General features: G+C 46.0%; 5 protein-coding genes across 13 annotated transcripts; 3 read left to right on the top strand and 2 right to left on the bottom strand.

Annotated features, from left to right (window-relative positions):
- The first annotated feature begins 44,050 nt into the window (after positions 1-44,050).
- LOC144932352 (R-spondin-2-like) lies at positions 44,051-66,552 on the top strand. Of its 3 annotated transcripts, none has more exons than XM_078856296.1 (7): positions 44,051-44,213; positions 44,401-44,459; positions 45,365-45,915; positions 53,494-53,673; positions 55,013-55,162; positions 60,060-60,311; positions 64,341-66,552. In XM_078856296.1, the coding sequence occupies exons 3-7, from the start codon at positions 45,816-45,818 to the stop codon at positions 64,463-64,465; spliced, it is 807 nt and encodes a 268-aa protein (XP_078712422.1). In that variant the 5' UTR covers positions 44,051-44,213; positions 44,401-44,459; positions 45,365-45,815; the 3' UTR covers positions 64,466-66,552. The 3 variants fall into 3 exon arrangements, with proteins under 3 accessions (XP_078712422.1, XP_078712424.1, XP_078712421.1); XM_078856298.1 differs by having other exon boundaries at positions 44,404-44,459; XM_078856295.1 differs by having other exon boundaries at positions 44,051-44,459.
- Positions 66,553-67,901: 1,349 nt separating this feature from the next.
- Positions 67,902-81,843, bottom strand: AGPAT5 (1-acylglycerol-3-phosphate O-acyltransferase 5). The gene is made up of 8 exons (XM_078856299.1): positions 81,099-81,843; positions 80,125-80,194; positions 79,533-79,648; positions 77,566-77,655; positions 76,799-76,889; positions 75,793-75,954; positions 75,123-75,246; positions 67,902-74,354 (listed from the first exon to the last, which is right to left on the bottom strand). The coding sequence occupies exons 1-8, from the start codon at positions 81,315-81,317 to the stop codon at positions 74,126-74,128; spliced, it is 1,101 nt and encodes a 366-aa protein (XP_078712425.1). The 5' UTR covers positions 81,318-81,843; the 3' UTR covers positions 67,902-74,125.
- Positions 81,844-90,120: 8,277 nt separating this feature from the next.
- Positions 90,121-204,102, bottom strand: MCPH1 (microcephalin 1). 4 transcript variants are annotated; one of them, XM_078856302.1, is made up of 18 exons: positions 203,987-204,102; positions 202,821-202,911; positions 202,614-202,719; positions 201,418-201,509; positions 199,526-199,644; positions 198,545-198,632; positions 197,882-198,005; positions 196,181-196,330; positions 195,698-195,799; positions 192,910-194,346; positions 191,652-191,764; positions 185,801-185,896; positions 185,422-185,459; positions 184,849-185,011; positions 183,887-183,964; positions 100,348-100,579; positions 93,963-94,125; positions 90,121-92,243 (listed from the first exon to the last, which is right to left on the bottom strand). In XM_078856302.1, exons 2-18 carry the CDS (start codon positions 202,839-202,841, stop codon positions 92,036-92,038), a joined length of 3,330 nt encoding a protein of 1,109 aa, XP_078712428.1. In that variant the 5' UTR covers positions 202,842-202,911; positions 203,987-204,102; the 3' UTR covers positions 90,121-92,035. The 4 variants fall into 4 exon arrangements, with proteins under 4 accessions (XP_078712428.1, XP_078712429.1, XP_078712431.1 ...); XM_078856303.1 differs by having other exon boundaries at positions 203,969-204,102; XM_078856305.1 differs by lacking the exon at positions 93,963-94,125 and having other exon boundaries at positions 92,043-92,243.
- On the top strand, positions 126,357-182,848 carry LOC144932354 (angiopoietin-2-like). 2 transcript variants are annotated; one of them, XM_078856301.1, is made up of 10 exons: positions 126,357-126,836; positions 127,092-127,555; positions 149,453-149,611; positions 150,942-151,063; positions 155,234-155,460; positions 161,411-161,538; positions 166,965-167,066; positions 175,156-175,322; positions 179,728-179,858; positions 181,648-182,848. In XM_078856301.1, exons 2-10 carry the CDS (start codon positions 127,124-127,126, stop codon positions 181,812-181,814), a joined length of 1,635 nt encoding a protein of 544 aa, XP_078712427.1. In that variant the 5' UTR covers positions 126,357-126,836; positions 127,092-127,123; the 3' UTR covers positions 181,815-182,848. The 2 variants fall into 2 exon arrangements, with proteins under 2 accessions (XP_078712427.1, XP_078712426.1); XM_078856300.1 differs by having other exon boundaries at positions 126,358-126,769.
- A 3,487-nt stretch (positions 204,103-207,589) lies between the features above and the next one.
- HBS1L (HBS1 like translational GTPase) lies at positions 207,590-227,229 on the top strand. 3 transcript variants are annotated; one of them, XM_078856309.1, is made up of 18 exons: positions 207,590-207,788; positions 208,859-208,924; positions 209,331-209,468; positions 209,908-210,093; positions 216,554-216,671; positions 216,797-217,095; positions 217,601-217,766; positions 218,829-218,946; positions 219,352-219,498; positions 220,291-220,365; positions 220,913-221,030; positions 222,067-222,135; positions 222,578-222,682; positions 223,334-223,424; positions 223,950-224,058; positions 225,012-225,112; positions 225,756-225,900; positions 226,760-227,229. In XM_078856309.1, exons 1-18 carry the CDS (start codon positions 207,746-207,748, stop codon positions 226,769-226,771), a joined length of 2,106 nt encoding a protein of 701 aa, XP_078712435.1. In that variant the 5' UTR covers positions 207,590-207,745; the 3' UTR covers positions 226,772-227,229. The 3 variants fall into 3 exon arrangements, with proteins under 3 accessions (XP_078712435.1, XP_078712433.1, XP_078712434.1); XM_078856307.1 differs by having other exon boundaries at positions 207,613-207,788; positions 216,557-216,671; XM_078856308.1 differs by lacking the exons at positions 216,554-216,671; positions 216,797-217,095; positions 217,601-217,766; ... (9 more) ...; positions 225,756-225,900; positions 226,760-227,229 and adding an exon at positions 210,911-215,097 and having other exon boundaries at positions 207,613-207,788.
- The last annotated feature ends 46,381 nt before the right edge of the window (positions 227,230-273,610 follow it).

The raw sequence follows: 273,610 nt of genomic DNA on the forward strand, positions 1-273,610 counted from the left end.
TTGTGGTGACGAGTCTGTAACGTGCTTTTTCATAAGGTGGTACAATTTTTAAATCCTTTATATTAAGTTCGCATGCTTGCTTGCTTGCGTGCTTGCTTGCGTGCTTGCGTGCTTGCTTGCTTGCTTACGACCGTGCAAATATTTCGGTCGTTTTTTAACCCACTTCCCGTGATCCAATCGAGCTGACATTTTCCACACACACTCGTTGTGCCAGACAATTAATGTTCGTGAAAAAAAAATCCCAAAATTTTACACGTTTTAGGCATTTTTTTTTTTATTTTACATTCAACTCATTCATCGCTTTGGCTGAACGTCACAGTATAAGAGCCCAGAGCGTAACCCCTCCACAGGCCGTGGCGGAGTAGCGCAGTTGGTAGCGCCCTCGCTTCCCATGCCAAAGGTCGCAGGATCGATCCCCGCGTCCTCCACAGGCGAATATATTTTTAAATCCTTTATGTTAAGTTCGCTGCCACGCATATAAAGGATTTATAGTGAAAAACTTTGTTTTTACGGGTTATACTTATTTATTGACTTCAGAGGGCTGATTAGCTGAGTCAACCTGCAACCAAAATTTGAACTCAAAACCATCCAATTGCGAACCGCTCACTGTACTACTGAAATGTGCAAAACCTCGATTGGAAAATGAGAAGCACTTTGAGTAATAACGTTCTGAGCCCTGATTACAGGTGTGCTGGTTAGTAAGCACCAGTGCTGAACATTTACAGTACACTTTGTACGTCAGTATTTGGCAAGAGGTGCCATTTATAGATTAGGAGCAGAACAGCTCGGATTCTCGGTTAATGTTGTGATGCTGTCACATGCAACTGCAATGAGAGAAATGCTTCGGAGTTTGTAATGAATGGCAAGACACAGAGCATATTGTGTGGTTCTCTTTTGTTTGCACATGTAAACGTTATGAGTAGGCAAGACCTCACTGAGATTAACAATACAGTATTGTAACTGAGATATGGGGGGAACCGTAATATATATATGCAGTACAAAATATCTCAGAATGGAAAAAACACAATCATAAAAAATTGATACAACTTTTCCAGCAAAATAATGTGCAAAAATAATTATATTAAACTCTTATTTGTTCTAAATTCTACACAAATAAGTTGCAAAAATGTAGTCATCAGATACAACATCAGCCGTACCAGCTATCCTTACCTCTACACTAGAAATTAACAATGATCACGTTGGGATATATCTACGAATGCAGAACTTTTATTCTGCATTCGTGATTTATGATTGAGTGAAAAAAGACACGGTAAAAAACCATATAGAAAACCCCTTCTGCAAGCCATTCATTTAAATGGAGTGCTGTAAATTCCATATATGCCCTAAAGTAACCTGCATAAACAAGCCTACGCACACGTGCGCACACACACACAGACACACGAGCATGAAACCAAGTTTTAAACATGAGCACTCGTATGCCTGTCTGATCTTGTGAGGGAGAACAGCAGCGAAAAAAAGGAGCTATTTAGTTCATTTAGTTAAATACGTTTGCATGTATGTTGCATTTGAACAGACACAGCACTTTGGCCCTGATAGTTATTTAAAGGTGGTCCTTGCTATATATTTCAACTGACAGCATCCTGACTTCCACAATGTTAATACGATTTGCGTTTCACACTCAACTTATGGCTTTGATCATTATCGTCTCATACTCTGAGGTATGCAGCATATAACACGTACAAATGATGGCGCTATTTATTTACATGAACGATAACAGCAAGGAGTAAGAAATTGTTACACTTTATAAAACACTTATTTAAATGTATATACAATCAGACAAAACATACAGGATCACTCACACAGTTACTATGCAAGCAGGACTTGAATCAAACAAAGTATGTAAATTGCCCTGCAGGGTTGTTGTGTAAAAATACGTGATTAAATGAAAGGTCATATTTACGCTGCAGGGCTTTTCATTTTTTTGTTTGTTCATCCCCACCAGATGTGATGGCTGGAAAACAGTAAGAGTTTGCTTACACGCAATGTCAGGGTGTGTGAGCAGGCAGGGACGGAGCACGAGAAATCCATGCCATTTGCTGTCAGACACGACATTTTTACTAATCAAAGAATGCCAAAAAACACCTACTAAGTACTAGCCACACACGGAGGGTCGTTTGGGCAAGCGTCCATGTTGCTACCTATGCGCCAGTCACGCAAAAGCATGCTTTCAATTTGCGAAGCATGCACGTACTTTTTTTTAGAGTTTGTGAAAATGGTGACGATATATTCTTAGCTACGTTAATGTACAACAAATAAATCAAAATATATATTAATTAACGGTTAACGTCAGGAGTCTTTCTGAATATAGCATATGTCAAGCTGCAAGTAATTCATTCAGTTAAACATATGTAGTGAAATGGAATGGGTCACTAGTGGCGCGTAGCGCTGGTTGCTGGCAGATGTAGGGGTGTTAGAGAGAGAGCCGTTATGCATGGCAGCTTATGGGAAACAAACACAGTGGGCGGGGCTACGTGAGTGCACGGGGGGGGATGCTCTAAACGACGTCCGCACCAGGCAGCCCGGGGCCCCACCCCTCAGCGGGGGTGGAGTATAAAGGGGGATGTGTCAGAGGGCTCGGGGCAGAATGTTAAAGCTAAACCAGTGAAGACCGAAGATCGTCTAGCTAGAGCCCTGGACTCCCCTGGGACGCCGCCCTTGTCAGGGCCGCGCAGGACTGAGCCAGCGGCGTGGTCCCGAGAACCAGAGCTAGTGCTCTGGGACTCCGGGTACCGTAGCCCGACTTACCAGTGTCGGGCCAGACAGCCTCCCCTAGCCCGTTAGTGGAGGACTAGGAGTTAGGTCAGAGATAGCTAGCAGTGTATTCCCAGCTAGCCGGGTGAGGGGGCCGATACCCCCTCTAGTATTGTATGTCCACAGTTGTGACTACTTGTACGGAATAAATACGTGTGCCTCACCAACGGTGTCCAAGAGTCATCAACGGTACTTCATCTGGTGTCAGAACAACTACGAACATGGACACGCGCCGGACAGCTCGAGCCGGAGTACCGCAGGTGGAGGACACCGCTGAAATTGTCGAGCCCGAGACGGCTCAACAAGACATCGTGCAGCCGGGGCCGGACGCATTCTTACCGGGGCATCAGGATGAAGAGGAGCCGCCATCAGAAGGGCTGAGGCTGGCTCACGCGAGGCTGGCGGAGCTGCTTTACGCCGCTGCCGCCACACTCGAACACATCACGCGGCTGGGGGCTGGTGGACCACCACGGGGCGAGGAGAACCGACGTCCGATGCGCCTTCCCGCCATCTCAACGGATTCAAACTTTGAATCTCCCGCCATCGCCGCAGCAGCTGCTGAGGGCGTGGCCGGCCTGAACCTCGGGTCCAACATCGCTCTCGCTGGGGCTGCCGCGTCACCGCCAGCGGAGGGAGCGTCATCACGGCTGCGACAGGCGATACCATCTGCCGTTCGCGCCGAAGCGCAGCCGAGTTACGGGGACAGCAGCCTGCGAGCTTCCATAGCGACCGCTGCGCTGCACCAACGGCTGCCTCCGCTCAAAGAGTTTGTTGGCGCGGAGGGCGACTGGGGCGGCTTCCAGCGACGCTTCCTCGCCCACCAAGAAATGGCACGGTGGTCGGATGCTGAGGCTCTCTGCGCGCTGCCGGCGCTCCTCGACAGCGACGCACTCGCCGCCCTTACATCGGCACCGAGGGAGAAGCGCTCCACGCTACAGATGGCGCTGCAGTTGCTGGCCGGGGTCTACGGACCTTCAGCGGAATGCAGGCAGCAGTTTTACGATCGCCAGCGGGGTGCAAAGGAGTCGCCCCTGGCGTACAGGACGAGTCTCCTGGCACTGGCGAAGACGGCCTTCCCTCGAATGGACGACGACGGCGTGGACGCCATGGTCACAGAAAAAATCCTCCTGCTGGCAGACAACCTGGACATCGCCGTCGTTGCACAGGAGGACACGGAGATGAGTTCCCTCCAGGCTGCGCGGCTCCTCCACGCCAACCTGCTGTCACAGCGTCGGAAAGCCAGCAGGGCAGCAGCCGGGCGTGCGGTGGCTGCAGCCACCCTCCCGGCGGAGGAGGTTTACGCCGTCGACCGTTGACGGCAGCAGGGGACGGGAGCACGGTCGGGCCGGGATGGGTCGAGCCGCTTCGACCGTCCGTCATCGCCGCCGGCGCTCCCGCGTTGCTTCAACTGCGGCGTCCGGGGCCATGTCGCCTCGGGGTGCCGCTCTCCTCGGCAGCGCGGGACGACGCCTCGACAGGACGCCGGCCCTCCTCCTCCCAAGCTCCATCAACATAATCCGGCGAGTCGCGGCACCCCTCATGTTTGGCCCAAGCACACACTCGTCACACACTCGCACACCGCAACGAACGGGGGGCCGACATTGCGCTGCGACGGGCCAACACGCACCACTATGGGGACTCAAATCGAACCCAGGCAGTGGTCCATGTTGGCCCATCGCGTTGTGGCCGCGTCGTCGGGGTCGTCGGCCGTGGTGGGACACATTGACGGGGTGGAGGTACGCATCCTGGTCGATGCGGGGGCATCGGCGACCATCATTTCCGAACTCATTTACAATATTCTACTTGTCCAGAGCCGTCCTTTACTGCCGGTTAACGTCCCATTCTATGCTGCTAACGGGGGCTCTCTTGGCATCATTGGACAGATTCGAGCGCAAATTTGTATTGGGGATATCAAATTGTCGGGCCCGATTTTTGTTTCCTCCTCGCTGGCGGTTCCGTGCCTGCTGGGGACGGACTTCTTGGGCAAAATGCCGATTCGTATTTTAATAGACCAGGGATGCATTGAGCTCCCGTCGGGACGACGCATGGCGTTCCTGCCTTCCCCTACTGCGGCTCGGACTGCGTTCATAACAGTACCAGCGTTCGTCGTTAAAACAGTTCGTGTGCCGCCGGGAGCTCAAATGTTGGTGCCTCTAAAACTTCGTCGGCCCTTCGCTGAGGGCATTGGGGACCAGGGAATTCTGCTGGGACCATCTAGGGCCGGGGTTAGTGGACCTCATTTGATTCCGGCCCAGACCGTCGTAAGAGGGGACGGGGACCCTTTCATCGCGGTCCTCAATGTGGGGTCGCAGACAGTGGTAGTTCCTCAAGGGACGGTGCTTGCTCACGCGACGCCGGTGCCCTGCGAGGAACCTGTTGCGAATCACGTCGGCACTGCTCCCCGGCCGCACCCACATTCGGACAGCGATGGAGGGTGGCTCGATGCGCTTTGTGCGGGATCGACGGACCTGTCAAATTCAGAGCGCCAACAGCTTAGAATGCTACTGCGGGAATTTTCCGACGTTTTCAGTCGGGACAAATACGATTTGGGTTGCACTCATCTGCTGCGTCACCATATTGACATGGGTGACAGCGCGCCAATACGCCAGAATCCGTTTCGGTTAAGTCCCGCCGAAAAGGACCATGTCAAATCGGCTATTGATGACATGTTAGCCGCCGACATCATTTCTCCTTCCACCAGCCCTTGGGGAGCGCCGATCGTCCTGGTTAAAAAGCAGGACGGCTCGTTGCGGTTTTGCGTTGATTTTCGGCGCCTTAACTAAATTTCGGTTGCCGACGCATACCCGCTCCCACGAATGGACGAATCGCTGGACGCCTTGGCGGGAGCGCGATTCTTCTCCACACTGGATTTACTTTCGGGATTCTGGCAGCTTCCTCTGGACGATGATTCAAAGCCTAAAACTGCTTTTCGTACACCGCACGGCCTGTTCCAATTCAACCGGTTGCCGATGGGCTTACACTCAGCGCCGGCAACTTTCCAGCGTTTGATGGAATTGGTTTTGGCTGGATTGCAATGGGAGTTGTGCCTGATTTATTTTGATGACGTTATCGTCTTTAGTAAAACTTTTGACGAACATCTCCAGAGGTTGCGGGCGGTTTTCCTAAAGATGCGGGCTGCTAATTTGAAATTCAAACCCCAAAAATGTCATTTGTTACGCGATTCGGTGCGTTATTTGGGGCACATCGTGGGGCACTCAGGTATTGCTACCGATCCCGCCAAAACGAAGTGTGTCAGCTCCTGGCCGACTCCCACCTCGGTGGGAGAGGTCAGGAGTTTCATTGGCTTCGCGTCGTATTACCGACGGTTCGTCGCTGATTTTGCGACGATTGCCAAACCCCTACACGCTTTAACATCAAAAGGGGTTCGGTTCCACTGGGGTCAGGAGGAGGAGGCTGCTTTCTGCTCCCTTCGGGACGCCCTGGTAAAAGCTCCTCCCTTGATTTACCCCGATTTTTTTGAACCATTTTTGCTCGACACCGATGCGAGCAACACGGGTATTGGGGGCGTGCTTTCCCAGGTAGTTGACGGCGTGGAACGGGTGGTTGCGTACGGCAGTCGGGTGTTGTCTCCAGCGGAGCAAAGATATTGTGTCACCCGTAGGGAACTGTTGGCAATTGTCTATTTCATCCAACAGTATCGCCCATATCTGTACGGTCGGCATTTCACCGTCCGCACAGATCATGCGGCACTGCAGTATGCCCTGCGAGTTCAACAGCCATCGGGACAATTGTCCCGATGGTTGGAGATCCTCCAGGATTTTTATTTCGAAACCACCTACCGTAAGGGCGTTCGCCACACCAACGCGGACGCTCTGTCGCGCATGCCAACCACCTCCGAATGTGCATGCCTCCTGGGGTCGGGACGTTGCAAGCCAGCAGGGGACATGCCGGTTCCGGTCCTGGCGGCCGCCGCCGACGACAAAACATTGCTTCCAAATTCTATCGCACAACAGGGAAAAGATTCCCTGCTGGGTTTGCCTGTTAATGAATGGGGGCGCCTCCAGATGGAGGATACCTCCCTCCTCGCGTCGCGTCGTCGCACGGGGGAGGCGGGGCGGGGGACGGGTGATGCCGACGCATGGGAAATGCACGCGGGGTTGCTGATGCATTGGGACGGGAAATCCCATCGACACCGGCTGGTGGTCCCTTCTGAGTTACGGGGTAGGGTGGTGTGGGCTGCTCATGAGCGCCTCCTCCACCTGGGTACCCAAAAGACCCTCGCCTTGCTCCAGCTTGATTTTTTTTGGCCAGGCATGACGAGGGATGTCGCAGATCTGTTGGCATCATGCCCTCGGTGTGCGCAGCGAAAACCACCAGCACGGGAGTCAAACCCGCCTTTGCAGTCTATCAGAGTCTCCAGAGTGAACGAACTTGTCGCGCTGGATATTCTGGGGCCATTTCCCGCCACCCCTAGGGGCAATAGATATTTGTTGACCGGGGTGGAATACTTTACGCGCTGGCCTATGGCCTGGCCCCTGGCCAACCAGTCGGCAGCAGCCATCGTGGAGGCCTTTGTCCAAGGTTACGTCATGGACAAAGGTGCTCCGGAGCGGCTGCTGACCGACCAGGGAAAACATTTTTCCGGCAAACTCCTCCAACAGGTCTGTGAGCTCCTGGGAACGAAAAAAATTTGTACCTCTCCCTATCACCCGCAAACTGACGGGATGGTCGAGCGTCTGCATCGAACCATCACGTCTATGTTGTCGCAGCAGGTTTCGGACTCACAGACCGATTGGGACTTGCAAATTCAAGGGGTCCTGGCAGCATACAGATTGGCCCCCCATGCTGCGACGGGATTTTCACCCTTCTTCCTCATGTATGGCCGCGAACCTGACCCACCTGTTCGGGCACAGCTGCAGATCCCCGCGCCGCTGGGAAAAACTAAATTGGCCGACCATGTTAAATTTAACCTTGCGAAATTGACTGAGGCACGGGATGCTGCCATGCTAAATTCCGACAGGCGTCAGAAAGCGAATGAGCGCCTCAGACTGGGTCGCGCGCACGTGCTACAGTGGAAGCCGGGGGACAGGGCATGGCTGCACTGTCCCCAGGTACCACTCGCGACCTCCTCAAAACTGGTGCGGCCGTGGCGGGGCTCCGTCGAGGTGGTCGAGGTTTTGCGGCCTCAGTGCGTTCGCATCAAATGGGGGAAGCGCCGGTCGTTTGTGCACCCCTCTAGGCTGAAACCCTTCGTTGCGGTGCGAGGCCCCACTCCACACACGCATGGCCAAACATGTGGGGGGTCGGCCGACTCAAAGGGTCCGTCTCTGCTGCTCTCGCCTGATGTGTTGCCGGCTGTCCCGCCCCCAGGTGCACCAGGAATGACGGGCTCCCGCCCAACAACCCCTACGGGGGATGCCGAGGGTCTCGCGACATCAAGCGCAGACTCACTTCGAAATGGACAGCTGCCACCGGATGGTCCGCCATCCGGGGTTGCCCCGTGTGACGGGCCTGCGGCAAGGACGCGCGCAAGAATGCGCAGACTCTTGTGATGCACAAAAAAAAGATTTTTTTTTATATTTTTTATTTTCACGTGTATGGTTACTGTGCGCTGCGTCGGTGGTGTGCTCCTGGCACATTGTGTTGTGTTGTGTGTGTGTTGGGGGTTCCTTGCGATTTGTATATACGTTGCTTTTACGGAATTCGTATTTATTTGGGGGGGGTGCGTCGGGTTGTTTTCCCTTCGGGGTTTTCTGGTTCTTGTTGTTGTTCTCTTCGCGTTATGTTGAAAAATAGTGAGGCACACGCGTGGTCAGGGGGTAAATCCGCTTTTATTGTCGTTTTTTTTGTATGTTGGCAGCCGGGACGGCTGCAAGCTATGCGGGGGGGGGGGGGGGGGGGGGTGATGTAGGGGTGTTAGAGAGAGAGCCGTTATGCATGGCAGCTTATGGGAAACAAACACAGTGGGCAGGGCTACGTGAGTGCACGGGGGGGGTGCTCTCAACGACGTCCGCACCAGGCAGCCCGGGGCCCCACCCCTCAGCGGGGGTGGAGTATAAAGGGGGATGTGTCAGAGGGCTCGGGGCAGAATGTTAAAGCTAAACCAGTGAAGACCGAAGATCGTCTAGCTAGAGCCCTGGACTCCCCTGGGACGCCGCCCTTGTCAGGGCCGCGCAGGACCGAGCCAGCGGCGTGGTCCCGAGAACCAGAGCTAGTGCTCTGGGACTCCGGGTACCGTAGCCCGACTTACCAGTGTCGGGCCAGACAGCCTCCCCTAGCCCGTTAGTGGAGGACTAGGAGGTAGGTCAGAGATAGCTAGCAGTGTATTCCCAGCTAGCCGGGTGAGGGGGCCGATACCCCCTCTAGTATTGTATGTCCACAGTTGTGACTACTTGTACGGAATAAATACGTGTGCCTCACCAACGGTGTCCAAGAGTCATCAACGGTACTTCACAGAGAAGGGGATCTGCTGTTGTAGCAGCCCCGTCGGCCAGCAGGTCACGTGATAGGCCGGAGAAAGGGATGTGGGGCAAAGGTGACAGAGGGAGCACATGAGAAAAATCCTGGGAACCTTCTAGTATGCCCTAGAAGGGAGGCGTGGCCGAGGGCGGAGCGAGGCCACGCTGGGGGGATAGAAGGGAGACCCCGTGCAAGACTCGCGGCTGTTGGTTGGAGTGGAACCCGTCGTGCTCCAGGAGTCTTCGTCACCGTCTTCACCTCCCCGTCGTTGTTGGTCAGGCAGCCTGTTACTTGTCCTGACCACAGTGTCGTTACTCCCTGTACCTGTGAAGACTATAATAAATAGAGTGCCTCCCACTATTAGTGTATCTGAGTGACTCACTACACATGTGCTGTTCTTATTTATATTCCTTTTTTTCTTTTGAACCTTTTCATCGTAATAGTCCCCGGATTTGCTTCAACATCAACCGAAAATAAAGGTCCATGGTAAACAAAGTGTCGATCATTGTGATGAGAATCCTGATGATGTTTGATTTACAAATAAATGTCATGGTGAGACAATTAACCAATGATCACAGTGAAGCTGGTTGTTTTTCTTATAAAAGTGTGGTAACTTTTAACCTTTGTTCAAAAGTCATGAGCCATGGTTATGCAGAAATTTCCAGTCAGGAAACACTTGAAATGAATAAATATACAATGAATATGAATATAAATATACATTGATATGGCATCTTGCAAAGCGACCGGCTTTGACTGGAAGATATGAAAAAAACCTGTCATCATTTTCAAATGACCAGTGAACATAAGCCTACATCCAGGTGTATGAATACGGTAAATTCGTTACATTTTTGGTAAGAGTAAAAGGTTTAATGTCACTTGGCATTTAATGTTTCGATATGGACAAACTTGTCCCCATCATGGGAATGTGCGGTTTCACCACTGGCAGGAGATGAGCACCGTCTCAAGGCTCATTTGAGCAGCAAATCAATTTTACTGATTTATATTTGATATATCTGCTTATGGAGTGAACAAACTGAGTAATGCATTCAACATTTAACTCCTGCTAACTGGACATTAACTGAAACCTTAATTAGATGTGTTAGATGGTGTGGATTCGTGGGCGGAGCTAATGGCTATGCTAAAGAGAGCATACACCATTACCTTAGCGGCCCATAGAGCGCATGCAGTGAGTGGTTGGTGGTTGGTTCTTCCCTACGTCGGAGGGAGCTGGATTAGCCTTGAGAGGCGCTCACTCTTCCCTATGGTGTGTGCAGGATCGTGATGAACGAGGCGGGTGCGTCACTGACAGTTCCCTTAAGCAGACTTCGCTGAATGGAAGGCGCAGAGCTCACAGTGGATGTCCTGCGCTACTCCGGGCTGTTTGTACGTACGTATGTTGTGTATGTATATGTAACTTATTTCGCATCGTACCTAGCCAACCGTGTTAATTGGAGGTGTTGCACTCATGCTAGGATTGCTTGCATTTACTGACTTGGCTATTCTTTGGACACAGTGTTGACCATGCCAGTTTTAATATGGTCAGACGACAGTCTATATAATGAGACATTTGTGAGTACACATCTCAGCCCATCACCCTTCCAGGATTAATAAAACTTTCGATATTTAATGTATGTATTCAACAGCAGTTGAACTATGAAGAGACTCGTTCCTGCAATAGGAATGCCATTATTATAGCATGTTTAATGGACACTAGAAAAGTTTAAGATTGTCAAATACTTACGTGAGCAGGGAGGTATTTTTTTTATTTCAATTATAGATGAATGCTTCCAAGTTTATAAAATTGTGCACTTAGAAAAAACGATACACTCGAGTTTACTCAAATAGTTTCTTTACATTCTCCTATGAGTAAAAGTCAAATCGCCTCAACCACAAGAACAATAATGATGTGTAAGTGTCCAGGTGGCTCAAAGCGCTGACCGATGAGATACTGGGTTTGATTCCAGATAGTGATTAAACCTGGTCCTCTAATGCTGACTTAATTGTTGCAGTCCAGTCACCAGTGACTGCACACAAAAGCACATATACAATTTAGTTATTGACTCGCAGTTGGCTAAATTCCACCCTTGAGAATGTAACGTTATGGTTTGACTCCAAACCGACAAAACATTACTCTCTGGCAGAGGAGGTGACAAAGTGATGACTTTTACTGTGCAGACCAGGGGTTACTTGTAGGGATCTCATATGTAGTTCAGTGATATCCACTTCTGTCGTTTATTTTCTAACACGAAGAGTTACACTGCACTGGGAAAGACCCGGATCGCTCGTCGAATGACAATGCCCTCTAGCGCAACTGGCATACAATTGGGGACAAATGTCAAAGAACCAAACCTCTTAATGGGTGTGGGATAACATCCTCTCATCCTTGTTGACAGGGTGAGCAAAGGGCAAGCTGTCATAAAATTGCCTCCGTGAATCTGGCTGAAATTTGTCTTGTCCAGAGGGCTTACGAAGTTGGCATATTGTGGGGAACATTCTGCGGTTTCATGAAGCGCTTCTAATTTTTTAACGTTTTTTTCAATCTACATTCACTTTTCCACTCGCCCTTTATTACATAATCACATGTAAAATACGTTTTCAGGAATTTGTGTTCACTTCCTTGGGAGGCAATTGGTCTCGTCACATTTATAACATCGTGTGTGCATCATAGGCCTATTATCGACCCTTTTAACGGAGTATTGTTAATTACATTTTTAAACTGCTACAATATCTCTTTAAAAAGTTGAGAACAATTAAACCCATGCCGTCATCTTCTTCAGAGGCACGTTGTTGGCATGTGCAGCCCTTTTAAAGTCTACAATGCGCATGTGAAAGCAATCAGACACCACAACAAATACTTAATTTCCTTTTACACAGGAAGATCAGAGACGCTACAGAACGGCGTGAACGACTTATAACGGATGCTCTTCACAAGGCTCTTTCAGCCGAGTTTCCCCCCACAGGAACAACACAATCTGTGGGACAGCAGAAGCACAAATCTGCAAGATCGTTGATGAGTTCTGTCCCTTTGACCTTTTGTGGGTAGCAGCATGTCTTCAAAGGGCAGCTACGATTCAATTTACGTTTTCGACATCATTTCTTTATTTACGAGGTTTTTTTTTCCAACAATGAGCCATGTGTTGCTTGCCAGATGATGTTCAACGAACTTCATCAAGAAGAAACGTTTTAGAATCAGTGCTTTTTGAACTGCGTGAGGATGCATATGAGAGCAATACTCCCCATAAACATTTATATTTATATGTCAAAGAATAGCAACTACTCTGAACATAATCTGTTATAATGCTAATTTAAACCACATGATTTATTAAATGTAATGTTACAGTCGTGTTATGTTTGTTTGGCCCATTTTCTACTTATAATGCCAACATTTCCAGAAGAAAAAAACATGTTTTAATCAAGATGTTGATTATTTACAAATGTTTTAAATAATTGTCATCAATGAATATTACCAAGGATTCAAGCCATATATTTAAATTGTGTTAAATGCTATACTATGGAAATGTATGTAGACATAAGCTTTTTAAAACACAATGTGTTTTGGAAGATATATCTTGCAAGAAACACTTTGTCACAACAGGATTTCACCTAAGTATAAAATAATGTATTTATCGTACTTGTGTAATGTAGCTCTCTGAGACACCGTCTTGTCTTTCTGTATATTTATTTGGAATAAAGTCCACTGACAACTCAACGAGTAACCACGAGTGACTATATACACTTGTGGATTAGACGACTCTATTCTGAGACAACATAGTTTTTAGTCTCAAGACATCTCGAAGACGATGGAGACAACCCGTTCGAAGGCGACGACGACGATTCCCCACACCAACAGCTCCTCAGGTCCGGTTCGAGCCGGCTCTTATGCCTCGCCAGATCCGGCCACGCCCCTATTCTCGAATTTTCCTCACCGCAGCTGGCTCTGTCAATCTCCATTGGATCCCGTGCTCCCCCTCACGTGACCCTGTCAATGCTTGTCCCATCAATCATTATTAGCACGGTGCCGGGGAACCCTACTGTCCCACTATTGCTCCATACTGTCTTTACATCACCCCACCCCCCTCTTAAAAAAATAGACGTCCTCGGTTAACACAATTTTAACACATCCTTTTTGGTCGAATCAACCCTTTAACACAATGCAACGCATACCAGATGTTCTCGGATTGAAGGGGAACAACTAACTTCTGAGAAGAACAATGTGGACAACCACACTCAACCCAACAACAACAACAATGCCAAAATCTGAACATCACACGCAACGCAAACCACAATTTCGCGAACAATACTAAAAGCCCCGTAAATGTTTAACATACGGACGCCCAACAATACACAACACAAAACACAATTTCACGGCGATCCATCAACGAAATGTCCAGTTCTTGACGTCAGTCCATCTCCCTGGGCAGATTTGTGGCCGTCAATGGCCAAGAGGGCTTGCACTCAAGCCCGGAGGGGGGGGGGGTTTGAGGTCTTCGGGCACTTCTGACGCCAGGGATTCACAACTGGGGGTGGAACGACACACATCCCTCGGCGTCCGATTACTCCAGCCCACCGGCCCGGCCCGTCTGACACCCCAGACCCCGACCGCACAACACTGGAGATGAATGATTTAAATCTAAGATGAACATACGGCTCCAAGCATAACTTATGGGCAACTCAGCGGCAATATCTCACTCGCCCTTGCCCACACTGCGGCCGTCAATTTCAACAACCTCCACCGGCCATTTCCCTGGCCAGTGCAATTTCGGGGACGAAAGCAGTGGCACTTCACAACCAACTCAGCCATGCTCTATCCTGTACTCACCTCCGATTCACATACTTTCGACATATCCTCCAGCCTGACCCACAGGTTTTACTGGTAAGGAAGGTTTGTCCCTTCTTGAGGCCGGACCCCATCAAACATCCATAGGGGTGAACTTCCATGGCTAACATCCACTCAATAGGAATCACATTCAACAGGAGTCGCACTCAACCTCCTGAACCCTTAACAACTTAAGTTTAACTGTAACAACTCACCCTTCCATGCTTCACAGCATGTGTCCTAATACACTTCTGTTTCAGCGGTTGGCCCAAACCCATCGCTCCTTGCTAAGCATGCTTAAGCAATACCTTCTTCACCTGAACCCCTGCAATTACCATATCCCCAATAGGACATGCAGGAACGGTTCCCAAATTCTACTTAACATCTTTAGAAACCAAGGCAGTGTGAGTTTGCGGCCCTTCAGCTCTAGACGGGCCAAGGAGGACCTCCGTCTCCTTCCTGCCAGGTCAAACTGTTCGCAATAACGCAACGAGACCACTATTACCGAATAAAGTGAGCCCCCAGCCCACCGTTACGGACGTGCCATGGAGGGTCTCGACCTCCAGGCCGTCAGGTCAAACCGCGTGCCAGAACACGACGGGACCACTACTCCCGAGCAATGTGAGCCCACAGGCCAGTGCTCTAGACGTGCCACAGAGGGTCTCGACTTCTGGGCTGTCAGATCAAGCCGTCTGCCGCAACACGACGGGACCAATACTCTCATGTAAGGCGGATCTCTAAAGATTCCTTGAATATTACCCACTATCGCTCCATACTGTCTTTGCATCTGCATGAAAAAAAACGGAGCATGTTGAATTTTCTGACCTCTGAGGTTCTGGCCTGGCACACGACTGCACTCTCAGAATTAAATGTGAAAAGCAAGATGACTTTGTGTGGGGTGACCCTCTATTTGCGATGACAGCACCGACAGTCACCTCATCTTGCAAAGAGCAATTGGAGTAATTTTATTTCCAAAGGAGAAAAAAATGCCAGACAATATCTTTTATTGTTAAGTTGTAATGCGTGATTACCCTGGCCCTGGCTCAGTTGTGCATTCCCACCAATTTCAGCTGCTTGGCTGGTATGAAATAAATATACATACAGCATGCCAGTTCATAGATTTTTTTACAATTAAAAATATGGAATAAATATCAATCTGAAATTGTTGTACTTCTCTGCTTAAAAATTGTATTATGATCCCATATAATAGTCACTCATAATAATCACATATAGACAATGAATGGAACATTTGATTTACCTTTAAATGTCTCTCGTTACAGATGGCCGCTTGGTCAGATGGCTCAATGCTAAAGCGTGTGGCTTGCAATTGGAAGGCTGTCACAGTTTAAATCCGAGGTAGGAATTCACCCCACCTGCCTTGTTGATTACGACATCCAGGCTTGCATCATCCTTGCCTCAATATACTTTGGTAGACTGCACTCTCGAGTCTACGAGAAACAACAATCTAAGAATACCAACGAAAGTGGCAATCTAGCTGACAGTCTGTGTGTCAAGGTTATTATATGGCTCTGAAGCATGGACAACCTATCGCTCTCACATCAGACGCCTTGAGGCTTTCAACATCAGGTGCCTCCAATAGATTATCAGCATCACCTGGGAGTATTGTGTCCCTCACGTTGATATCCTCCAGTGTACTGAGACCATCAGCATGGAAGCAACCCTAGCAAAGATGCAATTCCGCTGGGTGGGTCACGTCATTCAGATGCTTGGCAGTCGTCTACCTTGTCAGGTGTTCTGTGGACAACTCCCGGCAGCCAGCAGAAGACCGGGCGGTCAAAAACTGAGGTATAAGATCAGCTGAAGGGGGCACTAAAGAGGTGCAACATCAAACCCAGCGACCTTGTGGCAGCTGCAGCCGATCGCCCACTATGGCGCTCCTTATGCGACACAGGGGTCAAACACCTTTCAGAACAATGCACCCAGCAGCAGATAGTGGTTCAACAGCGCAGACACCAACACGCTGCACCAGAATCATCCCAGCCACCAGTCCCAATAATTATTTGTCCCAGCTGCGGCAGCATATGTAGCTCCAGGATCGGGCTTCATAGCCATCTGCAGTGGCATCATAGCCAGCAGCGATAGCCACTAGCAAATGTATTTACCAACAAACAATGGAAGCAACGTTATCTTCGTATCAATGGACTGCCATAAGCAAGCAAATTAAGCAGCAAGCCGCAGAAGGTGGAATTTCCACAAATGGATCAGGGCTGCAAAGAGGCGATGAGCACCAACTCTTTGGTCAATCGAGCAGGAGGACATCTCTCTATCCTGGGCAGGGGTCTCACCCACAACTGGAAAATCCCAGTCAGAGATCAGCTCTACCCATTGTCTCATGTGGTTGTGAAAACTAATGGTCAACAGCAGTTGTCCTATGAATAGACTGGCTCCTACCATAATGTGAAACTGACACCACTCGCTCAGAGCTAATAATGGGCAATCGTATCCTTGTATCAACATACCCCAGGATGCACTTGTCTTGGTAGGGACTTGTTTTGATGGTTGCTGTCTAGCAATGGGACAGACATGAGAATTCCTGCCATCGTTGGTAATAACCGTCAAATATTGGAGGCGTTTGACGTTCACATCCACAATAGTCTGTTGTGTCCAGTATTAATCTATTGGCCCTGCCACCCAGATCGCTGTGATGTGCGTCCGACCCCTGGAGATGACAACTCGTCATCGCACGTGCATCACAGCCAGCAGCAACTGCATGCCATCACCATTGGCCTTTGTACAAAATTCCACAGACAAAACCAGGCGATCATTCATTAGAATATGAGCTATCCTGCAATATATGAGCCTGACAGTGTGGATGAACTTGGCTTGTCCCAGTAGTCTGGGCGGCGTGTCTATGATAACGGAAATACAACTTTTATGAAAAATGAAAACTTCGCTTTTTACACTTTTTCCAAGTGTGATAAAAATGGAGTGTAGAGAACCATAAGAATAGGGTTTCCCCTTTTTCTGGCAACAAAACAGGTGTTAAGATGTTAAAACACCAAACTGAAACCTTTTTCAAGGAATCATGTCTGCATTAACCACAGATACTTGTGGTGAAAATACAAACAAAAAACATGCTCTGACAAAAAATGCATTGTCTTTGAAACTGATTGGTACACACCAGAGACAGCTGTCTCTTGCAGATATGATTCCTTGCAAAACGTTTCAGTTTGGTGTTTTAACATCTTAACACCTGTTTTGTTGCCAGAAAAAAAGGAGAAAACCTATTCTTATATTTTGACACTGGCAAAGGAGGTCCCATGATGTAGAGAGCCATTTATGTTTTTGATGAATGAACGTTTTTGTTTTCTCTGTTTCCCAGAGGGTTGCATTGCAATAGGAAACAGGCAATTGGTTGGACTAATTTATGAGAAATCAAATATGTTTTACACTGTAAAAAACCCACTAGGGATTACATCTTGAGGTAATTTTAGCAGAACATTTAATTTACCTCGTGACATTTTGAAAAGCAGAAGAAAATTTTCATGCAATTATAATAACATTTATGCTGGAAAAATAATTGAAACAATCCCATATCATTTCAGCACTTGTACATTTCTACTTGGGGTAAAATTGATTGCCATTATATGGTTTAATCTATATTGTGGATGGTGTTAAAATACAATAGCACAGAAAACAATGTTTAAAAATATTGATAAATCTAGAGATTCAATGTGGTCCGTTGGTGAGCAACCGCGCTAGTTTCTGCAGAGGTACATATGAGGCCACGCACAAGAACCAACTTGGACATCGCATTACGTTTGAAAGAAAGCAAAAACGGCGGGCAGCAGTGCGTCAATTAAACACAACGCAGGGCAAACGTTAAGGCCACGATCCTTGAATGTTTATAGGATTAGGAAATGAACTGGATTTTAACTTTTTTCTTGAAAAAAAATCAACTGAGATCAGGGGGGTAACTCCATTGTTTCTGACAAAAAATGCTGATCTACAGGGTGTTTAAAAAATATAGGCCAGATTTGAAATCGCTATATCTCTGCAACCACGAACCGCCCATGAATGAAACTCTTACCACTTGAAAGGGCGGGGCATAGAGAGGGCGGGGCATAGAGAGGGCGGGGCATAGAGTATCCAATGATTACCGCTCGACATCTCTTCCAGCGCACAAACAGCCCCTAGTCTCAGTCATTTGTAAGACAACACTGCCTCAACGTTGGATAGGTCGCACGGGACCCCAAGACTTGGCGCTACACTCTTGGCCCCCAAGATCATGAGACATCACACCCTGCGACTTTTTTTTGTGGGGATACGTCAAAGACCGTGTTTTTGTGCCACCATTAGCAACTAATCTGGATGACCTCAAAACCAGAATCAGTGGAAGAAAACACATTTGGGACCAATTCAACTATCGTCTCGATGTTGTCCGTACAGCAGGTGGAGGGCGCATAGAGCATTTATAAAATGGTTAGTAAAATTTGAAAACTCATTAAACCGTTTGATCTTTTTATGTAATTGTAACATCTTGCCATCGTGAAATATACTGCTTTGAAATTAGGTCCATCTTTTTCAAACACCATGTATTTTGTTCACATCTTTGCCAAATCTGCTCACCACACAGCAGTCCTCTGTGATTCCTTCTCGGTGTGAATCACAGTATATTTGAGCTCTTACTCAAACATACTTCCTCACTACTCTTCGGTTCTTTCGGTAAATTCACGTAGGTATAAAATAAAATAAACATTTCTTGCTGTCGTTTTCCCATCTGATGCTGATTGCTTGTGTTGCAATCGAAACGTCGTGATTTAATTTATTTTATACCTACGTGACTTTACCGAAAGAACCAAAGAGTATGGATCCCTGCAGTCACGAAAACTTCCAATCTAGATTGATACTTCACCACTTCCTGCGTATACTGCACACACAGCAGCCCAGCTGTGATGCCGTATATTCAAGGATTATTAAACTATTGTTACTCATTTATGTCGATGTGAATGTTTTAAATAAAACTAATACTAATAATTATTAGCAGTACTGTGGTAGTATCAGTGGTATCAATACGTTTATTGCTATTAATAAATAATGTGAGCATTTCCCAGCTTGTAACATAATTGGGTCATTTGTAATAAAGGACTCTCTCTCAGATGTCGATCTCCGTTGTCCTTTATTGGGTTCGTAGAATCTCGTTACCACGGCGTCCTCGCTCAGGCCCGCGTCCCTCCCGACGATCTTTCCACAGCCACTCGGCTGCTCCGATATGCAGTCTCCCTGCTGCTCCGTTAGGCAGTCTCCCTGCTGCTCCACCTTGCAGCCACACCGCTGCTCCGCTCTCTAGCTTCACTGCTGCCCCTTATACAGCTAGCCTCCCACAACCGCCAGCTCTCTGAGTCTGACACCGATGGCTGACGGTGTCGACGTCTCCCACTGCGTGGCGACCGCGCCACTCTCTCCGTCCTGCCCAGCGTGGCCTCCTCCTGTTTCACTCCCTCTCAACTCCCCTTTCCCCTTCCGGTTCTCCCCCTAAATCCTCTCTCCCACGTGACCCTAACTCCACCCACTCCCCACGTGACCCAGACTCCGCCCCCCCTCAATTCTTGCTCGCATTACACATTTACTATATTTCTAAATACTTAACATAGCAAATTATATAATAATGTACTGCATTTATAATGTATAATAATATAAATGTAAACTTCAAATGTGCTGTGAATAATGTAAAACTAGATATGAAATTGGAAAAGGCCACCCAATAGCTCGTTGGGAGGTTTTACAGAAAAAATGGTCACACAATCACCATCAAAGTAGTTTTTTGAGATATAAACTTGACAGCCAGTCATTACATTTTTTAACATTAGTCAAATAAATACAGGAAGCTTCTTTTGATGACGAATCTCAATTTTACTTTGGAAATCATTACCTCATTATAACAAAAGCCTTTGCCTAATACATTCTCCATTACCGAGTGTATGCTGAAGGCAAAAACCAAACCTCAATGACAAGTTTACATCAGGTTATTATATGATGCACGTTTCCTCATAATAACGCCAATTAAATTGTAGGGGTGGTTTTTGAAGATGACTGTATTGGGAGATCTGTCACCAGTGTAGTCCCTGGAGACGCAAGGTTTAAGTAACATCAGTTATTTTCCAGAGCCATTTTACTACCCAATGGCAAACCACTGTGGGCCATTGCTTCTGAAGATCAAGCTATTAGCTTCATTGACCACGATTTTCATATTTTGTGGCATAATCTGAGAGTGAAATTGCACTAAACCAGCTTTGAAGTTCTTCTGGGGAAAACTTAAAAGGAGACCCACTGCTTTTATAATGAAGCAGCCCAATAGGGACATTGCGATGGTGTGTGGTAATGCTGAGAGGATTAATCACACAATCTTCACAATCGATGTCATAGCACATGTTGACCATCCAGATTAAGATATTTTTTTAATGTACTACCATTGTTTCCAGAGCAAATATTTATAGAGATATACATTTCTCTGAAGCCTACGTTGTGTGGATATATTCATATAGCAACACACTAGATAATTATGTTTGTAGCTTGGCCAAGATAAAGATCTCGAAAAATAATCCCAGCCAAGAGTAAAATCCCCATATGAGGTTTGTTAAGGGGCCCATTGGAGAGAGAAGTACGATGCCATACAGAAGCATTCCTAATCTCACATCTTCAGTCTGGTATTTTGCTGATACAGCCGGTACTGGGAGTTTAATTTCTGCTATGAAACAGCTGTTATGGGAATGGTAATTAGGAACACGATTATTTACAAATGGGTTGGCAACTGGTTGTGAAAATGTTTATAAATCTGGACTTCATTGCAAACTATGGAGAATTGGTGGCAGTGATGACCAAAACATTCTGAGGTGAATATAATGGATTTTCTGGCACATATATCGTAGTGAAGTTGATCACTATGTTTAAGGGCGTATTTGGTAAATTGGATATATGCAAACGTCAAACTTTACCTTCCCTCATATTTACTTTTCAAAGGGGTTTATACTGGTGCTTAAATCGAAAAACTATTTAGAGGGAAAATCTCGGTTATATTTAGCATACACATTGGGAAAATGAAATGGCTCAGGGGAATACATTTTGGCTAATTGAACGATCTGTGACTGATTTGGCTGATCGGAAAATATGCTTGCAAATGTGTGCACGTTTTCTTACAGCATTTATTGCCAATTGCTTTGCCAGCTTTTTAAACCCTACAACAACTTTAATACTTCGAAGTGTCATTTTTGTTTACAAGAAATGGTACTAAAGCATCCAGGCATTTCCATAACATGACTATATCGACTAAAACATTGAGGAAAAATTCTGGCAGTGTGCATATGTAAATTGCTGTTGAAATCTCAATCTAAAACAAAACTATAACCAATGTTAGAATGGCAGTTGCAACACATTAAAAATAACTTTGATACGTATTTATGAGGTCGAAGACATAGTTTACATAGTTTTCTCTGATATGATTAAGGTTTAGATGTTTTTTGATCGCTAATCCTCACCTTTCATACGTACGCTGTCATGCACAAGTGAGTTGGGAAAGCAATATGAAGCAGAGCTGGAATTCAGATTTGCGAGACAGCAATCACTAGACGTGCATGCAGACAACATCTTCGCCATGCCCTTGAAAAGCCACTTATTGGAAAGGCTCAACGATTGCACAAAAATAGTCTCAGTATGCAGCCTTCGTAATGTGATGCCGTCTTTAAAGGCATCTAGCTACACATCCAGTCACAAAAACATACGTGTACATGGAAGGAATGGTCTTGGGTCTTGTGCTTTGTTTTCCAAAGGAAGCATGGGAATAGGGAAATGAATGAAGCGGTCACGGCTATATAAGCTATGGCTTGTGCTTGGTACTGTTTACTCTGTGTTGTCATTGGGCTGACACGCCGGTGGCTGGGGTAATGACCACCTACAAAAGCCATAACACAGCCCTGCCACGTGATGCCATCGGATAATTATTGGCAATGTCAAGCATGTGGTCACCTCCGTGGGCTCACTCGCTAGAAACCTCGTTCCGCATTGCACTGTGCCTCACAACAATAGGTCTCAATGCCTGACTTCAATTTTAAGGAGTTGATGATTTATTCGGGATCTGGGATGATCACACTTATGATTTCTTTCCATTGTCTTTAATAACAGAAAATGCAGACTGTATTTACAAAGCCTCGTGGAAGCACCAAGTGTCAGAAGATCCTAAACATGTTTTTCTAATTGTCTGTACTACCGATAGTAGTAATACGAGTACCGTATGCATGCGTAGTATTAATCCACGGAAAGGGTGCAGCCCTCCAACTGTTTGCTCACACCACTGCTGGTGGAAGGGGCTCCACTACATTGGACTCTAGACCATGTTTGGTCTACTCTTCTCCATTGACGAGATGTGTTGAAGATGTGGGCATGGCCACACTCTACCCCACCACGCGACTCGCTGATCGACTGTGGTGTAACCAATCATACTGCTGGGTAGACAGAGGCGGTGGGTGATTTGAGAAACTTGCACCAAGGTTTCAACTGCTGCACAGGGAGATGGAGTCCCGTGTGCTAACCATTACACCATGGCAGCTCCCACACAGCATTTATTAATACAGTATATGTGAATTTATTGCACTTGAATCGGCCATAAGGTTGCGAGTTTATGTCCAAGTCAGTGGTTGACTCAACTATTATCTCTCTGGCATTCATAAAAAAAAATTGTCCAACTTTGTGGGATGTCAACATTTGTCATCTTATGGAGATACTGACTGCTACCGTGGGAATGTGGAACTCCAAGCACTGACTCAGGGCCACCAGGGGAGGTGAGCAGCACCTAACGCTCGCTTGGGCAGAGCGATGCTCTGCGACTCGGACAAGGGTGTAGCTCACAGACACAGGCGGGCTCTGGGAATGTGCTCCACAGAGCGAGGCACACACCTGGATTTGGTGGTAAGTGGCAGTGGGAGGATCAATGCACGCGAATGCAGCAGTGGCTGTAAAACAAAAGACTGGTGTCACAGCATGTGGTTTACATTTACTCTTTTTTTAAGCAGAGGAATAACATTTAGTCTGACATTGCACTGGAAAGCCATGGTTGTTAAAAAGGGAAGCAGTAAAATGCTTTAAGAGGCTGCCTGCATCCTGGTGGCTGGAGGGTAATCACCACTGGATTCCCTGGGACAAAAAGCCGAAGCATTGCCACCAACTCATGGAATTCCCTACAATCACTACCAAGCACAAATGTAATTAACGCACTCGGACAATGTGTTTATACAATGATCCAATGAAGATTTTTTTTATGAAACCCATTTATACTTTCTCAAATATTTAAATGACGTTGCTATGAAATTATTTTTACTTTAAAATGTTGACGTAACAAACGTATGGATTTTATCTAAAACTAACATTGACATTGTTTCAGGATTTTAAGAGCAACCCCTTTTCGCCCCAAGTTTGCAAATTAGTTTAACAGCCCAGTGCTTAACAGTTTTAAATTTATATTTATATTATTTATATTATATATATTATATATTTATTTTCAGTCCTGCGTACCTGCCACCACCCACCCAGCGGGTTAGGGTTAGATTGAATGTAAAGGTTAGGGTTTTGGTTAGATTGAATGTAAGGGTTAGGGTTTTGGTTAGTTTGAATTTAAGGGTTAGGGTTTTGGTTAGATTGAATGTAAGGGTTAGATTGATGGAAGGGTTAGGGTGTTGGTTAGTTTGAATGTAAGGGTTAGGGTTTTGGTTAGACTGAATGTAAGGGTTAGATTGATGTAAGGGTTAGGGTTTTGGTTAGATTGAATGTAAGGGTTAGATTAATCGAAGGGTTAGGGTTTTGGTTAGACTGAATGTAAGGGTTAGATTGAATGTAAGGGTTAGTGTTTTGGTTAGTTTGAATGTAAGGGTTAGATTGAATGTAAGGGTTAGGGTTTTGGTTAGACTGAATGTAAGGGTTAGGGTTTTGGTTAGATTGAATGTAAGGGTTAGGGTTTTGGTTAGATTGAATGTAAGGGTTAGGGTTTTGTTTAGATTGAATGTAAGGGTTAAATTGATGTAAGGGTTAGGGTTTTATATTCTTAGGTTTTTTCGGTAAAGTCACGTAGGTAAAAACATTAAAAAGTAAAATTAAAGTTTGAATGTAAGGGTTAGGGTTTTGGTTAGTTTGAATGTAAGGGTTAGATTGAATGTAAGGGTTAGAGTTTTGCTTAGATTGAATGTAAGGGTTAGGGTTTTGGTTAGACTGAATGTAAGGGTTAGGGTTTTGGTTAGATTGAATGTAAGGGTTAGGGTTTTGGTTAGATTGAATGTAAGGGTTAGGGTTTTGGTTAGACTGAATGTAAGGGTTAGGGTTTTGGTTAGATTGAATGTAAGGGTTAGATTGATGTCAGGGTTAGGGTTTTGCTTAGATTGAATTTAAGGGTTAGGGTTTTGGTTAGACTGAATGTAAGGGTTAGGGTTTTGGTTAGATTGAATGTAAGGGTTAGGGTTTTGGTTAGATTGAATGTAAGGGTTAGATGATTGATGTCAGGGTTGACCTATACACTTGGTGGCTAATGTTCATCGTTCTGATGCAGGATATACGACTGTGTTAACAAGTGAATTACCTAAAGTGGAACTCCATATGTTCTAAATATTACACTTAGCATGGCAGTATTTTAGTTGGTGATAATAAAGTAACATTTTTGTTTCTGCTAGTATTGTTATTTTTATACAATGCCAAAACGCAATTTGAGTTTTAGTAACTCAATAAAATATATTTATAACGCAATAGACTAAAAAATAAAACACTTGACTGACTTCATAGTCAGGCCAAGTTCTTTTTTAAAAAGCGCGCAAAGCCAGAGAACAAGAGCTCAAAATAAACAACTAAAATGTACGGAGTGCACACAAAGGACACACACACACGCGTTATCCACGCCACATTTGCACATGTGTGTACACGTACATTCCAGCACGCACTTGCCAGCAATTGAACCCGTTCTGGCATATTGAAGTAAAATCCCTTCTTATAAAAGCCATCGTTTACTGTACAAGGTCAGCGCGAGGCTTTTGTCTCTAATCCAGGGGCTTGAGCTGCCTAAGTAAACACGAACCTGCTGTCGGGAAGGTGTAAAATTAAAGAAAATATCATTCTTTCCTGAACGGCACTGCTGTGACATGCGGGTGCCCGCACACGGCACGCGAGGTGTCACGGGCCCCGCGCTCTCTCATCGACATCGCCGGCCGTGTTTTCCAAAAGCTTTCCTGCACATTACGACCTGGAAATGTTTGCATAGCCATGACCTCTGCGTGAAGCGACATCGGTATTTTATGCTTTTTTGAAAACATGTTTTTTTTACTGTCCCTATGTATGTGAATGTAATTGTTTGGCCAGAAACTCTGACAAAAAACATAACACTTCAGAACACTTAAATGTGATAACAGTAGCTTTTCCACAATACGCTCGTCAGCCGTTATTTTGTAAATGTAACATTCATAAATTAAAAGATGCAAACTTGTAAAAAAAAACCCGGCCACGTGACTCAGTATGCAGTTTACAAAAGGAAGATGATAAGTTCAAATCCTGGTTGGGGGTTGACTCCGCGAGCCATCCCTTGCGGTTACTAAAATGAGTACCACTTTGCAGGAATGTCAAAAGTGGTTGCCCTATAGATAAACTCACCTCCGCCATAGGAATGTGGACTTTCCACCAATGGCTCAGGACTGTAAACAGGAGATGAGCACCGCTTCAATGGTCGCTTAAGTAGAAAATAACTTTGACTGGACTTGTACATTTTAAACTTAAAGCTTTCATGACTGCAGGAATTCATATTCTTTGGGTCTTTCGGTAAAGTCACATAGATAGGTTCAAAGAAAATAACAAAAAACTACGACGTTTCGATCGCAACACAAGCGGTCGTCATCAGGAAAACAGCTACCTCGCGCGCCATCCTCGAGGTTGCTGATCGGCGATCTTACATGAACATGCTAATCTCTCACATGAACATGCTAATCTCTCACATGAACATGCTAATCTCTCACATTAACATGCAAATCTCTCACATTAACATGCTAATCTCTCACATGAACATGCTAATCTCTCACATGAACATGCTAATCTCTCACATGAACATAGCCACCTTGGCACACTTGCCGTGGAGGATCCTCGGCGATCTTACATTAACATGCAATGTTTTACCTGCAGCCCTCTGATTGGTGGAAACCCCACCACCGCCGCAGTCGCTGCCCACCACTTACATTGCCATTGGCTGCTGATATTTCGGCCACGCCCATTTCAAACCTTTATATGCAGTTATCTTTAGAAGCTAAACTCCCTTTTTCCTGATGACGACTGCTTGTGTTGCGATCGAAACGTCGTAGTTTTTTGTTATTTTCTTTGAACCCATCTACTTGACTTTACCGAAAGACCCAAATAATTTGTAAATTATAATTATTTTTTCACAATTGATTAAATTACACTATCGGGTGTGTACAGTGAATCTTGTAGAATGTTATATAAACACTCACTGCAATACTTATACTCTTTGGTTCTTTCGGTAAAGTCACGTTTCGATTGCAACACAAGCAATCCTCATCAGGTGGAACAACCACAGCAAGAACAAATGCTGAAGTAGGCGAGAGAGCTGCCGTGGCAAGAGGTCAGTGTGATGGTACAACGCGCGTCAGTGCACAGGTCCGTGTTCACATCGCTGGGAATGGAGACGCACAAAATGATGGCCAGACAGAACCCAGCCTCAAAAGTTCGAGACGGGAAGAATAGACGTCCTATGAGGGATGTTCACACACCTTCAATGTTCACCATTTAAAACTTCCGTTATTTCGACGGTGGAATATGTTTTGTCCAGTTGTTGTGCCCTCTTTAGTTTCACGTGGCTGCTTTCTGCCATGTATACCTATCGAAGCACCCACTCGGGCTCCATGTTAAACGATGCAAGATGCTCTCCAACAACAGCAGTGTTTCAAGGAAACGTCCTCGGGTGATGCTAACTGATGGAACTTGAGAGGCATCTCACCTGTCCAAGAAGGTGCTTTAAACGTCTTTGTATCATCTGCCTGCAGAGAACGGCCTTTTCATATGTTGTGTCACAGTGCTGTCAATTTGTCTCATTACGATGACTTAATAATTTTCGTGCGAATTCAATAAATGTAATAATTTTTTGTCACGCCTGGAAGGGAAAACAAGCCCGACAAACTGAAACTGAGCTTTGTGAAGGAGCATCCGTCAACACCTGCCTTTGCACAAAAGTGGTGAGGAGCCGCCAGACAAACAATCCCTGCAATCAGAGCTACGCGCAAAATTAGATCATTCTTTTCCACGCAAGTGGCACTGTTTTGGAGACCATCTTTTGTTATAATTTGTTCGCTTAAATTCCGTCCAGCCCAGTCTCCACTTGACATTATGTCACTGCCAAGCACAACGCTGCCATGGGCAAGAGACTCCAGCGGGCATCAAGATGGCACATGGTCAGAGTGTCTCCTAGCACTCTCAGTGTGGAGGGCGCTGATTCACCGCACTCCACAGCACGTGTGCCCTGCTGTCAACTTCCCTCCCAATGATATTATTAAAAACAACTCTTCAATACACATTTAAATTTTTATCATTTATGTTGGTGATTAAAATTTACAAAGGTGAACGTGATATCTTGCGGGTGGTGGAAATGCCACATTCTTATGTCGGAGCCCCTGGCTCTACTGCTCAGTTAACCTGGGTAGACATTCTAACTTGCAGCCCTTTCTTAATTCACTCCTCTATGAAGACATCTCAAGACCGTGCTGATGATGAGGATCACTTGGCCATAACTCACCAAGCTGGTGAGGTTGGTGAATTAGGAGCCTGAGTACATAAAATTTGCATATATGTAACCAAAAAGCGATTTTCGTACACTTAGAAAATGCGTAGTGCGAAAAGCAGAGTTCCAGACCCATTGCTATGGATTTTTCATCACTGCTGCTCCACTAGACAATTGACAGACTCACTGCTGCTCGCTGTCGCTCATACATTCTCACGGAAATGTACGCCTTCCCGTGCGTAAATCCCGTGGGGAATCGGAAATGCGAAGCATCGTGGCCTATACAATTTATGAAATTGCACAATCTGTTTGGTATTCGGGTCCCAGTTTTGTGACGTTGAGGGATCAGGATTAATTAAGATATCACTCTTTATTGATGTTACCCATGACTGGCAATCAAACTCATTTGGTCAGATTCGTAATGTGCATCCTTATCAGCTCTAGTTTAACTCTTCCTTGACCAATATCATATACATGGAAATTATCATGTGCACAAGTTATCAAGGTCAAGAGGTCATCAGTTGACAATGGCATTGATCACCCAGTCACCACTTTCCTTCCTTCATCTAGGCCCTTAGGCTGTTGCACGGTTGACGCCCAACCTTCACAGTCTATTCCTACAGGCTCATCGCCATTGCTTGGCTTAGGTCTTTCCCTTGGTCACCGGTCTATGGATGTCACTTCAACGCCCGTCTCAGTAAGCTGCCCTCCTCCACCCTGCACGTGTGTCCCACACATCACAACCTTCTCTCGAGTTCGCCACTAAGGATGTTTTAGCGCGTTATACAATTAGAGGGGAAAATAGACACCAGAGAGAGACCCAAACCATGATGCAGTGGTATTTTCTCCTAAAGTCGGATCACTACTCCCTTGAAAGGCCTCTTATGACCTGAAGCTTATATTTAAACAGCACTGCTCAACAACATCTCTAGAATCTTTAGTACCTAGAGATAATTAGAGAAGAAATACACAACTCTTTTTGAAGTTTATTTTGGAAGCAGTAAAGCAATGTCACTGACATTTTAAAACGCAATGATAAATCCAAATTAATTATTGAAAAAACGTTGTCATACTTTAAATTGCATTGTGAATCAGAGATGGTATGAGCTTGTGTTATGAGAGCATACACCAGCCATGAGAAAGTAATTATACTGGTAATTACGGTGCATATTAATATGCATGTCTATTATCCATGTACCAATCTTCATGTGCAAAACAGGAAATGTCATGTGCACAGAGCATGGCTCCATTCCAAACAAAAAACCCCAAAACCTTTCAGGCAGTGGATGTGTGCCGATGTGCGCGGATGTGAGTACATGCAGATGTAAAGAGCAAAGTACCTAGCGGTGCTCAATACATCATTCATTCCAAACAATTCACTCAATATTAGTTACTCAATTGATGTAGTAATACATGTAAATAGTAGCTCATAATACTCAGAAAGTCAAACATTTACAGCCACATTAATACCTAAATATTTTGGGTTTAACATGTAGGCTTTCGCGACCAGTATCATCCAGAATACAGGTTTTTGGTTTAGATCGCGTAAACATAGAAATGTAATTACTGGCGAAACGTCTTAATCAGATTGTAAATGTTGTGGCTTTGCTCTCCAACACACCGGTGTGCTGTAATAGTAACGAATTGGCATGTTCTGTTTACGTGACAACCCTTACTAATTGTCTGTGTCGGGTGGTGGCGGGTTTAACGACACATTTATATATTTACGTGATGTAACCCAAGAAAAGTCAGTAGTATACATACATATTTTATCTGTGCGTCTAAGAGAGAAATACAAAATGTATACCATGCTGGAAATGTTGGGAAGTCAACAGTGGTTGTCCCTACGAATAGACTCGCCCCCGCCAAAGACAAGTGGAAGTTACACCACCTGATCAAGACTGAAGCAGAAGCTGAGCACTGCTTCTCCAATGCGCAGTTGAACAGCTAAATGTCTCCGTGTCCATGAACGCCGACCTGAACAGCACCTTCATCCGATTTGAAAGAAACGTTGCCTACAGGCTTTAATTATTTATACCTCAATCAACGACGACTTTTGTTTGGTTTCTCTCGCCAATGACTAAACTGAACAACCAGTAAAATGTCATACTACACTTCTTGAATGCATCACTGATTTATTTTTGCAACAATAAACTTCATGTGGGCCACGTGGAAATGCGTTTTGGTGCAACTCCAGGCGGAGCCTCTCCACTTCACTCACCATGGACAGCAAGCATTGGTACTGTACTTTTTATATTTTAATTATCTATTTTGCTGCATGGTGCTGCAGAAATGTGTCTCACCCACAACTGGGCAGCCACGAGTTATCTCCCTCGTCCTTAAAATGTGTCCCACTTTGTGAGACATCAAAAGTTTCCTGGAAAAGGAATGTAGAATTTCAAACACCACTCGAGACTCACAATTGTTTGAGCAGGCAACCACTGACTTTTGTTTTAAAAATGTGGAAAATCATACTTTTTATAAAGTTGTACATCTGGTAGTCCATCGTAAATGACGATGACAAAGTATATCGTGTTACTGTAAGTCAGAGGTGGTGTCTGGAGAGGCTGACTCTGGACAGGCAGTCCTGGCAGGTGTACACGGCATTGCCCTTGCCTCTGGTGCGCCAGTCTCTTGAGTAAAAGAAAGATATGATAAACGTATAGGTATAAATATGCTTATGAAGTATGTATGTTGAATTTATTTCGCACCGTACGTAGCCAAACATGCTAATCGGAGGTGCGGGAAGTAATTGGATCATTTGTAAAGGATTTATATCCGACGGGACCTCTGTCGACAAAACGTCCACAACGAGCCGATGAAAATCATTATTTGAGTTTCGCGCCGCACGTCACAGAGAAAACATTCCCAGTGCTGTTAAACCAAATAAATGTTCTTTCTTAACTCTTGTGAGAAAGGGGATGAGGAAGCGGGGATGTGTAGGCGGGTGGCAAAGAGGCTGAGGAGAATAGGGTGAGGCTACAGGAAAAGGCATGGGTTGGTACGGGATGGGAGTGTGCCGCGTGCGATACGAGGCATGAACTGAGGACCTGTGATGGGAGGAAGCCCTGGCAGGAAGTTGCATTGGTACTTTCTGTTGTGATTTCTGTGATACTTACCAGTGACATGATGCCACTTACACCAGTCCAGTGGTGGTCCATCTGCTGCCAGGTGGCTTCCTGTGTGAGCGTGTCACTACCTGGTGTTACAGCAGCAGCAGACACATCTTCACAAAATGTACCTCCTTCCAGACAACACAATACATCCCCGTTCACACATTTCTAATGCCTCTTTATGGCACCAAAACGCACGTCTCAGCATCTGCGCACTCTTGTCATGGAAAATTAACGACTGGGTATAATTGGAGCCCTTCCTAAGTAACAGACTCTAAAATAATACTTTTGCATACGAGTGTTTCTGCCTTAAATAAATAATAGATACATTTTCTTGGTTCTTTCGGTAAAGTCACGTAGAAGGGAGATAATAAAATAAAAAAACATAATAAAATAATACAATTTTCACGACGTTTCGGCCACAACGCAAGCAGCCGTCCTCAGGTGAAGAACAGGTATGTCGGAAAGACAGCGTCTGAATGAACACCACCAAGCTTGGCAGCGTATATTTAAGCTGAGGACGGCTGCTTGCGTTGTGGCCGAAACGTCGTGAGAATTGTATTATTTTCTTATGTTTTATTTTTATTATTTTATTATCTCTCTTCTACGTGACTTTATCGAAAGAACCAAGAAGATGAATCCCTGCAGTCACGAAAGCTTTAAATCGAAATTTATAGATACATTATTAAGTCGGCGCATGATACAAGTGATAAATTACAGGCTTGGGTATTACTGCAGTGGCATGAAGATGCTGCATGTGATAAACGAACAGGCAACTGAAGGCAAGATGAACAGGTAGACAGGATGACAGACAAGCAATCGAAAATAGAGTATGAAAAATACATAAAGGAAAAAAGTGCAAATGAGGGAGTGCATATCTCCTGTTCATAGCCCTGAGCCAGTGGAGGAAATTCCACATTCCTCCAGTAAAGGCAAGTCCTACACACAGGACAACAACCACTGTTGACTTCCTGGCACGATGGTACTCACATTACGATGGTACTCACATTATCGACCGCTAAGGGACGATGGGCTGAGTCAACCTCCATACCAGATGTGAACTCACAACCTTCCGGTTGCGAGCCGTTCACCCTCCCGCTGAGCCACCTGGCAGGAAGTACTTGTCACCAAAACTAAATTGCCTGTTGTATTTTGTGATTTAATAAAAGTACTATTTAAGCACAATCCTAATTCTTACATAAGACTGTCATATAAACATGTGTAAATCATTTGATATTTTCCTAACCCTTTAAGCATTCTTAGAGGGAATATTTTGTGTTCACTTTTTCCCCTCACGCCCTGACTTGTACCATAAAGCTGTGGTTCAGGAAATTGCGCTTCAAAAGCATCTCGAGGCTTTTGAAGGTGACGTGTCAGTGCCGTGCTGCGTTGTGGTCACAGAAGGCGTGCGTGGACTGGCAGAAGCCACCATGCCACATCACAGCCCACCGTCTCACTCCCCAGTATGCCACAGGAGGACAGCATCAATTAAACTACATGCAAAATTAATCTGTGATTTTCTTTTACAAGATGCCATTTCCTCTCAGCCACCTCATGAAAGACACGTGGTCAGCTGTGTAGCACAATTTTAGGTGTCATGTATTTTCCACTTTGTAATAAAAGGAGCCTCTGACCACTGAGAGCGAATGTTTTTGAATCTACTGCCACAAGAAGTGAATGAGAAAGTACATAAAATAATCACTGCTGTATCACGGGACCTCCTTTGCCAGTACCAAAATATGATCATAGGTTTTCCCCTTTTTTCTGGCAACAAACAGGTGTTAAGAGGTTAAAACACCAAACTGCAACCTTTTACAAGGAATCATGTCTGCATTAACCACAATACTTGTGGTCAGAATGCAATCAATCAGTTTCAAAGACAATGCATATATTATCAGAGTATGTTTTTTGTTTGCATTCTGACCACAAGTATTGTGGTTAATGCAGACATGATTCCTTGTAAAAAAGGTTTCAGTTTTGTTGCCAGAAAAAAGGGGAAACCCCCTATTATTATCTTAACACCTGTTTGTTGCCAGACGAAAAGGGGAACACCTATTCTCAATCACTGCTGTGTTGTCTCGATAACGTTGTGTTACTTATTGAGTGATGCATATACATTTCTAATACGCCTCCACTTATAATGACAATTTTAATTCAGCAAATGTTCCCAGACAACAGTTGGCAGATGCCCTCCTACAACGCGACAATGTCAGTCTACACAAGAGTATGAGAATATCATTGCGCAGTTCAGGTGTACTGGGCTGCCCCATCCACGATACCGCAGCCCGGACCTGATGAATTTGTATCTGCCTCACCCGTTGAAGAATGTTCTGCGTGTGTAGGATATAGAACATTAAAATAGTACAAGATGATTCTGGGTTTTGATGGATTTATGTAGTTGTGCAATTTGACCTAATACATACAAGTGTTGTTTTGTGCCTTGCTTACCTTTTCTTTATCTTGCACTCCTATTATCTTTTTATTCATCGTTGTTGTAATCTGCTGACTCACCCCTACTGGACATCTGTGAAAAAGAACTCCATAGCTCATCAGATTCCTCCTCCAATCTAAATACAGATTCAGATGCTGGCCTACACATCACATCACGAGCACATGCTGGAAATGTATTGAGTGACTTTAAGAAATAAGCCATTTAATTTGTTCCATCTGGCTTTGCGGTGAGCATAGTAACTCCCAGGTTACCCAACCACCTTTATTATAACGTACAACTTCAAAATGGTATGCAATCTCTATTGCGTGTATTCTTGTGAAATATCAAAGTGTCTCCCTTCTCCAGTGAGAATTGGGTGGTGCTAATTTCTGTTGGTGGCCTTAAGTTCATGACAAATCAATTTTCTGTGGCAGGGGTCAGTCTTGACTTAAAACTTTCGTGACGGCAGGAATTCATATTCTGTGGTTCTTTCGGTAAAGTCACGTAGATAGAAAAAATAACGATAAAATTATTAAAATAAAGTGAATACAAATATCACGACGTTTCGATCAAAACACAAGTGTAGTGGGTAATCAGGAAGAGCGAGACTTACTGGAGGCAACACGTTTATATATAAACTTAACAGACCATAACACAAAAGGGTAACGGCCCCTTCCACCCAATACACTATGGAGGTATCTCCTCTGGACTATTGTGCCCTCACACTGGTAAGCTTCAGCCCGACCGTAGCCAGGGGTTCGGGTTCTGTCCTGCGGGCTCTTCTCAGGGCGAGTCTTCGGGTCTTCAGTGGGCAGCTCCAGGTCTTCTAATGTTCAACAGCCTCCGGACCCGTTCAGGGGTCCGGTTTTTATATCCAGTCCCAGCTTTCCCCGTGCCTGTCCATGCCCACCTTCTAGATCCTTCAAGAAGGTCTTGGGCTGGACATACGACATCCCCCAGCCCCCCTCTTGGGGGCCTGGGGTCCGCATCTCCGGCCACGAGCCCCCTTGGGTTCAGCCAGAGTACCATGGCCCGGCTTGCTCCGGGCACTCTTCCTCACCCTGTTAACTGGGGTCTGGCATTGCACTCATGGAGCAATGGCATCGCCCCGTAATGCCACTACACAAGTGGTCATCATCATCAACAGGGAGGTTAGCCTCTGAGGGCAAGCTGTTTATGAAGGCTTAAAGATGGGCAGAGCAGCTAATGTTAATGTAGGATAAAGCTCTGACGCCGGCAGTAGGTCTGCACCAATAATAGAGCTGTTTATAAAGGTTTAGAGATGGTCGGGGCAGCTAATATTAATGTCGGAGAAGGCTCCGACACCGGCAGCAGGTCTACACCAATAAAAGCATTGCCTCTCGTTCCACACTTCCACACTGCTAACGGTGGAGGTTGACAAGGAAACACAAATCAAGTCATGACCCAAAGTGGTTGATGGCATCTTTCCAATGATTGCTGAGTCTATAACCTTCCGCTCGGTGGAAATTGTCTCTGTGTCTGTATGTGTGGATGGCTTCATGAACGAATCTTTGTTGATAGCCAGTAGGCTAGCAAAGTACCATCGTCTTAGAGAAATCAATTTCGTCTGAGCCAGCCGCATTAACATAATGACCAGCCATGGCAGAAGTATTGGTCCTACCGTGTTTCAAATCTGCCTTATGACATGTCTCGGACATGGTCCGAGACATGTCGCTTAGTTTCCCCAATGTAACTGCTGCCGCAGATAAAGCATCGTTTGTAGACGCCAGGATATTGCATGTCAGGAATCTTGTCTTTCACAGATGGGATCAGATGACGAATTTTACGTAGTGTTAAATCCGACCTGGATCTTGTGTTTGTTCATGATTTTGGAAATCTTTTTGGTTAACCCTGCTATGTATGGTAGGGTGATGATTTTGATTGGATCCTCAGATGGCTCCTTCTTCATGGTTGGGGTGATGGCTTTGCGGATTGTGTAGTCAGAATATCCATTCGCCTTAAGAGCTTGGTGTACGTGTTTGAGTTCACCGGTTAGGTGTTCATGGTCGGAGATACATTGAGCTCTATGGTGTAGCGTTTTGATGAGGGAATTCTTCTGGGATGGATAGTGGTGGTAATCAGGTTTTAGGTAGGCATCAATATGGGTTAATTTCCTGTAAACAGAATGCTCATTGAGCCATCTAGTCTCTTCCAAGGAAGGTAGCATGCCATCCTTTTCTACCTCCATGGTGAATTTTATGGCTGGGTGTATGGAATTGATGTGGTTGAAGAATTGGTTTAGAGCTGGTCGGCCATGTGGCCAGATGACGAACGTGTCATCTACGTACCTCTTCCACAGGGACGGGCGTAGAGTGGATGCCTGGATGGCGTCCATCTCAAATTTTTCCATGAAAATATTGGTTACAACCAGAGATAATGGAGAACCCATTGGGGTGCCTTCAGTTTGTTTGTAGAATGTTCCATTCCAAGTGAAGTATGTGTTGGTGAGGCAGTGTCTCACCAGAGCCGGTACATCAGCATTCAATCCTTGTTGGACCAGGTATTCAATGATTGCAATGGTATCGGGCACAGGTACTTTGGTGAACAAAAAAACTACCTCGAAACTGACAAGTAAATCATCTGGGGACAGTGATGTCTTTAATTGACGATACCAAGTGAGCTGAGTTAAGTACAGAAGAGGTGGTCTTACAAGTGAATGGCTGTAAGGTCTCAGACAGATATCGGGCCAGTTTTTAGGTGGGTGAGCCAATGGTGGAGACAATGGGACGAAGGGGTGTACCTTCTTCAGGGATTTTTGGTGAGCCATATAATCCACTGAATAAAGGAATTTGACCACCCATCCGTACTCTGATCCCATTGTTCGAGCACCCCAATTGGGTGAAGGGGAGGCGAGATTTACTGAAGAAATACATGGCAATCTGGATGTGTGAGGTGGTGGGGGTATGGGCCAAGTGTCCGGTGTGCCGCGACTTGCATGTTGGGGCTGGGAAGGGGTCGTTAGCGAGCCAGTGGATGTCGAGAAGGACGTCGAGGGCTAAACGTCGCTCCTGCATCCCCGCGCAATATGTCCGCGCAATATGTCTTCCACACCAAAAGCAGGAGATAGAGCGTCTGTGAGGCAGAGAGGTCGTCCTTCTCCTGGGGACCCAACCTTGCGGTGCAGGGGTCACCTCTCCCCTAGGAACCCCACCCCAAGGTCGTTGCGGGCTTTTCCCTTTGCCGCCGAAGCCATCCCTTCGTCGCCGCTGCCATCTACCTCTGCAGCTCCGGTTCCTCCTCCAACAGCCTTGGATTACTCCCATCTGCCCGGCAGGTCAGTGTGTCCTCTGACCCAGGCTCCCCCGACCATGCCGCCACCGGGGTCCATCGGGTGACATTTTCATGGGCCTGTAGGCATCTGGCCACGCACAGGGACGTCTGTGTTTCCTCTTTGACAATGGGCAGCACAATCCCCTTTTCTTGGGCCAGCCCTAACAACTTCTCCATCGTCAAATAATCAATCGCCGCCGGATCCATACGCGGGTATGCTGCCTGCCCCAGCACCGTCAGCATCAGTGCAATGCGGTAAGCGAGGGGCGTCTCGGCCTCCCCTCACCTCCGTTGCAAAAATTTCCTCCGCGCATTGAAAGGAGGGTCAAAAAAAGCTGCCATCTTCTTGTATGCCTGACGAAGAGTTGCCCACTTCTCGAGAGGGATGGCTTGAAACGCTGCAAGAGAGTCATCATCGAGGGCCGTGGGTAAGGCCCACAAGGCCTCATCTTCTGTCCACTCGACCGAGGAGAATGACGCTTCAAACCGCTGGGTGAAGGCAGCCCAGTCACCTCCCGCTGCCACAAACTCCCTGACAGGGGGCAGCTTCCTTAATCGGCCCATTGCTCCTCCCTGCCCCATCGGGGATAGAGCCGGAGCCGTGGTTGGCGGCAAAATGGCGCCAGCTAATCACGCCCCCTCCCCCGCCGGGAAGATGGTGGCCTTTGACCATGCGGTCTCTGTGGCGTGGGCGATGGCCACCCCCGCTAACGCGGACTCCACTGCGTGGAAGATGGTGGCCGGCAACTGCACGGCCTCCGTTGCATGGAGAGTAGTGGTTGGTGACCCCGTGGGCTCCGCCACGTGGGAGTAGCGGTCAGTGCTGGTCTGGCCTCGGCCATGTGGCCGATGGCAGCCACACCCTGCGCGGGCCCCGCCACTTGTGCAATGGCGGCCGACCACCACGCAGGCTCCGCCGCGGCAGCACCGGCGGCCGTCATCCGCCCTGTCACTTCGACGGGTCCCCATCGCGTGGTCTGTGGCTTCCGCTGGCGGCGCCGTCGTCATGCCCAGCAGCAGGGAAAGTTGCGTGACGGCCACGAGGAGCAGATCCAGTCTCCCCGCCACCTCTCGCCATCCCTGCACGGCCCGAGGCTGCTGGCCCCACCATCGCTCCCGCCGCGCCCAGGGGCTCGTACACCGGGGCCCCTGAGTATCTCGACATCTCCTGACACCAGTTGTAATGACTCTCGGACAACCTCTTTTCTTCGTTTTTTATTTATTTGGGCATGTCGCGCAGATAACGTACTCTCATATCCTACAGTGCTTAGCTATGACTAGCATACAGTACTTGAGCTAGAATAACAACAGATACTTGGGCTAAGATAACGACAGATATTTGGGCTAGGACAGCACCCAAGCAACGACCGCATGGAGACTGCGATGACACGGAAACAGCGACGGCCCGAAGACGACGGCGGCGTGGAGACAGTCCATCCCGATCTCAGGGCAGCCCCGAGCTCTCTCAGCCTCCGACTTTTATTTCCGCCCCCCCCCCGGCGTGGCCTCGCCCCGCCCCAGTCACACCCTCTTTCCTGAACTGTTTCGACCAATCCCGAACATCCCCCCGTGGTTCCCTCCTGTAATTATCGCTTGTGACCACTTCGCCACGCACTGTCCCTGTCCCCTCATTATCTCCACCCACGCACTGTCTCTCTCTTTCCGCACTGTCCCGATACATATTTAATAAAGATTGTATGATGATAATGACTAAGAGAATGAATCACACGATGATGTTAATGAAATTATATGCCACAGCCTTTGCAAAAGTGTACAATATTTAATGAATAAACTACTAACTCACGTGTTAATTTATTTATTTAGTCATCATCTGTACGTCTAGTTTTCCCTTGAGGTAGTTTAGTCTAGACTCTCTCTAGGCATTCCTCAGCACCACAATGGCTTTTCAAGCTCTATGCATGTGATACACATGGCGGTTGGTAAACAGAGCGGCTGGTCAGCGGGGTTGGAGGATAGGGCATTGAGTGTAATACTCAACTGAAGGCTTGCGTACACTTTTCAATCCAAGTTTCTCCTTCCCCAAACTAGCTTTGAGTGGTGAAGGTTCTGAACTGGTTGCGGCAATTCCACATTCCTGCGGCGAGGGTAAATCTACATAGCGCAACCAACATTGACTTCAGTTTCAATACTTTCATCTCTAAAGTGAAATAGTGAAATGTTATATCGAGTGAATAAACACGAGCTTCCAAAAAAGTACGTTTAGTCAGCATACCCTTTTACGTCTCTTATAAATTTTGTTATATAAATGCACTTTTTCATTTGTTTACTGTTCGTTATTTAACCACGATAAAACCCTTGAGATTTACCTCTCATTTCTGAGGAAGTCTTGGCAAGTTGGTAGCTATACATCAGTTACATAGCAAACGTCTTCAATGAATAATATACAACAATTCACAAGTTAAAATAAAGTACAATTAATTAATATAGTTAAATAACTTTTATACATCAAGTGCACAATGGATGTCATGTATGCGCACGAACTGATCTGATCGCTCCATCTCCATTGACTACTATTTATGTAATTACTGCAAAAAATAAAATACCGTGAAGTGAAAAAAGTCCTCCCTCAAACGTCTAATTGCTTTGCCCTCAAGACATTGGTTTAGAAATTGTGGTCCCTTACAGGTGGAAGCTTTCATTCTTTTTTTTTATAAATCTTTACCAATGAGCTGCAGTCGTTTGCAGGAGAATCCTGGAGCTTCAGTGAGAGCTTCAGGTAATCCGTCTCAACTAGCAGCTGCGGTGCAACTTGGCAGGGAGAGAGCCAACCAGAGAGGCTTTGAGCGAAACGAGCGGAAAAAAATGTTGATGCTACTTCCTTAATGTTATTTCATAGAGTCTGCAACGTCAGCTGCTTTCTGCACCGCTGTGGCCTCACGTGCAAATGTTATGTTCGACTTTGGGTGTGCATGCCATTTCAATTTGATGTCTTTTTCATAAATATGACCATGATATTTAATATATCTTCCATAACGGGAACCTGGTTGACCATAGATATGGAGAGTAAATGTTTTTGTCTATGACACTGATGTGCAATGCGCAGCTTCTCAAAACACAAAAACACACATGTTCTGCGTGATTTATATTTATAACCCAGATGAGAAAACTCATTGAGACAAACGTCTACTTTATAAGTGAGACCTGTGATTCAAAGAACATAGTGTGGAAATATATCATTGCAGTAAATTAACAACACATTGAGAGAAAAATAAAATTTCAACAAAATAAATAAATAAAATGCTCAATGTACAATCGTTTAACAAAACTGCATTGTAATTTTGTAGATTGCCATTTAACAATTAAAAATGCTGATAACGCAATACAACCCAGTGAGTCCATCATGTGACATCACCTGCCACAAAACTACGCCTCGAAAGGCTCTTGAACACTCTCCCTCTAAACACTTCTTGAACAAGGGCAGTTGTCCGTCACATCGAGATCATCATTGCCTCTCTGTACTGTGCGAGTGTGTTGTGGTGTGTCCCACTCACCAAACACTCACCAGACGGATGTTAACCAGGCTTTCAGCCCAGCTTGCTGGCTAAAAAGGTCACCAATTACCGTGGCACTCTCTTTCACCGCACTGTGTTCACATGATTTCATTCAAAAGGTTACATTCCACAAAGTAACGTGACAGGGTATACCCACACAGACACTCTATTGGCGTATACAGGATCTACCATGTAACAAATCACAAACATAACTTTCACGAGTACTAATCAAAATATTTCAGATTTGTGAATAGTCAAGTTATTTCCCACTCAAATGAGCATTGAGGCAGTGACAATCTTCAGTCCTGAGCCAATAGTGGGAATCCTCATCCCAATGGTGCGGACAATTTGTGAATGATGCGGAATATTTTTAAAAAAAGTTTATATGAAGTCTGATACTCTAGAAGGCACACAATCATAAAGATTTGGAGCATATAATGTTACATATAAGTCAAATGAGAGAACATTGTGCAAGAATTGTGCTGGGCTTATCAGCTTTGTGATTAAGCAATTTTATCAGGACACACCATGACAGCTCTCACCAACATGTAAGATGTTACACGGGAGGCATTTATCTGTGAATATTGATCCCTGTGTGACAAAGAGGGCACGCGATAATGGGCACGTTGGCATACAGAGCGGCCGGCAGCACACAGGGCCTTTGTGGTGACACTGAAAACGGGAGTTCCCTGTGTTTTGACGAGCAAGGGATTAAGAAAGCACTTTCTACCCTTTAACTCGTTACAGACTTCACAACCAGAAACCCACCCACCCGCTCGATTCCCAGCTGCCTTTTCAAAACCCACGGCGGCTTTGAAAGAGGCCTCCGCTCTTGCACGCTCCTTTGCTCGCAGCCACGGCTCAGGCTGAGTGGTGCGGCCCTGCTATACGCGGACCCCTTGTGTTCATAAGCCTCGTCGTGTTCACACGCATAATCTCTTAATGCCTTTTGAACCGACAGAGGGCTCATAACGTGGCGGGAGTGTACGAGCTCTCGGGAAAGCGCACAGTGGAGGCACTTTTAATTAAAAAAACGAAACAGAGGAGGAGGCCACTTGCTGAGATGGGGCTGGGAACTCTGTCAGCGATCATGACCTTAACTTCCCTCGCCACACAAAGACATCCCAGGCTCTGGTCTCTTTTTCATTTCCAAAAATTTATGTAAAAGTAAAAAAACAAACACTAAATGTATTCATTTACTCGGATGACATTCAATACACTCACGCTGCATTTTAGGTCTTATTTTACTCTGCAAATTATCAATATGCTAGAAACGTTTAAGGGAACTGGGAATAAATGAAAGAAAGAAAAAACACTTCACAGTTCCATAATGTAATGCCGGAGATGAAATATGACATCCATGTGATATTTTTCAAACTCTATTGTTCCTTAAAATAGATTCAAATTATTTCCACACGATGTTAGCCACACCAACCAACTTGCAGGGTGCAGAATAGTTTTATTTCCATATATGAATAAAGCCCATTTTAACCTTCTCCAACATTCTCAAATCACGTTATAAGTGCGCTTTCCTCCTTTGCGTGCCCTACCCTCCACCAACATTGTTCAGTGTTCCCTGTGTATCAGTTACAGTTGGCTGCCTCCACAACCCGGCCTCCTGTCCTCACCTCAGAACAACCTTCCAGAGCTAAGGACAGCACCCACCGTTGGCCCACACATCACGGGCAAAAGGGCGGCAACTGCAACAACGGCTTCCTCACGCCACTGCTGGCGGAAGGGCCTCCACCAGAGCAAAGTCAATGCAGTATTTGGTCTACTCTTCCACGTTGAGCAAAAGTGGTGGAAGAGGTGGACGAACCCACACTTTACCTCACCAAATGGAATCTGATGAAGGCCAGTGCGCTAACCATGACACCACCGCAGCTCCTATATGACAGCACTTGGCTCTAGATCTTGGGCTTATCTTCTGATGAACCCTTCTTGGGATGGGCTCTCTCTAGCTGCAAAAATGCCTGTTTCGTACCACGTTAGGCCCTGCTTCCTCATGACTTCCCAACAGTTGAGTATGATGCGCCCATGAAAAAATACACGTGGGACAGTTTTTTGTAGCTAGTCACGTACGAATGTGCTTAGACTCTTTTCAACCTGTGAACGAGGACCCTTCCAGACCAATGAGGCAGTGTTGTTGATGTTGCGTAGAGCCCTTGATGTCAGAGACAGACCCTCACGAGGTCGACAGGAGAATTTGGGCCTCAGCCCAGCCACCTGTGCCGTCTCAGAAATTTTCCATTTTGACTCTGTGAACTTATTTCAAAAACTGTTTGTACATGAATAGCCAAAGCTAAGCATGTTCCTCATCCGTAACACATTTTCTCTATACAATTTACCATACAAGCAAATATATACAATATAGAACGTGTTACATAGGAGCCATTGATAGCTATATGACCTTGATTGCGGGATGACCACGGACTCACGTTTGTTGCTGCTGAAAATCCTTTCCAACATACTTTGTTACTTTTTTTCTATAGTATTTCAAATTTGAACTAAGTGCTTTAACAATCTTGAATGTGTGTTTTGATGGAAATAATGCACACTGATAATACGCTTAAGAGCCAGAGTAAAGATTTCGTCAAGGTTATTTATGCGAAAAATCGATATAAATTTAATATAAGTGTGTATTGTTTTGCCCATGAAAACAGAATGAATTGACATTACTGCCAGAGCCAAGTGGCCGAGAACGAGACGGGGCCAGTTTCCATTGCGAAAGTCCCACATTGTTTCCACTTCGTGCTGCCGATCTGTCTATTCCTGAAGCCTGACCCATGCTTATGTGGGGCTCAGGGCTCTGAGTGGCGAGAAGTGTTCGCCCACTCAATGCATCAAAATTGAACATGCAATTTTCACTACAGTATCGACATCGATCAGATTTTATCGTGTTAAAGTAAACACAATGCATTCCATAGAAAAAATATCTACACGACCCAATACAATGACACACATCAACAGAACATCGACAGAAAAATTATGCGGACGAGTATGCGACTCCGAAACCCTCACAGTAAGTGGACGACACTAACGACGACGTTGAAGTAGCTAGAACGAGACAAACGGTGTCACCAATGTATCCATTGTACACACACAAAGACCCAGACACTCACGTTGCCACACACACCGCAGCCCTGTGTCGAACTTATTCTCTCGGGGTGGACAGGCGGCCGTGTGGTCTCTGTTCAGACGAGGCATGCGGAAAACCATGCTGCTCGCTGAGCGCAATGGAGACCACGCGCATCCCTTCTCAATGCAGGTTTCGCTCGAGCAAAATCATCACACGCTGCACTCGGCTTCAACCCCAGAGGCACGATCTGTAGGAGAGCACCTATTAAGATCGGCACACGACGGGGTCGTGGTTTTAAGCCTCCTTCTCTCTGTCACTCACCCCCACCCAGCCTCCCACTCTCTGTCACTCACCCCCACCCAGCCTCCCACTCTCTGTCACTCACCCCCACCCAGCCTCCCTCTCTCTGTCACTCACCCCCACCCAGCCTCCCTCTCTCTGTCACTCACCCCCACCCAGCCTCCCTCTCTCTGTTACTCACCCTCACCCAGCCTCCCACTCTCTGTCACTCACCCCCACCCAGCCTCCCTCTCTCTGTCACTCACCCCCACCCAGCCTCCCTCTCTCTGTTACTCACCCTCACCCAGCCTCCCACTCTCTGTTACTCACCCCCACCCAGCCTCCCTCTCTCTGTTACTCACCCTCACCCAGACTCCCACTCTCTGTCACTCACCTCCACCCAGCCTCTCTGTTACTCACCCTCACCCAGCCTCTGTTACTCACCCTCACCCAGCCTCCCTCTCTCTGTCACTCACCCCCACCCAGCCACCCGCGCGCGCCGTGTCCCCCGCGCGTGACGTCACGCGGAGGAGCGCTTTTCTGCGCGGAGCTGAGCGCCGCGCACTCAGTCTGCGGCGCCGCGCTCCCCGATCCGCGCTCTCTCCTCTGCGCTCTCTCGCTCTCTCACCTGTCGCATCAGCTTTGCAACATACGACTCTCGACTCCTTCGTCTCTTCTCGCCACTCGCTGCTCTGTTGCATCGTGCGCGGCGGACCGAGTCGCTCAAATTTATTGGTGGATTAAATTTCCCTCTGAATGTGAATTGCGTAGAAATGCACAGGCGCACTCCGGGAGCATCGCGACTTAATTCCTTTAGAGTTTGATTTTGGTCGTTCGTTGGTGTTACTTTGGGGAGGGTTTTTTTCGGTTCACTGCATCTCAACTCCGGTGTAATGAAAATCGTATTCATTGTGCACATCAGCAGCATCATCAGCAGCAGCATCAACTGCGCCTCGGTGTTGGAGTCTTCGAATAAGACAGGTAACGCGCGTGATTTGCCCCGGCTGTTATCCACTCAACGTCACTCACCCTGGGCTTTCTCACCCATGACTCACTCACTTAGGGCTCGCTCACGAACCCAGGGCTCACTCACTCATCCAAGGCTCACTCACCACGGGAACACTCACTCACCATGGACTTACCCAGAGGTCATTCACCCAGGACTCACCACGGAGATCACTCACTCATCCAGGGCTTACTCACCACGGGCTCATTCACACACGCAGAGCTCAATTACCCAGAACTTCACCGAGGGCTCACTCACCCACCCACTCACTCACCCACTCACCCACCCACTCACCACTCACCCACCGACCCACCCACTCACCCACTCACCCACCCACTCACCCACTCACCCACCCACTCACCCACCCACCCACCCACTCACCCACCCACCCATTCACTCACCCACTCACCCACTCACCCACCCACCCACTCACCCACCCACTCACCCACCCACCCACCCACTCACCCACCCACCCACTCACCCACTCACCCAACCACCAAGGGTTCACAAAGGACTTGCATGAGGCTCGCTCTCCCAAGCCGGGCTCACTCACCACTGCCCACTCATCACACGCGCAGGGCTAACTCGCTTATAACGGGCTTAGAGCTCATTCATCCAAACAGGACCCTGTCACCACGGCTCACTCAGGGGTCACACTCCCAGGATTCACTCACTCAAGACTGCAGGCAGAACACACAGAGACACACAGAGACACCTCGAGGCATGCAGGTACACGACGAAAACGTCCCCGCATCGACCTTTGCGCGGCGCGCGGTGCGTTGACGACGCTCGTCGACCCGAGGCCCTGCGAGTCGCCGTCCGGGTGGGTTGGGAGTCCGCGGGCACTCGGTGATGATGCCGCACGTTGCGCTTATCTCAGGGCCCCGGTGAAGAATCCGATCGGCGGGACGCGTCCACCGCTAACGAACCACAACTTAGCGGAGCCGGGAGAAATGCGCAGCTCCCAAACCGCACCACGCTCCGCGCGCCCGCTCTGAGCGCCGTCACCGAGGCAGCTGCGTCCCGCCGCTCGACGCCTGCGGACCGTGGCCGCACGCGCCACGGCCCCAGAAGATGTGACGCGCCGACGGGCTCCATCCGAAGCTGGAACCCCATGCCAGCCTTGGGATGCGTCTGAGTCCCGTGCGGTCATCTTCAGCCCGTGACTCCGGCGAACCGATCACAACCACCGGCGGCACAGGCGGCGGCAACAGCATCAGCATCGTCAGCAGCAGCCGCCGCCGGGGTTCGCCCGCGGCTCAAGGCTCCGCACGGCTCCAGCCAGAGTTGTCTCTTTCGCTCCGCCCGCGTGACCCGACGAGCGCTTGACTATGCGTGTGCGGCTGCTTCCCTTGGCGTTTATCCTTCTCAACGTCGGCGACTACATGCAGGGCCAGCGGTTGCCGGTCAGGGCGCGGAGACAGACGCGCAGTGAGTACCCAAGCCTGGGCGCCGTGTGTGCTGCGCACGCGTGCGGCACGTTGTGGTGGTTGCTGTGGTGGTTGTTGTGGTTGTGTTGTGGTGCGTGTGTGTGTGTGGTGTGGAGCATCTGGATGTGGTGAGCATGAGTGTGTGTGGCATGCTGTGCATGTAACGTGTTTGTCTCCATGTGTATGGGGTATGTGTGTAGTTGTGTTGTGGATGTGCGCGTGTGTAATATGTTTGGAGTGTCTGTGTGGTGCACTCATGGTGGGAGGGTGTAGAAAGTGAGTATTATGTGTGCGGGGTATGTTGTTGTGTCGGGGATTAGGGAGCAGGAGTGTAGCGGTTGTCGCGCTGCGCTCAAAATCCGCGTTCGATTCCCGCTCACGGTCAACACCAGTGACAATTATCTGAACCGGTCCTGGGCCTCCACTAAGTCGACTCAGCCTCAAATGAGTACCTGGTGCGGTGTGTAAACGTCGCCACTAGGGAGACAAAGGCGGCCGGGCGTGGTTCTGGCTGCTGTTCCGATCTTCATCGGTGCTCTCTCCAGCACTTGCTCCAAACGTATGTTAAGGCAATAAGGGGGGGAGGGGGGGGGGTCTGTCTTTATCTTGTTGTGGATGTGTGTGGTGTGTGTGGTGTGTGTGCTGGGGTAGAACCACAGACATGGACAGGCACACACATCCCACGGCACCGAATAGGAAACTCCAATTACAGCAAGACCCATCGGTTCGAATATACACGGAACAGGGCAACTCCAATTACAGCAAGACCCATCGGTTCGAATATACACGGAACAGGGCACTCTCGCTCCCATCAGCAGCAGCAGCACAGGGTACAGAGATACATGGGCGATAGGTAAGCGATGGCAGACGGCGGAGTCTTGAACTGAAGCCGCCCTGTAACTGAAGGCAGATGCATAGCAAAGCTGGTGCGGTCTGCAGTGCGGTCAAGTGCTGAGTCGGGGTTCATCGAGGCAGGCGGTGAGTGCGCAGTGAGCCCACAGCGGCGCAGCAGCAGCGGCGACTCTGGCCCCAAGTGCGACTCTGGCATTGCGAATGCTCGTGAAGGGGGATGCTGAGCTTGGACGCGGGTTTGCTGCATCGCACACAGATCGCCATTCGCGAGACACCTGGGGTGGAAGGGCTACGAGGTGCCCTTTAGAAGGCAGTGCACCAAGTGGGCTCCTGACTGTTTCTTGCAAATAGTTGTTGCTGTCCCCGAGTGCACGTGGTTGTTCTCTTGAGACTATATTTGAAAAAAAAACTCATTTGCAATTGTGCCTCGGTTCTGCAACAGGACCCTGTTGAAAACGGGTCTTGAGGCCTCAATCGAGGCTTTCGTGTGCAAGGATGCATTTTCTTTTCGACGTGAAAAGATTTCGCGCGGAAAAAAAACCCCGTCAAGATGGAGCACCCAGTTCGCAACGGTCCCGGGTGCCAATTGCCCCAGAGCAGTGGCAGCCCGCTCCGATGACGGTGACGTCGAGCCGCTGGCATCGGAGCTCACCCTCTTCACTTCCCAGTGTGTCCGAGCGCACATCGCGTCCTTTTCTGGCACCCAGATGCGTCTCTCTCTCTCGCACCTGCTTCGCGTGATGCTTAACAGAACACCGATGCGTGCACCCAGGACTGGAATGCGCTGCGCTCACACGAGACCCTCTCAAAGCAACCTGCGAGTCAGCTAGTAGCTGTGCTCCACGCAGCATTGGATTCGAGGGTAATCGTAGGGTGAATGTGACGTGACCAGAGGTGAGGTGATCCGGCTCGGGGCCTCAGTAGTCGGCCTCGTGGCTCGCAAGCAGCAGGATGCGAGCCCAAAGTCTGGATGGGGATTGACTCCTCCTCTGTCGATACAGTGAGCATCGCTTTGTAAGGAAGTCAACAGTGGTTATCCAGAGGAATGTGGAATTTCCATCTCAGGTTGAGGGCTGTACACAGGAGATTAACACCGCTTCAGTCCCAACATGAGCACGAAATACCTCTGACTGTTGACTAGAGGTGCGGGAGGTTAACAAACTTCGTGCTGTGTATCGAATTGATTATTTGTTACCACTGTTTAAAACTTCATTCTAAAGTATACTTACATGCTATTTTTCACTGATGCATTGTTAATAGTCAAAAGCTGTGGCTAGTAAGCTCTTACAAAGTTCCACAGAATTACCCAGCGGATTGTCGGAAGCGGCATTCACAATGCGCATCTGGCAGTCAGGAAGGTAACGGCGCTTCCCTGCAATTTCCTGCCCACCCCACTGCTAGCGAACTCTAGAGCGTATTTGGTCTACTCTTCCACCTTGACTAGACGTGCTGGAAGAGGTGGGCACACCCCGACTTAACCTCATCACACGCGTCCTGCCGATCGATTCTGGTGTACAGTAATCATCACACTGCTGGGTTGACAAGAGGCAGGGGGGGATTTAATACACCTTCTCCATTGTTTAAACTGCCCCACCGGGAGACGCAATCGAACTGGTGATCGCTGGGCTCTAAGTGCAGTGTGCCAACCCTCGCACGACGACGGCTGCGTGCGGTGACACGGCAGTACCGTAACTCGCCAAGCGCGTTGCCTTAGCGGCACGGCTGTGCTCCCTCTGGCCGATCAGCGGTGCCGGCATTCCGTGAGCGTAGCTCCGCTCACCCACGAGCACCAGAGGCTCACCATGGCACACGTGGCCCCATGTGCGAAGGAGGCACTCCGAGCAACTCGCCAATGTGTTTCTTTTGTTTAAACTCCTAGAGCCATAAAAGAAGACGTTACGTGGCCCAGAGCTCTTTTCGCAATATATTACAGTAGGTCCATACCAACTCACCAATTAAACATTGAACTAATTGATTTCCTAGCAGCGGATGCTCACTGCTAACAACCACAGCATTGTCAGATGTTATGACAACACATTTGTGTTCATGTTCCCCACCTACAACGGCTGAATCAGATATGATGTAGCTAAGCAAATGTGAGACATTAACGACGGAATGCGCCCCACTTCCAGTACCAGCGACGAGACAGGTGTGGGGGACGATTTGATGATGGCATGGAGTCATTACTGGGGTGACTGTGCAGGCAAATTTCCACAGAATACCTTTTCCACTGAAATATCATCACTGAATCTTATGAAAAATCTAAATTCTGTAGATTTCCTTTAAACCTGCAATGTTTTAGCCACTTTGAATATAAGCTCAACTTTGAGAAAATATGTTAATATGTCTGCAGATAACAATTCAACCTGTCTAAGGCTGTTGGCAGTCTGAAGACATTAATGGAGCCAGACACATTGGACCTGTACTGAATTCGCAAATGCCTTCCAGGGACAACTATGGGGAGCATTGAGAAATCCTTTGCAGACCATTGTGTCACTTGATAGCATTTTCTACTAAAAAAAATACAGTTTGTAGTGAAATATTATTTCTATGTTTATTTCTACATGCTATAACAGTTGTGAAATATATGTGGAAAACAGGAAATTAATGTTGCAACACATCGTGTACAATTTAACATGTGCTACAAACGTATTGGATTTAAATTGTTAATGTTTTAAATTCACTGAGGAATTTTCACCTTGGAAAATCGATGTTTACACACCATTTTTATTGTATTTAACACGAATAAAGGTACAGAAACAAATTCGGGACCCAGTTTTTCGATGTTACAGCCAACTTTAGCAATGCCAATTTAACCGAATCACAATAGAAGAGATTATTTATTAAAATATTTGCATAAAATATTCCTGATATAAGCTCTTCCGAAACCCTTGATGCCAGAACAATTTTATACTAATTCTTCGGCACATTTACAAAAAGTAAACACGTCTAAGTTAATCTTAGCAGCAGACAGGGACTCGAGATATTTTAGTGTTTTTTTTTTTCAAAAGCCAAAGTGTCCAAGCTGAACATAACATGGGGCTGACCTGAATGTTACCTCCGCCCGTCCAACCGTCCATTCCATGACTTGCACATCTCCGACACCACGCGTGCTCAACCGCATTCGTGTGAGTTGCGTGCAAAACTATTCGGCGTTCCATGAAATCTATTGGCCATGCTCGACATAGGCCCTCTGACAAACTCTATTTTGCTCGTTGGACACGTGGAGTGGAGCTAATTCGACCCCCTCTACGGCTGGTCCCGAGAGTGGTGATATGCGTGAACTTTGCCATGTGGTTTCTAAACGTCTCCGAATTGACAGGCTGTTTAAATAGTGACAAGTCCAATGGCCTATGCCTGCAGAGATAATGCTGTAAACGCAAGCAGATAAGCATTTTTAGTGAATCGCAAACAAATACACAGCCATAATAACAATATTCAGTTCAAGTCAAACACCCCCGAATGATTAATAAACCGAGCTATCGTTTATATCATTTTCATCACAAGTGTTGTCTACAAGCACAGCAGAGACTCCGCGCCCTAATTATATTGTGAGTTCATGACAGCCAGAAACTTGAGTTATGTTTAAAAGCTATTCATGCTGAGACCGGATAAACAGAAAAAGGAAAACTTGGCTCCCTGCCTGAGCCAGAACCAGAGGGCCTCTCGGGGCTTGTTGGTGAAGGAACAGGGTTCCTCCCCCAAGCCTGCACGCAAACATCAAGACCCCGTCCACACGCGGAGACCGGCAAGCAGCCTACGGACGGAACCCGGCCTTCCATTTAAGTGCCTCTGCACATGGGCTTTCATGCCTGGCTGGGTCAGCCTTGCGGTGGAGGTCTTGACCCACCTCTGGGAGGAGAGGAGGAGCCCATGGTAGTCAGAGTCTTGCATCGTAGCGCATTGCGCTGCGGCAGTTATCCATTCTCCTGTTTACTGCCAGTGAACTCTTAATCATGTAGTCATCCATTGCCAGAAGGCACACATGCCACACCCTTACACATTTACTGTAAGTAGTAGTGTAATCTGTGGGTCTTGGTGGTTATGTCTTTGTGTTAAGTGATATGCCCATGTGTTGTAACGTTCTTGTTAAGTCGTTGAGACACTTTGGCACATGAGAAATATATGTTACATATATATCCAGCGCTACCGAATACCAAGGATTTAGTTTTACAAAAATCAGTTAAAGATTTAGTTTGTTTTACGGATTATGATAATACAAATATGTTGCTGAATTGTTGGTGTATCTTTACAGTTGTGTATTTGCACATTGGTACTCTTCTCACAGCGTTAAGCGACAATGACTTTGTAAGACAGTTATCGAATGAGCGCGTGTCAAAAGCAATGACTGAGTTCAATTCTTGGTCATGGATAATATCAGTGGCGAACAGTATCTGAAACTTGTCCTGGCCCTCCGTCAGGTCAATTCAGACTTAAATAAGTAGCTTGTGCAATGTACTGTATAAACACCATCACTTGGAAGACTTAGGCAGTCAGGGGTGGTCTGGCAACACCACTCCCTCATGTACCATGTCAGCCTCAATACGAGCTTGCTACCAATACTTGTGCCTTACGTTTCGCACTTGCACGTGCAACATCAGTCTTCGTATATGTGTGTGTGTATATACACGTGTATGTGTGCTTACATATATGTGTTAATGTGTGTGTGAATTGGATGGGGAGCGGTAGTGCAGCGGTTAATGCGCTATGCTATGAACCCGGTAACCCGAGTTTGATTCCCGCTCACAGTTAACATCTGTGACGAATATCTCAACTTATCCTGGGCCTCTCCGAGGTTAACTAAGCTTCAAATACCTTGTGCAGAGTGTAAAACATCAGCACTAGGGAGACAAAGGCTGACGGGCAAGATGTTGGCCGCACCACCACTGCCCTCTTCGTGTGCCGTGCTGCCTTCATAGCCACTCGCGAACAGCACTTGCCCCAACAGTCTGCTAAGGATATACGATCTATGCGAATTGGACATGCTAGATTTGTGTGCAGCTTGTAATCACCAACACCTCAGAGGAATTCACACAACAGACAATATGCGTTCCCCTCAATGTGTGTTTCCCAGGAAGGAAAATTTGCGTCTCCCAGGGAGTAATATTTGAGAATATTGGTTCCCCTTTTGAACATTTCTACCCCATCACTTAGTACAGTAACATTTATGGTAAAGAGTAACATTTATTTAACCCATACCCCTAATTCAGGGGTGCAAATACGCATGGGCGAGCAAATGTTCGCTGGAGGGAAGTAACATTTGTTCCCTTGAAGGAAAAAACATTCTCCCAGGGGAACAAATGTTCACCAAATATTTATTTAAAAGTTTCAAATCAAGATCAAATATTTATTAATATATTCACCAAATGTCTGTTTAAATAGTCACTGAATATGTCTTGGAAGCACATGTATATATATATTTGGGGGGGAGCAAATACTAGGATAAATATTTGTTTACATTGGGTTCAAGCAGCAACATATGCTGGACGACGCGGTGTCTTTGACAAAAGGACTGCCTGCAGAAGGCGATCTGTCCGCTGATTATGCGGGCTGCACTGCTTTTAAAAAAGTACTGGGGTATCTCTCTTTCCTCCGTATTCTGGGAAACGTCCTGGTAAGGATTATTCAACATCGCCTTGCCAGGCACGCTGAGGAGAGGCTTGCGGGACCCCCATGCGGTTTCAAGCCGGTGCAGTGCTGCACGGATGCCGTATTCTCCATCTGTCTGCTACGACAGACGCGAAGGGAATATCCACGAGACCTACATCACTGCTTTTTTGACATACATTCGACCTATTATAGCGTCATTGGGTTGTTCATTGTCCTGTGATAATGAAGGTCCTTTATGATGGGGAGCAGTCCCCGGTAAAACTCCGTAGCCAGAAGTTCGAGCCGTTCCCTTGTTCATGTTGAGGTACGACAGGGATGCCCTCTTGCCCCGACACTACTTTTTGACCATGTAGTCGAGAAACCTCCCCTGGCTGTAATTATCTCCATCTGTTTCATATACGATGGAAGGCTGATCGATGCTCAGGTGTTGTCAATGGCTTCCTACTGGTCATCCATGGCATTTATACTGATGATCTAGTACTGTAATTGCTGCTTATTCTGAGTTGGAAACTCTCCTGCTGAACCTGAAGCTTACCTTACCATCAACTACACCAAAATAAATCAGCACCCTGGGTACTTTATGTCATCGAACAGTTCACTCGCCCAACTCTCTATGAGTAATGGAGTGGTTATGGAGAGGATGAAGGAGTTTATGTGCTTGGGCCACGTGCTCATGGCCATCTCTGGTTTGGCAGCAGACATCTCACTCCAAGGTGGTGCATCTGCTAATCAACTTAATCTGTTAACCCATAACACCTAGGCCTGTCCAATGACCTGCCATGCAGGTTTAGACGTGTCCTCAAAATAAACATAATCAGAAACAGATATCACTGAGTGATGAATGCGGTTTGTTGCTGTGTGCATGCATGAGTGGATATGTATATGTGTATACGTACGAGTGTGTATGTGTGTCTACTTGAATGTGGATATGAACACGCATGTATTTGTGTGAACTTATTCGACACCGTACGTAGCTAACCGTGCTAATCGGATGTGTGGGGTATATATGAGTGTACGTGCCCATATGTGCATACATGCATTTCTGTGTCCGCATGTGTATGTGTGGTCGGTTGTGTGCGTATGTCTGTGTCTGTGCGTGTCCCTGCCGCGTGTGCAGTGGCGTGTCCCAAAGGCTGCCTCACATGCTCCGAGCCCAACGGCTGCATCAACTGCCTCCCGCGCTACTTCTTCTTCCTGGAGCGGCAGGGCATGCACGAGATGGGCAGCTGCCTGCCGTCCTGCCCCGCCGGCTACTTTGGGGTGCGGCGCCCCGACGGGAACGTCAGCGTGTGCCAGAGTGAGTAACAGCCGTGCCGGCACGCGACGTGACCACACGGAGCTCCCTATGACCGCTCACGTCGGCTATTGCTGTCGGGACCATTGCACGAAAGGCACCACGAGCCGGTAAATTTGCAGAGAATGTCTCCACTTTGTACGAAGTGTGTTTTCCATTTTGCGGTCGCTTGTTTTACTGTAATGTTTAATCAAAGCAACCGTACCCTTTACCGCCCCTGAACGTGGTTGTAGGCATATGGCTATAATTAGGGCACTCCAATTGGGGAATAGCAGAACAGGCGATTTGATTGTGGTAATTAACGCTGGTGGGAACTTGGGCTCTCAGGAAGAGTTTGGCTGATCACAGAAATCACAGCCGGGGTCGGCGCAATCGACAAAACTTCACGGATTAGCCACGGCACAGCCGAGGCTCCACCCTCACTCCGTCACGCCTCATCTCGATAATTGTGATCTCCGTGCACGTGGTTGTCAGGCAGCTGAACGCAACGGAGCCTGCTGCAATGAGTGCCCTTGGAATAACCAACACATTGATAAACGGAGCAAGTGTATAGCCAATGCTAAAGGCAAATGTAGAATGGCCCTGCCTGCGCTTGCAATGGATGCTAGAAAGGTCAATGGTCTGTGCACAAAAGAGGTCACAGAGAGGGGGTTTTGAGCTCTGTTCTTCAATGTAACCTCCACTCAACTCTGCATGCTCACTCGACTCTGATTGCAGGTGTTTACCTTGCTTTATCCCCATATATTCCTCCGATGCAGCATCGCTGTCTTTAATGACATGCATATTTGTGTAAGCATATAAATTATGAATATATTCCAAGTTTTAGCATATAATTGTGGTCATGTAATGTGGTAGTGTGAATAAATACTTTGGAAAAAATGTAAATAAATTAAGTAAATATAGAAATAAATAAAATGTGCTAAGTGCAAGGCCAACTTCCTCACCCAATATTCCCTCGTAATATTAAGACAACCTTGGTGTAGTATATTCGACGTGTCAAAATACAGCAGTGATTTCCTGCTCACATAAGCATTGAGTTGGTGCTCATCCAATAGTTACACTCCTCTCAGTGGTGGAGATCTATGACGAGGACAAGTCTCACCAAAGGACAGCCCCCGTTGACCTCCCCACGAAGTGGTAATAATTGTATTGACCCTGGAGGGACAATGGGCTGAGTCATCACCTAAGCAGGATGGAAACTTTCCGCTTGCAAGCCGCAAGCGGAAAGCAGGATGGAAACCTTCCGCTTGCAAGCCGCTAGCTCTACCGCTGGGCCTGGCTCCATTACACCTCGCACGCCAGAACTCCAAGAACACCCTTAACGAGGCTTTCGCCCGGACAGGGTGCCGCCTCGAAAACTGCGACACCTGTTTTGCAAAGAACTTCTGCACCAAGTGCCGCGCGGGCTTCTACCTGCACAAGGGCAAGTGCCACAACGCCTGCCCGCATGGCTTCAGCGCCGTCAACCAGAGCATGGAGTGCACCAGCACCGGTGAGCCTGCCCCACCACGAGCCGCGCCGATTTGGCGGATTTACCCCACGATCAGCCAAACCCAAGGAAAACCAAACACACACACAGGGGCTCGAATGCAGCACAGATACAACTCCACCAGCACCACCGCCACCAAAAACGCACATTTGTAACTCGGCCACAACGCAACGTCTCGGAGCCCAGGAATACAGAGGAGCGAATGGAATGGAGAGGATGAGGGCAGAACAGAGGCGAGCAGGGGGGTGGTCGGCATGAGGTTGAAGAGGAAGGTTTGAGGAGAGACTTGAAAGCAGAGAGAGGGGACCAAGTGGAATTGCCTGGGGAGGGAATTCCAGAGGGTGGGGGTTTAATGGCTAAAGGAACGACCACCAATGGTGGAGCAGTAAATCCTGGGGACAAGGAGGAGGCCAGAGTGTTGAGCAGAAGGAGCAGAGGGAGTGGTGGGAGCAGAGAGAGCTGCTGGGACATGTGGCTGGAGGAGGGGCAAGGCCGTGGTTGTATCTGAACGTGAGGACATGGATCACCACCATCGATAACACGACCTCACAGCTGACGAACATACCTCGACTCACGTGCTTGCACAAAGGCCCCTCTTTGCTGTGCATTACAATGATACAAGTTCACGTGCACAAAATGTTTTGTTGATTTTGCCATCACTTATTTGCTGAAGGATCATGCCCATAAGGCATTAATTCTAGATTTGAAGCTTTCGTGACTGCAAGGAATCATCTTCTTAGGTTTTTTCGGTAAAGTCACGTAGAAAGTAAAATAAAATAAAAACAAAAATCACGACGTTTCGGAGGCAACACAAGTCTCCGTCATCAGGTGGGACCGTCACAGCCAGATTAGCTGTATCAAGTGAGGCAATGATTCAAGATGTAATCTGTGAGTGGCGAGAAGTTACTGTTCGATGTTTGTTTGAGCGCTTGCAAATGCTTTATGTTTGATTTCACTTTGGATGACAGATTCGTATCGCTTATTGCCAAAATGTCCGACAGAGCAATGGTTGTCCCAATTAAATTATCGGCAGCTTTTATATTTTTATCTGCATGGCTTTTTTTCTCACATTTATTCCGACCGGCTGCTGATTCATAGCAGAGATCTCCGATATATGATCAGTCGACCTTGTGATGAAGGATACCCCAGTCAGCGACAAATCACAGCATGTGGCCACGTGTGTTTAGCTCTACAAGCGATGTGTGGCGCGTTGCAACCCCTTTAGCTGTGTAACTGTGCCACTGTGACTACGTACTAAAACAGCAATCGCAGCACAGCGGGAGGTCATTGATTCCAAGCCTAAGAACAGTTCGCAAATGTGCAATGAATTACAGAGCAGTGTCATCACTGAAATACAACATCTGCAGTTCCTGGTTTAACCATATCAAAGGGAAAGTGGATAAAAGTGGATGACTAATATTTGCAATAATAATAGCAGGGCACGCATACCGTTCTACAACTTTGGAATGTATCCCTTCTGAAAGCATCGTTTGGCTGTGCTTTTGGAAAAAGCAGTCACGTTTTAAGGGACAACATGCTTTTTCCTTGTAAGTCCAAACGGTACGAACAAAGAGCAAATCCACTAAAGTAAACTGTAAGAATTCGTGCATTTGATAATAATCCGTTGTACTCTGCAGCATCTCTAATTGGCTCATCAGAATACAAAACAAGAATTTTCATGTTTTGACATTCACAACTGCCAATTTGTCTATATGTCCAAGACTCAAAATAACAGTGCGACAGATATGTATATGCCAATACAGCGAGTTTTGCTAAACTAAAATCCTCCTTTCCAAAGAGCAAACAAACCACAGAATCAATATTACACAGTAATTGAGTTTCTTAGAAGCATGCGACTTTTTAAACGTTTTCTTGCTCGTTGGAAGTTTATACTGATGTACATTTGTAAGCCATGCTCTTCAAATCTGTCCAATTTTTTTTAAGTTGCAAAAACATCTTTTACTTCTTTCCCGTGAATCATGCGGTGCATTCCTGCGGCATATGGTGGTGCTTGTGTTTTTTTATTTTATTTGTGAATGGCTACATACACAACCAGTCTGAGCTTGTAAACAGACACACACACAGGAGACTACCAATAACAAAGGGCCATGTAATAATGGGCAAAGCGAAACAACTTTGGCTTCAGCTGCAGTTACCACCCATGTCAGGCTTCTGGGCTCAGCAGAATGTGATTTGTCACCACAATGAACATCAGGAATATATCTCTTGGCGCAGAATGGCCGAATGCAGAAATGTGCAGTGAGAGTATCATTCCTCTCTCCTTAATCCAAGTCACTTTTGACACACAGGGATTGACACTGGTCTGCAGAAGCATCCAGTGGTCAGATTGTTTCATGTGGAGAGGATGAGAGTGCACTTCGCTACTTTACACCATGGGAACTCTATTTGCTATGAAGAAGGGTCATTGCCCAAAACGTTGCCTATGATATGTAGTATTTTCCTTATAGGGCCGCATCATTGACGAAGGTGTTGGAATTTCGATTTGTGTAAATGCACCACTGCCAACGCAGTATCACCAATACTTTAACAATAGTTCCTTGTTGAATAGCATCAAATGAAGTAGTTATCCATGTTGAATGCTGCATGGTGTTAATAACAAAATAAGTCCGATTTATAGGGCACACATTTAGTGCGAGTGACTCACCTGGTCTGTTACTGCCCTCTGCAGTCTCTTTTGTGTCACTGCGGAGCTAAAACAGGATTTTACAAAAAAAAATCGAAAGCATAATACAATTTTTCAGTATCATTTGACACTTTTTACGTAAAAAGTGTTGGCTTTCATCAGTGGCTCGACACATACTATATTGTTATGGGGTTTAAAATAGATGTCATCCATCTTTTGAAGGCATTGGTAGAAAAAATATAATTTATTGCACTGCGTGTGTAAGAAAATGAATACGGTTTAGGCTTTCGCGACCAATATCATCCATAAGAGGTGTTTGGGTTAGATCGCGTAAATATATAAATGTGTCGTTAAAACCCGCCAACACCCGACGCAGCCAACTAGTAAGGGTTGTCACGTAAACAGAACGTGCCAATTCGTCACTAGTACAGCACTAACCGGTGTGTTGGAGAGCCAAGCCACAACATTTACAAACTGAGTACGACGTTTCGCCAGTAATTACAACTAGCTTCATCAGGTGACAACTAGATTTGTGGAGAAGTCCATCTGTTTCGTTCCTTATATAGAGGCGTAGATGTGGTGACCACGCTTCTGCGCTCTTGCACAATGTGGGGGGGTGGGGGGGGGTTACTGAGGCAACGTACATTATGTGCATTATGCATGTGCATTATGCGAGCCCTTTGAACTTGTCCTTCCTGTCTATTGTGTTTATTAAAATAGCCCGACCAACAGTAATCCCTATTGAAGTACGCTGCTCTGTGTAGGCATGTATTTAAATAATGTATTATTTGATTATTCGCTTCCACGCAGCACTAAAACGGTAGCTATCCAAAAGGTTAAAGTTTTTTAGATTTCTTTAAATTTCGATAGATTCTCTAATTAGTCTTGGCCATTAGTAGCTAGTTTTGCACAGAACTTCAACATTATACAAATCAATTGAGTGTCCTTGTTGGCACGCGTGTTCTGCTACTGCTGACAGTAGCATTTGGGAGAATTTAATATTTCTCTGATGTTCTTTTAGTCTCGTGCTGATCATTCGTCCCGTTTGCCCAACATAATAACATTTACCACACGTGCAGTTAATCCTCCGGTAATACATCTTTTGTACCAGATATTAAATTCTGTATTTTATGTACCGTGCCAAATCTGACTCGGATGTTTTGTTTTCCAAACATCTGGCTAATTTATCAGTTACTCCCGCAATATACGGTATTTTGATCGTTTTAATTACTCGGGCAGTGTCAAAGCTCTTGTTATTTGATTTGGAATAACAAAACCAAATCAAATAACAAAACCCAATCAAATAACAAGAGCATTGAAACTTGGCTGTGTCGGATGGTGGCGGGTTTTAACGACACATTTATTTCTTTACGCGATCTAACCCAAAAACCTATATTATGGAAAATGAATGCGTTATTAATAATAGGATAGAATAACTCAAATACAGTTTGGCCACCACCATGGGAATGTGGAATTCCGAGACTCAGGGCCACCAGAGAGGAGATGAGCAGCACCCGACGCCCGCTTGGGCAGAGAGATGCTCTGTGACTCGGCCAAGGGTGGAGCCCACAGACACAGGCGGGCTCTGGGAATGTGCTCCACAGAGCGAGTGACACACCTGGGTTCGGTGGTAAGTGGCAGTGGGAAGATCAATGCTCCCGAATGCATCAGTGGCTGGACCACGAGGGTCTCGTGTCACAGCCGGCATGGTGGTTTTGCAGCCGAGCAAGCGGCTCGCAATCGAAAGGTTGCGAGTTCACTTCCCAGAAGGGGGCTGATAAAAAGACAAACCCTTTGCGAGGGGAATCTAACAGTACTCTTTGGTTCTTTCGATAAAGTCACGTCGGTAGAAAATATTAAATAAATTAAATCACGACGTTTCGATTGCAACACAAGCAATCATCATCATGTGTTGCAATCGAAACGCCGTGATTTAACTTATTTCATATTTTATACCTACGTGACTTTACCAAAAGAACCAAAGAGTATGGATTCCTGCAGTCACGAAAACTTCAAATCTAGAATGAATCTAACAGTTGTTGTCTTGTGAGTAGACTCACCCCCGCCATAAGAATGTTGAATTGCCACCATTGGCTAAGGGCTGCGAAGAGAAGATGAGCAGCACCTGAACGCTCACATGAGCTCAAAATCACCTTGACTCCGAGTGTCACAGCATCCGCACGCACATCAGCGCTGTGTAATTAGCTCCGCACGTCAACACAGGGAACTAAACGAGCGTGCCCTGTCGCCCGGCAGAGGAGTCCCATCAGCGGCACCCCACCCCGGCGCTGGCGGCGTGCGAGCTGGGGCCGTGGGGCGACTGGGGCCCGTGCCTGAAGAACGGCCGTCCGTGCGGCGCCAAGTGGGGCCAGGAGGCGCGCACTCGCTCCGGGTCCGACCCCGCGCAGCGTGCCGCCGCCGCCGCCGCTGCGCCTGGCGGGGGGGACGCCTGCCAGGACAGCCGAGAGACGCGGCGCTGCCGGCTGAAGAAGCGGCACTGTCCCGACGGTACGATCACACGTTGCCTCCTCCACCTCCACGGGGTGGACGTGGGGGAGGGGGGCCTCCTCCACCTCCGCAACTCGTCGCTCGCGGGCACGGACCAAACGCTTCACTTGTTGGTTGCCACCCGAGAAAACAATACTTGAGCGGTGCCAAGGTTGTTAAGTTTAAATGCCAATGAAAGTGAATTGTGTCATAGCCGCATGTAATAGGCATGCCATCAAATAGTCCACCGTTATTCACCATGAATGGAAACCGGTGTTACGCAAATTGTTCTACCACCCGTGGTACCGAATTCTCCGCTCTGGCCCTTGGAATGCCGTCAACCGATTCTCTCTCCCTCCTCACTGCTGCCCCTGCCGTCTGGAACTCCCTCCGACTGGTAGTCCATGCTTGTCTCTCTGGTCAGGATCAAGATTAAGATCCCCATTCTTCTGCCAGTGCCTGGCTTTTCCCTCCATCCGTTCTCTTCACCGTCACCGAATCTTCATATATCTATCCTGCTCCTGCCACTCTCTCCGTACCGCGCCTCGGACTACGATCGCATTTCGTCTTCATGGGACCAATTTGTAAGCGGTAAACGGAGCTGCATGCGGTGAGGACCGGTGGGGGCGTGGAGGAGGCTTATTGAGGAACCGAAACACAGACGCGGAGCGTGTGGCACGCAGCACTCGCGTGTGTGACATTCACACAACGCAGCCTTGCGTGCGACCAATATTCACCAGCGTCGCTGGGTTGTACGAGTGTGGCAGGGTGAATGCGTGTGAATGAAAGCAGTGACCCGAACATGTGAACATTTGACAAGAGTATACAAACACAAGAGAAGCATGCAGACAGAAATTGAGAAAATGTAGATTTTTGGTTTATATTTAAATACAGTACAGTATACAGAAAACTGTATTCACACAGAAATAGAATGACTTTTAGACCGTAAGTGCAGCGAAAGAGAAAATAAACCATCTTTCACACAGAGATTCATGGGAGGTGGAGAACGCAATGGGAGAGATTATGGGGCTACAGTGAACGGGAGGCCAGTGAAGGGCTTGGGGAGGGGTTGATTCATCGCAATGATGCAATGTGGTCCCCTTTTACGAGTTTGGGTGGGGAGCTCTGCATTAACCATCCCTATCATGCGACATTAATTGCACTGAAGACAGTCTTTCGTCAATGAAACTGAACGGAATGTGGAATTTCAATCAAAGGCTTGTCGCCTCCAACAGAGACGAGTGACTCACTCGTTTGAGAAGGGAAGCCATGTCACGTTATGCATGTTACAAATGAAGCTTAACACCTGACCGGGAGCAACTGTGGTACAGAGAAGACTCGACGCCCGCTCGCACTTGCGCAAATTGGTCTCAACGAGGGCGCTCCGGCGAGCCGATGGCCGACCGCCGTCAGCAGCAGCAGACGGCGGTCGTGGGAAGCGCACCAGCGACGGGCCCCGCAGTCCCAGCGACGGCTGGAATGCTGCTGCGGCTGCTGCGCACGTCCGCCCCGATCCATCAGGCGGCCGCGCGGGGATTAGCGCCGCCGCCGCCGCCATTGTCGTGCCGGATCCGCCGCTGTAATTCCACACGGATGCAGCGAAGCCCCCCCCCCCCCCAGTTCAAACAGCGACTGGGACGTCGCCGCCGCCGCTCTAAAACAACCCGTGCCGCAACGAGTCGCCGGATTGTAACGAGCCTGGGCGAAGACGTGAATCGACACCATTCTGCCCGCGCTGGCAAGGAATACCAGTTGGCATTTAAAGGGACGTGTCGTGTGCCAACGCCACCCCCAGCATGCGAATTGCTGCCAAGTTGGGGCTTGGATGGCTATACGCGATGTAAATTATAAAATGAGTGTGATATCAATCAGCTGTTTTGGAAATTAATAAATTTCAAGCCATATTTAAACATGGATTTTTCAAACAAATGAGTAATGCGTGACTATCTACGATTGTCGTCCTCAGCTAGAAATGGAAATTCCAAATATTTCTGGCAGAGACCAGTCTTCATACAACAACCAGTATTGACTTCCCAGAAAGTGGTACTAATTTTATACACCCCGAATGGATGACATAATAAGTTTCCTCTCGCTGCGATTTGATTTTGTTGCCTTTCTATTCAGTGTCACATTCTCTAAAGCACTGTGCCACCCGGCACGCACTCCAGCTTTAGCGGTGATTCCAGGAGCCACTGAATGTAATGCAAATTGAATCCATGAAAGTGTAAAAAATACGTATCGGTGATAGGTGAAGAGATGTTCTATTTAAGTTCGATACGATGCCAACGTGTTGCAGAGTGGATGTTGTAGTAATTCGCCTGGATGTCTTGCTGAACTTTGCATATGCTTGGCAATGCATGGGAACGTGGAACAGTCCGTACTGGAAAATTCTGCTAAGCATATTTTTACGTGTCCACTCCATTCTCCAACAGCCTGAATGCACAAACTAAACAACACATATCCAAAGCCATCGATTTCCGCATCTGGAAACTTTCCATGCTGATTACTCAGAAGCTGCCCCTATGACAATCAAGCACTGTGCCACGGCCTGCAGATATTAGACTTCAAAAAGCAACCAATTCCAGAGCAATCATAACACGACAGGATCTGACATTAAAATGTTGTATTGTTAAATAATGCCACGTTGCGTTACCCGTATAACGCATACAGTTAATGGATTGGCCAAGTCAGCTCAGTGAGCTTGTAATTGCAAGGTCGTGAGCTAAAACCCAAGTGTGGATTTTATGTCAATAAAATAAACAATTCCTGCGAGCGTCGCTTGATGGGTCGTCAACAATTCCACATGGCGCTTGTCAAGCGGTACTCTCTTTTATCAACCTTGGAGAAATGAGAGAGGAGTCAGCCTCCAACGAGGATTTTAACTCGCAACATTCCAATCGCGAGCCGCCCGCTCGACCGCCGAGTCATCTGGCCCAATACACAGCACGTGTACACACTCTGTCAACCTACACAGCACGTGTACACACTCTGTCAACCTACACAGCACGTGTACACACTCTGTCAACCTACACAGCACGTGTACATACACTGTCAACCAACACACCACGTGTACACACACTCAGTCAACCTACACAGCACGTGTACACACACTCAGTCAACCTACACACCACGTGTACACACACTCAGTCAACCTACACAGCACGTGTACACACACTCAGTCAACCTACACAGCACGTGTACACACTCTGTCAACCTACACAGCACGTGTACACACTCTGTCAACCTATACATCACGTGTACACACACTCAGTCAACCTAGACAGCACGTGTACACACACTCAGTCAACCTACACACCACGTGTACACACACTCAGTCAACCTACACAGCACGTGTACACACACTCAGTCAACCTACACAGCACGTGTACACACTCTGTCAACCTACACAGCACGTGTACACACTCTGTCAACCTACACACCACGTGTACATACACTCAGTCAACCTACACACCACGTGTACACACACTCAGTCAACCTACACAGCACGTGTACACACACTCAGTCAACCTACACAGCACGTGTACACACTCTGTCAACCTACACAGCACGTGTACACACTCTGTCAACCTACACACCACGTGTACATACACTGTCAACCTACACATCACGTGTACACACACTCAGTCAACCTAGACAGCACGTGTACACACTCTTGTCAACCTACACAGCACGTGTACACACTCTGTCAACCTACACACCACGTGTACATACACTCAGTCAACCTACACACCTTATTCTAGAGCAGGCTGCACGTGTAAACGCGTTGCTCGCTCGTTCGGGTTCGTGCCTGGTCGAGCAAGAATGCCATCTGCTCCCAGGCTGCTTCCATCTCCCTTACTTAGCAGCACCTGTCAACAACTTAATACCATGCATGACACTGAGGGGTAAAGCCCTTTTTGCACGCAAACAAAAACAATGTTTCATTCTTTTTTAATACTTGTACAAAATAGTTTTGTTAACTTTTGATATGGCTTATGAATGTATTTTGTTGAATAATCGGATTGACGTTTTTAACTTCCTTTATTGCAGAAAAAAGAAAAAAAGAACCGGGACATCGGGATGCCAAAAATAAACCAATTAAAAAAAATCGCAAGAAGGACCGAGCAAAGCAACCACAGCGAGAAGTGCAGCCCACGGGCGCGAGCGGGCAGTGAGGGGGGCGCGTGGGGCCGCAGGGACAGGCACGGACTCACGGTGAATGCGTCACTGCTGCTGCTGCTGGAATTGTTATTTAAGGCACTGTACAATTTGCATTGGGAATGCCACTGGGATGGAGAGTGAGAGCACAAAGGGAGCTTTTATTAAACCCGTTTATTTTATTACAATAACATCGCTTCTGATTGCACAGACTCGAGACTAAATGCAGTGGAATGAGCACGAAGAAAAAGCCGAGAAGACACAGTAGGGCAGTGTGCCATGAGTAAATGGCAGACAGAGGTCACGCACCTGATCTGTCGGCACCTCGCAATAACCGTGAGCAGCTTCTGCGATGACTGAACACGACCGTCTTAGCAGATCCATGCACTCTGCAAATGTGAAATGGAACAAGTGAGGTCTACTGCTGTGGGACGCTGCCCATTTCATGAATCGCTTGCGTGCCCGGTGTCTGTTTGATGCCGCACGCTTGGCTGTGCGTTGTTTTTGTCCGGGACAGCACTTTGACTTCACTGTTATTTGTCCAAGCGCAGCAGTCGATGGAGAGAGCGAACAAGGGCACGAGCTGGCGCAGAAGTTCACTTCCGTGACGCCGTGTGGGACAATGACTACCATTGCCAAATTGCTCGCAAATAAGGATTGTCATAATTCCCTTCCGGAATGCCAGTGTGTTTCTTAATTAAATATTGTGAACTCAATAACCCGAGCAACACATTTCGATGACAGACGTCCGACAGGAATCTGGATCCGCTTGATGGACCACAGAGAATGCATTCCTTGGGAAACGTTATCAAGAGATCACAGGCGGAGCGCACGTTCCCGGATCAGACGTGCAGACAGACACACGCCCCCTGCTGCACCTGCTGCTGCTCCCAGACTCGCAGCGCAGCGAGGGGAGCGCGTGCGGAGGAGGGCTGAGCGAGAGCCAGCCAGCAGAGTTCAAATAAACCCTGCGGTCGCGTTGATTTTTGCAAGAGAATAAACAATGTTATTATGTAAAGTATAAAAAAAATGTACACTGCTAATTACTATTATCACAATGCAGATTTATTTTGAAGAGCAGTTTGTTTTTAGACGAGTTGTATATACATACAGTACACCGCGCAGGTACGTACAGCTGCAGAGACCACGTAACTAATGACGTTAACGTTTGGTCCCACGGATTTAAACAAATGTATTTTACAGGAAAAACCAAATGTGCAGGTTTTGGCTGAACCACCAATTTAAGCTGCAACTCGTGGATTGGAACTCCAATTAACGTATCTACCCTTGACACCTTAGCAAACAGGATGTTCCGTCTCACGGGATTTGTCAGTTTAATAAGTAAAATGTTTTATTGTTCCATTACCTGCCACATTTCTAGACGTCTCACACCTTGACCCCAGTAATTGATCATGAATTGGCCCAACATGTTTTGGCAAAGGAAGTGTTCACCAATATTCATGGGAAAACATTCATATTATTGTAAATTTCCATAGTTTTGGTTGTTTTTCTGCCAACATTGGTAAAAATCGGCTTCTTCCAAGAAGTGAACATGACTCAACGTTTTTTTCAAACTTCAGTCTTTGTACCTTCCCCAAATTGCAAATTCTTGCTGACAATTTTACCCAATCCAAAAGTAAAATTAGGAAGTAATTGCAAAGAACCCCTAGATTGCTCAACGTGGAAAGATTATGGAGACACAAAATTAAGCCCTAATAAATAGTAACGTCCCATTTTAGTTACAAATAGCATTGCAACTGATATATAAACTGTTGAGGATGACAGATGTAATTTATATAATACATTTATTATTTGCCTATCCGTATTACCAACTTCAAATCTGCTTTTTAATAGTTTAAAATAATTGCCAATGTGCCTTACTTTTACACCTGGCGCACATTATAACATTGCAAATATTATATGCACCATGTAAACACAATACTGAGCAAACCTTTGCCTGAGCTCGCAGAAGGTATACACTGGGCTACTTTTTAAACAATTCTAGTTAAATATACGAGGGGAATTTACAGGCAAGTATTACCTGACCCAAGGAGGTTCATCATCACATTTTTGTAAACAGCTCTTGTAAAACAAAAGTGCAATAAAGTAACCAAAGTACAGTTTGAACCAAAATGAATGTGTGATTTTTACATCGGCAAGTTCAGTGTTACATGTTTGTGTGGTTTCGTTTTAAACACCCATTGCACAGGGGTGAATGCCAATAAAAAAAAACAGATGTTATGCATAATGTCAATAAGTGTGCGCAAAGCCAATAACCAAACAGGGCATTGCCACTTGGCCATCCTTCAAAAAGGAGACGAATATCGGCTGCGGCCAGACCCACCTCACCGCACACCAAGGTCGTGACCTCTGCCCACTACCGTCACGTGAACGCGTGATGCTGGATTCTTCCCGAGGCAGACGGGGCACAGAGGGGAGTGAGTGCGAGCAGCTCCTCTTTCTCTTTCCCAGCTAAAAGATGCAGCCAACAAAACTAAATGTTGCTTTGTAATTACCAGGGATTTTTTCTTATCACAGACTTACTACATTGAGCTATTTTTTACGATAAAGAATTAAGTCGCAACTACTTGACTTTCAGGTGCGCTGCCCGGAGGACCCTCTAGTGCCGTCACTGACGTCCTTCATTTCGCGCCTATGATTAGCACGGTTGGATACGTATGGTGCCAAATATGTTCAACATACATAAATACTTCACGAAGTGGCAGGTCTGCAATCATCCTGGTTCGGCTGCTTTCGAAAAAATATTCGGTAATGATTTATTAATGCAGTATGGATTGATAGAGCATCTCAATGTGACCACACCTTACGAACAACCATCATAATCTCTAGCATGTGTTCAACAGGTACTTTGAGATCATGCAAATGCATGTGCATATCTTATGTCCGTGGCTAATGAATGCTTTGTTGGAAATGCAGTTTAAACGAGCAACCGCCAAGCCAGACTGCCGTCGCGGAGAGGGCAACCCGCTGCAAGCCCTCTTCGACATTGCCACAGCCAATTACAGGGTCGATGTAAATCCAGACAACACACACTAAGCTGCCTTTTGTGAAAGTGGAATTTGAACAAAGAGCTGCCCCCTTCACCAGGACAAAAGCTCCCAAAACACTGGTACCTCTTAAGCTGTCTGATGTCAAAGGAAATCAATCTTGGGAAAAGCAAGATTAAGTGCAGCATAGATTATAGACTTAATCCACAGCCTGCGGATTATGAATACGGATCTGCATATCAATAACTCTTCACTGGCACAACTAGGCTTGCAACTTTACCACTGCCTCCACCTAAGTGTGCACTACATTTTGTGGTTCTTTCAAAGACGTAAAAAAATGTTTGCGATGACTAAAGCCAGTAATCCTGCTTATTGGCAGGTAATGTATGGTAAAAAAGACATGTTCACACTTGCTGCTTCAGTGCAGTTTACAAGCAAAGTAGATTGATTAAATGTACAATTTACATACAGAACAAGCACTGCTGAATCTGAGAAAATGGGCCTTCAAGAGAGTGATCCCATGTTCACTTTGATATTTCTGGATAATATTGAATCGTAAATTACAACGCGAAATTACCTAACGTGTGTACGCAGGAATACTGCCATTATTGTTGATTTGCCACCCGACAGAACCATACAGCATTCACACAGAGCACTTTAAAGATGCATAGACAGAACAGGATTTTAATCAAATTCACCAACAAAGTCAAATGCAAGAGTTATAACAGACAAAAAGTCAGGTTTGCCAGCTTTCATTAAATGTTTATTATATCATTTTGACAAAATGTAAAACAAAACTATGACTTTTTTTTTTACATTATAAAGCTTTGTTCCTAAACCACAGTCCTCAGCCTCCCGCTAGTTTAGCTTTGCCATGTTTAGTAATATACAGATGCACCATGCACCTTTATCCTTCACGTAGCCATGAAGAGGACACTGATAAGAACGTGTCGGGGAGGCTCGAGGTCTGGAATTTAAGAAGCTCCATCAACCTTCGTTATGTTACGGCATTGCTATGCGAGTGCTAATTTAGCCAGGTTAATCTAAATCTAACCTCCTTGAAGGCCACTCATTACATGAAGCATGCAACCTTAATCTGTATAACATGGTTTGTTGAAACTCACCTTCAACTTTGAACTCACATTTTTTTTTAATATACACATTTACAATTGTATTTAAATGACAGCCAAATTCCAGTTTTTCTTTTATAAAGGCAAGTTGTATACAAAAGCTGGACCAATAGTTATCAGCTCACCCAATACCCACACACCATGGCCCTGCTCCTTACATCACATATTATGCATGTCACAAGTACCCTCTCTCATCTGCATGTGAATGAAGAGAACATGAGTATTGGACAACAGGTGGTAGACAAGGATGAGAGCAGAACCGGAGAACTATAAGTGCAGACCACTGGGGTTTGTTTGCAAAATACAAAGTGACTCTTTATAATTGCCTTTGTTTATGATGTTACGTTGCATAGGATCATGAAAGCGGTACCGGTGTTGTGAACGTCAGTACGTCCTAGGTCAATCCAAGGTTTTACATCGCAAGATTCTCAAATACCACCCTGAAGAGCCTTGTTGTTAAATGCAATAATCTGACAGATAAAGACAAATCTCCCCAGACAGTGTACAGCATAAACTACTCTATGCAGATGTTTAAATATTATGCGTTACGTTAGGCACTTGCACTGTATCTGAGGACTCATATGCAAAAATAATAAACAAAATTAGTATTCAGTGCATTGGTGGATTACTGACACATTTGCATCTGATTGAGCAAAATAATTACAAACGATATCATAATGCTGTTAATAAGTTAGAATGTAAAATTTCCACTTTTTAAACATGATCCAGTGGGAAAATAAACGTATTATGAAGCAATGCTATGTTTAAACTTGTAATCGTTTCACATTTCCTCTGTGGGACTTTCCACAATGAAGCATGATCCTTCTCCACTTCCTCTGCTCTTTTAGCATTCTTCCTACGGACACACTCCCTCCCATCTTTTTGATGGGCTTTCCCTACGACGCCTCTTCCATCACACATCCCTTGGGTGATTATCTTTAAGCCACTGTTGCCTCTTCTTCAGGGATCCCTTGGCTGTTTGTCATTCTTCGAGTGCGGCCTCATTTGTCCTCTTTGCCACCCAGTGAATGGGCAGCATGCCCCGGTATCGTTTGAATTTATACTTGATACAATAACATTCGGAAGAGTAGGCTAGTTTAGTAAAATAAATGAGAAAATAATCCTAAAATACACTTACTAGGAAGTTAAGTCATACCACATCTATCCACTGCTTTATGAAGGCCTCTGCCAACACCATCCTTCATGGCCTTGTGAACCACCAATCTATGTTCACTCCTACATGTGAACTAATCTCATCGCTCCATCTCCATCATGGTCACCCTGTCGGGTATCTTGTCATCTTTGGCTGCCATTCCCTTCCAGCACATTTGGCTGCCAATCTAGCGATGTGCCCAAGCCCATTTACTTTCCTTGACAGTCAATTTGACTCTCATTTGCTTGTGGTCTCTGAACCACGTCTTCCTGTCTCTCCATGCAATTCCCAGCAAACATCTCTACATGCCGATGCACTTTTCATTTTTTTTATAAAATTTTCTTTGTCAGTGTACACATCTACGATTCATGTCACAGTGGGTAATGTGCACTGATTTAAACTATTTAGCCACAGGAAAGGCCATTTGAGAACTGTGTTTATTAAAACTGTAAAAGTGGCTACCCTAGCCACTGTATTATAATTAAAAAAACAATGCCGTGAAATTATTTTTTAAATTTTGCGTCGATTTTTTCCATCACACATTGAATTGTTTGGATTTGCGTGTCAACTAATTAAATGTGTAAAAGGCAGATTGTATGGATGACTTATGGATTTAAATACATCTGCAGATGTATTTCTGCTTGTTCGTATTTTCTGAGCAACACGCTCGGTCAGCAGCGTTGCAGTTAAACAGAGGCTCTCTGCCACGAGGCATCTCCAGGCTCCACCAGGGGGCCCCACAGCACCCTCCACGACTCCACAACACGGATATTAGCATTGTAGCAAAGGCATTAACATTCACATAGTGCAATTCAAGGGTTGTTTGAATTCCAAAAATGAGTAGCGTATCGAGGAGTGTGTTGTATCTCAGGAGGTATACGTACAATCGCGGCACGTTATATCCAAGTCATGCCAATGGCACATTTCATCGAGACAATACATAGAAAAAAGTTAACCCATTCCATCATTTGAAAGTGTGTTTTTATGTGATTTGTGATTTTTTGTTAACGTAAGGCATGCCTATAAAAGCAAGCATATATACTGTATTGGTATTTTGAACTCGATCGGCCTTGTAATGGCTTGCCATGTTACGGCACTCTAGAGGTTGTCATTTATTATTGTCATTATCATTTGGTGAAATCATTAATCATTCATCACCCAGAATGACCATGGAAGTTAAAATGGAGTCATGGCCTGGGAAATGTAGTAACAGCATTTTTTAAACGTTAACAGTTGCATTGTTTAGTACTATTTGTATGGTGAGCGCAACATGTTGTAGTACAGTACAAAATGTACCCCTTTAAACTCATTATGAACTTCTAATGATGAGTACATACTAAAATACAACACTAAGTGTAACTCGCTATCACTGCATGAGTCATTAAACCCCTCTCATGCATTATTAAGCACAGATTGTAAACTGTAGTCACTCTGTAATGCTAGTATGTAGCTCAAGTGACGTTAACGTTTTAATGACGAACTCCAACCCTCCCGTCCATTCTCAAGGGTAATCCTGATGGTGATGAGCGGGACATGGGCCTTCAGTCACACACCACACAGGGGCAAGTCTTTGCCAATACTGCCATCGCAGCCCTAGTTTAGAGAGCAGTGTGCTGTAGACAGTAGACATTTTCACTTGAACATTTTATACGAGATGTATTAAAAAATAAGGTGTGAAAAACACATGTTTTACTTGCCAATTTGGTGACAATGACTTGCTGTGGGTTTTGTTAAATAATAACTAAGACACTTTATCTAAAATGTATATTTTGAATACTATGGTAATTTAATTTCACAGTATGAATAAAAAAAATGCTGCAACATACAATTGTGTGTACGACACCAAATACATACATGCTATTAATTGCACACACGCATTGTATGCAATTATCTGCCTCATGGCCTAAATCAGACTCCAGACCATGAGGAGTTGAGATATAAAATCCAACTGCAATGTACTGCAAACACATGCACACCAATACCTTCACTCACACTGCTAACCACACCCTCATGACATCTGAAAGTGCCACAAAGCGCCATAACGTACTGCTTTCATGTAAACTTCCACTGCTAAAAAAACATGTCAAAAGGACAAGGAGTTTGGCCAGATGACACTACAACAAAATCCTCAAAGACGTAGCAATATGCGATGGTGCAGTGTTCAGTGGCAAATAGTGCTGTGATTTTTATGCAAGGGAAAATGAAACAAGCCGTTCATAAATGCTCATGAGCTTATGACATAGACTTGTTTTGTATACGATAAATACTTGGTGTGGTTTCTATGGCAAAATTAAAGTAAATAGAAGAATACAATGACAACAACAATGGAGATCCCAAATGAGATTATTAAAGCTGAGGCTGATTGTACATTCTGATCAAAGTCATGGCTATTAACCATCAAGTACAGTGGGAATGCAGTGAAATTGTGTTTCTTAAAGACCTTTCATTTCTTTCCTGTCAAGTAATATCTTGATTGGTATGCTCTCAATACTCGTGCCAAAATTGATATCAAATGTCCTTGTTTCAGAGGACAAAGGAATGATTAAATTGCGTTCTGGAAATGCATTAAAAAAACTGAACCAACTTGAATACTTCATGATGGGGGTAATTTAAACTTTTATCTCATGAGAACAATTTGTAAGAGTACAATAACTGAACCACAACTTTTAGATAAACGATTATGCATCGCACATTTAAATGGAGACATATCTAGCAACACGTTTACATTATACACTGTAAACTGTAACAACACAAACCTGGCGCTTTTTACTCAGTGAAGACTGTGTTCAAAGTACATTGTGGTGGTGTGTTGTCCTGCCTTGCACGCGCTCAAAGGTTGCTGGGATAGCACATTTTTCAGATGTGCTTCCAATTTCATAAAAATGCAACAAATCCAACATAAATTGTTATTCACTCAATTGCAAAATATTTACAAGGTGAGTACATACATACATAGAACGGCACATTAATCTGAATGTGGAAGTGGTGACATTACGACTCGCATCCACCTGCAACCCCTACATACACACACCGGATGTTGCGCACCATTACCCTCTAGCGGACAGCGTCAGTACTGCAGCACTTCTACTGACGACTTGGCACACTTCAATCATTACTTAAGGTCTGGACAGGAGGGTGGCACAGTGCCAGAGTACTTCGCCCCCAACAGGAAGGTTGCGGGATCATATTCCAGTTGGGAGTCTTCTTAGCCAATTATCCCTCCACGTTTGATAAAATATGTACTCTGTAAGAAGTCAACAGGAATGTGGAACACTGGCTCAAGACCACCAGTGTGAAGGGCATGCCTCAGTGTTAACTTCAGTGTTTCAATGCAGTAATATTTATAAAGATGAGCAATGAATGTTTACAACTTGCAATAAATAAAAATAGCACGTTACATAACGTTAATTTCTGCAATTGAAACACCAGAATATATACGTTACAATTGCAGCAATTAACTTCTACTCGGTTAAGTGTAATAGTTCAAATGTACATCAATATTGTGTGAGGCCAATATTAACAAAGGTCGAATTTCTCAAAGATCTCAAACAAACTGAGTGTTTACAGGTCCAAGGACCAGACAACAGATGTGGCACATACTCTGAAGAGCGAACATTTCCATGCGTTTGACATTAACAAGAAAAAAGCATAAAATGCAAGAGAAATAAAAATGTAAACTGTACGCAACAGCGTTTGTACCAATTTCATGAGCGATTTAAGAGATGACATTTGTTTTCATAAGGAAAGGGCTGCCAAATGTTTCTCATACAGAAGTCTGCTTCGGATGGATCATAATTTACATTTTTATTTCACAAGGGCCAAATCAATAAGCCGCGAGGCTACTGGTACAGCATTTTTCAATTCCATTACTCGTAAATTATTTAAATATAATGTAGCCACCGCAATATGGGTTGGTAACATGGAGTGTAATGTGATTAAACACTGGCTTTCAGATTAATTAAACTACTGCATTCATTGTGGAGATAAGCTCATTTGAGTAAAATAAAATGTGCCAAAAAATCAGGAAAAGCATAACAAAGCATTCACAATAATGCACAGCCAAGAACTAAAACTATAATTTTTACATTATATGCTATATTTTTTTCTTCAGCCTAAAATAAGCTTCGCAATTTATCAAGAGGCTTGCAATATTGTTTTCATTGTAGTTTTAGAACCAGTATCAAGCATACTTTACTTGATGCATTCATTACAACACATCCACACATCAACAAATCACATTCCAAATGTCACCTTTAAAATGTGAATAAGAGAGCTCCATTCCAATGACTGTTTCACCTGAAAGCATTACATCAATCATTGAGCAGCATCACTCAATGCCCTGGACTCAAACCTGCAGCATGAGGAGAGGGGCCAGCGGATTCTGCCTCAAGGCAATGCTGCCACCCACGCCCAGCCCAGCAGCGTCCCATACAGCCAGGTCCTCCAGTAGATGGAGCGCCCCGTCTCCGTGAGCAGCATGGGCAGAGTGAGCGTGGCCAGGAACACGGCCGATGGCAGCGTACGGCGAAGGCGCAGGCGGGAGGCCTTGGGGCTGCCGGGGAAGCCCCACTCGCCTCCCTTCATGGCCGCTCGCTCGTAAAAGTCAGCCATCAGCCTGCGGGGAGGGGGGGGGATGGCGAGGCAGTTGACGGCATGCCCATGCCCGTAAGGATTCCGGCTCGTAGCAGTTGAGGCATCGGGTTTTATGTGACCCGATTGGCCAGGGTGGTCAGGGCCCTCGCCACCGAGTACGAATTGAGGCAATCAAATTGTTTACAAGCAGGGGAGAACATAAATGATTCACACGTGATGCCACGCATTAAAAAGGAGACGATCCTAAATCCCACAGCTCCCTCGTAAGTTCACTGGGGAATTGCCATGTCATGTCATGTTTTGTAAAAGATCATTAGAAAATTCCCAGTAGCAATCATCAATCAGACGGGGAGGACATTGTGTACAGTACTAATGCTCGTCCACCACCTACGTTTTTAAAAAAAACAGACATTTGTCAACATACATTGAAAACAATCCATCCCAATTAATTAGGAAAAGAGTAAATGGTTCTATAATTTATCAGGCTTCCCTATAAATGGAACAATTACTCTGAATGGGTTAAGATCATCTTAAACATTGGATATCGATTTAATTGAAGGTTAATCAAGTCCATAACAATGCATATCATCTTATTATGATGTCTAAACAGCAGAGAATTAACACATATTATGCACACAGGCTACTGTATATGGCTGCATCCGTTATACAAGCAGCATGGTGGTTACGTGACATGCAAGGCATGATGGGAAGACTGATCATATGGCCTTTTGCTGATAAGAAATTACTCGTGGCTCTGTTGAGTGCAGCCGTGTCCTCTGAGCCCGCATACTTATCCTTCTTCTCAAAGCGCTCGTGCAGCCAGAGCTTGAAGAAATGAGGCTCGTGTGGCACTTCCTGGATGTCGATGCGCTCAAAGTGGATGTGGACACGTGGAGACTCGCAGCACAGGAACTCTGAATGCAAACGCATCGCGCAAACCACGCGCTGGCAGTCAAATCATCAACTTTTAATGATTAAAGAAAAGATCATTTTCCCAATTGTCCTATAAAGTCCTGTATCTGTGCAAGAAAATTGCTAAATTATATAACATCCATTCTTAATAAGATGAAAAATGTGAGTGACAAAACCTCAGAGCATCAAAACTTAAATTCGTCATGCAGTGGCATGTTCATAACATTATTTAAGGGAGTAATTTCACTCTGTACAGATAATTAAATTGACATTGTAAAGACCTGACAAAGTAATAAAGACCAACATTACAATGTTATTACATGACTGCAACTACACAACTAATCAATAAGTAAAATGTGAGCTCACAAGTAGCAAGTTACAAAAGCTACCTCTGATCTGCATTCATGTTTCGTGAGGCGGCCACCGTTACCCGATTAAAAACCGTGAGTATTAAGGGTCCTTGTTTTCCTGAGCACAATGGCGGCTTCACAAGCGCACATCTACAACTGCAGTGAACTTCCTGTGTGCCGGCGGTTGTGTGTGCTAACCGGGCATGCTGGGGGCTGTCTTGCGTCGCCCGGCGGCATCAAGCGTGCCCTCGTACGCCACGGTGATGTCGTATATAGCGTGCAAGTGGTCGCTCATGGCATTGAGGGCAGCGTGCGTGGCCCTGATACGCGGAGTCAGCACGTGGCTCAGCTCGGGCAAGCCTGCAAACATGGGTTGCTGCCTCATCACTGTCTCACGGCACCACCTGCAATCACAATCTCTTCAGGTACTAGAGAAATTCAAGGGCGATTGTGATGAACAAGGGCAAATTGGTACGCAATGACATTGAGTGACAAGAGTTCTGTATAGCCAATTAAAACAATGTTTGGTGTAAAGTGTTTGATTTACAATGATTGGTTTATATAACACACAGCCATGAAAGTCTTGCGACCTCTGTCTGCGATCTGTTTGAAAAATGCCAAACCAATTTACCACAAGGGAGAACAGCAATCAGCAATCAGATGTGTTCAAATTCTGGCAGAAAAAGGTGTACAATAGAAAGTGGTGCAGTGACTCCTGCTGGTGATGACTTCCAGTGTATCAAGGACTTCATGGCAATAACCACCAAAGCAGTGTCTCCCTGCTCAAAGAAAAATAAGGTAACACTCATAGCCGTAGACTGTCCGGAGCCAGCAGTGGAATTTCCGCATTCCAGTAGAGGGAAATACTCTCTCCTTAAGACTACTAATATTCACTTTAAACACAGTTATATTAATTTTATAAACTCAGGAAGGAACGTAATGATGATGTGTGAAGTAAAACATTGAATGGGATTTGAACTCTCAACCTTCCAAATTAGTCAGGTCCCCGACCCTCAACTCTACCAAGCTGAATTTAAATGTAGGCACATAAATGAGAAAGCCGAAATATAAGCATTACAGTCATTGTACTGTCAGGTCATTAAAACTGAAAAAAAATAATGAACAATTGGAGGATATTTAGAGAACACTGATATCGCAGAGACATTTTGAATTACGTCTCTTTAAGTTATGCAGAATGACTCACCTTCCTTGTTTGCAAATGCTTTGCTGGCTTCAATAACATTTGCTGCCTCTGGGTTGTACCTAGTTCCTTCTGGGAAAATCACCAAGTACATCTGTGGAATCATAGTTGATGAACATCACAACAGCCTTTTTCTGCTGAACTGTACCATTCAATTAAGCACAGTCGTGCACTGACATGCAGTTAAAAAAAGAAGAAAACTGGCAGTATGCATGAATTTTTTATGGTCGAAATGAAGGAAGTCCCAACATACGGAGCACTCAATATGTTTCCAATGAGAGAAACTTGAGAGGAAATTTAAGTGGCTCATAATCATGCAGGACAGTTATTGATTACATGTAGTCTCTGCATATATCAACATAGCTGAAGCATGAGGCTACTTATTAATCTATTTCAGCGCATATATTAAGGATCTTACTTCATGAAAATTGCTCTCAGGGCAATTGCTACCAACCTTCCCCACGAACATTATTCATTGTATTCACTTCATATAAACATTGTCACCGGTCATCCTTATTCATATTTCACAATAGCCGAACATGCTGTTCCTAAACGCAATGTAGCCATAAACCTTAATGAGGTGCAAAATGATGCAAGCCACCCATAAGAAAATAACATTTGCTAGACGATACGCGATTGCCAGACTTGATACTCCATAAGCTTAGATAGGCTGTATTAAAGCTAAACCGTAGAGTATGTGTTTTATATCCACTACCTCTTTAGCATGCTGCATACAACATTTCAACGATGTACAGCAGCACAAGGCTCACCGGGATTTGTGCCTCCATTTGAGCCTTCAGCTTCCTCTCGATGGCCTTCTCGTTGTAGTGGTCCCTGCGCTTCACGTAAACTCCGCCGTGCTGCAGGCACAACGGGGTGGCCTGTGAACCTCTCCATACCAAGCGTGAACATTTACACATGCCCCGGTTCTTACTGTGCCATCCCGCAAGCCATGTCCAAGTGTCACGGCGTGATGGTGCCTCCAGACGCCTCAACAGGACACGATGATTGTACTTGTAGGTTGCGTCCTTCACGAGTTAGAATACATTGAATAATTTTAAGTAGTATTTGTTACTATAGTTAAAAAACATTGAAGTGTATTTTTTAAATGCTATTCATGTTTACTCACTTCAGTATACATTTATTTACCTATAAACGTAATTTCTGTCTGTGTGTGCTTGACTCTTGCGAGGGATTTGGCTCGCGAACCGTGGGGTGAGCCAGTGCTAATCCGATTTCGCGTCCGTCACCTATAAAGTACTTTAATTAGAGAATTAGTGCAGAACTTTGTTATTTATTTATTGCGCCTCCCAGCATGCCAATGCACACGCATCTGCGCATGCGCACCCCCAAGCGATGCGCATGGGTTCGGTGGGGGGGGATTCTCATTCGCGTTAAAAATGCAACAAAAAAGCACACAAGACTGAGGTATATTCTTCAAAGTGTGATTTCCTCTTTCCCCCCCCCACCCCAATGTGTGCAATTACTACTATAGGGTCGGTAGATACTAATATTAGAGCTTGCATACTATTACTGTAGAGCGGGCGGGGAGATGGTGGGGGGAGGGGGTAGCGATGTGTGCGAGTCGATGTGTGTGTGCGAGTCGATGTGTGCGTGTGTAAGTCGATGTGTGTGTGTAAGTCGACGTGTGTGTGTATAAGTCGACGTGTGTGTGTGTGTAAGTCGATGTGTGTGTGCGAGTCGATGTGTGTGTGCGAGTCGATGTGTGTGTATGTTAGTCGATATGTGTGCATGTAGGTCGATGTGTATGTGAGTCTATGTGTGTGTGTGAGTCGATGTGTGTGTGTGTGTGTGTAGTTGGAGGCAGTCGCCCTCCAACAACAACGGAGGGCGGAGAAGCGACGCTCACAACAATGACCGGAGCACCGGGTGGCTAAAGCACAGCAAGTTGGCACAGTAGGGGGCATAGGTGGTGCATCAGCCAGTCATCTCAGTCAGTCGGCCTGTGGCATGCCAGCGGGCGTTCGATACTTCACGTGGCCTCAAGGTGCACATAGCCCGGGAACAAGCGTCGTGGTAACGCTCGTCACCACTTAGTGGCGAATGGCGATTGTTTTTGTTGTTTGTGTCGGTCTATGTGTGTGTGTAAGTCAATGTCTGTGTGTGAATCCATATTTGTGTGTGTGTAAGTCGATGTGTTTGTGTGTGTGGGTCGATGTCTGTGTGTGTGTAAGTCGATGTGTGTGTCTTTTTCGCCCGGGCAACGGCGGGTACTTCCCGCTAGTGATTGTATACAGTACAGGTATTGCATGTGTGTACTATTAGAATATTAAAAATTGGTCAACAATTTAAATAAACATTTTCAAATTTATGTGGGGGCAATGATGATGTATTAATTGGTTGCAAAAGATTGCACTGCACCATGGATTTACTGAACATTTAAATACGAACGCATCTCAAAAAGTTGTGCAGAAACAGTGGGCAAGTTTATTTTATAGAGAGAGGCAATCAGTCATAGGAAAATATTGAGCTTGCACTTGAACATGGGGGAGAGTCAAGACAGAATACATTAGAACAAATGAGACAATTACAAATAAGGAACAAACAAGATGAAAAAATAAATACTGAAATCAATCATGACTCCCATTTATGACAATTCAATGCATTTCAGTGGTGGTGAATTGAAACGTGCCTTCGTATTAAAACTGCACCTTGAGAGCATGTAAATGTTTAACTGTAGCTACCACTCAGCGAGGAGGACTGAATACCTACGCACCTGAGAAAAATACCATCCATAGAGGGGCAGCCACTTCAGTCCATCCTTGAGCACATAGCGCACATGCCCCAGGGCATTCTGCCTCACTGCCAGCATGTCTGCCACAACCCAGTCAACTGCGCAGGGAAACAGAACACATGGACGCAATTAACTCCAGCATTACATCTGGAAAACGCATTTTCATAAAACTTTATTTAGTGCATTTTAGTATTCAAAAGAAGTTAGTGTCTTCCCACTCAAGTAAAGATTTGAACAACACTCATTCCCACTGGCAGCACAGAGCCAGTGGTGGAAATTCCATATACCCAAGGTGAGAGGACCAGTCTGCCCATAGGGCAACAACTGCTGAATTCTTATGAAGAAGTTTTCATGTTATTGATTAGAGATATGAAGGACTGCAATAAGGCCTCACCACATCGTGTTGATGGTGGCATAAGTCATCTGAAAATACTTCACCACACTGATCAGTGCGAGTTGATGAAGGTATATTTGTACAAAATAAATAAATATTAAAAAGTGAAATTCTTCAAAAACTATAGTTGAAAATAGTTAACGTATTAAGTACAATTAAGTAGGACATTGTCAGACGAACCTGTGCTCTGGTGATTGGACAGGTAAATCACATTTTCCTTTTCAGAAGGTAGATCTCCATAGAGGACAACCTATGGCAAAATAAACAATGCACAGTCGGTAAACATTCAGATGAATGTAGTGGCCGTTGCGATATTGCCACAGCTTGCCACAAAACACTGAACGTAAATTTACACAACACCTTCGTCTAACCATGCCGTGTGGTTTCAGCGCAGGCCTAACGCAAGTAAAGTCGATCGCAAACGTTATTATTGTACTGTAGAGATTACCGTCAAAGTTTCGCTTCACCATTCATTACACGTATGGCCGATGAAAAAATCACATTTTCAAAAGCTGTACTGGACAGTACTATTTGTATAACGTGTACAATATACAACTAAACCAGCCGGCCACTGCAAATCACGCAATATTGAATGCTGTTAACATTGTTTTCATTGTTTCCATAGTTCAGAGCAGATGACTTTCAGTGGGCCTATGTAGAAATCACTCAACATCTTAGCGGTTGACCTTGCCTCAACCATTCACACTGGACGCATAGCAACATCCGTAATTCACCCCAGACTCCGACAACTAGTGGAACCCATTGCACAAACCACCTTCGGCAATGTTTGTGCTGTTTTGAAAAGCGACCCAGTGGAAGGTGTTCAGGCAACTGGTCACAACAGCCCTTGGCCGAGGTCGCTGCCAGGGTTAAATGTTTAAGGTGCAGCAGTGGGCCTCCACCATGACCCTGTGGAAACCCATAGCACGGACAGAAGTCATCAATTGACCAAGCCGAGGCCGGCATTGCTTTGGTGTCTATATTCTGTATTGAAAGAGACGCGGTTCGCCACAGAGCACCCGCAATGTCACCCAAACCTGAACGCAAACCCCGCAGTCACCGAGCCCAGCCTCCCCGGCCGAACCCGCGGGCAGTGAGGCGGCAGTGAGTGGGGGGCCAAGTCGAGGCGCCTGCTGGCCCCCCTCGCTGCTCACCTCCAGCCCCGTGTAGTTCTCGAAGAAGAGCAGCACCAGGCTCTGGTAGAGGTCGTAGAGGCGGTCGTCCAGGCGCCGCCGCAGCCGGCCGGGCCCCAGCAGCAGCAGGGCGCGCCCCGCCGCCCAGCACAGCACGTAGGCCGGAGCCGAGCCCAGCATCACGGCCGCCGGGGCCAAGTAGCGCAGCGAGTGCGTGTGGACCACCACGGACAGCAGCATGGCCGGGCGGCGGGACACGACGACGAGACGGGGAGACGGAGAAGACAGCGGGGACAGGGGGACGTGCAGGAGACGACGGGGAGACGGAGAAGACAGCGGGGGGAGCGGGGAGCCGATGACAACCGGACGAGACAAGGGGACGAAGGAAGGAGGAAGCTCGTGGGTCCTCTCGAGGAGACGAGAACAGGCTGAGCAGGAGGAGACAGGCCACCGGGAGACGCCGGCATACGAAGAGGCAGAGGCAGTGAGCACAGAGGAGAGAGTGACAAGATCACAGACACGGAGGGAAGGGGACACAGAGACACGTGGAGACGGCCACTGCTGCAGAGGGAAGCGGGCAAGAAGGGGCGAGGGGACAGCGGCAGACGGGGAGACTGATACACCGAGACACGAGGAGACAGATGACGACACGAGGAGACAGATGACGACAAGACAGGGAGACGCGGGGAGGCTGCAATGCTCCTCACTCACACAGGCGCGGCCATGGTGACCCGGTGACCCCGCCTCTACGGCAGAGCGCGGCACCCAAAGCCGCGAGAGGGCGATTTGCAAACGCGAAACACGTGCTCAGAGCACAGTGAGTCGGTGCGACGCGCCACCGCGCAACACGTGTTTACGTTGGACACGATCACGCAAGGCTTGGCCCATCATCACCATAATCATCCGTCAGAGGCCGACACGATAGCACCACTGAAGTCAGTCGTGATCATCTACGGAGAGACTCTGCCCCGCCAGGGAAATGTGGAATTTCTGCAGCTGGGATAAATTCCACACCGGTCCTTATATTTGAGAAGACACGTTGACACGTTTTGAATATTTAATACGGTACTGCATTGCACAGGTCTTGCAATGTTTATGTGTTCAATAATCACGTGTATCCCATATCAACATCCCCGTGTACGCGACACGTCTCATTGGTTCCCATCGGGTTTAAAGTTCTGTTAACGCCGCTGCAATGCAGTTTCTTCACAGTTTTCTGGATTAAGTTTTAGGCTGGATAATAGAACACGCACACTTTTAAAGTATGTTTTGTTCCCTGTTATGTTTATTTGAGTCTTATTTGACTATATTATGCACAACTCGTGTATGACACTTAAACATGTAAATTGAGAGTTTAAAAAAAATGATGTTGAAAGTCAAACTACCAAATGTTATTTAACGTATCCAGTGTTTTACTTTATGAGGAACAGGCCACGTGTCACCGTGCCAGGGGTAACGCTGTCTGTGGATGAGTGTTTCATCACTGCTCATTGTGAAAGGAAATCCATGGCTGGCTTTGATATTGCCACAGATTGTGTTTCTTAATCATGTTGGGCTTTTGATGTCAATCAGACTGGGACTGTATTTCACCAAATTGTCATCTTTGAGACCATTTTGAATTTAAATCAACTGTCTTCAGATCGAAAAATACTTATTGGCCAAAATGTTAGCATATTTTCTCACCGCTGCTAATGCAGTCCTTAATTTAAATACCTTTGGGATTTATGACTAATGCTGGCAGTTTATAAAAATCGGCGCCACTGCTGTGTAAATGCTATTTCCCCGGTACAGTATATAACAATGTGAAATGACTACTGGCTTCAAAGATCACAGGGTTAAAACAGTACGATCCTTCTTACGTGTAGAATTATTTAATTTTTTTTTAAAATAATGGAAGTACAAACATCAAGGTTTAAAACACATCAATCTTGGAAGTCTCCATAATTATTCATGATGTGACCGCAAGGTCTTCACCGTCGTGTCTCGAGCCGCATTAAATGCACGTCGTGTAGCAGTGTGCGTGATCAAGCGCCAGGTGGGGCCCGTGCACTGACGAATGTCAGCGATGCAGCCTTTGGCCACTGATGGGGAGGGTGCTGACATCAAGGTTGGAATTTGTGAATCATCTTTGCGGTCGGTGACAAAGGTGAAGAGCTGCAGCCAGATGACGGAAAACCGTTAAAGCCGACTCAAGTCAGGTGTTGGTCCGTGCAAAACAATATGTGTATGACATTAAAGCAAGTGTCATTGTGGGATGATGGTGTCAGGGTCACAGTAAGACGCCTTGAATAAAGTGTGGGGCATTTTCTGGGGAAGTGGGACATGGGATTGGCCAAGGGTATCAAGAGGGGAAAAGTTTTGAATACGGGATTATGAGGTGAAAGACGGTTAGGGGCAATTCAGGAAGACATTAAGGGATTGGTGGAGAAGAAAATGAGCAGACAGCAGCTTTTGGGAGGTTCGAAAAGAGACGGGGGGAGAGAGGATAAAAAGGGAGTCGTGGCGAGAGCACGAGACCTTTGGCAATGAAGTTGTCTACAAGTGCGTGTGTGGTGCGGCGAGTTAAAGTGCCTTACCCAAGATACGACTTTTGTGGACTCCCTTTCATTTGGTGGCAGTGATGCCGAAAGGGTCCGTGGATGCGTGGGAGGAAAGAGAGACGTCGGCCGCCTTGAGCAGGCCAGTCGTGAAGACCACTCTCCTAGCGGTCATCCCCCTAGAACTAATTCCGGTGTCGACTGGGGCCTCACAGCCTCAGCTGTGGGAGAAGGGGGACGGGCGAATGGGACAGTCACTCTGCTGTGCATCTTCTTGGTTCTTTCGGTGACTTGTGACTTTACCGAAAGAACCAAGAAGATGAATCCCTGCAGTCACGAAAGCTTTAAATCGAAAAATCTGCTGTGCATGTTTTTTTTCTATGTTGTGTAGTTGCCTCTTTTATTTACGTCATTTTGTCAGCATGCTCGTATGTGCTCTGTGTCCTCATTTCTCTTTGAGGTTGCATTAGATCTGGCTGAGGAACACACACTATGCATTTCGATGTAGCTAAGAGACACCCACGACCTGTGTCAATGTGGGTAAGAGTTGGCCTTGCGTGGGTCAATTTCAATGGAAAGTATAAAATTGTTAAACGCCGAGGACAGGTTATTCTTCAGAAGAGAAGGGTGATGTGGGGATTGTGTGATGACATCTTACATAATTAATTCATTAACTACGGCTGGGGCACGGCCAGGGGGGGCAGAAAGCAAAGTATTGGCTGAGGACTTAGTAGAGGTGGCGACAGAAACGAGAGAGGGGGGACAGAGGTGGAGAAAGAGACCAAGGGACAGGGTTGGTGGAAAGGAGGAGATTGATAAGAACTTTTTGGCTGTGGAATTTTGAAAGTGAAACATTGAGCTTTAAACATTGCACGTGAAAGCACTTGTAGCGTGCACATTAATCAAATGGACGTGAAAATAAGACTCGTTTGGAGAGCCTTGTTCACAGCTTAAATGCTCAATATAGTGCAAGGGCTGCATGAACTACACACGTACATTTGGAGAGAAGCAAACCATAGGCAGAATGGGCTAATGCACTACCATGTGCATGGTTGACAGGCGTCCTGTAATGCAAGGTCAAAGTTCTTCCATGAAACATTTCTGTTTTCAATTAGTCCAGCAGCCTCATTGGCTTTGATAGGCAGGGTAACAACATAAAACCACGGAATTCAAAACCCTCTGCCATCCTAGCCTTCATTTTACGGTACATACATGTGAGTGCACATTTACCAAGAGGACCAAATATTTGCGTGCACAGTCATTACAAACGGTTCATCAGCTGCTGGTATACATTAAAGTCTCCTTGACATTTTAGAACAGCAAAGAACTCAGAAGAGAAAGGAATTATGTCATTGCAAACGTAATCTCCACGAGAAAGTGAATCATCAACTTAATGACTTTGGGGTGTGTTCTTACAATCCTGCGAGGGGCATTACATGCAGGCATTGCACAGTCCTCCACACTGGGTTGTAGGAGATACGTGACCTTTTGACCTTGCCTTGTCTTGTCAAGTCTCCCTGGCCAGATGATGTGGGACGACGCTCAAGTCCATTGGCAGCCCTTAGCCAGCAGTACAAATTCCTAATTTTACCATTATTTGGTAGAGCTGGCCTCAAATACAGCAAGTTTGGTATGTGAAAACAAACTGTATACGCAAACATTGCCTCTGTCATACTATAGTTACAATTCTGTTTTCTTTCGAACGTTTTCGCCATTTTCAATGCATTATTTAAAGTTTTGACATCCATTTCATAAATGTTCTATATTTACTGAGTTGGTTGGTATCAACCTAGGAGCCAGTCAAGCTGTCCTCAACCCAACTCACAATTACATGACATGAAAGTTGGCACTCAGCAGCATGATCGTCTTAACTTTGATCTCGAATGCATCCAATTGTATTTTATTTGGTTTAGTTATATTGTCTTTAAATACTTTGTTGTATTTTTTTAGTATAGCTATTATATTACCTTATATCAGTAGTTGTACCTGTTTCTGCTTTTAAAATTGTTGTTGGCCATTATTTTCCCATAACCCCAGGCAATAAACTCCATGCAATGGCCATCTGTTAATTTTAGGTGCAGCCTGCACAAATTCTCTGCTGCTTTATTGATTTGCTTGTTCATCCATACACAGATTCCAGTTAGCCCATGATTGGCAGGATGATATACACATATTTGCTCACAAGACTTGAAGCCCGGGCGAGTTTTAACCAATGTGGAACATGGACACGTCATTCACATATACGTATATATAATACACACGCATACTTAAAAAAAAAATGCAATTAAATTGTCCGACGGAATTGTAATGCCAATGACAGGACCAAGCTACCAAATACAAAATCAAAAGAGAGATTGTCCTCACGAGCTCATTTAGATGCTTAAACCTCTCTGTGCGGATGTTCCCACGGTAGTTGCAATGCGTTCCAGTGTGGACCTGCCATCTGGATTTATCTCTTTTAAATATATAAAAGTATCAAAACAGTAGCAGGCCTTAATCCCACAAAATCCTTGCAACTCACTCGGGATTAGAAAAGCGATGAATAATTGCCCTAATTCAACCAGAACAGAAGTATGCAAAAATAAAATGTATCATCTACCCATTATATACTGCCTGGCTATCCATACATAGCAGCTTAAGCAAATTTATAGTGAAATGGATGCCGCTGAACGTTAATCATCGTTATTCACTGACTCCTGGTGAGTGAAAGTAAGCCTTCGGCAAGCGTGAATAAAGCCATTTTCTTTAACATCCTGAAGTAACAGAGTGCGTATTCATCTGCGACTACACATGTTTATAAGTGGATGGAGATTCCCTTTATTTTTTCAAATGTCCAGAATTCCCGAAGCTCACTAGTGTCAACAACATTCTGTAGGCATTGGAAGTGGAATGCACACAAGCTGACATGTTCCAGAATCCCAGCACTAGGGCTGTTGACCTGAACCTTCTTACGAGTTCAGAGTTTTGTTGGCGTGGGGCGGGGAGGGCGGTCAGTGTAATGGGGTTACTAACTGGCCTTTCATGCTCTTTATGCGCTGCATTAAATCTACTGCCTGACAGGTTACATTTCATTGCACACATCAGCAGCGTAACAAAGTGAAGTCCCTAGGGAAACTCAATTGCCCACTTCGTCCTCTTACAGGGTGGTGCCCTGTTGGCAATTGTAAAATAATTAACAATACAGTTGTGGGCTCTTTTTAAATGTTGCATATGGGTTACAACACAAACGCACAAAACCATAACGTGAATCAATTAAAGAGAAATAAAAAAAAACACTATTACTCTTGGCTCAGGTACCCAGGAACGGCTTGTGGCAGTTTGCTCTCATGATGTGGAGACATTGGATTAATTTAACCGAGTGCCAGCACCTTGGGACGGACGTGACCCTCGAGATGGTAATCGCATGCGGACACTCGGCAAAAATACAGATAAGCAACGGGGTTTAATGTAAACCCAACACCAAATCATATTCCTCTGGAATTAATCACACAGATGGAAGCAATTTTTTGTAACCCAAATCCTAAAAAAGAAATGTTCGCTAATGCCTTCAGAGGGTCATTATTAGTTACAAGTGGGGTGACCCTGGACAGCGGTGGATCAGGGAACAGCCAGCGCTGACATTTTTAAAGTATTATTACAGCAACAGCTCCATTGTTTGTTTTTCAGAGCTTTAATGGTTCATCAATCGCGGCGTATACGCCGACACACATTTACGCCAACCTGTTTCTTGCTCAATAAAGTTGTTCACATCTCCACTGGCAGCAGTGGTGGAGTTTCCATGTTCATATACCGGGGCCAGTGTTTCTGTTAGACAAACACTGTCAACATTCCTCATGGTAGTTTCTATTTCATCTCTCTCAGAGGGATGATGGTTAAGCTACTGCTGACCGGGATTTGAACTCGCGCACTTCCACTTGCCTGGTACCGTCCTGAACATTGCCACTATTCCTGCTTAAAATGGCGAATTTAAAAACGAATGAAACGATGAATCACGCTGTCGTCCACGCAGCCATTGCAACGTATAACCCATCCCATGTTCAATCACAGATTATCCATTTATTATGCAATAACATTATTACATGATATAAAACAAACACTGGCCTTATTCAATTGGTCGATTTTAAAGGATAAGGGCCATCTAGTCTTGATTACAATTCAGTTAAATAGAGACTTTAAAAAAGCAAACATACACAGAGATGGGTACATCAAAATAACCCTAAGCGTGGGGCGAATGGGTTGTGCACACTTTTTTTAAATTTTCAATGTGTGAATACAGATGTGAAGGAGGCATGTTGTCTGCTTACCTATTTTGTTGTTGTTCTAAATACACTTTCAAGAAAGCATCGACTCTTGTTACACTCGCAATGCTCACACAACAACAAAGCGAGCTCATGAGACACATCTCTGTGGCATTTGTAACCATCCTGACGGTACTGCTCATGGCTTACGCAGGGTCCACGACGGGAGTGTGATCATCAGTGCACACGTGACACAGGTGCGTAGCCATATTCACAATTTACTACCCTACCAATATCAAATACGAGCCAACATTCACACTGATACCCATTCACTGCTGTGCAAGACGCAATGCTGAGTAATCTTGTAAAATACCACGAGTCCATTTATGGAACTCAAACTTCAATCGAGGATCAATCTCTCTTTAGGAACACTCATTTCCCACAAAGTGGTCCTTGTTTTAGTGACCCTAAAAGGGATTTGTTGTTCCCTAACCCACATTTGAACAACTTTTCAATTGTAAGTAAAGTACTTTAATCACAGAGCTAGAGGCCGAATATACATAGAAGCATGGCTAATGCCAACACATCAATATTTTTAATTAATGTGTATTCATATTAATTTTGGATTTGAGCCCACTGAAGTGTTTTGTCTCACTAAAGCAAGGTTCCATAATGATGCAAACTTAGCTTCAATACAAACACAAGCATCGTTTGGATTTTTATACATTGCACACATCAACCTCAGCCTTTACCCGACCTCTTCTCTTCTGCTGGCTGTTATTCCTTTCATTCCCAAAGCAAAAGCATAAAACAACGGAAATGAACAAAAAGTGGCCAAACAAAACCAAATTCGCAAGACATGTAAATGCATTATTTGTTTTGCTTCTCAAAGAGCGCATTCCATTTTCACAGTGCTCATTCTCTCCAGCTGAACCTCTGAGAGTGCGGACGTTGTTAGAAAGCTGATTGCGTTATTTGCCATCTGCAACGTGGTATTTGATAGTCGTCCACATAGAACAATACTCCTAATAATCCTTTGCTTGCATTTATGCAATTAACCAATGTGTCTATTGGCAGGATTTTCACGTGCGAGATGGCCTGTGATTTACACATGTGTTCAAATAGCCATGGCACTTCATGAATTAGGCACACATATTCATTAGCTGAACACATACGTTGTTGCAGCCAATAGGATTCATAATTGATTTTGGGTTAGGTCCCACATGAATCATGTTCATTAAAATACAATGTGGCACTTGTATACTTGTAAGCCTCCATTGGCAAACAAGACTGATGGCAGACATTTTTTTTAAGCGAGAGAATAAATCGTGTATTTTAATTTAAATAATTGTATTAGCTTTATTTTAACATAGGTGGGATTACCATGCTATACGTGAATGTCAAGCACCTTAAAATACACTCAAAGGTGGAGAAATTGTAATCCTTCTTGTGGCAATAACACAGCGATCGATCGCAGCGATCAACATGACATCTCTCAGCCCTGTTGCACGTGAGACATAGCGATAGGTTTAGAAAGAGAATAAAAGCGCTTATTAATCTAGCTGGCCAGTGGTATTGACAATTGTAAATGTGTGTTTAATACTCCACCCATCATCATTTTTTAAGGAGTCGATACATTAATACCATTTTGTGGGAAGTTAGCAGTGGTCATCTTGTGAAGAGATTGGCTCCCATCATGGGTGTGTAGAATATACAACACGTCGTCCCAATGATCATATGAGCAAGAAGACACTGGGGCTTGACTGTGGCCCGGATAATAAGATGCACATGACCACGTATCTGGTTGAGAGGCGTCTGGTGTTAGCGGCGACTGCGAGCAGCAATAGGATCGATGCGGTCCTGGCACCACGGTTAATCGGAAGACACGGAGACTCCACGACAAGAGGCATCCACCAAACAGAATACGATGGCTTTGGAAAATCAAGCGGTGAAAACGAAATAATTGGAAGAAAAAAATCTGCACAGGTTTGTGTCGTGTGGCTTTAATCCGGCCGAGGCCCTGGCTGCCACCGGGAGGGAGCGAGGGAGCGAGCGTGCAGCCGGGTGCTTTGAGAACATCTGGACGTGGGTCGGTGCTGCAACCTTGCCCGCGCTGACGGCACCAAACCCGCGGTTTAATTACACCCTTTCCAGAGGGAAATTCTCCGGCCTCCGTATATTCAGTCATCTTTAATGAGAATGGCGGAAAAAGCCCCATCATGCGCCACTTGTGCACGTTGGTACTTGACACAATTGAACAGTATCGGTTTACAACACTCGCAGCACTGGAGCTTCATGACTTGAAAAGAACTACCGTTGCATATGATGATTGTTTTGCACTTGGGTAATGTTTAAACAGTGATATTGTTGCTTCCAGTTTTAACAATTACATTTTTTACTCTTTTGGTCTTTCGGTAAAGTCACGTAGATAGAAAAATCATAACATTTTACAAAATCACGACGTTTCGATCGCAACAAAAGCAATTGTCTTCAGGTGAAAAAATTACAGCAGGCGGACTGCTGAGGAAGGAATAAATATTTTATTATTTGTCTATCTACGTGACTCTACACAAAGACCCAAAGGGAATTAATTCCTGCAGTCACGAAAGCTTTAAGTCAAGATTTAATGACATTTTTTTTATTTTACTCAAAAAATACATACGTTCAAGTTTTGGTTTAAGATAATAGCGAAAATGTATGCATGTATGTTGAACTTCTTTTGCAGCGTACGTAGCCAACCGTGATAATCCGAGGTGCGGAAAGAGAAGTGTGGAATATTTTTTAGTTTCAAATATATTTTATTTTTAATCTAAGGTGTCATACAGGTTCAGTTATAAAAACTATTCAACTCCCTTGACCTGGCTTTTTTGCAAACCATTATTTAGAGGAAAAATAAGCTGACCTCTAAGTTTGAAAATAAAAACAGGATTGTATACATCTAGTACAAATAATAGGTGCAAGTTGTTAATGTAACAATTAGTACAGCCCCAGTGGGATCACGAGACACAACACAATGGGTAAAATGAGAATTGTTCTTAAAAACAGTACGAACAAGCATTTATTTTGCATGCTCAAGAAACACAGTGACATTGGGAATGCTTAAAATCTTTAGTATAAAATGTAATTAAAATATTAACACATTAAAAATATCGCATGGCAATGACAATTACCGAGTGTGATCCTTGCACTTTGTAGCAATTCGCCATTGCAATGATGCAATGCATCGTGACGTCATTCAGGATGGCAGTTCATGTCAAGAATCGAGTGTGTTTTGTTCGGGTCATCTCGTTTGTATTGTTTATCAAAGTTCAAGTGTTGCTTCTTGAGCACAATTATAAAATTTGTGAAATCCACCTGGAAAACGAGCGAGTAGCGGCCGGAGTTGTGGTAATTGAGCAAAAGTATCCACGCTGGGAATGAGAGAATGTGAAGCTGCAGGGACACTAGTCCTGTTACGCTAATTTCCCTCGTGTGCCTCAGCTAAGGTACCAAACTCAGATGTATTTTGCGGTTCCCCCGGTGCCTTACCGGCAAACTGCAATTATATTATTATGCTGAAAAACTAAAGTTATGGCGATAATGAGCGTAGGAAACGTGTTCTTTTATGTACAACAAATTGAAAATTACAACCATTAAAAACTACATTTTCGTGCACTTTGAATTGTGTACAAACACACTCGAAAACACACTTGATGCTCCGCACGAGTCAGGGGTTACGGAAGGCCAAGCAAGGCCTGATCGGGGACCAACCGCTACCACTCCCCATGTCTTGTGCTTGTAATGTGTTTGTCCTGTTTTGTGTTAAATTGGACCCGGCTGTGCCTGTAGCTATACACACCGCCGCACGCCACGACTACCGTGCCATTAAAATGTTAACGTAGATCAGTTATGCTTTCTGGCAAAATACGTATTTCACAAACCTGAGTGGTACTCTCACTGGTGCAGTTGCCGTGCGCTGACTTTACATGGATGCTCAGACTCAGTATGCGCTGCCTTGCCAAGTTACGTGTGTTTATGTATTGCTGTTGTGTCTGCGTACGGCTTTTGCATGCAACATCTGGCTGCTGTCCAGCAGAATTTGTTTATGAAATGGAGAAGTCAAGTGGCGCAGGGTTTACTTTGTTTACACAAATACTACTGGGAAACGGTCATCCGGAAGTTTGATTGGTCGTCGTATTTAAGGCTACTTTTTTTCGATGGTAAAACAGACGCCTTCCCTGTGTACTTCGTCGTGTATTGGCAAGGTCACCCGAGGTCCGACTGCTGGGCGTGCAGAGCAGAGACAGCAGCAAGGGCAACACTTGGCTGGTGATGTGCAGACTCCACTATTTGTCAGAGATCGTCCGGCCGATAACCTTCCATGGGCCGCACTTCGTTGTATGTGATGCAATCTGGAAGACGACACATTTAACTTGTTTTAGTTAATATGAACTTTGATGAATAAAGCAATATTGCAAATGGACCAACAGTCATTGCTTAACATTCTAGATGGGTCGCACTGCGAGCGAGTGCCTTACTCGCACTAGGAAAATCGCGATTACAAATCACAGGTTGACACCACATCGTCCTTTTGAGGTTGATAAAATAGGTATAACTTTTTGAGAAGTCAACGGCATCTTCCTGCCGTAGATACAGCGGCTCACAGCGAATAAATGTAATTTTTTTATGACTGCTTCCATGTCTGGCAAAACGACCAAAACTACTCTTATGCCACGTTGACTAGATGTGTTGGAATAGGTGTTCATACCCACAGTTCACCCCACCACACGTTACGTGCCGATCGATGAACTGTGATCAACCCATTCATACTGCTGGATGGACCATTGTTACAACTGCCACTTTGGACGATGGAGTGCTCACCATCTACCCACTATGGCTGCTCGATACCGGTACGTATAAAAGTGAAATACGTGTTCAATAGCACAGGCTAAACATTACCATTCCACACCTCCAAAACGAGTCCTGACACTCATTGAAGTTTTCCTGGATAAATAAAGGACATTAAAACAATAAAGAACTTTTGTACTAAATCCAAATTCTAACTGTGTGTCATTTTTCACAGTCAAAGGAATGTGTAAGACTGTTACGACTAAATAATATTTTGAGGTCCATAATGTTTAACTTGTGACTTTCCATGTATGCTCGACGTGCAATAAAAAGGTTATTTTTCGCCGTGACAGGCCTGAGTGTTAGCTATTAAAGACACCCCAGAGGCTGCGTAGCCCCGTGCAGCTGTGCTCTCAGTGATATTCTTACACATCCAGCGAAATTAAATGAGTGTAAATGCGAAATAGTTTTCACCTTAGACTATGTGTTACCAGTGTTGGTTGTAGGGTACGTGACAGCATGGAAAAATGGAAAAAGCAATTCCCCGCTTGCTGTGTTGCCAGTGAGCGCCGGGCGAGAGCGAGGGCCTCCGCGTCGCAGCGTGGCGGCGCTCCCCATGCACAGAGCACGCCGCACCATTTGAGCCACGACCACAGCAGTGGATGTGGTACACGACGACTACCTTGCGAATTGACCATGTGTAATTAGAACTATGGTCAATGGAAATTACAACGACTAATGCCGAAGTGGAGAAAGGTATAAAACGCCAGAGCATGTAACTTGGCTCTTCGTTTGTAAATCTTGAAAAACACAAACAAAGATTTTTAACAAGCTCTTTGTGAGCATATAAGCCTGGCACACTCGGCACTCATTTAAGGGAAAGTTCCCTTCTTGAGCACCTATGAAGACTGGACGGCACACGAAGGGGTGGTGTGGCCAGCACCACACCCAGCCACCTTTGTTTCCCCAATACTGATGTTTACCCACCACACCAGGTACTAATTTAAGGCTGAGTAGACCTAAGGGAGGCCTAGGACAGGTTCAGATATTAATCATTGATGTTGGTAGTGAGCTGGAAGTGAACTCGGGCCGCCAGACACACAAGTAGATGCACACACAAACGGAGCTAATTCCTCATTCGCACTCATTTTCCCATTTCGAACCGTCACTACTCTCCAGCGCACATGTGGCATGCATATTTCTTTGTGAGCCCTCCTCACGCGGGCTATCAGAAGTCGGCGAGGCCGTGCGCATGGCGGCGAGCGTGTGGCAGCCATAATTACGTTCCGCAGAGCTCCGATCGCGCTGCTGCGGCTGCCGCCGCTGCTGCTGCCGCCGCTGCTGCTGCCGCCGACCCGGCGACGGCGCTTGAGTGGCACCGCCAGGGCCCACCGCGCCCCCTCGGCCGGAACGGCGCACGTGAACCGTGGAGAGCGCCGCTCTCTCCTGACCCGTGCCAGCGAGTGGCACACCGCAATTTATTAACGAGTTCTCAAGAGGGAAGGAATAAATAAATAATGAGCTCCCACCCCGGCCCCACAACCCCGGCCCCCTCACCAGAAATGAACGGGCAGCACTTGGGCGCGAGCTGCACAGCTGGCGAGCGTGTGTCGGTGATCCTCTGGCAGGGTAAATGCTCGTGTCGATAAATGTCAGATTAGAATGTGCGGCTTCCACCGCACATCATTGGTGGGGGGAGGCACGGAGGAGACGGGAGGGCACGTGTTGTGGAAGAGCCATACTTCTTTGTCTTGACTATAAAAAGGGTGAATTACATCTAATTGCTCCGATCATTTTACAACCAATTTGTATTGCCCAGCACACCTCACGGTGTAAATTCTGGTGTTGCACTCATGTTAAATCCAAAGGCAAGAGATCACCAACATCACACCAATCATAATGACTGGATCATTAGTTATATTATGTAAAGAATTACATAAGTGAAATACATTATTTTTTTGTAATGTTGCAATATAATCTGCTCATATAAATATTGTAAAACAAAAAGAGCAATATAAATGCACGTGGATAAAGCAATGATGGATGATTCAATTCCATGATTGATTACAACTGGTTACGGTGACAAGGCTAACACTTGGAAACTGGACTCAAATTTCTGGAAATAACTTTGCGTTAAACTTAAACATTTCAGCAGGCTCATAAACAACATTAAGTGTGAATTGGCGGCCAAGCAACGGAGAGGCAGAGTAAGCGGCGCAGCCCCCACGGCGTCCCGTAAGTCTGCTCGCCGTCAGTTCCCTTTCTACGCCGCGTGAATTTTTTGCGCCAGTGTGTCCTGCTGCCTGGGTGGAGTGGCGAGGCACAAGGGCCTCTGTGCTCCCACCTGGGACAGCAGGTGCTTGAGGCAGGGCCCCGGACCCACCCATCTCAGAGTTAAACCATCACCGCTGCGGCACGGCGATTCGGTCGGCATGTCCCCGGAGAACGTGCGTCACGAAAATACATCTCAAAATGAAATCTGTCCGGTAGGATAGAGCACGAGGTAGGCATGTGGTTCTGGGAGCCTTTACCATTTTAGGGCACTTAGCAAGTACCACTGAGAGGCTGGGTTTGTATCTGGGTAGCTACACGTGGTTAAACTGAGTTATCAAACGTAGCGATTTGACCGTCTAAGTCCAGCTACCAACGACTGCACAGCACACACTTGGTCATATTAAATGTGCGTTGTCACCCAAGTAGGCATGCTCCTGCTCTATGTATTAGATACCGCAGAAAGATTAAAATGTTAATGTGTACCCGAGGATGGATAAAGATGCCGACTGAAGGGACTTTAAAAGCAGCTCTGAGGCCATCACGATACGAGGTAGTGCTCTAAGATGAATGAAACTGCGAGACACAAAGACCAGCATCGCCTCTGGGTGACCTGGGTTACATCAAGACAATGAAGCACACAAAATATGTAAATCCCTTAAATGTAACAAATCTGGATGAGATCGTCTTCATCTCGTGATGCGGTGCCAATAAGCACAACCAGAATATCATTTGTAGAAAATAAAAACTCCCTGAGGAAGTGGAAAAAGCAAGCGGCGAGCGAACGGCGAGCGATGTGCACGGCGTCTACGGGCGGTGGAAGGCAGGCGTGAGAAGCGCCACTGCCGCCAGTCGCTCCGCACGGCCATTCCCACGCACGCCGCACGGCTGGAATTACAAACGGCACAGTTTTCAACCGCGCGAGGAGCTCGAATCTGTTAAATGGACCCCATTTGAATAGAACAGTGCTCTGCATGGAGATATTTAGCATCATGCCAAAATAAATTTTGTGCGTCGGCTCGCCATGTGTAAATTATTTTACACATTCATCAATTTTAAAGGCTATTGTTTTCACAGCACATTGTGATCACTAACTATTGTTTAGAGTTGTGTAATTTTTAATTAGATACTATCTTGCCTGATGGATGAATATAAACAGGAATGGAGAAGCGTTTAGGAGTAAGACATTTAGATGATGAATACATAAAACAACACCACTGGAGCATATTCGATGACAAATAGCCATCGCCGTGTATCTGTACAGGGAAACAAAGATTGTGCCAAGAGGTCTCGTGCTGAAACAAAAAGGCCAAACACTGCAAGATACGGCGGAAGAAGCCTCCGAGGCACAGAACTGAAGTTGAGTTGGAATTGATGAGTAGTGATAGGTGATTTATTTTGTTTCCAATAGACCTAAGGGAGTTGCCAAAAACACCCTCTGCAAGTTTGCTGTCACGTGGTACAACAGCTCACATGAACTTTATTTGCTGACTCAGGCACGTGTGGAAATGTGTCAGCTTTAACCAGTCAGGGGTAGTCTCATTGTCTGATATAAAACATTCAAAAACTATCCAAAATGCATTAACAGATGTCACTACAAATGTGCAATTAGTGAGCATGTCTCTCTCCCAAGATAAACACAATATTACATTTCAATGTCACACACTGATAGGTTCCTGGATTAGCCAATGATTGATTCCATCACTACTTGTTGTGCAAGTGAAAAATCCCCCATATCAAAGATAGGATACGGAATATATATCCTAAGACACATTTTATAGAATAGTGAAAAAGTATCGAGCAGCTCGACAGATAATTTTAAATGAAAAGTAATTAATTTACAAAAAAGTTGAGGCGCAGCCCTACAATTGCTTGCTGGTGGGAGGGCCTCCACGACCGCGAGCTCCCGAGGGTGTTTTCCTCCTCTTCCACGTTGATCAGATGCGTTGAGAGAGGTGGGCGTACCCACACTTAACCCCACCGCATGCAAAACTGTACCCATTTATACTGCTGGGTCCAGATGGGGAGGGGATTTGAGAACGTTTTAAATAAATCGTTGAAAATTGTGATTTGTGGCTACTCAAGAACAACACATACACTTGTGTTGTGCTGTGGTATGCACCTGCGGCATTATTAAAGGTAGTGTGTAGCCCTGTAGTCGCTTCTAACTAACGTGTTCTCTCCAGTACAGAAGAGGGAAACAACATTGCACTTTAACAGGCAATGGTGATGTGGAGCAACTCGGTTGTGGGAGCGTGCGCGTGTACAAGCATTGCACATATGGTTGACTTTACCACCTCTACTCCCTTGCCATTCACAAGGGGCATTCTTTCACGATTTTTTTTTTTTATCAACTGCATACACATACTTCTTGCACCTGAGAAGGACGCACACCCAAACATCTCTCAAAGTGAGGGCAACCACATGGCAGAGATCCTGCTTCCATTTCTCAGGAATTTTCTTTCCTGCAGGCAGGCAGGCAGGATGTGTGCCAGACCATACCTCTGGGAGCCCTGGCGTGCCAGTCCGAGGTGGCAGTATGCCTCCTGTGCCGAGGCCTGGCCCTGCTTGACCAGAACACACAGAGCCCTCTTCTTCCTCTTAATCAGCTCCCATCCATCTCCTCATCAGCAATGATGGATCTGAATGAAGTCCCTCCCATGCCATCTGTTGTCTGCCAATTTCACAGCTTCGTTCGAGCACTCGACCAAGGCTCCTTGACATTTGTGCATGCCGTCCGATATATCAAGGTGAGCTCATCCGCCCTCAGAGGGACTTTTCGCCATTAAGGGGTCCGCATCCCTCCCTCAGGTGCTCATCTGCCCGAGGCTGCTGGCACTTCCTGAGGGATGCCAAGTTAAGTTTCCGCCGCTTGGCTTTAACAATCGCAGGTCATCACCCGTAACGGATTCTGAATTTGAACTGATACTGAGCTAGAGGATGCACAGTGTGGAGCTGAACTATTCCTCAATGCAAGTTGTGCACTTTGTGGGTTGTATCTTAACATCTATCGTGAGACTGTGGACTTTGAAACACTATTCGAAATGCAGTTTTTGTTTCTATATAATTTAGTGGTCATATCGTGGATGGCCATGCGCACTCGTATTGGCACACCGCTCACCCACACACACAGACCATGCCCAGGTGCCTCACGCGTGCGGGTCCGGATTTGCTGAGTAACCAAATCAATTGGCAAATTTTCCCATCACGTGACAACCTGAATTTATTGGCTCTGTCGGGTGGCAGAGGGTATCACTGAAATTGTCATTGTACCCACGCGATGATCTCACCTCAGAGTAACTAATTATGAATTGATATTCGTCGTGAAATTCTACGGATATAACTAACTATCTACCCTGCTCCCCATCCCCTTGATGAGGTGTTCCTACTTTAGCCAACAGCGACAGTAAGGACAATTCAGACTGATGATGACTATGAAACATGTCACTCGTTATTTAAAATACTGCTGTGCCCCAACCTCTTCTAAAGTCACGTAGTGTTTTAGGTGAAGATGTAAACCTTTTATTAACGTCAAATGAAAATATAAAAGAAAGTCATATGTGATGTAGATGCGTTCATTCACATATTTAAAGAGCTAGGCTGATGAGGCAGACACATCACGTTGAATTGTGAATATATCAAATGCAACTTGTTTTGTGTTCATTAGACGTCACCCTTAATGCCGCAGACTCGGATTTCAAAAGTCATAATGACAAACACCACTTCATGGTAAAATCATAATTTTCATAAAAATATTTCCAATCATAGGTGAGAAACCGCCAGGCTGTGCTTGCAGACGATTGCTAAGTGCATTCCTAAAGCTCACAAGGGGTCATATCAGCAGTGACCCCAAGTAGGGGACAGGGCACGGTTATCACTGAACGCAAGGTGTCAAGTGGAATTGGCTGATCCAGAGGACATGTGCTTTGTGAGCTTGATCTCGGACATGCTGACTTGATAGCAGAACAAGTGTCGGCCTTCATAGGCAGCTCGACAGAACCGGGTACCTCCCGTAGCCTAAAACTCAAAAGGCATTATTATTATTCTCAACGGAACTCATCTCCAGTAGCAGCCCTGAGCTGGTCGGGTAAATTGCACATGCACATGACAGGTGTCAATCTCTCTATATGAGGACCTCTGTTGACTTCACCTGAAGATGATTGGCTAAGCTGACGACTTACGCAATGTACTCAATCCACAAAAACAGAAATTCCATAAATACGTTATGTCAGTTATGGCAGAAACAAGTAAATAGATGATCATTTTCACACATTCTAAATTACGATTGTATAAAAACTGTTGTTGTGAACATAAAACCATCAATACTTCAACAGGATATTAAGTTATATTCTTTGGTTCTTTCGGTACAGTCACGTAGATAGAAAAATAAAAATACTAATGTAGACTATATATTCTTGGTTCTTTCGGTAAAGTCATGTAGGTGTGAGCCAACAGCGTTAAAACAATGATCAGCCACGGCCGAGGTATTGGTCCTACCGTGTTTCAGATCTGCCTTGTGTTCACGAACACAGTCCGAGACATGTCGTTTAGTTTCCCCAATGTAGCTGCTGCCGCAGACACAGCTTAGTTTGTAGACACTAAGGTATTGCATGTCAGGGATCACATCCTTCACAGATGGGATCAGATCACGAATGTACTGTGTTGAATTGAACCTTGATCTTGTGTTTGTTCATGATTTTGGAAATATTTTTGGTAACCCCTGCTATGTATGGCATGGTGATGGTTCTGATTGGGTCCTCAGATGTTCTCTCTCCAAAGTAGGGGTGACAGCTTTACGGATTGTGCGGTCCGAATATCCATTCATCTTGAGGGCTTGGTGTACGTGCTCCAGTTCACTGGCTAGGTGGTGCTGGTCGGAGATGCAATGGGCCCGATGGTGTAGGGTTTTGTGTAATATGTTCATGGTGTAGGGTTTTGTGTAATATGTTCATGGTGTAGGGTTTTGTGTAATATGTTCATGGTGTCAGGTTTTGTGTAATATGTTCATGGTGTAGGGTTTTGTGTAATATGTTCATGGTGTAGGGTTTTGTGTAATATGTTCATGGTGTAGGGTTTTGTGTAATATGTTCATGGTGTAGGGTTTTGTGTAATATGTTCATGGCAATACCAAAACTTAAACTCCGCAGCTGTGGCGGAGCGTTTGAGTGTGCAGGCTGTGCACCTGCGCCGGGGCCCAAAGGCAGAAGGGGCTCAAAGGCCAAAGGGACCCAGGCGCCGGCTGCAATCGGGAGGACAATGGAGAGGGCGGTGCCAGTCGTTCCTGGCATCGGGACCCATGCCGACGACGCACTGCCACTGCCTCGGAACAATACACCACCGGAGAACCACGTGGGAAGCCACGTGGGAAACAGGTCGCGTTCCGCAGTCTCCACTCACCGAGGAGCCACTTCTCACTGACGGCCTGCAGGGCCACCCTCCTCCTGCCCACTGGGTAATTCCCGACGTAGATGCCGGCCTGGCGCAGCGTGTGGGTGGCGCAGCCGCCGCTCAGGGTGATCAGCTGGTGCAGGACGGCGGGCGGAGGGACACTCCGAGGACTCACGAACATGGGCGGTGTGGTCACGAACAGGCAGCTCGCCTTGCCGACGCGGCACTCCTGCCTGCGCACCTGAGCCACAACGACAAAGCAACGGGACTTATGTAACGCCAACTTACTAAAGCACCTAAACAGTCGCACGTGACAAAGCATTGATTCAGTGAGGAAAATGTATGATAATACCGATGACAGATGCATCGAATCACACGCACGACCACCGAGTGCATTCGATTTCTATATCTTGTATGTAATGGTGTCATGGAAACCCTGCAGAAATTAAAGATCTTACATTCACCACAGCAGCAACAACAACAATGTTATGATTACTCAATCAAATTGTGACCCACAATGGTGACAATACAGCAAGTGTTAATTTAGGTGCCTCAGGAAAATGCAATGCAATAAAAAAGGCTTCCAGAAAATCTACTTACAACCCAACCAACTTAACAAAAAGTCAGAAATATAAATATCTATACAAATTGTGGATTTCATTTTTATATTAATAATTTCAATGTATAAAGCACCCTTAAACATTTTTCTCAAGGCATAGCTGAGACAGACTGTTACTTTGCTCCCACAACAGTCTCTCTATAAGGTAACCACTACCAGCGCTGGGCCAATTCTTCAACCACATCAATTCCATACACCCAGCCATCAAATTCACCATGGAGGTGGAAAAGGATGGCAAGTTACCATTCTTGGATGTTTTAATCGAAAAGAAACCAGATGGCTCAATGGGACACTCTGTCTACAGGAAAACCACCCACACGGATGCCTACCTAAAACCTGACTCCCACCACCATCCAGCCCAGAAGAATTCCCTCATCAAAACTCTACACCATAGAGCTCGTTGTATTTCCGACCATCACCACCTCGCCAGTGAACTGGAGCACGTACACCAAGCCCTCAAGATGAATGGATATTCGGACTACACAATCCGTAAAGCTGTCACCCCAACCGTTGGGAAAGAATCATCTGAGGACCCAATCAAAACCATCACCTTGCCAAAATCATGAGCAAACACAAGATCCAGGTTCGATTCAACACAGTACATAAAATTCGTGATCTGATTCCATCTGTGAAGGATGTGATCCCTGACATGCAATACCCCGGCGTTTACAAACTAAGCTGTGCCTGTGGCAGTAGTTACATTGGGGAAACTAAGCGACATGTCTCGGACCGTGTTCGTGAACACAAGGCAGATCTGAAACACGGTAGGACCAATACCTCGGCCGTGGCTGATCATTGTTTGAACGCTGTGATCACACACGAAATAGATTTTTCGAAGACGAAGGTACTCTGCAAACCCACTGGCTATCAACAAAGATTCGTTCATGAAGCCATTCAGATATATAAACACAGACACAATTTAAACCGAGAAAATCGGTACAAACTGAGCAATCATTGGAAGGACGTTATTAACCAGTTTAAGTCATAACTGGCTGTGATGTTTCCATCCTACCTGTCGATGTGAGCAGTTATTTCCGACTCTCAGAGTTACATTAACAGGTTAAATGTCTCACTAACACAGTCACTGCTGCTCCTTTCCCTCGATGTGGCGGTGGCCCTCGTTTTTTAACAGGCTAAATGTCTCACTAACACAGCCACCGTTGTGCTGGTTCTCTTACATTGACATGCTAATCTTACATTAACATACGAAATGTCTCACTAACACAGCCACCGTTGTGCTGGTTCTCTTACATTGACATGCTAATCTTACATTAACAGACTAAATGTCTCACTAACACAGCCACCGTTGTGCTGGTTCTCTTACATTGACATGCTAATCTTACATTAACAGGCTAAATGTCTCACTAACACAGCCACCATTGCGGTGGTTCTCTTACATTGACATGCTAATCTTACATTAACAGACTAAATGTCTCACTAACACAGCCACCGTTGTGCTGGTTCTCTTACATTGACATGCTAATCTTACATTAACAGGCTAAATGTCTCACTAACACAGCCACCATTGCGGTGGTTCTCTTACATTGACATGCTAATATCTCACAATACAATGGCCACCTCCACAGCTTCATAGTCGTGGAGGTAGCTCAGCTCTCCGATCTTACATTTACACGCAAATTCCATCTCTAGCCCCGCCCACTTACCCTTGAGCTACACCCATCTCAAACCTTTATAACATCCTGCCTCAGCAGCTCTCCCGCTATATTTGTTCCTGCCTCAGAAGCTCTCCCGCTATATTTTTTTCACCTGATGACGATTGCTTGTGTTGCGATCGAAACGTCGTGATATTTTTTATTTTTTTTTATTATTTTTCTATCTACGTGGCTTCACCGAAAGACACAAAGAATAAGGTAACCACTGTTGAATCCCCTGAAGAGTGGTACTGATGGTATCAACCCCAGAGATATGAGAGGCTGAGTCAATCACCGACAGGGGTGTTAATATGGTGTTGTCTGTTTAACGCATAGGCTTGGCTCTCCAACACACCCGTGTGCTGTACGGGTGATGAATTGGCACGTTCTGTTTACGTGACAACTCTTACTAGTTGGCTGTGTCGGGTGGTGGCGGGTTTTAACGACACAACAGTTATATATTTACGTGGCGATCTAACCCAAAAAACCTCTATTATGGATGGTATTGTCTGATTACAAGCGAGCGCGGCGCTCTGACCGCTGGCAGCACCGAATCGCTGGCACAGAGCAGAGCGAATTCACGGTTCAAGGAACGAGCGGCACACACCGGGACCTGGCGGAGGGCACGTGAACGAAAGTGCAGCATCAACTTGCGATGGGCATTAAAGGACACAATGCAACGAGCCACATGAAAACAAACTCCCCACAAATGAATGTATGTATGAACTTATTTCGCACCGTACGAAACTAACAGGCTGCGTGTGAACATATTGCTACATGAAGCCAAAGCATTTGGCATGTTAATCACAGGGGCATAGAAATGAAAGGGCATATTTATTACACACATCTGCGCCGAGCACGGACTGCAATTAAACACTCGGCAATACCTGAAGAAACATGAAGGCAAGACTTTGCGTTATTTCCTAATTTACATTCCTGTTCAAATCCATTTTAAAAGTTATCTGCTTCATACTGAAACGGCGCTAACAGCAAATGTTTTGCTTGAGCTCTTTTAAATGGGATTCTGACAAATGTATAAAGAGAGATCTGAAAGGGAATTTATAATTTTCCCTTGTTTGTCATCTCAGTTTCAAACAAAGTCTCTTCTGTATAACAAATGATAGCCAACGTTTTATTTCAAGCATTCAGCAAACAAATCGTTATATTTTATATGCTTGTGTTCCAAAGAGAATTGTCAGTTAGCTCACACAGTCATATATCTTGATAGTCTCGTGCATTGTAAAGTATTGCGTGTGATTTTAAAGAGGAACGGGGCACTTATTTTTCATTTGTAATATTAATATGTTTGTGAACCACCGTTATGACCACGCAGATAGTGTTGAAGATCATGTACAGATACTCTTCAATACAGCACATAGACAATATGTGAGAGTGTGCCCATAATGAATTATCACTCAATGCCAGGGTCTTCTGGACTATGGCCTGGGCAGTGTGTTTTTTTCCTACAGAGTCCAATTGGACGCATGCCCATCAATGAGGCTAATCCAGCTCGAATAATAAGGGACCTAAAAAGGATGGAAACATAACTACTGTACACAACTTATTTACACACGGTGTGCAAAATGCTGCTGAACGTAATGCACTGGAGCTCACAGAAAAGGTAACAGCCCCTCGCTGTGTTTACAGTGTCGTAAATTGTACCACAAATCCAGCGGGGATGGGGGATGTCATTAGACGCTCTTGTTATCAGGTCATGGCAAGTACATCCAGTACTTCACGTTTCTAAAACCCGTGGAGACAGAGCGAGATGAGGTGATTCGGACAGCAGTGGCCATGCGCCGGTGGTGAGCGTGCACACGGGCTCCAGTGACACCACCAGATGCAGCTAAACCTTCTCACGTGGCAGCGCAGAGTGTGATGCACTATTCATTAAGGCTACACCGACGCAATATGGCCATCATCATCAGGCATTATCTATACACTGTTGGATGAAGGCCTTCTGACATAATCATTCTTTACAGTCCTGTGATGCCACAGGATCATTTGGGCACCGGAGATGATCGCACCGCTCCATCTCCGCAGTGGCTGTCCTCTTGGGCGTGGGTCACCCTTGCAACAGAGGAAAAGCTTTTCGTGTCTCATTAGGCCTATAACTTTATATTCTGGTTAAATAAAGGATCAACAACAGCCATCCATCAAGTGGCTCGTATCCCTTCTAGAGACTTGTTTGGTCCAAACCCAATGACTTTTCTTCGGAGTAAATGCTCAATGTTTAGTCGCCGTTTGTTCTCTGATCCAAGTGTTCCTGTTTCTGTCTCTAAGTGCAATTCCCAGCTTGTATCTTTCCACGCCTATGTGTGCGCTTTTCAGCTTTTGTTTCATGTTCCTTGTCAGCCTACATGTTCAACAACAAAAACCAGAGCCACAAAGGGTACAAAAATCGACTGGAAGTTGAAAGTGGTTGTCCTATGGATAGACTGGCTCTCGCCATACTATTGTGGAATTGCAGCCACTTGCTCAGAGCCGCTAACATAAATAAGAAGAGCGAAATTGTCATTTTAGCTCTCGTATATACTGTGCAGAGTGTTTGGGCGTTTTACTCAATGTATACTGTGTTTTGAAGCTTAAATAGCTGAAATTGTAAACGCCTGCCCCCCAATGAAATGGAAACGAGCAAGAAAAGTTACACTTCACTGCCCGGCCGTGCGGGAGCGTGCTCTTCAGCAGGTGGCACGCAGTGGCAAGTGCTTAGCACTGAACCGTCTAAACCCGACATTCACTGCCAGTGCCTGAAGCGATTTCAGTTCCACTGTTGGGTTTCTGTAATTACATTTCAAAGCAGTTGCCAATGTGATTGCCGTGTGGTTGGCATGGATCTCGACAGAAGCATGAACATAACTGGGGCGCTTTTTGTAGCAAGCGCTGTGGGTCATTGAGCACTTTGTTGAGAAAATACCTTCTTGTCATTGCCAGTGTGCTGTGGGAATAGAGCTGTATTTCCATCGGCTCAAAAAAGTATTGAAATTCAGCCTTGTATAATGCCTCATAATTGTGTAAACAGAAGCCATGTTTTAGCTCAAACACACTTTACAGCTTGTGTCCAGTGTTTTCAAATGTTTTAACGTTTGTTCTTTTATAACTCATAATTAATCAGCCGATCTAAATGTTCAGTACCTCATTACAAAAGTGTATAATTGTACACTTACACGAAGTTTATTTATTGACATAGACTTATCAACCCCAATGGAACATACTTGCAAGGCTCCCAATGAAACTACATTTTGGCTTGAAAAGTCTGACAAACTCTAGCAATGGGAAAAGCAGAAATATTTACATTATGAAGATAAACATGAAATGACAAAAATAAATATAAAAAACCCGCACATGACAATAAACACATGCCAATACAGACCATGCTTTATTTTCTTTGCTGAATGCTTTTCTTCACAATCCATTTCCATTTTTTTTTACTGAGAACTTGTTCTAAGTTTTTCATAAGTGAATCACAGAGCTGCTCCCTCTGACTTAGATCTATTTGCCCTGAGCCCTTCACTTTGAGTAACCGCTGCTAATGACTAACCAGCGATCAATGGTACATGACACCACCCTCCAAGCACACGCCAAACCCAACGTCCCCAGACGTCTGACCATCTTCAAACTACGTCCGCAATGCCCTCACGTCCTGGTGCTGCTGCCACCACCCACGCTAGCCTCGGGTGGGTCCCCAGCTGCACCTCTTGCCACCTAGTCCAAGTGCCCTCCACTCTCACAAACGGTGACACGAGTCGAGGCCCATGGCTTCACACTTAATTGACATCTTGACAAGCCCCACGGGGTACTCGTCAACACTCAAACCGATCACTTCTCCACAAGGCACCATGCACTTGGCTGCTCAGAGTTTGCAAGTTCAATGTTTTGTCCTCCCTCGTCCCTGGCAAACAATGTTTCATTTGGAATCTGATGGTATCAGGGAGTAAAGAGAAAACAAAATGAACCAATCGACCTCTTTGAATACGTTTAACACGTAGGCTTTCGCGACCAATATCATCCTTAATAGAGAATTTTTGAGTGAGACCGCGTAAATATGAAAATAAATAAATTATTGAAACAACATTCTACGGCTATTGTACCGCCACTTGTGAAGTGCTGGAAACTGTGATGTGTATCTCAATGGGCTCTCAGCGGCTGTAATAAAGGTTATTTATGTAGTGTTAGACACAGACAAAACACAAGCACTCATTTCCACTGATCACCATGGGACATTTTATAACAATTAATAGTTGTCGCTCGATTGCTGTGTTCTTCACGTGAGAAACAGATGTCACCTCATGGGTAGCGCGTAGGTCAGGGTATGTCGTGCACATTTAATTTTCACGGGTGAAGTAGTAAGTTGAATCAAGCAAGCATTGCTTGCAGTAATGGAATAAAATCATAAAGAGCCGGATTGAAATCATGTCTGTGACTGCATCTCAAGACATGATCCCAAAGTGAAAAGGCAGAAGATATTATACATACACGATATCTACATTATACCTACACACTAACCTACATTATACATGCACGATATCTACATTTAACATATACAATACCTACATTATACATATACGATATCTACATTATACTTAGATGATACCTACATTATACATACACGATATCTACATTATACATACACGATATCTACATTTAACATATACGATATTTACATTATACCTACACAATATCGAGATGATACGACATCTCTTTGTTTTCATAATACAACAAAACTACGTGCATGATACCTACACAAAAGTCCATGAATTGGTCCATGAAATATTTCACCTGATTTACAACCCTTAAAGACAAAGGCTTCGTTTTAAGGGACATGTATAAACGTAGAAAATAACAGAGTCAAAGTCATTGCCTGCATAAATGAGCATTGAGGCGGTGCTCAACTCTAGTTGACAACCCTGAGCCAGTGATGGAAATTCCACAACCCTATGGTGGGGGCGAGTCTCTCCACAGGACAACCACTCTTGACTTGAAGCTTTCACGACTGCAGGGATGCATACTCTTTGGTTCTCTCGGTAAAGTCACGTGGCTTTACTGAACGAAAAGAGTATGACAACCACTGTTAACTTTCCCAAAAAGTGGTACTTAATTTACTGACCCCAGCGGGATGATGGTCTGAGTCAACCCACCCCAAGGAAGATTTGAACTTGCAACCTTTACATTGCGAATATATACGGACATATATTCCATATGTAACCCAATTGTCTATTAAGCCCTTGATGCGTTGGTTGACGCTGCATTCACCCAACTCGCCGAGTCACCGAGCAAGCTGGCCACGGCACGTTCACGCAGGACACAGGCGGCGGTGTGTAACTTGAAGTAGAAGCGCGCGGAGATGTCACATTGAGGGAATGCGCCTGTGATGAACCCCACTGTGATGAACCCCACTGTGATGAACCCCACTGTGATGAACCCCACTGTGATGAACCCCACTGTGATGAACCCCATTGTGATGAACCCCACTGTGACGGCCTAACTGAAGTAACAGCCGAATGTCGCGCGAGAGCCGCGGGTCGGGCCACAGCCAGCCAGGCGCACACTTTCTGTATCTCCAGCCATCGCAATGTGCGCTCCGAGCAGAGGCCAAGCACAACAGGCAGGGGTCTAATTACTAGGCCGAGACACACAAGTGGCTACTATCAGCACCCCGCATCTGGCCGGGGAGATGGGAGCGAGGAAAGGCAGTCCAGGTTATTGTTATGTTATTGTGATTATAGTGTCGCGCCTTCAGGTTAAGGCTCCAATACTTCTGATGTGATAACTGCCTAGAATGTGTAACTAGATGCAACGCTGTTGTTAATGTGTGCATGAGGACCATGTAACGGCAAACATCAATACACTAAGATTTGCCACCTAATTTAAATTATTTCTATAATCACTATACAGTAAATGTTGACTTGAAGCTTTCGTGACTGCAGGAATTCATATTCTTGGGTCTCTACCGAAAGACCCAAGCATACACTATACAGTGCTGAGTAACAATATCATCATCATCACCACAGCATCATTGTATAGAACTGTGGGTACACACCACTGAGAACATGTCTCTTTGGCAAGGAAGACCTGGACAAAACATAGTTGAGAAATGCACGCATGTAGAACCAGGTAAATGTATTTAAATAAACATGCAAATCAAAACCAGTAAACAAAACAACCATATGGGCACCATGAAAATATTCTGTAAGACTGAAAAACAATATTTTTTAAAGGCAACAGTGTGATTTACAGCTTCCTTAAAACACAAGTTGTAAAAACCATGTATTTGGTATATATGTGCATTGCAATTGTGTTGGCTGCTGTAGAAAATGTGTATGTGTTTGTTAATGCTACTTTAAAATGGGCCGGTATAAGCCGTGACTATTTAGGAGTGGAGAGTAAAGATCTAATAACCAAATAAATCAAGTACTGACTGAGTCACATTGCACAGAAAATGATGGTTGTGGAGTCTACGAGATGAAGACCAGGCACACGCTCTCGAAGTGTTAATTTTAGGGTTACACATTTTTAAGGATGCCTTTTAATTGCAAGTTTGGCTGCGTTACAACCCACATCTTGGACACTTGCTGAAGGAAGAATAACAACCGTAATCTTTCCCCCTCCACCATGGACCAGCTGTTAAGAAATGTATTTATAAAAAGGCAGTGCACTGGCAGTGATAAAGACTAATTTGATTAACCCTTTGATCCTCACGGGCCTGCCTGGTGCTTGTGAGTATCGTGTTCAATTTGGCTGCATGCGAGGGCTGTGAGTGTGACGGGTGGACGGTGTTGCTGGATTGTAACCACAGAAACACTGCTGTTGGAACTGTAACCATGGTAACACTGCTGTTCGGACGTCTCCCGAGACGCTGCATTAAAATAAAGCGTCATTCCCTCTTGAGAGTGGACACGTTCACAAGCCCCTTTCAATCCAAGCTGCATTTCCCTGCATTTAAACACTTCAGCTATGTGCACCTGCGCTGCGTGTGTGGACATAATATAATTATTTCAAGGGGATACTCTGTGGTTAAAAATAATTACACAATGAAAGTTCTTGCTATAAAAAATAGCAAAAAATTGATGGTCATACCTTTAAAACTATTTTGCCAAGGATACATAGTTGACATGCATTTGCTCTGATTCATGCGTTCCTCTCTCTGCCTCTCAATGCCACTCTGGGCATGCACCTCTCCATCATAAATGTGACTCAAAAGAGTAAGTGGGCCTGAGTAAGACGCATCGCGCCAGGGGATGGGGCCGGTGGTGGAGACTAAAGATGCAGTGGCAGCCAAGGGAGGTAAACGAGTACGAGAAGACATCCACCGTGGAGAAGGAGCTTGGTGGACTGTTACAAGAGAAAACTGATGATGATGAGTACTGCTACAACAACAATGACGATAACATCACTTCAAGGTGCCTCTAGGCTCAGACGAGCACCGAATGGTACTCATCTCCATGGCCAGACCTGAGCCAGTTGCTGTCGACATCCCAGCAAGTCGCACTCATTTGTATCAATCGCGGATGGAAGATGGGCAGAGTTTACTCCCGAGTGGAATTTGAACTTAGGACCTCCTGACTGTGAGTAAAACACCCCGACTGCCTCTGTGGCCGTGCGCGGCCCCACGAGGTGGGTTCACGGCGGGTTCGGGAGACACATCGGTGCACGTCCTCCAGCACGGGCGACGGCGCTCCCTCAAGCCACCAGGGAGCAGCGCACATCTGGAAGTGCGAACAAAGATGTCGATTCAACTGACCTTGTCAGTCCCATGACCCCTAGAACTAAGCTCGATACAATTTGAAATTTCCGACAATGACAGTGGTTGAAGGATTTGCATTTGATGTCCAAAATGCCGCTTTAAGCTGTTATATAAACAAGATTACATGCAATCAAGTAAAAAAAAAGTAAAAGTGATTTCCTGCTCGCATGAGCATTGGGGTGAGTCTCCATAGGACTACCACCGTTGCTGAAAACCAACACAAATGAACATTTACTGGACTCCAGATATTTAACTGGTAGTAAACTACTGACTTCACAGTTTCCAGAAACAGCCATAATCGTGTAAACCCCACCTTCAACAATACATTAAACTTTTAAACTTCCTCACAGCGAACTTAAACCCGGTTTATGACCGACGCAAACACCGCGTGGCATGCGTGTCCACCGGGCCTTTGGGATCAGCACCCCGCGCTGTCCGGCCCGACCACACAACACGCTGTCCAGGCCGGAGTGAGCCCTTCTTGTCTGGCTTCAAGGTGGATGTCTGACAGGGGCGTCCGGCAGCGGCAGCGGGTGGCCCCGTCTGGGTGCCCTCGTGCCCGCCTCTGGCCTCTCTAGGCTCCTCATTAATAACGATCACACGCAGCCTCTCCGCATCCTCCAATCCCTCTTTTATGCCGCTCCAAATCCCGTTTTCATTCTGCACCATAGACAGTAATCTCACCCTTTCTTCCCTATCGTTCGTTTGAGATTCTACGAAAACAGAAACATAACAAAAAGGCTTTGCGCACAGAAGGCAGGGTTGTTTTTGTATCCAGTCAAGCTCCTCGAGAGGAATAGTGAAGCTTTATGAAGGCTTCGCTTTATGCTCAGTTTATCGCGAGGCTAAAGTTATATTTTTGTTTTTAACTGAAAAGGATTTCGTGAAAAATGAGTAACATTAAAATGTAAAAGCACCAAGTGATCTTCTGAGTCGCATTGCGGGTATTACATTTCAAAATGTCAGCGACGCATGAACTAGAGTCGTAAAATAATCAGGTCAAACGTGGCCATGCTGCTGCTGTTACCAATTTGAGAAATTGCCTGTCGGTAATTAAACAATGCATAGCAAAAATAACCATGCTTGACTTATTTACCCTCGCATGCCGAAGGAAAACACCTTCCCCGACTTAATATCAATGCTCCAGACGTATTAACCTTCGTGCCTTTAAAGCTATTGTCAGTTGTGACTTCGATAGGGTGAAATACAGCAAACGAAGAGGCATGCAAACGTGTTTAATAGCCCCACACACAGCACACATCAAATGAAGCACCATGTTAAGGATATTGTTAAAATATTATTAAATGCAAATTCATATATGTGGCCTATGAATACCCTCGTGGAAATTTGTCAGATAATATCCATCAGAAACAGTGAATGAGATCCATCAAAACGATGATGCAGAAGATCAATGGTGGTTGCTTTAAAGGAAGAAACAGCTTAAAAACCAAATATATAGGTACTATAAAACCATGTTGTGTATCCCCAACTGTCTGACATGAGTGTGAAGCTTTAATAGTGTGACAAAAAAACTATTCAAGGTGCCAGCCAAGGCACTGGTCCAGTAACAACACTGTGGCTCCACCGCCATATTCTTAAATGCAAAGCCACTGCAGTGCTCTCGCCACATAGCTCAATAAGGTAATTTTGAAGGCTTTTTATCATTAACAGAGCTTCAAAGTGATGTAGGACAGCCCAGAACACAGCTCCTAGGTACGTATCTACTAGATAAGCGTGTTTTGTGTTTTAGGGCTGTATTTCCCATTAATCCAAAAACAGTGAACTCTCCATGGGTAGAGAGGCCTCTACCATAACAATTTGAAATTTCCATCACTGGCTCAGAGCAGCCACAGCAAGTAAGTACAGGTGGCATTCGGAATACAAACATTGTTGTAATGTGTTTGTTTAGTAGCAGATCATTATCGCATGAACTCACAGCACAAACCATCGTGCTAGTGAATTTATTCTCACTCCAACAACGTAATGTAGAAATGATAGCGAGCGCTTTACTGCCACACGTATGAGCGAAATGCGCCTTTTGGAGCCAAGGAAGCTGCTTCCTTGCCAAGTGCACGCACTTTTGCGCCATCTAACCACGCGCACCGGGCCCTTCCCAATTGTCGTGTGCACCAGCGGAGGCTGGGAAAGGCAGAAGCCTCGACGGAGAGGTTATGGGGGGTCGCGCTTTCCCACAGTCGACGGTGGTCCCCGCCCAGACCCCAGACGTGATGCCAAAGGGTTGGGCCGATACACAGCTGAAACTTGGTATGACACCATAGCTTCCTATTGAACATCAGAGCCAAACGCTGAAGGTGACGACACGTTAACAAAGCCGGCCAATTCTATAATTTGACCGTAGACATCATGTGTTTGTTACTGCCCGGTGGGAATTAATCTGGTGCTGTGGTGAGGGTGCTCGTCTCGCGATCGGAAAATCGTGAGTTCAAAACGGGGTTGTATTATAAATCCTAATGGTATCATTACAGAATGCATTCCACGACTCTATTATTACATTTTTAGAGAAATCTTGCACAGCTCTTCCACATGTTTCCAGAAAATGACCCAAAGCAGGTGAGCAATCGAACCGTGACACCAGCCACAGGGGCCACCGCTTGCAAACAAGCGCCACGGGGCGAGTCACGCGAGCAGGCCGGGCGGCACAGCAGGGTGGCCCTCTTGTGAGCGGCGTGCTCCGAGCACGCAGCTCAAGGCGGCAGCAGCAGAGGCTGTAGCTGGCGTTTGAAGAGAATGATTTTGGTGTGGTGACACGCACGCTGCCTTGCAAGCCTCTGTGCCGCCATGAGATGTTTGACCAAATACAGAGGCAACGGCTCGCATCAAACCCCTTGACTCCCAAGCGGGTGAGTGTTTGTCTGTGGAATTTGAACCCGTACCCTTGGAAAGCCAAACTTATCAAAAACAGAGTAAATTTGGTGGCACTGATCCCCGGATAAGAGATTCTACCTTGGGCCCTCACCCTTAGGTGCGGCTGCGTTCAAGGGATGCAAATCAAAACACCATCTGTAAGCGGCGGATGGGTTTACTTTCACGAATAAGAACCTCTTCATTTGTACTTTAAAAAATCTAATTCCTTTAAGTTATCATCATCTCTAATGGAATTATGGGTCATGATATGTCATTTTAATTAAAAGCATCAAATTGTCATTTAAATTACTGACACTAACAAACATGTAACATTTATTTTAGTTTACATTAATGACAAACCATGGCAGCAGATGCAGATACTTTATGCACAAATGGGAAATTAAATTCTCTCCGGTGTGCCGAGACTGTGGTCTCCCAGACCACGGAACACATCACGACTCAATGCCCGATCCACAAATACGAAGGAGGAGACATCATCACAGCGATGATTCACCACTCCACTACTCCCGACAAAATCAGTTGGTTCGACCGCCTCTATGTAACATCACAGGCGTTATTCTACATCAACAAGAGCTATACGAAGACGAATGACTGTCCAGAGTTTGACATTGGATCTCTGTGCAGACAGATACCCATATAGACAGTAAGATAATAACAAAACAAGCTTCTTATTGGTCAATAACACCGACCTTAAAAGGAATAAATAAAAGATGATGTTTTGGGAAATGGCCCTTCCTCATAGCACATACGTAGCACGTATGTGCACGTATGTGCTATGCATGTATGTGCTATGCATGTATGTGCTATGATACCAAAAAATGAAGCTTTGCAGGGAATCAAACTCTGGCCATCAGGCTCAAAGCAGTTGTACAAACCGCTGTGCCACCACTCCCCCATCAAAGACACACACACATGTGCACGAACACATGGACACGTACTGAAGGGCTAGGAATTAAATCCCAGGAGAGATTGACTCGTCATATCAATCGGCCTTTCAGCTGCATCGTAAAATCGAAATGCTTCACCGGTTACAACACTGCCCCCTCTTAACAAGCAGAGGGTTAAAAGGACGAGATTGGTGCATTATTAGAGTCGCGGCGTTCCCATCATGGAATGATGCCATCAACCCCAACCGGGCTAAAGTCACGCGATAGGTGTGTGCCACCAACACCCAGCATCGCTCAGCGTGGCCATGCACGTGCGCTCGCTCGCATCACCTCCGATTAGCACGGTTGGCTACGTACGGTGCGAAAGAAGTTCAACGTACACACAGGCATACATACACATGTGTGAAAGATGGCTCCCGTCGCGATCGCGAGCCCCAGTTAGTGGCCGCCCTTTAAGCTGTTTACGGTTAGCCACGGACACTGTGATGCTCCGTTCTATAACAATGCGACACAAATGAGTGAAAGAGCCTCACTCTGGGTTGGATTACATTTTCCGTTTCTTCACAGATTATAAATGAAACCCAAGGCTGCAATGCGGTGGGCTATGCATCATGGTGGCTGAAAAAATGTTCACACCCTCTCCAAGAACGTGCCCGACAATGGGCACCATTCACAGGCCTCTCGATGTCACGTTATGGGTGACAAGGAGGCTTACTCTCATTGATTTATGCTCCACTAAACCCATCATTTATATTTTTTCAAAGGTGCATTTTCTTGCTGAAGGGGATACACATTAGCTCTGCAGATTTTATTACAGTAAAATAATAATTTAAAATACAAATGCTGTATTCATCATGTGGACAACTTTGTCCCTATTCTTTGGGTCGTTTGGAAAAGTCACGTAGATAGGTAAAAAAATGAACAAAAAACAACGACGTTTCGATCACAACACAAGCGACCATCATCAGGTGGAAACAAGGGGGAAAGCCACAAAAGGCAAGCTGTTTTAAAGGTTTAAAATGGGCGTAGCCCAAGCGTCCTGGTAAACAAGCGGAGATGGTTATTTTAATAGGGTAGACGCATGGAATTAACAACTTGTGGTATGCCCAATGCAGGGGCGACACTGCAGGACATGGAATTGCTCATCCCATCTTTAGTAAAATAAAGCAAACATCGGAAGGTGACAAGATGGAAACATCACAGCCAGTTATGACTTATATCTGGATGGCTTCATGAACGAATTTTTGTTTAAAGCCAGTGGGCTTGCAAAGTACCTTCGTCTTCGAGAAATCAATTTCGTGGGAGCCAACCGCATTACAACAATGATCAGCCACGGCTGAGGTGTTAGTCCTCCGTGTTTAAAATCTGCCTTATGTTCATGAACACGGTCCGAGACATGTCGCTTAGTTTCCCCAATGCAACTACTGCCGGTGTATTGCATGTCAGGGATCTTGTCCTTCACAAATGGGATCAGATCACGAATTTTATGCACCGTGTTAAATCGAACCTGGATCTTGTTTGCTCATGATTTTGGAAATCTTTTTGGTGACCCCTGCTATGTATGGAATGGTGATGGTTTTGATTGGGTCCTCAGATGGCTCCGTCCCAACGGTTGGGGTGACAGCTTTACGGATTGTGTCGCCAGAATATCCATTCATCTTGAGAGTTTGGGGCACGCATTTCAGTTCACTGGTGAGGTAATGATGGTCGGAGATACATCGAGCTCTATGGTGTAGAGTTTTGATGAGGGAATTCTTCTGGGATGGATGGTGGTGGGAGTCAGGTTTTAGGTAGGCATCAGTATGGGTGGCTTTCCTGTAGACAGTGTCCCATTGAGCCATCTGGTCTCTTTTCGATTAGAACATCCAAGTATGGTAGCTTGCCATCCTTTTCCACCTCCATGGTGAATTTGATGGCTGGGTGTATGGAATTGATGTGGTTGAGGAATTGGTTCAGAGCTGGTAGGCCATGTGGCCAGATGACGAACGTGTCATCTACGTACCTCTTCCACAAGGATAGACGTAGAGTGGATGCCTGGATGGCGTCCATCTCAAATTTCTCCATGAAAACATTGGCTACAACTGGAGATAAGGGAGAACCCATTTGGGTGCCTTCAACTTGTTTGTAGAATGTTCCATTTCAAGTGAAGTAAGTGTTGGTGAGGCAGTGTCTCACAAGGGCTGATACATCAGCATTCAATCCTTGTTGGACCAAATCTTCAATGATTGCAATGGTGTCGGGCACACTAACTTTGGTGAACAAAGAAACTACGTCGAAACTCACGAGCAAATCACCTGGAGACAGTGAGATGTCCTTAATTGACGATACCAGGTGAGCTGAGTTAAGAACAGAAGAGGTGGTCTTACCAGTGAATGGCTGCAAGGTCTTAGCCAGATACCGGGCAGTTTGTAGGTGGGTGAGCCAATGGTGGAGACGAAGGGGTGTCCCTTCTTTATGGATTTTTGGTAAGCCATACAATCTTGCTGGTCTAGCAGCAGAGGCTCCCCCCTTGTGTTACCCCGATTTCACACAACCGTTTTTGCTTGACACAGATGCCAGCAACACGGGTATCGGGGGGGTGCTCTCACAGGTGGTCGGGGGGGTTGAACGGGTGGTCGCCTACGGTAGTAGAGTTCTTTCCCCCGCCGAACAACGCTATTGCGTAACTCGTCGTGAATTGTTAGCGATTGTGTTTTTTACACAGCAATTCAGGCCGTATCTTTACGGCCGTCATTTTACGGTCCGTACGGACCATGCGGCTCTACAATACGCTATGCGCGTGGCACAGCCATCGGGCCAATTGTCCCGATGGTTGGAGGTCCTTCAGGACTACCAATTCACGACGATTTACCGCAAGGGATTGCGACACTCAAATGCGGACGCCTTGTCGCGGTTGCCACCGTGCACGGACTGCACATGTTTGTTGGGATCGGCGCGGTGCAAACCCCCGGTCGCCGGCACCCCGGGAGTTGCGCTCGCCGCCACTGACACGCCGGGAGTCGACGCCCCCACGGGGAGGGATTCGCTGTTGTCGTTGCCCCTCATTGAGTGGGGCCGTCTCCAAATGTCCGACAGCTCCCTACTTACGCTACGTCGAAAAGTTGGCGCTCCCGAGGTAGGGGATGCGCGGGTCGGTTCCTGGGTGTGCAGACAGGGCCTTTTGATGAAGTGGGACAACATGTCCCGGCGTCACGTGCTCGTTGTGCCTGTTGCTATGCGGGGTAGGGTCGTTCTGGCAGCTCATGAACGGCTCATGCATCTGGGTTTTCACAAAACGCTCGCCCTAATCCAGCGAGACTATTATTGGCCGGGGATGGGTAACGACGTGGCGAACATTCTTAAGGGATGCGTAGGGTGCGCCAAAAGAAAACCGCCACCATTGGCAGCTAATCCACCGCTGCAATCCATTCACGTTTCGCGCACAAACGAATTGGTTGTGTTGGACATCTTGGGGCCCTTTCCTGCTACACCGAGGGGAAATAGGTTCCTGCTGGTTGGCGTAGAATACTTCACCCGATGGCCCATGGCATGGCCACTCGCCAACCAGTCGGCTGCAGCGGTGGCGGACGCCTTCGTCCAGGGTTATGTTTTGGACAAGGGCGCCCCCGAACGCTTGCTGACGGATCAAGGAAAGAATTTTTCGAGCGTTTTGTTGCGCGAGGTGTGCGACCTGTTGGGTACAAAGAAAGTGCGTACTTCCCCCTACCACCCGCAGACTGACGGGATGGTTGAGCGTCTGAACAGGACGATTACGTCTATGCTGTGCCAACAGGTCTGCGACGATCAGGTTGATTGGGACTTACAGGTGCCGGGGGTACTCGCGGCCTATCGAATGGCCCCTCATGCGGCGACGGGGTTTTCCCCATTTTTTCTTATGTATGGGCGGGAGGCCGATCCGGCCATGGACGTCCAACTGGGGATTTCCCAGCCACGTGCAAAATCAAAATTGGCAGACCACATCAAATTTAATATCGCCAAATTGACTGAAGCGCGGGAGGCGGCGAGGTTGAATTCGCGGTCTCGGCAAATCGCGAACGAAAGATTGCATGGGCGGAGGGTGCATACGCATGATTGGAAACCAGGCGATAAGGCCTGGCTGCATTGTCCACATGCACCGTTGGCTACGTCCCCCAAATTGTTGAGACCTTGGAGGGGACCGGTGGAAATTGTGCGGGTTGCACGACCCCAGAGTATACAGATTAAATGGGAAAAACGCCGTTGGTACGTGCACCCCTCCCGACTGAAGCCCTATGCGGCACCGTGTGACCCCGTTCTGTGCCGTAACGACCGGGCGTGTGATGTGACCGTCGACTTGGGGAGGGAGGTGTCGCAGGCTGCTCCTCACGTGTCTCCACCTGACCCACCCCCAGGTGCCTCGGGCTTGACGGCTGCTGACCGTCGGGAACCTGAACCCCGCGGCACGCACGGGTCCTCGATGCCTGGCCAATGTCTTCCTGAACTGCCGGCACCACCGGACGTTCAACCGCGTCTGGTGCCGTACGACGGACCGGCAAGGCGGACTCGGGCTAGGGCACAACAATTTTCATGAAGACATTTTTTTTCGACACCGAGCTCGCCCGGTGTTCCCCTCTGCCGGGGTAATGTCCCGTTGTAGGGACGCTCGGAAAGAATGGGACGCTGCACGAGTCGAGAGAGGAAAAAAAAAAAAAAATTCCATTTATTTTTCTTTCTGCATACACATTGCTATTGTCACTCGCCGGATTGTATATATTGTTCTGTTGTCGCGGTGGCATTGGTTGATGGTTGCGGATGGTAGTGTTCGCGTTGTGTTGTGTTGTTACGTTAGTTGTTGTTCTTGTTGTTGTGTTGTGTTACGGGGCACACAGGGGGGTTTGTATATTTTTATAGCAGCCGGGTCGGCTGCGAGCTATGTGGTAGGGGGTGATGTAGTGGTGGTGTTGACGTGCGCCGACTGTAACAGTGATGGATCACGGGGCGGCGCGGGGTGCGGGGTTGGGCACGCGTTGTGGGCGTGGTGTGGACGCGCGCGCCGGGAGTGACAGATGACGGGGCGGCGCGGCGGGGGTGCTGAGACACGCTGAGATGTGGGAAAACAGGATCGTAGCCAGCGCCCAGTGATTGGTCGAATAGGATGGGTGCTCGCAGCGACGTCCGCAGGTGGGGTATAAAGGGGGACGCGCGAGAGCACTCGGGGAGAGTTACCCAGTTGAAGACCAGAAGACGGAGCTGAAGACCTAGTGCCCCGAGACCCCTAGTCCCGCCGTCCTTGTGGGGACCGGGGCCCTGTGTGGCTCGGAGGCGAGACTGTGGGACCCGGGGTCCGACGCCCACGTGGGTCGGGCTGGGGACCCACAGTCAAGACGGACACCCCGGGCAGGGAGTGTCCCGAGTAGCTCAGTGGGCGTTAGTCGCCAGAATAGCTCAGTGGGCGTTAGTCGCCAGGGTAGCTAAGAGGGCGTTAGTCGCCAGGGTAGCTAAGAGGGTGTTAGTCACCCGAGTAGCTCAGTGGGCGTTAGTCGCCAGAATAGCTCAGTGGGCGTTAGTCGCCAGGGTAGCTAAGAGGGCGTTAGTCGCCAGGGTAGCTAAGAGGGTGTTAGTCACCCGAGTAGCTCAGTGGGCGTTAGTCGCCAGAATAGCTCAGTGGGCGTTAGTCGCCAGGGTAGCTAAGAGGGCGTTAGTCGCCAGGGTAACTAAGTGGGTGTTTGTCACCCGAGATACTAAGTGGGTGTTAGTCACCTGTGAACGAGTTTGGTAAAATAAAGAGTGTGTTACCCGTGAAGTCGTCTCCCGCCGAGTTACTACATTACATATGGATGGCTTCATGAACGAATCTTTAGCATGAATGACACAATTTCAACCGAGAGGATGGGTACAAACTCAGCAATCATTGGAAGGACATTATCAACCAGTTTAAGTCACAACTAGCTGTGATGTTGCCACCTTGTCACCTTCCGATGTTAGTTTTATTTTACTAAATATGGGACGAGAAATTCCAGTTCCTGCAGTGTCGTCCCTGCATTGGGGTACCACAAGTTGTTAATTTCATGCGTCTACCCTATTCGCATAACCATCCCGGCTTGCTTACCAGGACGCTTGGGCTACGCCCATTTTAAACCTTTAACACAGCTTGCCTTTAGTGGCTTCCCCCCTTGTTTCCACCTGATGATGGTCGCTTGTGTTGCGATCGAAACGTCGTTGTTTTTTGTTTATTTCCTTTTTTTTTAACCTATCTACGTGACTTTACCGAAAGACCCAAAGAATATAAATTCCCGCAGTTACGAAAGCTTTAAGTCAAGATTTAACGTTGTTCCTTTGTGCCCCATAGCCCCTATTAGTCCACGTGTGGCGGAGTGCAGAGGATTCTTGTGAAGTCAACGGACTCACGAGAAATGGCGATGATTTGCGTGACTGCCAACACTTGGCCAGATGGCCATCACACACTCACCTGTAACCACATCCACACACTCACCTGTAACCACATCCACACTCTCACCTGTAACCACATCCACACACTCACCTGTTACCACATCCACACTCTCACCTGTAACCACATTCATACACTCACCTGTTACCACATCCACACTCTCACCTGTAACCACATTCATACACTCACCTACAATTACATCCAGATACTCACGTTGCTTTGTTTTTAAAAGTTAAAGACTACATGTACACTGCAGTGCTAACAACATATGCCTCCGTCAAATGGCAACTCACTACACCAGGGGTCTGCAACCTTTAAGACATAAAGAGCCACTTGGACCCGTTTCCGAAGGAAAAAATAAACTGGGAGCCGCAAAACCATTGCAACTATTAAAACAAATATAACACTGTATATATTGTTTCTTACCTTATTGCTATATACAGGATCGTGCAGTCAGCTGTCAATCTGAATAAAAAAAGGACGTTTTCACTTAACAATGTAAAATATATTTTTGCAAATTAATAGCTAAATTACCTGGTTAATGGGATTTTTGCTCCTGAACCTCAGTGCACAGTGTCTGCACATCAGGGCTGTAAGACGTCACCTTCATTTTCACACAGGCTTGCAAGCTGTCATCTGTGAGGCGTGATCGATGTTTGTTTTTAATATAGTTCATGTTGGAGAAGACCTGCTTACATACATATGTGGAGCCGAAGATCGACAGGACTCCAAATGCATACTTTTTCATGTTTATATAAGTGTTGGGGATGGCATTCCATGTTTCGAATACAAGTTTGTCCTGTTTGGGAAGGTTTTCAATATCACTCCATTTATGATTCTGAGCCAGAATGGCCTTCTGACGGGCAACATCCTCAAGAGTAGCGGTCAAGCATTTGAACTTGGACACCCATATATCTTTGTCGGCTATATCGGCCAGTTCCATCTCAAGATCAGGTTGACTTACACCTGCAAATGCAGTCATATTCAATAGGGATGGATCGATCGCCAGGGGAGTGACAGGGAAGGATAATGTCGTTTTTTCCTCTCTGAACTCACAGAATCGTTTCCCAAACGAACTTTGCATTGTGGTGATTGCAGACTTGAAATATTCCAAATTTATCGTATCATGACTTTGTTTGAACTCTCTCAAAGAGGAAAAGTGAGACAGTGTACCTCTCTGGAAATCTTTGACAAACACTGTCAACTTGCGCTCGAATGCCAAAACCTCCTCCAGCATGTGCAGGGCTGTGCCTCCTTTCCCCTGAAGGGTTGTATTTAGCGTGTTTAGATGTGCTGTCATGTCTACCATAAAATGTAATTTTTCCAGCCACTCTGGCTGTTCCAGCTCAGCAAAGGTGAGCTCTTTGCTGCCCAGGAAGGTTTTTACTTCTTCCAAACATGTGACAAAGCAATGGCAACGTTATTGCCTGTCACCGGGCGGGCAGTGTGGAGCGGAGCGGCGACCTGTCAGCAGCGGCAACGCCAGAGCAGGTGTCACAGTGCGCCTCCTCCCCTCGCTAGCATCCGCCCCGGAGCCGCGGTCAAGGTTCAAAAGAGCCGCATGCGGCTCCGGAGCCGCAGGTTGCCGACCCCTGCACTACACCATAGCCTCTAAACAGCAGTGATGAACTCCAAAGTGAGCACGTGGAAATGGGAAACTGTTAAAGTCACATAACTGATAATTACTGCCAAGGATCACAGCTAAGAGCTCATAGGAAAAGCAAAGCAAAGCGAGGAATGCAGTGCAGATCACCTCCCTGTTTTTATCAACACAGCCGGGTTGCCAGGGCGTGCACTCTAGACTTTGTGAACATCAGCGAGGTGCAGGTTTGTCATGAAGATCGGGGCTCTGGAAGAGGCTCTGTGTTGTCTCCTCAAGTGAGACTGCGGGAGAAATGACTTCAGCGTGCAAGACGCAGCTGTGTGAGTATTCTCTATATGTACGCGTAGATGCACAGCACATTTTAGGCTTTTGCCAAAATGGCACAGAAGCGGACATGAACTATAAAACAGATCACTGAGCAATAAAAACGTAATGATTCGTTCAATTTTCTTTCTTGCCATAATTAATTCTCATGTCATAGTATTACAATCACTGGAGTACAAAGTGTGCTAACAGCAACAGCAATAAAACAGTTATTCTTCCTAAAATGTCCAATAAATTAATAAAAACTATTATTTGGTGATACTGCATTCACAGCGGTGCACAAGTACACATCACAAACTCAACAACACTGTGGCCTTCAAGAGACAAAGTAGAAAATAGACGACGTTTTGGGCAATGGCCCTTCTTCGCAGCACATGCCAGAGAGGTGGAGTTGACACGAGTAGCAGACACCACGTTATATACCATGGGGCCCGAGAAGAATACAATCGTAGTGAACACTGTTTACACAACCCACTTGGTGGATCACATCACGCACAGTGAACCCAGGAAGCCATCGCTAAGTGAATTATGAAAAACCTGTTAATCAGGAATTTTTAAAATAATGTTTATTATTTTATGCAGTTCGAGGCCCCATGGTATATCACGTGATGTCTCCAACTCGTGTCTACTCCACCTCTCTGTGTGCTGTGAAAGGCTATTTGAAAGCCAAAGTGTAATTGACGATTGTGGTTAGTTTTTTTCCAATTAAAGAATGCACTGCTCATCACATTGCCCTTTATTAACGCAATTAATTTGCACAAATCTTTACTTAAAGCTTTCGTGACTGCAGGAATTAATATTCTTTGGGTCTTTCGATGAAGCCACGTAGATATAATAATAAAAATATCACGATGTTTCAATCGCAACACAAGCAATCGTCTTCATTTGATTACCGTGCTTAAAATTGAAACACGTTCCAAGGCGGAGTAGCTCAAACTTAAGTCACCGCAGCTGATTTTTAATTAGATTTAAAGCTTTCGTGACTGCAGGGATTCATCTTCTTGGTTCTTTCGGTAAAGTCACGTAGAAGGGAAATAATAAAATAATAAAAATAAAACATAATAAAAAACAATTCTCACGACGTTTCGGCCACAACGCAAGCAGCCGTCCTCAGGTGAAGAACAGGTCTGTCGGAAAGACAGCGTCTGAATGAGCACCACCAAGCTTGGCAGTGTATATTTAAGCTGGGTTGGAGGGGGAAGGGCGCCTTGACAAAAGAATTTGCATATCAAAAGGAATTGTGCATATTTATGGCAAATGTAGATATGGGATTAGTCACTACTTGTGGAATGCGTAAGAGGTGGGGGGGCTTTCAAAGTCATATTTTGCCCGTGCATTATGTAGGATTAGCAGCATCAAAGGGAGGGAGTAGGGTTAGCAGTAATAAAGGGAAGGAATTTTAATAGTAAGGAGCTGCAGCAGCTAAACCACCACGTAAAAAACTAAAATATAAACTACCTCAGTATCATCAATATACTAAATATACTCTCAGCTTATTGGAGAGTAAACCCCCCACCCACCTCCTACGCATTCCACAAGTAGTGACTAATCCCATATCTGCATTTGCCATAAATATGCAGAATTCCTCTTGATATGCAAATTCCTTTGTCAAGGCGCCCTTCCCCCTCCAACCCAGCTTAAATATACACTGCCAAGCTTGGTGGTGCTCATTCAGACGCTGTCTTTCCGACAGACGTGTTCTTCACCTGAGGACGGCTGCTTGCGTTGTGGCCGAAACGTCGTGAGAATTGTATTTTATAATGTTTTATTTATTATTATTTTATTATTTCCCTTCTACGTGACTTTACCGAAAGAACCAAGAAGATGAATCACCGCAGCTGCTTCGTTACACACTCGGAAGTGACACACCGGTTAGCTTTATTGAACACCACATTTTTGGCAAACATGACCCACAGAGGGAAAAAAAACCTCCCACATTCATAGCTAGGAAAGCAATGCACCGGCTAGGGTGAGTTGAAAATAAAACATCTGCATGCATACCCTCTACAAACCGCAGAGAGATTTTATTGAAAACCAACGCAAACCATCGCTGCAATTTGATGCAAAGCAAGACCAACATTACGGTTCACAATAAAATCATCGTGCCCCAAAGACAGCTAATTTATTGTGCGAATCACTGTTGCTCTCCATAGCCAAGGGTGTTGGTTTCCATATAACGGTCTGGCTAATTAGGGTCACTTATGAAAGGCAAATGCCCAATCGGCAGTATCTATCCCTACATTCATCACTACGACAACAGGAAAACACGAGGAAACATGCACCACGAGCCAAACAAATACATTTCCATTCGAAATTGCAAAGCGGCAGCTTCAGGCCACTTGCTCTGTTTGTGGATGCACTGCCATTGGTCTACTTCCTCCCTACACTTATATGCAATTAGCCAAGATGTCATAATTAAATGCATGCCTAATCACTAATAATTTTGAGACTCTTGGTCTGTATCCAGCTGCCGTCATCTTACCATGGAAAATACGATAACATTCTCGCTTATGATGAAGACCAGGCTCATCCTATTAAAAATGAGACACACACCACCCGGCATTGAAAAAAAATATTTGCTTTAAACATTATGGTTCAGGATCCCAGCAACAACTGTCCTGATATCTATTTGTAACATCCCAACGCTGATGATTGAGCCATCTTCACCCATTGCACTTTGCTGGGATTGTCAGAGGCGGGGGCGGGGGAGCTGCCAGTGATGCTGGGGTCATGACCCCATGACCAGGGAGCTCCTGAGAGACACAAAGCGCAGATTATCATCTCCTCGCACATCGCCAGTGTCTCTGCCTGCTGAGCCGTCAGGAAGACCGAGAGTCAGCGAGTCCCCACGATCAAATTGAGCGCTCATCTCTACTGGCAAACCTGAAGCACTGGCATACATTCCACATTTTCATGGTAAGGGCCAGTCTATCCATTGTATGATCCCTGTTGGCTTCCCAACGACGGTACTCATTATGGATAGCAAACAGATAATGATCTGAGGTGACCCCCAGCTGGGATTTGCACTGCAACCTTCCGCTTGTAAGTCATGCGCTACAAGGGCAGTCTCACAAAGCCAGAAACTATATATTTTAAATGTGAGTGTATATTTACATATGAACAGTTTTAAGTGGCCGATTTTTTTGTTATAAAAAAAGTATACGAATTTGGGACCTTTAGTGATGTTTTCATAAACTTAAAACTAACCACGAGTACTGTAAGAAGCTTAATTTTAATTGCAGATCTGGGAACTCTACACTACCAAAGCAATTCAACAAAAGCTCCGTTGTATTTTGTCCATGTGTGTTTGCAGTACTTTGCAGACATCCTTATTAGGGTAGCTTTGTATTTCACATTCTACCACTCCGTTCGAATTAAAACAGCACGTCATCAGCAACGCAAACAAGACCTTCCATTTTAAGGGAAAAACGATCATCTTGAAAAAAACCCTCCCATTCATTGAATAAAAACGTTAATTGCTTGCACGGGAAAATGTTCGCAGTAGTCAAGGGTGAGCACGTTTTCACCGCTCATTTGAGGATAAAAAAACCTCTCTCAAGTGGCCGCCGGCTTCACAAACGCTGACAACACAAGCGTCCCTCCTTTGGTACATCGACGGCACAAACGTGTCGTTATTCTTTGCTCGCACGACGAACCCGGCTCTCATGCCGGCACCGAGGGGCATTCAGCGGCGCACAATGCACGACGTCCCGGCGCGGCACTCGGAGCGGGCGGCCACCCTCCGCTGGCTCGCAGCGGAATCCTCTGCCGCACGCTCCTTCCACAGCTGATTGTGCCCTCGCTTGTGTCGCACGGCGGGGGCCACAGGGCTCGCATTGGCCCCTCCCCTACAGAGGTACTGGATGGGGGAGTGTGTGGTGGGGGGGCCCACGCCTTATTCGGGACCAACGAGTTCCAGTTGCTCACAGGATGGGAGGCGCTTGGACAACTGTGACCGAGGGGCCCCAATGAGTAAAAAAAACGAACGCCACATTACGAGTAGAAAGAGAGAGAGAGAGGGCTCTCAATGACTGGGGCTGCAGGGTGGATGGATGCGGGGGCTGGCTGCTCGCATGAAAACGCGCGCATTCCTGCGCGGCTGTCATGTACGCTGAGGCAGTGAGTAGGAAGGGCTCATTGCTTTGGGCTGAGCGCAGGAGGAGCGTTGCGCTCAGTGGCTCCCGCCGGTGGTGAGCAGAAACGACGGGGGCTCGGGGGCACGGGGGGGACTCGCAGAGATCCCGAGCGTGGAGCCACGCGGCTCCAAAGTCAGTGCAGCGCCAGGACTCGGGAAGGAGGAATGACAATCAGTGAGTGCGTCTGACCGAAGACCCGAGATATATTATTATACTTGTATATGCGTGCAAAGAAAACAAGGTATTGCAGCCAACAAACTATGTATACTTTAAATATAAGAAACTATATTTCGGAATGATAGTAAAACATATCAAAATATACTCTAATCGATGCCAAATTCATATTAATTGTCAACTGTAAATAACAGCAAAATTTATTTAAATATGCATTATGAAGTAATTGGAAGAAAATGCCGTGAGCCGCTGACATCGCAATCGAGTGACTCCGACGTCCAGCTCTATTTCAGCAGCCGTATGAACACGTTTCTGTTGACAGGCCTGTAAGCTCATCACCGTCCACGCATCGGCATGGCTCTCCGAAGACTGCCCGGGGTGCTACCGCCACAGCTTGCACCGGTGGCACCGCTGGCGCTGGCGCTGCTGCTGTGCGCCGGGGTCTGTACGCCGGCCTTCCCGCCCTCGCCACGGAGGTCGGCGCCGGGCGAGTCGCCCGGCGGCGGCGGCGGGCGGCGCTCGTTCCACCGCGTGCAGCACGGCGCCTGCGTCTACACCTTCCTGCTGCCCGAGGTGGACGGGTGCCGGGCGACCGCGGCCGACCGGGGGGGGGCGACGGGCCCTGCCGCCGCCGCGGCGTCCCAGAGCGGCTACGGTGGCAACCCCAACGCGCTGCCGCAGCGCGATGCGCCAGCGTCCGCGGCGACCCCCGAGACCGAGTGGCCGCAGCCTCGGCTCCAGCAGCTGGAGACTTTGCTGGAGAACAACACGCAGTGGCTGCGCAAGGTGAGGCCGCGTGGGGCCCTCGGGCACGCACACACGCACACGTGTCGCCAGGGATGAATTCCTCGTGAAAGACTAGATGAGCCTGGTCACCAGCTGCCGCAGCCATAGAAGGAGTTATTCTGGATACGGTAATGGGTCGTCATCCCAGACGGACCCAGCTAAGTTTAAGCCCTGCGCTTCGCTAAATACAAGCGATCGTAAATTCATTTTACAACCAATTTAATCGATGAAATTTACGACAACTTCATCATTTATCCTGTCCAGGAGTGACATCTGAAAAGGTTTCTTTCGAATGTCTTTTTCTCGGAAAGTTGACAATTAATGCAATCATTAAATGTTTGATTCCACTATAAATGTGCGAATGAAGCGTCATTTAAAATCAGTTAATTGTACAAGCAAGGTGCGCTGCATGGTACACGGTAAAGGCTGACTGGCACGCATTATCCACCAAAAACAACTCCTGTTAGGTCCTCATTCTGTTGACATTTGCTCGGCTGCAACTTAGATGGAATCTCTTGAGCAGCCCTCACCTACAGCTGGACTAGGCGAGCAGGTGCAAGCCTGGTTTGTGTGAGTTAATATTAACCGTGGAGGCAACGGTACTTTTGGCACGCATGCTTGCACAGGGGCTACGCACCGCATTTATGAATGCAAGAAGGCTTTGATTATATTACACATGCATTTTTCAATGCGCATTCCACAAATCAGACATCACATCGTAATGCACGCAAATACGGCGGAAACTTCTAACATTTGCTAAAAGAAAAGCACGAAACTTAGAATCCAAATTGACCTTTACCCGACTGAAGCATCCACGTTGCACAATTAAGATTTGGTTATAAGACATTTCAGAATGTCGGAGAAGCCTGTTCGATGGATATCTTGGTTTGCTACTCATAAATATAAGCCTGAGATGACAAAAAATAGTTGTTTAAATGATAGACGTAATTTTATTATTATTTATGAGACACTTAGTAATGGTTCATTTTGGAAGGTACAGGATATTATTTTCATCAGCTACTGCAACCGCAAGCCCAAGACTTAATCATTAAACTCCCGCAACCTTTGCACGTCCAGTGATGCTGTTGTTACAAAGCAAGGCACTGAAATCCTGACTCACACACGAGATGTCACGAGACCAGCCGGAAACACTCTCCAGCATTCAACTATTTCAGGAAATATTCAATTCGAATATTTTGAGGTCAGTAAAGTACTTATTATCGTAATAAAACGCAACATGTTTCTTTACTTGGAAAAATAAACACAACCGAAGGAGTGTGCTATCAAAGTAGAGGCAAAACGCGGTGTTATTTGTCTCTAAGACAACACCGTCACTTGCAGGTGCCACGCTGGCTGCGCCACACCGCAGCGGAGCCCCGAGTGACGCTCCGCATGCACACTCCGGAGAGGTCCCCGCAATCTGCACAAATCATCGCCGGGGCTGCTTTTACAGTCCACAGCCTCTCGTACTGCACGGCAATCATCGCGCCTGCGCTATATCCCACTCACTCTGGCCGACTCCGTGCGGACAGGGTCCAGATTTGAGAGTTTGTCAGGCACCGAGCTGCTGGGGTTCATTACTTTAACGATTACTCTGCTGCGGTCGCCTCTCTCATTGGAAGCCTCACTGTCTTAACGAACCCATGCCTGGTAAGTCCTGAGAATAAGTGTGCCCGGGAGATATGTTTCATACCACATGTCCCTGTAGCGGTTGGCTAGACAATGGTTTAGTGTGTCTCTGCAAGGAATCTTTCCTTTTGAAGTCCTGGGGTTCGTGTGCGCGCTCGTGTGTACGAGCGTGCACGCGTACATCTGTGGGGGTACGAATGTGTGGTCAACTGAAGTTTTATTGGCCAGCTATCAGGTGAACTATTAAACCCACCACAGGAAATGTCCCACGTAAGGGGATCATTATTACATTTTGAGAACCCCACGTGTGTAACGCCGGAAAGCTCCCCGGCACTTGTTGGCGCACTGCTGCAAGAGCGGCATCAGGTGCTGACACAGCGCGAGCGTGGGGCCGGCTGTGCCGGTAGCACGGCGCCACACCGTGCCACCTCCACCCACGTGCCTCAGTGGCAGAGCAGGCGGCTCGCAATCGGATGGTAGCGAGGTCAAACCCTTATGGGGGGGGGGGGTCGCTCAGCCCGTCGTCCCTCCGGGGTTGTGTGAAGTCAACGGTAACTTATCAAGTGGAGATAACGGCAACTGCCAAAGGAACGTGGAATTTCCACCACAAGCTAAGGGCTGCAATGAGATGCGTGCTGCCGAATGCTCATTGTAGCACAGAAACAGTTTGACCTCTGCTGATATGGTAGTGTTGATTGTAACACGTGACTAAACGCACAACAAATAACGAACAAAGCCAAGGTTGTTTGTGTGAGCGGCCACGCTTGTCGAGCGCCACGGCGCACGGAGCAACGCGCTGAAGTGCGAAAGCACGCAAATCAACTCATCTTCTTTCCCGACACTGACGTGCGCTTAAGATTCCTTGGTTTATTTGGATTGTCAAAGAGTTTCAGAATTAAATCTTGATCTTAACCTACGACTTTGACAATACAATTCTTTTCAGCTCAAAGCCCCATGACAGAACCACACAGTGCATGTTTATAAACGCGATACATAAAGCGTAGAGTCTAAATCAACGCTGACGCGGGAGCTGTTGCCACCATGCCGAACAGAGGGCCTCCTCCCCACTCGAGCAAGCACACTCCAAACAAACCTCTGCGTGTCTTGCACGTTGTGCCCATGTGCAGTACACTGCTCAATATAATATTCTAAATAACAAATCCCTCCGAGACCATTGGGGTATGGGCTGTTAGTGAGCACCTGTTAAGGCCGGCACAGCGTGCGATGGCAGTGGTGTGGCCAGCTCACATCAGGGAACCTTTCTCTCATCAGTGCCGATGTTTACGCAGCTCCAGGAAACCCGTTTAACGCCGAGGCCGGATGTTGTTCCTGGCTAAGACTTAAATCCAGGTAACCAGGATCACAGGGTAGCCTGGTGTAACATATATTACAATACACACACACATGCACATAGGAATGTATGTATTTATTTTACATACAATACTGAAATTAATTGCATTTTTTAAAGTCACAACTTACAAGTTATTGTATTTGCAGTTTCTTTTTCAATATATATATAGATATTGTTATAGTGGGGTGCAGAGGCGCACACTGCTGCCCCGCAAAACAATTAGACGGCGTATCTCAACGTTTAGTCATCGACTAATTGTGGGATTTTTCACGAGAGTAAAATTGTAAAAAACAAACAATTAAAGATGTATATTTCATTTTAGACACATTTAATGAGTTAGTCACTTTAAGAATGCAGGCAGAATTGAATATTTAAAAGTCACATGTAAACAAAGATTTGTTTGCGCATGAGCCGAACCTCGAGCTAGGTTGATTGGCCGATGGTTTTTATAACGGACGGAGGTTTTGTCGTAAAGCGCCCTGGGGATGCACGCGTGCAGAGTGCTCTTTACAGAAACTTGTATTGTACTGCGAGTGAGGGAAACCACGTCCCATTGGGGGGGATGCTTGGGACAAACATAACGGGCAAGGAGCGGAACGTTGCGCTGGGTGCTCCATCGCTGGGAAGCACGAGGAGGGGGAGGAGTGAGAGGCAGGGAGCTCCAGCCAGTGAGTGTGGCTGGTCAGCATGACCGGTGAGCATGACCGGTGAGCGTGGCCGGTGAGCTTGGCCGGTGAGTGTGGCTGGTAATTGTGCTCATGCACCCAGTCCAGGCTACGTCGCACCCCAAGCCTCGTGTACGCAGGCTGTGCCCCCAACTCCACACATGCTCCTAACGTCGCACAGCAATAGCACGGACACAATGCACGCGCTCGTGCGTACACGGAGTGATGACAAAGCCACAACGTACACACGTTTGTGAGATTGCGCATGTCTAGAGACTGATGGTAGTGAGTGAAATGTAACAAGACGTTAGAAAGCGACATTTATATCTCATCTTTCAATCAAGGAACATTAAAAGACACATTAGAATGTATGATATGAAATCGATCCTTGCTACTGGGTTACAACCTTAGGTTTAAAACCCACAAATCAGATGTATAATTTTAATTATGAAAAATGAAATGCAGAAATTACACCGGAAATAATTTGGTATTCCAATACATCATTTACCTAAACTTGGTTTTCATGCAAAGTGGAAGACAGGAAGCAATGTAATTAACCGCGCGAACCGCATGCCGCGTAAATCTGGCTACGTACCGTGGGCTGCGCCACAGCGTACCTGGGAACGTTTTGGGTTAAGTTTCCATTCCAACATCCAAGACCTCTGCCAAGGTCACCGGCACTGCGGGCCTCGTCGCCCCCCGTGCACGTTGCGGGAACGCTATTTCGCTGCTTGACTCTCTGACTTCGGGTAACAAAAAAATTCCAAACGAGGCCCTGCGCTTCAAAGACGTGCCAGGCGTGTCAAATTGCACAAAAGCACCAGAAAGGTCTCACATCTCTGGTGCCAGGCATGGCCAATGCCCACACCCCCCCACCCCTCCCATAAAATAGGAGTGCGCGCAGTACTGGCCTGGCAACGGGCGAGTGACATTTTCTCTGGAGCCTTTGTGATGGTAATGATGAATGGTACAGCAGTGCGAGAGACCCCGGGGAAACCATTATAAGCCGAGCAACAGGACTCCAGCCACACACACATTACCATCCAAAAATAGGCTCCGAAATGTGGAAGCTTAGCTATTCATAAATTAGTTTTACCCCTTTCGCCGCGTTATTATGTTGCAGTTATAATGCTTTAACTTATACCCTGAAAGTAACAGTGTGATGGCTGCATTACTCTGTCAAACGCAGGCAGTGGTGACGCTAATCATACAGAATTCAGCGTGGATACGATTTTAACTGAAATCCACTTAGGAACAATTACATTTTTTCTCTTCTTATTACAGTTTGAAAGGTTAAACTAAAACATTCCCCAAACATGATTAAATTTGGGGCTTTATACGACTGTCACGCGCGTTATGAGCGCACGCCTCCCGCGTGAGCGCGGCGGTGGCTCGGCTGCCGTGGGCCGGCCGAGCCTCGCGCCTCGAACCACAGCGACGAGGCGCAGCCCCACGACGGCACGAGCCTTCGCTGCACACGCGGCACACATCGGCGGGGAATCAACCTCCAAACTAAGAGCCCCGCTGCTAAAGCTGAGCAATAATTTAGTTGTTACGATTGTGTTCGAACAAAATACGTTATTTTACTGCCCCTCCTGCGGAGGCTACGCACGCGTTCGGTGAGCACGTACTCAGGGGTGGAACTGTCAGTGTCTGCCTGCTCGAATGAGCGTGGAGCGGCATTCGGTTCGATCGGTGGGCCTGAGCCAGCGGTGGACACTCCACATTCCCTTGTTTGGCGCCAGTCTATCTGCAGAGCAACCACTGCCGACTTCCAACAGATTGTTGTTCATTTTATTGACCGGGGGGGGGGATTAATGCAATCCAGAGTGGGTTTATCGAGTGTCTCCATGCAACTGAATCTCAAGTTGCTGCATTAAAAACTGGGACAAGCATCTTGGAAACCAGGGAAAGAGTCAGGATTGTTTCTCGAGGTTATTGTCACAGCGTGAGAGGTCGGAAGCTACAGAGCAGAAAGTGAGGAGATGGAGGCATAGTAATGGTACAAAGAGACACTGTGCATAGAGGCACAGCCAGTTACATGCGGAGTTGCAGAGGAAAGTCCTGAGACTGGCCTTGGACAGGGGAAGGGAGTCAGCAGTGGAGATGACCAGAGAAAGGGAGTTCCACCCTCTTGAGAGGATGTCGACGGCGAGTTGGCGAAGGTCCTTGAGTCCACGAGCCCAGACCAGATACATATCTTCTTGGTTCTTTCGGTAAAGTCACGTAGAAGGGAAATAATAAAATAATAAAAATAAAACATATTATGTTTTATTTTTATTATTTTTATAATGGTTTCCCCGGGGTCTCTCGCACTGTTTAATTTTTATTATTTTATTATTTCCCTTCTACGTGACTTTACCGAAAGAACCAAGAAGATGAATCCCTGCAGTCACGAAAGCTTTAAATCGAAATTCAGATACATATCCCTCGTCGGTACCACATCACGTGACATGAGTTAACTGGGAACATTTACTTCTGTGGCCAGTAAGAGCGCATTATGTGATAACCCATTTAATTTACTCTCATTAGCCATTTAAATAAATCGGAACGTCTAAAGTTTTGCTACCTCAGGTGGAACCAATTCTTTGCTCTGGCCAAGGGACGACTTTGGTGTTTTGGAGCAGAGGGCAAATGGGAGGGGAGAGTCAACCTACGGCCGGGATTTGAACTCACAGGCTTCCGATCATTTTCCAATTAAACAGAAACTCTAAAATAAATACATCTAAAAGTAATTACCATAAGACTGCACACGCCACAGCAGAACTACGGCACGCCGTGCCGTTGGCTGAGAAAGCATACCGAGCGCACAGACTGCTTCTTTGAATATGCAGTGAATGAAGGCCACTCATTTACAAACTAAATATACTCGACGACCCTGGCTGGGTTCTGGCTGCATTATTTGCTTGGCCTGAAGCTGCGACCCCGCTGGGCCCCCTCGCCCCTCTGGCCTCGGCTCCACCGTCGTAATTGAGCGCTCGCCACGGCCCGACGGCGGGACGGGCCGCGCAACGTCTGCTCAATGTCGTCAAGCCCCTTCCACAGTCTATAATCAAACTCTTTGCCCTCCGTGGCGAGTCGGGTCATCACACCTCTACGACGGGCCCAGCCCCCTTCTCCTCAAAGTCAAGCCAAATTGTGTTCCTGTTTCCACGAGCTAAACTCTTTAGCATGTATACACCAGTGGTAAACATCCTACAGTCGAATGTTAATCCTCAACAAGGGTTTGAACTTGTGACTTGCCAATTGTGCGGCAAGCCTCGAAACACGGCGAATCCCAACCTGACAGTTCAGGCCCAATGCATTCAGCAGGGTAAGTAAAGCCAAATCAATAAATAATTGCCACCGAATGGTACTAATCCAAGTGGTTCACGGTGTAAGCGACTGGCTCACGACCGTAATACTTGGAGATGAAATCCTCTTCTGGATTGACCCAGCTCACCATCCTCCGGGTTTCGTAAAACGGCACCACCGAGTGTCCTCGCGTAGCACTTCAAATCGCTCAAACCGCCGCTCAGCGGCACGCCGGGGAGTCACCGGCGCTCCGCGGACATGCCGTGTCCGCCCCTCGAGCGGCGGTGCCAGATTTAGCAGGAATGCTGCGAGGACGAGGTGCAAGAAGCAGGCGCCTATCTTGTTTTGCGGTTTCGAGCGGTACAGGCTCAAGGAGGTGCTGCCTTACTGCTGTCGGTTGCTGTCAGCCGTCCCGATTAGCGCTCCGGCAGGATTGCCGCTCGCTTCACTCTCCCACTGTTGCTGCCACAGGCGTTCACCTCAAGGGGTGCAGCACCTACGCTGTTAACGTGCTGCGGGCACTAGGGTCTCAGCGTCCGTGAGGTCGTGGGGTCACCGTCTCTGCGTGTGTTGGTGTCCCCGTGTTGTTATTCCAGCACTGGAGAATATTTCACGTTGCGCATCTGTGCTATGCTTTGTGCCCGCGATGGGTACACGTGGATACAAGAGTGCACCACTGTGCGCAGCGGCTGTGGCTTAAATCCTTAATTAGAAAATTGCCTCAATTAAATGACGAAACCCTCACTAATTAGTTTAGTGTGCTGCTTACGATGAGCTACGCGGACCCCATCGGCCCAATCGCTACGTTTGCGTGGATGCACTTCGCTGTTCTTGTCAGCCGAACAGGATAATGCGATGAGGCAATTGTCAGCGGCAGATTATAATTTTGGCCAGATTCAGATTCATGTCTGCTAAATGCCGATTTTCATGCAAATATTTTACCTGGATAATCCCTTGATAAGGAATTTGGCTTGCCAGCATGTCCAGGGTTTGAAGAAATATTTATTGCATCCTTAACCCGAATAACTGTGGTGGTTTCTGTATGATATTGACCTCCTGTACTGTGAACGTAACCAGAGCTGGGATGTGTAGCATAGCATCCTTAGCCAAATGCACAGGTTCTGATTTCTAAGACACGCTCGCAGCATCAGAGTGACAGCAGCATACCGTAGAGCTGGCATCGTGGGCTACTGAACAACAACACTGGGTATTTCTTCTCGGATTAGGCTTGAGCTGAGTTTAACCTATGCCACTGGGATCGATTGCACAGATCACGGCATGGGAAACGAGAGGGGTGGGACGCAGCTGCCGAGATACCGGCACTGATCCCCGAGTAGAACGAGCAGCCTCGGGCCGCGATTACTGCGCGGGTGAGAAAGACGGTCAAGCTGCAGATTTATCGGCCGTAGAAGATGCAGACCACACCACCTCCCCACGACAGCCGAGCACGTAAATTATGTACAATAATTCGAGGCAACCGCGTGTCGCTAACTTTACACAACAGCGCCACGTGTTAGAGCACACACATACACTCTCACGTGCTCTCAAATATGTTCTTATTTTAAACGAATTTTCTACGTGGGTTTTTTTTATAACTACACTGCAAATCGTGGAGCTCAAGGGGTATGAGGCCGTTCCATGAGCCCCCTTAGTTCTGGCTGTGTCAAGCCACAAGTGTGAGCACGTCCATTTGGTGCATCGGTCACCATCAGCTCAAAGCCAAATCATCATCATCATCGTTATTAAATCCGTGCCATAACACAAATAACCAATGCTGTATTTGGGCACAGGCCACCGATCTCATTATGAAACAAAATAATGTTACATCATTAATAATTAGACTTGTCTTTGTTAGATCCACAAACAGTAGTGGTAGAAAATTCTTATAGAGACCGACCCTTGCTATACGTGTGCATGAGCACCGCCCTATGCTTGTTTGACCGTGAGGACACCTTGGTCAGCTTTGAGTGACCAATCAGCACCAACCCGATGATGCTGTGTGCCCGAGCTCTCGCTTCAGCCGAGCTATGCACGTCATGTGCAACACTGGCACAGAGTGGCAGTGCAGTGGTCAGCGTAGCGCGTTCCGAACCCAGAACCCTGAGCCTGATTCCGAGCTATGACGAATATGAGCGGCCAGTGACACGAGAAGCGATCTTTACGCCTCCAAATGACCAATCTGTACTCACCGGCGAGGTGAAATATGGACAAACCACCATCACGACCGACGTGGCGTGGGGAGGCCTTCATCCAGTAGTGGATCGCCCAAGGGCTGCACCTGAATCTTTTATGGATATAGACCCATAGGCCTGCCCTTTGAATAATGTGTTGAGTAAGAACCCAAAGAGGTTTTTGACCGTCACCGAGAAGATAGGCAAATTTTGACATTTTGGCCGACAGGTCTTCATCGTGAAATACTGCAGCTCAGAGAAGTTCATGATTCAGCGGAGGTGAGCAGTGGGGGCTTTCTGTGAGAGCTGGCGACACGGGTGAGGGGTGGTGAGGGGGCGGCCAGGCCGGGTGATGATGTCACTCTCACTGAAGGGGAATAGTTCTTTAAAGTGTAAATCATTCAAATTTATTCAGACCTTGACAATGGGCCGATTGCGATCGTTTCCTTACGGCTCTTGTAATTTACCGGCCTGCACAGCGAGTGTGCCTCTATTCCTCCACGTACAGGTGTGATTTCAAACATTGTGGAAATGAGCGTTCATAGAAAACGACCGCACATGAAGAACAACCACCCAGAACGTGATACTGTTTTAGCAGACAGTTGAAGAGCTCAGATGACCCCTGCTGCGATTTAAACTCGCAACCTTCCGATCGGAAGTTGAGCCTTGTTGCAATAGTTTCTCACTACATTACACGTGCATAGTACTGCATGGCGCATGTGTATATGTGTGCAGTGCGTTTTGTGTCGAAGCGGAGTGAATTTAGTTGTGTTGCATCCTAAAAGTGCAGAGGTTTAGCGCGCGAAAGGTTGCAAATTAAAACCCCAGTCAGAGTTAGCTCAGCCCTTCATCCCGACAGGGTGAATAAACTGAGTGCAGCTTTGTGCAGAGTTTTCTTATACTGATGGTTCTGTGGACAAAATGACCCTCATCAAACAAACGTGAAATGTCCAACACCGTCTCAGAGTCGTGAATGAAGATGAGCAGGACACCACCCTCATTTGAAGAGGGAAACACTCCTACTCTTTTGAAGAGTAATGGCTTTTTAATTTAAACACACACACGCGCGCGCATGTGCGACGCAGAGAATCCACTGTGCCTTCACGCAGAAGTGCGTCTGCCGGGCGGAGTGCACGCTGCTCCGACGCCAAGTGTACATTTCAATCGTCCTGCAGGAATGACAACTGCCGTGAGGGACACACTGGACACTCTGCCCGGGGTCTGGTGAGTCCTATATCCTTAAATAGTGACTAATTGCAGCTCTTAGAGAAATAGTATTTGGTTCTTTGTCATTCTATATTACAAACAAAACATCGATTGCACTTTATAATTCAACCAAAGATAATAGAATCCACTACACAAAGAAAACTAAAAAGAAAAACATTCCCAGTTTTCTACATTTTTTAAATCCACTCTTGTTAAAGGAAAACAGAAATTATTTTCACTCACTCAAAATGAAACTGGCTGAAGGTGCATTCAGCAACTTGGCTGTCACCTGCTGTGACCCAACCAAAAGCACAAAGACAAATATCCCTCATGTAGCCTCGAACAAAAGACAAAGGTCCCCCGTATAGCCTTGACAAAAAGTTGGGGCAAGTGCTGTTAGCGAGCACCTATGAAGGCCGGCGCGGCATACGAGGGGGTGGGTGGCAAACACCACGCCCGGCCGCCTCTGTCTCCCCAGTGGTGATGTTTTACATACCACGCCAGGTACTCATGTGAGGCTGAGTCGACTTAGGGGAGGCCCGGGACCGATTCAGATGATCGTCACCGGTGTTGGCCGTGAGCGGGAATCGAACTTAAGTTGCCCGGTTCGTAGCGCAGTGCGCTACCCGCCACAGTACTGCTCCTCACAACATACGCATGCACGCATACACACAACCACGCACAGCGGCATGAACGCTCGCTCGTGATACTCCGCGCGCTGGTACGACCGCCCGTGAGCGGCGTGCTCCGCTAGCCGGCGGCACGGTGAGCGGCGCGCGCCTGTCCATCACGGCCCTCCCCAGTGCCAGAGTCTGTTCTGGCTTTGTTGCAGTGTGGCAGATTGATCGCCCGGAGGGGGTCCTCCTGTTCTGACTTTATTTTCTAAAGAGCGGAGCCGGTCAGCTCGCTCGAAAGGCAGGAGCACGTCCCCGAGAAAGTGTTTCGAAATGTCACCGGAGGTCGAAGGTGAATCCCGAGAAAGTGAATTATCTCGCGCCTTACCGGCAGCGCTCGCAAGACGCTACTGTCACAACGTGAGCACGAGATGTATTCATTAAGCGCAGCACTTTCGCCACAGAAATAAGGACGCTGCAGATTTAGAACGACTCACTAAAGGTATTCATCTGCAAGCATGTTGATATTATACATGTTAACACGAGGATTGCCAACATTATATTGTTTCACTGTAATGCATGACAACTGCCACACATTTACCAGATCCGTCAATGTTCAGTATATATCAGAAGAGGTTTTCCCCTTTTTTTCTGGCAACAAAACAGCTGTGTTAAGATGTTAAAACCCCAAACTGAAACCTTTTACATGGATTCATGTCTGCATTAACCACAATACTTGTGGTGAGAATGCAAACAAAAAAAATACTCTGATAATATGTGCATTGTCTTTGAAACGGATTGGTCTACACCAGAGACAGCTTTCTTTTGAGCCTCGTCTCAAAACGGTGTTAAACCAGACGACGCCAAAAGGCGTCTTTTGTATTGTGGTTAATGCAGACATGATTCCTTGTAAAAGGTTTCAGTTTGGTGTTTTAACATCTTAACACCTGTTTTGTTGCCAAAAAATAGGGGAAAACCTATTCTCATATTTTGGTACTAGCAAAGGAGGGCCCATGCTTCAGTATATATCCATAACAACTTAAACACATTTCACCATATGGGGATATATTTTATTTAATAAAATATGACTGCATGCGCAGCTTGGCTCATTGCAAATAAGCTATGCATCATATACACTCAGATAATGCATGTACATTACAAAAGATAATATCTGAATACTGACTACACTGCAGTCATATGTAGAAGCCAGTATTATTTTTCTTCCATATTTAACTTTCATCATCATTAAACTTTGCCTCAGCAAATTAATGAAAATTGCATTCGCAATATGGTTTGCAAAACCTGATGGACAATGCTCCTAATAGAAGAGCCACACTTGTAATGGGCCATGAGATGTCCAGAAGAATGATGTCTCTTCACTGAATGGAGCGAGGTCCTCCCAAGATCAGGAAGGTCAGAGGCGTCTCCCTTAACCTCAGGAGCAGGGTGAGAGGAGCAGCCGGACTCTGGCTGGACTTCAAAACGGCTGCCCTTCCCAGCCAGCGGGTCACACATGGGGCAGTGGCACACAAGTGGAATTAATTCCATTCAGATTGCACATTTTTGCGGGGGTTTACGATAACCCAAATTAGTCCATTACCTGGTTATCTGCAACAGATGATACTCTCAGATGTAGTGTGTGATACATCAAAGGGAAACGCACAAGCAGAATGAGAACCCATTTACCAAGTGTCAATAGAAACACATGCACAGCGGTGGAACTGTGCTGGTATCCCATACCGGCGCTTCTCAGAACACCGCACACGTAAACCGGCACTCTGCACAACAGTTCCTATTCCTATACGAAAGAAGTTCAACATTCGTTGAACGATACATACAACGATACATACACACATACAACGATACACATACAACGATACACACATACAACGATACACACACGCATACAACTATACATACAATGCATACACATACGATGCACACACACACGCATACAACTATACATACAATACATACACATACAACGATGCACACACGATACACACGCATACAACTATACATACAATACATACACATACAACGATGCACACACATACAACGATACACACACATACAACGATACACACACACACATACAACGATACACACATACAACGATACACACACACAACGATACACACACACACGAACAACGATAAATACACACATACAATGATGTAGAGGATAAACGGCAGTGAGCATCAGCTGACCCTTCGACATTTACATGGCGAAGCCTGCACATGTGTAAATGCTGGTCTATTTAAGTCAAAATTTAAAGCAGTTTTTGTCAGCAAATAGATTTCACTGTAATGCGTTTTGTTGAGTTTGTGGCTCATCCACGCTGTTATGTTAAAGTACTTTCCTATGAAATACTTTTATCGTGTACTCTCTTTTTTACAATTACATAAAAGCACGATGATGCCAAACACAAAAAGAAGGAAAACTGCTTGATTAATTTACAAGCCCAAATTCCATTTTTGTCCATTGAACAAACTTGGACAAGAAGAAACGTATTATTATATTCAGTGTGCAACCCACCGTAACCTCACCAGAACTGCCGCAATAAAACCCTAACAGGGATGAGTTGCAGTGCGCAATGCGTGACGCTTTATGCCCCAGACGCTGTGAAGCACAATATTTGGAATCCCAAGCGTAATTGCCTTTCACTGCCCTTGCGTGTCCCCGTAACTCTGGCTTGTAGCGTCTTATCAGCGCACGGCACTCCATCATCGGCGGCCAGATACTGTGCCATTCCACACTCGACTCAGCGGCGATGGCAGATGCGTTGTCACCGTGTGCGCTGCTGGCGCCGGGCCAGCGCGCGAGAAGCGCTGTGGCTTCAAACGCTGCCGCTCCACCCACACCACGTGCTCCACCCACACCACGTGCTCCACCCACACCACGCGCTCCACCCTCACCTGCCGCTCCACCCACACCTACGCGCTCCACCCTCACCTGCCGCTCCACCCACACCACGCGCTCCACCCTCACCTGCCGCTCCACCCACACCTACGCGCTCCACCCTCACCTGCCGCTCCACCCACACCACGTGCTCCACCCTCACCTGCCGCTCCACCCACACCTACGCGCTCCACCCTCACCTGCCGCTCCACCCACACCACGCGCTCCACCCTCACCTGCCGCTCCACCCTCACCTGCCGCTCCACCCTCACCTGCCGCTCCACCCTCACCACGCGCTCCACCCTCACCACGCGCTCCACCCTCACCTGCCGCTCCACCCTCACCTGCCGCTCCACCCTCACCTGCCGCTCCACCCACACCACGTGCTCCACCCTCACCTGCCGCTCCACCCACACCACGCGCTTCACCCGCACCGACGTGCTCCACCCTCACCTGCCGCTCCACCCTCACCACGCGCTCCACCCTCACCTGCCGCTCCACCCTCACCACGCGCTCCACCCTCACCTGCCGCTCCACCCTCACCTGCCGCTCCACCCTCACCTGCCGCTCCACCCTCACCTGCCGCTCCACCCACACCACGCGCTCCACCCTCACCTGCCGCTCCACCCGCACCGACGTGCTCCACCCTCACCACGCGCTCCACCCTCACCTGCCGCTCCACCCACACCTGCCGCTCCACCCACACCACGCGCTCCACCCTCACCACGCGCTCCACCCTCACCACGCGCTCCACCCTCACCTGCCGCTCCACCCTCACCTGCCGCTCCACCCACACCACGCGCTCCACCCTCACCACGCGCTCCACCCTCACCTGCCGCTCCACCCACACCACGCGCTCCACCCTCACCACGCGCTCCACCCTCACCTGCCGCTCCACCCACACCACGCGCTCCACCCTCACCACGCGCTCCACCCTCACCTGCCGCTCCACCCTCACCTGCCGCTCCACCCACACCACGTGCTCCACCCGCACCGACGTGCTCCACCCTCACCACGCGCTCCACCCTCACCTGCCGCTCCACCCACACCACACGCTCCACCCTCACCACGCGCTCCACCCTCACCTGCCGCTCCACCCTCACCTGCCGCTCCACCCACACCACGCGCTCCACCCTCACCACGCGCTCCACCCTCACCTGCCGCTCCACCCACACCACGCGCTCCACCCTCACCACGCGCTCCACCCTCACCACGCGCTCCACCCTCACCTGCCGCTCCACCCACACCACACGCTCCACCCTCACCACGCGCTCCACCCTCACCTGCCGCTCCACCCTCACCTGCCGCTCCACCCACACCACGCGCTCCACCCTCACCACGCGCTCCACCCTCACCTGCCGCTCCACCCACACCACGCGCTCCACCCTCACCACGCGCTCCACCCTCACCACGCGCTCCACCCTCACCACGCGCTCCACCCTCACCTGCCGCTCCACCCTCACCTGCCGCTCCACCCACACCACGCGCTCCACCCTCACCACGCGCTCCACCCTCACCACGCGCTCCACCCTCACCACGCGCTCCACCCTCACCTGCCGCTCCACCCACACCACGCGCTCCACCCTCACCTGCCGCTCCACCCTCACCACGCGCTCCACCCTCACCACGCGCTCCACCCTCACCAATGGTGGTCCGCAAGGCCGTGGGGGAAGTGGGCCGTGGAACCGTTACAGATACTCAGGATTTTTTTTTTATACCAGATATTGTTTTTTTAATCCCTATTTAGATTGTATTCTTGAGTCATACACACAGCTAGCTGGCTATCGTTTGAACCAGATGACTGCAGCATTGGTTACTGACATAAACATTATTTGATGTGATACAGGTGCATGGTGGTCCGTCAAATGCGTTTGAGAGTTGACAGTCGTCTGCGGGACCAGAGACGCTGTTGAGCACTGCCTGAGTGCGAGTGGTTGTCGCCTCTGTGTGTGGGGGGTGGCTCTGGGTAGTCTGGCCTCCCTCCTATACACCCATTCAGAACGACACCTGACACCAGACCTGAGACGTCACGTGACTGACACAGCAAAGTACCTCGGCAAAGTTGCTGAAGTGAGATGCGTACTGAAGTAATTCCAAGGTGAACAGTAATTACTTCTGCAGCTAAGCAGTGATGAGCGAGCTAGGTCAAACCTTGAATCGTTTCAGATGCGGATTCACTGCAAACTGAGCTAGAGAAGTCCCCATGATTGCAGGCTTCCCAGACACGAGCTCTGCTTGAGATGATTAACTTCATAATGTTTGGAGCGTTCGTGCTCGCGCTACCTCAGCCACCGCTGAACATGAGAGCTAAAGAGTGGGCAGAATCTGAACCTGTGACTGATTTAAAAAAATGTGAAAGCTAAAACCGAAAATATATAATTGAATGATTAGATCTCTAACCACAAATATAACAAAATTCTGATAAAAAAAAATTAAGTTAAAAAAATGCACAGTTAGCAGTGCCTATAAAAAGCCGTGTGCTCAGATTACAAACGGATGGCAGGATTCATTACGCCGCAGAGGCATGCAAACAACGGCAGAAAGTAACGTAGTTGGCGTCTTTCACACAGGCCCAATTCAGAGGTACAATCTCAACGATTATTCACACAATTGTACGTGACTGTCGCCTTTACATTTGTTCACCACATCGCACACATCGTGGTGTGCCCAATTAAAAAAATGTATTTAACCTCTTACATTTGTTTGTGTACCCAAGTCGGCCAGTGGGTGATTTATGTCCCCGTTCACAACTCAAGACGTATTAATTGTGCTGCAGTGCAGGGCCTAACCCTGCCACGGTGCTGACAGCTCACGCCCAACCCAAGCATAACCAGCGGGTCGGCCTAACAGCATTACTACATTTCTCACTGATGTTTGCTTGTAGAAGCAGCATTGGATTAAAGCAAAGGCATGCTTATTTAAGGTCAGATAAGGAAAATAAATGAAAATATAACTTGTCCACTGGCACAAGCCATACAGCAATCTTACTACTGTAGATTCATCTGCAAAAATAATATAGCAAGTGACAGTATTGTAATTCAAAGTCAGATTTTTTTCTGTCATTGGCTCAGACAAATTCAGGCTTGCCTCCTATTGGGACATTTTAGTTGTTTCACAAATTAAGTTTTACTCCACATCACAATGAACATAGAACCCACTTCTGGCAATGCCATTAAAAATAAATAAAACCTCGTAATGTATCACCGGATGAAATAAACTTAATTGAGATCTGACTAATGGACTAGGCATGGCATTCATGCTGACCGCCATTAAGTCCAGTGGACTAGCGGACAACGATTTCACGTCCAATGCTGGATTCGTGTCGCGATTGTGAAAATTTCCCCCGTCTCAAACGACTGGAGAGAAAGCACCGGCCGCTTAATCGGCGCAGCCATGAGGCCAGTTACACCGCCTACAAACTCTGCAGCTGCTTCGTCGCAGCCGGCGCGAGTGTACGGAGACTGCCCGGCAGCGATCGCGCCGCTCCGAACCAGGGGCATGCTCAGTGGGCAGAGCACTACGGAGAGCTTTCCTCAGCGAGTGGGTTGAGCGTGTGGGTGAGCGTGTGGGTGAACGTGTGGGTGAGCGTGTGAGCGTGTGACTGTTGAGTGGGGAGCGGTAGTGTAGCGGTTCGCGCGCTGCGCTGTGAACCTGACGACCCGAGTTCGATTCCCGCTCATGGCCAACACCAGTGACGATTATCTGAACCGGTCCTGGGCCTCCCCTAGGTCGACTCAGCATCAAATGAGTACCCAGTGTGGTGTGTAAACATCGCCACTGGGGAGACAAAGGCGGTCGGGCGTGGTGCTGGCCACCCACCCCCTCGTGTACCGTTCCGGCCTTCATAGGTGCTCGCTAACAGCACTTGCCCCTACAGTCTGCTAAGGCTATATGGGGGATCTTTGTCTTTGTCGAGTGGGTGAGTGTGTGACTGTTGTGACCTGCCGTGTGCTGCTTGAACACGGCTTGGATGAGACAAAGTCCTCAACATGAGTGTATATGTTGTAATTAATTATTGCCAATCTTAGAGTCACGAATGTAAATATATATTCATCTAATTTTTTTATGCACAGTGCCTGCGTGTGCACACGTGTGAATGGCAATATGAAAAAAATGTGCTCACTGCATCCACAATCATTTCGGAGCAGAACTGGTGGTGTGCACGACTCGGCACGCCTTGACGTGAGGCTCTCAAAGCCAGGCGCTGGACCGCTAGAAGCCACACTCTGCGCTGCGTCGACCGGTGCGCGCGTGTCCCTACACACGCGGTGTGGGCACTCTGCTAGACTTAGCGGCACTATCGTGTGACGGCAACTCTGCTGCAGCTCGTCTGCGTGTGAATGTAAGTGAAACAACACAATTATGCGATTCACATCCTCTTTCCTTTTCAAGCCGGCTTAACGCTCGTGCCTCACAGCAAGAAAATCCTGAGTTGGATTCTCGATTAAGGCACCTTTCTGTGTGCAGTTTCCATGTTCTTCCTCTATTCTAAATGGGCTTCCTCTGGGGTCCCCTGTTTCCTCCCAAGCTAAAAACGTTAGATGTAATTAGAGTTGGCCCAATAATCGTGATGCAGGTAAAAACAATTATTTCCTTCTCAAATTCGACTTGAGCCAGTGCTGTTCTCCAGTGGGGGGTGAATATCTATGTCACAACGTGGTACATATTTTATTGACCCAGAGGGATGATGGACTGAGTCAACCCCTAACCAGAATTCACAGTCTTCCAAATGCGAGCCGCCTCACTCTTCCGCCGTGCCACCTGGCCGATTACAATGCAGGATCCTCCTGAAAAAAGAGGCCTCAGACTCGTTGTGGCTTTCCTGGGTAAATAAGTAAAAAATCACAATCACAGGTGTGACCGACAAAGAACACAGATTGGGCACGCATGCCAGAGCGCACTGCAGCCTATTGCTGGACCTGCATGGTGCTACAGGAAGCCATAGCAGGTGCAAGCCATTTATATTTAAATAAATAAGCAAACACTGCAGACATCTTTAATGCAGTGGACACGAGTCTTCCTGAAAAACATTGCCGGAACTTCTGTCTTGGACAAAGACGTCAAACCTCGAGAGAGTTCTGTGTTACGTGAAATATATATATATATTTATATCGAGTACAGGGGAGTGAAGAAGAGTCTGCCCCCTGACACAAGCGGGGTGACGACCCACGAGGCATCAATCTTTGCCCGTGGCTCTGTGGGGCCGAGGACCCCGGCGCGATGAGGAAGTGAACCAGACACGAGAATTTCCACCGCTGTCACCTCCATTACAGAACGATTCTCGGTCACAGCACAAACTTTTAAGCGGTTGCTTTATATATACACTTACAATAGAATCCTCTTCACAGTGCAAGACCCAGACACCTTTTGACGAACACTCCTGCTATGGAGCCAATGTACACACCCGTGTCTATCGCTTTATACATGAGCACTTAGTGGTGGAATGAAAAGAGTAAAACAAGTAAAAGTCAAAGTGATTTCCTGCTCAAATGAGCATTTATGCCATGCTCATCTCCTGTTTACAACCCTGTGGAGCCATTGGTGGAAATTACACATTCCTTTGGCGGGAGTGAGTATATCCATCGGACAACCACTGTTTACTTCCACACAGTGGCACTCGACCCCTGAGGGACGATGAGTCAACGTCCGTCCAGGATTTGAATTCTCGCAAAATCTCCGATTGTGAGGCGGTCACTCGACCACTGAGCCACCTGAAAAGAGAACTCAGAAGCAGAGGGGATCAACGATCGTCACGACGTTTACTGTCCACGTCCTTGACCTCGAGCTGATGAGGGTGTTTAAGTTGCAGTGAATACGTCTGAAGTAGAAATAAGCTACGTGTGGCAGATTTAATCCAGTGAGAGTTAGGGCACTCCTGTAAGTGCAGATATCATAGCACACGATGCCAGCAATGCCTGTTAAAAATGCGTTGCTATATTTTTAGAAACGGTAAGTCACAAAGTACGTGAATAGAACGAGTGCAAGTTTTATTCCAACACTTACATCTGAATGAAAGTAAACCAATCGCAGGGTCCGTGTCCACACACCGTTACAATATCCCCACACCATGACAATATCCCCAGGGCACAACACTCTACGGTGGTGTGGATTAGATTATAGCATATATATTCAACAAGTGTTGCAATGCATTATCCATTACAAAGTGTAAACATATGGTAAAGTGGTTTTAGGCCAGATAAAAGTATGCCTAATAGTGCCGAAAAGCGAGAACTTTTTCACTGCATCCCAACACAAGCTGGGTTCGGCTTTCCCTCTCTATGAGCAGCTTTCCCTTTGAGGAGCCGTTGGAGCACAGTCGTGCGACTTCACACAAGCAGCTGGGCTGGTCACACCGATTGCCGGCAAAAGAGGAGCCACCACCAAGACGGCCCAGCACGAGAGGCTGCCGTTCGTGCTGCCGCTAGCGCTGCCACACTCCACCAACTATGCTTTAATTTCTGCTTCAAACGCACAACACGCTGTGTGTGATGTGGCCTGATGGAATTCGACAGGATGCTTAACAAATCTTTCTCATGTGGTCACGCCGACCATGGGACTTTCCCTTGGTTTCACCAAACGGACGGTGCAAATCTCGTGACAAGCACCCAGCGCTCCACCCGCTTTAGGCTTTGACAGCGAAGCAGACGATTTAATTCTCGAATTTGTGTCTGGCACGCCTGGAGTAAGTGAGTCACGCATCACAGAGTCATGTGTCAACGTTGCAAGGCAGTGACATCTCGTTCAGTATATGGGCACTCACAGCAACAGGAGCGGCAGCAGTGATGCCAGCGAGCAAAACTGGGGCCACCAGACAGAGACGTTGCAACAGAAAACAAAACAAAGACAACTTCACTCATGAGAGTCAAAAGGCGTCAGGGTGTCTCCCCTGCTCATACATTCTCCTTCCCACTGAAGGTCTTGAGTAAGTGGTGGACGTTCCACATTCCTATGGGGTGCACCAGTTGCTCTGCAAACGATGGGGTGGAGTGAAGCTGCAACGTTGAACGCTCGTCCTAACAACTGCGAGTTGAGAACTGCCAAATAAATAGCAGTGCCGAGAATAATATAAATAATAAGAAAAGTTTAGTTTACAAGCTCTGGAGGCTTCAAGTGCAATTTGCGTTTCAGGGGCCACTGTATAAATTGTTGACGTGAGTGGTAGGAAGGGAACATAACCAAATTATCCACAATGGATTATTTAATCAAAAGCGATGGCATTTTTCAGAATGTATTTTTTATATATATAACCAGAAACTTTGTTTTCCACATTACATGCATTTATTTACACGAGAAATATTTATGTTGACTAGTTTTATGTTAAAACATAGTAACTTTAGAATACAAGTATAGTTAAATGGTTTGAACTGCCTTGCCTAATTAACATCCTCATTGACAAGTGCAATGCAGTTTACGTAACTTTTCATTGGGAAAAAGGCTACAAAATCACAGCAATTTCCACCAAACAGTAGAAGAAAATACCTTCATGCCCATCGTTCAAAAAAACGTTTAAATAAGAAGCGAAGTTTAACATGCACTGTAGGTCAACCTCACCTTGTTTGGAAAGTCTACCGTGGTTGTCCAATGGTGCATCTGGCCTCTACCATAAGAAGTTCGGAGTTTCCACCACTGGCTAAGAGCGAATAATAGAGACGAGGGCCGAGCCATGCTTGTTCAAGTATTCCATTCGTTAGCGGAATTGGCCAAACATGCCAATACAGGGCCATCAGGTAAAACAGCCTTGAGACTCAGTGAAGATGTTCTGGACAAAAGCGAGACATTATTGTTATTTATCATCATCATTAGCTATGATAAATCCACTGTTGGATGAAGGCCTCCCCAATCCATTGCCATATCTCATTATCCTGCAAGATAATAATCCACCTGGAACCTGCACACAATCTGATTCTATCACTCTGTCTCCTCAGTGGATGTCCTCTAGAAGGAGTTCCATTCCTCGGCTGCTAGGTCGTCATTGCTCTTGACTGTCGGCTATCGTTATTTTGTATCGACGTGACGTGGCACAACGTAAACGTAAGAAGCCCCGCTGTGTGCGTGCGTGCCGCCAGCTGGAGGGGTTCATCCAGGACAGCGTGCACAGCGAGACGGCGCAGCAGCAGCAGCAGACGGCCGTGCACAACCAGACGGCCGCCATGCTGCAGATCGGCACCAGCCTGCTGAGCCACACGGCCGAGCAGACGCGCAAGCTCTCCGACGTGGAGGCGCAGGTAAGGGGGCGGGCGAGCGGGCGCGCTGCGCCGGCCAGACCACCTCTTCCCGGGCTGTCCAGCAGGAGATGCTGCGAGGTTCAGTTCCTCGATGGGCTCCCAGCGTGTAGATACAAGTATCGCACATTGTGCCCAACGCCACGCGGCACAACCCGAAAACACATCGGAGGGCCGAAGAGCAGCACTCGCATATCCCGGTGAACCCAACTCTGACCCATTGTACAGCCTCACTGTCAAGGCCACAAAACCTGGTGCACGGATAAGTTGGAACGTATTTCCTTTAATCAGAATGGTTATGCCATGCTACGGAGGGTGCTCTACGTTTACTAATCACTGGTGCGAAATGCTGCTCTTCCCAAACACTCGAGTAATGTCCAGCCCGCAATGCTAGTCTGCAGTTGGTGTGAGTGCATAGTCTGCACCCTGAGCAAGGCTACACAAGTACATGTCACTTCAGTGGTCCGGACACAAAGCTCTACGCCCTTACACTGAAAGCAAAAATAATCCGCATTCACATTCCATTCCCTGCATCGCAGGTAAGTGACCCAACGAGGCTTGAATGGAGAGCTAAAGCAGAGGACTTAAGATGTATTGTCTCAAAAGACAGAGTGTGTCTATATAGCACACAAACCCACAGAGAGCGACGTACCAAACACAAACTATTGGACATATGCAACAGCTCGTTGTGACAGCACAGCCACCTTCTGCAGTCGTCGGTTCCAGCAAGGGCACTTGTGCAAGTGGTTTAGCAGACGCGTCATAAAGCAGCTGCTAAAAGAAAAAAAACATCACGTCTAATAATGGCATCAAAACGCACAAGCGTGAAAATGTATTAACTGCACTCACGTCTGCACAAAGCGGCGCGGGCATGGCTGGATACATTTTTCACTCGAGTTAGGTCGGACAACATAATTTATGTATGTCATCTACACTTACACGAACGCATAATAAATCATCCTTTCCTCCGCTCGACAGCCATAACTATTAGCACAATCACGCCGCACCTGCCTGCAGAATTCATTACAGCGTAATGCGCTTGGACACTGCGCATATACAGCGCTGCACAGTCCAATGAGCCTCGAATGCATACGTGTGTGTGTGTGTGTGCGAGTTATACTATCGGAGCCGCTGCATCGTTCAAAATGACTGATTATCTTACACATTCATTGCAAATTTGCATGTACGAAGCAAGACTGTTTTGCAAAGATTTGTTTCCAACTTGGGCATAAATCTTAAACTAAACCACATACACCTTGGAGAGAATAGAAGGTCAGAGTATGAGATCTCAGCGGAGTGTCGCTCTACTGCGTGTCGGCTGCATGCGGCGCAGGTGTTAAACCAGACGACCAGGCTGGAGATTCAGCTCCTGGAGAACTCGCTGTCGACCAACAAGCTGGAGAGAGAAGTGCTGCAGCAAACGCATGACATCAGCCGGCTGCACGACAAAAACAGGTAACCAGGATCACGGTGCTGTCCACGCTCGGGCACCGACAGCAGCAGTTCGCAACTTGTGGGTCGGGTCGTGCCCCCCCACAAGGCATTTCGAGGGGGGGTGGGGGAGGAGGGAGGTGCAGGCTGTGGCATGGACACTGTGCAAGAGAAGTTTTGAATCTGTGTGGGGAACGAGCGCCAAATTATTCGCACGGTTGGCTACGTATGGTGCGAAATAAATTCAACATACATATAAATTGCGGTGACAAAACACTGTAATACCCACCGCCGTTGACCAGAGACACGGACATCTCTCTGTACGAAGCTGGGTGAGAGGGCGCAGGGACCCTTGGCCTTGATTAGGGGGCGGGGGGGCTGCAATGTACCAATACGGTTGAGATCCACAGCCTTGGAGGGGCACAGAAATAGCCATGAGGGGGTCACGGCAGGTGCCTTTGCAAAATGACTGCCTGCCATTTTTTCCACAAAAGACGACCAGTTGTCTGTGCAATCAAAGCCAATGAAACACAACGTCTTCTCCATTCACGTGAGAACCCACAATGATTTGAGGACATTATGCATTTTCATCAACATCTAAAACTGCGCTGCACTAAAATGAGTTGAACACAAGTTCACCTCAAGGCAAATAGTAAAATAAACTTGCACGTCGTTATGTAACCACGTGTTGTTGTCTATGCAGCTATATAACCATGGGTCTAAGGACATGGGTCTAAGGACATGGGTCTAAGGACATGGGTCTAAGGACATGGGTCTAAGGACATGGGTCTAAGGACATGGGTCTAAGGACATGGGTCTAAGGACATGGGTCTAAGGACATGGGTCTAAGGACATGGGTCTAAGGACATGGGTCTAAAGACATGGGTCTAAGGACATGGGTCTAAGGACATGGGCGACCTTGCAAATAGTGTCTTGTCCAGATGCTAATGTCAGGGCAGTGAATCACGGATACAATTTGGAAAAAGAAAATCGTCTCTGCAGGGCGGGAAGCTGAGACTTCTGTCTGCAGTGGCCACTTGAATTGGGAACCATCCCGCAGAAGACCCCTCTGGGGGATGATATGAATTGTTAAAAAAAAAATTATGCAACCACACAAAGAGCGCGAAACAAACATAGCGTACTCCCTCCCATCAGAAATGTGAAAGAGGCACAACAATTTTCAGTGATTACGTACTCTGGAAAACAGACATTGACCACAAGCTTCAACATTCACGATGCTCACAGATGTAAAAATCCGGAAATATTTAAGAAGCACTTAAACTGCACAAGTAGTGAGCTTCAGAGGTCACGGTGTGGTTCATTGCAAAACATGTTGAGAATGATGGCAACATGCTTAATGCAAAAATATTTATAACCTGCATGTTTCCCTGGTGGAAATTCGACATTCCTTTGGCAGGAGCATGTGCCTCCCCCTTGGGATAACCACTGTTGGATTCTCCACAGAGTGATATTGATTTCATTGACCCTGGAGGAATGATGGGCTGAATTAACATCAGTCACTGCACATTATGTTCCTGTCATGAAAAGATATGATTCAAAAACGTTGTAATATTTTTGCCACAACCTCCGACAACGGTCCGGTACAAGAACACTTTGTAACACAAAAAAAGGGGAGCTCTACGAGATGCTCAAGAATGTTTATTGGACACGACTCCCATTGTGTCCGAAGCATCTGCACTCTCCGCTGGCAGGCTGACCAAGTCTCGCTCCTGCGCCAGCACCGCTGACACACAGGGGACCCAGTCCCACTCAAGTGATTTACTCCTCAAATCAGCGTGCAGGCGGTGAGCTCAATGGTGAAAGTTCAACATTCCTATGGCAGGGACGAGTCTACTCACAAGACAACGACTGTCGGCTTTCCCATGAGATGTTATCCCTGGAGGGTTGATGGGCTCAGTCAACCCCCAACCCAGATTTGAACTCGCCATCGGGAGGTCCGGCAAAAAAGAGTTTACTTCTTCAGCAGCATCGAAGAGTTTTAATTTATCGAAGCCAGGTCGTCAAATCTGCACAAAACAACAAACTCTCTCTTGATTGGTGTTGGTGAAGCTGCTACGAACCGGCCCGGCTCAGAGCACAGCCCTGCACTGCGTTGCTCCCGGGCGCAGTCTGGCGCCGCGCCTCGAGACTGCGATCATCACGTGCAGGAAGCTTTCCTCTCTACTCTCACTGCTCGTTGATTGGCAAAAACAATGAAATATGGGTAAAATAACACCCGCACGTACACGCAGCGAGGCGTATAATAATATTTTTAAAAAATCCTGTAAAACCACGCAAGCAGGAACAACTTGGTCCCGCATGAACACAAGTTGAACTTCCAGGCGTAGCTGCGCTCTTCAAACAGCGGCGCTCATCTCCCCCGACTTGACCCGGCAGCTCTCGAGCTGCCATCGCTCAAAGCGACCGGCCCTTCCTGACAATTCAAGGGCATCGCACCAGGACTGCCTGCGAATGCGAGACCCCGCCACGGACGCGCTCCGGTTGAACGACGAAAATCTTGCCGAGCTGTTTCAGTCAAAGCGCAGCTTGAGCACGGCGCCAAAAGAGGGCTCTTAAAACAAGTGCGTAATAAATCACGATCGTGCTGAATGTTGCCACAAGCAGTGATTTCGAAGCTGATTTAAATAATTCATTTGCACTTGACACAGTTTATCCACATGGACAGCCCATCCATATTCGGAAAATAATGAAGTTTTCATTTCCAATTGTGTCACATTTTAATGATAAAAACCCACCATGAGCACAAGCAAGAGAATAAACACAGGTGTCAAGCTTAGTGTCAACTTAGACTCAATTGCACAATATGACATATTTACTAGCTCTTTGAATCGGTATCCATTCATCTTAATGTCATATAACCTCAACTTTTGCAGTGAACAACTTAAATTTTACGTGTAATAATAGTCTCCGGGTTTTTTTGTTTAAGGGTAATAATCCTCGACTTGTGGTGCACGTAACATACGGCAAAGCAAATGTCGAATGGCAGAAATCTATTCTCGCCCAGGGAGTCTCGGTGGAGATGTTGGGCCCCAGCTGCGAAGGGGAGCACCAATCTGGAGAAATCTGCGATCGCTCATTCTGCCGGCAGCAGCGCGCATGATCTATCACGATCCATTGGTGTGTTCTGTTGTACGTATGTACCGTATGTTGAACTTCTTTTGCACCGTACATAGCCAACCGTGCTAATCGGAGGTGCAGTTGCCATAGCTATGAAGTCCGCTACAAGAACTGTGAGGCAGACAGCCCAACACGCCAGCGCAAAAGGCACAGCACAATCTGATAGATCTCTACCCCACGATCAGAACCCGACTCCAAAACGATGATTTCCCTCCCATCGTCTCCCATCGTTTCTTTTCCCTAGCTTAATCAATTCAAGAAAGGCGTTAACTTCTTTCTATTACAACTTTGATGGTGCTGTTTGTTCCTGGACATTTGATTCCTTGGGCCTTTGGGCCTGTGCTCCGAAACTGTGTTTGAAAAACACAAAAAACTGTGGTTATGGGCTTGGACGGTCGGCACACGTGCAATCACGTTCATTAGATGAGCATTTCCGCACGCACGTCCACGTTCTCTTGTTTGGCACGAAACATTTTGCATTCCATAGTTGGTGGGATGTGGAAGACAACCGAGAATCGGGTTGTGCAAACACGTTCCACTCCCTACAAACAGAACTGATGGTATTGCTACGTGAGTAAAAGTGATGAGAGAATATGAGGTTCCCTCCTAAATGAAACTCTGCTTTGCTCTTCGATGAGGAGGGACCCTCACCGCTGAGATTGCAAATGGATGCCCAGCACAGCAGTAGAAACGTACCCCGCTGGGCGGTCCCGTGGCACAGTGCTCCTGTGCAAGGGGTCACATCGGCACATCATCCCTCCAGGGTCAATAAAATTAGCATCCCTTCAGTGAGACAGTGGTTGTCCTATGGAGAGAATGGCATCTGTTATGGTAACAACCGCAAACACACTTGCAAACGAGATGTTCCAGCTGAAGGAATTATCCAGGTAAAATGTAAAAAATAATCGTGTGGATTTCCCTCCTGTGCCTAAAAACTGCCAGTGGAGATGAGGGCCCAACGCTCAAGCGAGCAGCAGGGAGACACTGTAACACGACTTGGTAAGTGACGATGACTGACACGGTGCCATTTGACGATGGCTGCGCGGTGGACGTCAGCTTGCTGGAGCGGAAGGTGGTCGAGGTGGAGCAGAGGCAGCAGCAGGAGCTGCAGGCGCTGCGGCGTGAGCGCGATGAGCTGCAGCAGGCTGTGGTGCAGCGCGGCGAGCTCATGGACGCCCTGGAGCGCCGGCTGCTGGGAGCCACGCACAACCAGACGGTGTTGCAGCGGCAGCAGGCGGAGCTCACCGAGACGGTGCGCACGCTGCTCAACGCCATCGCGCAAGGTACACGGCGGCGGTGGCCACGGTAACACGTGCAGGATAGAGACCCTAAACGTCCTGGGTCTGGCCAAGACGGTCCCGGTGGTTCAAGAAGGTCTGTCCCCGTGTCCACCCTCAAACTCGGACCAATTGAAACATTAAACATTTCAAAATGTCATGCTCGACTCATGATGTGGGCACTGGGTGGGGCTAGCGGAGGTGTAGGCAGGGCCTATGAGCAGTTGGCGGGGCCAGCATCAGGAGGAGGGAGGGGGAGGCCACTCACTGTGAGGCCGGGACTTGTGGTTGAGTGGGTGTGGCTATTGAAAAGTGGGAGGGGGTGCCAGCTCGCCATGTGGCCCGGTTGAGCCTCCCAGACGTTTAGAAGCTTTACCACGTGTCCTATGAGGTGGCAGAGCATTGTGGGAAACAAGTTGCAGTCAACCACGTGCAAGTTTCTGTGACAAAACAGTGTGCATATTTGACTCTTGGTCCCTGTGACCCAAAGCTGCTCACGAAGCTTCTGTTGCAGCCAGGCTGATGTCTTCCAAAGCATTACAACGACACTCATTTCTTGAACGCAAGTGGCTGCACACCCTGCAATGAGGCCTTTTGTTCCTCTCTGAAGGGATGCACTACATGCAGTTGGTACAGCAGTCTATGGTTTCCCTTAAAAAGAAAGGTTTCCAAAAGGATGGTCAATATTGTTACATTTGCTTTATTTCACCCAAGGTATGAGGACACTCATACATCAAAGCCACTGCTAGCCATGTGAAGTAGACTGCTAAAAGCCCCAGAGGTGAGTGAGCATGCTGACCTGTGCAGCAAAGGAATCTTAATTTTTAGGGCAAACACTGTTGCCACTGTCTGTTGTAGTTCACTTAAACCCTGAAGTCACTTTGGAGTTTCGCGAAAGGCACAGAAAAGTAATCACTAAGCCATGGAGTGCTTTAATCAATAACATCAGAAATTCTCAGAAATGCTTTCCAGATGCAAAAAATATCCATACCTAAACCTGTGAAACCTGATCAATACACATGCAAGTTAACAAAATCAGAGCAATATTTAAATGCAGAAGGCTTAAAGTAGGTTCAGTTCTGCAGTATTTGGAATTCACCATTGGTTACCACGGCAATTAAAAACCAGCCAGAATTTAAAGTTTTAAAAAATACGCGAGAAAACAGCTCATCCCTAGTTACAGTATTCACAGAGGATATCGCCATGTGTAAGCTATGCTCTGAACGCATTTACATCACGTGTGGTGTGCGTGCGAAATGAAATTGCGGGATAGTCACCCGTGATGTTTCTGAAGGATAAAGTAAAGTAGCCTCAGCGATGGGGAAGTGGACAATGAGCGCCACCCGATGCTTGCTTGAACAGGGAGACACTTTGCATCATGGGCATCCTTGCCCATGTTAATCTCAACCCCCCCCCCCCCTTGAGGAAACTCCGGTTCAGCAGGAAGCAAATCGGGTGTGACCAAATCCTCCCCCAAAGTGTCGCGCCCACTCGACCTTCTGAGCGGGGTTTGACATCGGCTGATAAATCCCCAGGCCCGAGTGTTGGACGCACATACGTGCGTACACATGTGCCTCGTCCCAAACATCTGACCTCGAGATTTCATCTGCCCATCTACCAGCATTGCGCAGCGCAGCCACGTATTTCAATCCCGGAGTACGTTTGGTCACCCTGCCTCCAAACATGCACAGCAAAGTCAATCCTGCCCACCTTCTAAATCTAAGCCAGCGATCTTAGCTGCTGCTCACAGAGAAGTACACACTTGGAAATGCATTACGCTTAGAGTTAATGTTGTGCTGGCCGCGTGGATACATTCTATACTTAAATGAAAGCATACCTTAAGACATTTACCACGCTGTATTAGTTATCTACTTATTGTAATGCAGCACTTTAATGAATTCCTATTGAAAGCACCTAATATATCAGCATCGGTGGAGAGACGAAACTAACTGGCAGTGTTCCCTGATCCTATAACATGTATTTAATATTACGTTTGAAAGTTTTTGAACTTGAAAAAAAACCCACAACTAAAAGGCCTCTTTGCAGGTCACCGTAAATCTTAAATAATGCTACAATGTTATCCTCTGAAACCGGACAACGAAATAACACAACGGCCGCTCCCATTCCTTAAGCCAAAGAATGTTTAGAGACAGACATTCAATGTTGCCTGCAATCCATTTAAATTTCCCAAAAGGGTTTCTTGTATGCGATTTTGCAAATGATCCCCTGCTTATCACGTTCCGGGAACATCAATGTATTCAAAAAAAAGTTTTGAAACGTTATTGTGATTTGTTTCATGATCATACATCATTAATACTACTTTTGTCATGTTTTTAGTTAATGATGTGAACTAAAATTGTCACAAAGTATGGTAAAATCTCACTCGAAAACCACCACTTTATTTAAGGAAGAATAATACACAGACCGCACACATTTTTAAAGTTACATTAGGAGAAAGTGACACATTCTTCCCTTTTAAAAGCCTTATCTCACTTACGTAGAAAAATGACAAAGGCCTGCATTTACCACGTGACAAACGTGAAGACAAACTATATTTCATGATCATTATAAAATCACACGCGTAAAGACGATACTCAATCGTTTTGTTAAACGATCTCATGAAAAACATATTTATCTAAATATCTGCTGGCCAAAGGTTTGAAGAGAAAAATCGAAACTGAATCTATCATAGAAAAATAATCAAAAACTTTTTTCATCTATTTTTTTTGTCAGTTTGCTTAACACGCCCCAAAAGGCCCCAACATATAAAGCAGGCCAGCAACAAATAGCACTAACTCCCACGAGGGACAGCGGCACACGTGGCCGACAGTGCCAGACCGTCACGCACCGCACAACTGAAGTCCATCAATTCCGCTTAATATGTGGCAAATTATGTAAAAGAGCCGGCTCAGTTCTGTGTAAAAAAAAACCTCACAAAGCCGATGCAGAGCCTCGACTCTGCAGTCACATGGACTGCAGATGTGAAAATAAATGCTTTGTCTTGGGCCTTATTGCATTATATCAATGAGGGTGGTCAAGTATCTACTGCTCTGGCCAAAACCTGCTGATGTTATCTCTGAAGCTGTGCACACAGTGATGTGCAAAGAAAGCTAAATCAATTGTATTGCATTTTTCCAAGAGTTTAATAATTGTCGGATTATATACCGGTCAGGGCAATGTCAAATATCTTCCTGTTGAGACTGGATCATGCTGGGGGTGTGCTCATCTCTGTTGGTGGCCCTCAGTCAGTGGTAGAAATTCCATATTCCCATGATAGGGGCATAGTATTATTTTTGCAATCAGAACGTAATTGTATCTAACTGCTATGGAGAGTCTGACCCAACCACAGGAATGTAGAATTTGTATCAACGGCTCAAGGCTGCCAATTGCGACAAGTACCAAGCCATCGTTCATTTGGCTTTAGAAGTACGACAGGCACACGCACACAACATACTTCATCAACTGGAAACATTTATGACAAAGCTAAATATATAAAATCCATACACCAGAAGGTAGACATTTTCATTTGCTGTCAACCCCCGCATTTTTTCCGATGCCCAAAAAAAACTGTCCATTTTAATTTTTGACACGAACGTGCGAAGCACAGACGCAGCGCGATGACAGCGGAGCATGTGGCTCTGTTGATGGATCCCACACGCAGCCAAGCACAGGTTCCAGCAGCCACGTGGCAGGCGGTCTCACACACACGGCGGAACCAGCATGACAACCACTAAAAGGGAAACAGCCAAGTCCATGTGAAAGAGCAATGTGGAAATTCAATGCTGATATTTTGTAGATAGTAAAATTCAGGTCGGACAAATTATAGATGTAATAATATGGTAAATTTTCAGGCAACAGCATTACAGACTTATGAGACCAGAGAAATGGGACACTGGCTATAGCAGTGGCTCCCAACCTTTCGGGACCCGCGGATTGCTGTCGAAACACCGCCAGATGAAACATATTGCGTCTTGTGAGAAAAAAAATCTAAGTAACTGCAACAGTTCTGCAGAACGCTTCCCCATGGGCCTTGCGGACAACCAATGGCTCCTCTAGAGTATTCATGTGGAGAACACATTGTTCTGATGCACGTCAACGACAAAGGTAGAGCGATAGGTGTTTTCCACGTGTGCGTGTCTGCCACTGCCAACGTACTCCCCTGAGTGTTGTTGTTTTTGGGCATGCAGTCGATGCTGCTCAGAGCCCATCGTCATGGCAACAAGCACAGCCACACTCTTAAATAGCCACACTCTTAAATAGCCCCAAATGTGGACGGATACCTGCGGTGCAATTCACTGACGTGGTTAACCCAAGAAAAAATGCAGAGTGGTAGCGAGAGGTTGAGCCACTTTTGCGATTTACTTGCAAGAGCGTAATAGGGCCCCGAACAAGTACGTTCCTCGCTGATGACGGTGCTCCCCTCAGTGTGTGCGATGCCCGTCTCTCTCACACCAACACGAAACGTTCTCTCCTGGCATTTACTCACCACGCCATGCTGACAACATTTTGCATTTGCTACATCGCTTCATCACAGATGGCGGATGTGACCACCAAGATAACACACTGCAAAAAAAAACTGGCTTCGTATTTCAAGTTCTGTTAACACAGAAAGAAAAATTACTTTAAATTAAACATTAAAATGTAAAGCTACCTTGGTTATTTTAAGCACGCAGATGCCACTGTGGTCAGAGCATGTGACTCGTGTCATCAGAAGGCGACGTGTTCAAACACTGGTTGGTGTCAACTCAGCTCATCATCCCACCAAGGTTAATAAAACGCATACTATTATGTGCAAAGTCAACAGTGGTTTTACTATGAAGCGGCTGGCCCCCACTTGGGCTGCCACTTAACTGGGGTGTTTTGTTAGTATAATCTTCACATGCTCAATGTGAATTTATTAAACCAGACCGTCAAATACATCCCCGAACTTGTCTTTAATACTCTACAGGATAAATTCCATATATTCATTGACGCATAGGAGCAACCCGCTTGCTACGAGGCAAAACACCCCACCAAGATGAGTGTTTGTGTTGACGCTGTGATGTAAAATAGCAATCTGTGACGCAATCCCCAGCACACTGCCAAATGAAGCCCCTGAACAAAAGCAGACGATGTCGCCCCCCACCCTCTTCAATTCAATTCACTCGTAAAAGCTACATAAACAAACATCGCAGGTTTATAATAAGCAAACACAAAGAGCCTATCAATGGCTGACAAGAATGTGCTGCAGGCTGTTAATGGAGTGTCTGCCGAGGAGCAGCGGCCTCCCTTTGTCAACAGCCTTGTAAATTTTGGCCCTCCCACCAACTGGGGAGAAAATCTCCTCGGTGCCGGAGAAACACAGAACAGGATCAGCGATCGGCGCGAAGGAGCCCATAAAACATCGACCCAGAGGCACGGGAGCGTGCCAAACCGTGTGAGTGACAGGGCCCTTATGAGAAGAGTGGCCCAACACAAAGTGGTGCCAAAGCCCAGCAACTGTTTCGTGTCAGCGCTGGGGCAACAGTATATTATTGCTCGCCGCACTCGGTAACACTAGCCCAAGTGTCTTGAGCTTTCTTCAGCAGCCTCTTCTAAGATTAGTTTCTTAAAGATAACAGCGAGAGAAAACACGTTTTAATGGTGCAATAAAATGAGATTTACGCTAATCAATCAACCGGTTAACCTGTGGCCACGGTGGGTCAGCTATCGACGTTCACAAAGCAGGACGGCGCTGCTCTCACCGACGCTCCACGGCTCGCCGAGTGAAGTCAGAAGAGCAATTGTGGAGAATGTTTTTTCGAGTTAACGAGGTCTTCATAACCACCACACACGTCGGCGCGTGTTTATTTACATCTGTCAAATGTATGTGTTGGCAATTACCTGCTTCACAGAGGAATACTTGGCTTTGCGGTGTAAGGTGAGCTCCGCTCTGGCAGAAACCGTAAGCCCGCCGTGTGCCTTTGTTTGACATCAGCGAGCAGCCAAGGGCCCGCAAAGGAAGACGCGATCCTTTTCAGCGACTGCGCCGACGCGTACGAAGCTGGACTCACGGCCAGCGGCGTTTACACCGTCAAAATCTCGGACAGCACCGAGGCCATGAAGGTGACTTTGACGCTCCGACCAAAACAACCAACCAAGCACACTGCAGTGCTGCACACCAGACCAAACAAGCTACGAAATAAAGCAAACCGAGTTATTCTACTCACACTCTGTTTTTGCCATTGTAGAAATATCATTCATTTGACCCCAGACACCAAGGCTTTAAAATCTGACCCAGGTTTACAGTTATTAAAGTGTGCTGGAACCCTTTACGGCCGACACGCATGCCATAGCTGGTGCCTATCCAATTTAAGACGTTAATGTCACCCGTGGGACCGATGTACAAACATGCACAGAGGGACGCTGCAATTCAGGTCCTTTGAATCCGTTCCAAAATCATGAACACACGCACATCAACAATCTCGTTCTGTTGAATCTGATCCCGAACCACAGTTGACTAATAAATGGTCCTTCTCTAAGCAATGACAATTCAGGCAACAGGCAGCATCAACGCCAAAGATTTAATTTAACGTTGCTCGGCACATGAAACCAAAATCAGTGGAAACAAAACCCGCACTTCCAAAGGGGAGCTCACCGGTATTCAGGTGAAGACAGTCACATGACCCGATCTGAATTCTATGCTTCTTCAAATACGATTGTTTACGGGACAGATACGGCGCTATCATCTGCCCGACAGACCTCACGTACACTTGTGCGGCTGACAGACGGCATCATCAGGGACGCAGACAGAAGTTCGCTCACCGCCAGATTTCCAACGCGCAGCACCCACAAACGTGTCGGGTAGAAGCACGGCGCCTGCAAAGGCACAGCTGTGCTAAGCAACTGTTTCAACAAAAGTGGCAGTAGTTGTGTTCCATCTGTGGATTCCACGGTACGAGCAATGTGGAAAGAATCAAACGTTAATATGAATCTGAAACCAATTAATTCAGACAACGTTTGAAGTTATTCCATTGTCATGTATACCGCCATTCCATTTTTTTAAAGCATCGTGTTTAATCGCGTACAGCCCTCTCGTGATACAAACAAAAAAACTGCTGGACAAAGGCCCCCATGCTGCGTCAGTCACGGCGGGTGTTTGACTGCTATCCTTCGAGAGTGGCGAGTGCGTGCTGGTGAAGACCTCCCTGGTACTGGTCCAAGTTTCACTCGCCACTGGCGTTAGCCGTGAATGGGATCAATCCGAGGTCGTGGGTTGATCACATAGTGCGCTAAACGCTGCGGGTACCACTCCCCGATTTGCTTCTTGTGAAGAGAAGCAAACTGTTGGCACTGCGAGTCGGGTGAGCCGCCACCCTCCGCGGCATGCCGAGCACGTGTGACGTCTTACCTTCTTGTAGATGACTAATCTTCCTTCCTTGGATTCCTGCCCACAGGTGTGTTGGGTTTGTAAGTCATTATCACTGGTGGCTCCCGACCAGGCAGCGGTAGGCATGCGGCAACTACTATTCTACAACCTAGATTTGAAACGTCGTGATTTAATTTGTTTTGTTTTATATCTACGGGACTTTACCGAAAGAACCATCAAGTACACTATTCTACACTCCTACATAAAAAGCAAACGGAGCTTCCTCGTACACAAATGTGCATCTAATGTAAAGTTAATTACATGTGTTATGTTAGCCGACTCTCTGTGTTGTATTGCATTATAATTCTAAGTTTACTAGGTTTGTTTTCTCTTTCATTTGTACCCGATGATGATTGCTTGTGTTGCAATCGAAACGTCGTATGCTTTTAATTAATTTTTTCTTTCTACGTGACTTTACCGAAATAACCAAAGAGTACACGTGTTAATGTTAATTAATATGTTTTCAAATTAATAAAATAGTTTTCAAATTAATTAATATGAACACAATTAATCCATGAATATATTTGAACCTAATGGTGGAAGCCCGGGGTCCCATAAGCCCCCGGCTCTCGCATAAACTGCATTGCGACGTCATTTTATATCTGTTGAAGGCGAACAATACGGAAATCTATTCCTCTCGACGAGCTCTGCATGATGCGCTAATTAAAGTTTCAAAGTTTTGTTTCTTCTGCGCATTCGTCCTCACTGCGCTTGGACGACATGACAACACAATGATCCGCGCCAGGTGGGTCACGGCGTTTGTGTGCGCAGTGGGACGGAGTCGCCAAAAATAAATGAATTAATTAATATTTTGACTTCCGTTTATTCGGGACCCCGGGGTCCCGCCATAAAGTTAATTTAAAATGGGAACTGTATTTTAATATGTAGATCGCTGTTTGCTGGACTGACTTGAAAGAAAATACAAACGACGAGAGAACATTTCGAGCACATATAGCACATGTTAACTTATGCATGCGTGAACACATGCATCTGTGGATCAACACAACACACACCGTGTGTGGTCATCTGCTGAGTGGGTGGTGCAAAGCGTTTAAAATGGACCGGGGATTCGAGATTCACGCACTGCCCTTCGAAGCAAACGGATTGGCAACGGATTGGCATCGGCTTCGTTGAAAGTTCATGCTCGAGCCATGGTAGCAGAAGTCTTTAGTGAACAGAATGTGTAACAATACAAATTTATGTCCTTTAATGTTGCAGAAAAGCGTAAGAGTGTATTAAGATTATTTCCCAGCAGAGCACTGCATTGGGAAGTTTGGCCAATTCCTTATTTCAGGCGCGTTTTGCTTCGAGTGGAGAAAAAACAGAGTGCACACGAGGGGATAACGCCGAATGATCCAGACAGACGGATGTACAGACCCACTTGCTGTACTGCCATCACATGGCAACGGTGCAGCCAGGCAGGAGTGAGAGTCGTATCGCGTGGTGCGTTCTCTCAATGACCCACCTACCCCGCCACCAACGCACCGGGGCACCGCCATCTGCCACCACACCAGGCAAATCTGAACGAATCTGCTCCACAGCGTTCATGGGGCAGCGCACAGGAGCTACAGGGGAAATAGAGTTGGCCGTGCGGTAGCGACAGAGCGAACGGCTCACAATCACAAGGTTTCGAATTCAGATCTGGTTGGGGGTTCATGCAGCCCATCATCAATCGGGGGCCAATAAAATAGATATCCACTTTGTGGAGAAGTCAACAGTGGTTGTTATAAAAATAGAGTTTCCCAAGGCAGAGAAATGTGGAAATGTCACCGCGGGATCAGGGCTGTAAACGGAAGATGAGCACCGTTTCAATGCAAGGATTACTTTGACTACAGCAGTTGTTAAATCTGTGACCGCCAGTCAGAGGAGAACTGATCAGGATATCCCTCCTTTAAAGGCTTTACCAGCATGAGGGCAGGAAGCGTTGTCTCGCCCCCCCCACCCCGCCCCCCACCCCACTCTTGCGTGGGCCTTGTGCTGCACTCAAAGCCAAACTTTATAAAAGGGGGGCGAGTTCGCCTTCAGGAGGTTAATTCTGCAGGCAGCCGCGTGTGTACATGTGTTACAGATCGAAGCGCGTCTGGAAAGCAAAGGCCTATTCGTGCGTCCGCGTTACAAAAACATGAGCCTTATACAAATAATAACAGATCTGGGGAGAAAATGCTGCCTTCCTACCTTTATAACATGCAGGGAAATATTCGATAAATAAACACCCAAGGAACTCTTTTAGGTGTATTGTGTGATCAGACATCGTGACGGGTTTATGGTTTATTTTGTTAAGTCAAGTCAGAACTCAACCAGGATCGTCATATGTGCAAGAATGACCTGGGTCCCTGGAATGACAAAACATAAAAATAGCACACTAAAGCAAATGTAAATAAGACCCTGAATCGTGACAATTAATCCATTAATGGAGGAATTGTTACGTCAATCGTAGACATACAGCCATCTCGTATCACCACAACCCTTACAATCTTTGCGCGGGTAAATGCTCGGAACAGTGAGAAAAACCGGGGGAAACACGGCCCCTCTACTCGCCGATTCCTTGCCACTGAATCTCTAAAAGGATTAATCAGGACAGATGTGGTCTGCATTAGCTGTTGGCAGTACAGCAGAGAAATGAAAGCCCGAAATGATATCCTCGATATCATTTGCTACTTTGCAATTTTAAAATGATGACAGTATCAAATGTTGCCTGTTTAGTTTATTTAAATGTACCTACGTGTATTAGGACTCATTGTTGGCGACGTTATCATGCCTACGACTTGCATTCACGCTGACACTGGCGACGGTCGCGCCGATGGTGCGCGTGGTTCATTATAAACGGTGGAGCTTTCACACGGCCATATGGATTCGGTCTTACCCATTTCACTAGCTTATCAATCATTTTCCAAGCTATCTTAAAATCCACTGAGCCAGCCTTAGTCAACCCTCTGAAGCCCGCAAATACCTTGATCCATACCAACAGCTAGATTAATGGGAAGTCATTAAACATCACACAAGGTTACGTGCTTTGCTTTCCACAGAGGTTACTGGACGTGGCTGAAGATAGCGAGGGAACTTTGATAGTGAATATATTTCTCCATGATGCAAGCCAGATGGCACCAGAGTGGACACCCCTATTTAGAATTACGCCTGACAGTGACCAGAATAATCGAGAGTGGGAAGTTGGCTTTTGATATTTAAACACAATTTTTACTGCTAAAATAACCATGCACGCCGACTGTGTCTACATTAATTAAGAGTGCTGGAGACCAGGTCCATGGTGGAAGTATCATTCTTCATTAGTGCCAGGATCTCTCAGTGCAACTGCTTTACCACTTCCATTCCGGCAAGTTACTCAATAATAATAAATAACTATGATTTCCTTTTAACGTCTGAAAAGAGCACAACTTCTCACGCTTCACCACGCCGGTCAGTTTGGGTTGGTGAAGAGGGGACGGTGGGGGGGGGGGGTGTTCAGGACGAGTTCAGATGTCACTCGCCAATCACATCGTGCGTCGATCGGAACCAAACTCAGATAGGCAAGTTCGTATCGCACTGCGCTAACTACCCTGCCACCACTCATCCAGTCCGTACTATATATTCCACGTTAATATATACAAACTTAACGTAGTCTGTGTCTGAAGCTCAAGATGGAGATCATCATGGTTAATGCCACTGGTGCCATCACAATTTCTCACTGCCTGACATTCAAGGGCCACTGCAATTATCCCACCACCCCAAGTCTTCCCTTGGTTGCTGCTTTGCTGCATCCTGCACGCGACACAAACCACACGCTCACTGCTGCTGCTGCTGCAGCAGTGTCCTGCCGACCTCCGCCCCATATCGCGACGGTTTTTCCCCTGTTTTGTTAGGCAGTTCCTAGAAGCTTCCACAGACATCCTATACATCCTCCACCAAGGATGGTGGCTTTGATTCACCAGCTGCCCATACCTGTGATATTGCATTGCCCAAAGTGTCTGGTTCTTTGTTTCATTCATGTAACAATACAGATATAACTCCCAATGTAACACACTCTTCTTACAAAGAGGTTTATGGTGTATCAAACAACAACACCCTACCCTGCTGAAACAGTTCCTGCTTGGCCGACTGTCTGAAGTAAACTGTGCTTTGCTGCCAGGTCTACTGCAACATGGAGTCACAAGGCGGCGGGTGGACCGTCATCCAACACCGAGAAAACGGCGCCACAGACTTCCACCGCCCATGGCAGGAGTACAAGATGGTGAGGAGGTGCCCGCTATCTGTGGCCTGGGCCGCCCAGGGGTGGGAGCAAATTGTCCTGGGCCTACACAGAAGAGGGCTCCACAATGGGCATAATTTTTGTCGGTAATGAATAAGGGAACCCCATGTGGCATTCTGCCCCAGGCCTCCAGCCCAAGTCTCTTGGAAACTTCGTGCGTTCCTGTCTGTGGCCATGCACTATTAATGAGAGGCATCCCGCTGCGTGTGACTCGCGAGCTTCGACTACGTTGAGGACACTTCAAGTGTCCTCCGGGGCAGCGGCTGCAAATCTGCAGACCTGTATGTGTGTATGGATGTTTCGCACCTTACATAGCAAAACGTTGTTTAGACTGTAAACTCAGGCAATCAGCAGATGCAAGAAGTTCACAACACCACGAGTATGGACAGAAGTTTACAGCCAAAGTGGCTGTATACACGGCCTAATACCACGGTGGTACTGAGGTAGTGGTGAGAATTCCACATTCTTGCAGGGGGTGCCCCTCTCCATAAGCAATCTGTTCCAAATGTATTGTAGCATGCATGACAGTGAAACATTAATTCATGGCAACTATGAATGAATTGATCTCTATTAAATACACATTTCAGTAGAGGCCACGACTGGAGACTGCACCTCGGTGAGAAGCGTCGAATGGACATTGGTAGCCTCACCCATTTCTCCCTGGCCTCTTTTAATGCCAGTGTAGGGGTCTTACGGAGGAAATATGTGTCGAGCTGATATGTATGGGATCCTACGGGAAACTAGCACAGTGGGCGGGGCTACGTCAGTGCACGGGCAGGTGCCCCCTTCGGACGTTACGATCCCCCGGGGCCCCACCCCTCAGGGAGGGGGATGTATAAAAGGGGAATGTATCGGGGGGCTAGGGAGAGTTGGGTTAGCTAAGAAGAGAAGACGGAAGACGTCCGAGATAGAGCCCTGGTCTCCCCCTGCTACGCCGTCCTTGTCAGGACCGCGCAGGCTCGAGCCAGTGGCGTGGTGCCAGAGCCAGAGCCGGTGTTGGTCTGGACTCTGAGTACCGGGCCCGACTGACCAGTGTCGGGCCAAGATAGCCTCCCCTAGTCCACGAGAGGAGGACTCTGAGGCAGGCTAGGGTTAGCTAGGAGGTGTGTCCTCAGATAGACGGGTGAGGGGGCCGATACCCCCTCAAGTGTGTATGTCACAACGTTTGTTGTAATAAACCTCAGTGTGCCTCAACCCCGGGTGTCGACCTGTATTCGACGGTACTACATCTGGCGTCAGAAGTAAACAACAACGAACATGGACACGCGCCGAACAGCTCGGGCCGGGGTGCAGGAGGCGGAGGACACCGCGGGAAGTGCGGTACCAGAGACGGCTGATGGGGGCAACGAGCAGCCGGGACCGAATGCGTCCTTACCGGAGCATCGGGAGGAAGGGGAGTTGCTGTCCGACGGGCTGCGGCTGGCGCACGCGAGGTTGGCGGAGCTGCTATACGCTGCTGCCGCCACACTCGAGACCATCACTCGGCTGGGGGCTGCTGGACCACCGCGAGGCGAGGACAGCCGACGGCCGTTGCACCTTCCCGCCATTTCTACCGACGCCACTTTTGAAAGTCCCGCCATCGCCGCAGCAGCTGCCGAGGGCGTGGCCAACCTCAACTTGGGGTCCGACATCGACTCCGCTGGAGCTGCCGCGTCACCGCCTTCGGACGGAGCGTCACTATCTGCGCGACAGGCGATTACAGCTGCCGTTCGTGCTGACGCTCGGCCGAGTCGCGGGGACATCAAAGTGCGGCCCTCCACGGCGGTCGCTGCACTACACCAAAGGCTGCCCCCGCTGAAGGAGTTTGTGGCTGAGGAGGGCGACTGGGGGGGATTTCAGCGGCGCTTCCTCGCGCATCAAGAGATGGCGGGGTGGTCAGACGACGAAGCCCTCTGCGCACTACCGGCGCTCCTTGACGGCGACGCCCTCGCCGCTCTTACGTCCGCATCGAGGGACAAGCGCTCTACTCTTCAGATGGCGCTGCAATTGCTGGCTGGGGTTTACGGACCCTCGGCGGAGTGTAGGCAGCGATTCTACGACCGCCAGCGGGGTGCGAAGGAGTCGCCCCTCGCCTACCGTACCAGCCTTCTGGCGCTCGCAAAGACGGCCTTCCCTCGTATGGATGACCAAGGCGTCGACGCCATGGTCACCGAGAAGATCCTTCTGCTGGCGGACGACCTGGACGTCGCCATCGTCGCGCAGGAGGACGTGGAGATGGGTTCCCTCCAAGCGGCGCGGCTCCTCCACGCCAACCTCCTGTCGCAGCGAAGGAAGGCCAGCAGGGCAGCTGCCGGCCGTACGGTGGCTGCCGTCACCTCACCGACGGAGGAGGTCTACGCCGCCGACTTCCGACAGCAGCAACGGATGGGAGCACGGGCGGACCGGGATGGCCCGACCCGCTCCGACCGCCCGTCTTCACCACCTGCGCTCCCGCGCTGCTATAACTGCGGCGTCCGGGGCCACGTCGCCTTGGGGTGCCGTTCCCCTCGACAGCGGGGGACGACGCCTCGCCGGGACGCCGGCCCTCCTCCTCCTCCTCCCAAGCTCCACCGACATGACCCGGCGAGTCGCGGCACCCCACATGTTTGGCCAAAGCACACACCCGTTACACATGTACACACCGCAACGAACGGGGGGCCAACATTGCACACCATGGGGCCAACACGAACCACTATGGGGACCGAATTCGAACCCGCCCCTGCAATCTATCAGGGTTTCCCGGGTGAACGAACTCGTCGCGCTGGACATTCTAGGACCGTTCCCCGCCACCCCTAGGGAAAATAGGTATTTGCTAACCGGGGTTGAATATTTCACGCGCTGGCCTATGGCCTGGCCCCTGGCCAACCTGTCGGCGGTAGCCATCGTGGAGGCCTTTGTCCAGGGATACGTCCTTGACAAAGGTGCTCCCGAGAGGCTGCTGACCGACCAGGGTAAAAATTTTTCAAGCAAATTGCTCAAACAGGTCTGTGACATCCTTGGCACTAAAAAGATTCGCACCTCTCCATATCACCCACAAACCGACGGGATGGTCGAGCGGTTGCATCGTACCATCACGTCGATGCTGTCGCAGCACGTTTCTGACTCACAGACGGATTGGGATTTGAAAATTCAGGGGGTCCTGTCAGCATACCGGTTGGCCCCCCATGCTGCGACGGGATTTTCCCCCTTTTTCCTTATGTATGGCCGCGAACCGGAGCCACCTGTTCAGGCCCAACTGCAGATCCCGGCGCCGCAAGGAAAAACTCAATTGGCCGAACATGTTAAATTCAACCTGCAAAAATTAACGGAGGCTCGGGATGCTGCCATGCAGAATTCTGCCAGGCGGCAGAGGGCTAATGAGCGCCTCAGAATGGGTCGCGCGCATGTAATACAGTGGAAGCCGGGGGACAGGGCATGGTTGCACTGTCCCCAGGTACCGCTCGCGTCCTCCTCTAAACTGCTGCGACCGTGGCGGGGTCCCGTCGAGGTGGTTGAGGTCCTGAGACCTCAGTGCGTGCGCATTCAATGGGGGAGGCGCCGGTGGTTTGTACACCCTGCCAGGCTAAAACCCTTCGTTGCGGTGCGAGATCCCACTACACACGCGCGTGGCCAAGCATGTGGGGGGGCGTCCGACTCAGAGGGGTCTTCTCCGTTGCTTCCGCCTAACGTGCTGCCGGCTGTCCCACCCCCAGGCGCACCGGGAGTGACGGGCTCACGCCCGACGACCCCCGCAGGTGATGCTGAGGGTCTTGCGACGCCGGTAACAGACTCGCTCTGTGATGAACACCTGCCAGCCAACGACCTGCCGGCCGACGACCTGCCGGCCGCGCCTGTCCCGTGTGACGGGCCTGCGGCGAGGACGCGCGCAAAAATGCGCAAACTCTTGTGAAAAAAAAAGAGAAGAATTTTTTTTTTTTTTTGCGTCTTTTGTGGCTTCTCTTTCCGGTGTACATTCGCATGTTGTGCTCACGGTGTGGGGCGTCCGTGCTGTGTTCCCGGCACGTGCCGCGCTGCGTTGTACGATTATTGGGTGTGTGTTGTGTGTGTTGTGTGTGTTGTGTGTGTTGTGTGTGTTGTGTGTGTTGTGTGTGTTGTGTGTGTTGTGTGTGTTGTGTGTGTTGTGTGTGTTGTGCGTCTTCTGTGGGGGGCTGCGGGGGGGACTCCAGGTAAAGAAACACGTGTATATACGCTCGTCCTACGGTTTTCGTATTTATTCGCGGGGGGGGTTCGTCGGGTTATTTTTTTTCTTTCTTCCTGTTGTTCTTCTCGTTGCGTTATTGTTGAAAAAAAATGAGGCACACGCTGGGGTATCGAGGGCTGAATAAACTTTTATTGTCGATGTTGCAGCCGGGACGGCTGCGAGCTGTACAGGGGGGGGTGATGTAGAGGTCTTACGGAGGAAATATGTGTCGAGCTGATATGTATGGGATCCTACGGGAAACTAGCACAGTGGGCGGGGCTACGTCAGTGCACGGGCAGGTGCCCTCTACGAGGTCCGCGCTTCGGACGTTACGATCCCCCGGGGCCCCACCCCTCAGGGAGGGGGATGTATAAAAGGGGAATGTATCGGGGGGCTAGGGAGAGTTGGGTTAGCTAAGAAGAGAAGACGGAAGACGTCCGAGATAGAGCCCTGGTCTCCCCCTGCTACGCCGTCCTTGTCAGGACCGCGCAGGCTCGAGCCAGTGGCGTGGTGCCAGAGCCAGAGCCGGTGTTGGTCTGGACTCTGAGTACCGGGCCCGACTGACCAGTGTCGGGCCAAGATAGCCTCCCCTAGTCCACGAGAGGAGGACTCTGAGGCAGGCTAGGGTTAGCTAGGAGGTGTGTCCTCAGATAGACGGGTGAGGGGGCCGATACCCCCTCAAGTGTGTATGTCACAACGTTTGTTGTAATAAACCTCAGTGTGCCTCAACCCCGGGTGTCGACCTGTATTCGACGGTACTACACCAGTAAGGGCAATATAATGACAACATATACATTATTAGACTGTTAGCAAACAAAATATGTACAAATTATAGCAGTTAAAGCACACATGAGGTAATAACTTAATAATGGTTACACGTAGGCACTTAGAGGCACGAGAGTGGGCAAGATTAAATATTGTTTACGTGTGCGAGCAATGCCTGGGCCATCTGCATGTATTAGGCTGTGAGCATTTTAAGTCAAATTATATACCGTGCACTTTGCGATAATACAATCGTTGCCTCATGCCGTTACGCCCAAAGCAAAAGGACCTGTGATGAAGCCAAATATACTTGTCTGGGTGAACGGGTCATGATACATGTGTGGAGGTGATCACATATACAGCGGCAATGTAAGATTACAGCACACAGTGGAAAGTCATAATATAACAACCATGACTAAATGCCAAAAACTCAGTCACCTTGAATGCTCCTGATTTCGTCAGACCTGAAGCTAAGCAAGGTTGAGCGTGCTTAATGAAGTGGTTAGGAGACTGAGTAAACACCGTAGGCTTTGGCCAAAAGGTCACCAGGAGATAGCAGTAGATCAATAGATTCTTGAATCTATCCCTGTGGTGACGAGAGTATTGCCTTTTGTATTCCGGGTACGCCGGTGTCCTCCTAAACACATATTCATTGAATTGGTCAAACGTCTCAGTGTAGCCAAAACATACATTTCCATGGATAAAATAAGGGTATTTTCAACAATTAATTGTTTTATCTATTTGTCAATCCACTGCTGAGACAAAAATTCTCTATTCCTGATCTAACAGAGGGGTTGTTTGACCATACTTCACCATAAGGGTCAGTGCAAGCTGATGACGGGAACGAGGCTAATTTGGAAACCGCCCGTTACCAGTGTTAGCCATGGACATGGATAGATTCCAGCGCAGAAGACAAACTACTTAGCCACTGCTCTCGATATTTTTTTATTCTTATCTTCTATGCATGCATATGACTAGGCCACAACCTGTCCACCGTGAACTCCTCGCGTGAATTGAGCAGTAACAGACTACAGAGCCTCATAAGTGATAAGACGCAACCCCAAGCCACCTGCTCCAAGCATCTGGGAAGTGGAAAGCCAAACAAATGTACCCGCATGCCAGACGTGCTTTTGATGTGATTTCCATTTTATTTCTTTCTCTTTATTCATGTCCACTTGAAGTCAAAATGTATTGCTTCGCAAACGGGCATCGGAGCATTGTTCATCTCTGTTGGTGGCCCTGAGCCAAGAGTGAAAATTCCACATTCCTATGATGGGAGTCAGTTCCTCCAGAGGGTGACCACTGTTGACACAACATGAGTGCTCATTCTATCAATTCTGGAGGAATGAAGGGCTGAGCGAGTCCCCAAACTTGGTTGGATCTCGGAGCCTTCTGAATGAATCGGGTGGTCTAACCACAACGCTATATGCCTGGGAATGTTGGCATTGCTCAAAAGGAAATGGTCATGTGCCATTCGAACCACCAGTGACCTCAGTAGGAACACTGTGTGACCTGCAGTAATTCCGCCGGAGGACACCGAATCTCCGGGAAACTAACTCGAGGCAGCCCGTCATGTACAATGAAAGTTAATTGAATCTGAAAAGCATCGAGCTTCCCTATTAATGAATGAAAATCCATACGGTTTTCAGTCAAGAAAGATTAATCACACAGTTTCTTTTTTTCCCTTACAAAAATGACACAGCAAAAATAAAGCAAGCTGACAACTAACAGAGTAAATTAAACAATGGATGATGAAAATCAACCATTGTTTTTCACAAACATTTTTTACTGATCACGTACATTCCCGTGAAATGTGTTCCATGTGCAATGCACAAGCAATTGGGCTCCGTTCCACAGTACAAAAACATACACTTTGTACCTCCGCTGTGACAAACGTTCTGGACAGGTTGATAAAACAGCACACAATGTAAACCAGAAACACATATCTGCTAATTGTCCCACTTTCATGTGTCTCTTATTTATGCCTCCCCAGGACTTTTTCATTATAATCACGAAAATATACAGCAATTTGTCAGCTATCAGTTCCGTCATTTATTAAGAACTTATGTGTAAACCCCATCAGAACGAGCTCTCGGAGGGATCGGTGGAAGTTTGTTTGTCTCACCCCTGTCCGGTTGGCGGGAGGGAAGAAACGCTGGGAGAAAGGGAAAGGGGGGCATTCTGTGGGATCAGCAGAGAGGTGTCCTGGTATGTGCGGCGGCCATGATTGTTTCCACACAGGCTCACATTTGTTATGCTGGGCTACGATAACCTCGCACTTACAATCCATTATATCACATCGGGCTTAACGGACTGCAGATATTACGTGAACGCCAAGACAGCTGAGTGAAATAGCGTCGTCTCCAAGGTAGCCGAGATTTGACAATGATAATCTGCATTAAATTTTACAGCAGAAAACTAGCGCCACTTTTTGCCAGTGAATTTCAATATATGATGGTAATTGTTTTTAGACAAAAATTGCTTTTTGTGAAGCAAGTTTGATCACCAGTATTCCACGAGCCAAGCCAGGAACCGCTGATGGTGAGCGGTGTGTGAGAGCCCAGCTGAAGGGCTCCTTAATTTAACGCGAGTAGAGGAGATAAAACATTTGCAGATGTTGGAATTAATTGAAATATTTGGGCTGGCAATGCGTTTTAAACAGAGCCATAGCATAAGGTATGGAGGAAATAACGTCCAATAATAAACAGCAATGGATGAAAAAATATTCATTTAAATTACGGTGCACGCAACAAAATAATTCTCACGCGCTTGCCGGGGTACAGACACGTTGTGGATACGAGGTTCCTCGCTGCAACACTCTGGCAGGACAGCGCCAGCGAGAACGCTCTTGGCCAGAGGCCCATCAGTGGAAACTGCTCTGGTTTTCTGGGCCCAGTTCATCTTTCTTCCGCAAGACTTACAAGCGTTTAAGCAGGTGCTGCATAATAGCTGTTTGCACAAGTGTTTAGTGGCCTCTCGCGCTGTCGCAGCATGTAGCCTGACCCCCGGAGCACGCCTGGGTCGGTGCATTCACCTCCCCCAGAGGGCGCTTTCCGAGCTATACTTTTTCACGGTCGCCTTGCCAGTTCCCTCCACGTGCGCAACAGAGTAAAGACGTTGCGGTTTTACTTTTTTGCGTCTGGCGCACAGGGCTTTGGCGACGTGGCGGCAGAGCACTGGATGGGCAACCAGCACGTGTACTACCTGTCGCACCAGCAGCACTTTGTGCTGAGGGTGGAGCTGCGCGACTGGGAGGGCAACGTCGCCTTCTCGCAGTACGAGCGCTTCTACATCAGCAGCGAGAAGCTCAACTACAGGTCGGTCAAAGGCGTCCAGGAGATTGCCGCTCAAGTGAGCATTGAGCCGTGGGTGCTCAACTCACGTTTACAGCCCCCCTGAGCCAGGGGTGGGAATTCATAATTTCTGTGGCGGGGGCCAGAGCAGCGAGAAGCTGATGGACAGGTCGGTGCAGGAGGACTGGCGGAAACAATCGCTGCAATTATAAACCGCTCACATGCGGCACACCAAATATCACGTACCGAACAAATATGAAAGAATAAGTGGAGAAGGTCTGTACGAGTCTGCCAGCTCATACGAACATGGGGCAACTTCTCAGTGGCCTTGCGCCAATGAGAAAACCCACGTGCGTGTGTGTGTGTGTGCGAAAGGGAAATACTCCATCCCATTCAGACGGAACAGGTGGAGTCCAAATTTTTGCTGTGACGCTTCCTCCTGGCGAGCCTGGGTATGACACCTTGACCCCCACGGGAAGGGAGTTTCATAACATTTGTTCGATCCACCAACCCTCGCTGCCTCCACAGTGCGGGATCACAGGCATGCATAGCCACCACCACCATCTGGCTAAATACCCAACTATCCACGTTGAGTCAACTGGTGAAACCATTCGTAGCAGAGTCTGTACTAGGCGGGACTGACAGTTTCGAGATGCGAGATTTATCAGACGGAACGCTACACATCGCTCTGTTCTTTTGCAATGTAAACTTGTACTTCCAAGACCGGAACAAAATAAACTTCCATTCTGCTATTCAAGTAGTCGATGAAAAGTTTAAAATATTTCATGTAACCTCTGTTTACTCAACACTCAGCCTAATGTAAATATTAAGGCTAAATATTAAGAACACCTTTCACAGGACCGTTGAAAGTAGGATAAGCCTTTGAAAATGAATTAACACGTGACGAGCGTTAGATTATTTTCCATTTTTCGGCAGCTGGACTCGGAGCGTGAAACGCATGACTGCACTTCGTTTAAGATCACATTACACCCCACACACGAGCGCACAGGCCATGCAAGTACACGCCGTGTGGACGCTTAGCACGGTAAGCTACGTGCGATGTGAAAGAAGTTCAACATACATACACACATACGTTCCTGAAATGCCCTCCTACCTCGGTGCACGCGGCAGTACAAATATGTCCCTCACAGTGAGGTTGATGGGCAGGTCGAGTGTGGTGGGGCAAAGTGTGAGTGTTCCTACCTCTCCCAGGATGACTGCCAGCATGGAGGAGGATGCCAAATGCCCTCTGGAGCTCCCTCTGGCAGGGGCCCCTTCCGCCAGTAGTGGCGTGAGCAGGCCGTTGCAGGGCTCCACCTTCACCTGTTTACCTTTTACATACTCTGTACGTATACTGTACCGTATATGGTAAATACGATCTGTTCAGAAATGATAGATTAGTTACATAAAACACTATAGCCGTTGCAGCTAACGATAAATACAAAAAAAGAATGGTAATTTGAAGATTTGAAGAACACGTGCCGGAAGAATTCGGCGAGGCCTCTACCATTCAAGAGCGCGCGCTTGACCCAATGCCCCGAGGAGCAGCTGTGATGTCCCCACGGCCACTAAGAAAACACCGCGAACAGCGCCGCGGCCGCCAATGCGGCGGTGTCAGCTCCCATGCCGAGCAGCCCCCGTCCCTAATCACCGCCGCCCAGCACAGGCGCAGACGCCGCCACAGCCGCCGGTGATTTCTGCACAGCTGGGATTCGGCGCGGTTTTATAAATCTGAAAGAATCTCAAATACGAAATGTAAGCTTAGCCAGGCACCTTCAAACCGAGCAAGCCTGCCAATCAAAGACAACTGTCAAAGTCAGACGTATCTGAGGAATGCATATGTATATATTTGGAGTTTGCCTGTCTCTCTCCCCGTGGTCGCGTGGATTCTTTTCTCTAGGTCCTCCGATTTTTCCCTCCACATTTAGAAACATGCGTTTAGACTATTTTGCATGTTTTGCTGCAAAAATGTCCAAATAACAAGCCAATTGTTGAGCTATCAGTTGTGGCCAGGTAGCTTTTGAAAAAAAAAATGAATACCTCAGTGGGCTTGTGTGGTAGGAAGGGGATGATTTCGTTTAATTTGTATGTGTTTGGGTGATTTGTTTACATTTCTTACACGTTGCACTCCTATCGTGTTTTTGTGTTGTTTGTTGTTGTTGTTGTAACGTTCTTACCCCGTGCCCCGACTGGACATCTGTGAAAAAGAGCTTGATAGCTCATCGGATTCCTCCAATGTAAATAAATGTTCTGATTCTGAAATATGCATGCATGCGTACGTGTTCAATTGGCCACATGCTTAGAGTGTTTTTAGCTGGTGGCTAGATTTCCGTTCTCTTTATATACACACGCACCCTCTGCTGAGACCCATGCGTCGCTGTGATACTGTTTGAGTGAGGCTGTTTTGTCTGATAATTACCATTCACTATCAATGTGGAAAATTTGAACTCCTGCTATAACGATGGTTGGTTTCTCTCTGTGTCATTGATCTCTGGGTATTTTAACAGCCTACTCATTGATGTTGAGGCGTTAGGGTCAGGGAATGTTGACCAGGAGGAAGGTAATGATAACGATGGGTGTTAAATGTGGGGGAGGGGGGGGGCATGCAATGCATCAGAATGCTGTGCGAGTCTTTTGAGAATATACAAATTTTTCCCAAAAGCCCCCAATAACACGCTTCATTTTAAAAGATAGCTTACAGGTTGAATTATATCAATTCGATTCCTAACATAATAAAAAGTCCTGAGTGGTTCTTATTTCTGTTGGAGAAAGCTTTCATGGCAATTCAACATTGCATTGACGAAAAATATTTAAGAACAAATTTCTACATCATGAGGCCTCCTTTGCCAGTACCAAAGTATACTAATAATATACTAATAGGGGTATTTCCCTTTTTTATGGCGACAGAAAAAAGGGGAATGAAGTACCTCATGATGTAGGTGCTTACCCCGAGTCCACATTACTCTGACAGTGCGTTGTCTTTGAACTGTGCGCCTTTTGGCGTCATCTGATCGAACACCATATGAGACTAGGCTCCAAAGAAAGCTGTCTCTGGTGTGGACCAATCAGTTTCAAGGACAAGGCATAAATTATCAGTGTTGTTTTTTGTTTGCATTCTGATTGCAAGTATTGTGGTTAATGCAAACATTATTCCTTGCAAAAGGTTTTAGTTTTGTCACCCAAAAAAAGGGGAAAACCCTATTATTAACAAATTTCGAATTTGAAATGATAAAGAATAACAATTAAAGATAACTGCATGGCAGAAAAAAGAGATTAATCAGAGGTGCAGTTAAAATACCCTTCAACTTAACACCTTCAAAGCAAAAGGGTTTTAACTTTTACATGTTCCTAATTTTCCATATTTATGTAAACCATTAGAAGGATATGATTTAAACAGCACGTGTATATAATTATGTTTAACAGGTATTCTTACAACAAACCCGTAGGCATTTATATTTTGCTTATGCACGTGTCACATAATCCTTTTTTGGCTACAGCGATGCTTTTGCAGTCATTAATACTTGAGTAATTGTGTGATTGTTTTAGAGAACGTTTCAAGGTCTGGCATTGCATGAGAGCAATCTGGCTCCAGTTCAAGCTGCTACTCGTGTCAAAGTTGAGGTGTCTGTTTCCCAGGCATGACACAACCTCTGCCTTTCGGAGCAAAGAAACTTCCATAAAACCGAACGCAGTGCTACGCAAGCTGCCATTTGACAGGCAACCACAGTGACAACACTACAAGTGCGGCTGTTGGGATGAAATGCCTGTAACGAGGTTGTATTACTGAAAATAAAAGAGGGTAATTGTCCTCAGCTGTCCCACAAAGTAGTCGAGACCTGAACTATCAATTACCCTGGCCCCGTCATGGGAAGTGAGGCGCAAAAGCAGCCAGTGCGGGCAAACACAGCTACCCAATCTCCTGCACTGGCACTGTGATAGCAACGTGACTGCACTTTGGCTTTTGTAACAAAAACTTCAAATGATCTGCTTCCACATAAGTTTATCAGGTAACTATTGCAATTGAGACTATCCTGGTCTCTTGGGTTCTCACCTGGTTAAATAAAATAAACTATAAACTTATTTTCAAAGGCTGCCTTAAGCCGTGTCATTCGTTTCACGATTGCCAGAACAAATTTTCAGTAATATGTCTTGATATTTCCTGGAGTAATGCAACGTTTTAAGATATATCTTGAGATAACTGTTTAGTTTAGATGTTATATAGCCAACCGGATGTTTTGTAAAGTAATAAAATTGTTAAGAAAAGAATGTCTATAATGATGACTCTGAACTATACACACACAGAGCACACAGTCGAACCAGCACACACCAATAGAGAGAACATTCTGGATCTAACCCACACCGGCAAGTGAAGAGAGGCCTGTTGTTTACAGAGCTACGCCACGGCACGTTCTCTTTGACTTTGATTCAGGATCTACGTTAAAGGCTACACGGGCACAGCCGGCAAGTACAGCAGCTTTGCGCAGTCCGGCATCGACTTCAGCACCAAAGACATGGACAACGACAACTGCGCTTGCAAGTGTGCACAGATGGCAACAGGAGGTGAGATGCTCCAAGTACAGCCAACATCCAAACGTAGACTTCCCAGCTTGGACCGCTGCATTCAACACCTCCTATTATTCTTCTTCTCAAGATTTCACCACACACTACTCACTGCGGGCATATTGAGGGGTCGATGCCTGCGGTAGTAGTGCGCGGCGAAATCTCGAGAGCGTAAATGTTCAACGAGTGGCCCGAACCAGAGCCACGAGCGGCTACGACAACTCACGCATCTTAAACTTCACCCAGCAGCACCCGACGCGCAGCTCGCCGACAGGAAACGCGAGCGCCTCACAGTGCCCGCCCTAACCAGTACCACACTCAGTGGTTCGGTGCGTGAGGCTAAAAGCAACTGCGGTAAAGAATGTTCCTCGCTTTTCCTCCCTCCAGTCACGCTAATGCATCAACCACATCTATAACACCAAGCCACGATTAAAAATAACACACTGCTCACCGCAATGAGAACATCCTCCTGGCTATACGCGGTGGCGGCACGTGGCTTCAGTTTTGTGGGACACTTCCCTGCAGGTTCCCCAGTTTCAGGTAACTCATGCGGGAGGAGAAATGTAATGGTTGGTATGTCACACCAAAGCATTCATTAAAGCAGACCGTAGGTGTGTTACAATTTTTTCCCTCTCATTCCCAACATTCAATGAATCAATCTGAATGATTCTTTGGGTCTTTCGATAAAGTCACGTAGATAGGTTCAAAGAAAATAACTAAAAACTACGCCGTTTCGATCGCAACGCCTATTTATAAATAGGTTGCCTTGAGAAGCTAACCCCCTTTTCCTGATGACAACCGCTTGTGTTGCGATCGAAACGTCGTAGTTTTTTGTTATTTTCTTTGAACCTATCTACGTGACTTTTCCTGAAAGACCCAAAGAATATGAATTCCTGCAGTCACGAAAGCTTTAAGTCAAGATTCGATCTGAATGAGTCATCTGAAATTGGAAAAATTGACGCAGCGTTTCGGCCCCATCAAGATTGAGCCACCAACTGGATTGAAGATAACTCCCCAGCTAAAAAACAAAGCACTTAGTCAAGGGGCACATTCTCTGTTCTTGTGCACGATTCTCTCTCCAGCGCAATACGGGAAAACCCGATGTAACACGAGCAAACAAATTAACGTACGAGGATTAATGAAAGAAGTCAAATTAATATAATTTGGTGATCACACGCAGAGCAGTGCTACACGACCATGGCCAGGTCCCAGGTATCCAGTGGCCGGACGCAGCCCCCAGCCCCCTGCCCCCAGCCACCAGCCCCCAGCCCTGCCCTGTCCGTGGCTCGCAGAGCAGCAGCAGCAGCAGACAACAGTCAGACCCCACCCTCTCAACCCCAGCAGTTACGCGTGTGCAGTTGGACAGTCACAGAGACAAATACATGGAAACACTCAGAGACACATACACAGACCTGAAAACACACAGACACATGCATTTTATATTACGTGGGTAAGCAGCCTATAACATGGGCGTTATTCATGTCCCCCGAAGCTCGCGTTATAGTGGCCTTTTACTGCAACGACTTCCAACCACCAAGTGGTAACCATCAGGTGGTAGTCATTTTATTGACTCTAGAGGGATGATGGCCTTAGGCGACCCTGATGTATTTACACATGCACACTATATGTTAACATATGCATTACGGACAGACGCACAAACTTACAGATATACAGAGATGCCATTGACGTGATTTGTATATGTACCCTATACAGTGTAACAAATACATGCATCATCACGTTCGCCTCATTTGCGCGGAGTCTCAACCCTGCATGTGGCAATATCCTCCAGGCTGGTGGTTTGATGCATGTGGCCCCTCCAACCTCAACGGCATGTACTACACGGCCGGGCAGAACACCGGCAAGTTCAACGGCATCAAGTGGCATTACTGGAAGGGCTCGAGCTACTCTCTGCGATCCACCACCATGATGATCCGACCAGTGGACTTTGGAGTGTGACGTCCGCCAAAGGGACCCGATGAGACGCATTCCCTTCTGCTGGAACGCGGCAGCCGGGACGGAAGCCAGAGACGGACTTCCGGGCGGCGTCACCGCTCACGTTGGGAATGCCGAGAGCCACGAACTGCAAACCAAAACCTTCCACACCTCCCCCACATGCCGGCAGCGTATGGCTCCGTGCCACTGAGGATTCTCAATGAGATGAAGGTGAAGCTGACGACAAAACGAACGCTTTGTTTCTGTACAGACCGCTGTGTTGTAATTACGTATTTTGCACCGCGTTATTACTCGAATAGAAAACGTCGCATACCCTCCTATTCTTATTATTTTATGTTTTAAATTAGTTTTGACAAAATTGATATTGTAACCATGAGTAGGAAAGATGGGGTACGAGGCATCGATGCCACACAAGAGAAAAAAAAACTACTTCGCTGACATGTTCATTGCTGATTTGAAGCTTTCGTAACCGCAGGAATCCATACTCTTTGGTTCTTTCGGTAAAGTCACGTAGGTACAAAATTAATAGATCACGACGTTTCGATCGAAACCGAAAGAACCAAAGAGTATGTTCATTGCTATTCGTTTCCTTTATACGTTTTAACTTCCTTGTAGAGTAAAGTGTTGTTGACCAGCATCTAAGACTGACCCCATGAGACAGCACGTTTCACTTTCCCCACCGCGCAGCCATACCTCTGATGTCCAAATGACTACAGTCATAGTTTGTATGAATATTCCCATACTGAACTATATATTTAAACATTGAGAAAACTCTTTATGAGCAAAACGATAAGAAAAATATAGCAAGAGCCAACAATCAGACATGAAGAGATATATGATACGCAGGATATTTTGAGAAAAAAAATCAAGATCCTTTGTGGGTTTCTGACTGCAAAGTGAAAACATTGAGATCACTCCACTGCACACTTACTGGACATTTTAATATGGTGTTGTCGGAGTGCATTTAGCTATAAATTTTGCTAAACCGTAGTCTTATTATTTAATTGTGTTAAAAAGCGATTAAAACTCTCACCACATGTACGTTGTTGTTGCTAAACTTTGTTGAATACTCCACAATGTGTTTTTATGATCGAAAAAAATGTTTAACGTTTTTTGTAAAATATGACAATAAAATAAAGCAGGGCCAATTTTGTAGCTTGTGCAGACCGGTCTTTGCTCTCTGAAATACATATTCCTTTAAATACTAATTTACTTAGGAATCAGAATCATTATTTCGACTGGAGGAATCTGATGAGCTATGAAGCTCTTTTTCACAGATGTGCAGGAGGGGCTGTATAGGAAACCGACACCAACTCCAAAGACTCTTTTTTTATCGGAGTGTCCTGCATTGGGATGTTTGGCCAATACCAGTTACAGGGTTGTTTGCCTTTAGCTATGGGAGGAATCCAGAGAAGCCAGAGGAAACCATGCGACACATGTGGAGAACATACAAACTCCAGAGAGAAAGGGGTCCGAATCAGCAAACAAACCCAGGTTCTTCTTGCAATGAGGTATGAGTGTGACCACTGCACCATCCGGCCATCCAAATCCAGTGTCAACACTTACCTGCGCAAGTTTAAACAATTTTTACAAAATGACTTTAAACCGTACCATGTGAAGAGTCCGAATAAGAAAGGGCTCCTGGCCTTGAGTTGTGCACGCAGATCCTGTTGTTATTCACGACCCCTTGAGGGTATTTCATAAATCACACGGGGTATTACAATACATCTGAGCATTATATAACTGCTCAACATGGCAAAAGGAACTTAGTAAGTGAGTGTTCTCCTTCCTGTCCACTCGCATAAAACGCCAAGGTCCAGTCGCCCCTGGCCCCGTCCTTAAAATACTTCTTCGAAAAACTCTCGCATCATCTTCCCTTCACCGACATTTGCGTGGACATCACACAGCTGTAGGCCACAATGATTTACCCATTCCCTCTTTCACTGTAAAAGTAAGAAATTGGCATCTGATAACATTCCAGTTATTACCGGTTTGCACGGCTCGGATTCAGAGATTTGCAAGCAACACATTCTCATGAATAACCCTGTCATAACATGAAAACGCGTGTCACTTACTTGAGCAGCAGGGAACGTGTCGGTCATCTCGTAAGGCTCCTCCTCAAGCCAATGTCCACACTCCGCTGACTCCAACACCTGGCGCAGAGCACAGCAGTGAAGAGAAGCTGACAAGACTGTGCAACACAACAAGTTCAGAAATGGTCATTCACAAGCACAACTTAAACCTCACCACCTACTCAAGCCATGCGGTCTCATCAAACAATGCAATGGCCATTTTCAGAGTTGTAAAAGGAGAGTTTGGTTTATTTTGGCAGAGGTAAAACTCCGAGATAATTTGACTGACATATAGTTTTGCACTTTAGATTGTGGTGCCTCGATAACAATAGAATAGTTGAAGTTAACATACGAACAGTTTTAATGGACATATGAATGGTTAATGTGAACTCTATACTCTGCAAGAGCATTTACTGAAACACAGCCTGATTTACATTGAATGTCAGTGCTGAAAATGGTGAGTATTTATTACGTGATCCTGACTTGACAGGCCATGCCAAGTTAATTTTATAAAGGTTGAGCAAACTACAAAACGCACAATAAAACAACTTGAGGTATACATCATGAGGTCATGATATTAATATCACAATCGTGTTTGTCTTGGACCACGACAATAAAGTTACAGTTGTATCATCTTGACTCAACATGTCAACACTTATGATCTTCAATGTGCTGACCTTTCTCAATGCAAACACAGCTGCAGTTATCGAACTTGATCAAAAGATTAGGTGAAGCAGGCCACGCAGGACACACAAGACAGAAACACTGCCAACTATGCAGTGGGAAGCTGAGCTGGGAACACAGGCTGGAGGACTAAGTGAGAAATCCAGACCCCAAGCCAAGGATTCAGGCCTAAGATAAAGGCTCGCGGGCAGACGGATTAAACGGGGCGATGCGATCCTCGCGGTTGCAGCGGGAAGGGGCCGTGGATCCCGTGGCTCCGGACATTACGCAGGCTGCCTCACCCAAGCGAGCGAGAGCAGCCAGCAGCCACGCGCGATGCCGAGCAGCGCATTGAGCGTGCGGCGCGGTGATCCCAGCACCACGTGCGTGGTGCTCTCCTGCACGTCCTCGCCGAGCTCGAAACCACCCAGCTTCCTCACCACACGGTGCACCCTGCTCCGCTGCCTGTGCACACAGCCACGACACGACAGATCAGACACTCGACTCACAAAGAGAGGTGCCACCTGTTCTGGTTTTCCCAGGAAGTCGTCGTTTTGAGGCAGCTGTTGTCCTGGGAAATCTCTTAAGTCTTCCCAGGAAGTGAAAAGTCTCTGTTTTTGTTAGTTGCGTAATAAAAAAAAAACTCCACTCACTCAAGACAAAGCATGGACATGCAGTTCCCCTCTATTACGTTATTGTAAGATATTCTTGTTGCCATGTCGCAGTTGTTGTCGCTCAGTTGGCAGCCCCACTCAGAATGTTAACTTTTAAGGACATTGCTCGACTGTTTTTAAACTCGTTTTTTTAAGTATTAAATCATCCAGCATTTCAATAGTTGCACCACTTTATAATGATGATTGCAAAAGTACACTCACTCAGTGTGCAGGCTTGTCAACACCAATGATTGACTTTGCTAAAAGAAAAGACAAAAAAAGAAATGAATAAGGAAATAAAAAAAATAAGTCGACATTTATTTGAAGTGACTTTCTGTGTACAACATTGTTAAAATATTAAACAACTTTCATCTAATTCTAGATTTGAAGCTTTCATCTAAACTGGAGTCGCCATAGAAACACGAGTCAGGAAGTTGGTGATATATAAATTTTTACACGTAAAATCTGGGCAAAATCAAGCAAACAACCCGTAGTTTAATCTTGCATAAGATATTTTACATAATCAGGACAAGGTAAAATTTGATCCGTAAATAATGTCCCTGAGGTAACCGTGCGGTATTTGTGGCCGTGCGGTGCGCACTCGACGCTGCGTTGCGCTGGCCGTCCGCATTCTCCCAGACTCGGTGCTCTTCTTCTGAGGCGGCTGCCTCCTCAGGGCAACTGATCGTGGAAGACTCTGCCAAATACCACACACAGGAAACAAGACAAAATGTTTATCCAAAGCAAACGGATATACTAATTATTGTTTTTAAAAACAGCCACTCGAACACGTTTGCAGTCAATAAAACATTGAAAATAAGCAGACGTAAATTTGCATGTTAGATCTGTAAAATAAAAAAATCAAACCGTGTAAGTACGAAGCCCTACTTAAAGCACAGATTGTGTCCGTTCAAAGTATCTTTATTGAGCCGTTACCTTAAGTTTTCAAGGAATATAATGCAATTAGAATGCATAAAACATCCATTCGTTACATTACCCATTTAATATTTATTTTTAAAATGTAAAAAGCGCAATAGACCATAAAGAGGTTTGAGCGCTGTACAGTGTAACAAAACAACTTTCAATAAATGTCACAGACACGTGCGTAAAGCAACACAAGGTTTGATATATATTAGTAATGAAGCATAATAACAGTACCTTCTTCAAAATGGTCAACACACGTCATTGACACCGCCCTCTCATAACAAATCAAATTACCACATTTCTCCAAATTGAGTGAAGATAACTTGTGAAATAATAAAGTTCTAATTTCTTTCTAAACAGGAGAATCTCAAGGTCAGGCAGTGGTCCCTAATAATGAGGACAAAGGAGTGAACCAACTCGAACTCCACAGCGGTTTTGATCATCACGTGGCTGACAGAGAGACATTGGGTTTGAGGACCTCAAACTTGACAGGATTACTGTGAGGCTGCAGTTTCTCAGTCAAATAGTGAGGAGGAAGTTGTGAATAAAACAGCAATTTATACGGTGCACGGAGCTCAACTGGAACCGATGGAGATTCGGTGCAGTTTCGGAAAAACTGGGTCCCGATGGGATCGGCGGTCAAGCATCGCGCTGAGGCATTCTGAATGCCCGGTGGCAATGGGACTGGACATGGCGGCACCCCCACACCCCACTGATTACCATCGTGGAGGCGAGACGTTACCGGGGCTCTCAGAACGGGAGCACAATCTCCACCACAGATAAATGGTTTAGACCGTTTCGATGGTCCATAGGTGCAACAGACAGGTTTTTACTGCTTGTTTTATCCAGGGATAAAAATACAGGGCATTGTCTAACACAAGCCCAGACTTGTAGTTCTATTGACGGGTAGAGGAGAAGTTTGATCAACAGATAAAAACGATTTCATACGCCTCAGGTCACCAAGTCTATACTCCAGCCCAACCAGCAGGTATTCTATTTAATGTGGGTTCAGTTTCAACCAATTGCCAGACATTCAGCTGCTCATCCCGAATTCCAAGGTAAAGCCGAGTGTAATCTGTGTACTGGTGAAAAGTTGTCCCAGTGGCTGAATAGAAATGTTAAATAGCAGGAGAGATCATACAGAACCTGCGGGACTCTGTTGGCAACTGGCCAGGCTGAAGAGGAATTGGGACCCATTGATATTTTTTGGGAGCAATCAGAAAGAAACGCCCTCATCCAGTCGAGTGCAGTCCCACAGATTCCCATGGTTTGTGAGAGTTTAGATGGCCACATGAAAGCATGGCTTTTCACACTCTGCAAAGGTTTGGCATAATGCTTTGTGATGTGATGCCAGTTTGTGTGGATATGGTTGATGGTAGAAACACCTTACCTAAACCCTGCTTGCTCATGTGGTTGTCTGGCCTCTACATGTTCTATTTAACTACAATACACCTCTTGGAGGGAGACAACTGTAACAGTAACCAAGGTACGTATACCAAGAGCATGTTACTGAAGGCAGACTGGCTGCAACATAAAATATAAAGGGAGACAGCAGGCTGCAGTGATGTTGTAGAGGAGACTAGCGCCTGAGTAACAGCCAACGGAGGAGAGACGAGCCCCCGAGAGGGCATCCACCGTGGAAATGGAGCAATGACGACGGCTCGTGCACACGAGCGGCGAGGTGAGCTGTACCACTCAGAGACCGTGAGAGATGGCAACAGTTTGACGAGGCCATCATCCAGCAGCAGATCAATCATGGGTGGTGATGATGATGGTATCGATGATAAAATCATTCATAGGAGCAGCATTCTCCTTTGAGTCAAGCCCAGCACCTTGTATTTGATATCTAAGCTGAAGTCATATCAGTGGCCTTCGACTGTACATGCAGCGTATATTCACCACATCCCCAAGGTTGCTCATGACTCTTGAATTACTGTCTTAACAAGAGTTTATACACTTCTCGAAAGTCGTGAAATATTGGATACAATTTCCCCTAAAAAAAGTTTCTACGGAAGTATAACTGACATTTTAGATTGTGAGAAACGAAATCAGTTGACCAGTCCTATTAATAAAGAAACATTTTACACAGCAACAGTACGATTACCTTTCTACGTTCGCAGCTTGTTTTCAAGCAACTAAAAAAAGAAAAACTTCAAGTGTGCCATGGAAATAACTTGCAAGGCTTTATATTACACTGCGATAAACACGTAAATTGTAATCAATAATTATAGCAAGAGGATGTTCGCTGCTTGCCTATTATAATTTGTACATTTTCCTTTTCAGGGCAGTGTCATTTGATGAACGTGTTGGGTTTTGCATTCACCAAACGAACTTTTGGCATTGCCTTTTAACAGCGCTGCTGTTCGCATGGTTGCCTGCGTTCAGTTCAGCAACACGATGGCCACATTTCTCAGCATGTTGTCTCCTTTACGAAGCCCTCTCACAGCTGTATTTTCTATTATAGAACTATCTGGAATTTTTCCATTCGTATTTACATGTCGATCCGGAGCTTGCAAAGTATTCAACGAGTCTGTGCCAATGGAACTCAAGTGAAGCTTTGACTGAACGTGTAGGAATGGGAAATAAAGTATTACAACTCGCCTTAGCGCTATCATTAGATTGCAATAATACAATGTCTTTAAGAAAATGCTACTGTTTAACTTTTATAACGAAAAAGGTTTAACGCTATTTACCCTAGTTGTGTTGTGTAACTATGAAGTTGTAAACTATGAAAGCGTGCACTCTGTAAACTCGCACTAAAGATCGCACAATCCATAGCAGAGTTAGTATTTGATCATGTCCTTACACCGCTGATCGTCAAGGCAATGCTTGCAAACCTACAGCAGTGATGAAATCACCTCCTAAACGCACGCATAATAAGCGTCCATAACGACCAACGTTGATCCAATGTTCACCATTACTCAGGGCTCCCACATAGATGTTTTTACTCAAAATTGAACCAAGCTTAACACAAAAAAAGAAGCGACAATTCCCCTGCTGTGTAAACATTTTTCTTTGTGTTGGCAAGTGCTACGCAATTCCTTCAAGTCTCTCCCCTCATAAAACTAAATAACGTGTAGTGTACACAGCTGGCTCCAAGGCTTCCTCCACCATGCACGACAACATACAGATGTTCTGCTTGCAAACCGAAAAATCAACTCGCTCACAACTATCGTGTTGCTGTTTTTTTCCCTCGTGGAAGATTATACCTTAATTTAATGTCACTATGCAATACAAATACGTTCTTTATATACTCAATGTTTTAAACAATAACAGAAAACAAAGGTACATTTATGGATACAGTTATCTTTTGGGAAATGTCTTTCAGGCAGTTGTAATTATATGCACTTCAGAATTAGCAGCGGCCATGGTCAATCCATTGCTGGATGAAGGCACCCCCTCAAGCTGCAGCCATCTCTCACGCTCCTGCGATGCAATAATCCAGACAGCACATCTAAAGGAGCCGATTTTATCGCTCCATCTCGTTAGAGATTCTCCTCTTGGATACGTTCCATGCCATCAATATTCATTGTCCCTTTTCACGATGTGTCCTGCCCAAGCCGACTTACTTTTCCGAACAGTTTCAATGATGACATTAACCGTCATATACTCCACGTGTACCGCCGTATTAAAACCATAACTATACATATGGTAGACGTGTTATATTTTGAATTCAAGGTGACAAAGAAAAGGTTATCATCATATTGTCTGCGTTGTAGCACTGTTAGAGCATGAGCAAATCTAAGTGGTAAAATTATAGTTTTCAAACCTTATAGAAGATGTGTCCAAAGAGTGAATTCTTAGTGAAATGTATCTTAGGATATATATAAAAAAAACATTTAAACTTTCTGGAGCAATAAAACATCTTTAATGTAAACTTCAAACAATTTAAGACCACAAGTTTTTTTGGATCATTAAAAACTCTTCAATTGAATATTTTAATACTAGAAAAAAAATTACATGCATTAAAACACCTCTTCAGGCACATTTGTATGTTTTTACATTTCATCTAAAATATCTGTGAAGTAATTTTTTTAAGTTTGTCAATGCATGAGCGTACATTACGTAGGCAACACATTCATGCCCCCGGAGATGCAATAGTCTCGTTACGATGCTGGGTCGCAATTCTAATTGTCATGTTTGTATCATCTCATTTATATTGTTGGGTCTTTCGGTAAAGTCACGTAGATAGGTTCAAAGAAAATAACAAAAAATAACAAAAAAACGCCGACGTTTCGATCGCAACACAAGCGGTCGTCTTCCTTTTCCTGATGACGAGCGCTCGTGTTACGATAGAAACGTCGTAGTTTCTTGTTATTGTTATTTTCTTTGAACCTATCTACGTGACTTTACCGAAAGACCCAAGAATACGAATTCCTGCAGTCACGAAAGCTTCAAGTCAAGATCATCTAATTTATATTGTCATTTCATTTCATTTCTGTCTCAATTGTGTTATTTATTCCAATATCCTACATATAATAACAGCATATTATTGGGACATAAATTAAATAAATAATCAATTATCACACAAACATAATTCACTCCTTGTACCACGAGTATAATAATTGATAGTGAATTCAACATTGGTTGCCGCGTGTTACATCTGGGCCCATCCTTTTTTTGCACACGTCTTCATCACTCTTTCTAACCACACCTGATGGATTAGGCAGACGAGCAATGCACGACGCCATTCCGCAGTAGCCAGGCACAAGGTGCATCAATAGCTAAAGGCGCTTGCCTACACAAACAGCCATTTTGGTTAATACCTTCACCAAGGCCACAAAAAACACAAACTAACTTAATATTTAGGATTTTTAATACAGCAACATGCGATTAGAATATCCTATATGCAGATTATGTTAGTGAAGGTGTTACACATGGTGGTTTGCCATGCAGGAGTACAACTATAATGGACATTTCTCTAGGAATGTTGAGGTTCATTTTGCCGGTACATTTCTTGAAGTTCGCAAAGCTACAGCAGATGACTTCTGACAACCAGGTGGAAAGTGGTGTGACTCATTCAATCATAATCTTCTCCCTACAAAAGGAGTTTGAAGAAAATTAGAAAGGGAGTTGTGCATTTTGTCTGACTAGATTAATAATGAACTAAAGTTAATTCAAAATTACAAGTATTTGCAGCTCATATTTCCAATCTTGCTTTGGTAGGAACCTGTCATTTTCTATTACTCATGTCAGCATACCTCCAACCAATAGGGCTCATTACAAATATGTATAGATTCTATCACATGAAAGCATATCCTTTTTTTACGTTATGCTGCCAAAGAAAGTAAATCTTGACTGGTATAGCAATGCAACCACATTCTAGATGTATTGGATGTTTGCATGCCTGGGTGTTAAACCTGTCCCAATAAGTGTAGAATACGCATGAGAAAATCTAACTTCACAGCCTTTGTTGGCAAAAGATAAAATTACAATGGTAATTTACAGCCATTCTCAATTTACATATACTTTCCCGGCAGCACAGATGTTATACATGTTCTAAAAATGTGTTTTTGTCATTGACCAACCTGCTTTCCATCTTTTTTTGGCTTTTTAGATTCTTCCATTGGCACCATGAGTTTCAGCCTCCCAGACCTTCTGGGACCTTTCTGGGCCCTCTCTGCACCACTCGATGGCTTTTCTGCAATTAAACAACAATTTCCACATTTGTTACCCTGAAAAATGATGGATTGCAACTAAACAAGATTATAATGTCATTGCTATTTAAACAAAGTATTTTAAAAGTTAGTGATTATTGGGAGAAATTCCACATTGCTTTGGTGATAGGAAGTTTCAATTCATAGAAGAAGATGGGTTTGAAACACAAAGTAACCCACAATTATTGATATACGAAAAAACAGATTCCACAATTTACGCATTGGATGGTCACGTCGGACTGGTGCGCACATATCGAAAAATGTAAAGTATTACGACTTCGAGATTAACATTCTCATTATTTTTAATGTGTTTGCTTTGTTTGAAATGTGCATATTCTCTCATTTGTGTTTGCATCTAATGATCTATGCAGGCAGGCGAACCACGGTGGCTCACTGTGCCAAGTGGTCAATGTTGAGTCACTCAGGTGCTCCCTACATTTGTATCTCAATTTATAAACTTTTACTGGACATGCAGAGAACACATGCAAGTGTATATGATGCTCTCTGTGTAATGCATTGTATAACCACTGTAAACTTTCCATACAGAGGTTCTCAGTATAGTGACCCATGATAAACGATGGGCTTAGTCACACCCATATTTTATAGATATGGTCCACAACATATGCCAGTAAACATTTAACTGTTACCAATGGATATTAACAGATGTTCAGTGAACATCTTGTTAAATTACAGTATATCACTGGCTTATCAGTGGTTGTCTGAAGTTTGCAAAAAATTATAAATCATTATGCAATTCACTGATGTATGTGAAGTGACTGCCCATTTTACTTCAGTAAACATTAAGCAGGCATGCCTAAAGGCCTCACCACTCAGTTTGTAAACAGAAGTCATTAACAACTATTTGCCGAAATGTATATCAAAATTGGAACTGGAATAAAGCTTGTATGGATTATAAGCAATTCAACATATCACTCTAGCAACATTGAATGTGCAGTCTCTTGAAAATACAAGCACAAAAGAGCATTGTTTTAATGTTTGCAGCTCTTAATATCCAAATCATTAATACACTTAATAATGGATGTTTAACATCTGCTAAAACAATGAAGAGGCAGTGTTTTATATTACAAAATGTGGTGTTTTGCCTTAGCAAAGTGTAAATGCTTGATACCTTGGTGCCTTGAGACAATGGGATTTTCCTTCTGCACAGAAACTTGTCGGGATGTCACTTCAACAATGTCTGGAAAACTGGGAAGATTTCTGTTTATTGTTGGACTTTCCTTTCCCGACTCGGGGTTCTGTGCCAGACGGTCATTGCCGGACGCATCGTATCCACACAAGTCTGAGACCGTGCTGTCTGTATCGGTATCTTTTTTCTCCTGTTCAACAGGTGGCCTTGGACTTTCCCGTCGTACCACATGGGTTGTGTAGGTCACTTCAGCTAAGTATCCTTCCTGCTTCACAGAATAAAGCCTAAACTTCTTAACACCTTTGTTATTTGTGATACTATGAGTGGCAGTCGTTTCACCAACAATCTCAGGCCCACGCGTTGTTTTTGTTTGGGGCTTCATTTGAGGCTCTTCGTCAATTCTCTGTTGCTGTGGGTTACTGGAAGTTCTTGTTGGGCCATCTAATGAAACGATGCTACTTCCTGTGATTTTCGATCCATCTTGGCTCTCTCGTCGACTATTTGTATTAGTTTTTGGTGTGCCAAACAAGGCAGAGACCCTTTTAATAACGTCTTGATTCCTTGGCGCCAGCTCTTGAACATTTTCTGGCAAGAAGTAATCGTCGAATGGTGAGATACAACTCGGAGATTCTGGCACTTGCTGTAACTTTTGCTTCTTCCTCGACCTTGCGGACCCTGGTGTCCTGGTATAATCAGCGTGTGGCCTCTTCCTACTTGTTTCAAACACTGCAGAAGTTGCTGCCGATTGTTCAGAATGGAAACCCGTTCCGCCAGCTGAATTACAATTAACTATTGGTGCCAGATCACTTTCTACCATGATATCTTCTTCATGTGCAGCAACATTTTCTCCAATAAGACGAGTCGCCTTGTGTCTCTCAGAAGTGGCTGTTTCCATACGCACTTCACCGGTAACCAGGATGTCATCAGAAGAGTTACGTCCACCACAGGTATATTTGTCCAGGGAATTGGAACTTGTCTTGCTAACAGTGTCTGTCAGTGACCCTATGTTGGTGGAGGAGCTCTGTGTCTCCGTATCAGTACATAAAGGCACTGGGAGAACATCAGCGAGATCAAAGGAACTGAGTTCTGAAGAATTTTTACAATTCCCTGTCGAAGTTTGATGCTGGCAACCCTCTCCCCTGTTTTGATGAGACATGACAATATTGTCCAAGCGTTTTCTTCTCGATTTTCGAGGATGTCTATGACTGCTATTTGATTCAGTAGCATTTGAGCTTCCAAGAGGTGACACGTTTGGTGTCTCTTGCACTACAGCGTGCGAGAAGGAAAAATCCTTTTCGGAGGTGGAACGTTGTTTTGATTTCATGCGACTGTTATCCAGGGAGACATCAGAGTCTGCTACGAAACTGTCACAAGGCCTCGGTGTTGACAATTCCTCCTCTTCTGGTCCGGACTCTTCTCCTGAGCAAAGAACAAAACTCCCCTTTAGGATGATTGCATCGACATGTAATTGACGATCACGACGATTGGTTTCATAATTACTACATTCTGTTTAGTTTTATAACATTTCACCAAATGAAGATATACATTTACGTGCACTAGTTATGCAAAACATGTGTATTTGAGAGTACATACTAAATAAAGATATAGTTGTGTATTTAATTAGGTAAAAACACATTGAGATACACCTCTTTATTTAAAAAACTAGAAAACATATTTTAAACAGGACTTAATATGTTACTGTACCTTAAGTTTGCCATTTAAACAGATAGGCAATCGAACAATCACAACCATATTTTGATTGCATATTTATTGGTAAAAAGCATATTTTTGCATAACGATGAACAGTAATTTTCCACGATATACTGCAAGACCCTACATTGAACAAAGCACCACATGCTCACTCGGGGTGCACTGATTACCAGAGGCATATTTTAGTTCGGCCAATTTCTGGCCTTTTTTGACTCGGCATTTGACAAACTGTCCAGAGTAAAGAGCTTGGAAGCAGGGTAATTTATGTAATACTTGTGCATGTGAAATAATGAAATCAGCAGGTATAAGTGCACAAACGTATATTTTGCAAGCACTTTGGGGCGCTGCATGGTAATGCTGTACAAGTTCCCACATGTGTTGTGCTTTCTCTTTGTCGAAGCAATTTCCCAATACCTTTCTCCTGCCAGCTCACTGTCATATATCTCATCCGAGTACATCTCTCACCATGTATTATTATCCCTCTTCTATGTCATCTAAATGCAGCTATTTAATACCTCTCATCTCACTATATGTCTCATATCTATTATCCAATCTCACATGATATCTGTCTCTTGCCTACATCTCTCTTATAGGTTACATTGTGTATCTCTCTCGCAGTGTCACAATTTCTCTCATATCACTGCCGCTTCCATCTGTTGTGTCTTCATGATTGTCTTCTACCTCGAATCAGTCTTCTCTCTCATCTCACTAATTTCATCTCTCATACAAAACACATTTTACTATTGACATCCATCTCCAGCCAAATAGCTAATTATTAATAATAATTTATATATAAACTCAACAGACATGTCCAGAGCACAAAACTAATAGGAAAAATAATGAGGTGCCATTTTGGGCAATGGGCCTTCTTCACCACGCGTAGATAGGCCAATTTATGAAGTGCAATTCACAAATTGCCGCCTATTGCATATATTTATTTTAAGGCGGCAGTGTTATTGATGAATGCGTTGAGTTTTCTGTGATGTGCTTATTCACCACTCCCAACATAGTATCACCAAAGATTTGTTTAAAATAAAAATAGCACAATGCTGAAACTTACCCAACAGAATGTTAAATAAAGAGCAGGAAGCGACATTTGATGAGCACTGTAGTGGAGAGGCAGAGCCATCAGGTGATTGGCTCTGGCTCACCATCTGGGAAGCTTCAAGAAATGAACAGAAAACAGATTTGTCAATCAGAATACTCATGCAGTGAGAAGGAACAACTCATCACATAAAGATATGTTATTAAACAAATATTACACAAAGTGAACTATTCTGTATGTATATTTGAATTTGCCTAAACATCAATGTGATACGTCCAGTTGAACACAGTTTAACGTATTACACAAAAGGAACAACATTTATTTTGCAGAATTGGTAGCTTTATAAATATTAAAGTTTTTACAGATTTTAAAGAATCATTACATACATACTCAACTTTAAAAAAGGACCATATCACAATGCAGCAAACACTCCAGCTGACTGATGCCCTTAACGTTAAAACCTCGTACCCACTTCGCCAGATATGCAGACTAATGTACCAGTCAAGGAGATATTCTCATGCCTCGCCTTCATCTCCTGCAGCCTGTCTGCCATAGACTTGACCCTGTCCAGGACTGGTGAGCGAGTCACCATGGGGCTGAACACTGGCTGGCCCTCATCATCAAACGCCAAGATGAGGCAATCGGGGCCTGTCAATGACAATGCAGACACCAGTTCTCGCTCTTCAGCTTACGACGGGGTAAGTCATTGCCGTTACATATTTACAGTGCTTAAATCACGTTACATCGTGTCATGAAGATTTATAACGGACTTGAAAAGTTAAATGCACTTGTATGGTTTGTTTTCACAGTAAAACACTCATATCTAAAGCATTCACTATGATGAACAAAAATGTAATCAAATTATATGTTTAATTGCATGCATAATAAGTCCTATTTATAACGTGCATAAAATGTGTGGAGCGAGTTGCGATATGCCAAATGATCTGGGGTATGTTATCAAAGCCTTTAAAGCCATGCATAGTTTATCCTACGAGCAATTAAAAGACCCACAACTATATTTAAACACTTTAAATTAAGAACACGTCATTTTTCACCAATATAATGCTGAAGTCCATGTAAATATGAATGAAAAAACACATGGATGCATTTAAAAAGATAACATGTGAAGTTTACTTTTTTCTAGAGCATTAAAGTAAATCCTGGAACCATTGTGTAGTATTACCATACAAGTTGGAACCTCCATATTTTTTTGGTTAAAAAATTAAGGCTTAAACCATAGCAACCATTAAAAAACATTAACACAACCGAATTTGGCATAATATAAAAGTTGGCAACTGTAAAAAGCAATGCTGTAGAATCCAGCCAGAGTAAAGCTGGTAATTAATTTAAAAGTGTGATCTGCATGAAATTTACTCTTCTAAAATATTACCGAGCTAAACAACAGTAGGCAAGTGGTTGCTCTACTGAAATAGTGGCCCTCACCATAGGAACGTGAAATATATACCAATGGCTTCAACCCACAAATGAAGATAGAGATTCAGCTCCTAAAACAAACCGGGTTGGAAAGGTGATGCCGTGGTTAGCACATTGCACTATGAATCTGGCGACCTGAGATTTATTCGCAGCCAAGGATATTAGTGGCAAGTGATTGCACTGGTCCTGGGTCCCCCTCCCTTCACCAGCCCTACTGAAACATATGGTGAGGTATGGCCAAACAAATCCCATGACCAACACCGTTTAAATGTGTAGTGACATGGAATGGGTCACTACGGCATGTAGCGCTGGCTGCTGGCACGAAGGGGCTCGGCTGCCATAGCAACCCTGTCGGCCAGCAGGTGAGGGGGTAGGGGGGAGGAAGAGATGTGGGGAGAAGGTGACGGAGGGGGTACGGGAGAAAGCCCGGAAACCGTTGAGGAGGATCTAGAAGGGGGCGTAGCCAGGGGAGAGTGAGGCTGCGCTGGGGGGATAAAAGGGGAACCCGGAGAGGACTCGGGGCCGTTGTTGGAGTGGACCCCTGGAGCTCGTCAAGTCTCGTCAAGTCTTAGTTATCGTCTTCAACACCGTCTCTACCCTTGTCTTCAGCGTTGTGGGTCAGGCAGCATGTTGCTGTCCTGACCCGATTAAAGTATTCCCAGTGCCTGCGAAGGCTATAAATAAACAGAGTGCCTCCTAATATGGTGTCTCTCTAGTGCATCACTACAAATGTATAAACCAATGAAATGGAGGTTCATGGCTCACCCACAGTTGCCGTTTTCTGGTTATCCAGTTGCTGCGTGAGTTTCTGGAGCTTCTTCTGCAGCCGCTTGTCCCTGCTGTCCTCGTCCTCCAGGTCATACACACACAGAGGCCGGCGCCAGCGACGCTGCCAGTATAAAGAGGGAAAGGGATATTTGCGTTGTCGCTTAGCACACACACTGCACTCGTGCACTCCCACTTTATCTCATGTTACCGTGAGTTTGTGCGTCTCGCCTGATGGCACTGTGATAGGGTGCCCGACTCTTCATTAAAATGTCTTGAGTTCAAGTCGGGGATCATCTCCGCCCATTACTCCAAGCTAAATAAAACTGGCACAGGTTTTCCTTTGAATATATTTATTCCTGTTGTAAACATTCTAAGCAATGAATGAGGGCCAAAAAAATGAGCACCACCCCATGTCTGTTTAATCAAAGGGACACCAACCAACTTGCACTTGTCAGTTTTATCAATTGAGTTGTATATAATGGCAAGCTGTGAAAATTTCCATTCATAAAAAATATAAACCAAAAGAGAATTATTTTAAAGGACTTATTTGTATGAGAATGTTGGACGTGAACATGCCAAAAGTTGTCAACTGGAGTTTGCGCTTGCTAATTTACATTGGCACAAATAATTTCCCGAAAATAAAGAGATAATTGCGTGTACCTTTTTATTACAGTAGTCGGGAGTTGTTCTTGGGTCACAGCGCACTGGATATAGTGCCTCGTCCAAGTACTTTTGGCTCTTGAGACAGCTATGAAAGGTATATTATTTAAAGCATTTCACGCAATTTTAAGCAAATGAAAAAAGCACCCCTTTGGGTATTGTTCATTACAACTATACAAATATTATGCCATTGATAAGACTTCCGTTTAAACATATAACATTGGCAATAAACATACAAGATACCAAACGATTCGTTTTATAATATAAGTGAATCATTTGACAATTTTCCAGATGATCACACTCAAAAAACTCCCTATGCAGGAAACAAATCACAATGAGGGCCAATAATCTTTCATGAACAGATGTTGCACCACAGAAAAGGAGGCGGTTATCAGGTCTCAAAGTCCCACTTGGAGAAACGCTGGTCTGCGAAATTTTATATCTGAAAGCATGCAATGGGCTCTCCCTTTGGAAGATACAATGATGGACAGAACTAAATGATTTCTCTAGGCTCCAACATCCTCGAGGGGCAGAATCTTTCAGCAGATTTTAATACTTAATGAGCTAAGGTTGAGGAGAATCATATGCCCCGTGTATGTAGGATATGTTATAACATTTTGACATAATTCCTGAGGAGTGCAATTACTCTTTGACTCATTGTCAAATATTTATTTGTTCATTACAACGCAATTGCTGTAAAACATTAGTACTTTGGAGATTATCATTTTGGATTTTTTTTTTAAATTTGGATTCATATAGTCTAAATGCAACCGTATCTCAAGACACAATAAAACAGAAACATGCACAGAGGGCCATGTGTATGTCGTAGACCTTGTAGTGTGTATTAAAGTGCACACGACAGTACATGGCTAGTCTGTCAGGGTACATGCACTGTCTATAAGTGACTCGAAGCACTCGCTTGGGAGTGCCGTGATTGTGCTGGGAATGTGCGTGTGCTGCTGTGCTCAGTTTGTGCCTCACTTGTCGACCCAGAGCACAGACACGAGTTTCACGCCGGTCCTCATCGCCTTGCTCCACGTGCTCTCAAGTCCATCCTTGAAGATGACGTGGGTGACATTTTTTGTAAACCTTCTGGACACCTGAGGAAAATGCGAAATGTGCACGGAAAAGTAAACCTGAAATGTGGCCAAAACCCATTCTTCTGAAGCGAAGTTACAAAACCTCAGTGGCTCACTGCTCACAAAGTTTAAGATCTTATCAAATGAGCCAATATTATTGATTTGAAGCTTTCGTGACTGCAGGAATCCATACTCTTTGGTTCTTTCGGTAAAGTCACGTAGGAAAAGGAAAAATAATAATTCATGACGTTTCGATCTTCAGGTGAAGACGGTTGCTTGTGTGGCGATCGAAACGTCGTGATCTATTATTTTTCTACCTACGTGACTTTACCGAAAGAACCAAAGAGTATGAGCCACTATTAATCAATATAAACAACCTCCAAGAACAAAAGTTACAGTTTCATAAAATGTGCTATATATATGAACCAAAGTCAAATATACTTGACAATGGATGTAGTGTTTTATATCTGTATTTAACAGGAACATGTTTTTACAGACCAATGAAGTGTCAACATCAGTGTTTCCGGCACTAAATAGAATATTATGAGCATTATTAGAGGAATCCTAATACAGAGTATTCCAAATATGGTCATTACAACTTATGCTGTTTTTATCACATACTGAAAAACAACAGCCTTTTGTTAAGAAAGCAACAAATGACAAGACATGTAATGTTATTCACCAATCAGGAAGATTAAATACTATTATCTTTGAAAACATTGTCACACAAAATTCCTCGATAATATTCCCTAAAGGTTGAAAATATGCTGTACTAACAACTCACCAATAAGTAGAAATCGTCAAAGTGTCATGAACCATTTACAATCTGTTATAAACCTGTAATTTTCTGCCTAAAGCTTCCCTTGACACATGAGGGTAATCATGTTACAGATTAGCACCTCATTTATTTAGTATTGCAATCAACAAGTTTATGACAATGGCCATCGACGTAGTTGCTCCAGGCTGTGTAGCAGATATGATGATCAGCTAATACAGACAATATTAGATTCCTTATATATCGTTTTCTAGTTGGGTCCTTTCAGAAATTATTATCTTTTGTTCAGCAAACATGTTATACTCGACTTTTGTTCTGCTATATTTATCTTGAGCACAAATTTGCAGACGTCTTTGTTAAGTTCTTCAGTAAATTTCTACAGCTCATTTACATTAGTCGTTATAATGACCGTGTTGCCAGCATATCTTTATCAATACACAGTATTTATTGGGGCTGTTTGACAGAATTATGCATGTGTTCATTGTAAGTACAGTTTTAGATGTAATTATACAGGAGTTTTAGTCCATACTTTAGTGTGGCGAAGACAAAGTCTTTGTTTGATTAAAATTCGATCATTTGAGCAACTTTGTTATATATAAAAGAGTAAGCTATCAAGCGTAATAGAAACGTGAGCAAAAGGCAATCTGTGTATATTTAATATATCTATACACTACCATATACTGCCACCTACAGGAAACAATTAGTAAACTCGTATAAGACACGTTTTACGTTATAAAGGAATTCACACCATTTTGCCCGAAGCATCTAATACTTGAATCCTGTAATTATTTACTCTCTTAATAATTGTATTCTGGCAACGAATATTTCTACGTATAGAGAAAAGTACATTTTAGTATATTGTATCCATCTGCTTAGTTCTGTCACTGATTATAAACTACTGCACCAATATCTGTGTAGTACCAAAATGCCTCAATGCGGTATTTGTCGTTTGAAGCAGTTATATGAACTGTGCTACTGTGGTCAATACAGTGCAAATAGGCGGATGATTCAGTACTTACTGTTGCTCCCATCATCAGCAATTGCTTACTGAAGGCCCACGTGTAGTTATCCTTATGGCTGCTGGACCAGACATCAACATAGGCCACAACATCTGTAAAACAGTGAACATGGTTATAAGCAATCATGAGTAACCTTTCACATAATGGCTATTGCAATGCTAAGGTATAGATTTCAGAATAGAATAAATGGCAGCACAAAAGACAATATCTCAGCAAATAAGGTAAACCATGCCTGGCCGTTTTGCACGTAAAGTTTTCTATTCTCAACCAGTATTTAACGAGTTCAAATACAGATTTGTGTGATGAATCAGCCCATCATCATCATGACTCCTTAGGGGTCGATAAAATTTACACCACTTTGTGCGAAGTCAACAGCCCGGAATGTGGAAATTCTACCACTAGCTCTGAGCTGCCCATAGAAATGAGCACTCTACTGCCACAATGTTCATGTCAGTATGGCAACATTGTGACTGTATTTCATATTATTTGGGTCTTTCGGTAAAGTCACGTAGATAGGTTCAAAGAAAATAACAAAATAACAAAAAAATACGACTTTCTTTTTCAGCCCGATGACGACCGCTTGCGTTGCGATCAAAAGGTCGTAGTTTTGTTATTTTCTTTGAACTTATCTACGTGACTTTACCAAAAGAACCAAAGAATATTAATTCCTGATTCATTCGTTTTGTATCCATTAGACTAACTTAGATCATTGACGACCAATTGTGGGCATGGGCCCACACACGGTCAGCAACAGCAGTGCTTAAATCATCAGCTGCGCACCGCTGCTCTAAGGCGAGGCATCATCCGCTTTTCACCACAGATGAAGAAGTTAATGTTCTGGGCCTGGCTGAGACCGCCCCACTTGCTGAGGTTTGCTTTGTAGCAGCCGACACCAGTACAGACACAGTTGAGGTTCTTCTGACCTGAAACATCTTTTTGTACAATATGGGAAACAAATTGCCCTCAAGTGGTTGCAGGTTTAGGTAAATCTAACCTCTTGATGTGAACATTTATAATTCCTAAATAGTATTCCAAGGCAAAATACATTTATTATTCTTGTTAATTACATTGGTAGATCATTGTCATGCATGCTTTATGCACAATTATTAACCATTATATCTAAAAACCTTGCACTTGTTTGGCTAGTTATTTGTAATTTACGATCATTACAGTAACTAATAATTGTATTGCAATACCTTTTAATACATCAAAACACACGGTCTGGTTGTTTGGTTGGTGGCTTTGCTCTGCCAGCAGGTCTTCAGTAACCTGGTTACCTTCAAAATCTTCAACACCCTTGCTCTGCAGACATAAAAAATGTAGATGACATTAAATCTTCACACCAAATTTGAATCTAAAATGCTATGCAGCCTTGTTTGAATATAAACAATAAACAACTTTACCTGTGGCAGGCTCTTGTCCATAGCTCTCACCCAAAGGGACGGACTTTGGGCACATTACCAACCAGAATGCATCATTCCACTGGCTTTTGCGCTGCAAAATATGTTGACAACATACATCGAATGAGTGTAGACTCCACAGAACAAACATTTTGAGGGTACTTATTACATGTACAGTATTTGGTTATATTGATGGTGCAAAGGACTCATTAATTCACAATGATGGTGCTAAGGAACTCATTGGGCATGATTTTATGGGAGTAATACCAATGATTTTATGGGAGTAATACCAATGATTAAGCAGTATTACTTCAGTCCATTGCTGGATGAAGGACTCCGCACGCAGTGCGAGTCGTGTGGGTTATTTGACTACACCTTACCATGCTGGTCAGTGCAGGTTGGTGAAAAGCAGGGCACATAGACTTGGAAGCATGGACTTAAAGTACACAAATTGAGTTTCCAACACTGCCCTCTGCTGCCCACCACATGGATCGGCGGTCGCTCATCCAGAGCCATATCCAGGCGTACACCTGCTTGGCTGCACAGATCCGCAATAATTTGATCAAAGGCATCGCATCAATACTATGCACTCAAGCACTTTAGCAGCAAATATAAATCACGTATTAAACGTGCACTTTTAAATAATCGTATCCAGAGAGCATTTCTACCCCATTCAGCACAAGCAGAGCTCGTGAGAGCAGAACGGCAGCCACAGATCTCCCGTGTGGCGACTGAAGAGCAACTGGCGACATATTACAGCTGAACGTCGAGTCTTGTACAGTACATCCATTCGATGGTACCGGGAGTTTAGATAACGGCTCCATGTGCGGTTTAACCGAACTCACGAGGCTTTTCGCACGTCTGATGAGCAACACGGTTGGCTACGTACGGTACGAACGAAGTGCAACATGCACATCCATCTCCTGCACTCAACCGAGTTGTACATTGGATGGGCAGTGGGCCGGTTATGATAGGCACATTGCACCTTCACTTTCACACACAGCAGGGCGACTTCACAGAGCGACACGAGTCGGCGAGTCAATTCCGAGCGATGATTCCCAGCTATCGTGAGCGACAACCACGACAAGAAAGGGTGGCGCTGCCGTGAGCGACAATGTCTGTGTACCACCGTGCTTGCGTCCCCCTCTCACCCGCCGGGTGATTCTCACCACGATGTCACGACTGGGCCAGTTCCTCCGAAGGCCGAGGCGGGCACCGCCTGCGCTTCCTTCTCCAGGCGCAGACAGGGGCCAGAGGGCAAGGGAGGGGGCAGGGCAAGGGAGGGGGGGGGGGCAGGTCAAGGGGGGGGGCAGGCCCGGGCTCGCCCGGGCTCGGCGCGGCTGCCGGGCGAGGTTCGCGGTGTCCCCGCGATGGAGCCGCGCAGCAGGTCGCCGTCCTCCGACTCTCCTCACTCCGCCACGCACTGTACACCACGCACTGTACCGTGCTGGGGGGTTTATAATTCCTACAGCTGATAGGAATGTGCCATTTTAAATTGTACCGCTGATTGACGTGTTTCTATAAATCATAGTCCATATAAACACGTCAGTACAAATTATACCATTAATAGGTTTTTTTAAAAATCCTACAGGTAATAGGAGTGTCTTTATAAATCATAGAGCTCATAGGAGTATGTATATTCTTGGTCTTTCGGTAAAGTCCCGTAGATAGTCTTCTTGGTTCTTTCGGTAAAGTCACGTAGAAGGGAAGTAATAAAATAATACAAATAAAACATAATAAAACAATTCTCACGACGTTTCGGCCACAACGCAAGCAGCCGTCCTCAGGCGAAGAATGAGACATTATCAAGCTAGGAGCTTATATAGGTGTAGCGAGGAGGAGCGCCTTAACAAAAGAATGTGCATATGAAGAGGAATTTTAGCATACCAATGGGCAATGCGTAGGAGGGGGGGCGGAGGGGTTTCAAAGTCCCATTATGCCCATGCATTATGCAGGATCAACAGCACCACGGGGGGGCGCAAGGAACAACGTTAATAAAGGAAAGGAATGTTAATGATATGTAGCTGCATTTACCAAACAACCACGTAGAAAACCAAAGTAAAAACTACATAAAAAAAAAACTAAAATATAAACTGATACTTACTATACTCTACAATAAGCTGAGTTACTAACAACAAATAATAAATTACAATTCTACGTCGTAAGAAGTATATAATATACTTACATCTAAACTTTATTCTCTTAGCATATACAGTACTATATACTGCCATAGATAAACCCAACATTAAATTATATACTGTATTGCTGTAAACAACCCTATACTTTATACATTTTAATATAACACTATGTATTATTCAACTCACCCTAATGTGTATCGAAATGGTTTATTACGTCCTTCCAATGATTGCTAAGCCTGAATCCATCTTCTCGGTTAAAATTGTCTCTGTGTTTGTATATGTGGATCGCCTCATGAACGAATCTCTCATGATAGCCAGATGGCTTGCAGAGAACCTCCGTCTTGGAGAAGTCAATGTCATGTGAGCCCACTGAGTTGTAACAGTGGTCTGCCACGGCTGAGGTGTTTGTCCTACCGTGTTTTAGATCAGCTTTATGTTCACGAATGCGGTCTGAGACGTGTCGTTTGGTTTCCCCAATGTAACTGCTACCACAGAGGCAACTTAGTTTGTAGACGCCAGGGTACTGTATGTCTGGAATCACATCTTTTACAGACGGTACCAGATCACGGATTTTATGTACTGTGTTGAATCGGACCTGGATCTTGTGTTTAATCAGGATTTTGGAGATCTTTTTTGTGACCCCAGCAATGTAGGGTAAGGTGATGGTCTTGAAAGGCTCCTCAACAGGATCCTTCTTAATGGTTGGAGTGATGGCTTTGCGGATTGTGTAGTCGGAGTAACCATTAGCCTTAAGAGCTTGGCGTACGTGTTTGAGTTCACTGGAAATGTGTTCATGGTCGGAGATGCATTGGGCTCTATGATATAGAGTCTTGATGAGTGAATTTTTCTGGGATGGATGGTGGTGGGAATCCGGTTTTAGATAAGCATTCGTGTGGGTGGCTTTCCTGTAGACATGGGCATAATGGGACTTTGAAACCCCTCCGCCCCCACTCCTACGCATTGCCCATTGGTATGCTAAAATTCCTCTTCATATGCACATTCTTTTGTTAAGGCGCTCCTCCTCGCTACACCTATATAAGCTCCTAGCTTGATAATGTCTCATTCTTCGCCTGAGGACGGCTGCTTGCGTTGTGGCCGAAACGTCGTGAGAATTGTTTTATTATGTTTTATTTTTATTATTTTATTACTTCCCTTCTACGTGACTTTACCGAAAGAACCAAGATGAATCCCTGCAGTCACGAAAGCTTTAAATCGAAATTTATCCCGTAGATAGGTTCAAGGAAAATAACAAAGACCCTAAAATAGGAATTCCTGCAGTCATGAAAGCTTTAAGTCAATATTTAATAGTATGGGTTTGAAAATCCGACAATATGAAGTACATTTACAAAGTGTACAGCCTATAGGAGTGTCTTTACACACCCTACAAATAATAGTATATTACTGCTTGCTGGAAGAGTAACAGCATTGCTGACTGCACAAGTAATATAAAACATTCTCTTGTGGAGGTGTTGGAGGAAGTTGTGGAGTGAAGCTGGGCAATGACTTCGTGTGCTTCTCCTCGGTGGGTGAAGAAGTTCAGACAAGAGTGAAACTCGCACGTACAGTACTGTCGGGGGCCAGGCTTGGCTGACATCCAGGCAAATGATGTCGAGGAACGCCTTCAATCCCACCAAGACGAATTAACAGAGGAGTTGGGCTCATGTGTGGGTGGTAATGAAGTGGGTGACGAGGTGATGATGGTGCCGAAGCTACTAACCGCTAAGATGCTGGCAGAGATGCTGCTGATGAGCGAGGCGCTGGCTGACAAGATTTTTGAAATTGATCCATTCATGGAAAGACGCATTAAGTTTAAAAGGACATTAGAGGCTGCTATGGTGCCCTATAAAGAGACCGTTGTACTGTATGTGGGAACACGTGGGACCTGTTGTACTGTATGTGGACACACGTGGACGACGTGCAACGACGAGGCTGAGCTGTGGTGGAGTTGAACCAACACACGGACGTCCATCTCACGTGGAGGACGCTTCCACGCCCCGTGCAACCCACAGGGAGTCCAGAGTCGTCGTCCTCGCTAGGAGAACTCCTCCATTGTCACAGTGACACAACACGTGTCGTCGTGGGAAGCTTCACCGCCAACAGACTCATCCATGATCTAAACCCCCTTCTAGCCTCTCCCACGTTCCTGCAACAATCCTCCCTCTCTGCCAACCCGCCTCGTCTTCGTCACCAAGCGCCTTCTCCCTTGACCCCCATTGAACCTCAGCCTTGCAGCTACTGGAAGTATAATTATTAAATACTGTGTTCTTCTTACAGTATCCTCACACAAACACCGCAACAGTCGCCACATGACCGAGTCGCCCTTGAAGAGGAGCTTCTTGGCTCATCTGGGCTTCATCTGGGACACATTGTATTTTATTATATTATTTTATTTATGTTATTTCTTCTATTATTTATTATTATTTATTTTCATTATTTCTTTTTTACCTACGTGACTTTACCGAAAAAAACCTAAGAGTATACACAATTATCAGTATACACATTGTTCACTTTTATCTTGAACGTGAAACTTCACAAACTCGCGCCTTCTCAGCCAATTGACCAATCCGCGCGTGTTTAGATTTCGTGCTATGGACACGCGCGGGTTTGTATTCCGTAGACCGGTGTGGCATCGGCGATTACATTTCGCACATTGGATAAGCGCCGCGACGGTTCGGCATGGAGAGGAGGAGAGCGTCGCCGCTTCGCGACTAAGACGCGTCGGCACCGTCCGCCTCGCACAGCAAACACAAACACAGAAGATCACGGGGATAAACACACCAGCGACGCGAAATGTCGAGGCACAGGAGCGTGCGGGGATACAACTACGACGAGGGTGAGGGCATAGAGGCGGCGAGGCCTGGGCCTGGCTAGCGGCGGCCCCTCGGCAGGGCCTGAACCAGCGGAACATCAACATCGCTCATCCTCACTTTGATAGCAGCAGCAGCAGCATCATCATTATCATCATCACCAGCGTCACAGCAACATCACTTCAGCAACGCCGTCGACAACATAACTTTAATGTAGCCGGCGGCATCGTCTCACGAACGTCACTTCCAACATCGTCAACATCACTGCGACAGCCACATCATCGTCACTTCAACATCTCCCGTCGAAATCATCGTCCGCGTCGTCAGTATATTGCATCAACATCATCGTAGCTTTAGCAGCATCATCATCAGCAGCAGCAGTTTCACAATTCACAATAAAGGATGTTTTGGGTGAGATCACGTAAATATAAATGTGACGTTAAACCCGCCGACACAGCCAATTAGGTTTGTTTCGTTAAACGTGCCAATTAGTTATGACTTTAGCACACCGGTGTGTTGGCTAGTAAACACACGGATTTACGATCTGCTGTAGTGACCGATTGGAACGTTTTGTTTACGTGACAAACCTTACTAATTGGCCCTGTCGGGTGGTGGCGAGTTTCACAATCGCCAGTGATAATGGGCATCAGCAGAACATTACAATCAAACAACATCATCAGCAGCAGTGGCATCAACATCGCTGGCATCACGATTATCGACGGCATCAAATTCATCAGCGACACAAACATTAGCATAAGAATACTCATCAACAGCAGGAACATCGCAATCGCCTTCACAAATCATAACTACCAATATAAAAAGCATAGTTTATCATCTGCATTGTCAACATTACAATTTACCATTCTCAACACTGCCATCTGTTGTAGGAAAAAGCATGATATTTACAAACGACCATTTGGCATCATGGTTATTTGCACAGAAACATTGTCACCAGTCTTCTTTATACCTTACAATCCACCGTCTTCACATAAACTAGAGAATACAAAAAGTATACTTGGTATGTGATAGGGCTTCCTAGTTTTTTGTGTCGTGACCTTGGTTGTTTGACCGATGTGTTCTTGCTGATGTATTGCAGATTTTGAGGAGGATGACCTATACGGACAATCCGTGGAAGACGATTATGGAGTTTCACCGGCAACAGGTATCTTTTTTACATTTTACTGATCAGAAATTTCCGCGACCTCTGACATGGAATGTAAACTGTATATAGATGTCAAAGAAGAGCATGACTGGTGCATTTTATTGCGAGTTTAAATTCTCAATATTCAGCTCTTCCTCACTCTGAGGTCCACACAATGTACACCACTTTTTGGGCCTTCAACACCAGTTCACATAGACTGGGCCCCCATTATCGACGTGGAATTTCCAGGACTTGTTCAGAGTTACGAGAAGAAAGCACTTTGCCCATGGTTGTCTGAGCAGAGGCACGTTTCTCATTATTGTCATGGTAAATTATATTAACAAAATTTACGAACATCTCTATTACATTTTCTTTACTGTCTTACCATAATTACACGTTCATAATCGTAACCAATCTTATTTTGCAGCTGCCCAGTTCATGTACCAGAGGGCTGATTTCCAGTTGGCAAATTTCGTGGATGAGCCACTGAAAGAAGAAGATGAAGAAGGTGAAGAACAACCACCTGCAAACTCCAACACACTGGGTCTCAGCGACATAGACAAAGGTACAGGACCACTAACTGTTCGTCTTGTGATTGGGTATTCTGTGCTGCCAGAAGGGTCGTTTACATTTAGCTCCTCACCCTGTGGCAGGGGAAGCATAATATTGGGCCAGTGAGATGTGGGCACACCCCGGTGACGGGGTGGAACTGGGAGATAGGGAGTGGTAGTATGTGCTAACGACCACATGACGTAATTTGCTCTTTGTTAAATATTTGGCTGTAATTTTGGGTAGAGGACCTTCATGGTCTCAAGTATATGCTTTACTGCTCCAGTCTGCTTCCCACTGCAGCAACAAAACATTACTGTAAAATCGAATTTCAACACAACAGATATAAAATGTGTACTGGTACAATATTCATGTTTTTGTCACCTCTGTGCTGGCTTTAAAACATTTACATTTTATTGACTTTTGACCATGATGTTGGTGGTGTTTCTCCCTAGCACGCTTGCACTCTTGCCTTGAGGAGATGAGGAACATTGCCGGGGATGCATTCCCTGAGCCAGTGATGGTGCAGGCGGTTTTGAACAGCAACTTTGAGATGGAGAAAGCCCTGGATTCCCTGTTTTTGCAAAGTGACAAAACACGTCCAGAAGTGAAAGAACAAAGGCTTCCTAGGTCTTCAAGAGGTGAGAATGGCTTGTAAATTAAATCTCAAGGTTATTTAGGCAGAATATATTTGCGTAGAGGTTTTTGAAGTATAATGCAGCTCAGTTTTGTTTGGTTATAGCTGATTTCCTAAGGAAAGTATAGCATCAAATGTGGCATAGACCCATAATCCATTGCTATTGCGGCAGGGTTTCGTGTATCATGATTATTTGTGAAACTCACAAAACCACTGAGCTGAGGTGGCCAGGAGATGGCAGTACAGCCATTTGTAATGAACCTATGAATTTGAATCTTTGTTATCCCCTTTGTGGGCTCGTTCTAGATAAGACAGTTTCCTTCCACATTACAACATTAATCAGCCGAACATTCAATTTTGGGAACCTCTGAAAAAGAGATTTGAGACTCAGTGGAAATGTTCATTTCATGTACAATAACATGAAGTCATGATAAACCAATTTAAAGTAGTGCATTTCGTTTGGAATGTATACCTTTTTAATTCAATCTAATACAATCAGCATTAGAGGTATTTTACTGGAAAAGGGTTATTTCAGGGTTTTTTTTGTGCCCGTACAAGTTGAATATTGATGGGAATCCATTGCAATGTAACAAAACATGCTCACAATGTTTGTTATAAATGAATGTTTTTTATTTGAAGCAAAACATTGTACCATAATATACCCGCAATATTTTCTTTTGATGTTTTTGTCTTTTACATTTTTAACAAAATGCCATTTTCATTTTCTCTTTCCACCAACCCCATCATCTTTCCTTCATGTGTTGCTGTCTGGCTGTCGTGATTGGTCTTCGACAATTGTCATTTGGCTCTCGTAAGGTAAGAAGCCATATCTGTACAATTACCAGCTTGTATTGGAATTGACAGCAATGACACACCTGGTTCACTAGGAATGCACCTTCCACCTCAGTCGTCTGACTTGAGTTGCACTTGTTCAGTTAAAGTAGACAAATCCCATGCTTTAAGTTCCATACAATATTCACCTAATCCATCGATGTGCGGGCAATCTTTAGATTTACGCCACCTTCTGTCAGAAACTTACAATCCAGAAATAACAGGGACTGAGCAATCTGAAGAGTTAAAGCAAATTTCAAAGGAATCAAATAAAATCAGTGGCCTATCGCTTTCATCCCTGTTAAATGATGAACAGCTTTTGCAAAATGCTACATCATTCCACAATAAGAAAGTTGACAATTGCTCAGAAAAAAACTTAAATTCTTCTTTCAAATCTTTACCATCAAATACTCAAAATATGTCTTTAGCTGAACTTGCAAAGGGACCCTTAGCTAGTGGAACTGAGGTAATGTCTTTGGAAAAGGGTTCTTGGTCTCCTTTCAGTACATCAGGAGGCCTCTTGCTGTCTGCACTCGCCAACAATGTCCACAGCCCTTCCTTGACACAGCCGGTGGCCATCGGAACTATTAGGTCTAGCCAAAAATATCACAACGCCCATGTGTTGTCCCAGAGTTTAGAATCAAATTCCTCAGATGTTATGTCCATTGGCCTAGAAAAGCTTATGCAACCTGCCGATGGCATGGGATCTTCTGAGAGTAGTTTCAGTTCATCTCCATGCCTCGGAGGGGTCAATTTGGGAAGTTTTCTACTCGACACACCAAGTCTTGCATCTCTGATTAACAAACAGGAACAAGCATCGCCTCCACAGATACAAAGCAGTACATCATCAGTGAGCAATGCCAGTGGTACTGGCATGAACAGCTTGTCAATCGGATCTTTATCTTTGGCCGATCTTGCCAAGCGGCATAATGAAAATGCCACAAAGTCTCTTTCATCTTCACCTCGTTTGCGAGATTTGGCTCCAGGTTTCTCAAATGTAATGTCTGACTCAGCCTTGGCTGTTGATCTTAACAAATGTGGGCATCCATCTCAAGAGTCAATTTCAGCATCAGCCTTAAAACCTAAATCAATTAAAGCTGTGCACAATTCAACTTATCCACTTAATGTAAATTTAGAGAACGTGCAACCATATTCGGATGTTAAACAAAACATGCTCTGCAATGCTGTTTCCACTAAGATTATATTACATGAGGCAAAAAACATAAAGCAGCAAACAGTGGGTAGTCGCTCCCAGAAAATATCGAGAACCAACAGAACACAGCTGTTCAAGAATCCCTCCGGCCTTGCTATGGCTCTTTGTTTCCAGCCACCAAACCAGTTACTGAGAGATAAAAGTAAAATCCGTTTTCGAGTGTTTGAGTATGAGAGGCAGGCTAAACATGTGCATGTTAAAGAAGAAGAAGATCCACTCGCAGAAGTTAAGTTCTTTAACTTTGATGTTCCATCGCCAGATGATGTTGTGAAAAGCCTCCAGAAGAATGCATTTACTCGAGGAGAGGTGGTGTAATATCATGCTAATGCTGGTACTCCTGGTTAGCTTTCTTTGACAAACTAACGTGGCTTTTAATAGTATGCCATACAAATGATTAAATATAGTTTGTGAATATTTAAATAATTTATTTGACAGCTTGAGTAACCTTTTTATAATCGTACATTGAACGTTATTTTTTATTTTGCCTGGAAAGGCCCGCTGAGCTCCATGTAGCTCTTTTAAAGAAGCGACCCGGCCACAAATTATAGCTCAAAGAAGTGGCTTTTAACGTGGAAATGTATAGCAGCCAAATACTCATCCTAAACACATAGTGAGTGGAGGGAAAAACCGTAGGACCCAAAGAAAATCCACGTGACTTCCGGGAGAACATACATGGGTCAGGGTCGGGATTCAACCCATGACCTCCTGCACACTATTCAAGGTAGTTAACACCTCGCCACCACGGCGCTCAAGTGAGCACAATTCCCAAAAGAACAACTACAATTCATGCTTGGTGTATCTATTCAAATATTTTATAAAAGTCATTGATGGACTGCCTAAACTCAGGTTTTGGATAAGTCCAGTATTAAAAGTTTTAAGTGGGGATTGGTAGCTCTGCTGGCAAAAAAAGTTTCTCATCACTGCATTTAGATGAACGTGGTAGTTGATATCCTGTATTTGCGTGTAATTGCCAATGTATTAAAACAAATTCCAAAAACATTGGCAACTGCATGTAGAGATGAGAATACAGAAATATTTAGAGTGTACCAAAAAGTAATGTTTGATCGAATGTAAGCCAGGCACAAATCCTGTCTTTCAATGTACAGGGGGAAATTATTGGATAAATAGAGCAACATACACCAGCACCCTTCAGGATTTCCACTTTTAAGTGACATGCTTCTTTGTGCTAATCTAAATGTATTGTCTTATTATTTTTTAGGTGTCGTTGCAATGCTTATACTAATATACCTTCATTTATTATGCACTGATAGGTGGCAGTTGTAAACTATTATATAATTGGAAATAAATCTATCAGACCACCTGCACAAAGGTGGTATTTTAGTTACCTTAATGTACGTGCATATTGATTGACCACACAATAATTAATCTTCGTAGTATGTGTTTAAGGCTGTCATGAACATTAATAACCTCAAAACATACATCAGCAAGTTTAATCTAGAGTCGTTAGGCACGTGTGGAATTTTAGTGTCTTTATACATTTTAGAATGCATTTTTTAAAGTTATTGGTAAAAATAAGCAAAAAAAGCAAAAAGGTTCATAGTATGTACATTAACTTTTTTAACCCCCATTCTGTGGCAGTTAGTGAAGAAACTTATTTAAATCGAGTGTAGGTATAAGTATACACTCTTTATTTTAGTAAATAAACCTGGGCAAGTTATATGAAATACATTTTAAATGAGCAAAGTTAATTTAGTGAGCTCTGCATTTTCATATTTTGGTAGTTTCCTTGAAAAAAAACTGTAGTTTTTTAATCATTAATACAAGAAGTTGGAAATAAAAACCCAATTTTAAACATTTAATAAAAAAAATATCTGACAGTTGGTGTAGCTCACAACGATGTGGTGGATGTATATTTGAATTACAGTAGTAATACTTTTAGGAAACCTTCTTTTCCTCTAGCAGGCAATGCTACACGACTGCAGTGGTTTGGAAGCAAACTTAGATTGTTTCTTAATACATTATTTCATCATTGACCAATTATATGCTACTATTATAATACACAAAAGCCTTTTTGAAAATACTACATTGCTATAATAGTGTTTTATCAACCACAGCAAACCATCCTTACCAAAACACTAAAATCTACTGAGTTGAAAACATAGATTGGTATTTAATGACCAATATTTTTCAACGTCCTGTTATTATTAAATTATGACAGTACTGTACTGAAAACTTTTAACTGCACCTCTAAAAATGTATTTTGGTTTGTTAAATCATCCAGTTTCTCGTCATGTGGTTAGAACAAATGGTTTGGTGTTTGTATGCTTGGCATGTATACAGATATACAGAACGGTAATTAAGAAGAATCACTGACAAAGCCATCATGAATCTGTTAATGTTAGAAATGACTCTTGTGTAATCTTGTTAAATGTAGTGCTTTAGGATAGTATTGTGAGCTCTGCCAAACATATTTTGTTTTAATGCAATGTATAAATATTTGTAATTCTATCAATTATGAGAAGTACTTTTGTAAAGCTACAGTTCTTCAGTGCATGGGTTTTGATTCTTACTTGTCGAAAGCTCCTTTCAACTCAGGTTTGTGTGTCCTCGTGTGTGGGTCTGAGGAAAGGCATTTTATCAATATGTGAATTGAAGCCGAAATGTTTAAAGTGCAGCTCTGTGATATTTTATATATATTGTGGGTTTTTAGATTGTATTGATGCTTCAGTATTTTTTATTATGTTATAACTTATATGTGTATTCGTGTCACTGTCATGGCTCGCTTCTGGCTGTTTTATACCTTTTAATTCAAAATACTAGTTGAGCAAAACTTCACCAAGGCTCGGCTCAATATTCTTGATGTTTAGTGGATCTTTAATTTACTTTTGTAATCATATGTATAATTTTCTTGCAGTACTGTTATTTAAAAGTAATGGGATTTGATTGAGTGGCTTTTGTAACATTGTTTTAATAAAGACTGCAGTTGATATTACAACATTTAAATATGCTTGTGTTACTGCAAGCATGTATGTAGTTGGCTGGGTAATCCTGGGAAAAATTATAATCTCATAATCAGAAAGCTGTGGCTTTAAAACTTGGTTTGGGTCGACTCAGCCCAACGTCTGTCATGGGTTAAGAAATAAGTACCACTTTGACTTTGTGAGAAGTCAGCAGTGGTTATTTATATGGAGAATGGCCCATGCGCTGGTAATGGAATATTGACGCCACTGGCTGAGGGCCACCAACAGAGATGAGTACTGCCCCATTGCTCACTTTAATATGCCTGGGCATTACAACAGTGCATGTGGATGTACTGTACACTGAAAATAATTTCTACTCAATAAGAGAATGTGTACATAAGGTGCGGGGATCCTTTTCCTTACCGAGGGCTGAAATAGGCCTTAAAAATACCCTGACTAGGCCACCCATTAGCCAACTCAGGCCACAACACTCCATTGTTATACGTGGATGGTATCAATATTTTTTTAAAATAATAATTTCCCTGAGTTGTGAAAATAGTTTTGGGCTGCATAATGGCCTTGAATTCTGGAACCATTAAGTCAGTAATTCCCTGTTTTTATAAAGCCAAGCTGCTTTCAGCTGGTTTAAAAGTTGATTTGGTAACAACATACAACTAGCATTTGTAAAAAAAAACTGCAGAAAAGACAAAGAAGCTAATGCTGAGCAGAGATATCTGTATGTCAACCATTGCTGTAATGGTGTACTGCAATGCACAGGGAGGGTGGGTTTTTTCGTGTAGCCTTGTTGAAATATGTTTGGGTAATGTAAAATCAAAAAAATTCTGGCCAACGGATACCGGAGAGTGTGCTGCCATCCAGGCTTTCAGATTCCCTTGGCATGCGGAGGTCCGTAGACTAACATAGACCAGGGGGCATGCACCCCCCAGCCTTGTGAATGAAGAGGCGAGGGGACTCCAGCGAGGCTGTGATGTCATCAGAGGAAGTTCTGGCACTGGGCATCAGTCACGTGACCAATGTTTAAAATATGTTTTTTTTCCAATCGTGAAATAAACTCCCTTACCTGTTTCTCAATCTCACCGGTCCGCTTCTGATACACAACCTGGGTTTGTATCTGCAAACATGTTGTTCATTTAATTTGTAGGTTTCGCTTTGTCAATTGGGCTTATCAAAATGACAAGGCTTTAGAAAGTGAAAGTAGAGTGCATATTTATTATGTCAGTGAGTTTTAAAATACATTATTTAGTTGTTTACTTAATTAAAAGTGACCCTCGTATCTCGTTAAGTTGGATTTATTTTCGTAAACGGTGGTTGTCCTCACGGAGAAACTGCCCTCCGCCACTTGAACGTGGAAATGTACAGCACTGGCTCAAAGCCACTAATTGGAATAAGCACTGCCCCAATGGAGATGCTAATAATTTTAACATTAGCAAAAATAGCTATGCTAATGATATTGTTTCAATCTACATTTTGCGTGGCAGCAGGGAAAAGAGGGGAGGCATCATCTGTCTCCAAAGCAGAGTCTGACATTGTACCAAAAGTTGCAAAGATGACAATATCAGGAAAACAGACCATTGGATTTGATGCCTCAATTGGCAGGTATGTGTGTTACTTTAGATACATTTGCATTTTACTATTTTACGTAGAAAATTTTACAGTGGTTTTTATCATTTTCAACATGTGTTACATGCAATGCATTAACAACTACAATTTTTAATTCACAGTCCAAATGGCCAGATTTCAAATACCTCGAATAAGGAGTCCCATTCCGAATCCGTTCAAAGCACTTCGTCTTCAGCGATGTGCACAAAGCAAACGCTGCTTTCTGAAGGTCCCACGTTGGTGTCAAATCAGAAACTGTCTCCTAAGCCCCCTGCCAAAGTGGGTCTACACACAGAAGACACACCCACTGGGACAGGGACTCCTGGCAAGCAGGCCGGAAAGAACCGTACAAAGCTTGATGTGAAGTCTGAGCTTGAGAAGAGACAGGGTGGCAAGCAGCTCATCAACCTCGTCGTAATAGGTAACACGCACCGGCGAATCGAATCATAACAATGCGAATTAGATAGAAACATTATTGGGCAAGGCAACGAGAGGGTATCTTATGAACAGACTGGCCCCTGCCATGTGAAAATATGGAAATGTACACCAATATGGTTGTCCATTGCCCCTTTTCGCTTGAGCAGGAAGCACCAACTTTGTTCGAAATTTAGATCCCCAACATGTAATACCTGGCAAATTGGGTTGTAAAACAACCCATGTGAGATAGGCAACGTAATATTGTTTTATCTGTTGGGTCTATAAAATGATGTTGCGAATAACACATTCATTTAGAAAGGGCAATGTTTTACATAGTTTCCTTGCTCTTTGGTTCTTTCGTTAAAGTCAGGTACCAAAAGAACCAAAGAGTATGGATTCCAGCAGTCACGAAAGCTTCAAATCATAGTTTCCTTGGTTAAAGTGTTGTTGATATTAATTTACATATACGGTAGTAATGCGTTAACCAGTGCAATCTTTTTCGTGTGCAGGCCATGTTGATGCTGGTAAGAGCACATTAATGGGGCACCTTCTGTATCTGCTTGGAAATGTCAACAAGCGGGCAATGCACAAGTATGAGCAGGAGTCGAAAAAAGCTGGCAAGGCCTCCTTTGCCTACGCTTGGGTTTTGGATGAAACTGGCGAGGAGCGCGAAAGGTCGCAGCATTTCACCTCCACAACTCCACACTGCCACAGCATGCAAGACATCGTTTTTTACCATCCTTGACTGTTCGTCTGCATTTTTTGAAGGCACATTTGTTTATTCAAGGAAACATTTTTTGTTTCATTCGGGGAGAACTCAAGAGAGCAGGGTAGTCTCATCTTTCAAAAGTGGTCTGCGTAACAGTTGCTGAGCACAGGTCCAAAGGTCCAAAACGTCAAGCAACCAAAGTTGTAATCAGAGGATGTATAAAAAAAACATCGTACTGCTTATGAATACCATTATTTTGGAATTGTGAAACATTTTATTGTAAAACAACTGTTCTTCACTATTTTAGAGTCTAAATATTTAGTGAAGCGGTAATAGTAGGGTCTAGTTTGAGCCACTTGCCCAGCTGGCTACACTAGAGCAGGACGTGCCAATAAAGTAATTTGTGCTGGAAATAGTTTTGCTTGTAAGTTGAGTCTCTCGCAGTGACCACAGGTGAAGCTGGCACACTGCCTAAACCCAAATTGACTCCTGTGAAGTCAGACGTAAAGGATCTCACTGTTGGCTCATCATTAAATGTCATTCAATCAATGACCTCGGTTTAGAACTAAGTTATAGCCCATTGAGACCAAAGTCACTTTAGCATGGGAGGCAAGACCTGATGCCGAGACAAGGAGGAAAAGTCCACAGTGCAAAGATGGAATGAAGCGACGTAAAGTTTAAAAATTTAAAGGAGCATGCGCAATTATTCCAATTAAATTCCGTACACAGTAACAGAAAATATGATGAATAGTAAAAATCACAATAAACAATGTATTGTTATTTGAAGATGAATTTGGTGAATTTAGAAGATAAATATTGACAGTTTATTTGCAGTCATGCTAATGTGCGCATGAACAACCATGAACGGTAGTATAATGACCTTTCCCACTTCATAAATTTGAATAACAAATACATAAGTTCACAAGAACATTTTCTACAGTTATAAGGTGTCAATGTTATGAATTACGTAAATAGTAATGCATTTAATAATCGGTTTAAAACTGAAGTTTTGTCTGTTTTCATTGTAGAGGTGTGACAATGGATGTAGGCCTAACCAAGTTTGAAAGTAAAACGAAGCTGGTGACACTAATGGATGCCCCCGGGCACAAGGACTTCATCCCAAACATGATCACGGGAGCTGCCCAGGTACAAATGCCCTATCCTTTTTCCTATAACATATTAAATGTCTGCTGGACTCAGGCTGTTACTAGGCCATTCACACGTTGACTTTTCAATGTGATGTTCAAACTGGGCCCACAAAATAATTAGCTTGTCAGACTCCCGTGCTCTGGAGACGCACGTAATATGCAATAAGTATTTATGTTAAACTTCTTCGCACCGTACGAAGCCACCTGTGCTAATTGGAGGTGCAAATAGTGTTGACTATTCCCTGGCCACCCTGGGAGACCCATTATGTCAGGCACCACCAGCCCAGCTCTGCTCCCATGATAACTGGTTGTGAAGATGTGTGTTCACCAGTTCTCCTTGGCTAACATTGCGTAGAGGTTGGTGTGACATGGGGTCACCGCGTGCACGTGTTGTGTGTGACAGGCGGACGTCGCTCTGCTGGTGGTTGATTCGATCACGGGCGAGTTCGAGGCCGGCTTCGAGGCGGGAGGGCAAACGAGGGAGCACGCTCTGCTCGTGCGGTCGCTGGGAGTCACCCAGCTAGCTGTCGCGATCAACAAGATGGACATGGTAAGCGTAGCAGCATGATAGAAACCATTTGTGTCGCTTCACCTGAGAGTTTGAATTGAGCTTTTCATTCATATTGCTCCATTTGAAAACGTGAGGTGTAATTTACTTCCATGACCAATGACACTTTTGTCACGAATTTTTTTCAGTTATTTGTCAAAAGATCTATAAGGAAATAAAATAATGTACTTATCAATGACGCAAATGTTATCATTTATGTGTGCTTGGTCGCTTATGCCTGTAAACCAGTAACTTGAAGGGTAGGTTAGATTATTGAGAGATCACTATGAGAGATGACCAGGAGATGGCAGCACAACAAATGGGTTTCTTAAACATTTAACTCTGCTGTGTTATCCACTCACATGGCTAGATTTGCATCTGGCACTATGGCTTTGCATTTTTCTCCCTTAAATTTGGTCAAAAATAGACAAAAAAAGGAGGGAGAAGCGAGCCAGTGTTGAGTACGGGAGCAAGTGGCATTGTTTCCCAAACTCAGCGGCTCCCCCATCAACCATCAATCAGCGCACAGCTGCGCAGAATGCACGTAGAGAGGAGCGTGAGTCGCGCGTGGCGTTTGGAGTCTGGGAAAGCCCCGGTGTGCGCACCACAACACCACCTTCGCAACTCCCGCTCAACCGATGCTGCTGCGAAGCACACCCCCCATGCTTTCCGAAGTTTTGGTCGTAAAAATACTGTGCAGTTGCAAATCCGAGCAGACCAAGGATCAGGTGAATGTCGAATCGGCCTCTAGTGCTGTTGATAACATTGTATCCATGTGAATTCGTTTATTTCTAGCTGAATTGGTCAAAGGAGAGGTTTGAAGAAATCACGAGCAAACTGGGACAGTTTCTCAAACAAGCTGGTTTTAAGGTAAGATGATTAAACGTTTCAATGTTGTGTTGCAATGGCAATTGCAGGGCTGTGCGAGTTATTTCCAAGATGATTGGAGGTCACCACTTGCATGCTACAGCATTGCAGTATCATCTTTCAGTGAGAGCCCCTCATCGGATGCTTCAGTCTAAGGTCCAAATGTAGATAGAATCACGTGTGTGATGCAGCTTGCTTATTTTAAATAAAACAGGTATAGCTGTATGGTATTCTGGAGGGAATGCATAAAATACATTGAAACTCTGATGGATTTTCAGCGTCCAAATTAAAAGTTTATCGTAAAATGTAATACTATAATTAGTATTGGTAGGATACTGAATGATGGAAACATTTAATTTTGCAGCAAAAGATGACACAGGAAATAATGTGCATTTTGGAATATTGTGCAAATGTACAACTTGTAAACATTATTATTGTAACACTTTTAGGAATTGAAATTTTCATAAGATTGTCACAACAGATAGGCAGGCTTGCTGTGCACTGGGCTGCCCCAACCGTCTGATCATGTGATCACCATTCACACGTGCAGGAGTCCGAAGTGACTTACATCCCGACCAGCGGACTCTCGGGGGAGAATCTCGCAATGAGAAGCAAAGAGGAGAAGCTTACAAGCTGGTACAGCGGACCCTGCCTGCTCGATTGCATAGGTAATGGCCATGTCAGTGTTCACGTTTATACACAGGGATTTTCATGTCTGTGGTGGTGATTTCACTTCACGCTCATTAGTAGTGTGTCCCGCAATCCTGCTTACACTGTTGGTTCTAATAGTCGTTTATTCATCTCGAAAAACCTCATGAATGATCTGCATTGGGATGTTTGAGTGGTATTTTTAAGATGTGTGCTTTTATTGTGGAACTAAACCATTATAAATGGAGAAAGAAAACCCATGCAGTATGGGATGCCATTTACAATTCATATGGACTGGTGAGGTACCAACTTGCTTACTGATATACTGATATTTGCTGGTGACATTGAATCCCATTAGATCAGAAGTGTCACAGCACATTGTAATCTCTGTGTGATCCATCAACCCAGTCTAATAAGTGTTGAATTTCAGGTATGTGCTACCATGCCCAGACATGCCTGGAAGTTTACAGTTTAAAACATCAATGCAATACATGATTATACTTCGTAATTACTATTTACTCAACTTATAAATCTCTTCTAGAAGCTTTTAAAAGTATTTAATGTCATTCAAGCTAAGTTTGTACCTTATTTATTAACTTCTCCTGACAAAGTGATAGATAATTATTATAATCCACATTCATTAATTCATAGTTGAAAAGAGATTTAATCTAATTTAGTGACATTTTGGACAATCCAGTGTGGTGGTAAGGTATTGAAGGATGTATCATTTGATGTCCACTCGCACATGAAAAGTGTTGTTTGTTTAACCAGTGCAGAACTCAATAAGCCATATAGAATGGCCAAGAATCGTCAAAATAACAAAAAGGAATCGAATAAGTACAACCACGTTAGAGGAGGAATCAAGGATTCTGCATCAATATTTAGAAACATAAAATGTCCTGAAACATACGTTGCCTCAGTGAGATGACGTCAAGAATCGTACAGAATTAGGTAATCATAGCACTGCTAGTTAAATAGGATGAGATATGTGTCACGTCCAGAAGAAATGGCCCCTCTCGGCAAACAATAACGAACTTTGTTTTGTTTTGTTCCCAGATGCTTTCCGCCCCCCTCAGCGGCCTGTGGATAAGCCCTGCAGGCTCTGTGTCTCTGACGTGTTCAAAGGTCTGATTCACACCCCTTTAGGGTTTAAGATCTGAACCGTAAAATTCATCAAAGCATCTGATTTATGTGGCATGTTGTATTTGTAGCCAGGTGTCACTGCAGATAAACCGCTTGACTGTGAGGACGTTGTGAGTTCATGTATTGCAACTGGGGCTCGACGCAGCCATCGTGCCTTGTCGGTTGTTCCATTGAACTATCACTTTGTGAGATGCCAACAATGGTCATCCTAATGATAAACTCCCCCCTCCCCCCACCCACATTTGGAATATGTAATTGCCATCACTGGTTTAGTGTCCCCAAAGGATAAGAACACTGCCATTTGTTCGTTTGAGCAAGGTGACACTTAGGCTTTGACATGACCTGCCTGTTTATTTTGTTGCATCTGAATACCTGAAATGTGTCAGTTGTGTTTAGACTTGCGTTTGCTGTCTATCTTTACCAGACGTGGGTGCAGGGTTTTCTGTTGCTGGGAAGGTCGAGGCGGGCTATCTGCAGACTGGCGATAGGCTGGTTGTTATGCCAGCTAACGAAATGTGCACAGTAAAAGGTAAACTAAATATGAACAATAGCATCAGTGAAGTCACATCACTGCTGTTTTTGCAGTCACATGTGTAATTTCATAATAAGATATGCATGTGATATGGCACATATTTGACACGTATACAAGACTCTCACAAAATATTATTTTTGCAATAGTTTTTGTTTAAGTATTGAGTGTATGTCACTGAAAATGTTAGTAATGTCACACTGCTGCAACTTGATTTTTAAGCTGGCTCATTCCAGGATAATTGTTTACACCAAACCAGATGTGTCAGCTGTGAATAATCATGTTGTACATGTTGGAGACCATATGTTGCTACATCAGCAGTATGTCCTTTCTCATCTCACTTTCCGGTAACAACAAAGCACTTATAATTCCGGGCCGTCTAATTCACTTGTACTTGATTTAGCACCTGCACAGCCTAATGCAGTTTCGTGGAGGGGCAGGTGGTTTTTTTTGGCTAGGTGAATAGCCACCCACCTTCCAAACCCACACGTGTGTGCAGTAGCAGTACAGACAATGGCCAGGGGCTTGCCAGAACCCCTGCACGGTGAGCAAAAACAATCGGCTGCTAAAGTGTGCTGACAGAGTGAAGAACCTTTGTTTGCCTCTGTTCTTGGTGCGCCGGCGTCTTACGACAGGTGTTGCTTATTGCAGGCATCACGCTACACGACGAGCCCATGGACTGGGCAGCTGCAGGCGATCACGTCACCCTTAACGTGACGGGCATGGACATGATCAAAGTCGGGTATGGCTGCGTCGCCATAATTACAGCGTTTTCGTGCTTTTCTTTCAGGAATAAACACCCAAGATATGTGTGTAGATTTACAAAAAAAAGTCTGTATGGCAGTAACAGACTTCCATGTAAATTAGCAGAAGATAAATTGTAAACTTAACTGGTTACTCATGTAATTAATAACTTATTTAAAAATATATATACATATATAATATTTACGTTGACTATAAATATGAATGATCAAAAAATATTTTTGTTTGAAGCAGATTGTAATGGGTAAATGATACTCAAAATGTTTTGCAGTGTGTGGCTCTGCGTAACACAGTCCTACAGCATGTGAGTGGTTGTGCAGTTATCCGAATTTCTTGTCCTTGGCACCGCAGACTGTGACCTGGTGCTGCAGCTGGAAGGGCAGCTCTGTAAAGTGGTTCCGCTGTTGACATGCAAGGTTATATGAAGGGTTTATTGCTGTATCTGTACCGATAAACTTACAAACGCTTGCTTGTTGCTCTATCCTATTCCCTCTCGTCCCTACAGCGTTGGTAGCGTGGTGTGCGACCCAAAAGAGCCAATCAGGGCGAGCACTCGCGTGCGCGCCCGCATCCTCATCTTCAACATTGACCTGCCCATCACCAGAGGCTTCCCTGTGAGAGCAACAGCTGAGTGTGTCCTTAGCTGCAGTCTTACAGCAGCTGTCAGTGTCGTGGTCAAACACTGAGGTGGCTCAGTGGTAGAGTGAGCGGCTCACTCTCGAAAGGTTGAAAGTTTAATCGTACTTGGGGGTTGACTCGGCTCATCATCCTTCTGTGGTTGATAAAATGAAAACCACTGTGGAGAAGTCAACAGTGTTCTCTGCATATAATCATCCCGTCATAGGATTGTAGAATTTATACCCCAAAGTGTATTTGAGCACGAAATTACTTTGACTATTTAACATAGGTTATGTTTTGATAATATACCCGAGTGTCTCAGGGATAAATGAATCCAAATTGCATTGACATAAAACGATACATTTGTATTGACCTCGCATATGTATGTTGAACTTCTTTCGCACCGTAAAGAGCCATCCATGCTGATAGGACTGCAAATCAATATTTGTGTTGCTTTATGTTGAATGGTAGTGTCTCTAATGGCTGCAGTGGCAACAAACTGAGAGAAAGTGATACAGGAAAAGAGAAACAGACGAGAGACAGAGAAGGATGGGACACAGTGAGACATGGATACACATGCGGAGTCGTGGCATGCTAATTTCGCACTGTATACATGTCAACACCAATGCTCGACTTGGTGATCCAGTGAAAGGGGAATGTTTACAATGATGTGAACAGCAGAGTTTGATGTGGCATGATTAGCCTAACCGGGCTGTGGGCACAGGGGTGCACTTGTATCCATCAAGAGAATTGTTGGCGCAGGTTAAATGGCGCAGGGTCTCGTGATTAGCCTGACTGCTGTGGGCGCAGGGCAAAGGTGCCCTTGGATCAATCACTGGGTGGGAAATGTGCTGCTGACCCAGCCTTTGTAGAAGCTTGACGTCACTCGGGCTCTCTCGCAGGTTGTTGTCTTCACCCGTTAAGAGGAATGGCCTCTTTCTCTTGCCAGGTGTTGTTGCACTACCAGACTGTCAGCGAGCCTGCTGTTATCAAGAAGCTCATCAGTGTTCTCCACAAGAGCACAGGGGAGGTCGTGAAGACCAAACCCAGGTGGGAGCACGTTTCATTTGAATTGGACAGGAAGCTCATCATTTAGAATTTTTGTCAATTACGTGAATCGGATTAAAACATGAGCAACTTCACTTTGCTCCTTGTATAATACATTTAAGTGGCTAAGTAACTGACATGTTTTATTTTTTTACAATGTGTTGTCTGGCTTTCAAGAAGACAACATTTTTTTGTCTTTATGTTTATACTTCAAGATTAGCATTATTACATAACTAATGCCTTTGTTTTACACATTTAAATCTCTTCCGAGCTTAACAAGCTGTACTTTTAATAATTAACAATTAAAGTAGTTGCGTTGATTTTCATCATAACTCTTTTCCTGGTGATCTTCATTAAGGATTTAGTCTCGTGTGATATGATGCTATCTGGCCATGTGGCTCAGCGGTAGAGCGAGCGGCTTGCAATCAGAAGGTTACGTGTTCAAATCCTGGTTGTCCTCTGGAAAGACTTTCTGGTGGCATAAGAATGTGGAATTTTTGCCACTAGCTCACGGCTGTACACGAGATGCGCAGCACCTCAATGCTTATCTGAGCGAGAAATCACTTTGACCGTTGATAGGATGCTAATAATGCTGATTGTACTGTTCCCTGCGTGACGTGATATTGGACGCTGCCGCACTTCTTAGATGCCTTCAAAAGGGCCAGAACGCCATGGTGGAGCTGCAGATGCAGCGGCCTGTGTGCCTGGAGCGCTACAAGGATTTTCGCGAGCTCGGCCGCTTCATGCTGCGCTACAGCGGCTCCACCATCGCCGCTGGCGTCGTCACCGAGGTGAGATATAGGCCAGCAGCTGGCGCCCTTGCTCTGCTGATAATAAAAGCCTCCACATATGGAGGTGATGGGATTTACCAAGAATATGTCAGTGCGTGGTGAAGCCGTGAGCTACAGGGAAGCAGAGCACGGCCTGTGCATCTTGCAGATTAATTTGCTTCTGATACGGACATGAAATAAAAAACATTTCAAGTTCATATTTCTGTATTGTGTATAAATTATATCATTTGAGGATTCTGTATTCATATAATATTTTCTTCGACATGCACAACACAGGCAAACGTTAGTTGATTTGTGGATTAAATCATGGCCTTGAATCATGGCAAACCATTAAAGCGCTAGAAGTGGTAAAATGGTTCGGGCTGGTAGGGGTATGCATACATCTGATCGTTATGGTAAAAGGGTACATGACAAGCAAAAGGTCGTGAACCACTGATGTCGAGCAATGGACCGATAGCACATTACTGTTCACGTTTCTACATTAAATATATGATTGAATGTACCAAATATTAGCACGAGTGTGTTAATAGTATATGTAGTTCGAATACAGTATCATGGGCTCAAGTTGCCTGTGGTGTTAGTGTAGATGGCTTTTGTTGTCAGTGAATGATAAATATGTTTTAAAGTGTTGATATGATTTGATAACAAATCAGACTAAATTATTGCCTATTCATATTGTTGATATTGTGCACGTATAATACCGCTTTGTATTGTTATACGTATATGCTTGTCTGTCTGCACACTGGAGGTTAAAACAAACACCGCAGTTTACACAACACCTCCATACAAATCTATTGATGTTTTTCAATTATCTTAGCAAATAGTATATTTATATTGTAATGTCTGTTTTCTTTTTCAGATCAAAGATTGACCAGAATGCGTTTGAGAGAGCTATGTTGCTGTGTTTTCAACATCTTGCCAAACCCAGTTGCTCTTCATTTTCCTTTTGAAGTAGGAAAACCACAACAGCTGCTGTATAAAGACCTCTGTTCTACACAAATATAATTCAGCGACATGCCATTATTATGTTAAATATCTTGTCCATCTGTACTTACATACCAAATTGTAAAGTAATATATTGAACCCAACAGATTTAATGTTTGAATTATATCAACAATGGCTAGTTGAAAAACAGTAGTTTTTTTACCTTGATGGGTATTAATTTGGCCTCTTATGTTTTAATGTGCATACTATTACGTATGTTGCAACATTTCCCTGATGCAAACGATCATTGGAGGCAAGAACATGGTGCTTCCTCTAATCATGACGACTCTGAGCACACAACGGGCTGCATGGCATCAATAAACAGTGGCTCTTTGCCAGCACTCGCTTCCTTGAGACTTCTCATTTTCTTAACGTGTGAACACAAGACGTACGAATTAACTGCACAGTTGCGTTCCACTCACATGGAAAAGTGAAGTTCCTGTTTTCTTGGTGTAAAAGTCAATTGCTAAAAACCCCATTCTAATCTGTTAATATTTAAAGGTTGTTCAGGGTCCCCTCTTCTCTGCATTTATGCCTATTCCATGACTATACCTATTGAATAGAATGCATTTATGATCTCTGTCGAGAAACCAGCGAATATTTCAACTGGCAGTGCTTCGATTTAACAAGCAAATTAAAACCAGGAGTCATGACCTAGAAAATGACAAACTTTTACTTATCATGGCACCCTACCACACAGTTGAAATGTTATGGCTAATGCTATGTTTATATGTGGAACTTCTTTCGCACCGTACGTAGCCAGCCGTGCTAATCGGGAGGTGCGGGGAGGTTGGTTAACACACTACACAATGCTGCTCTAGGGCGTTGCGCCCACTGTAGGTGGACATTCCTTTGTCTTGTGGGGAGAACCTGGCTTGCCTTCACACAAGCCAAAGTGAAATATTAAAATACCTCGCCTGCTACAAGTAATTACATTACTGAAGTATATAGCAGCTGCAATGCAATTGCAAAAGTAAAACTGCTTAAAATACATTTAAGGAAATAGCTTCACCGTTTCAATATTTCAGAGGTGTTGGCGTATATTTCCGAATACAATTTTTGACAGTTACACACGATGCTATTGTGGCATTTTGTTCTACCCATACTACATTTCCCAGCATAGCAAAAATATGAATTTGATAATAACATGTGCATTGTCGACATCCATAAAACTTCATCCATTTCATGTTGAGCCACTTCAATGTAAGGGCTATTTGTGTGGTTAAAAAGTGGTGGTAGTGCACGTGTGCTCGCGACGCACCCAGCTCCGGCTCTTCCCCACGCTGGGGAAAGGGGGAAGCTGGAGCACTGTAGACAGAGCCCTCCTTCAACTCGGTGGCACAATTAAACACGTGACATCTCAACTTGAAAATATTGCACCCAAAGATGTGACATTAAGCCATTTACGGGTTTAAAAAGTGGCGTTGCGTCATGCACGCTGTGTTTACCCTGCATACTTTTACACGCGTATTGATTATAGTGTAATGTTAGGTACTCGTCATCAGCCGTGCTAATCCACTGCTGGATGAAGGCCTCCACAATCTGTCGCCATCTTGTGCTTCTGCAACAACACGAATAGTATTGTGACTGAACTGTGGCTGTAATGCTTAATCTATTAATGAATTAATATCAAATAAGCTCACAATGAACGCTTTATTTAGCACGACTAAACTTGTTTCTATTCGTAAGCAGTTCTCGTGCCCACCTGCAGCCACTAGATGCCGCTACAATCACCAAAATAATCTCCTATGAAGCACAAAGGGGGGGGGGGGTCATTTGTTACATTGATCATATTCACTTTGAACACCCTAAACATATATGCAAAATGCCATACCATGCCAACCCATGAAGGTTACATATAATGTACATTTCTCAACAGATGTTCATACAGAATGACTGATGGAGGAAAATAATGAAGTGAATGTTTGTGAAGTGTAAGTTACTCTGCAGAGGTCATCGATCGCAATATGCTGGTCAAATTTTAATTTAATATAAATAACTTACAGCACGGCCAATCCACTGCTCGATGAAGGCCTCGTGCCGGGTCGATCATTTGGGTTGATCGACCATCCTTCGCCTGCCAGTACGGGTTGAAGTGCGGAGGCAGGATCAGTTCAGATATCACTCGACAGTGATGTCAGCTGTGGCCAGATAATTGATCGCTGGGTTCATAGCAGTGCTCTAACAACTGTGCCACGGCTCCCCCCCCATGTGTAAGGCACAAGTAGTACATTCACAAGGTGCTGTGTTCAGCTGCTCCCCATGCACAATGCGACAACTCGATGTGATTGTCCAGCAGCTGAACACATACAAACACGGTTTTATTTTTGAAGCTGTTATTCCAATTATAGCTAATTTATAGAGCAGGTGGGGTTGGATAGTTAAAAACGTACAATGGGAAGATTGTATTCATATGGCAAACATGCTGTTTAGCCAACAGGCAAGCAGGTGAGCTGGCAGGTGGCGAGTCATGCAGGTTAATCAGGTGTCTTAACACTATTATCTTATGTCTTATCCCAGGAACACTATTGCAATTGTTATTTGAATTCTAAAACAATTGAAAGAATATGAATGTGAACTGATAACTGCACAGCATGTAAGAGTGTTAGGATATTTAAAGACGTAAAAAACTTGGCATAATTTGCCACGACATTTTTTGTTTGACCTGTCATTTGTTTAAACAAATATGCCCTGTAGATTGCATTACTGTCCTTTCTTGCGATGCTCCTGTCTGAAATAAGTGCTAATGGGAGTGTCGGCTTTGCCGGTCTTCCATCTACTCCCCCCACGGTTACAACAGCAGCATTGGCAAAAACAAGTGCACAAATTGCCAGGATTATTCACATGAATGTTGGTATATATTTACAGGACAATAGCCTGAGCGTTCCAATTAACTGCAAGTTTAGGGCAACCATTGGTATCAACGATCGATGATTGTTACCCTACCCTTTGGTTCTTTCGGTAAATTCACGGAGGTGAAAATAAAATAACTAAATCACGACGTTTCGGAGGCAACACAAGCTTCCGTCATCAGGTGTGTTGCCTCCGAAACGTCGCGATTTATTTATTAAATTTTATTTTATTTTCACCAACGTGACTTTACCGAAAGAACCAAAGAGTATGGATCCTTGCAGTCACGAAAATTTCAAGTCTAGATTGTGACCCTGCCTCATGTGAAGCTAAAGAAGGTGAAGGTGTTGTCCTCAATCCACTGTTGCCAATAGGGCCTCCACTAAAATGAACTCGAGTGGTGTTTGGTCTACTCTTCCATTTTAGCCAGACTCATACAATGTAGGCTCCCTGTCTCATGCAGGCCTGCACAAATCATACTCAGGCCCGAAGCGCACCTGTGTATATTGAGCTTGATTTGAAAGTTTGTAAAAATCCACCCCCCCTTGAAAGTGAAATTGACACGATACTCGCCCACGATGACTCCGGTTCTGCTGTCAGAGAACCTGTAACAGTCTATCGATGTTTACGCTCCTGATACAAGCATGTAAGACGTGATTGTTTATCATGCTTGCAGATTACTTGCAATGGAACAAACAGGACAATACAACCGAGTCAATAATCTATTATTTAAAGTATTTCAATTATTATTCTGTTCGGCAAAGTCACGTAGATAGGTTCAAATTAATAAAATAAATAACAACTACGACGTTTCGATCACAACAAAAAGCGATCGTCATCAGGAGGCTGTTGATTTCTCACCAACACAGCCACCTCCACGCGCCGACCTCGACGTGGCGGCGGCTCTGCGATCTCCCATGAACACGCTAATCTCTCACATTAACATGCTAATCTCTCACATTAACATGCTAATATCCCACATTAACATGCTAATCTCTCACATGAACATGCTAATCTCTCACATTAACATGCTAATATCCCACATTAACATGCTAATCTCTCACATTGACATGCTAATAACCCACATTAACATGCTAATATCCCACATTAACACGCTAATCTCATGAACATGCTAATCTCTCACATGAACATGCTAATCTCTCACATTAACATGCTAATATCCCACATTATCATGCTAATATCCCACATTAACATGCTAATCTCTCATGAACATGCTAATCTCTCACATGAACATGCTAATCTCTCACATTAACATGCTAATATCCCACATTAACATGCTAATCTCTCACATTGACATGCTAATAACCCACATTAACATGCTAATATCCCACATTAACACGCTAATCTCATGAACATGCTAATCTCTCACATGAACATGCTAATCTCTCACATTAACATGCTAATATCCCACATTAACATGCTAATATCCCACATTAACATGCTAATCTCTCATGAACATGCTAATCTCTCACATGAACATGCTAATAACCCACATTGACATGCTAATATCCCACATTAACATGCTAATCTCTCACATGAACATGCTAATAACCCACATTAACATGCTAATATCCCACATTAACATGCTAATCTCATGAACATGCTAATCTCTCACATGAACATGCTAATCTCTCACATGAACATGCTAATATCCCACATTAACATGCTAATCTCTCATGAACATGCTAATCTATCCCATGAACACGCTAATCTCTCACATGAACATGCTAATCTCTCAAATGAACATGCTAATAACCCACATTAACATGCTAATATCCCACATTAACATGCTAATCTCATGAACATGCTAATCTCTCACATGAACATGCTAATCTCTCACATGAACATGCTAATATTCCACATTAACATGCTAATCTCTCATGAACATGCTAATCTCTCACATGAACATGCTAATCTCTCACATGAACATGCTAATTTTCCACATTAACATGCTAATCTCACATTAACATGCTAATCTCTCACATGAACATGCTAATCTCTCACATGAACATGCTAATCTCTCACATGCACATGCTAATATCCCACATTAACATGCTAATCTCTCACATGAACATGTTAATCTCTAACATGAACATGCTAATATCCCACATTAACATGCTAATATCCCACATTAACATGCTAATCTCTCATGAACATGCTAATCTCTCACATGCACATGCTAATATCCCACATTAACATGCTAATCTCTCGCATGAACATGCTAATCTCTCATGAACATGCTAATCTCTCACATGAACATGCTAATCTCTCACATGAACATGCTAATCTCTCGCATGAACATGCTAATCTCTCACATGAACATAACTAGCCCCGCCCACTTCATTTGTGACCTTGGACCACACCCATTTTAAACCTTTAAAAGGAGCCTGCCTTGAGCAGCTTTTCTCCTGTTTTCTCCTGATGACGATCGCTCGTGTTGTGATCGAAACGTCGTAGTTTTTTGTTTATTTTATTGATTTGAACCTATCTACGTGACTTTACCGAAAGACCCAAAGCATATGAATTCCTGCAGTCACGAAAGCTTCAAGTCGAGATTTATTTTAATTATTACCATGAATCATGACAGTTCCATGCAATTGTGGACGGGTGAATCTTGATCACCATCAGCCTCCCCAACCTGCCAAGACATGCCGAGTAATTTGTGTATGGCATGAAGCAGTGCTATGATTGTTTTGTGCACGTTGCCCTTCGCTCTCGTACAGCAACTTCAGAAGCAACATTAAAGGTCCCGTTTTTTTAAGTTTGTCGCCTTCCGGGGATGTTGAATAAAGCAAAGCTGCTCGTCTCGAGTCTTCGGGTCTCTGTCCACTCTGATGGTCCATTTAAGTTCGGGTCTCTGTGTGACTATGCGAGTCATGGTGGACAGCAGTTTGCAATGTAGTCTGTGGTTTGGATTATGTTCTGTATCACCTCATGGTGGTTGCTCGGTGTGGAAACCTGGATTTGGCCACAAATGTCAACTGCTGTGGAGGGTTCCTCGTGCTGTCTACCCTTGCTCTTGTAATACTATACGCGCAGGTCAGCCATGAAGATGTTCGTTTGTTCATAATACATGCCTTTAAAATGGTCTCTTCCCTGGTGGATTTCTGAAATAGAAAACCAAAGTCAGAAAACAGTGTAATGATTTACATGTTAGATCAGTAAAATAAGCGGTGTTGCTTCTACATTACTTTGTATTTGCTGTGGGGGCACATACGTAATGTATGAATGTTTTAGTTCTACAGTGAATGCGTGTTATTTGTATAGGCAGCAATTGTGGGGGTTCGAGCCGATATGGCATTGGTGTCGGGATACCAGTTTAATTCCATGTCTTCAACATCCTCATCAACCATGCCCTGTCCACTGCTGGAGGAAGACCTTCCCAAGCGGCTGCCACCTCTCACGATCCTGCATTGCAATAAATCCATGCAGCACTTGCACAGAAACTGATTTCATCGCTCCATCTCCCCTGTGGACAGACTCTGTCATTTTTCTTGTCATGCACATCATTATTTGTGTGTCTCTCAAGTTAGCCCCGAATGAGCCGTGGTCTAAAGTGCCGACATCAATGGGGAGACGGTGGTGGACTATTGTAATTGCATTGCTTGCCTAACTGCGTCATCCCATTAGGATAAGTGCTGGTCGTTATAGGCGGTCTCTAACAGTAGATCTCATCATCATCATCATCAGCTGTTTCCTTTCCACTGCTGGATGAATGCCTCACCACCCTGTCACCATCTGTCCATTGAGGGTGCTGCGTTCGTGAGATGTGATCTCCCTCCCCTGGTTTGCAGGAGGCTGTGTGTTCGATCCTGACCCTGAAGCCTGTCTATTTGGCGTGCGCGTGTTCTCTCCGTGGTCGTGTGGATTTTACTCCGAGTCCACCGGGTTTTCCGCTCCACGTTTAGAAGCCTACTTTATTTGATTATCTATGTTATTTGGCCGCTTGTAAATTCTCACACGATATAATCCACACTGATGAGCTATCATGCGTGGTCAGTTCTCTGCAAACGAGTGAATAGTTCAGTGGGCTTTACCTGGTCATTAAAAAAATTGCTGCATAGTTTGGTATACTCTCTGTATCGCCACCCCACGATCCCTCTTCTGCACCCAAACCGATCTCATTGCTCCATCTCCGCGGCGGTGGTCGTCCTCTCTGGCACGTCCCGCAATTGACTGCCATTCCGTTCCCAGCCTCGTCCGTCAGCCGCGGCCCCGTACGGCGATGCCTCCTGGTCCAGTGCTGCCTCGTCGCCCTTCACGGTCAACGTGGTTTCTACAATGTGCACGTGTCCCCTGATCCGCGCGTTTCTCTGTCTCGGTGTATCCAAGCGTGCATCTCTCTCCAAGTTTATTTGTGTACAGTATGTTCAACTCGGTTAAATGAGAATATGTTTGTGCTGTGTACAATTAATCGTCTGCAATGTACACGCGTCACACACGCGTACATTATATCCACTGAAAATACTGCAGAAATGTGTTTACTGGTTACACATAAGATATTTTAAAATACTGCTTTACGCAATTCATATAATTCCTAATTGACAAAACGTTTGGAGTGCAATAACTGGAGACGTGCTTTCACGAACGCAGCGTTCGCAACGAACCGTTCCAAGCGTGTGCTAGGACGTATAAGTACTCTTGTGGGATAATACTCTGCATAGTTCACAGGGTAATTTTAAAATTTGTATCGTATGCCCATGAAACGTGGTGGAAAAGCACTCCATAAGCTGCCGCATCCATCACAGGCAGTGTAATGGGTAGATTAGGAAATGAGCGGACAGCTTCTTTACGTTCAGCAGTAAAAGCTTCTGGCCTTTAACATCGCCGAGTGTTTTCGCTGGGTCCCCTCCTGCTTTGTCTCCGCACTCTGTCCCTCCGCGCTGATTGAGTTTTCGTTTTCTTGCGGCTGCGCTCTGAGACTTTCCAGCCTCGTTTGCTTTTGGCCGCCCCACAAGGGAGTCGGCGGCGTCTCCTGCGCCCCAAAGTGAGCGACGTCGCGGTTAAGTGCAAATTAATGGGGCATAAATTAACTCCGTCGCAAACGGTGATGGTTGGAAAAAGTAAAGTTGGAAAGCTTTCCGTTTTAGTTTTGGCGGGTGGAGCTCTTCCTTTGTGCCAGAGCAATTGTTTACAGTCCCTGTCAATCCCCTGCCAGATGAAGATCTCGCCACCATGTTGGCCATAGGGGTTGTTTGACCATACTTCACCACGCTGGTCAATGCGGGGGGTTGATGGGGTGAATGTGGGGGAACGACTGGTTTCGACGTCACTTTCCACAGATGTTATCCATATCCGGGTATGGAACTCAGGTCTTAGTGCTGTTATTTTATATAGTCAGTCAACCTCATGATTGGTAAGGAATCTGTAACCCGTAGGACTTATGGCGGTTCAGCGGTAGAGCGAGCACCCGCAATGGGAAGGCGGCGAGTTCAAAACCTGGTTGTGGGTTGACTCAGCCCATCATCCCTCTGGGCTTCATAAAATGATTACCACTTTGTGGGGAATTTAACAGAGGCCGTTCCATGGACAGGCTCGCCCCACCATAGCAAGTGGAACTTCCACCTCTGGCTCGGGGCTGTAAACGGGAGATGGACACCGCCTCGATGCTCACTCTAGCAGGCCATCATTGATTACATTTGGCTTGAAGACAGTACAGCCGGCACGGTTCCGCCAATGCAATGAACGGGAATCAAACCGATTGCCATTTCACGGTATCTCTAATGAATCCCGGTCATATGCATTCGGTCTTTCGTCAAGTGTGTGCCAGTGACTTGCATCGTGCACGCGCAGACCGCACTGCTTCACCCAAGCCGCCTCTGTCAGCGCAGTGCCATCAGCGTGGCCCCGGTGCGCTGCGGCGGAGTTCCCCTGTGGTCGTCATCGTCAACCCACGTCTCCCATGCAGGTGGCGCTTCACTGGGTCACTGCATTTGTTGTGCGATGGTCAGGTGAACACATCCTTAAAGTATCTCAGGCATGCTCGTACGTTATACGGTTTGCCTACCCCTATGATGCTGCCCTCTGCTTAATGATTGTAATCGGAACAAACGTCGGGGTAGGATGGGCTGCGACTGTCCGACCTTCACACCTGATCCTGGTATTTACAGCAATAGGCACATACCATCAGGTAACGGTGGAGAATACATTATTTAATCGTGGGGAGTACAAATTCCAGTTGCGAATCAACTCAGCCCGTCATGGCTATGGAGAGATTGGCCCCCACCATGATAATTCGGAATGTCCATTCCTAAGAGCTGCCAGCAGAGATGATCAGCAATCTATTTTTGTTAGAGCAGGGAGACTTGGACATTTTGAGTATTTCCTGTAATTAAATTCCAATTGTATTATCGGCATCAAGTCGTAAAATTTCCATTTGGATCTCTGTCCGTGAATGATCCCAGAAGGGAAATACCAGAACTACTTCTGAAATCACTACAATTCACTTCTTTATAATGCCTTTGTCTACTTGCGATGTCTGCTCACTCGTGCCTGATGGGAGTCACAGCTTTACTTGCCGTATGCCAAGCCTTCGATGGCGCTTTACCTTGCGGCCCAGCGGTGCCTGGCCCAGTGTTCACTTCACGTACTCTAACTGTGCCCAGGCAACTTTGTGCAGAGCCAGAACAATCCCAGTTCTCCCTCCGCCAACCCGGCCCCTACCCAGAGTGACTGCACGGGGAACAGTCCGAAACAACGGTGCCATTGACGGACGGTGAAAGCGAGCGAGTGCGTGGTGCGTGAGCTGCTGCTGCTGCTGCCGGTGACAATTGTAGAGGGGGTGGGGGAGGGAGATGCTCCGAAGATGACGCTGCTGGGAACGGATTTAAAGAATGGGTGCGATTTGACTTCCTCCCATAAGCCACTGTGAAAACAGACACAAACAAATGTTCCAAAAGCTGATGAAATACTCGATTTATTACGCTCCATGTGTTACAAAAAACCGTACAATTGTGTCAGTGTCATATACAATAGGCAGCATCATCGCAACCATGAAATGTACAGCATGCGCAAATCAGGTCACCATAAACCGAGAGCGTTGCTCCCAAGGAGATGGAGCAATAATTTGAGTTCCGGTGCAGGTGCTGGGTGGATAATTACATCGCAGGGTCGTGGTGGCTTGGGGAGGCCTTCATCCATCGGTGGATTGAGCAAGGCAGATGATGGTATTAACTGTAATGCGTAGAGTGTTTGTTGAATTCTCATGCGATTTGTATCCGTTTTGCCACTACGCCAAAGTTATCAGTGCCGAATGTCACCTCTAATGAATACAATGAGCAATGGTGCAGTAATCCCTGCTCGAATTGTAATCGCAAGTGTGTGAATCTCACTTTTACTGCCGGAGCTCGAGTCTCAACACAAATTAGAGTCATACTTGTCACAATGAAAATACGCATTGCTCATTTAACAGTGCTAATATCACAGTACTAATATAACAGTGCTAATATTACAGTGCTAATATCACAGTGCTAATATAACAGTGCTAATATTACAGTGCTAATATCACAGTACTAATATAACATTGCTAATATTACAGTGCTAATATCACAGTACTAATATAACAGTGCTAATATTACAGTGCTAATATCACAGTACTAATATAACAGTGCTAATATTACAGTGCTAATATCACAGTACTAATATAACAGTGCTAATATTACAGTGCTAATATCACAGTGCTAATATAACAGTGCTAATATTACAGTGCTAATATCACAGTACTAATATAACAGTGCTAATATTACAGAGCTAATATCACAGTACTAATATAACAGTGCTAATATTACAGTGCTAATATCACAGTACTAATATAACAGTGCTAATATTACAGTGCTAATATCACAGTACTAATATAACAGTGCTAATATTACAGTGCTAATATCACAGTGCCAATATAACAGTGCTAATATTACAGTGCTAATATCACAGTACTAATATAACAGTGCTAATATTACAGTGCTAATATCACAGTACTAATGTAACAGTGCTAATATTACAGTGCTAATATCACAGTACTAATATAACAGTGCTAATATTACAGTGCTAATATCACAGTACTAATATAACAGTGCTAATATTACAGTGCTAATATCACAGTGCTAATATAACAGTGCTAATATTACAGTGCTAATATCACAGTACTAATATAACAGTGCTAATATTACAGTGCTAATATCACAGTACTAATATAACAGTGCTAATATTACAGTGCTAATATCACAATACTAATATAACAGTGCTAATATTACAGTGCTAATATCACAGTACTAATATAACAGTGCTAATATTACAGTGCTAATATCACAGTACTAATATAACAGTGCTAATATTTCAGTGGTAATATCACAGTATTAATATAACAGTGCGAATATTATAGTGCTAATATCATAGTACTAATATAACAGTGCTAATATTACAGTGCACCTGTCAGCGAATTGGCCAACGTGATTAAAAGTTGAAAAGAAACATAAATTCTCAATTGTATCGTTTTGGAATTGTATACGATATTAAATTGCATTTTCTTGTATGCAATAAATGTTGTGGGGGACGCATCTGGAATAGTAATGATACTGATGACTTCAGTTTTTCATTAACATGTCATTTAAAATGAATCAACACAAATGTGTACTGTGATGAATTTCAGAATAAGACTTACGTTTTTATTATTTTGCCATTTGTATTTATTTTTAATTCATTCCCATCCCTTCCACCCGCTTAAGCCACTATTTGATACAGACTCCATTTGTGTCTCGATGCTGTGCACGTCATTATCACAGATCGCACGTGTTTTTTTAATATACTTAGCCCAGTGTAATGATGAAGTCACTGTATTTTTGAACGGGGGTCGAATGTAGAAACCAGATTAACAAGACAGGCCATGGCTCTGCGACACCTGTGTAAGCTTCAGTGGCCCAGTGGGATCGCGGAAATACATTTTTAGACGTTTCTCACGATGTTTTCTTCCTATCGGAACGTATGAAGCCAAATAATAAAAGACGTCTGTTGGATTTTTTTAAAGAGTGTTTTTGTGTTGTATTTTAACTCGAGCCAAGCAAGGTATTTGGAACTGTAGTCGAGCTATAAAGGGGTGTGCTCCAGTTGCCACGAGTCCATCACGAGGTGCGAGGCTGCCCTTGGGGACGACGCGCCACCTTGTGCCCTCTGGTGAAGTATCCCTGTTCGTGGCTATCAAGGTAACGCTTCTTTACCGTCTTCGTGTTGAAGGTTACTTTCCATGATTCGTTGTGTTTTTAAACGGGGTTGTTTTGCTTGGCTGGGCAGTATCCTCCAAGCTGGTAAGCGTCTCAGTCGTGCCAGGTGGTGCTGTGGTCAGAGCGTTTGACTCACAATTAGGGAGGTTGCGAGTTTAAGTCATGGTCAGGGGTCAACTCAGTCCATCATCCCTCCAGAGTTGTTAGATTAGTACTACTTCGTAGGAAGGCAACAGTGGTCATCCTCTGAATGTGTTGGCTCACGCCGTGGTAATGTGGAATTTGCACTGGCGACGAGTGGTGATGAGCATCATTCCATGGTGAACAAAATAATATCAGAGAGAGACGTTGACTCTTGACCTTTTCTTCTGTGGGTGAACTCCTCTCAACAATGTGCAATACTAAGCATTGCAGCGAAGTTGTTGAATATAAAATATATTGACATGTAGAATCAAAGTGGAGAGCTATTTTCTAGCGACTGTAGTTGTTTGAAATTTAACCATAAATTTCCTGTCGCAGCAGGCAATTTTAAACCTCGTGTGGTATGGTTTGCACTCCAATAACACATGAGTATCCTCAGGTATACAGCGTGTTTGCTTTGTTAAATTAAGCTTGAAGTACGTCACCGGTGATTAGAGGCATACATGGCTTCATACTAATAGGTTATCAATAAAGCTGCATTTTTCCGAATTGTTGATATTGTTAAGCCGATATTAATAACTTGATTTAACCAGTAACATATACCCTATAATTAATATGGCATGCATTCCAACATCTAACTTTTTTTCACCCACCTCCCTTAAGAATAGCGATGAGGGCAGTCCCTGGGGGGCTCTGCTCCCAGGTTATTGCGCGAGTGTGCGGAATTCCTCGCTTAAATCCACGGCGCAGCGCCGCTCACTACAGCTGCTGCCCACACCTCTGCCCCCTCTCTCTCTCCTGTCGTGAGCTGGAGGGGCCATGGAGGGGAGCTTGGAATAACAATCGTGTAAGGACAGCGGATCGGACAGGAGTGAAATAATGTTTAAAACACCACGCTCAATAAAACCCTCCTTACAACAACAAGCGAGGGGGGAAAATGATCTCGCTGCCTTAATAAGCATGACCCATTCGGTCTCTGACAACTTGTAGATACGCGCAGCTTCCATTCGCACTCGCGTTTGAGCGGCTTTCATGCTCCGATTTTGCTCCGATGCCCAGAACGGTCGTTCGCTCCATTCATCATCCCTGACAGCCGTGGGGCTCAAGCAGCCACTGTAAATGTGTGCCACGGGCCACGCGACTGCCTCCCTCTTACCCGAGCGCTGAGAAGGCAACTTGCGCCATGATGGAAAACCCGCGACTCTGATCTGCTGATTTCAGGGTCGTTTGAATGTGAAGACACGTTTTATATTCACATGAACTGTTTGTTTGTTCTTGGGATGTTCATGCAAAGCACTTGACCCGATCAGAATTATGCAAATTCAGATCCCAGTTGAGGGTTGATCGGGAACATCATCCCTCCTGGGTTGATGATGAGCAGCACCACTTTGTGGGAAGTAGTTGGTCGATGTTTTCTCAGAGACTGTCCTCTGCCATAGGACTGTGGAATTTGTCCTGGCTCAAGGTCACCAACGGGAGAGACGCATCTCCGAACCAAGCCGCGAGACACTTTGACTCTGTTTTACTTCGATACAAAGCACGAATTTAATCACAGGGCTTCAAGTCGTTGTGCCGTACCCTATTCAAGGCAACGTTGCGGCTACACTTTTGGAAGAAACGAACTCGCCCTGACCCGGTGGCATGTTTGGCTATATATTTATTTATTTGTTGGCTTGCTTGTGGCCGTGATTGACACAATGAGCGCAATGCTTTGCTGTGTCAACACCGAGGGGCTGTGAGTGGCGTCGTGGCGCTGGGCGCCGTCCGGGGCCTTCGACGGGAGCGCGGCACTTCTGCGTCTTGCCTTTAGTGTCACATCCATGGAGGAGACGTGTGAGCTTTGCTCTGTTGTTGTTCTGATGCGGTCGATGGCTCCATCAGTGTCTTTGAGGAATGTAGAAGCCAGGAGGTGCGATATTTGGGTCTCGAATGAGGTGTTTGTTCTGGACGTCCGCGTTGTTCACTCTGTTCGCCAGCATTCCTCCGGATAATGGCGAGAATCTCGGACAGTGATCCCAGAAGGGGAATGGGAACTGAGTTTGGCGGTGGCAAGATGACATCGTGGAGCTCTTGGTTGATGGGTGATTGAGCATCTCGATGCGGCCAGCAGCACACTCCGTGGCAAGATGCGTTGACTCGCAGCCGATTGAGTCGGGAGACAATTCATCATCAGCTGTGGTCAACCCACTGCTGGACGAAGACCTCCGCCAGCCACCGCCACCTAAAACCATCCTGCGATGTAATAGCGAAACAATTGTTGCCAGGATTTTCATTTCGGAGGAAACTCCATTCCACAAAATTTCACTCCTTAAAACATCTCTGTATAAAAGCAGAGTATCTTAATTATATTTGTCCCTGCACGCTGAGCGAACCTCTGATCTGGCAACACCGGAGACTGATGTCTCTCCCCTCTGCTCCCTCCAATGCTCCTGCGTGGCCTGGGTAGAGGGCTGCAGGGGACCTATCGCACTGCATCTCCCAGCCGGCACCTGGAGCACTTAGCGGGGCTCGGTTTCACTGCTCCATCTCAGCACGACCTCTGCACCAGGCGCGGTTAACCTTGACCATACCGCAGGGCGCGACGCTTCCCACTCAGGCGCTGCTGCTGCTGCTCTGGTGAGACGCCCTTTGCTTACGGAAGTGGAGAGAAGGACTCACGCCGCGGGGATGCCGGTTCGATTCCTCCTTCCATCGGCCCTGTCCACCCAGCAGTGAACACGACTCCTCCACGGTAGATGGGCAGGTCGTGAGGGTACTCTCGGCTCCTCCAACCCGTCTGGTCATCGTGGAAGATCAGTGCAAAGACGCCCTCGAGGTCGCAGCAGCAGCAGCCTGGCGAGTGAGCTGCGTGCAGGGCCGCGCCTTGAGCTCGTGCCGCCGTGCGGACTGACGGACCTTGCTGCTGCTGCTCCCTGGTTGTGCTTCACTTTGCTCCAATAACTCACGCGGAGTTTCGCCTCGGTCTGTGTGAGCACTCTCCAGAGACGCCGCTCCGCTTCCTTTCTAACAGAAGAGAGATTGCTATCATTAAGTCAATTTCCCAAATTTTATTTTATAATTAAAATTTATTTTTGGAGACTGATGTCAGCATGCGCACGCGCGCTTGTGTGCTCTCCTTTATTTCCTCTGGAAGAATCGCGTTTCTTCATTTTAATTAGTGAAAACATGTCAAACCATTGACTGTTAGTCCAGTGACTACGATTGATAGAGCAATGTTGATCGTTATCTGGATAGACTGTTCTCGCAACGAGAATGTGGAATTTCCACCACCGGCTCAAAGCCATGCGTGGAGATGCTTGTTTCCTGAGTGCTGATTTGACATGGATCAACCTGAACAACAACTCATGTTGAAACAATAATCACCGTATGCAGATTTACATGTTAGCATTGTTGACGCAATTATGCCCTTTTATCATTCAATATCTTGATACTGGTGAAAGGGTCCCAAAGCTACATTTTAGCATAAACAAGAAAGTATATTCATTACAACAGTAATCCTGCATGAGAGCATAGTTCATCGAACACGAAGATGACGACAACACATCGCCAGATTCATTGTTGAAGCGTCGTGCAAGGCAGTGGCTCCCAGCGTGCAGAGTGGAGCCACGGAACGATGGGCGGCTCCAACAGAACTCGGCGCGTTCGTCAAAAACACCGTGCCCTTGAAAGGAAACAACGTAGATAGCATGCGCGACGTTTCGAGCAATGTACCTGTTTCAAAGCCCACAGCGAAGTATCACCAATGGTTTGTCACGGATACGATTTCCTTCTCAAAGACCGCATGTTTACGGCACGGCGTTTCGCGAGAAAGTTTCAAGGGTTGACAGTGGACAGTGGTGGTGCGTGGGTCCGGGCAGATTGCGAACCGTGGACACAGAGGGTGTGACAAACACACAATGCAACAACGTCTCATTTATAATTCACATAATTTATCTCGGTGAGATCCGACTAGGATATTGAGACACGTGGCCGCTTTCACGATGGACACCTAGGTGTGACCTCTGTGTATTGTAATTCTTTTTTACCCGGAGATTATTCACGGAGGCTCAATATTCTCTTTCAGGAGGGTCCTGCCAAATTGTTTCAGGAGGTGGCAGTGTTGCTTTGTGTGATCCCATTTGAGTAATTCGCAGTTGATTCTAGCGTTGAGACGTTTGGCCAATACCAGTCATATTGCGCGCGTTTTTATCTGTGGACGTGAACTGGAGAGCCCAGATGAAGCCAGGGAGGACAGGGGCAGAACACACAAACGCCACACCGGTGGCCCGAGACGGGAGTCAAACCCAGGCGCTTCTCGCTGTGAGGCACGAGTGTCACCCTCTGCGCCGCCCGATATTTGGATGATTCGCGCTGCCACGCGCAGTGAAGTGCCGCTGCGCGGTGGCAGCCGTCCCGAGCGTGGCCGTCCGCGTGTGTTGGGACTGCAGGGGGAGGCTCGCAGGGAGCGCGGGGAGCCGCCGCCGCCGCCGCCTCGGGGCTGGATTAGGGCCCCCCCACAGTCAGTGACAGCTCGGCCGGGTGGAGAGGCGAGCACAAACGCGCCCTCGGGGGTCGCGCGTCCTGCTCGAGCCTCACTCACGGGGCCAACAATGTAATCGCCCCTTCCCTAATCCTGACAGCGCCGACAAATTAGAGAATACCGGAGGATTTGAATGAAACGCTCGAAAGGAGGCGCGATTTCGACAGAAGTGATGTGCACGCAGGCCCCGACCATTATAGCTATTTTCAGCAGTCAAATAGCTCCCCGTCGAAGGCTGCGGAGATTTGGATAACACATTCTCAAAATCCTTTTTCCATTTCATTGCTCCCCGTGCGCTGGGGCTGAGTATTTAGTGATAAACACCGCTGGGCAGAAGCCAATATTAGAAAATTCCAAGTCAAGGTTCCTGGCAAAGCATCAACATGTGATGATGTGCCACTGAAAGCTGCCACTTTCGCTGTCTAACACCCTCTGCTAGTATTTCTGCATTCCTGTGTCTGGCGCAGGCACATTCGCAATTTGTTTAAACGACAATTCGCCACTGCACACCCTGCAGGGTGGTGGAGTGAGATGCGTGCCAGTTGAGCGTCGTCGGTGGCAGTGCGTGAATGCCTCACGCTGGGTAAGATTCAGCACTGGCGTTGAAATCAGTAGTTGTGCCTGGGGCACAAATATTGCATCGGCCAGGTTAGCGGACTGCCTGGCCACTTTGTTGTAACTCCGAATGTAATTTGCGTGCATTCCGTCAAATGTAAGCGCCCCACAGTTTCCTGGCATAACGTCTCGTGTTGTGCTCTGCGCTTTCGCAAGGCCAAGATAATGCGTGGAACGTGGGCGCTGTGGTTAGGCAGATAATTTCGGCTTATTAAAAGCAGAAAAGCGTAAAAGTAAATTCCTTACAATAAAATACCGCGTTTACACCGTAACCTAAACTGAAAATTACGAATAAATGAAGGCTGCTCTTATAGAAGAGGGCGCCGGGTTTCGCGTGTAAATTCATACGAGGTGAGCCCTCGTGGCCTGCGGAAAAGCTGAGGTCAGTGAATGTGCGGCGCTTAGACGGCGCAGCCTCCCAATTAACGGCGCCGTGTGCCGCACATCGCTCTCTCGCGCTGCCTCCCGTCACCAGGCAGCCCGGCCAGGCGTTTTTCCCATTAGCGCCACAACAGAGACATGACACCACCCCCAAAGTGTGGGGAGAGCGAGGGCCGCCGAGGCAATGGGCAGCATCCATTACCATCCGCTGGCATAATGGCACGCCGTGAAATGATTTTATAGAACCACAGTGCGCGGCCGGGCTGTCTGCCAGGCGTGATGGATTCTTGCAGCAGCAGCAGCAGCAGCGCCGCCGCCGCCGTCCGCACCCCTCCCTACCGCCCCCTGGCTCCGTCGCGCTCCCACAAATCTGCCAGGCGTCCGCCAGCAGGGTTCCTTGCTTTCGTCGTTTGTCACTGTCGCCAGCGAAAGGGGTGCCACGGGGTGCAAATTACCCCATTAGCGCCGGCGTGACTTGCGGGGAGAAACGGAGCTATTGGTGGCAGCAGGCTCCCCGTTTAAAGAGGGCTGCGCCTTAATGGGCCCTAATTGCTGACCGCCAGGGCGGGTGCGAGGTGTGATCATGCACGGTCGACAAACACAACGTTAACCAACGCGGATTGTCTGCCAGTCTGAGTTCTATAATACTTGCCTAAATTGGGCGAGTTATTTTATATGCGATTTATTCAAATAGATCTCATACCATTCAAGTGCATGTCCTGTAATTTTTGCGAAAAGTAAATGTGTTGTGACTGCGCGTGGTCGTTGAGCGTGACCGCCAGATTCGCACAAAGACAAAGAAACACATACACCCAGATCCACGCATACACACAAAGACAAAGGTCTCCGTATAAACATGCAAATCGTTGGCAAGCGCTGTTAGCAAACTCCTATTAAGGCCAGCACAGCACACAAGGGGATGGGTGGCCAACACCACACCCGGCCACCTTGATACTCGTCTAAGGCTTTGGTGACCAAAGGGAGTTTCAGGACCGGTACAAATATTCTCCACTGTTATTGATCGTGAACGGGAATCGAACTTGGGTAGCCGGGTTCGCAGCGCAGCGCGATAACCGCTACTCTACCGCTCCCCACACGCACACATTGACACGTAAACACGCAGGCAACAGAATATTGAATTGGTGGCAAGTGGGTGAACCGAATTGTGCAGTCTACGTAATATCGTATAAGCAGTGTCTCTTAACAAAATACAATGTGACACATATATGAACAGATGCTCACAAGGGGTTAAGTAATCAAATGTCGCATTAATATGAAGCATAAATTAAGTGTATACCTAATAGGACCCTTTTATCTTTAGATCGCGGGGTGACAGTCGAGTAATACTCCGACAATAAATTACATCGCGATGCAAATGCGTGACGCTTGGCATCGTAAGCGCGGACTCGCGCCGTGAGCCTCCCTCTGTGCCCGCACGCCGCGGGGCGCGAGGCGCCTCCCTTCCCTCGCAAGCCTCGTGCCGTCGCCCGCGACCCGCACGCGTAGTTCCTCGTGGCCTCGGCCGAGCCACCGTGATGAGCTCGTGGATAAATACGGTCCGTTGTAACCTGCGTTCGGGCAGGTCACCGGTGTGAAAAATTAAGACATCGTTGTGAGTCCGCATGGCATAGTTTAATAGCCCATTCACAAAACTCTCTGACCGCCGTTCTCATATGTGCATATCTCACCATCGTTATAACAACAACATTCAACTGTGCTTGCACAAAACGTTGAGTTTCACGAGCCAGTTCTTCGGTGTTTGATGAAAGAAAAAAAACAACGTGGGCTCCGGTAAATATTTAGTTAGACGGCGGTGCGCCGGCAGCGGGGATAACTAAACCTCGATCACGGCACAGACCTGCGAGTTCTGGGACAGTTGGTACCAATTTACTTGTGGATTTAAAAATGCCCAGGAGAGGGCCCACTGCGGAGTTTGAACTCTCGACCTTCTAAAGCCACCCACGGGGCGGCTCACGACGGGAGCCCTCGGGCCAGACGCTCAGGAAATACGCGCGCATTAAACGCACGTTCTACAATGTGTATTTCGTGGATTATGTACGGCCGTGTCAGTACAATGAGAATTCCTTGTGTGTGTGTTTTTTAAACGCAGTTGTTGAGCCCGGGCCCAAAGGTCCAACATGTCAAGCGGCCAGCAAGACAGCACTGCCATCAAAGTTGAAATAGGAGTTAACACATTTCTTGAATTGAGCAAGGTTATTGTACGGGCTTGGAAAAATAGACGATGATGGGAGGGAATTCCAAAGTCTAGCAGTGCGAGGGAAGAAGCATAAAGAGAAGTGATGTGACCTGCAGTGTGGTGAGCGAGTGGTTGTGTGAGCGAGGGGATGAGAGAGTGGTGAGTGAGTTGGTTAGTGTGTTGTTGTTTTCCTGCAGTGTGGTGGTTGAACACGTCGTGGATGAGACCAAACAGGCAGTCTGATTACCCGAGTCCTTAACCTCTGTTGTCAAGTTCCTATAACCTTGCTCAATTCGAGAAACGCGTTGGCTATTCTGCTGTTACCATTCGTGACGTTGGTTGCTGGCCACTTTGAGTTATACACCATTGGGCCTGTACTCAGCAACTGTGATGGTGATAGTAGTAGTATAGTTGTGCGCCGTGCCTGTGTGCACGCTGATGCGATGGAGGGGACGTTCACAGCGCCGTGCTGGAGGCTCAGGCCTGCCTCTGTCCGTGCCACCACTGGCCGCGTGTGACCGCGGTGTTAGTCCTGCGAGAGGCGGTGGGTTGTGTCACTTGTTATGCTTGGGCGTGATGCGACGCGTATTGCGTTACACAGCACATTCCTACTCTCAGATAAATCAATTACCACTGTGCCCGAGTCTTTTCATTTTCACATTATAATTACCGTGAAAGGGCGCAAACGATTCAATAAATGTGCATATGTCTGCGCAACAAATGAAGCACGTAGACCTGATGCGATCTGGTGGCTGGAAAGACAGAAAATGAGAATTACTCTTCGTTGTGAGACTGACAGAAATCCAGGACAGTGACTTTTTCACAGAATGTAATATTTTCAGATGGGTGTCCTCGTGTTAACCATTTTCAGAAAAAATAAACTGCTCGTCAGTGATGGCACGTGACCTCCCAAGCATAGCATGAATGAAATATTTTACAATTTATTTTCAACAAGATTACAAAGTTGAAACTGATGAGGAGATACGCGTGTTTTTGTTCAGTGGATAGGGTGGCATCCAGGATTCGGAGCACATGACACACGAATCCATGTTCGTTGCGGACACGCGGTAGAGAATGGTGGAAGATTTTCGATCCCAGTTCAGGGACAATGTGCCTTGACCCAGCCACCGTTGTCGTGCCCCACTCCACGCTCCGTTGACGCCATTCCCTCCTTTCCCAATCAAACGCTGGCCGGGCTGCTCGGCCTCACTCGAAATGTACGTCCAAAGACAGCAGCTCGCTGGCCTCGGCGTGCATCATCTGGAGGGGGAGAGAGAGAGGGAGGGAGGGAGCTGGGCCCGCGTGGGTTCCACCCCACGGGAAGACAGACGCAGGAGTCGAGTACGAAGGAAACACCATTTTCCAGCGAGGAGATGGACCTCTGAGCAGAGCGATTCCCCAAACGCGGCCAATATAAAACATGAGAGGCCGTCTCGAGAACTATAATGCAGGGCAGGGCTAATGCGCAGCCAACATTCAAACATCAGGCAGAGTTTGCTGGTGAGCACTTGGGCTGGAAGCCAAATTCTCTCTCTTTTCCTGCAGCTGTCTGCCCAGTTTCCCCCCTCCATACACTTTGCTAAATAGTGTAGTATAAATAAGGCCCCGGTTGATTTCCTTTTGAATTAGTTTAGTGTCGTTTGCCAACTAATTTTTATTGCACAGTCAAGTCTATTCCTGGAAAATTTCCCCAAAGTATGTGTTTTATCTTGAATTTAAATGATGTCTAATGAGCTTATATGTCCAACAACGCATTGTTGCTGGAATGTATGATACATATTGTATGTGTATAAAATCCAGATTTCTAACATGCCATTGTATATAAATATATTCATAACATTACAGAACGGAGCTTTAAAACACAGCCAGTATCTGCTGCTGCTATCATGCATTAAGTGTTGGAGTCAAGGTGAGGGTGCCTGCCTACGTGAGCATGTGGGAACAATGAACTCTGTCGTGACCCTGAGCCAGTCGAGGAAATTCCACATTCCTCTCGTCAGACTCTCCAAAACATAAACACTTTGGGCTTTCTATAAAGATACTAATTGTATCGACCCTGCAGGAATGATGGGCTGAGCAAACTCCTGAGGAGGATGAGATGTCGCAACTTTCCAACTGTAAATTAAATGCTCGGCCACAGTTGGATATTGTGCGCAGCGTAGCGCATTTTGCAAAGCAGAGCTTTTCAACATCATGATAATTTTGTAAGGGAAACTAAATATGTGATTGGCACCAGATTATACTCTGGATCATTATGCTCTGGGCAGCGGTGCCAATTCCTCAACGCATTCCTTCAGATCAAGTAGACCGCGCAGCAAGCTTCACTCGTAGAACACGGAACACAAACACATTCGACTTTTGTGGACAATGCTCTGGTTGCTTTAAACGGGTCAAGTAATTTTACTGATAAAATGTACAAATCTGACAGCACGTGCAATCGTATATAGTACTGTATATGTGCATTCCGTATAAATCTCGTATTTTTGTAAGAAATGTGCCGAGATTACATCATGCCACAAGGTCACTGCGGGTTATGTAGAATCTTTGGGTGGAGTGTTGTTAGCCAGCTGCCTCCGTTGTAAATTCCCCAAAAAGTACCGTGTGTGCGGCGTGATGGACAGCCATAAAATGATGTTATGTATCCAGGAAATGTAGTACAGCAGGCACCGCAACGTAGATGGGATCTCAACACTCACAGTGTTATATTTCGAGAAAGGTTGTGTTTTTCTTCAATGTAACGTGTAACTTCAAATATTGACCTAATTATATTCAGACCAGCTTGACCACTATTGGCCAAGGATTGCAAAAAACTTCGGTAAAATAACAATTCTTATTAAAATTGGGCAAATCAAAATATTTGTATTTAATTTTAATATTATGACCAATCTACTTTAGTTTTTTTTAACGCGATTGTTGAAGTACAGGCTCGATAAACCCAAAACGCCAAGCAGCCAGCAACAGACGGCACTGCAGAGGTAGTAAGAGATAACAGTCGACACGTTTCTGGAAGCGAGCAAGGTTATCATACGAACTTGGAGAACCAGACGATGTGGTGAGCGGGTGGGTGATTGACAGGATGAGTGAGTAGGTGGGTGGGTGAGTGACAGGGTGAGTGACTGAGTGGGTGGGTGAGTGGGTGGGTGAGTGACAGGGTGAGTGGGTGGGTGAGTGACAGGGTGAGTGACTGGGTGGGTGAGTGGGTGGGTGAGTGGGTAGGTGAGTGACAGGGTGAGTGACAGGGTGGGTGAGTGGGTGGGTGAGTGGGTGGGTGAGTGACAGGGTGAGTGACTGGGTGGGTGAGTGGGTGGGTGAGTGGGTGGGTGAGTGACAGGGTGAGTGGGTGGGTGAGTGAGTGGGTGGGTGAGTGGGTGGGTGAGTGGGTGGGTGAGTGACAGGATGAGTGACTGGGTGGTTGAGTGGGTGGGTGAGTGACTGGATGAGTGGGTGGGTGACAGGGTTCTTGTGACCTGCATTTTAGTGGTTGAACGCTGTGTGGTGGATGAGACGAAACCGTGATTCTGATAGACCGAGTCCTCAACACGGGTGGGAGACTCAACGAGTGAAGTTTATGGGAAGGGTAGCAATGGTAGTCGCGAGAAAAGAGTGCTTTGCTATTCTTGCACATGGCAAGATGTCCTGGAGCTCAATACCAATGTCGCGGTCTGCTCACCACGAGGGGGCTTCGCGAAAGAGTCGATGTCGTTTTGCTCCGACAATGAAGGCGCGCAGACCACGGTGATTTGCTGTATGGTACATCGATTTGGGTTGCAAGGCCACAAAGGAGGGTGATGAGGAATTAGAGATGATGTGACTGGAGACGATAATGAGAAACTAGAATGAGAGACGAGAATGAAAGGCTATGTGTGTGATTTTTTTTTGAGTGACACTGGCAGCTAGGAGGGATTTAAATGTGGCAGGAAAGATACCTCCTGAGGATGTAGCCTCACTTAGACCCCGGAGTTCAGAGCCCTGTTTTCTCACTTTGTAGTCAGTTGCTGTGAACTGGCAGTACTCATGAATTAGTGGCCGAGTGATATGCAGCCAGTGTGCCCTTCTGAGGTCAGGTGCAGCGGGGACGGATTTGGAAGTAATGCGAGTAAAAGTGAATGCCAGACAAGCGCAGACATAGAAAGTAGTTTGATGTTGGAACCAATGTGTGGTAAATGTACTACGTGAAATTCAAAAACGAATTTGCAATGTCAATAAATGATTTCTGACATCACGTAACAGTTGTACAGTTCGTCTGTGCCCCACTGTTTTCACGGGAATCTCTCGACTATAACAACAAACCCAGCAGCATTTGTTTAAGAAGGAAGATGCTGCTGATGAGACGTAGAAGACTTAAACTAGCCCACTTTGCCTATTTTAACCAATGCTACTCTAAAGGTCACATACTTCTACGCCATTGTTCCACCTTACGGCAGAGTAATTTAATGATTGTTTACTTTTAAATTATAAAAATGACATGTTAACTTATGACCACAATCATAAATATAGACAGGATTTTCCAAAATATTCTCTAAAACATTAAATTTTTTGTGAATCCTAAAAATAATCATCGGGTAGCGCCGCCGTTGGAACGTGCCAGGGAAGAATATATTTGTTTAATTTCGCTAATTGCGCCCGGCTGGACGTGGGCAGATGTGGAGGCACTTGGGATGCGTTTTGTTTGTCTTCTCTGTGCCTCAGCTTGACTCCAGCACCGACGCCGCGGACCGCAGCACCCCGCGCGTTTGTTGCTTTTTCTCGTCACCCCTTGCGCCTCCCTCCAGCAGCAGCAGCAGCGGCAGCAGCAGCAGCAGCAAGGGACACGCAGCCTGGGCGCGGCTCTGCAAACGGAAAGTCCTCGCGGTCTCTCGCAGCCAGAGGACATCGGGGCGCGCGCGGGGTGCTGGGGTCACTTTGGCTTCCTTTAAATTCTGATGGCCTGCAGAGATTTATCGGCCAAAGGTTAAGCTGGCCACGACTCGCTTTGAAAATGTCCCTCGCTTGCAATGCAGCCCCTTCTGATGCGCTCCTCTGATTGTCAGGGTTTGTTTATCATTTTGCAGGTAATTGGTGCCAAATGGGCCACCGCTCTCACTCGAGGAAGCGTGGGGCGAAGGGACGACATCAGCTTCCCCCGTGCCAGAACTTGGCAAAGGGGAGCTGGTTTTATTCTAAAATAATACTCTTGGAAAGACAAACATACCCCGCAGCTAGAATACATAATCTTTTACAAAGTGCGCTTTTTTCCCCTCACAAGTTTTTGTAAAGTGTGCATCCCTGGAGAGTTGGTTATTACATTTAAATATAAATGCTATTCATGTGTATGATTTTCCCTTTTTTTCGTAAAATAAGGTTATGATTAACGGTCCTTCAAAGATGTATTGACTGGTGTCGTACTATTGTGAACATTTATCACGTAAGGGCTTGTGCAATGCAGATCTCGGGCGCACAATGAGCACGCAACTTTAAATGGCACAATCGAGCAGTGAGTGGCAGCTGTAATCAATCCACTCCGTCGTCTCGTCGGTTTTACTTATCCACAGCGGCTGTCCCATGGGCAGACTTAATCCCAACATCAGCCATTTTCTATCCACTGCTGTACGAAGGTCTCCTCGTGTCTTCCCCAGCAAGTATGGTGCTGCCACGCCACCAGTCATCCCTCCGTGCTTCTTTGTGCAGTTTTCAGCTTTTGTTCAACGCTCTTTGTCCGAGTCCACGTTTCTGACCTCTACATCATGGCAGGTCATCGGCACGAATTGGAAACGTTTCTCGTGAGACAGATTCGTCTCTTGCTTTTGATAATCAAACTGCATTTTCTAAACGCACTCCACCCTGCTCTGGCAGAGTTACCCCATCAATTTTCATCGCAGTCCACCTTCCATAATTACCCTCGATATACAGTTTGGCGTTTTCCAGTCGCGTTTCTCACACATATTTTTAGTTTTTGTTCGGTGAACTTGTTCTATATGAATTTAGCTTTATTCTTATGTATCTTGAGTCATCTTTACAAACGGCCGGGTGACTCAGCACAAGAGCGAGTGGATCGCAAACGGAGGGTCTCGAGTTCAAATCGTGGTTGGGGGTTGACTCAGCGACCCATCATCCCTCCAGGGTTGTTAAAGCGAGTACCTCGTTGTGGGGAAGTCAAGAGCAGTCGTCCTATGGAGAGAGTCACCTCCACCATGGCAATGTGGAACCTCCACCGCTGGCTCAGGGCTGTGAACGGGAGATATGAGCCATGCCTCAGTGCTCATTTGAGCAGGAAGTCACTGACTTTGTTTGACGCTTATAAAACAAAAGACAATCGTGTCGCTATAAGCCTCTCCATTCAGGACGTGACATTTTTGTTCACGAGTGGCGGGTTTGTTTTGAGTTGAACTGGGAAGCGACGGAGAAGAATGAGTCACGCGGCCCATCAGCAGAGGTTCAGGGCGTAGCGGGCGCCGCTCGTTTGAAGTGGGAATGTTTTGACGGAGCCTGGGCAGGCGGTGAGAATGAAAGAGCCGCATGCTGCTGACCCAGGGAGGCCCCAGCGCTGGCGGAGCCAGGGGGGTGTTTACCCACGCGCGTCAGGGAGGAGGAGGAGGGGCGCGCCAGGGCCCCGTGCCGGCGTTTTGTTTTAAATCAGCAGAACCGCAAAAAAAAAAACCCCGATTCTTCGAAGGCCTCGGGGCCCCGGGACAACGGTTGTAAAGTGGACCACGAAGCGCGAACTTAGTCAGAGGGAAGATGAAGGGCCAGGCGGAGACATTAATCGCGGATTCATGCTTGTGACGTTGCATTGCAAGCCTGGGAGGAATGGCAATGGCTTGAGTAGGACTCCATCCAGCAGCGGAGAGACCACGACTCCTGGGGATGTTGATGAAGCCGCGCATCTATATTCAACTGCCTGACATTACTTTCCCCATATATAACGGCTGATGATGGTAATGATATGGTAAATCTTCCTGCAATTCCATAACACTCATCCTCATCCGCAGACCAAATCAAAATGTTAAATGTCTGACGTTTCTGGCAGCGAGCCCCAGATTATTTACCATCTTGAGCTCACTTTTATTTGTGCATAGAAGAATAACTTTCAGGAAGCAGAATCGGTCGATCGATCATTACTCATCATCGCCGACTCCAAGGTACGCGCGTGTCTCTGCGGTATATCCCTACAGCAGCAACCCCTCCGCTGGTCACAATATGTCCGTAAAGGATTGCTATTTCTGTGCTAAAATGTCACAAATCAGTGTTAGCAGATAAAGAAACACGTGACCTCAGACTAATCCTGACCTTGGCTCGGTTTCACTCTTTTTGGGATCGACCCTTCTGCACGAAGTTGTCTGGCCAAAACGCGCCCGCGGGCCGCGGCGACTGTGATGGAATGATTTCGGTATGAACCGCGAGGCAGGTTTTGTGCAAACAGCGCCCTGTCAGAGCCACAGGTGCACCCAGGTGGACAGCTCTCGGTGGCCGGGACGTGCAGCGGTGACCATGGGAACATTGTTGGAGCAGACTTGCTGCTCCACTGGTTGTCAACCAACCACAAAATGGGCTCGGAAAATTCCACGGGTGGTGGTGGGGGGGGGTTACTCTTCTCTCTTCTCCCCAATGTGCATGAAAAGATAAATTATAGCTCCGCATTGAATCACCTCCTGCCCACATTTTTTCTCCCATGATGCCAGACCTTTGCACACCTCCCCACCCCCATACCGGGCACCATGGGAAAAGATAAAGCCGCTCTCCTCTTACAAAGGGGGCCTGACAGCTCCCCTCGTCCGTGGGTCACGTGAGGTGGTAAGTGGCCCAGGTGGCTGACAGACAAGACGCGCTTCGATCTTCTCCCTGGCGCGCACGCTCACTCACGCTCACACGTCTCTGCACAAGCTTGCAAATGAACGTTTGTATGTGTGGAGCTGTGGGTTAACGTCAGCACGGGGGAGACAAAGGCGGCCCGGTGTGGTGTTGGCCACACCAACCCTTTGTGCCCTGTGCCGATCTTCACAGGCGTTCGCTAACATCACTTGCCCCAACAGTCTGTAAAGGCTACGTGGAAGATTGTTGTATTGTTTTGTGCAGACACAACGACAAAGATCCCCACGTGTTGCCATTACAGGCTGCTGGAGCAAATGCAGTTAGCGAGCACCTATGAAGGGCAACACAGCACACGAGGGGGCCAGCACCACGTCAAAGCCACCTTTGTCTCCCCAGTGCTAATGCTTACACGTCGGCTACAAATTTAAGGCTGAGTCGACCTAGGGGAGGCCTAGAGCGGGTTTTGATATTCGCCACTGCTGATGTTCGGCCTCGGGCGTTGCTCCCCACAGCTCACTCCCCACACACCGTGCGGAGCCCACCGATTATGACGGTTGGCTACGTACGGTGCCAAAGAAGTTCAACATGCACACTTGTCCCTGTGCAGACACACAGCCACGATGCAGCCCCCGCCCAGGCAGGGGAGACTCCTCCTCCTCCTCGACGTCTCACCGCTGTCACTGCACGGCTAAGGATGAGTTGTAGCGACGGGGTTCTCACAGCTCGCCTCGGCACACACGTGTGTGTTCACACGTGTGTGTGTGTGTTCACACGTGTGTTCATCGCCACTGACCCCGACAGAGCGGCAGCAGCAGCAGCAGCAGCGCCTTCCACGCCGAGTGGAACGGGGGAGGGGGAGTGACGGGGCTTCTGTGTCCACGTGAGCTGGAGTGCGGTCTGTGCCTCACACGGAGGAGGGGGAGCAGAGTCGCTCACGGCTCCCGGTGTCGGGGCATCGTCGACATGCTCCCAAGGAAGGCCCTGGGGGGGGGGGGGGGTGCCCGTGCACGCCGCGCGTTTGCCGTGGGGGATGCTGGAGTTGGAGCGTTGACTTCGTTTCACCAGGCGGCGAAAGGAGCTCGTGATGCCAGGACGGAGTCTTACTCGCAGCAGTGACCTGGGTCACCAAAAGCGACACCAGCAAAAGCGCACTCAGAAGTGCAGCCATGATGCGGGAGGCCAGCGCCACGCCGACTCCTCGAGACCTCGGAACGCGCTCGGAGCGATGGGGCCGCTCAGCCCGCACGAGGCGGTTCCATGCAGTGTCTGTTGTCATCCTCATCATCAGCCTTGGTTCAGCCACTCCTGGAGGAAGGCCTCCCCAATCTACTGCCATCTCTTACAATCATGGGATGTAATAGCAGTGTCTGTATGAATACATTAATCCTGACGTCCAATTTGTAAATCTAGCAATCAAAATATTAAATTGTAGACTACTTTTACCTCTGTTTAACACGTAGGCTTTTGCGACAAATATCATCCATAATTCAGGTTTTTTTGGGTTCGATCGCGTAAATTTATTAAAGTGTCGTTAAACCCGCCACCACCCGACACGGCCAATTAGTGAGGCTTGTCACGTACACAGAACGTGCCAATTTGTTACTAGTACTGGTATGTTGGGGAGCAAAGCCACAACATGGACTGTAATCTGATGTTCATCAGCTTTAGTCGATCAACTGCTGGATGAAAGCCAACCCCAAGCCATCGCCGCCCCTTCAGGTCCTGCGGCGACAATTCAGCGGCTCCTGCGCTGGAGGCGACCTCATCCTCCTCCTCGCAGCTCCGTACTTTCGCTGCCATTCCACTGCCGCCAGCGTCGCCCGTCGGCCACCATCTCGTCTCGTGACGTGCCCCAGCCATGCCGACGGACTTCCCCCCACAGTCGATATGATGATGTTTTTGATTGGGGCTTGTTGTCTGATCCACGCGTTACCCTCTCTGGCAGTACAATTACAACCACGCCTCCATCCTTGCTTCTTTTGACGCTTCTCATTGTGTCTCCTGCATCGTGCATAATACGTGTTGTCTTTGTGAAAGTGGCGACACCCACTCCTTGCAAATGTATTTATTACTCAGCGATGTTCAACCTCAACATCTACGCATTGCTGGGGGATTGAAACAGAGATAGAGCATGAGCAGCCGTTACTGCGGAAAATAACTCACATTTACTGACAGTGTACCTTCATTTTGGACAGCTCTAAAATGTAGCGTCTCTTTTTTTTTTAAACGAAACAAATAAGACGCTGCATTTATCACAAAAAACAAAGACAAGCACAAGTGGAAATGTTATATGGCGACAGAAGGGAAACAGCACGGGGGTGAGAAATGAAAAAAAAAGAACCCAAAACAAGCGCCAGAAAGCAAGCGTCAACGCTTGTCCCGTGGATGCGGTGACGCAGTGAAATTCCAGCGCCAGAGAGATTTATGGAGACACTTGGGGCTTCCGCTGTTGGCCGTCTGGCCATGGCTAATGGGGCGAGCACGAGGCTGTCGGTGGGACCACGGACGCGCCTCACCCATCGCACACGCCTGCTTGACCTTGGCGTGACCTTGAAGTAGGCAAAGAGGGTTTTTGGAATGAATTGGAGGGCTGTGGAAGTGTGTTTGCGATGCTCATGGGTCAGCGGTGCCGAAGTGCGCTTGGGAGGGGATGAAAGGTCGTGTGTTTTTTTACATCGCAGGTGGAAATGTCTTTCCTCGAGTTCTCGTCAACTCCATTGGTTCTTTAGCGATGAATATATTGATTGTGTTCTATTTTATTTCGCTGCTTTGCAAAACGCCAAAGTCCAAGTTATTTTCGGTGCAAATAAGCATTGAGGTTTGCAGCCCAGAGCCAGTGGTGGAAATTACACATTCCTATGGCAGGAGCAGGTCTATCCATAGGACAATCACAGTTGACATCTCCACCAGGTGATGCCTATTTGATCGACTCCAGAGAGAATATGGGCTGAGTTAACCCCGAACCAGGATGTGAACTCGCAAGCGTCCGATTGGGAGCCGCTCACTCTTCCACTCAGCCAACTGGTCGGAGGATGAAGAACATTGGTGCAGGGAATAACGTGCACACACGGCACGCCGTCTTACGAATGCGTGTTGCAAAAAGAGCATCTGAAGCTTTGTAATTTAATTTGATTTAAGAAGCTGTCCCACGTGACTGTTCTGGGAATAATGTGTTGATGTCATGTTGCCCTGTGAAACTGTTTCACATTCCCTCTGCCAGGAGTGCATCATCATCATCGCTTCGGAGTTCACGAAGCTGGGATCCACTTCAGCCACACACCCTCAAGATGCAGGCGCTGCTCACATCTCCATTTGGGGGGTTACTCAGTGCATCGTTCACCTGGGATTGATACAAAAAGTACCACTTTGTGTAACGTCGCAGTCTTTGTCCTTTGGTGGTACTGGCTCCTGTCATAGGAGTGTGGAATTTCCACAGCTGGCTCACGTGACCCAGCAGATATATGCACTGCCCTCTGCTCGTCTGACACATTTGCTTCCCGGCCAGACCGCGAATCATTCGCACCAGGAGCGAAGTGTGGCAGTGCAATACGCCGGTAGTGGCGGCGTCTTGCAGGTTGCACGGATCGTGTCGGCAGCAACAGATTGGCACAGCGCTTGTGGCTCTGCGCCGACCCCAGGGAGCGTTGTGTGCACGCAGTGACCGGGCAGCTCTGCTGAGATTACTCGGAAGAATAGTCGCAGCACACACTTCACAACTTGCAACGAAACACTTAAAAGAGCAAAAGCACTTTTTAAAACCGTTCTTTCAACATGCGCCGTGCTTATTTTGTTATCGTCGTTTAGGAAGCCACGTAATTGCAGTAGACAGTTGCTGCCTTAATTTGCTCTTATTGAAAACATTAAGGAATTTTTCCCCTCTTTTTATGGCAAAATGTTTTTTGATGCCATTTGGGCCAGTGGCACCGCTGGATAATTGGGTTTGCGCAATCACATCAGGCGTTTTTAGAATTCCTGGTCGGCCCTCTCAAGAGGCCCTCGGTTTGTTCCTAAGTGTGCTCTATTGCATTAGGCAGCAATAAAGCACGGCACAATCGTGGCAGCTGTTTACGCCGAAATCTAATTAACATTCGGGCAATTAGCTTTTTATAGAGACGCAATCAATCTTTACTTGGTTAAAGAAATCAGCGGGCCCCGATTATCGCGCATGCCATCGGCAATAATTACGAGCCCTCTCCACACTGCGTCGTGTAATGGTGCAGCCGCCGTTTTTAATGAGGCGCAATTTTCAAATTAGGGGCCCACGAAATCGCATTAGTAGAAGATAAATGAATGAAAATGGGGCCTGCGCGTGACTCACTGGGATCGAGGCAAGGGACAAGTTCTCAAAAGCAATATCCACAACTTCATAACGCGTGCAAATGAGTTGGCGAACACGGTCCGTCTTCTTTGAAGGCACGAGTAGAAAAAAAGCAATATGCAACTTGCTCAATAGACACGATATTAAAATAATGGTAATGAGAATCTTAAAACCTATCGTAACTATCTTTTTTTTACGAAAGATTCCATGCATATATATTAAATACTGTATATATTTATCATTAAAGCCACCTTACAACTGAACAATATGCACATGTCAGACACTCCTGGCACGGAGCCGTCTTCGTTTAACAAATCGTGTCACCTCCGCCATCGCAACGACACCCCTCCCCCTTCGCACGCTCGTCCCAGCCACGTCAACGTCCCAGCCACGTGGACGTGTTTTTATTCCCGCACGTCCCATCAGCCACGCATCCTTCTGGGAGTGCGCAACCCCAGCAGCTTTCCAGAAGGCCGCGTGGCTGATGGGATGGGTGAAATAGAACCCCACACTTTTAGTTGTGATGTGAGAGACAGATGTGGGAAGAAGACGATTTGGGCGATTGTTCATTCCGTTGTTCATATTTTCCACGGCGACACTCATGGATGAGTTAGCGTTGTTCTGTCATATCCGAATATCACCGATGGACGTGGTGAGTTTATTTGGTGTTTGTATTTGTGCTCCTCTGTCGATACAGTCTTTTGTTTGTATTTTGTACACATACCATGCATGCATGTGGAGCAAATGTACGCGCAGTATAAATTAATGCAGATTATGAGTCCTGAAAAGGGTATGCATATTACGACATAGATACAGAGACGATAACAGTCTCGTATACAGTACACGTTGTATTTGTCTATTCTCTGGCTAAGTGGCACTGTAGTAGAGTGCTCACGGGACATTTGTCAGGGTGTGAGCTCCCAAATCCCAAAGGGGATCGATTCAGCCCATCGGCCTTCCCCTGGGGGTCAGTAAAATCGGAACCCCCGTGTGGGAACTTAAGCAGCGGTCGCCCCACGGAGAGACTGGCCCTGGCGTGGCAATGTGTCATTGCCATCACTGCCTCGGGGCTGCCACCGGGCACCGCGCCTCGAGAGTGCGGGGAGGCGCGGGGAGGCGCGTGGAGGCGCGGGGAGGCGCGGAGCCTCGGTGGGTGAGGGGTCGGGACGGTTCCGCGCCTCTCCCCCCGTGTGCCGCCAACTCCGATGATGTCGACCTCGCGGCGTCGCCATTCACTGCCCAGCGGCTCTCCGGCGCCGTGCTGCGGGTTGCACCGCGTGTCGCTGGGCATGATGCCCGACGTTTCGCCCATCGGTCGTCACGCGAAACGTCGGACACCGTGCCCTACAACACCGCGGTACAACCCGAAAACACATCAGAGAGGTGGACATCGCAGCCTCAAACGCGTGCCCAGTGGAATTCGCCGTCAAGTCCCCGCATCGATGGCGCGCGTGTGGCGCACAGGCATGCCCCGCTTCCCCGTGCAGTGGCAGCCTCTTCACACGGAACTGATGTCTGTCCCACCCCCCCCCCCCCCAGAACACCGCACACAGGTAGTCACTCTGTTCTTTCAGGACGTTTGTGGTGGCAGAAAGGTTTTAATGTGACCCCTTCCTCGCAAAGCTTTTAAAACAAACCCCGGTGACGCGGCGAATCACGGGGGAGCTGCTGCCACGCGCTGATGCACGACGCTTTCAGACGCCATTTTCCCGTGGCGTGCGGTTTCGCGCTAATGGATCTGTTCCATCAGAATAAGGTTTCCTCTGGACAAGACAAGCTCCAGGCACCAAGCACGTGGTTTTCAAAACATGCAGGGAAATATCGGCTGCAGTTTAATTGGCACCTGTGAGGTGGAATACCTCCAGAACCACACTCATCTGAGGTGATGTTAAGATTCGTGCTCGTGAGGAGAGAGGCATCTGGATTCAGTGTCGGATATTCGTCTTCTGTCTGAACTTCAGAACCATAACTTCATAATGTTGATACCGCCTCAAATTTACCGTCATTGTTAATCGTTTTACAACATGCAAAACGAGGTTGAAAGATACAATTGCCATGATTTAAAGTTAGTAGTTCATAACAGATATCGCTTATGCTTTGCTTTACTCCTGTAGCAATGAGTGTGAATATCAAGAGAGTAAACAAACCCCTCGTGTTTAAATTCGCTAAGAGTAGTACTGGAGTTGGAATTTTTTTGCGGGTTTTCTGAAAATAATAATTCTGCTCACGATGCTTCCTTCATGGTTTACTATTCTCATCGGCTTGTGATGTTCGTAAGAAGCGTTGTTTGAGTTAATACCTGCTACATGTTTAGATTTAATATGATTTACATTTGGCAAGAGGCACTCGTTCTGGTATGAAATTATTGACTGTTGAATTACATTTTTATTTTGTAATAAAATCTGCTGCAGCAGTCCAGAAGTCACGCCGATTGGGACCCTTGTGCACACGCATTCGGGTCAGAGGTCACATTTGTGTGCCGCTTGGCTTCAGAACAATGCTGCTACACCTGCGCAAAGCTTCTTACTTTAACGCAATTGCCTCAAGTGTCGGTTTAGTCGTCGCACGACGGAGCCTCGTAGAGAATCGTGTCCAGTTCGGGAATGGCAGGCGAATGATGATGGGCGAGCGCCACGAGACGCGTGGCGATGACCACGGTGGCCGTGATGACCACGGTGGTGATGGTGGCCTCGCAGCTCGCCCCCTGGCGTGAACGCCGCCATTCCACGGGCGCGATTGCGGCTCAGCGTGTGGGGGGCGGATTGTGAAGTTCCGCAGCTCCACCAGAGCCACGCCCACTTTCACCCACTCCCCCCTCTTCAGTCTGCATCATCATCATCATATCATCGCAGCACGGCCTCGCGTTAGATTCCTGAATCGGGCACATTTATGCGTGGAGTTTGTGTGTCCTACCCACATCCTGCATGTGTTGTCTCCACGCTCCCGAGTTTCCTCCCATAGCTAAACACAAACTGTGTTCTTGGTATGACAAAATAAGAATTGATTTTACCCTTTCTGGCAATAAAACAGGTGTTTAGATCGTGATTTGAAGCTTTCGTGACTGCAGGAATCCATACTCTTTGGTTCTTTCGGTAAAGTCACGTGGTAGGTAGAGAAGTAATTGATCACGACGTTTCGATCGCAACACAAGCAATCGTCATCAGGTGGGACAACCACAGCAAGAAAACACTGCTGACGCACTTCAGCAGTTGTTTCTGCTGAAGTTGTTTCTGCTGAAGTTGTTTCTGCTGAAGTTGTTTCTGCTGAAGTTGTTTCTGCTGAAGTTGTTTCTGCTGAAGTTGTTTCTGCTGAAGTTGTTTCTGCTGAAGTTGTTTCTGCTGAAGTTGTTTCTGCTGAAGTTGTTTCTGCTGAAGTTGTTTCTGCTGAAGTTGTTTCTGCTGAAGTTGTTTCTGCTGAAGTTGTTTCTGCTGAAGTTGTTTCTGCTGAAGTTGTTTCTGCTGAAGTTGTTTCTGCTGAAGTTGTTTCTGCTGAAGTTGTTTCTTGCTGTGGTTGTCCCACCTGATGACGATCGCTTGTGTTGCGATCGAAACGTCGTGATCGATTACTTCTCTACCTACGTGACTTTACCGAAAGAACCAAAGAGTATAGGTGTTTAGATGTTCAAACACCAAATAGAAACCTTTTGCAAGGAATCAAGTTCGCCTTTTAGCGTTTTCTGGTCTGGCACTGGTGGGGACTAGGCCCTAAAGAAGGCTGTTTCTGGTGTAGGCCAATCTGATAATGCATATTTATTATATCAGAACCTGTTTGTTTGCATGTTCACCACATGTAGGTGTGGTTCATGCAAACTTGATTCCTTGCAAAAGGTTTCTATTTAGTGTTTGAACATATTAACACCTGCTTTATTTCCAGAAAGGAGAAGACCTATTAACATTTTGTCATACTTTGATACTGGCAAAAACGGTCCCATTTTATATTCTTGGTGTTGGGCAAATATCCCAAAGTAGGACCCTCCTGAAAGAGAGTCTTCCGACTCATTATACATTTCCTGGGTAAATAAGTTCAACAATAATATCGTGATCAAATGGCTTAAAAGGTTCTCCATTGATATAAATCTGCAGGATCAGACGATTGTTACCAAAAAATGTCTGCATTGCCACCATAACGGGGAGTTGACGACAGCCAAAGTTGTGGCGCGAGTTTAGCCCTGGAAGTGGTCAAGACTGCAGCCTCGGTGAGATTACTTGTGGCACTTGTGTTCCTGTTTCCGTATGCTCTTCTGTGTCCCCACACCTCCCATGAGCAAGGCTGGCTACGTACGGTGCTAAAGAAGTTCAACATACATATACAGACTGGCACAGTCTCCGCTGCTCCAAGGCTCATTAGCTGCTGATGTTGCTTGCGGTCGTGCTTTTGTATTTTCTCCTATGTACAGAATATTGACTTACCCTGAATCTGGCCCTCTCACACGTAGTCGATGCAGATAAACTTACCGGGGCCAATCAAAATATTCTGTTAAAAACGAATGAGAGCCCAGTGAGACAAAAATTCAGTTTGTTACCAAAATCACTGGTTCACAACATGTTGATAATGCTGCAAATCTCGACAGCACCTCCACAGAACCGTGGCCAGGATTAGAAATCAATACGATGGCCTGACAGACACACACGTGTAATGAGATGAAGATGTTGCTTTGACAGTGCCGTGCAAAAGTAATTTTCACTGCTGGTGCAGCGAGAGTTTGACCTCTTACGAGAAAATAAGGAGAGTAAAAACAGCTGAGAGACCACTCGGATCTTTATTGGCGCATTCCCCCCAGGAAACAGTGGTGCCGTTTTATTTGAAACTGTGAAATATTCACATTGAGCGGAGCTCACGAGGCTGAAGGCACTCGCTCTGATTTAAACGGCTCAATTGGTTTTTAGAGAATGGTCGTTAATGGGTCTAAAGCTGCTCTGGAATGCCCATTAAAACCAATTTCATCGTTCTATTCAGTATTAAGCTCAGTTATTTATTTAGCCATTTATTTAGTTAGGACGGTGGAAACTATAAAATATTTGACTGAAAGCTTAGTAGGAAAAATAAAGGAAACAGTGGAGACATGACGACGCGATTAGGTTATTTCCCGATCGGATGGCGATTCCATCTCGATTTGCAATCATCTTGATTTGCAATCAGATTTTTCAGCTGCATGCAAGAGCCTGCTGTGACATTAAGAAAAAAAAGTACTAGTAGATCGTTGATACAGAACAGATGTTTTGGGACTTGCAATGTAGAAGATACTCATTGATTTTTTTAAATGCTGGGGTTGTAGCGATGTTGAAATCGACGGTGATTTGTCTAATTTTTAATCGGTGTTGGGAAACGATTCTGTGTATGACAGCACCACAGCAGGGCGTGAAATGTTTATTTAAAAATATGTGCACGATGTCCGTATGCATTCCGTTGATACGAATTAAACACAGATGGCCACCGCCTTATTTATTGTGCCATTAAGAGCATTTCTTGATCGAGATTGATTTCCAAGGATGATTTACCAGCGTGTGCATTTGCACAAGTGGATTTTTACAACAGTTCATTGGCAATCTCATTGGCAATCTCATTGGCAATCTCATTGGCAATCTTAAATTTAAGCAGTTTTTTTTGCAATTTTCCTTTGTCTAAAAAAAACGCGTTCATAGCCCCAATGAACACACTAACATTGGGTGAATAAGCCACCCAGGAATTATATCTTGGCAGCATTGTTTTTTAAACAGCCCGGCCTCTGCTCAGGAAATCATTGTGCGAGCGTGCCAAGCAAGCTACCAACTCGTGTACTCAAAGGGCGCTGGGCGAGTGAGTGGGCGTGCAACCGTCTTCGGCCTTTCGCCTTGGCTGCCCGAGGCTTTGTGGCGGTCTCGAACCGCCCATGCCCCCGGAAGGAAAACCAAAGCTGTCCATTCCATCATTTTTAAAAAGTACACGCACACACAACTCTCTGCAATTGCACTCACACAAAGCACTTCTTCACAAAGTCATCTGCAAAGGCGGTATTTATAAGATGCATAGTATTTGTATGGATTTTTATTGCCACCGCTATCGTGATATAAAACAGGCAATGGACTTGGAATTAACACCAGTGAGCAAATATCAGCACATTAAATATACGATTAAATCATCATATATACATGCAATCATTCTCCATAAGGAACAAAGGCTGCGTGCTTCTGTATTTGTATTTTTTGTATTTCAACGAAGCTTGCGTGGGTCTTCAGCCTGTGATGACCTGCATAGAATTACTTCTCTGCTCTGGAAAAGGGGCCGTGGTCTGAAACGCTGGACAACTGTACATGCCTGCTGTCTAAACCTCCCGTACAGGGCAGCGTTTATGATGGTTGTGGGGGAGGGGGGTGTTATTGGTCTGCTGTCGTGCACTGCTGCCTGCGTAGTATGTACTGTATGTGGAACTTCTTTCGCACCGTACGTAGCCAACCGTGCTAATCGACGGTGCGGGTAAGAGAAGGCGCGTAGAGAAGGCGATGGAGTGGTTAGTAATTGGTTATTTATGCAAATATGACATCAGCGCACTTGTACTCTCGCAGAAGACATTGCTCACTTGAGCTCACAATGTGGTCAAATGTTTTAGAGAAATTGATTTCCTGCGGATGTTGGTTTTTTGCCAAAATAAAATAAATACCGCCACTTTTTTGTAACAAGAACAGGAATATCTTTAGCAGAGACAATTCTACTTTAATTTTTTGTGAGATATTGTTTGAACTTGGGGAGCAGAGTAAATTTCTGGTTCAAAATATTAAAAGTTTGTTCCGTATTGATTGTTAATGAGGGTTTATTACAATATTCGGAATGGATTAACAAAATCGCCAAACAATAATTATTTACATTTGATTAACTTTGCTCAGTTACATTTATAGTCATGGTACTGCATGTATTGTTATAGTCAGTGTCTCCAATAGTAAACTAATAAAGCGTTCATTATGACTGAGAACCTGCCACAGTGTACACGTGTCCCCTGTGCCACACTGCTCACAAGCTGCATCACCATGACCACAGGAGACACAAGTCGGCAAGCATGAGCCAGGCCTCCATCACTTGGTAGAACAGGGCCTTCATCGCTGAAGGCAGGGAGCACAGACATTGGAGCATAGTACGGTACAACAATGGAATTTGCTGCGCTGCCCTCTGATGACAAGGTCGCTCCGACGGTGACCAACTCACCTGGATTTCGCCTGATCCCAACAGATCTGGAAAGCTAAGCATGCTTGAGCCTGTACAGGGCTTGGAAGGGCGACCACCTGAAAGCGGGCGCTCGAGGCTGCTGCAGGGCTACACTCCCAAACATCGACAATTACTCACTGAGAGACATTCAATTGGTGAAGTTTTACAAGTGAGTTTATGGTTTTGCTTTGAGCTCCGTGCTGGAATATAACCCCACCGCACTCCACTGCTCTGTCTTGATCCATGAGCTGAATGATTCTCGAGGAATTTGGATGAAACTAAGATTGACAGACATCGCATTATAATGTCCAGCCCCTCATCAATCCACTGCTGGGAGAAAGACTGCCCATGCCCTCTTGGTGAATGAGGGTTGTTTGACCATACTTCACCACGATGGTCAGTGTGGGTTGGTAAAGGGATGGGGGGGGGAGGAGAGTCGGGGGGGGGGGCGTGAGGTGGAAGCTGGGGGATGAGGTGCCACTGGTTCAGATTTTATTCACCACTAAACTCAGCCCACGTGGTCAACTAAACTCCGGTCGCTGGGATCAGTGCGCAGTGCACGATCCGCTGTGCCGGTGCTGTGCCCCCAGAAACCACACTGCAGTAATGCACGTCCAGTAAAGAATATTTAGTGGGATTTGTTTTTCTGTTGACACATCGCTTTGCAGAGATGTTCTTTTTTTTAAAGGGGGATTTTTGTTGAGCCGTGGTCAGATATTGAGAGAGAGCGAGGGAGTAGCGCTAGGCTAATGGGTCCCGCCTGACCCTGGCAATCAATTGCCTCGTATCGTGTGTCTAAAAGTGCCCCATTAACGATGAGAAACCCTGACCTGGGATGGCTTGGCAATCGGTTGGCAGAAGGGGGAAGGGAGCACGGACGGGAAAGGGGGATGGGGGAGGTGGCAGTTATCGAGCAAGCAAATAAATAAATAAATAAACCGGCCTGACACTTGCCGTTACAATAAAGCTCGCTTGCTCTCCCCCTCACCAAAAATTACTTCTGATTGCGCAATTTGTGAGAATTCCCATCAACGAACATTTCAGCGGTTTTCCGCCTAGAGATGTGTAGCCTATATTTGTTGTTACTTCTGGCTTTCAGACAAATGTTATCTGACTTAAAGCTGGATAAGGAGGCTTTTAAGAGGCGGCATTTTAAAGCATCGTGTGGGGACATTAATAATGCAGGGCTCCCTGGACGATGTAAGCTATACGCGCGTCACCACGGCACATTTTACCCAACGCATCGCTCCCAGCAGCGCATTCCATACACTGGCCCCTCCATTTAATTTGATTATCCCATAATGAAATTGCCAGTAATGAGATTAATTTTAATTATTTATCGGCCAGCCGAAGGAGCGTCCATCAATTATGCATTCTCTGTGCAAAGGGCGATGCTTATCCCCTGAGTTTTTTTTCACAGAGGAACCAGGCCACAATTTATTAGCCTCTGTGGGAGTGGGCGCATCGTTAAGCGCCGCTCCGAGCTGGCCCGGCAAGGGCTGTCACGGCGTCGTCCGCTCGGAGCTCTGCGAATACTACGTGGGAATCTTTAATAGGCGCAGACTGCGTCTCACAGACATCACAGTAGCAGCAGGAGCCTAATGAAAACGCAAGCCAATTTGCTGTTATCGCTCAATTCTCCCATCTCTCTTCTGTCGCCGGCGCGCTGTGTGCATGCAGCAGTGGCAGATGCTTTCCGTATTCTAAGGGATTGCAAAACAGAAAATGCATCAACAATGAATATAGGGTTATATAATTTTGAGTGTGAAATATCATTCGTTTATTCGAATGCATGCATAATTGCACATTGTATGTGTGTTTGCAGAGAGCAATTATAAACACACAGTTGGATTAGTGTATTTGCAGATTCAGTTGTGGAAAAGAGTGCAGCGATGATTCCAGGGCGCGCTAATAGCGTCTCTCGCTCTTTAACATTGACGTCTCAGCCGCGGGTGCACTTTGGCAGTTGTGCTCGCCAGAATTACCGGGCAGGTTAAATACAACGCGACATCAATCCCGCGCAAGGCGGCTCTCAGTGGGTAGCATCGCAAGCAGCGGCTCGCGCGGCCTGCGCTGGCGTTACTTATCATGCGCAGGGCACTCCACGTGTGGATCATTTCCTGCCCGTCTGCCTCTCTTGACATGGAAATAAAACTTTTCTTGAAAAAAAATCCAAGACTCCAAAAAACATTTCCTATCCCAGATCTTTAATAGATTTTTTGTTCTTAAAAAAAACCCAGATTACTTTACAATGTGCGCTTGAGTTTGGAAGCTGGGCCGGTGTTTTGCACTGTTTGTTTAAATTGCTGTTAACGCACGGAGCGTGGATTAAACCCAGGGAGGAGAATAGGCCCTTCTAATCCGGGCTAAGCGCCACACGTTGGTATTTTAATCACAGCTCCGTGGCCTGCATTAAATCGCGTGGCACCAACAGACAAAGGGAAGGTGGGTGGGTACGCCATTAACACAAAATGGGAGATTTTCTACTAACCCAATGAATTTGACTGTGCGAGGAACAAATCATCACGGCTTGTTTTGTGCCCGTCTGAATGCTTTCACCTCCAGTTCAATCGTGAAGCATGCCTATGCATGCACGGAGCTTTGTTTAGCTTCTTAGCCCATGCACGCACCGAGAATTGTTTTGCTTCTTAGCCCGTGCACGCACCGAGCTTTGTTTAGATTCTTAGCCCGTGCACGCACCGAGCTTTGTTTAGATTCTTAGCCCAGGCTTCTTTTTTTTTTCAATGAAGCAAATGGGAAGGATAATTTTAATTTTGCTTGGGAGGGAAATGAAAAGTCATTGAGTTGACCTTTTGACCTGCATCAGCATTCCTCATAATTCGGTAGCAAATTATTAGTTAGGATTTTGTTTGGGTAAGATCTGCTTTATTTTTGGACGAATGATCTAAACGTTTGAACAGTTGTGTTTTTGTGAATGGTAATGCATTGTTCAATGTGATAGTAAAGTGCCGTCAAATAAAAACTGAAATGAAACATACTGAGCAAAGCTGTGTAGATGGAATCCTTGTAAGTATGCAAAGACAACTGAAATTCTTGAATAAAATAATATTAACCTCTGATCATTATTTTAGTAAGTTTGAAATGCCGTTGATTTGTATTTTTGAAGATAATGAAACCGCCCCTATATTTATAATTCCCTCTTTTATCTGAATTCGTGTCATCTATTCAAATAAAATGTTCATGCATGAGTGTTAACGTTAACTAAAATGTATATGCACTTCCCAAATCATTGCATGTACTATTTTTGTGAAATCCAGTGTCTGCACTCAGCACACAGTGACTAATGTTAAATTGTAAATAAGCTCCACGTTTCAAATTCCATCCAATCGCAGTAAGATTGGGGACGCTGCTGCTGTAAGAGCAGCCCATCGGTCACGTCACACGCGACGCTCGTGGCCACGAGAAAGGAGGAATTCGGTAAAACTATAAAACGAACATTCCTCAAGTCGGTGAAACAAAAAGTGGGTAATCTAGATTCAATTAATACGTGTTATTTGTCCTACTTTTTAAGGAAACCTCAGTATAATATGCATTCAATATGAATGTAATATATATTTAGAAGAAATAACAAATTATATATTTGAACAAAAACGTTTCTACTGAGAGGGCTATTATGCTGTCGTATTTATGTAAAACTAAACATTGTTTAAATCACTCGGAGGCGGCATGAACGTTGTTGTGTTTCAATTATGCGCATTTATCGGCTTGGGTTCAGAAATGCAATCCCCGAGTTGGCGCTCGCACCGCCGTCACGGTCAGCGCGCGCACTCAAACGCCGCACGGCTGCCCCTCGCTGCCCCGCTGCCCCGCGCTGCCCTGCCCTTTCTGGGTCAGACGAAGGGCACAGACAAAAATCCACATCCCTCCCCCCTCCGACCTCCTTTGCTGCCACATCTTTAATTTTTTTGCTCTTTTTGATCCTCCGGATGCCCACTCCTAGCCGGAGGCAGTTCCCTTCAAAGTGGGCACTCGGTGCCAGAGCCGCGGGTCAGCGTTGGGCCACGGCGGTTCGCAAGCCGGGCGGCGGCGGCGGCGGCGAGGAGGAGGAGCCGGGACGCGCCGAGCCGCCGGCCCAACGCGCCTCCCGGGGGCCGTGGCTCGCCCGCTCGCTCGCGCGTGTCTCGCGGCAGGGCAGCGAACGCTAATTCTGATGCTACCACGCGACACGCAACATGTGGAAGAGATGAACTCCACCTTGTAGTTGCATTTATACGGCTTGTCTTTCTGTCAAAGAATGTTATTTTGTCCGGCCGTGAGCGGGGCTCCGCTTCGATTCAACGCGGCGCTCCGTGCTAAAACGCGTTGCTCACATTTACCACTTGTCACTTTGTGTTTAGGGCTAACTTTTCGACCACTATTTTTCATGGAAGAAATTTGGCGGTAAATCATTGAAAAAAAAACCCCCGTAGTTTTATTTTTCAGTTGCATACAGTATTACCATGCTATTGCTGTATTTAGATGACTTGAAATAACAGCAATAACATTAAAAGTACGGTAACTTAAATGGCATAATTTAACAAAGAATTTCGTTTTATAATTGAAAAGAATGAAAAAAAAACTTAGTCAAGAAAGTATATTGCTTGTCATAACACGTGAATTAGCGTAAGCATTGTACTATGTTTATGTTTAAAGGACTCGTAGTTGGTTAGCTTTGTAACGGAGGCGACGCGAGCCACTTTCACCCATGCCGGGCACAGCTGAACAACACCGCGGGCTCGCGGCTCGCAGGCAGCGCTCGCAGCTCTCCGTGCGGGCGGGCGGGCGGGCGTGGGTGACCAGGGTCAAGCGACGGTTACCGCGCATCTGACAAGCATCACGTGACTGACTCCTTACGACCATTGCACATGTGAGCGGTAATTGCGCAGGGGGGAGGGGGCGACCACGAAGGGTCAGCCTCGAGCGAGGGCCGACGTCCTGAGCTCAGCCAAGGGTCAGCACCGGCCTGTGCTCCTGGACAGCAGCAGCGATTCCAGCGCCTCTCGCCACTCACTATGCCCCACGTCAGCGACGTTTCACAGCCGGCTGCGTTATGTCGAATGTAGTTACATTTTTTAAAATTTATATTATGGAAATTCCTTGGATAGAATTTAAATGATAAATGACCACATTCATCACTACCACTGTCTTGTAACAACAACATATTTACTGCGATGACGCCTCGGGCAATAGCCCGACTTCAGGGCAGAACAGAGCAGATAGCAGAGAGCCTGACTGACTTTTCACCTGGCAATCACGCTTCACATCGTGGGGTCCTGATAATATCGGTAATTGTTTCAAAAGTTGAAACGTCTAGTTGCGCGGGCTTGCTATTCATTTTGGAAAGGCAGCGCGTGAGACATTTTCAATAGCCTTGACTTGAAGCTTCGCGACTGCCCGAATTTATTTTCTTTTACCGAAAGACCCAAAGAATATTCAATAGCCTCTCTTGAAAATGCGTAACTTGGGGGTTTTCCCAAACCTTTTGCAAGTAGTCATTCAAACAGACGAAAACCAGAAGACCTGAGAAAACCAATTGATGGAAAACCCACATATACATTGTACAAATCAACAAACTCATAATCAGAATCTTTCTTTAGACTGGAGGAATCCGATTAGCTATGAAGCTCTTTTTCGCAGAGGTCCATTAAGCTGCCTCGCTACCCCTGCAACCGTGAACGAAAGCCTACGTGTTAAACTGAACAGCGACTTCTTCCCTGGTGATGGATTCCAGGTGTGCACTGCGAACACCGACACTGCAAGGCGAATACAACGTGAGAAGTTATTGCGTATTCACGGTGTCGAGCAAAACGATCCACCCCGACTAGCGCTCGCACCAACCACGCTCAACCGGATGCTCGTCCTCGCCAGCACCACACTCGGTCAATAATGATCTACAATCCTAATTAGCCAACTATAAACTGGCTATACATATGACCACACTAACCCATGCAGCACTCTACCTGCACGCACTTCGCAGTCTGTCCCCTTACCCTATCCCCCGAGGCTCTTAATCCCTCAACCAACTTCACTCTCGGTCCACCCCTGGTCCACCCCTGGTCCACCCCTGGTCTGCGCATCATCATCATCATCATCAACCCGTGCAGATTACAAAAGCAACGCGCAAACTTGACCTGCGCAGAGACCTCGCAGTGTGCGCAATGCCCCTCCATGCTCGGGTCATCCCTGGGTCTTTTCCCCCCAGCCATCTACTGCCCGCCTCCCCAGTAGCCTCCTCTCTGGAGGCTTGAGGGGGGAGGGGAGGCGGGCAGGAAGAAATAAAACCCCCGAACTGCAGGCGACGGGAGAGGATTCAAAGCAAATGGCGACACCGCGGTCGTCTGGCTCTAATTTCCCGCTCGGGGTTGATGCACGGAAGGTCGGGCCCCGGGCCGCTCTCCGTCTGCCCCGGACTTTCCCTCTCCGTGTGCCATCGGTCAGCGGGTGGCCACGGGGTCACCGCAGACGCGCGGGCGCTCGCGGGTCGAACTACAGCGACGACTCCGACGTGCCCACGGACGGTGGCTCTCGTGCCTCTCGCGCGTTTGCCTCGCGGTGCAAAGCGGCGCTGTGGCTCGGCATACAGTTTCACAAAGGGGACATTTTTGTCAATAAAAATAATTTGAATTGACAATGTATTTCAAGAAGTCATGCTGACAGAATTATTATAATCCAGTTACATTCCCAAGTCCAGGATGCTCTTTTATTGAACACACATTCATGCAACATGTGCTGTGTGTACACATTATTTATGCCTTTAGCAATGTTTCTCACAGTCCGGCCGTGTGGCTCAGCGGTAGAACGAGCGGCTCCCATCCAGAAGGTTGCGAGTTCACATCCTGGTTGGGGAGTTGACTCAGCCCATCAACCCTTTGGGATCGATAACATGAACATCACCTTGTGAGGAAGTTAACACGGATAGTCTCATATTATTTGAGTCTTTCGGTAAAGTCACGTAGATAGGTTCAAATTAATGATGACGATCGCTTGTGCTGTGACCGAAACGTCGTAGTTTCTTGTTATTAATTTGAACCTATCTACGTGACTTTACCGAAAGACCCAAAGAATTTGAATTCCTGCAGTCACGAAAGCTTCAAGTCACGGATAGACTCGTCTCTGCCACAGGAACGTGAAACTTCCACCACAGACCCAGGGCTGTAAACAGGCAATTATCACCGTCTCAGTAATCATTTGAGCAAGACATCACTTTGACTTAAAATACGATTTGAAAAAATCCCTGCAATAGTTAGGAGAGCATTTTGTAATCCTGTAGGTGTGGGCGCCCCGTTTTGTATAATTGTATGGACACTGATAAGAGGTTTGGGCTGCATGTTACCTGTTCAACCCCCTTAACCCGGACAGTGTGGGGAGGCCCTCATCCAGCAGTGGAGTGACGGAACGTGCCATACGTCAGCTCTTCTGGCATCCGTGTTTAGGGTTGGGCTCAGTGTAAGGTGAGGGCGAAGGCTAAGGCTATGGGTAGTTTGGGGGGTAGTGTGTTTGTCAGGCTT

The sequence above is a fragment of the Lampetra fluviatilis genome, chromosome 5, assembly GCF_964198595.1.
Source record: "Lampetra fluviatilis chromosome 5, kcLamFluv1.1, whole genome shotgun sequence".
Classification (NCBI taxonomy): Eukaryota; Metazoa; Chordata; class Hyperoartia; order Petromyzontiformes; family Petromyzontidae; genus Lampetra; species Lampetra fluviatilis.

Bases quoted from the DNA above. Each gene is read 5' to 3' on its own strand.
- LOC144932352 (XM_078856295.1), top strand. From the start codon at position 45,816: ATGCGTGTGCGGCTGCTTCCCTTGGCGTTTATCCTTCTCAACGTCGGC. The intron at 53,674-55,012 runs GTGAGTAACAGC...TCGCCCGGACAG, and splicing joins GAACGTCAGCGTGTGCCAGA to GGTGCCGCCTCGAAAACTGC. The intron at 55,163-60,059 runs GTGAGCCTGCCC...GTCGCCCGGCAG, and splicing joins CATGGAGTGCACCAGCACCG to AGGAGTCCCATCAGCGGCAC.
- AGPAT5 (XM_078856299.1), bottom strand. From the start codon at position 81,317: ATGCTGCTGTCCGTGGTGGTCCACACGCACTCGCTGCGCTACTTGGCC. The intron at 77,656-79,532 runs GTGCGTAGGTAT...TTGTGCCTGCAG, and splicing joins ATGGATGGTATTTTTCTCAG to CACGGCGGAGTTTACGTGAA. The intron at 75,955-76,798 runs GTGAGTCATTCT...CCATGTTTGCAG, and splicing joins AGCATTTGCAAACAAGGAAG to GCTTGCCCGAGCTGAGCCAC.
- LOC144932354 (XM_078856301.1), top strand. From the start codon at position 127,124: ATGGCTCTCCGAAGACTGCCCGGGGTGCTACCGCCACAGCTTGCACCG. The intron at 149,612-150,941 runs GTAAGGGGGCGG...CATGCGGCGCAG, and splicing joins TCTCCGACGTGGAGGCGCAG to GTGTTAAACCAGACGACCAG. The intron at 151,064-155,233 runs GTAACCAGGATC...GGTGGACGTCAG, and splicing joins CGGCTGCACGACAAAAACAG to CTTGCTGGAGCGGAAGGTGG.
- MCPH1 (XM_078856302.1), bottom strand. From the start codon at position 202,841: ATGGACAAGAGCCTGCCACAG. The intron at 185,897-191,651 runs GTTGGTCAATGA...GGTATTTGGCAG, and splicing joins CAAAAAAAGATGGAAAGCAG to AGTCTTCCACGATCAGTTGC. The intron at 183,965-184,848 runs GTGAGGCAGCCT...GCTCTGCGCCAG, and splicing joins GGCTGCTCTCGCTCGCTTGG to GTGTTGGAGTCAGCGGAGTG.
- HBS1L (XM_078856309.1), top strand. From the start codon at position 207,746: ATGTCGAGGCACAGGAGCGTGCGGGGATACAACTACGACGAGG. The intron at 221,031-222,066 runs GTAATGGCCATG...TTTTGTTCCCAG, and splicing joins CTGCCTGCTCGATTGCATAG to ATGCTTTCCGCCCCCCTCAG. The intron at 224,059-225,011 runs GTGAGAGCAACA...TTCTCTTGCCAG, and splicing joins CCATCACCAGAGGCTTCCCT to GTGTTGTTGCACTACCAGAC.